We start from the raw sequence: 253,609 nt of genomic DNA on the forward strand, positions 1-253,609 counted from the left end.
TTTTGTGGTAATCTCTAATGAGAAAGAATATGAAAATGACTATTTCCACAGCTGTTCTTTGTCTTTTATGACATTGGATGCTCCATAAATTTTAAATTTTAATATATGTATGTATATACATATATGTGTGTGTGTGTGTGTATATATATACTGAAGCATTATGCTGTACACCAGAAATTAACACTTTGTAAGCTGACTATACTTCAATTAAAAAGATACTAATAAATAAATAAATAAATAGCATAGTGTTTGGAGGAATCATTAAATAAGACAATATATGTAACTGTTCCTAGCACATAGTAGGTACTCAATAAATGTTAGCATCTTTGAATAATAAAGTTAAAACATGTAATTTGTTTGTTTAGCATAAAATGCAAATATCTTAACAAAGGGTAGCCATCTAGTTCCCCAATGAATGTTCTACACATTTAAAACAATAGCTTTTTATTTGGAAATAGTTTCAAACTTAGAAAAATTGTGAGACTAAAATGGCACAAAGAATATCCACACACCCTGTATCCAGATGCACTTATTGTTAGCATATTCCCCTATTTTATCTGCCTGTCTATATAATCTGTATTCCTGAACCATTTGAGAGTAAGTTGCATACATCATGACCCTTTGCCCCTAAATGCTTTGGTGTATATTTCCTAGGTATAAGGATATTCTCTTACATACCACAATACAGTTAATAACTTCAGTGATATTGACATTGGTACAATATTTTATCCAATCTACCGTCTGTTTTCTAGTTTTGTCAGTTGGCCCAATAATGTCCTCTATAGCATACTGTCCTCCTTGAATACAAGACTCAGTCTAGCATGGGGTATTTAAATTAGCTGTTTTTTCTTTTTAACCTATTTCGATAGCTGTTCTTTATCTTTTATGACATTGGATGCTCCATAAGTTTTAAATTTTAAACAGGGTTCTTTCATAAAGTATAGCAGTTAGGAACATAAGCTCTGAAGACAGGGTTGCTGAAATGGAGTCTTTGGAACTGCCCTCCAGAAAACAACAACAACAACAACAACAACAACAACAACAACAACAACAACACTGTAATGGGTTCAATGGTGGCTCCCTAAGAGATACGTTCATGTCCTAATCCTCAGAACCTGTGAATGTGAATTTAACTTGAAAAAGAGTCTTTGTAGATAAAATTAAATTAAGGATTTTGAGATAAGGAGGTTATCCTGGATTATACAGGTGGGCCCTAAATCCAGTAACAAGTGTCCTTATAAGAAATGCACAGAGGAGACAGAAGAGGAGGAAGCAATGTCAAGATGGAGGTAGAGATGTGGCTAAAAGTCAGGGAATGCTGGCAGCCACCAGAAACTGGAAGAGGCAAGGAATGGAATCTCCCCTAGAGCCTCTGAAAGGGAGCACAGCCCTGCTGACACCGTGGTTTTGGACTCCTGGCCCCCGGAACAATGAGAGAATAAACTTCTGTTGCTTCAAGTCATTTAGTTCATGGAAATTTGTTACATCAGCCACAAGAAACTAATAGAAACACATGTAGTTATTCACAGTCTTGTGGATTTCAGTTAGTTTGTGAACCCCAGATTGAGAAACACTGATCTTATCCTACTTTTTCATTTCCTGATCAGGAACCAGGGATTCAGGACCCAAAGCTACATAATGAACTAAGAGGAGGGAGGGGTGATTATGGCAACCAAAAGGCCCTGATATGGGATAGGATATGGAAGAATCTACGGGAACACAGGCATCCTACCTGGGCCTAGCAAATCAAAGGGTAGGACTGGAACTTTTCCCATGTACTTCGTCAACAGCTCAGTACTTCCTGCTTCCTGAAGAGTCCTCCTTTCCCCATTCCAATATTTGCAAACTAGAGAAAATAAACACACTGTCATGCTGAAAGAATTTGAACAAAGAGAACTCAAAAAAAAGAAAGTAAGCAATGGGGATGGGCAGACCATTTGACCAAGTAAATTAAGATATTAAAAACATGGCCATTCAAAAAAGATTATACATATTTTTTCCCCTTAAAAATGTTAGGGAGTGAAAATGAGAGCTTGACTGTGGTAGAGATCAAGCTTGAACATAGGTTCAGAGAAAGTTTATGCTTTCCAAACTTAATAACCAGGAAATGCTATCAGCCACCTGGGTTAATTTGGGCCCTATTGTGGCTTGAATTATGTTCCCTAAAAAATATACTGGAGTCCTAACCTCAAGTACTTGTGAATACGACCTTAGAAATAAGGTCTTTACAGATATAATCAAGTGACCATGAGGTCATTAGGGTGGGCCCTAATCCAACCCAACTGGTATTTTTATAAGAGGAGGAGAAGAGATGGAGAGAGACACAGAGAGGAGAATACTATGTGGTGACTCAGTGCCACACAGAAGGAAGATGGTCACGTGAAGACAGAGGCAGAGGTTGGAGTTGAGCTGTCAAAAGTGAAGGAATGCCATAAGCTAGAAGAGACAAGAAAAGATCCTCCCCTAAAAGCTTCAGAGGGAGTGTGGCCCTGTCAACACCTTGACTTTGGACTTCTGGCCTCAAGAACTGCAAGAGAATCAATTTCTGCTCTTTTAAGCCACCTCATTTGTGGCACTTTGCTATGGCAGCCCTAGGAAACTAAAACAGTTACTGAACCTCCTATGTGCCTGGCACTCTGGTAGGAACAGGGGAAACACAAAGAGAAGACAGGGCCTATTGCTTTAAAGCAGCCTTCAGTTTTCTGTGATGGATTAGTACGTTTCCAGGGCCTCACAGATGCCTTTCAGATGCCCCATCTTATTTTTGTCTTATTTGCTCATATATGTAGAACATGTAGGTGCACTAAAGACCAGATTTCTCCTGGCATCTCTGCCTATTCCATTTACTCAATGACAGGGTCATTCATGTAGCTCTCTGTCCCTCTGAGGTGCTCATGGAAGGAGAGTGGGGAAGGGGAAAGGAGGAAGGTTCTAAGACAGCTTTCATTTTGTTTCCTTCCTGTATCTTTTCCAGTGAATCCATGTTCCCAATGACATACCTCCTGCTCTAAAATGAAGAGTTCCTCTCACATTTTATGAAACACTATGCAGGGACCACAATGTGGTACTGTTTTCATTCCCAAAATTTAATAAAAATACACAATTCAGTTAATGTCACAATATAAACCTCAGGGTTTACGATGTGGTGCCGGGGGGTGGGGGAGACTGTAAATCTAAGGCCAATTACATGTCAACCTCAGTAATAAAGCCCAGGCTGGACCTTGCTGATGCCATGATAAGCCTTTCGCAAACTGATGAAGGAGGCAGTATTTGTTTTTATTCCACTCCCATATTCATAGCTAGAGACCTCATTTTCTATCATGCTCCACCTTCTCCCATCTGCCTACCCCCAGTTAGGTGCCCTTACTCATGTCCCTGTCACATTCTTATTTTGGCTGGCTATCGTAACCTTGCCTACTAAGTTACTAACTGATAACAAGATATCAGCTTGAGGTATGACCCCCTCAGAGAAATTATTTTATTTTTAAAGGGGGCTATTTTAGAGATCATAAAGCCCTCAAAATCAAAAAGAATATAGCTCTAGTGATGGACTGACACACGGTGGATGAATCCTTTGGGGCAGGGGTTCTTTAATCTCCCATATTCATTTATTCAGTTCCAACTGACATGTATTGAGCATGTACTCTTTGCCACACATTTTCTTTCACTTACTCAGCTCATTGTGTTCTTCACAACAATCTTGTGAAGTAGATATTGACATCTTCATTTTAAAGAAAAAGAAACAGAGACAGAGAAGTGAAGTGACTTCCCATGGTCAGACAGCAAGAATTTGTAAAAGTTAGAACTAGTTCCCAATGTCTCTCTGACTCCCAGTCCAATATTCTTTCTTCTCTACTACACTGCTTTGGTAAACATGCTATAAATCTAAGGAATACCTCCTTATGTACAAGACTCTGCCTTGTGCTTTATGGGATAATGTAGAAATGAGTAGAGCATCTACATGACCTCTAAGAATTTAAAATCTATTTCCTTCAAATTATATCATGTAGTCAGTGCCTCAAGGCTAGTCCTGCATCCCTTGAATATCACACTGATGGTTTTAGACACAGGTCTAAGGCACTTGTTTTCCGGAGAGTCACTCAGGGTTGGGGGCAAAGGGGGAGATAGTTGATGATACTTTCATTCGGATGCTTTCTTGAGACCAAAAATCTGAAAGTCTTCATCCTTGTCTAAGCACTGCCTACTTCTGCCTGAGGAAGCAGTAGCCTTCTGTTTACACCCAGCATCCTGCTAACCTCCTAACTCTTTCCCTGTTGTAACAGAAATGCTTCTATTGTCAAGGCTGGCCCTCTCCAATGATGGGCAGTTTCCATGGAACCTTCAATAGGACTTTTTCTCTGCTCATAGCATCCCCTAATACTCCACATACCAACATCCCCAACCCCATATTTTCAACCCTCTGTCACCATGATTTCCCTGCTCTCTACCTATCAAACCTATTTTGCAGAGGGATCAGGTATTGAACCTTTACATATCACTGTGAATATGTTCAAATTCACTTATTCACCCATTCCAGTATTCCATTCCAAACAAATACTTTGAAGAATGTACTAGATGAAGACATCATTAATAGAAAAAATTCATGGCACTTTCTTTCATCTTATAGTGGGAAAGATAAACAGACCATTACAGTATAGTAGAATGTCATTAGCTTTATACTCAAAGTATAACCAGAGTACCGTAGAGGCCACAGAGGAACATCTAACCCATGCTCTGAGAACTGAAATAGCATTTCTCAAAAAGGTAATGGCTAAGCTTAGTCTCAAAGGATAAGTATTAAATAAACAAGCAAAGAAAAGGTAAGGATTTCTGGAGAGAGAGAGAGATTGATTTCTGTAGGTCAGTGATTCTGGCTTGGGTAAGTAGGCAATAAGGTAGATGGTGATGTCATTCAGGGAGGTGGATGATACAGGAAGAGGCAGGTGAGAATTATGGGTAGGGATGCAGGCAGATGATATGTTTGGCTTCGTACATGTGAATTTTGAGATACCTTTGAAACATTCAGGGGATTTCAGCAGGCAGTTTGATACAGGGATCTTATAAGAGATATGACAAGTGGTATTGATTTTGGAGTCAATCAACATGTCCCCTTGTTGTTCTGTTAGATCATGAAAAGTCATTGGCTTCTGAATTCTCAACAGCAGGTGGAAGAAACATTGTTAAGGGGGAACAAAGTTCCAGGTATCTTCAAAATGCTTTCATGACCTTGGCCGCTGGCTGGCCTTGCGCCCCCTCCTCCCCAGCTCAGTCTAGATGCTCTTGACCCAGGATAGGTGTGTGGACTTTGGTTGTGAAATATGATGTATGCAGTGGTTAATGTATTCTTCGAGGGGTGGTAGTAGACCCAAGAAAGTCATACTTGGTACCTGTCAGTCTTGGTCCCTCACTAAATGGCATTTATGCATCAAGGAGAACTGGACAGAATGAACAAGAGGTTGTATACTCCTGGTTTTGGCCTTCTTTGTTCTTAATGCTTTGTAAAGTCTTCCTGGCCTCCAGTTTTACATCCTCTAAACCATTCTGTACCACCACAAGGTTACTCTTCATGAAACACCACTTTCATCAGTCTCCCAAACCTCCAAAAGAACAAGTTTCAGGGGGAAGGGTGTAGCTCAGTGGTAGAGTACACGCATAGCATGCACAAGGGCCTGGTTCAATCTCTAGTAACTCCATTAAAATAAAATAGTAAATAAGTAAATCTAATTTACGTCCTCCCAAAATAAAAACAAACAATAAATAATATAAAATATTTTTAAAAAGTTCCAGTTGTTCTAGTTGGCATTCAAGTTCCTATAGGATCCAGTCCTCTCTTACATATCTGAAGTGTTTCTAGCCTCTATACAAACTATTAACTCACTTGTGCTGAAGACAAACCAGTGTTTTTCAGGTTGTGAACTCTCACTAAGGCAAAAGTTAAAGAGTTATTCTACGAGCTTGAAATGTCCTCTACTAACTTCTCTACCTACAGTCATTTAAGGAATCTTAATTGAACACATACCATGCACCTTTTTTTTTTTTTTTTGCCAGTTGAAGTTCATACAGCTCCCTCCCTTCTCTTTCCTATTATATAGCAAGCCTGGTTACAGCAATCATATATTCAGGTTAAAATAACAGTTTGACAAATATATGTGTGTTATGGGAAAATCAGGAGAGATTATTTAAAAATTGAGGATATTTGCTCATCTGAATTGTATCAGAGAATCCCTTACATACTTATTTTTAGCATTTTGTCTTTCTAGCTACTCTGGAGTTTTTGGAGGCTGAGCCCAAGTTTAGACTTCTTGGTACCCGACATGGCACCAATCACGTGCTAGGTATCTGCTAGTTGTTCAGTAAATATTTGTGTTTGGACTAACTGTTGATGTCCTTCGTTTGAGTTTGGTAACATTCTTTAGGTGTGGCCCACCCTCAGTAACTAGGAAGGTAGTGCACAAGGAAAACCAATGAAAGATTAAATTCAGCAGAAAATACATTTTAACAGAGGAGATTAGCCTTTCTGCTGAGTAAGCTGAGCCCTAGTAAACTGATCCTGTCTTCTTCCAAAGAGCAATGGAAATAAATCACCTTGTGGGTGAAACAGAGTTAGTCTCCATTTGCAGGGGGATTTTAAGTGTCTCCAAGGTTTAGTCCTCCACAAAAATCTCCCCATATTTAACATCTGCTCTGTCTTCAAATTACCTTGGGCATTTTTCTAAGACTCTGTGAAAATGAGCAAGGAGCTCTCACTTTCCAAAGTGTCCACCAAAGCCAAAGGAATATTAATTAGAGGCAAGAGGGGAGGGAGCAGGGAGCTGATCTCACCAAAGGAAGTTAGTTTATTCCCTGGGAAAGAACTGAAATGTGAGTTCAGGAGGTAGGACAGGAACCTTTTAAACTCTTCACGGCTAGACTAGAAATTGAATGGAAGAGATAGATGGGATGGTAAAATGTGGCAATAAATAAGTCAGAAATTTCCTGTAACCTTGGAAAAGAAGGTGATAGGGTCAAAACTGCTTCAAACTGTTTTTGGATATAGAGGAAAACTCTAATAAGAGTCAGCAAACTTTTTGTAAAAGTTGTAAGAAATACTTACCAGTTAGTAAGTATTTCAGGCTTTGCAAGCTACAAACCTATAGTCTCAGTCACACATTCTCCTTTGTTTCTTTTGACAACTCTTTAAAAATGCTTAAAGAAATTATTAGCAGCAGTTTGTCCACCCTTGGTCTAGAAGGTGGTGTGTGTGTAAATTTCCATTCTATTTCAACTTGAAGAATATTGATGGTGAAGAGGATTCTGAATGAGGGAAAGACTAAACCCAAGGCTAACTAAACAGGGATCCTCAGCCTGCTAGTAGGGCAACACTCCTAGCACGAAGCACTAGCTGGAGGAGGGGGCCAGATTCGAGTGAATCTAACGGTCTGTGCAAAAGCTATTCAAAATGGAAAAAAAATCAGTGAGTGCGATTTGAGCAGGACACTGAGCATCTGGCCAAATTAAAGCCGAAAAACTCCCCCAGGAGCTTTCAGAGCAGACCCAAACGCAGTCTGGAAGCTGGGGTCAAGGAGAGAGGCAAACGCTCAGGGTGTTTTTTGACCACAAAGGCAGGGGAAGTCCTGGGCTTTGTAATTACCAAGCAGCTGAGACTGCACTTTGGGAATAAGTGAAATCTCTGCAAAATGTAACTTACCTGCCTGGGATCAGTCTAAAATACCTTACGGGCTAGACCCTGATGGATGTAAAGAAATTATGCCTGAAAAATTGGAGTCTGGGGACCCTGGGAGTTCTGGTGCAGGAGAGGAAGAGGTTAGAAATGTTCCCTTTCCCCTTCCCCCACAGGAACAACTTTTCACTAGGGAGGACAAAGCAGGCCTGAAGGTAGAAACTACAGAGTATCTAAAGAGCACCTGACAAATACGCTTTTGAGAAACCAAGGGAGGGGCTCCCCCCAGATGTTGACTGAAAAGACCTGAGGGCAACAAGTCTTAGGCTGAGATCAACTTGTCAGGAAGATAGGAAGAACAATGCCTCCCCCACCCAGCTACAACCTGGGGCTAGAGCATTTAAGACTACATAAATGCTTGGTGCCTAATTGGAGGGAGGAAGGGTTAGTGGGGGTTAGTGTGGGTGGTAACCACACTAACCACAGGTGTCCTGAAAATAACGATATATTTCAGTTTCCAAGGTGTTTTCACAACCATTGTTTGATCTGAAGCTCACAGCAAACCAGTGTGGTCCTAAGACATGACAGAAATCATTCTCCTAGTTTTTACAGATGAAACGATTGAGGTTCAGAGGGGTTGAGCTACTTGCCCAAGTTTGCACAGCTTGTAAATAGCAGCGCCACACTCAGATCTCTCAAGAGTTCATATCCAATGCTACTTCTACACCGCTGCCAGTGTCCTTAGTGAGAAAACGCCACGGTGAGAAATGGCTGGCAAAGAAGTACATCCACTGGGAGACGTGACCCACTTGGGAGCTGGAGAAGGTAGGACAGAAATGAACAATTAGAAGGTGAGAACAGGAGAACTGTGGAGAAAACTTAAGGCTTTCAGAAGGCTGGGAATTGAAAAGGCTTTTAAACTGAAATTGTTCTGAATCCAGAGTCTGCTTTCCAAGGAAACAGGGAAATGAGTTTCAAAAATATTGAGAGTAGCCCAGGAAAGCCACCAAGATGGGGTTGGGATGGCTTTGACGGGTTTTTACATGAGGCAGAGGGGTACACCAGAGCAATGACTTTGCCTGCTCTGTTCATCCCAGATACTGAGAAAAATAGCTTTTATTTTGGATTTAAATACAAAGTAAGATGAGGAATTGAAAAGGATTATAAGTGACTCATTTACACAAAAACCTGTGTCATGAAATAGATGTTTCCTTCACCCAACAAATATTTCCTGGGTTCCCACTATGTGCCAGATTTAGTGTGTGCTAGGTGTTGGGGATACAGCAATGAATAGGACACTGTCCATGACCTCGGGGGAACCTAAAGTCTAGTTGGGAATTCAGAGAATAAATAGCCATGAGACAATGTGATAAGTAATCTGATAGAGAGAGGAACTAGGATGAGAACTGGAGCCCAGGGAAAGAGGGAGGGAGCTAGGGACTACGGGTGCTGCGAGCCCACAGCACACCACACACCAAGCTTCCCCAACACCCTGACTTGATGCCTGCCCCTCTCCCCAGGGAGGCGAGCAGTAATTGAAATGCTGGAAACATGATAGTACATGAAACATGACACTTCGTGAAATGAACTACATAAATTGTGAAACATAAGTCGTGGTTCTATTGTTCTGCAACTAGGTAAAAATTGCATTTTTAAAATCAAGCTAGAAACCATGAACCATGAAAAACTAGGAGCAGCATTTCCTTTTTTCCCCTTCTGACACGATGCTTCTGGAAAGGGGGCTATGGGACTAGAGGGATGGGACACTGAACTTACTTTAAAAGTTTGGTTAGTAATGTTACCAAGGGGAAGAGCGTGTAGGAGAACGTCATGATCCCAGGTTTATACTCTTTGATCTCCTGGAGATAATGAAGGAGGAAAGTTTATCCAAATGAATATTAAACCTATGGCTTAGGGCCACCCTGGGTTTAATCTTGCCATGGATGGAGCTATTACTAAATAGTAGGGGAAAAAATATTGCCACTTAGGATGGAAAAACTCATACAAACCACCTGTTATTACAAATTGCAAGAATCTCAAGTACTTTGTTCAAGCCATCTATTATCTCTCATAGAGAAATTACCTGGCTTTGCCTGGGTTTTTTTCTTTGTTTCTTTTTAACAACCCTTTGTATAGAAATTTGAGTTTGTATAGACCTGGCTTCACAGATGTTGACAGCTTTACTAAAAATACGATACCAATACTACTACTTACCACCACTGCTACTATTTATGGAATACCTACTATGCTCCAGGACTATGTGAACAACATTGTGAATCCTCACGTATCTTTAAATGTCTACTCACCATTCCCACCTCCTGGGAGTCCCTCTTGTCGCTCATCATCTGCCAAAACACTTTGATAATCTTGGAGGGGGTAGGAAGTCCAACTGCCTGGAACTGAGGCATCTACGGCTCCTCGAGCACTACCCCAAATTCCTTAGCCAAAACCAGGAAGCCAGAAACACCTAGCTGTTGTTGCTTAAGGATTTTCAACACTCTTGCTAAAACCATTCATTGGTTTAGATTAGAATTGCTTGGTATAAGAGCAAACTCTAGTCAGCCCACAGCACAAAATATTACAAATAACAACATCAGCTAATATTTGCATGTGGCTGTCATTTCATCCTCCCCATCCCACCCCCCACAAAATCCGTGCTGTTGTTACTCTTTTACAAGTGAGGAAACAGGCTCCAAAAGTGCCCAAAGTCACATAGCTAGAATGATAGAACAGAGACTATGACACGAGGTCTTTTTGGTGATAAAGCCCGCATGCTTAGCACCACACTGCCCTGCTGAGCAGGGTTAGTAGGGAAAAGTGATTACAGAGACTTAATCGCTCTAGGCTACTAAGTGAACCCATTGTCCTACACCCTGGAATTCCGTAAGAAGATTGAACTGGGGCGGAGGGGGGGCATAAAGAAATAAACTGTGTTAAATGACTATTAAAGCCAGGCATCATGATAAGGTCTCTAAATATGTTATTTCATTTAATCCTCTGGGCAACCCCCTCTTGGTGGAGAAATTATTAGTCCCACTTTACAGACGAGGGAACTGTGGATCTGCGTGGTGAAGTAATTTACCCCTTTGGTTAAGTATGTGAGCTGTGACTGAAATCCAGGCCCCAGTGACTCCAAAAGTCTACACCCTTCCCAGGAGAGCATACCAAAGATGGCTTAATATTTAACCCTTCCTGGGTTACATATTTACACTTTAACAGGGGTCTTTCCTGTGTGAATCTCACAGGACCGTGGAGAACGTGAAGAGAAGGCTAATTGGGGACTGCAAGGTGGGCCTGCCTTAAATCACACCGGAATGGCATTGACCTACCCTCACCCTGTGGTTCCTGAAGCAGGGCAGCGGGCCAGAGAAGATAAATCTCTACTCCAGTCACAGCCTTCTTCTCCAACTGGGATAACAACTCTCAGACACTCCGGCAACTCCAAAAACAGAGAAAGTACCGAATCAATCAAGAGTTTATTTGCAAAGTGTAATCTCAGAGGATGGACTTCCTTTAAATCCTGCTAACTTTGTACATTTAAAGAGCTTACTGGCTCAGGAATGTGATTTCCCTCTAACTCACTTTCAGCGATTTGTTTTTTTTTTTTTTCTGGGCATATATATATAGTCAGTTTACAATGCTGTGTCAATTTCTGGTGTACAGCATAATAGTTCAGTCATGCATATACGTACATATACTCCTTTTCATGTTCTTTTTCATTATCGGTTACAGTGATTTGTTTTTTATCAGTGACCAAATCGTCTTCTTCCTCTCATCCCACCACCTTTTAGAGTGTAGACTTTGATGTGCGTTCTTTTGTCTCCTTACCCCCACCCTAGCACCAGCTAATGTACGACTTTGCAAACAAACCCTACTGAGAAGTATGGACAGTCTGGGCCTTTCCAGAAACTTACGCTGCTGAAGGAGATATGATATTTAGTTAAGCTGAAGTGAAACCCTCCATCAATCATAAAGAGGCAAACCCAGGTTACTCAAACAGGACCCTAGGAGGTGCTTGGGGAATAGACTTGCAGGCAGCTTTATTTTTCTACAGCTGATTCACTTCCAACATGCTGGGGCCCACAAGTACCCCAGGAATAACTTGGCTCCCAAATGCTGGAGCAGGTCTTGGCCTTCGAACACAGTTCTGGTGGTGTTTCCTGAATTCCCACATTGCTGTTTTCCACACATTGATCAGGCTTCAAACTTTCTGTGTCTGGACCACGTGTGTCTGTGTGCACGCACATGTGTGTGTGCATGCATGTGCATGTGTTTATATGCTTGGGAAGGGTGGAAAGGGGACTGGAGGGGGACCCAAAAGGAAGCCATTTAACCCAACGCTCGTATTGTATGGGTCCCCTTGATCCTTTCCTGTGCAGATAAAGCCTCTCTTTTCTAATCAGCTGGCTCTGTATGGGCAAGGGCTAGTATCCTTGTGAGTAAAGAGGAGACTGACTTTAAGAGATATCCCGGAGAAGGCTGCTTTTCAGAGTTTGTTGAAGGTATGCGTAAGGTGTTTTTCTTCTGGGGTGGAGGGGAGAGAGAGAGTTTATGTGGAGCCATAAATCCTTAGGATTTATTTTCCCTGGTGTATGTGCTTGCCTCTTCTTTTGTTTCCAAATACATTGAAGTGATTGAGTTGTTCACCAGGCAATTAGAGGAAGATGTGCTCATTTCACACTCCCAGTTGACTTGGTGAGGGGGGAGAATGTCACTCAATAAAAAGCACTATGGTTTTGTGGCCTTTCCTTCTAGAAGAACCTAACCAGGGATCGAGGAATGGACTATCAGCCGTGTTCTCCTTCCTACTTTTCCTGTACACTGAGGAAAATAGTGCGTGCAAAGGGAAGACTTTTTAAAATTAAAATGATTATTAGTGGCCAAAATGAAAAACTGGAAGGTTTTACACTAAAACATTTGACTTCTGGTTTCTCTTCAAAAATCAAAAATCCTGGGCACATTGGGCCTGCATTTCCCATGGTGTCGACCAAGCTGCCTGCTTTAGAGGGGTCCTGCCTTCTTCTTGGCAGCCTCCATCACTGGTCTTGTCTCCTGACACTGAGCCTAAGGGCTGATATCTTAAACATTCTTTTTATTTTGGTAAAATAGACATAACATAAAATCTATCATTTTTTCCATTTGTAAGTGTACAGTTCAGTGGCATTAAATACATTCAAAATGTTGTTCAACCATCACCACTATCTAGTTCCAGAACTTTCTCATCGTCCCAAACAGAAACTGTGCTCATTAAACAATAGCTCCCATTCCTCCCTCCCTCTAGGCCCTGATAAGCACCATGCTACTTTCTGTCTCTGAGAATGTGCTTATTCTAGGTGCCTTAGATAAGTGAATCATACAATATTTGTCCTTTTGTGTCTGGTTTCTTTCAGTTAGCATAATGTTTTTAAGGGAGACACTGATTTTTTAATGCCTTTTTTAGGGCATAGACTGATTTCTATTGCATATTAGAGGGGGAATTGCATTTTATTGAAAAAAACTCAAACAGGACAGGTAATTCGGGATGGAGACTCTCAACTTCTACACTTAAAATAATCATTATAGCCATTCTCGATATATGGTGCTTCTTAATGTACTTAGGCAACCCAGTGTCTTGACACAGGTGTTTTACAGTTAGTGATTAATGCTCCTGGTCTCCCCCAGAGGCTTCCCCATATTTTACAGTCAGGATACGAAGACACAGGGATGCTCTGGGGATTAGTTAAATGTGTGTGGCATACTTCTCTGTATAAACTCACTCTCTGGAACTAGTTTTCGCTCCCTGCTCTCAACTTCCACAGCTTTTACTGTCAATGCCATTCATTTAGCACTTAGCATACGCTTGTTAGTTGTCTTTTTCTGTACATACCCTTGGAGGCAGGAGCCAAGCCTCATCCTTCTTTGTTTTTTCAGCCTTGCTCATAATAGCAGCTCCATCAATGTTTGTTGATGTTGGCCCTCCTCCCCCTTCCTTTTAAGTAGAGCTGGTAAAGCATAGCTTTACATTCAAACTCAGTTTAAACAAACTGAAGGGTTTTCAGGGTAAAAACAGAAAGAAGTCTTGCATGGCAGGAGAGAAGGAACACCTAAGATGCTCAGAAGACCTGGGGAAAGACAAAATAGTGAAAACCTGGGGTTTGCCACAGGCTAAGAAAGGGAATAACACGCGGCCTGATGCATCATTAATTTCAGAGCTGTGCTCTGCTCTACTGCATCAGAATTCAAAATCGGAAAACAGTAATGCCCAAGGCAGGATTTGAGGCAGGGTGGGGGGGAGTATTAAAACAATTAAGTGTTTTAGAGGTTTCCATTGTATGAAGTCCCCAGTAGCTGTGGGGAAGGCAGGTTTAGAAAAGTCTTTTGAGGCAGCTTCAAGGCTGGGGGCAGGCATTCTGCAAACACACCTGCTAGGACTTCGCTATTAGAATTTGTTACCCAGCCTCTTCTAAAATGACAAGAGATGGAAAATGGCCTACATCACCTCTCAAAAGGGGGACGAGTAAAAGGATTTTGGCACATCTAGGCAATGGAACATGAGCTAGGGTGAAAAAGAATGAGGAAAAGGAAGTTATCCTGATATGGAAGGATATTTAAATGACACTGTTGAGCAAAGAAATGCAAAGTGTGTGTATGTGTGTGCGCAAATAATATATTTTGAAGATTATACACAGGCATGGAGAGAAAGCAGAAAAGGGACTATGAGAGTGTGGAGAGGAATTCTTTATGGTACTACTTTCTGTACTGTTTTAATTTTACCATGAGTGTATTTTACTTTTCCCATTTTAATGGCATTATTCATTTTAACAAGTATTCTATTGCCATTCTGATCAGTAGTGGACTGCAGCACATACTCACCCTACCCAGCTCTGCTGTCCACCCCCGCCAAACAAGGCTGGAATAATCTTCCTTTCCTTCCCAAACCAGGTGTCTCCATGTCTTTAGTACTCAAAATCAATCATCTTCCTCATGAAAAATCACCCAAATAACTTCACCTCGCACATAAACTGAATCACACCAAGAATCCATCGCTGCCCATGCTCTTGCTTCTGAATCTTTCAGCAGCTCCAGCAAAGCACTCTGTACATAGAGGCTACCCCACAACATGTCACTAGCCCACTAGCCCATAGTTTTCCTGCACCTGGTTATATCCTGGGGCCTAGTTCATGGTGAGACGGCATTTCCTTTGAGAACACTTTCTCTTGCATACCTTGGTCCATGGCCCCTCAGAAGGCCCTCGTTAGGCAAGCTTGAATTGGATGTCACTTTCTCATTGGCATGAGTTCAGTATAATAGTTCTGCCTTGTCAAGGCCTTACATTTAGACTCGCTTCCTCCTCGTAGTGTTTTCTAGGAAATATGGATCTGTAGAGAATGGTGGTTTCCATGGTAAATGTTCCCTCCTATTTGTTTTCTCAAGTTCTCTTTGGAGACACACGGCATGATTTCTGCTTTCAGTACCAGCACAATAGATTCAGGTCGTGGCGCCACTGCAGAGCAGTTGAAAAAAGAAATCTCACCTACCCCGGTTAGAAAAAGAGTAATTTATTATTCTAACTGCAGGGAGCCACCTTCATATCCACTCCCAAAACGGTAGGAAAAGAGTTGACTTTTTAAAATAAAGTCACAAAACCTACACACCTTGGCTGAGAATGCTTAAAACAGATGAGCAGAATTTTTGATTCTCAAATACATGTGAGAATCTCCACCATGTGACCGACACAATGAGGAACACATACATGTGTGGAGTGCTTTGTGGTTTACAGAGATTTCACACACAATTCATTTTATTTCCATAAACCAGTGCCATTAAGTTAATAGGGCATGTCTTACAGCCTTAATTTACAGACAGGAAATTAAGCGACTTAACCGAAGTCACACACACACAACTAGCTAGTAAGTGCTTGAGTGCGCCCAAAATGAGTTCTTCCTTTAGTTCCAAATTCCATGTTATTCTGCTATTTGTGTGTGTGTGTGTGCTTTCGTTTCCCGGTCATAAAATGGTCGAGTTTCATTGTCCCAGATGCCGTTCTCAACCCTCTGTGTTCTTCAAGCAATATCAGTTTTTCACAGCCAGGAACTATGAACACCATATTGACACTCATGAACTTTTTTCCTCCCTATTGGCCTAATGAATTGAGGAGGAAGAAAAGTTACCTATTCCCAGAGGGCCGTTCAGTGCCATAAAGGTGTAGTGGAGCCGGCCGGCACACTGTCGCACTCTCTTAGGGGACTGAGAAACCAAGCGTCGCATCTTTCTTTTCTCAGCTGGGGGAGAACCGAGAGCTAGACAATAGCCTCCTGTTTAGTTTTATTAATTTTGAGGGTGGGACAAAAGGATCGGATCGACGACGCAAGTGACCAATCGCAAGCGAACCCTAGGCCAGGAATCGCCAACCGGCGGCTGCCAAAGAAAGGTGGGCGGGATTTACTCCTCGGGACCGGCTCCGCCCAGGCCGGCCCTCCCAGCCCGCCCAAGAGGCGGAGGCTCCGCAGAGCCCCGCCCACGCCGCCCCGGCCGCCAGCGCGGCCCGCCGCCGGAGGCGGGGCGGGGACGCAGGGTTGCGGAGGGGAGGAAGGGGTTGGCTAGGGAGAGCGGTGGAAGAAAGGACGGTGTCTCGCAGTGTTGCGACCTGGGTGGGGGCCTGCTGGTCATAGGAAGCAAGAGGGGAAGGAAAACGCAGGAGCGCTGCTCCTTCCTGCATTATTTTCAGCAAGCTTTGCAAGAAGCTGCTTTTCAGCATTTCTATTTGTTTTTCTTCCTCCTGCTGTGGGGCGGGGAGCTGCACTGGATCTCCCACGCGACTCCGCTCCGCTGTTGCCGTACATTATTATTGGAGTCTTTGCAAAACCCTTTCCTTCCTCTCAGCCAATCCTTGCGTAGACTCTCAGGGATAGTGTACCCGATTCGTGCCACGTTAGTGAGAGAACGAGAGTGCGGGCCCCAGCTTTCGCGGGAGCGACCGGACCCCGCCGTTCAATTGTTTGAAACTTCCCCGCCCCCTGACCCCGCCTCTCTTCCGCCCCCACCCCACCCCGGGGTCCTGGCCGGCTCCCTCCCTTCTTTCCCCGCCCTTTACTCCGCCCCACTCCCTAGTTCACCGCCCCACCCCCACCCCCCCGCTCCTGGGCGGTCCTAGCCGCTCACCGCAAGAAGAAAAGCCACCCATTCGTCCCCCTCCCCTACCTCCCATCCTTTGCCCAGGAGCTGCCTTCATCGCAGTCACGCCCCTTCCTTCCGAGGAGCTTTCTGGCTGCCCAAGCTGGTAGACCCCTGATTTATTCCTCCATCTCCGCTGTCTTTCGCCTCATCTTCTCTTAGTGCTCACCGCCCCCTCTACCCCCACCTCCAGTCTGTCTCGCCTCCGACCATCCGCTGCTCCACCCTCCGGCCCGGTATCCTGCCTGTCCACTGCCACCAAGGAGAGCCCGGACGGAGCAGCAAGGAGGGGAGCAGCCGGGAGTTGGGGCTTCCCTCCTGCCCATCCCTGGCCTCCGGCCCGGGACCGAAGCCACTTGAGAGAGCAGAGTCGTCACCTTCTTCGTTGCCTTCGGGGGTAGGAGACGCATGGTTACTTTTCCTGGGGAACTGGGGCAGGTATCCATGGTGGCATGAACTTGATCGTGCCCTCGGCGTGAGTGAATCGGTCTAGATGCGTGTGGGGATGCCTGTGCGTTCTACTTTCTCTACAGCTGGCCGTGAGTTTTCCGGGATGTGCAGCAAGTTAAATAGGTTAAAGAGTATGCGCTCCTTTCTCGTCCTACGGAGATGCTAGTGGGTACCACTACTCGAGGGTACTTTTACTTTCTTGCCTCCTGGGGTCCTTGTAGGTCTCTAGGTAATGAAGCACAAAAGGAATTAAAGACCGGAGGGAACTTGAGGTCTAGTTTAGCTCATCAGGAATGTCCGTGCTTCTCTCATTGTTAGATGCGTTAACTCCTAAATGCTTCGGGTTGGGGTGGGAGTTCACACTACCCTCCCCCGGAGGCCGTGAGTTCTTGAAGTCTTAGTCTGGAGTAATATACCACGTTACACTCTTTTAGGCGTGTGTGTGTGTGTGTGTGTGTGTGTGTGTGTGTTCGTGAGGAAGGGGTTGCCCCTTATCTGCTTTATGGATGTTAGTAGCTAGCTTTGCCGATCATACAGGTGTCCTGAGGGTCCTGAGCCTGGGTCACTGTACGTTGGTGCTTCAACAGCAGGATGGACTTACCAGTGTAGGAAAATGAAGAGAAGGAAAAGTGAGGGGGAAAGTGACAGTCTTTGTAGACTGTGAGCAGTCCCTGGTCAATTGCTACTACTAGTAATACAATAATAATTTGCAGCAAGGGACTGAATAGAATTAAATGAGAGAGGAAGGGGACAATTTGTGAGAAACACCATTTCCAATCTCTAGCGTGTATTTTAGGAAGAATTTTCTGACACCTTGGAGTGTCTAATTTAGTTTTCCTTCCTCCTCCCTCTTCTCCCCTACCCCTATGAAGAGTGGAAGTTGGGAGGCAGATTAAAACTTTTTAAAATATAACCCTCTTCTCCCATTCAGAGAGGAAGATAATTAGTCACCATAATCTTCAATAATAGAGGGCTAAGGGTATTTAAGTCTCCTTGAACTAAGCTTTGTGAAAAGTCTTTTCTCAGGCCAGTCTTTGTGAAGCTTTCTCAGTTAGACCTTTCAGTACCCTCATTTACTTGCTAAGAATAGCTTGAAATACCATTTTGGATGCAGGATAAATCTTCACCCATCTCCCACCTATCTCCAGTTGGGCAAGCATGACAAACTTAGAAGAATGGTCGTGTTCAAAGACCTATTAAGATATTCCCAACCCGTTGCTTATTTGGAAACAAATTATTTACTTATATTTTTTACCTAATTTCATTGGTTGATTTTAATGGGGGAAAAGAAAGCAGGAAGGAGAGAAGGAACGTTACAGGGTGACAATTTTAAAGGCTATCATATTTCAGATCAGCTGGGAAGGAAAAGTTGGCCCGACCAAACTACATTTTATAACTGGCCTGGGACATTTTAATAGCCAGGTGGTTGTAGAGTAGTTGCATCTATTTACAGATGATAACTCAGGTTCCAGCTATTCTGTATGGGTTTATCCGGTGTCATTTACAGACACTTTCTGGCACTACATCATACTTCATTTTAAGATACTTCTTTCTTTGGAAAAGTCTGTGGCTCTGTAAAATTGAAAATGCTTTTTCTTACTTCATAGTCTAGATATGAAGTAAACCTCTGACCATGGTTATATGTAGAGTAACTTACATGAACGTTGTAGATCTGTTTACCTATTTGAAAGATTTTAGAAGGGAATTTTAAAATTCATATTCAATACTGTTTTGGATTTGGAAATTGAAATCTCATTTCTGGTTTATGAAGTAGGATTTATAAGACTAATGCATTACCAAGGCATTTTGTGGAGTTGCTTTTTCTGAAGTCTTGTAAAGAACGAATGTCTCTTTCTTGAATGCCTTGAGAACAGTCTATTCAGAAAGCAGAGGGATGGATGCTATGACCTTGAGGTCCCGTTGAGTGCCAGAATTCTAAGTGGGTACATCTGCTTCTGTGCCTCTCCTAAAAGCCCTCTCCCAGGGCCTGCGCCTTCTTTAAAAGGGTGTCTTTGTAATTAAGCAGCCCTTCTCCCCCATCCCCCTTTCTTCCTTTGATCCAGCTTTTTAAGGCCTTTTTTCCATTTGGAGACAAGAGGAGTTTCTCACACTCTCCTACTCCCCTCTTAAGGTTTTCTTTTCTTTCGCCCCAAAAATGTGCCCCAAAGTTCTCCGGATGGTTAGAAATTGTTTTGTTTTGTTGGGGTGGGGGGTATTACCAATGAGGAGGTGTAGAGGATGTATTCCGTCTTGAGAAATGTTTGTGTCCAGGTAGCCTCCTCCATGGAGACTGAGCATTTGGAATGCATGAGAACAGTCTATTCTTAGGGACTGTCTGGAAGAAATTGTCCTTTGCACCCATTAAGCCCAGCTTAAACCCACTGAAAGGAGTGGAGAGAGGTGTGTGTGGTCGTGGCTGAGCCTTTTCGGATGGTAAATGGGTAAATGTTCCCAAATCTCCTATTACATCACCTCTTTCCCCCATGGATTCAGTGGGTTTGGAGATCTGCTTGACAAGTTAATTAGCTTGGGACTAAACCAATTTGTTTAGAATTGTGCTCCATTGATTTCCTGTCCCCAGGAATTTTTGTTGGTGGTTTACTATGATGTGTTGTCTTTAGTCTTGCTTACTTCTTCGTTCCTTGCTGCCTTTTGTGGACTTTGGTCCAAAATCTAGGGTCCCACCCCCGAGTCAAAGGTTAGAATTTGGTCCCAGGAACTAAGGGGGTATTAAACAAGCTGCCCCTACTGCATTACTCTTATCCATGGTGGGCTCCTGACCCCTTTTAACACAGAGAAAAGAGGGAAGTCTCCCCTTCCACATACAACACACAAAATCTGAACTAGAAAAAAAAGGAAAAAGAAGGAAAATAGGAGGTCATTTGCTTTAAAAAAGAATCCACTACAGGTTTCTTTGAAAGAACTAGCTTTCCTGGTTAGTGCCTTTGAACTATGACTTGATATATAAAAACTGACTATAAATGGGACTACTCAGAAATATATTTATTGCATAAAGGAAGTCATTAGAATTTTGCTGTAATGATTATTGCTTGAATTAAGTGAGGCCATTATTTGGCCTTTGAAATCTTTTTGTTACATGGCATGGAGTTAATTGTCTAAATCATTCTGGATTGTGATAATGCTGGCCACGTTTAGCCCCAGCCTACATCCTCTTGTAGAAGAGAGCTAGTATGACTTTCTGCAAATAAATCAGACTTCATGGATTTTGATAAGTCAAAGGATAGGACTCTATCCCATAGAGGTAAATGGTTTAAATTCCAGTTATTGTATTTGAATAACCCAAGGATCCAGATTTTTTTTTTTCTGGTGTTCTGTTCATGTATCTAGCAAGGCTATTGAAAATGATAGCAATTGATGTCATTTTTAATCAAAGATACCACAATACACTTTCCTAGTGAGCCTGTTGGTGAGAGGAACCTGGGCTCTGGGCACAACTCTAACTCAGTTTATCACCCTTAGCAAGTTTCCTCCTCTGTATATTGTTGAGGGGTTGGACAGGGTGATTTTGAGAAACAGCTCTCCAAAATTTATAGTTCTTTTCCTTGGCCTCGGTTTCTGGTGTGAATGTGAATGATTCCTACTAGAATGAGGTGCAACAGCTGTTAGGAATACAATCATGTAGTCACCTGGATGTAAAAAAAAAAAAAACCAACAAACCTGTAAGTACATATCAATGTAAGTGCATTGTGTTTTGTATTTTAACAACATATCAAATTAAAAAGCTAAGACCCTGCCCAAAACTTCATCCAGAATCCCATCATCCTAACAGATCACCTGCTTTCATTTTTCCTAGTTCCTTTCAAGTCCTTGTTTCTGTACTTATATGAATTTTACGGAGTGATGGTCACAGAAATGTAACATGTTGCTTTTAAATTAAAAAAAAAAAAACATAGAGCTCACCTAAGACTCAGCTTTGTAAACCTAGGCGGAAGAATGAAGTCAGAACCTGACTGAGTATGCATGAGGAATCACATACATTTGTTCCTCCACTGCCAGGGGAAACGAACAGATTTAATAAGTAATCCCTAAGCCATTTCTGTAATTTAGGGGTGTTCATGTGTCCAGCAAGGCTGTTAATTCTACTCCTTTGACCTCCTGTTACCCTTCCCCATTCTTTTTAAGTAAAAAGAAAACTAGGGTTCACTGTTTCCTTTGTTTAAATCATCAGCAATGATTCTTAAATCACTGTATTACGATATCCCATCAAGAAAGAACAAATTTGGGTAGACTATGAAATCTCCTGAACAGGAAAGAAAAAGGAAAGCACAGATTTTTTTTTATAGCTTTGAAAATAATGTGTTTAAATTAGAATTTTAAAATTGTAAGGGAACTAAGGACTTTAGACAATTAAATAAAAGACATGTAGGTGTAGCAGAATGACCTCTTCATCTGAGGCTTTATCATATAGTGGAAGTTCAGTTACACGGTCCTTTAATTTTCCTTTGCTAGCGAAGGTATAATATACATATGAGCTCTCTCTCTCTTTTTTTTTAACATTTTTTATTAAGTAATAGTCATTTTACAATGTTGTGTCAAATTCCAGTGTAGAGCACAATTTTTCAGTTATACATGAACATACATATATTCATTGTCACTTTTTTTTATATTTCCCTGTGCTATACAGTATAATCCTGTTTATCTATTCTACATTTTGAAATCCCAGTCTGTCCCTTCCCACACACCCCGGCCCCCTTGACAACCACAAGTTTGTATTCTATAATATACATATGATCTCTGATTTTGGAAGGAGTCATTCCTGAAAACCTATGGCTCTTCATAAGTTAGATTAAATTTTGTTATCGAGGATAGGAAAGTGAAGTACGGGTTTTTAGTACCTAGAGGGTACCAAGTTAAGTACAGGGACTTGTTTGTTTGTTTTTGAGGGGAGGTACTTAGGTATTATTATTATTATTTAACAGAGGTACTGAGGATCGAACCCATGACCTCATGCATGCTAAGCGTGCCCTCTACCATGGAGCTATACTCTCCTCCAACCAGGAACTTTTTTTTATGATATGTGTTCATGGGGAAAATGCAGATAGATTTGCTAACATCTCCTAAGGTAATTTTTCAAAAAATGTTTACTTTTTAAAAAAACTCTATAAGCTGCCCTTGACGTTTGTTCTGTCACTTCACTATTGCCCCGACTTCATGAAATATCATTAGACTGCGAGACTTGAAGCCAAGCTCTGGGTTTCTCTGCCCAACCCTTTCTGACTTGCCATGTGACCAAGGGTAAATGAATTAGCTGCTCTGAGCTTCAGTTACCCTTCTGGGAAGCAAGGATATTAATATTTCACAGAGGTGTTTAGGCATGCTTCATATTGGGCGCATGCTTTGAGGTCATTGGATGAAAGGTGTCTGCATGATGGCCGAGAAAACTTATTATAGGGTCCTGAGCAGGTGCTCACTCTTAATGAGCTTTGCTCTCATAACATACAGTGCCCTTTGGTGCCTCATTGCCTTACTATAATTGATTGTCCCAACATTTATATTATTGACCCTCTTTGAATAAAAAAAAATTAAACATTTTCATTCTATGTAGTAAGCTGAAATTCTAATAAAAGGACTCTAGCATCTGCTGCAGTGATGAAAAATAGCTTCAAAAAGAGGCATTAGTTGGAATGTACCATAGAGATCAGTGAGTTTTTCAAAGCTCTTCCAAAAGATTAAAAAGAGTAAAGAATATTTCTGCTTGTGTGTGTGTGTGTGTGTGTGTGTGTGTGTGTGTTTTAAGGGAGAAAGTTTTGAGTAATATTTGCTTGTGACACATACTGATGATAGCCAGTAACTGAAACCCAGCCATTGTAGTGTTTTATACACAGCTGGTTTTTATTAATGATGGAATATTTATGCTTGCTGTACAATTCATGGCTCATTTCCATGTGTATGTCAGAACTTAAATACCCCCCAAAGCAACATTAAGATAACATTAAATATAAATGTGGCCAAGCTAGAAAGGGTGGACTGGGGAGTGGGGGAGGTCTCCTTTATTCTGATTGGTGTTGCTTCAGATCACAATAACTGCCCCCCTCCCACTTTAGGCATTGATGCTGATCTTTTTTTTTCCCCTTTATATATCCCATAACAAACTTCACATTTTGATCCTTTTGATATGGACAAATGATCTTCCCCCCTCTTCATCATGCAGATGAAACTGATGTATGTGTTTTTTAAGAGCATATTTTCCCTGCACATGCTTCTCATTATCCGAGAGGCCTGGACTCAATCAGCAAAGGAGCAGAGAAACCACATAATTGAAAGGAGAATGACGGTGGTGCATACTTGGAATATTTGTGGGAAGGAGATTGCTGACATCAGAAAATGTAGTGGCCTGAGTGTTAACAGCATTGAAGAGAAATGAGCTTTCTGTGTTTCTGTGCATTGAAAATTATTTTTAAGGGGATAAAAATATGGGCCAGGTTTGACGTCCTTTTATGAAGTTGCCCTGGAAACTTCGATGAAGGTTGTTATAGAATGGTTCAATTAAAACCTCCCCCATTAGGAAGCTAATTAGTACATCACTTACTCATTTTGGTTGTTTTTAAGGGGCATGGATTTGCATTGAATTAATGACATTCTTTTCCATGTGATAGCAAACTAAGATAAAAATCCCAGATGGGGAAAATTATTTAGATTGCCTATTTTAAAGAAATGTAATTTCCTCTTTATTACATTTAGGTTTTCAGTTCAGATTTTTGTTTCACTGTTTATATACAGTGATCACATTTTAGTTTAGTAGTCAGTTTTACTTTCTGGATCACGGGCTGTGAACCAAAGCTTATTAATTTGAGTTTCCCATATGAATTGGAAAAATATGACAAATGACAATAAACCATTTTACTAAGGTAACATTTAGGTTTTTTTCTTCTATAGTTACTCTTTGGGGGGTGTGTCTTTGAGGGAGGCAAATAGCTTTTTTTTTTAAAGCAAACAATTTTTGGAGCTAAGAAAATTTTGGTGACCCCCCTTTTACACCCTAGAACATTCTGTCTGCCTCAGGCTCTCAAGCTTCCTTTAGGACAATGTGATGACTTTTCTGACCTGGGTACCTTTTGTGACTAGGCTACGTGGTTCTCCCTTGGCAGCCTGAAGGAGAGTGGTTATGATGGGAACCAGAGTGCAGGACTTCTATCATGTTCTTTCTACTGTACTCCATCTTATTTAGGGAAATGAATATTTGCCCCTGAGGGCCATTTGCAATAGAATTGGTGCTCTGTAGCTAAATATGTATTATGGGCTGCTGTGGTCCTCCTTTTCCCCATTACTAGTAGGGGATGGTCATTCTGTACCTATGTTCGCTGATGCTACTCCCGCAGCATATGCCTGCGCTAGCTCTGGAGAGTGAGTGGGGAAGTTGGCTGGGTTATCTGATTTGTAGTTTCACTGATTTCACCCTAGCCCTTCCTAAGAAGATAGGGTCTAGATTTAGTTTTCCACTGGCAACTCAGTCAAGACAGGTTCCTGGGGCTTGCAAGTCAGAGGGAGGAGGAGTGGCTGCCTTTGGCGAGTGACTCAGGCCTTTTGGTATGAAGATATGAAACGTTGGCTCTGGTCCATGCACCTGCTGGATGCCACACCTGCAGTCAGCACCTGAGCCCCACTCAGACACAAAAACCAGACTGAAGGCAGATGGGGCTCCCTTTAAAAGGGGTACAACAAAACGGGGAGCTCCCAGTTATGTTAGTGGGGCACGACTGTGAATGACATTGAGCCATTCCAGTGTGGGTCTGGGGAATACATCTTAGCTATTTTCTTATAGGCGCAGTGCACTGGCTTTCTCAAGAGACTGTTGGAGTCCCGAGGGAATTTGCTTTCCTAATGAATCTCTCCTATGAACAGACCTCTTCCTAACTGGAGAGTCAGTTCTGTAGAGGTTTGTGTCTAGTAACCCAGCACAGGGCAGGAAGTCACAAGACTTGGGTTCTGATCCTGTCCCGACCAGTTAGCCACAGTGAAACCTTGGTCAAACTAATTATCATTAGCTATCTGTCCTGGACTTAAGCTTCTCCAGTTGTAAAATGGAATTAATCACATCGGCCTTTATTTCCTCACAGAGCTGCTGAGAAGGACAAATAAGATAACAGAAGTGAAAGAGCTTTTGTCTCCTTAGAAGAAAGGCTGAGAAACTAAAGGTAATAATATTACTGTTGTTGCTATTCTATGGCTTTCATTCCTTTTCTTCTTTTTTGTTGCCTCTAGCAAAGTCTTTGGGAAGTTATTTACTCAGTATGCAATTATAAGCATGTTTTATGTACCAGTTAATATTTTAGATGTTGCCCTCTAAGACCTTGCAGTCTAGCAACTTCCATTTCTGGCTCAAGCGGTGATTTCTGCTTGAGTTCTTAGAAGCATAAAAGATAATAATTAACTTTTTTCTCTATGCATTGCAACTGGGGACTTCTGTCCCTGGTACTACAAGGTCTAGATTGAAAGTATATTGGGGGAAAGCCGTGCAGTAAATAAAGGAATTTCTCTCTCTCCCACACTTGCAAACTATCTGACCCTTGAATGATAACTTTTTTTCAGGGGTCTCTCCTTAATTTCATCCTTGGTTCTGTTCTGCTCCTACTCTGTGTGATCCAGCCCACTCTTTGATCTTAGCTGTTATCCATATGCTAATGACTCCCAAAGACCTATCTCAACCTAGCTTTGTCTCCTCCCTTCCAAACTTCCCCAACATTGGTTATCAGATTCCTTGTCTCCTACTCAGCTGGTAGGTTTTTTCCTCTGGGAAGCTTTGCTCAGGTGGCCCAGGGATTTTGGCAGGGTCTTCTCTGGTGCCAGAGCTACCTACTCATACTTCTGGCTTCCCATTGGATTATGCCCCCTCTGCTTCACTGGGAGCTCCTTGAGGACTAGACTATTTTTATTTCTTTTTCATCTGCCCTAGGGCCAATAGAGTGCCTAGCTATAGTAAGTGATCAATAAATGTTTGTGGAAAATATGATGTGACAAAATGTTGTAATAAAGATGTGTCCAAAGTCCAGTAGGAAGACTAAGGTGAGAGAATTAATTTTCTATATTGAGCAGAGCTGGAGGCAGGGGGAAGGTGGAGAAGGATTAGGGAAAATTCTCCAAGGAGAAGGTAGAAAGTGGAACTGCCCCTTCTGAGAGTTCTGACTAAGCAGCCCAGGAAAGAAATGCTTGTTGTGTCTGCTTTTGCTAAGCCAGGAGCATCTCTGGCCAGTTGCCTCCCCTGCCTTGGGACTGGATGACTTTTATGGTTGGATCTGCAAATAAACCTCTGTCTATAACACATTGACCATTTAAGACAGGTGCCAGTTAGTCATATAATATTAAACAAGGCTGACCTTAAATGTGCCTCCTTAACTGTGGCTGAAAATAGTGGTACACACACAAGCTCATTGGTTATGTATGCTCAGCTCTATTCAGCAAAATACCCTTTAAAATGTATTGAAGATTGGTATCTGAAAATCAACAAATTGAATGCTCAGAATGTAGCAGGTTGGGTCACTAGAACTGAATGTCTTCGAGCTGACTATCAGATCTTTCCAAGGGCAAAAATGAAACATGATATAAGCCATTACAGGCCATGAACCTGTTCTCACCCACCTGATGCTTTTACTAATAAGCTTCTTGGCCGGGTGGCAATTTGGGGCAAGTGCATGCAAGCTGGACTCACAGGGGAGCCCACATTCCACTCTGCCATTTCGCAAGCCACTGGGATACTACACTGCTTCTCTTGGCTTCTTTCCCTCCCAGGAGTCCTGCTCTGGCCTGGTGGAAAAATGGGAGCAGCAGAACTTTTCATTAAATGAAGGAGAGATTTCATGGGGCTTTGGTGTTTTGTTAGTTTTATTTTTTTTTTTTTTAGTAGGTTGTCTGAAAACATTCATGCTCCTTAACCCATTAATTTCACTTCTGGGATTCTTTCATTAGGAAACAATCCAAAATATTGAAAAAAAAAAAGGCTAAATCACAAAGATGTTTTTATAACATTATTTAAACTAGCAGAAAATTATAAGCAATTTAAAACAATTTAAATGTCTTAATAATTGGAGAATAGGTTAGTGAATCTTGATACATTCATTTAATGGACTATTACAAGCCATTGCAATGTTATGAAGTCTATGCCACAACATGGAGAAAGTGCTTATGATTAAGTGAAATCTAAGATCCAAAATGATATGTACGTGAATATTTCATTGCTTTGCAAAAACACACAGAAAACAACTAAAGGAAATGCTCTATAATGCTAACAATGCTTGGGTTGAGGTACTGGGATTATGAGTGCTTTTATTCTGTTTGTTATAAATATTTGCATGTTGTGCTTGTATCACTTGTAAACTAAAGTAAAAATAAAGGTGAGTAGTATGCCATTAAAGATAGGAGATTGGTAAAGCTGGCAGCTTCTAGGTATATTCTTAAACTTTTCTCAGTTTATGCTCAATCTGACTTCATGGACTGCTTATACTTTTTCTGAAGCAAGAAGAAACGGGATGTGATGGTGTGATCTCTTCCTCCCTTGGAATGGGTGTGTGTGGAGGGAGGTGCAGGAGTGGTGGCAACAAGATTCTCCTTGTTATTCAGTATTTCACTGCTTATGTACACTTTAGGGTTAATCACCAATTAATGTGTTCAAGTTAATTGTTTTAGAGTACAGAAGAGTAAAACTGGCACCAAACTGACCATGCTGTTGAGTTATCATCTGAGAAACAGACAACTGACACTGATCCTAAGATTTGGAAATGCCAAAGACTTATCGTGGTTCTTAAAATAATTTTCCAACCTAATCTAGATAGAAGTAGAGATAGGAGCAAAGAGGCGGGGCTGACTGAAGCCTGTTCTTAAGCTAGTGCTAGACTTAAATAAGAGCAAATGCCAAGTTGGTATGATATTGACAAGACCTAGAACAGGGACCTGGAAACATTGATCAGTGGAGGTTCCTGTTACTCTCCAACCGACTTACATTATCTTGGCCTAAAGAGAAGAGATTTTGCAAGGCCCTTTTGCTGTGCTTCTGGCTAAACACATCCTTCTTGCCTTTGAATTTTTCCTCCCACCATTAACATTTTATTTTCAATGGAATTGGAAAATTGGTGGTAACGTTAAGCCAGTTTTATAATCTCTTAAAACTAGAGCCAATTCAATTTAATAAATATTTATTAAGCATCTTCCATGTACAAGCTAATGTGCTAAATAATATGTTGTAGCAGAAATGCTGTTACCCTAAGAGTAATATAATCTGCATTCTAGTTCTGGCTCTAACCACTTTTAAGCTTTGGCATCATCTATACAAAGAGGGGCTTGGATAACTAGATGGTCTCCCAAGAGTCTTTCTAGTTCTGGCCTTTACTTATTTAAGGACCCCTGCACAAAAGACTCAGTTGCAAATAAAGGATATTTTTTAAAAGAGAAAAGAAAAAAACTGTACTTCATAGAATTGTTGCACCCTTCCAGAAAAGACCACTTTGAAATAATAATATTAATAGCTAACTTTTATTGAGCCTTTACTATGTGCCAGGCTCTGTGCTTAGCACTTCACATTGATTGCTTCCCTCAATCTTCATAACATCCCTATGAGGTCTGAGTACCGTTAGTCCTATTTTGCAGATAATGAAATTGAGACTTGGGGAGATCAAGAGACATGTACGAGGTCAGTTAGTAAGCCATAGATCCAGGATTTGTATTTGGACAATGTGACTCTAGATCCAGGCTCTTAACCATGGTATTTATACAGCCTGTCCATTGTTCATTGAAAGTAAGGGATAACCTACAAAGGGACCGTTGTTTCTTACCTCCCAAATGAAGCAAATTAGTACCCTGGGTGGCAAGACTATTGGGAAAGGTGTTGTCTAGGGCACGTCAGGCCATAATATGGACCAACATGAGAAGACAGAGAGAATTCAGTGGGCTGTTTTGCCTCTCTTTGTATGGGAGTTGTGTGTGTGTGTGTGTGTGTGTGTGTGTGTGTGTGTGTTTTATGCATAAATAGATGCATGTAGATACAGGGAAAACTTTGGACTGGTTCCTTTCCATTTAGCTGGAAGTAAAATGATATTAAACAAGTTGACCAAGATTTAGCAGAGAAACAGGTTTCCTAGACTTAGGTTCTTCAGCCTGGTTGGTGGAGTGAGGGGTGGGGGTAGAGTAGGAGGAGGAGGTAGAAGGAAGAGAAAGAAGATCTTACAGGCATATTTCAGAATTTATTTGGAAGGTGGGAGTTTGGTCTGCCCTGGCCACCTTGTACTCTTGATTTTCTGGTACTTGGCTTGGGAAACACCTGGGTTCTCACTGATGTATTTTGTTTGGGTTCACCCTCTCAGATATCCTAGGAGAGGCCAATGACTGCAAATGGAGGCAGAATTTAGCTTGGCCTTCCTGCTCTGTTGTGACAAAATAGTTGAATATATAGATTCAAATTAAATTTTTAAAGAGAGAACACTGATATCCTTTCTTCCTCTGTCAAATGTCCTCAGGGACAGTCCGTTTGTCCAGGAGAAACAAGGTTATTTTATTGATTGACGATGATGTCAGACCCCTGGCAGTGGTGTGATTAAAGCCATGGGCAGATTAAAGGTTGTAAAGTTCATACTATTTTAGTTCTTGTGTATGAGACAAGGAATCTTTTCCTTTCCTTTCTCTAATAAATAAATGGAGTAGTGTTTTCCTTCTTACATGACTCTGGTATTACCATGTAGATGAACATAAGTTCTTTAAGGAAAAAGTCAGTAAACGGGAGAGGAATCAGCAAAGCTTTTTCCTTAGGCTGATTTCTTTTCCTCTTCTAAACAGAAACAAAAAAGGCCAGGGGTGTGGGGTGATGGGGAGGGCCAATTTGTGTCCGGTTGACATAAAGTGATTTGGGTTTTGAAAAGGATATGGAGGAGAGGGGACAAAATTGAAGGAAGAAAGGAAGATTTTGGACCAGGAAAATTTTTCTGGTGAGGAGCTGGGTGTTGGGAGCAAGCCAGTCAAAATCAGCATGAAGACTCTAAATCGTACTGGAAAAGAATTGTATGGTGGTTTCTCACCAGGCGCTCAAGTTTAAAAGCCTTGGGCTGTTTTCTGCATGTTTCAGTTGAAAACAAGACAACTGTTTTGTTCAAAATTGGGACAATAGAAGCACGCTGGTTATTTACCATAGCTCCGTTTTCAGCCCAGCTTTGATTCCAATTAGAAGTTGTTCCTCTGCTTTGAAATTAGGGGAGACACCCTAAAATAATGACCTTGCATATGGGAGACGATTTTGCTTTTGATGGTGATTATACGTTGGACTGAAACAAGATGGAAAGACAAATTTCCTTGTTTGTTCACTCTATATCTGTTCACTTTATTTTTGGCAACTTTGCAAGGAAATAATGTTAAATTAATCACTGTGTGGTTTTTGTGGATTTTTTTTTAACTTGGATGTTTTGGACATGCTCCTAAAATACAGAGATGCTCGTATGCTTCCTTTGCATTACCCTGCTCCTCAAATGGCATCCCTGGTGCGGATTAAAGGCTTTCCTTTAAGTGATACGAGTCATGGCTAGGCCAGGGCAGGAAATAGGAATGCAGATCATGTGCCTCCCACCTAAACACAAACCCCTCAGTTTTCTAACCATTTTGGTTGGACCTGCAGGGCTTTTCTGAGAGTCAAAGCAGCAATTAGAAATGAGGACTGTCTCAAATACATATCTGGTGGGTGTTTGCATCTTGTCTCTATAATGTGAGTCTAGCAGTTGCCTTTTGCGGAGATGCTGGGGCAGTGGACGTGCTAAGAAAGCAAGTCGAGGCATCTTCTTGGAGAAGAGTCGCTGCTCTGCGTGGAGAAGGGCAATCACCTTTGCTACTCCAGTGAGGGTGGACGGGCCATCGATCAGATTGTAAGCTCTGGGAGGGCAGGAACTATATGTTGTGTCTTTTGTAGCCCTTGTTGTGTTTGGCATGAGGCTGGCAAATGTCTGGAATAGCCAGGATGTGATAAACACTTAATGACTTGCTTGAAAAGAAGTTTTGGTTTCTACTGCCCATCTGAGGCTGCAACCGTTAAATCAGGAGCTTCACTGAGTTCTTTTTTTGACCCAAAACCTACCTTCTGATGACTGCCTTCCCTTCTGGGAGGTGGGGCAGTGGGCCTCACTCACCGGCCCTGCTATTGATAGCAGCTTAAAGGTTGTACCCTAAAGGTGACAGTGGTTATGGCTTTAGTCATCACCTACCATTCCAACTCAGATTGCAAGCAGTGGCTCTTGGGGGGCTATGAGGCTTGAACAGAGCAAATTTTTCCAGCCTCAGACCTGAACATTTCCCTCCCCTGGAGACTGACAGACCTCCTTTACACAGCTGCTAGAGAGTGAGGTTTCTTTTTGTCCTTGTGGAAACGGACTCTGCCACTCATGTAAAAGGCAGGCACGTGGGAGGAGAAGTCATTTGCTTGGAAGGACTGCTTTGGTTAACTGTTGGCCATTGGTGGCAAACTAGAAACGACGTTTTTATTTCTCCCTCCCTCCCCCTCCTGAACATTTCAGAGTGACCAGTGGTTGGACTCTTGGCGGCGCTTACCCTGAACCTGAGTGTTAGGGGAGAGGGAATCTGCCGTTGCGGTTTCTGGAGCTGCTCATAAGCAAGAATTCCCTATCCTGATCAAGGCTTTAAGCCTAAAAGAAAGCAGAAATAGGTATGGACCATCGGTGTGTGTGGGTGCTGGTGTGTGCGTGCGAGCCTGTGTGTGTGTGTGTGCAGGGTGGGGCGGGTGTGGAGGGGGAGGGGGTGGTGTACTCTTCAGGGGCCGGGGGAGCTCAAGGTCTAGAGTTCCCTGCTTTTGCAGGAGGGGTTTGTAAGTGATTTTGTTTTAACCATACATGCTCCCATTTCCTTCCTTCCTTCCTTCCTTCCTTCCTTCCTTCCTTCCTTCCTTTATTTATTTATTTATTTATTTATTTATTTATATTTTGAGAGAGAGGAAAACTAGTTCGGTAATCATCTTTCCAGTTTCAGGCACCAAGAGATTTGTATACTATACATGTCAGTCTAACAGACAATCCCAGTCTGACAGTTTAAAATACAGGAGTCCCAGAGGAACTGGAAGGGAGGGGGAGAGTACTTAAATGCAGGCTGCTCAGCCCATTGGTGTGCACTTCCCCAAAGTATATGATGAATGGAATTTAAAAAAAAGGCCTTTGGAAGGTTCACTGTGAGGTCAAACTGCTCAACAGAACGATTGGAAACCAGGTAGCAGTGATCATGCAAAGTACAAAAGGAGAGAGGATGGCCTTTCTCCATCTACCACACACATCTTCTGGGCCACTCCCTGCAAGACTAAAGGAAAGGGAGTCATGTTTCCAGAGAGATTGGAGACTGTTTAATATCATAGAAATCAGGGACTGGGGGCCAGTGTTCCAAAGTTCTCATCTGGAATGTGAGGCAGGTTAGGTTGATCTTTAATGTGACTTCTTGTGTGACATCATGTCCATTCTCCAACACTACTTAAGATCCTTGGAGTGAAAGTTTAATTATTGAATATCAGTACTGAACTGCAGTACTTAAGATGACAGACGATTCTTCCAAAGATTTTATGAGCCTGTAAGGAGTTTGCATATACTATACTGTACAGAGAGAGAAGAGAGAGAGGTCACCTACTTCTATTTTTCAAGTGGGAAAACATAAGACATAAAAGAGGAATCAATTGCTTAGGTTGACCTGTAAACCCATAGCATGATTAGAATTTGAATCTTAAGTTATCTTGCTTCTGATATCTCTTTCACTCAACCCATATTACTTCCCTAAGAAGAATTGGGTGGGAGGGCAGGGATATGGTAATCATACCCTTTCCAGAAGGATGACCTTTTTATTTTTCAATTTCTAAGTGCTGTCAGAGGCACACTTCAAACAAAAGAGGGCTTCCCCTTTAAGCTCCTCCTACCCAACAACAACCACAACAAATTCTCAGTGACTATTCCTGGATGGCTGAAAGGGAAAGTTTGTCAATAATCATTATCCCAAGCCCTTCTCTTATTAAGCCAAGAAACATCCAAAATGGACAATACAAAAAGGATTAAGAAAAACAGTTATGTTTCAGAGTTTTATGAGATCAGGGGAAAAGATTTGCATTAAGCAGAGTTCATTTCTATCTGGTGCAAGCCAAACTCTCTTCATTTTCTATTTATTTTAGTTATTTGGCATTTTGTACCTCCCTCCACGGGCTAAACTGCTTTACAGATCCTGCCTATGGGGTAATTTCCCCTATGGTCCTGTCCCCACCGCCACAGCCATAAGAATTGGAGTTTTCATTTAAATAGAATACAGAGATGAACTTTGTAAGGACCTAGGAAAAGTGCCCTCTCTGATCACCCTACTCGACTCCTTCAGGTTTCCCCAGTCCTTTTAGGAATTAAGTCAAGTTTGAGTACTTAACCCATGCTAAAAGTAAAAGAGGAAACAGAAAGTTCTGATGCCTCCAAGTTCCTCATCATGTCAATGCTAGAGCCAGGAGTCGCCAGCAATTAACCTATTAATTCTAGATTCAATTCTCTACTTTGTCTCTGCAGTGGAATCCTCAACCCCAAATACCCATTTTCTTCCCCTTTAGAGGAATGATGTATCCATCAACTGGGTGTTAAGCTTCCTGTTTCCCCTCCCCAGGTCAAGGGCAGCCCAGGTGCCCAATTTCTCTCTCTCTTCACAAGGCACCACCAGCAATAGAGATGAGAAATTCTGAAGAACAGCCAAGTGGAGGAACGACGGTCTTGCAGCGTCTGCTGCAAGAGCAGCTTCGCTATGGTAATCCGAATGAGAATCGCAACCTGCTTGCCATCCACCAGCAAGCCACAGGGAACGGACCTCCTTTCCCCAGTGGCAGTGGGAACGCAGGCCCTCAGAATGATGTGTTGAGTCCTCAAGACCACCACCAACAGCTTGTGGCTCATGCTGCTCGACAAGAACCCCAGGGGCAGGAAATCCAGTCAGAAAACGTCATCATGGAGAAGCAGCTTTCCCCACGAATGCAGAATAATGAAGAGCTCCCGACCTATGAAGAAGCCAAGGTCCAGTCCCAGTACTTTCGGGGCCAACAGCATGCCAGTGTGGGGGCTGCATTCTACGTCACGGGAGTGACCAACCAGAAGATGAGGACTGAGGGACGCCCATCAGTTCAGCGTCTCAATCCCGGAAAGATGCACCAGGATGAAGGACTCAGAGACCTTAAGCAAGGACATGTCCGCTCCTTGAGTGAACGGCTCATGCAGATGTCACTGGCCACCAGTGGAGTTAAGGCCCATCCACCTGTTACCAGCGCTCCCCTCTCCCCACCACAACCCAGTGACCTCTACAAGAATCCCACAAGTTCCACTGAATTCTACAAGGCCCAAGGGCCACCTCCCAGCCAGCATAGCCTGAAGGGCATGGAACACCGAGGCCCCCCACCAGAGTATCCCTTCAAGGGCATGCCACCCCAATCTGTAGTGTGCAAGCCCCAAGAGCCAGGGCACTTCTATAGTGAGCATCGTCTGAACCAGCCAGGGAGAACAGAGGGGCAACTGATGAGGTATCAGCATCCCCCTGAGTATGGAGCAGCCAGGTAAGAGAGTTCCCTTTCTGTCATTCCCTGACCTCATCCCCAACCAGCTTCTGCTGAGTGTTGGGAATCTGAAGGGAAGGAATGGGCAGGTGTTTTTGGTATAACAAACTCTGCCATGCATGGCTGGCCCCTGGCTTCGTCAGTTTCCCGCCAACCTGAATTTCTAGGCTCTTCAGCCATTATTAGCCCAATATTAACATTCCCTTGACTTTATAGGTTGAGCATGTCCCCAGCCGCCTAGTGGCTGAACAGGAGCACAAGTCTTCATTTCAGCAGCTTTTCATTGTCCAGTCTCCCAGGATATTGAAGGAAGAGTCAGTGTTCCTCTTCTTGTGAGTTATTAAGCCCTTCTGTGAGGGGAAGTAAATTATCTGGGACTTCAGTCTGGGATATCCTATCGCTTTCATTTATTCTCCTCCACAAAACTCTCTTCACTAATTTTTGTAAACAAATCTTTCTGCAGAATTGCTGTGATTCTCTTGGACACTAAACAAACATCCAGATATTAATGTTGAGGGAACTATATACGTGCAAGTTCAGAATGTTACTTGCCCGGTACTTCCTTGCAGTTCCTGAAATCTGGATTGCTTCGTCTTTCTTCTGTAGAGTTTGTTACTTGCCAGTTACATTGCTAAATATCTAAGTTAAATTCACATCACATCATATAGAAGTTTTGATCAGATGCTAAAATGCAGAAGGAAAAATATTCCCATGACTTCTGTCCAACTTGCCATTAGTTCAGAAGGACTGTTTTGTATATTCAGAAATTCCTAAATATACTTCTGAATTATTCAGGAGCCCATTCACTCACTGCTACATCAACCAGACCTTATGATTCCATGATTCTGTTCATTCTATTGTGGCCGTGTCTCCGATCAAGAGTATTTCCGCATATGGGACAGAGGAAAGGTTTCAACCTTGGGCCAAAATGATGGCAGTTGTGTGTGCTATTCCTGCCGTGTGACCATGGGTAATTAATTATGGGTGGCCCTTTTCCTTAGGCAGCCCCCAGACTAGGCTTGTGACTCCTCTGATGTCTAACTTTCTGCCTCCTGTCCCCTTCTCACTCATTTGGGGCAGAGCCTCTTGGCTTGAAGTACAGTGGATGACTCAGGAGAGGAAGAAGGCAGTCAGGGGGTGGAGTAGGGTGAAGGTAAGAGAATGCACCTGGCATTTCCTGGTATTTCATTTTTTCACCTCCAGGTCCTGTGTTTTAGCCAGAAGCAATTCACTTTGGGCTCCACCCCTAACTTTGCCAGTTTAGGATTTTTTTTCCTTAACCCAGGTTGATTTCCTAACCTTTTTCAACCTCCTCTGTGCAGCTTTCAAAGGGCAGGAGTCTAAATTCTGATAAGTGGCTTGGAACAGGAAATGGGGTAACGGACAGGGCCTTTCCGCTTTAAATGAGCAAGAACCTGATTCCCATCTGCCTGATGAAACGGAAGACCCAGGGAGGGGTTGGTCCATTGGACTGCTTAGCTTAGTGGAAACCCATCCAAGCCAGCCAAATGTCAATGAAGCTGGGGGTTTTTGTTTTGCTCTTCCCATCAGCATGGAGGATCTGCGGGACTCCCTCCTGTATGTGGATGGGCTATGCATGTGGTGTGTTGCCCTGTGGGAGGGTGGGTGTGTTGGCCGGGTGTGGAGCACAATCCAAGTCCCGCTCAGCACATGGCCTGCCTTCCCAGGAAAGCTATTTTCAGAACTCATTCACCAGTATTGTTTGTGATCTGAAATGACTCCCACAGTGTTTGAAGCTAGATGGAAAAGCCCTTTGATCTGCCTAAATAAATACTAAGGAGCCCAAAGCAAGATTTTTTTTGCTTCCCAAACCGATTAAACCACCAGAGAAATTTAGCTGCATTTATTTTACAGAAAGATATCTGTATTTTCTCCTCCCTCGTATGTTATCTGTGTATCTGTTTCTCTGTCCTCAACAGCAGTAGAGCTCACTCTGATTACCCTCTCTTGAGCAGTATTTTAATACACAGGTTTGCTCTAACAGTTTTTTTTTCCCTCTATGGGAGAGGAATTGGGTGCTTGATATGCTCAATGAATAATCAAACCGAAAACCATCCTAATTAGAAGATGCTGTTTGTGAATTTTGAGTCTGCAGCAGACAAACTCAGGGTTGGCAATAAAATTTTTGCCAAGCCTGGGGTGAGGGAGGGGCACCTATTGACAAAATACTGTTAAGGGAAGGTAGTTGGACTGCTTTCCAGAAGTGTACCCCTTTTAGGTGGTGACATATTTTGCCTCCTTTATTTCCTTTAACCAACTAGCTAGGCAGTTTGTGAGCACCCTTCCAAGTAACTGCTACTAGCACCAAACAATTAGAAGACAGAATTCTTAGCTCTTAATCCACAAATTATAGATCAGGACGTAGAGTGAGCTCTTTGAACAAATTACTGTTCCAAAAACCTTTTGTTGGCCTTTAGCGGTGCAGTGAAATGCTCGAGATTTGCTATTAAAGTGAACAAAATGTTACAAACCATTTTTTATGACTTCATCTTCCCTATGCCCTCCTCCCCACTTAAAAAAATAAATATCCTGAATGCCCAGAACTCCAGATGGGAAACAAGGCCAAGCCATCTGAAGAATTAAACATTTTCTGAATCTTTGTCTTTCTCAGTGCTGAGCCTTTTCTGCATCCGGGGTTTATATATTTATCAACTGCTTTAAAAAATTCAGTCCTTTCTGTTTGTAAAGCGGCCACCTCCTTTCAATTGTTGAAATCGTGCCCAGATCTGAGGTTTCTTGAGATCCTTGTTTAGTGGAATCTAAGGGTGACCTAACTCTGTAGTTCAGAGCAGAGCTGGTTGTGCAAGAGAAACAATCAGGAATTTGCAGTCCTCTCCAGGATTCAGAGACTGACCATCCCAGAGCCTGGGAAAGGCACAGTTTCTGTGGGGAGAATAAATTGGGTTCCAGGCTGTTGGCACCTGCTCTGGTGAGAGTGTGCATGTGCGGGCTACACACATGTGGGCCAGGAGTGTATAGTGTGTGCATAGGGGTGGGGTGTGGGTGGGTGCGTGGCTGAGAGGGCAGGGGGTCCCGTCCGTGAAGTGGCAGCCTGGAGGGCACTGTGTCAGCTCAGGGGGCCTGCTTTTGCTTTCCTTTTGTGTTCTCACAAGCTATTTCTGGGATTTCCTACCCCTACCCCCGCTTTGGGGAGATGCTGATTTTGGTCATTGGCCTCTGTCCTGCATGTATGTCACGTCTCATTTTCCACAGAGCACCGGGGGCCCAGGTTGTCTTAGGAAGGAGAAGGCTGAAGGGAGGGAAGGGGCAGGGAGGCAGGTCAGGGCTTCCATGGGGTCATGTGATTCTATTGTCTGCAGGCGGCTTGTTCCTGGTTAATGTGTCAGTGGAGAGACTTCCATGCTGCTGTGCAGCAGAAGGACCTGGGCAGTGTGCAGCTCAGCCAGCTGCCACCTTTATTATGACGATTCTTACTCTTACTCTTATTATGACTTAATCCTGAGTGTATTTTTGCTTCTTCTCTCCCACTCCTGTCATTCCTTAGGCCTCTCCTCTCAGGGGGAAATTCACACGAGTGTTAATACTGTCCCACTTTTTTTGTGGTGGGCGGATGCTGGAGTCCAGATGGAGTTCGTTGGCTGGAGGGCTTTCTCTCCTTTTACGACTGCCCAAGCCTTGCTATGTGTTTGCAAACCTGCCAGGGATGGACTGCCTTGGTTTTCCTAACATCACAATGCACTGAAATCTGCTTCCTTTTTCAGCCTAGGGGAACCTGAGGGGTAGCTGCCTTTTCTCCACTCATCTCTAGGCAGAGCACAGTCATGGTCGGGTCCACTGCCATCCCGGGCTTATCCCACTCTGGAGACCTCCTTCCAGAGACTTTCTGGTCTCCCTTTTCCTGAGGCCTCTGGGAGGCCTTGTTCTGTCCGGGGCACTGTGGGGCCTTTTCAGTCTCCAGGCAGGAGGGAGGCCAGTGGCTGGTCTGTTTGTGAGAGAGGTGTGGGTTGTTGGTGGGACCCAGGGGAGCTGTGGGGAGGTAGCCCAGTTCAGAACTGGGCATTCAGTCTTTGAAAGAGAACGCCTCCCAGGTCTTGGGTTTCCAAATCCTGGCAACGAGGATGAAGATTAATTCAATCATTTTCCTCTTAAAATTTGAGAGCTGGATTGGAGAACATGAAATTTAAGCCCCTCTTTTCTGCCCAAAATATCCAAAAGCCCCAGCAAATCCCAGGACGTTATATCGTAACTCTAGGTATATATATAAATTATAATAGCTCTTACTCAAAGTGGAAGGAAAGCACATCGTTCGTTTTACCTCGGAGGAAACTGCAGATCTACAGTATGGAAGACAGAGAAAGACTCTTCCCCAAATAAGTTTAGAAACAGCTTCCAGGCTTTTGATTGGATGAGTGCTTTGAGCTCTAGGAACTAAAGGTTATGTATTGTAGCAACTTTCCAGTTGTAATCCCAAAAACCATGTAAATTCTTCTGTCCACAAAGTGTGCATGCCCCCTTCAATATTCAGCAATTAATTCTAATGACATATGTACGAATTTGGAAGAATGTGAGTACACCAGAGGCATTGATGGGGCTGAGAGACAGCCTAGGACTTGAGCAGGTCTGGGGGCTCTGGGGAACATCTGGGTTATTGGGTGTCTGTGAGCAAGTGTTTGGAGTGACTTTGTAGCTGTAAAAAGCCCTCAAAGTGAGGGTTTCTTGTAGAGGTAGATAAATGAACAATAATGATAACCAGAGCATGTGTGGGAGGGATGTGCTTTAGCATCTGGAATGCCAGTTATAAGTTAATTGCTCCTGGTGATTTGTCCCAGCTTCACCACAAATTTTATGCAATTTAGTGCAAAGATTAAGTGGATATCCCATAAGTAAAATCCCTAACAGGGTCAATCATTCTCTTTGGGAGGTAAATAAAAGACTCTTCATAATTCCTATTGAGCTCAAAATATGAGAGGAACCCAGTATTTTTGTAATTCATCTGTGACCTCAGGAACGAGATAGGCTCATGCAGATTAAGTAACTTGAGCAAAGTTACATGGCTAGTAAACAGTAGGAGAGGTCTCCAAACTCTGTTGGGATCCAAATCCTATGCTCTTAGCCATCTGTCTTCCCTGGACTGAGAAAATCAACTGTAGGACAAGCATCCACAGGATGTGGGAGTAGATGAGGTTAGCTCGGCCATGGGCTGGCGGGGTGGACACATGTTTTTGTTTTCAGTGTATACCGAGACATACTCTTCCTGGTCACGGTGATGGTGGAAGTGATCCATTCGCAGACGCTGATTGTTTCCCTTAATGGCTAATAGTCCAGTATTAGGTACAAAAATGGGAGAGCCACATTAAATAATATACCAAAGTTCTCCTTCTGGAACTTTCCATAAGCAATAAGCCAGGAATCTGTACATCAGTGGAAATCAATGCATTAAGGTAGTAGAAAGAGCCTGAAAACGGAAGTTAGTTTCTACCCTAGCACTACCACTAACTCACTCTGTAATATTTGGCAGATCACTTCTCCTCTGTGGCCCTCAGTTTACCATACTTGTCCAAAGACAGATTTGGACTAAAGGATTTCTTTCTTTCAGGCCTTTTTAGTCCTTACATTTTGTGATTCAGTACATCAAAAATAGTATGATAGTGTTACCTGTAATCCCCTCCAAATCTAGGGATTATTGCTGCTAAAAGGCATCATTCAGTTATTAACAACTGTAATCTACAATAATCACTTGGAATCTATAATATACTAAGTATCTCTATCCTCAAGTAATTTTTTGAGACTATCTGAATTATCATAGAGAGTTACAAGTAACAAGGTGAAGGGTGGTGTTCATAATGGTTTGCTGTTTCCTTCTGGGCAAGTGGAACATAGTTTCTGTGTGCTGGACCACGTAAGATTGTCAGAAAAGGGTTAGTTTAAAATAATGAGGGGATAATTACCTTATCAAAGACTCATTTAAAATTCTTAGAGTTGAGTAACAAGCGCACATGCACACATCACTTAGATTTTCAGAGTGACCTTTGAGATCACCTGGTTCGGTCCTCCACGGGATCACACCTCTGTCTGTCAGGGAGTCCCAGAAGGCCAGGCCTGGAAGGGCCTGGGGAGGTCTTGGCCGAGATCCTGCAGTCTAACCCTGCGTGCTCCTGATTTTGCAGGTGTCCCGGGGGCACCAGGTGCCTCCTCGTCTCCCTTTCTTGTGCCCCTCTCCCCCAGTGCCTTCCGAGGGAGCTTAACCCGAGCACACCTTCCATGTTTTCCAGGCCAGCGCAAGACATCTCGTTGCCGTTGTCAGCCAGGAACTCTCAGCCTCACAGCCCTACTTCTTCCCTCACGTCTGGGGGTTCCTTGCCCTTGCTGCAGTCTCCACCATCCACTAGACTGTCTCCTGCCCAACACCCCTTGGTCCCAAACCAAGGGGACCACTCCGCTCACCTGCCTAGGCCACAGCAGCATTTCCTTCCTAACCAGGCTCACCAGGGGGACCATTACCGTCTCCCCCAGCCTGGTCTGAGTCAGCAGCAGCCGCTGCCGCCACCACATCATCACCACCATCACCAGCCACAGCAGCAGCAGCAGCCACCGCAGCAGCAGCCACAGCCCGGAGAAACCTATTCAGCTATGCCTCGGGCTCAGCAGTCGTCTGCTTCTTATCAGCCAATGCCAGCCGACCCTTTTGCCATTGTTTCCAGAGCCCAGCAGATGGTGGAGATTCTCTCAGATGAGAACCGGAACTTGCGGCAGGAGTTGGAAGGATGCTACGAGAAGGTGGCAAGACTGCAGAAGGTGAGGTCCCCGTTTGGGGATATTACAGTCTCCTTGAAATCTTACTTGTTTCATACTGACACTTGTGGGTGCCCACATGACTTCTGGGCAGGTCCTCAGGATTCTTGTATCTGATGGTTATGAGATGGATCAAACTTTGGCAAAGCCTATCTTTCTAGGAGAAGTAACATTTTACAGACACCATAGCCCTAAAGAAAGCTTAACTGAGTATTTTAGAATTCCGAAAGGCAGAGAAACGTCTTCATAAGGTCAAGAACGCTGGTGAGGTCTGTGTAGGTGAAGGACCTGCCAGGGTAAAGACTTTTTCTCTTGATTATATTTTCCCAAATACTGAATTTGAATCTTAAATATAAATCCACAGTTCCCAGAAAAATCTCACCACTGAAGTGAGATCCTGCCCTGTCTTGTTCTGGAAAGGGCTTAGAGTACTTTTCCAAACGGTGGTTCTCATAGTAACCCTTTTTCAACACCCCTTCCTTTTCCCCCTTCTTGCTTTGGTCCTTCCCTGCAACTCTAATTCAACATCTGCTCTTTCTCTCTGGTGTGTGTTGCCGGGGGGGGGGGGGGGGGGGGGGCGGCGGCAGGAGGAGCTTAGCACCACAGCTGGGTAACAGGTGACAGCCCTAGGCTGAGGAAGTAGAAAAAAGGAGTGATGTCCCAAGTTCATGTTCTTCCCTGGGCCCCTCCTGCCTCTTGCAGCTGAGACTTTAGCTCTTGAGTGCCCTAAGCTAGGAACCTTAGCTCTTGGCTTCCAGTGGCTGTTGGAGAATAGGGTTATGCCTTTGGCAGCCTCTTTGCAGCTTTTGTCATTGTGGCGCTCATGTGGTTTGATCTCCCAACAATGGGAACCGTTCAGGGAGGTGAGGGTGAAGGTGGAGGAGGGAGGAGAGGTTGCCTCGTATTGCTCAGCAACTCTGTTCTTAAGAGACACCCAGAAGTGGAAATTTCAGGGGCCTGAATGAAGCTGACAATTTATAAACATGAGATCTGGGTCCTAAAGGAGAGGAGGGCTTATCAGCTAAGATTTTTTTCTGTAGCAAAAATGCTTCCCCTAATCCAATGTTCCCAAGTCTGGATGGGGGTTGTTGGGTGAGAAATGTTTCTCCTCAACTTTGTTCACAATTTTACATTTTCTTCCTCCTCTCGTTTAACTATTCCCCCCAATCACATTATTACAATAAATTAATCACATTCACAGTTGACCCCAGTCCCCAAACTCTATTCAGAATAGCCCTGGTGCCATCTTTGATGCAGTAACCGAAGGATGAACCCGGATCTTCCATAGACTCTCTTTGCCAGAGGATGCTGAATGTTTTTTTTTTTTTTTGAGGGGGTGAAGGGAGAGTGGCAGGGAAGTAGAGCAGAATAGGATATAGGTTGTTGTGAAAAAATAAGAAGGCCTAAGGCTCATGAGGAGAAAAAGTAGACAGAATAAGTCTGGAAACCCATCACCATCCTCCCTCGCCCCTGTTCATATCATCACAAACCATACCAATGGATATGCCCTTCTGTGACTTATTTTCCTGGAAGGTCCTATTGAAGGTACAGCTTGCCCTTTTGGAGGAGACAGTATCTACCCAGGGGGTAGGAAAAGGATTGGTACAATGCCTTGAAATAGTACTCTGAACAACTTGAGTAAAGGGACTGCCTTCCACGAGGATGTGGAGAAAAGGGAACCCTTGTATGCTGTTAGTGGGAATGTAAATTGGTGCAGCCACTGTGAAAAACAGCATGGATGTTTCTCAAAAAGCTAGAAATAGAACTACCATATGACCCAGCAGTTCCACTCCTAGGTATATATCTGAAAGAAACAAACACTAATTTGAAAAGACACACAAACCCCAGTGTTCATAGCAACATTGTTTATAATTGCCAAGGTATGGAAGCCACCTAAGTGTCCATCAGCAGATAAATGGACAAAGAGGATGTGAGATATCTATATATATCTATATATATCTATATCTATATCTATCTATCTATATATATGTATGTATGTATGTATATGGAATAGAATATCACTCAGCCATAAAAAGGAATGAAATTTTGCAATTTGCAGCAACATGGATGCACTTGGAGGGCATTGTGCTAAGTGAAATAAGTCAGAGAAAGAGAAATACTGTATGATATCACTTATATGTAGAATCTAAAAAGTACAACAAATTAGTAAATATAACAAATCAGGAAAAGACTCACAGATATAGAGAAAAAAACTAGTGGCTACCAGTGGGGAGAGGGAAGTGAGAAGGGACAATAGGGGTACAGGAGTGAGAGGTACAAAGTATTAGATATAAAATAGCTACAAGGATATATTGTACAATGCAGGGAATATAGCCAATATTTTATAATAACTGTAAGTGGAGTATAACCTTTAAAAATTGTGAATCACTATATTGTACATCTGTAATTATATAATATTGTACACCAACTATACGTCAATAAAAAAACAATAAACAAACAAAAGGGACTGCTTCCAGATGTGGCATTCTGTGGGGTACTGGAAAGCCCTGCATTCTAAAGGCTGTCCAGAGCAGACCAACACCAAGCCTGCTCTTTCAAATGGAAATGTTTGTTTTCTCTACCCAGCACTTGAATTTCATGCAAAAGCTTTATCAGGCTCAGGCCTTGCAGATCTTGTCTCTAAATGCCATTCACCAGTTTTCACCTTCTGTGCTGCTATCTTGGTGCCATCTGCAAGGAGAAAAACACTCTCAAGTCTGCTCTTTTCTGTGGTGTAGGCCTCATTTGTTTGCAGGCAGTCCTGCCTCAGGCATAATTTTGGAGCTGGGGCAGGTGGAATCTGAATTGTTTGGTAACCCCACCTTTTCCCCAGTCTCCCACTGGGGGCCTGATATTTCTCCCCTAAAGTACCCTGGGCTTTGTTAAGGAGGATAGTGGAAAACTGAAAAGGAATGCCGAATGGTTACAGGAGTCACATTTAATTTGAAAATTGCTTCATAGGCTGTGGGGTTTACTTGTCTTACACAAATCATATGCAAATATCTCTGTGGTTATGGTATGTGCAATGAAGCTCTACTGGTTACAGAAAGACTCGAGTCTAATTTCTTATTTTCTTACTGATTTGGGCTGATTCAGGGCAGGACCCTTTCTCTTTGAGGTTGTGTGTGTGTGTATGTGTGTGTTTTCCGTTTTACAAGATTTGCAGGGGTGTCATAAAACACAACTCTGATCATGAATTTCTGTTAAAAAATCTGTTCTGGTCTCCCACTGACTACGGGATAAAGTCCAAATGCCTGGAATTAAAGCCCTTTCATGATCTGACTCCAGTCTATCTTTGCAGCCACATCTCACCAGCTTCCCTCTGTGTACCCCACAGTGTCCAGCCAAACGAGGCTACTGGTCATTCTGGGAATACATTTCCTCACTCAGAATAGAATACCCTTCCCCTCACCTCTGCCCATTGAAATCTGACCCAGCTTTCAGGATCTGACTCTAAATGCCACCTCCTCCCTGAAATTGTTCCCTCTCCCTTCACCCCTAAGCAAGGATAACCTCTTCTTCCCTGACACTGTATAACACTACTCCTACTTTTCTTCATAATATATCTGTCCCTATATTCTTTACTTGATTAGATTGCAAGCTACTTGAGGACAGTTATAACATCCTCATTCATATTTACACACCCCTCGGTGCTTTAAAGAGTTCCTGTAAAAATATGGCCCCTGGTAAATGTTTGTTAAATTGAACTGAACTAACTACATGAGGCTGAGGCCTAGGGTTTAAGGGTTCACCTCTGCCGTAAACATGTTCTAGGAAAGACAACTGAATGCTTCTCTCTGCTAAAATGGGGAGAGGTGCCCTTGCATAGGCCAGTATCAATGCAAATCGAAATAAACGTGCAGAGGGGAGAGTATAGCTCAGTGGTAGAGCACGTGCTTAGCATGCACGAGGTCCTGGGTTCAATCCCCAGTACCTCCATTAAAATAAATAAGTAAATAAACAAACCTAATTACCTCCCCCCAAAACAAAAACAAACAAACCAACCCCAAATGAAATAAATATGTAAAAGTCCTTTGAACCCTCTGGAATAATGTTATCTGTATACTATATGCATTATCATTAATATTTTCAAAATTAAGAAAATTCTTATTCAGAACTGAAAATCATTTATAACTATACTTATCAAATTTATTCTCTCCTACCACCATCTCTGAAGGCAGAAACTTGTATTTGTTTTTAAACCGAGGAAGTCTCGTGACCCAGTGAGTTAATTCCAGAGCTCAAGGTTGAACTTAGAAATTCTTCCAGGAAACTTTTCTCATCTGACTGTGTTACGCTTGCCTCCTGGCCATCTATAAAGCCCTGGGAGAAGCTGTAATTAAGGATTTGCATATGTGTTTTAGATCATCTTTCCCCATCAACTTCCTACCATCATCACTATCTTTCCTTTTTGTTGTTATTGTTGTTGTTCAGGTGGAGACAGAAATCCAGCGTGTCTCAGAGGCATATGAAAACCTTGTGAAGTCATCCTCCAAAAGAGAGGCCCTGGAGAAAGCCATGAGAAACAAGCTTGAGGGGGAGATTCGGAGGATGCATGACTTCAACAGGGATCTGCGAGGTGAGGGAATCACTTCTGAAGCATCACTCAAGATGGTGAAGGGAAGGGCTAAGGAGCACATGGTGAAGCTCTTGGGTCTTATCCAGCCCACTGGGATGGTCAGCAAATTGCAGAGTATAGACCAGGCTAGGTTTTTGTGAATACAATAGTGCTCGGTCCTAAGCTTGCTTAATCAAAGTGGGATGAGCTGATGGGTTAATCAGACAGTATCCCTCCCGGGTCTCCTGGACCCACCTGGCCTATCCCCACAGTCTGTGCTGCCTCTCTTCCCTTACAGGTTGAAAGACTTTATAATAACTTTGATGCTTTTTTCCTTGGTGAATGAAAGATATCATATATTTAGGGGTGGATTCTTTTGTTGAAATTTAGAAATCTGCACTTAGGTTTTGTCAGTGAGGAATGAAAGTGTTCAAATGCTCACCTCCTCCTTCCCTGCCATGGTCTGGTATTGTTTTGGGACCCACATTTATACACCTATGTCTGTGTCGCCCATTCTTGTGTAACACGAAGAGATAGGCTTGTTTTGCCTGTGATTAGCATTTAGAGGGCACATAGCATGTGCCTGGAAGTTTGTACTTAGGGTCTTGTTGATTGTCTCCACATTCCACAGAGCGTCTAGAAACTGCCAACAAGCAGCTTGCGGAGAAGGAATATGAGGGATCAGAAGATACCAGAAAAACCATCTCTCAGCTGTTTGCAAAAAGTAAGTCTGAAAGCTTCAGCGGCAGGTATGAGCATGTGGGGGGCAGTGAAGTGTATGAAAAGGTTACACAGTTCTATTTAGCCTTCTAGAACAGCCAGGGCAGAGTGAATTTCATTTAAGGGTTCTTTTTCCTGTTCAAGCATGAAGTTAGGAGCTTGTGTTCTTTTCCTTTGAGGCCAAGAAGGCTCCTTGCCACAACATCTAGTCACATCAACATAACTCCTTCTGTATTAAAACGGAGAAGCCCCTTGAAATCTCTGCTTTTTGTCATGGCTAGCTGAAAAGGACCGTGGTGAACATGAGGTCCCTTATGTTGAAGGGATTTATTGTTGAAGGCTCCATGTGTTGGCTCTGGTGGAGATGGGATTAACATGCCAGATTGATGATTAGTGCTTAGAATACCTAACCTATATCTGGGGCTCCTTTAAACACCCTGTGTTATATCACATCATTACATGTTGGGGGTTCCTAAGGAGAGCTAGAGGGAGACCACTGCTGAGGCCTGAACCAGTGACTCTGGTTGCGGATTTGGAGGGTGTGGGGGAGGGCAGAGCTATGTCTTCCTCCTAATAGTGTTTCCTTTGTCTGGAAATACTTCTAGGACCGTGACAATGAATTAATCCTCGTCTTTATCGGTCCCTAATGGACTCCACCCAGCTACACAATACCTCATTCTTTCCAATTACCACAATAAAACCAGCAATAAAAACTACACAGCGGATTGAGTCCATAGGGAGAATGCGTTCTGGGGAAACAGAAGAACTGCCCTTATTTCTGCAGATGCCCATAGCTGGTGTCTCCTACCTCCAGCCTCCATCAGCATGGCTCCCAGCTGGAGCAGTGCTTGGTGGGGAGTCGTCAGGCCCCATCTTCGCTGGGCCTCCACATGACCCTTTCAAGTCATTCCATGCATCTTCCAGTCGGCTTTTACAAGTTTGTTTGATCTTCAGTTACAGTATCCCGCTCCCTTCCTGGGTTGCTCTGTTATGCTCTGGCTTCAAAACAGGGGCTTTTTTCCCTCCTCATTTCCCTGAGCCTCCTGTTCCTTTGTCAGTACATCTTAGAGGAAGGAATGTAGTTTTTCTGGTGTCATCAGTGCCTAGTGTAAATTGTTGTGAAGTTGCTTTTGTGGTGTCACGGTTACCCTGGAAGCTACTTCACTGGTGGAGATGGTGACAGCCTTCCAGGACAAAACAAAACAAAACAGAAAATGTATGGATTCTTGGCTCTGGATCTGCTATTTCATACTTCTCAGCGTGTGGGGAGGGTATTTCAGGTGTCCTCGGATCTCTGCTGCTGGCTTATAAAATGTGCTTATTTAGTAGATCACACTGTGTTAACAGCAGGGTGAAAGCCTGTCAAATGGTTCTAGAAGGAAAATGTGGACTCCACCTAGTAGGCAAGGAAGAGGGCATGGCTTGTGTGGCCCCTTCATTTCTTTTGTCTTTGGGCATCAACAGGGTTGAAAGTATGCCAGGAGTCAAGAAAGCCCTCTTGAAAAGGCCCCTGAAAGAGGCCAGACCAACTCAATCCTAGGAGAAGGTGGTCTGGTATAGTGGGAAGAGCTCAGAACAACCTGACCTTCAGTGTGGGCTCCACTGCTTCCTTACCGATTGTGGGACCTGGTACAAGTTACTCAAGCCCTTAGAGGCTCTGTTTTCTCATATGCACAATGGAGAAAAGAATAATACAACACCTGCCCTGTATGGTTGTTCTGAGGATTAAGTTAGTACAATACTCGGTATGTAGTAAGTATTCAACAAATGTTTATTTCTTCCCAAGGTACATCTGAATAGATATGTAAAGCCCGAGTGGGAAGGAAGGCGAGGCTGCCCTATTAAAATTTCTCCTACAAACTTAAGTATCAGTGTCTTGAGAGGAAGGGCATTCTCCTTCCCAATGAGCATCAACATCGCTCATTTGAGTTTCTGGTGTGAGGTGGGGAAGGACCTAGAAAAGCATGGGACATAACTACATGTGCCATGGTCATCTATAGCTGCAGTGTGATCCTGGATTGACCTCAGTTAGAAAAGCACGGCAGTCATAAAGGGTGGGGTTCGAAGTTTTCTACATTTGATAAAATTCCATTTTTAGATTGATTTAATATACTGTCATGAGGAAACAATGGGGAAAATTTGTGGAGGCTCAGTTGCTCATTGGCCAATTCAAGACTGAAGAAATAAAATCAAGGAGACAAGCCTAGCTGTTCTTCTAATATGTGTGTGTGTGTGTGTGTGTGTGTGTGTGGATTCTTCTTTGGCAAGTACTTTTCATAATAGTTTTTACATCTGCTTTCTCATTGCTTCTGCACAACAACCATTGTTAAGTGACTTCTGAATTTACATGACAAGTTAGTGGTGGAGTCAGCAATAGAGTTCAGATCTCGGGTGTCCTGGTTCTTGTAGCTGTGTGTTAGAACACTAGAATGTCTAGTAATGGATGTGATTGTCAGCTTTGCTCAGGTCAGGCTGTTAGCCAGCTCTGGAATGGCAGTATTGATATATTTCATGTCCTGATAGATAAGGAGAGCCAGCGGGAGAAGGAGAAACTGGAAGCGGAGCTGGCCACTGCCCGTTCTACCAATGAGGACCAAAGGCGACACATTGAAATCCGAGACCAGGCCCTGAGCAATGCCCAGGCCAAAGTGGTAAAGCTGGAGGAAGAGGTATGTGTCCTTTTCTTGGGTAGCATATGAACCTGGGGGTAGAAGAGGTGGGAAACCAAGGGCACTGGGGGTCCCCATTTTGGTGAACTGGAAGCTGCATCATTCTCCAACAAGAAGGTACCACCTACTACTTCTAGTTAGAGCTGTGCTGATGTGAGTGGACTTTGATTTCTTTTCTCTTCTCTTCAAGTCCCTTCCTTTTGCTCCAGAATAGAAAGCCACCAAGGTCAAGGTGCAATTTTCATTCACTCATTGGTATAATAAGCTAACCACTCCCCACTAAAGTTCTTACTATGTACCTAGCCCTGCCTCAAATTAAGCCGCTGACAGATATATATATATATTTAATTATATTTAATATAATATATATTTATGTTATAACATAAATATATATTATAACATAAATATAAATATTATAAATATAATTATATTTAAATTCCTGCTCTTACAGGGCTTTAAAGCTGTATTTTGGAAGGGCTAGAAAAATGATTCCAGATATTTTAGAGTACTTCAAGGATCTTGAAATCAGAATGGTCCTTGTCTCCCTAGGCTCAGTGGGAATTTGGTTCTCTCAAGCAAAAAAAAAAAAAAAAAAAAAGAATCTTGATGACTGTGTCTCTTGTCATTGGATTTATTTTGCAGATTGATTTTGGAATAGAGGCAATCTCGGGGTACCTGGGACAGGATGGGATCAAGGGATAATTTAAAGTTTATGGCAGGTCAAGAGCTATGGCCTGGGTCTGACTGGCTAGATTCTAGAATGTAGGTATTTGGTGGAGTGAAGTTCTCAGTTATTTGTGTGCAAGGATGGAGCCTTCCCTCAACAAATGCAAAGGCCCCCAAACTGCTAAGCATCTGATTAATATGTATCTGGTCACTCTCGATGTAGATGTTACTCGATTGCAACACTAAACTGTGTTCATGTGAGATAGAACTTTGCTGCTGGCCTATTATTAATTAATGTTGGATGTCAGTTGTCATTGTATCAGAGTATTAGTACTCCTTAGATGTTTTACAGTTCAGGGAATCGGTGTATTACAGCAAAAAAAAAAAAAAAAAAAAAAGATCTAAAGTGTAACTTGGTAAAGAAAATTTCACATCTCACTGACTTCTCTATTCTAACATTTGAATTGCTTTAAGAGAAAAAATAGCCTCCATTATAACAAGTTGAAATCTTTATAAACTTGAGACAAAAACAAAACACCAAAAAAGTGTTTAGTGGCCAAACATTCTAGCTATTGTACGTAGGTATGTTTCCTACTTTCATTCACTGCCTACTTGTCTCCCTCGGTAAAAATGTTCGAGTTTCTAGAAATCTCCTGACTGACAGATACACTTTGATTTCTTTCGTGGGTGTTAAAATGCTTGTTGGAGCTGTATTGTCGGTTTATCCTTCTCTAATAGGTAATGCCATCTAACCTATGATATCCTTTAACCTGAATTGGTTCATCATTAAACTTCAGGTTGTATAAAATCAGGCTAATGTTCTGCTTCATCAGCTATCGAGACCACAAATACTGCCAAGTTGCTTTCTTGAAAATGAGGAATACTTGTACATTCCTGGTGTCCAGGTCTAAGGAGCTTAGCACACATCCTTTAGCCTTTTGCCACAAGTCATATATCCCCTTCCTTTCCCTTTTTGAAAAGAAAACAGAGTAAGGGACTAGGATAGGACTGTATTCTTTTAGAGAAGGGAAAACTGAGAGATCCGCCGAGAAGTCGCTTGCTGGTCGTCACATGGCAAGTCTTGGACAGAGCCAGGAATAAAACTGGAATCTCATGACTCTTCATTCCCTAGACCCTGCTGCCTGTCTCCCTGGCTGATTCATCCTTTGGTTCCATTCCTAAAAAGAAAATGTGGGCGCTTGTTCAGATATAGTAACCTCTGCATTTTTAATTTTTTTTAAAATTGCTTTACCCATTGGGCCCCTCTTTTTCTTTTCTTTTATTTTTTTGGCCCCTCTTTTTCAACAGACTATGAGAAGCTTATCCAGATTGCTTTGAGATTGTGGTATATATACAGCTCCACTGTCCCTCCAGGAAGGGCGCCCATCTAGTTGGAGATACATGGGGACAAAGACTCTGCAACCATCTCAGTTTGCAGCATCTGAGGGTTCAGTGGTAACTGGTTGTTAATCATGGAAATAATATACATGTATGGAGGGGATGTTAATCTGTAGTTCCCACTGGGCAGCCCTCACTGAAACAGTTGCCTGAAATATATTTCTGGCTTCAGACTTCTGAGGCTTTTCTGGACATTTGTTCCAGAGATTTTTTTGTTGTTTTCCAGGGCTCTGTTCCAAAATATGTAGATTTACAATTTAAAGAAGAAGCTCTAAATATTGGGCTAAGATTGAATGATGGCATCTTGTGGCCAGATATCTCACATGAGCTCATCAATTATTGTTAATTTTTTAGTCCCCATCCAACTTGTACTTTTGCATGGAGTCTAGTTGTTGGGAAATTCTGAGTTGCTGTTGCTAAAAGAGGTGGAACATTTGACAGGGAGGGTAGGCTGGGAGCCTTCTACCCGACAGAATCACAGGCAGAGGCCATGTAATGTCTTCCAGGCTCTCAAGCCGGATCACCTCTAGCACATATAGGGGCTTGAAACCACATTTCAGGGAAACTCCACTGATTCCTGTTTTCCTTTTTGTTTGAGTAGTCTGTCAGAGCTGGGTTTGCTCCTGGGTGGTATTTGTCTTATCTCCTCCATAATATTCAGAGGAAAACATTCCTTTCCCTTATCTTCAACTACAGGAATTGATAAGTGAAGTTTTACTTTTGTGCTGTGACTCAACCCCCATGAGGTCTCATTTTTCCCCTGGGTTAAAATTTTTAAAGTATGGAACATTAGGGAGGTATTTAAGTAAGTCACTCTGGAAATAATCTAGCAAGGAGTCTTCATTGTAATTCCATTACAAAATTAGTGAGCATTTCTAAATCAAGAAGAGTATTCATGGATAGAAAATATATCCCTCTATCTGTTGGAGATGGCTCAGTAAGTTCATGTTTGAAGGCAGAGGGATATATCTGAAGCCTGCCTATGTCTCAAAAAAACATAATTTAGTTTTGACTTATAGATGGCACCATGGCTTTTCCTAAGAAGTTCTTCTGGGGGAAACCTCTCTAGTTTACTTAGCAAATGAGAATTAGGGAAACTTTCTCAAATGAAGCCTTTTTTCTAGGGAGTATTTTCTTAGCTTGCTAAGTACGAGGTCACTCAGGTTTAACTACTTTGCATTGCATCAAGATGGTCAGGTTGATACATATACTGAACAGCATGTGGTTCACCTGAAACTAATGTAATGTTCTAAGTCAATCATCTCTCAATAATAATAATAAAAGATGGTCAGTGAAAGATTATGACTACTTTAATGGTCTGAGGACCCTTGCATGTATTTGTGCCTTTCTCTTTACCATGTCCTCATTTAGATGCTTTTCCTCAAATCCATTCCATCTTTCTAATACTATTGAGTCTCTTGCCCAGGACACTCTACTTCATTGTGCTCTAAGTGCTACACAGAAATGGTGCCTCAGGTTTACAGAGAACTGTCTCATGCAATCCCAACTTCCTCCCTCTTCCAAGTTCAGCACAGATTCTCTCATGGACCCTGTTTTGCTGACATGGAGGGATACAGTATCTTGCTGGGAATGGGGATAGCACTCTGAAGAGCAGACCTGTTTTTTGGTGATTCACTATGATCCAGGTCTTGCCACCAATCTGCAGCTCATGCAGCAGGCAGCCGCCGAGGTAAATGGTGCCTTTCCATCCCTGCCTTTATCTTTCGGGACACGTAGGTCCTATTGAAGTGGAGTCTCATTAAACAACAAGTCAAAAGAACTCTGTGTCTTACAGCAACCATGGTATTCTCCCATTCAAAGAGACCTCCCTCTGTCCCCCACTAATTTGACCTCACTGGAGGGTTTCGACAGATGCCTGGCATATCCACTCACAAGGCTCAAGGCAGCCCAGGCTTCTGGCCGGCTGCTGTCTTACGATGATCCAGAGCTGAGCCACTGCTTGGGTAATTGTTTCAGGGACAGTGGGAAAAAGGCCCTGGCAAGATCAAAGAGGGAAGATGCTGCGGGTGGGCTGCTTACTGAGCAGAGTGCACAGGAAGGGAAAGAGCGGAATGTGGGAGGGCTGGCAGAAAGAGCCAGTGAGCCTTGTTCTTTGGCTTTCGGCTAGATTGACAGCCACAGAGATTCAGGGGAAAAAAAGGCCCAAGTGTTAACCTTTTCCCAACTGCAGTGTCTGGTGGTGATTTAGACATGGCTGTGAAAACTCTTGGTGGTGGTGCATTTTCCAGAATCCTTTCACCACTCCACTCAGTTCTTCAAAACTAAATTCATACTGTTTCACTTCCGTTCTACCATGACTCTTCATGGTAAATATTTTCTCTTATTTCTAAATCTCTTGCCACTTATTTGATTTGTGTTTTTGGTTTTAGAGTTGCCTAAGTTTCTGCTATCACACCTATCCACACAGCACCTTAACTAGTCTCCTTCCTTCCCAATATTAGAGGAAGATGTTCTAGACATAGACATTTATATGTCTCATCCAAAATAATCCTCAAACAGTAGGATTTTGTAGGTATAGGTAAAACTCACACGGTGGTTGTGATGGAAGATCTAAGGGTATAACTTATGTGTGCATTTAAAGTATTTACAGGAATTCAGATAAAATACGTATCTACCTAGGAATCTTTCAGAGTGTTCTGCTCTTGAATTGTTGACTTATTGGAAGGGCGTTTCATCTAAGGATGACATTTCCTATATTTATGGCAGCGTATTTTCTTTGAAGTAGGTGTTGGTCCACCAATATAAGACATTATGAGGTGGAACTACCTCTCAGAGCTTGATTTTCTCAGTTTTTTCCTATGATTTTGGCTTTTGAAATTCCCAAATTAAAAGTCTTGTGTATTTTTTTATTTTTCAGTCTCCTTGACAGAACGAACTCCATTCCCTTGGTAGCAAGTTTCCAGAGGTGGTTTTTTACTCTTCAGTTCTTTTAATATCCACCAGTGGACCACATCTTCTTGGCAGTGGACACAGGCAACTTGCTAATACCAGGGTAGTGTTACCAAATTGCTTCAGAGGGAACTCTTACTCGGAGCCATGGGCTCCTGGGTAAGGCTAAATCAAATCAAATGGAAATCACTGGAACCTCATGGAGCAACCTATAACTTAGTTGTACGAAGGAAAGGAACAAAGAAAGTACATTTCAGTTGTGACATTTGTGACACCGTGAGTGCTTGGAGTTGTGGGCAGTAGAAGGGAAGATGAAAATCAGACATGAAGGCTGGCCTCTGTGACACTAGCTCTAGTTCTGTACTATTAGTCTCAATGTCCTTTAGCCAACGGAATGTGTGTATGTTGGTGTTCATCTAACTAATAATAATCGTCCACCCCCTCTACCTATCCATATGTATATTTTTTATTATTTATTAATACTTTACTTTTTAGGGCAGTTTCATGTTCACAGCAAAACTGAGGGACAGGTACATAGATTTTCCATATATCCACTGCTCTCAGACATGTGCACAGCCTCCCCTACTATCAACATCCCCCACCAGAGTGCTACATTTGTTACAATTGATGAACCTCCAATGACACATCATAATCACCCAAAGTCCATAGTTTACACTAGGGTTTACTCTTAGTAGTATACATTCTGTGGGTTTGGTAAATGTATACAATGACATGTATCCATCACTATGGGATCATACAGAATATTTTCACTGCCCTACAAATCCTCTGTTTTCTGCCTATTCATTCCTAACCCCCAGCATGTACTTTTTAACCTTTTGAAAATATTTCCTAACACTTAATATATCCCCACTATGAACCTTGCAATTTTCACTAGATTAGGAAATTAAAGTGAAGGCAGATTATACAATTAGTAATACATCTAGAAGAAAGCCCAGAGCTCTTCATTCCAAAAGAGCCCACACTATGCTTTGTCTACCAGTGAATAAATGGAGAAGGTTGATGATTAAATCACTTCCTTACAAATGGCTGAGGCAAATGGATAGCTTTAGGGGCCCTAGAAGTAATTTTGTATGTAGCCATCCTTTAAAAAATAAATTTGAAAGACATCTGCAGTTGTTGGAAGGAGGGAAGAGATGCCATCACGTGGTATTCATTTGCAGGGATCAGATTTTCCTGAGTCAGAAGGGGGTTAAGAGATCTGCCAAATGCTTGGGAATGGGTTCAAATTGTTGCAGAAGTGCAGTGGAAAAATATGATGGATTGAGCTCAAGAGTATTTGCCTTATTCTTCAATAGGTTGTCTTCCCGCTGTTCTTCTTCCCAATTTTATGATTACCTTTTGAAAACTTATCTCTTAATGGGAATGATATGAAACCCTTATCTTGACTTGCCAGGCAAATACATTTATGAATATGTGTGTTTACTGGTTTTATATTTTCAGTATTTCACTAAGCTATGCTATGTTCATTTTTGTTCTTGTGTAACAGTTATTTAATATTAACCGGTCACCAAAAGTGTAGTGAAAAATGAACTAGAACTAGAACCCAAGAGAGAGATGAAGGAAAATAGAAGGGCCCTGCCCTTGAGTGGCTATGGGATACTGCCCCTCAGTGGGGCAGGGGCTTTGTCTTGCTTCCCATTGCATCACTACTGCTCTCAGATGTAGAATAGGGCCTGGCATGTGATCAGCATTCAGTAAATATCTATTGAAGGAATAAATGAATGAATGAACATGAACACGTGAACAAAATCTTATAAAATGACTGTTAATAGAATGCGCATCATAAGAAGCTCTAGGAAAAAGCAGCAATCAGGCTCAGGTCACATTATTCCAAGAAGAACTCCTGGAGAGTTTAGGGATATGGTGAGGAGGGACGAAGAAATGATCAGACTAATACAAAGGTTAATCATTTGCATCGTAGGCCTGGTACAGTCATAAGGTAGTAGGAGCCTAGAACATTGATAAAGGCATTTGTAAGAGGCATATTTAGATGGGACAAGAGACAATGAGACAGTAGATTGAGGGGTTAATTGACAAGCATCAAGTGGTTTAAAATATGGATGAGAAAGAGTAGCTCTGGTGTAAAGAAGTGAGAGAGGAGGTATTAAGGTACCCTGGATATGTAGTAGGAATATAATCAGAGGCTAGTTGGATGGTGTGCTAGCAGTAGATTGCTTTCATTCTTAAATAAGGCAGTGCCATAATTTACTGCTTGAGGAGTCTGTTATAGCAACTGTATGTAGGATGGTTGTGTGTGTGTTGTGTGTGTGTGTTCATCTGTGCATCTGTGCTTATATATAGATAGGAGGAGGTAACTGAAAGTAAGGAGATCTATTAGGTTATTATAATAATTTAGTTGTGAAATAAGGGCTTAAACTATGTAGGCTATGGAAATATAAGGAAATGAAAGAATATAAAAGATGTTAGAATTAAGACATAGTGATAGAATGCATATGGTTGTCAAAGGAAAGAGGGAAGAAAGGACAATGATTCTAACATTCTGAGACTGGAAAAACAGAATAGGTGATTATAATGGTTAAACTATCAAAAGGATATCATTTTGGAGAGAGATGAAAGCAATCTAGGGCGCACTGTGTCGGAGTGGGAAATCTAGCCCTCAGCTATGACTAAAGAGGGCATAACAGCATTAAAATATGAATATAAGCAGTTGTTAAAATTGTGGCATGAAAGAAATCTCCAGTAGTGCTGAAGTGTAGAGCAAGGTTTTTCAAACTCAGCATTATTGACATTTAGGGCCAGGTAATTCTTTGATGGTAGTGATGGACGAGGCTGTTCTGGACACTGTGGGGTGTTGAGCAGTTTCCCTGGGTTCTACTCATAAGATGCCAATAGTAACCTACCCCTAGATGTAACAACCAAAAATGTCTCCACATATTGCTTAATGTTCCCTGGGGGGAAAATTGCCCCCAATTAAGAACCATTGGTATAGAGGTAAAAGAATAATCTACCATAGGTTGGACCTTTGGGGTACGGCAGGAGGTGGGGATGAAATTGGAAGGGAATGTGGGTCTAAAAGTTCAAGACAGAAAGTAAGGATGATTTAAGGAACTGCATTAGCAGAACATAGAATTAGGAAAGCAAGGAAAGGGGGACTCTGAGAGGTTTTTGAAAATTGGCATTTGGTAAGAAAACTTGAATGGGAAAAATGAGTTCTCCCATTCACTGAATATCCAGAGGGAATTTGGTTAAATGATGGATTTACCTGGCTTCTTCTAGGAGCCTATAGGTACTCGTCTCTAGACTTGAGCCACTACCTTGGCTTTACAAACTTTTCAAGTGAACTTTCACTTCCTTGAACCCTGAAGCTGTAGAAAAATAAATCATCTAGGGTCTTATGGAGAGTACACACATTATACGTGTGATAAACATACAGATACACAAACTAAGGCGGGACTTTTATTTTGTTTTTACCTCCAAGAATATGCCTGTACAGAATTCTAGGATCCCATTTTGTCCAGTCCTGTTAGTTACCATTCAGTATTGAAGGTGAAAAAGGGAACCTTAGATTTAAACCTTAGATTTGTGAGTTGAAAGACTATTAAAGATCATCTGAGATCATCCATCTACCCTAGTGTTGCTGTTTTGTTTTTTTTTTAACTTCTTAAAATCTAGTGAGCAGGGTCTTCCCAAAGGCAATGAGACCTGAAATACCAGGGGGTCCTCAGGAACCTTAAGTTATTTATCTATGCTGAAGCATCAATTGTGAAAAGGTGATGGAGTGATGTAAGATGGGAAGCCTGTTTTTTAGGGCAAACAGACAAAACACAAGAACACATACAGTTGCCCCTTGAAAAACATGGGTTTAAACTGTGTGGATCAACTTACATGTGGATTTTTTTTCAGTAGTAAATACTATAGGACTATATGATCTGCCAACAAATGAATCTGTGGATATGGAACTGGATACGGAGGGACCACATACAAGGGGGGCTGACTATAAAGTTATCAGCGGATTTTCAACCGCAGGGAGGGCTGGCCCTCTTTTTTTGAACTCAAGTTTTATTTAGAACCCTCATTATAAAACACACAAAACAGGAGCCATTTGATACAACTCACCCATGGTCTTGGCTTAGGAAGTGCTCCATACAACACTCAGACTCTGGAACACAGTTTGAAAATCACTCCAGGGGCTGGCACCTTATGTGAAGTACCAGATAGTAAATATTTTCAGTTTTGTGGACTATACAGCAGCTTTTGCAACTGCAACTGCTCAACTCTGCCACTGTAGCAGGAAGGCAGCCCCAGACCATATGTACACGAATGGCTGTGGCTGGATTTGGCCTGCTGCTGACCATTTGGGTTTGCTGACTCCCTAGCATCCCCTCATTTTTTTTTTTTTGTTTACTAATGGAAACTCTGAGGCTGAGAACAGGGAAGCAAATTACCATTAAGAACAGAGCTAGGACTAGAACCCAAGTCTCCTGATTGCCATCTTGTTCCTTTACCTTTCAATTTGCTATCAAATAGAAATTTCTGATGTGTATGTGTGTGTGTGTGGCAGGGAATGAGCTCTGCCTAAGGGTCTTTAGTTAAATAGTACCTTTGACCATAGGTAAAATATTTCTTATAAAGTAGAGGTGCCCTCTAAATCGTGTCATTTAGAGACAATATGGTGTCTTTGCTGCTACTCAGAACTCGCTTCTAATTGTATCTCCAGTGAATGGCTTTGCTCTATAAAGATATCTGAAGCTCTACTTCATGAAGTGTTTGAGGCCTAGTGTTATATGTCTTCCTGGGGGAAAATGACTGTGTTTTTAATGGCTTAATTGATGTGATAATTAGAGTTATCAAGATAATGAGAACCATGTCAAGGCTGTCTGGGGTGAATGTTCAAAGTTGAGGGGACTAGAGCATGTGTGACTTAGCATTAACTTTGTCTTTAAAAAAGAAAAGCAACTCTGAGTACTTTTTGCACCAGACACTCTACTAAGCACTTCATATGGTTACCTCATTTGATCCTTCTACAGGTATATCACATTATCATCATCTCCATGTTATTGATGAACGAGTAAATGGAATTCAGGGAGATTAAGTAGCTTGCCTAAGGTTGCATACCTAGTGAGTGAGAGAACGAAGATTCGGCCTTGGATGATCAGAGGCCAGAGCTCATGACCTTAACCATTTTACTGTATGGCCTCTCTCTTTACCTAGAAGGAACCACTGACATTTTTGATGACATTGGAGGGTGAAGTTAGAAACCCAGGATGTCCTAATTACTGACCTAACATTTGAGGAGCTTAGCATAGGAATTAAGTTTATAGAAGAGAGGTAGAAAAGAAAAAGGGATTTACTCTGATGAAAGTAAAAGTAAAGCATATCCAGGATAGTAGAGGAGTTAATAAAGCATATAGACCTTTCTTGTATAGATGAGATCTAGAAAACATAGAATATATTACCTAGGAGATAGCTGACTTTGTTGATTGCATCTGTGGTGTCTTGCACTGCTAGCATCCAACAGTTGTCCTTTTGCATCCTAAATTATCTAGGGATTAAGCATTTACTAGGTGATCCTGGTGTTCATGGGTGAGCTGCAATCTTTCTTCTTTTAAAGGAAGCAGAAAAATTTTGCCAGCTATCACGGTACTAGTACCTTGTGGAAAATCATCCCAGTGGCAAAGCAGAATAGGATTTTTCTTGGCCTGCTTTGTGAAAGTTGTCTGACCTGCATGCACAGCTTCAGCCAACTCAGAAAACTCTCTGGGCCTTTATTGTTTTTCCCTTCCAGAGGGTTGTCACAGTGACTTCTACTGCTGGGGGCGCTTTTGCTAAGACATTGAGGGTTCCTTTTTCAGGAAAGGCAGGACATGGAGAAATCCACCTGGCCCTGGACTGCTTATTTTTCAGTTCTCTGATCTTAAATTGCAGTACTTTACCATCAAGGGAAGAACTGCATGCTATCTAACTTTAATTGCCTTTAAGTAGAACTGCTGTAAGCTTCAGTAATTATAGTTAACATTCTCTGCATTAACATTGCACTGTTCCCCTAGGGTTTTCAGAGCAATTCACAAATAAATGCATTCAACTTTAAATAGCTCATAAGGATTATAGAACCCAGAAGGTGAAGGATAGAGGATATTTCCTGCTCCCCAATTATCCAAAGCTTAACAAGTAGGAAGGCAGAGGCATCCATGGCCTACAGGTCTTGATTGCCTTAGTGCTATTACAAATAGCCATGTATCCCAAGAAAGAAGGGTTTAAGCTGATTGACAGAAAGAGAATGACAATTTTCCTTGTTTTATTTCCTAGGAAAAAGTAAAATGGATAAAAGCCTTGAGACTTATAACTCTCCTCAACTGCTTTATGAGGCTAGGTTGAACTAGGCCTTGGAATGAAAGGAAATATCAAAAAATATAGAACACATTTTTAAAGTTTTCCCAGTCACTTAGGCAAAGCATAATACAGATCTGGTGGGAAATTGTAAGCATTCCTCCACCTAGAGAACATTCAGCAATTCTAATTCGGGGAGAGTTACAAGACAAGGAGAATCTCCCCATCAGCACGTGCCATTGCAGTCTGACCGGATATTCTAGATGGCGGTGATTTGGACACATTACCATGAAGGAGTTGCCTGGTTTCTGCAATGAGGGAGTCAGGTTGGTCCTGCTGGCTTGGTCCCAGCTAAGTGGATATGGGCAAAGCTGGTAAGGTGGGTAACCTCTTATATTGTAACTGTCTACCTAGGTATCTCAAGGACTTGGGAATTTGTTGATAAGTTAGAGTTCTTGAATTTCCTTTTGACCACATTATCAATAATATCTTCATATTTAAATCTTAATAGTGAAGGTATCCCTAACCTCAGCTTCCATGAGAATGATAATGACAGATGTGACCAGCTTGGAAGAATTTCTGCTTTAGAAAGAGTCCATGGATTGATTTTATTAGCAAAAGAGTTACCCCATAAGTATTATGGGAAGCATCATCTGCTCATTTACTAACAAGTTGGAAAGGCTGCACCTTCCCCTATCTTCTTAAATGTTGAGGACAGTATGGATGCCTTCTTTAAAAAGCTCTGAAATCCTCCTTATTCCTTAATTCCAATGGAGTCAGGGATTTACCATCATGGATTTGCCTTGTAATTTACAAGAGTATAAACAACTCAGATTTTTAGTCCCAACCTGTTTCTACCTTTGCTTTTGGTTTTGGTTCATAGGTGGCAAAGAGGAAGAATCATATTTGACTCATTTCGTCTTAGTTTTGATTCATTAGTTTGCATCTTTAGATCTCTTTCAAGGTCCCAGAATGAAAGTTGAGAGATTACAGTCCAATGTTACCAACTCAGGCCCATGAGTGATACAGAAGTTACAAATAACCTGTGTTCCTTTAATAAAGAACTAGTGGGGCAGTGCTGATCAATGAAGTGACTAAAGACTTTTGAACCATTGCATGGCAGCTTCAATTTGTGGAACAGAAACATTCCAGCAGGGCAGTGATGATTACACTGAGTCATTACCAGGACCGCAGAGTTCAAAAAGACAATTTCGACCTCCTGTGCCTCCAGCAGTTGACCACCCTTTTTCTCTCACTTGGAGAGGAGACAGCTATATAAAGGGGGGTAGGCTTCCTTTCTATTCCAGATTAAACTCTTCTCCCTGGAGAGTCCACCCTTCTGTTTGTTAGCATTCTTCTACTATAATGACCAAAATAAAATATACCTTCCCCCAGAATATTCCAGTTTAGAGTGAAGAAGAACAGAGGTGAGGACATCCATAAATGGGAATCCTAAAGTTTGCCATCTAAGACAGAATCTATGATAGAAAAAGACTTGGGAGAACACAGAGCTGAGGAAGGAAGGAGAGATGAAAAAGGAGCTCCTAATTCCTATCCCTTGAGACATTCTCTTTATGGTAAATACAAGGCAGCTTCCTACTCATCATGAAGGAGCTTCTCGCCATTCATTCTCTTCTGGAGCTGGACAGGAAGAGATCTGGACACAAGGCTGGATTCGGGGGATGTAGAACTGACCCTGTTGTTCTCTTTCCTTCCGTCTCGCATCTCTCCCAACCTGGATTTTCAGCTGAAAAAGAAGCAAGTATACGTAGATAAGGTGGAAAAGATGCAGCAGGCTCTGGTACAGCTCCAGGCAGCATGTGAAAAACGTGAGCAGCTCGAGCACCGTCTCCGGACACGACTAGAGAGAGAACTGGAATCCCTCCGAATCCAGCAGGTACAGAGAATTTAAAGAAAGTGAGATTGCCCCCGACCCCCGCCCCCACCGCCAATTGCTTGTTTTTCAGATAGTGTCTGCCCTGAAGACCAGGCACACACTCTGGCTCATCTTTTGGTGTTTTGCCCCATCTGCCCTTACTCCAGAGGGCCTCCCAATTGTAAAGACGAAGTCTGCTTCCTTAGCTTCCTATCATAGCACAATCCTTAATGCCGATTATCTTGCACTTTTTATTTTCATATGAACCACAGAAACAGTAGGCACTCTAAGAAGTGAAGATGCTATACAGAGAGACTCCTGGACATTTTAGAATTGAAAATGGCCTTTAGAATCATTTGGCCATATGCTTCCTCACTTTTTGATGAGAGAAAATCAAGACCCAGGAAGTATTACATGACTCACTTAACATCACACAGCAAGTTTAGGGGCAAAGTAGAGGCCAAATCCTAGATTTTTAATTTCTGTTTTTATTGTGTACCATGCTGGCAGGTAGGAATAGTGCTTTTTAAACCATTGATCCACTTTCTGAGCAGCGTGACAATTTGCTGTGGCAAGGGGAGTCTCATACCCAGGCTCAAGATAGAAAGTCCTATGGCCTTAGGAGGAAATCTGAATTCCTCTTGCTTCTGAATCGGAATCCAAACAGAAGTGGCTTGGGCAGTAATCTTTTCCAAGAAAAAGGGGTCTTCAGATGGGACTTGGCTACTGTGGTTCTCTCACTAACCTGAGGGGTGTCGGCATCTCCCCCAACAGCGCCAGGGCAACTCTCAGCCCACCAACGTCTCAGAGTACAATGCTGCCGCACTGATGGAGCTCCTCCGTGAGAAGGAGGAGAGGATCCTGGCCCTGGAGGCTGATATGACTAAGTGGGAGCAGAAGTATTTGGAGGAGAATGTGATGAGACATTTTGCTCTGGATGCTGCGGCCACTGTAGCTGCTCAGAGGTATGTAGCTGGGAGAGTCACGGCCTGAAGGGCATGGATGGCAGGGGGAACAGAAAACTGACTGATTCAGAGTTTTTCCAGTGCTTTTCCCCATATATTCTGTTTCTTTTTTCTCAGTTTCTGCTTAAGTGTGTGTGTGTGTGTGTGTGTGTGTGTGTGTGTGTTTCATCTGGTTATACAGAGACTGAACGACTAAGAGGGCAGAGGGTCAGGGATTTGAAAATTAAAGTTACTAATGAACTTACTGGAATCCTAGCTCAGCTTTCCTTGGGAGCGAGAACAATTACAGAGAGATCAACCCAACATGTGCACACCTTCTTCACCAGGGCCACAGATTCTTTCAGGCATATACGTAGATTTCGTTGTTTAGGCCCAGCACTAGAGTGAAAGCTTCCCTCAGAAAAATGCCACTCAGAAACTAAATGTCACTCAGGAGTGGCTACTGCCATTTGATAGCTCTGGCTCAGCCAAGGTATGCCGAAGGCTGTACTGAACATGAATCTATCCCTGCCCTTTGAGAAGGTCTATATTTGAAGCCCACATTCTCTGTGTCCATGAATTCATCACATGTAAGCAGTCACATTCCATTTGGTAAGAGAGAGAAAGTGGCAGGAGGCTTTTTTATTTTTTTTGCCTTTTACATGTTCCCCTTTTCACGTTATAAACATTTATTATTGGTCTCTGGAGGACACAGTGCTCTTATCCAGTTTGTCTTCCTGCTGTTCATAATCAAAATTGGGAAAGAAAGAAAGAGCAAACACTAAATTCAAGTCAGGAGATGACGTGGATTGTTGGAGATACAGACAGCCATGGTCTGGAGTTAGGGAGCTAAGGCACACTACAGCATATTGCACCCAGACAGTTCTCTATTCAGAAAGTTTTTAAAAACCATCATGTTATTTGTTAACATTCTCCTAAATGCAGTGAGCCGGTCGAGTCTGGGAGCACTTGCCAAACTTTGGGCTGGGTATGAGTGTGAAGGAGGCGGTGGATACATTTATTTTTGAGTCCTTCTCATGCCAAATCAGAGGGAGATCAGTGCTTAAGGGCTGGACTGGTGGTTTGTAAACCTCCCAATTCTCCAGGAAGACCTCTTACATTTCTCCAACAGGCTCTGTCTGTCTCCAGATATCCCCTATAAACCTTAAACAGATTGAAAATGCCTGTGCTGTGATTTTGAGGTCCTCATGGGCTTAAGCTTCCTTGTCTTTGTTTTCTGAGAACAGTGTAGTAAGAGAGTACACAGAAACCCCAGCTGTGCTAGAAGATGGTCGAGAAGGCATCTTGTAGGCAGATTAGAAGCAGAATGAAGTATAATTTTAGCTGCTGGTTCCCAAGAAAACCTGTGCCCAGTGTTTGGTTAGCATTTATTCAGGAAACCCTAACACTGAAAGGGAGATACAGGGCAATTTTGTCATCTTTGGGCAGAAACTTAGAACGATCTTGCTCATGAAGGTGTGCGGTGTGAGAAAATATTGGAAAGCCAGGGTTCTTGGTGCTGAGAGGTTCGCTGCTGAAACTGACTTCAGAAGAGACTCCAGGTCAAAATGCAGGAAAACTAGGAGGTTGTCACTGGGGACCTTGTGGAAAGAAACTACCCCCTTTCTTCCTCCCTGGAAAGTTTTGAATGTTGGGAGAACTTCCTTTCAGATGGATTTCTTTCCAGAAGCTGTTGCCTCCCATAAAAAATTTTTAATTTAAATTGAATTCCTTCAAATCACCAGGTAGAAAGTTTCCATGGAATCACTGTTTTCAGTAACATGTGCATGCTTATCATTTAATAGATAAAATAGCAGCCAGTTCCCACCTAGTAGGAACACTTTGTAATAGTTCCCCAGACAAACATTCTGTATCTGGACTGTGTACCTTTTGCATGCCTATTAATACAACCCACAGGAGAGATGGAGAGATTGTATTCAAATTCCTGTAAAATGAGAGAATTGGACGAGGTGATTCCTCCAGACCCTTCTTTTTCTAAGCTTATGCTATTTTTCCAAAGATAGTGCCTCATATGTTCTGCCACAGAGATCAGTTTCCTTCCTCTTTCTTTCTTTCTTTCTTTCTTTCTTTCTTTCTTTCTTTCTTTCTTTCTTTCTTTCTTTCTTTCTTTCTTTCTTTCTTTCTTTCTTTCTTTCTTTCTTTCTTTCTTTCTTTCTTTCTTTCTTTCTTTCTTTCTTTCTTTCTTTCTTTCTTTCTTTTCTTTCTTTCTTTTCTTTCTTTCTTTTCTTTCTTTCTTTCTTTTTCTGAGATTTCAAATTTGGAAAGTAACATTCAGAAAACATCATTGCAGAACCTGTGGGTTCTTCTGCCTTCCCTTGCAACATCTCTTGCCGTTTCTTTTCTGTCCAATGGTTTCACTTTCCCGCCTCCCAACCCTAAATGTATTGACCAAGGTTCTGCTCTTTGCCTCTTTCTGTAGTAAAAGCTTTACATCTTATTTTCTTCCAAAGTAATTTTCAAGTGCCTAGAATATTGGCTACAGATGGAAAGTGCTCAACATGTTTGAGTAATGAAGGAAGGAAAGAAGGAAGAAAAAGGGAGGAAGGTGAAAGAAAAAAGTAAAAGAAGGAAGGAAATGATTTCTAACTCTGTAACTTGAATCTCTAAATCTAGTGCCATATTTTAATGTCCTGCTTGGTTTCTGTGTATTCTGCTGGTATCCCAAACTGAATATATTCCTATTGGAACAGCTCGTAGGTAAATAACAGGTTGTACAATTAGGAAATGTTGCTTGGGTGGTATCAATGGTAGCTATAGATTTTTTTCAATTGAAGTATTATTCACATATTAAAAAACCACCTATTTAATGGTTTGATGAATCTCGGTAACTGTATACAATAACATAGCCACCACCAGAATGAAGACAGAGGACGCATTCTACAGTGTCCTTATGCCCCTTTAACTCAAACCTTTCCTCCTATGTCTGACCAAGGCACTATCTGTTTTTTTGTCATTATAATTTGGTCTTTTCTGAAATGTTATATAAAAAGAGTCATATCTTATGTACTCTTTTTGTTTGATTTCTTTCACTTAGCATAGTTATTTTGAGCTTCCTCTAAGTTAATGTGTGCATCAATAGTTTACTCCTTTCTCTTGCTGAGTAGTGTTCCATAGCATGGATGTACCACAGTTTATCCATCCACTTGATGGATTTATGGATTTCCGGTGTTTGGCCATTATGAATAATAAAATACATATTTTAATATAAGAATAGGCAGCTGTCTTTCCCCAGGTGAGATGACATGTTAAGTTGTGTGTTTATACCCTTTCCAGAACTTTGATTCTACAAAGCAACTTTTTTCAAGGGGAAAGCTCTCGATGCAAGAAATCCCATGTAGTGTTTACTGTATAAAGTACTTTCCCGAGCACTTTACAATTATTGCTTATCTTCACAATAATTCTTTGAGATAAGTACACTAGTATCCATTCTACAGATGAGGAAACTGAGGCACAGACAGGTTAAGCAATTCCCCCAAGATCACACAGCTACTGAGAGGCAGAAGAACCAGGACTTAAATCTACACTTTTGACACCTTAACCACTGCACTCTGCTGCCTCCCAGAGAGGGTGATTTCAGAGATGGTGAAATAGGGATTATTACCTGTTTGAGAGTTACTATTTGAGACTTATTATTTAGTTGCTTAGAAATATTATAAATAATGACCATAACGTGGCCTGTATTATAGCTTCATATTATTGTGTTCCTAGAGATTCTTCTCTAGATGCTTAATATACATGAGGGGAATTACTACCAAGTGGGAGTTCATGTCAGAAAAACCGACTTGGCAATGCAGGGTTTTTGTTTCAGCTCACAAGTGGTGATTTATTTCTGAATAGCAGAGAAAAGATAAAAAAGTAACACATCTGATCAACCATGTAATGTATTCCTTTGCATTTACTGAATCAGGTTGTTACCTTTCTCCAGATGTGCAATGTTATGCTTTTACTTGGGGCAAACTAAATCTGGGAAAGAAGGAAGTAAGAGAAAGGGAGAGCAGAGGTAGCAGCTGGTCGCACACGTTACACGTCTACCTAGTCTTTCACTGTGGAGGCCTTTCTCGGGTTCCATTCTCAGTTTTCTTCTCATTGTACCTTCTGTCTTCATCATCTTGTCTTATACTAGAGCTTCAAATAGTAACTCTGCCATCGATGAGATTAAAGTTAGAATTTTCAACAACTTGTTGGATATTGTCATCTGGCAATTCATGAGACACTTTCACTTCACTTTAACTGAGATCAAAACCCTTTATACTGACTATACTTCAATAAAAATATATTTTTAAAAACCCACTATAGCATTTTTCAAAAAAAACAATCTCCTTGGTTTCCTATCACAGAAAACGAGCAGTATGCCATCTTTTCTGGTCATTTGAACTAGAAACGACAAAGTCCTCGCTCACTCTGCGCTCTCCCCAACACCCGCGTTTAAATAGTCTCCTTGCTCTAGCAGTTCTGCCTCCTGTAGCCTGTTCCCATTTCCCCTGTCACTTCACCAGGCCCTGTTTTCAATATCTCTCACTGGGATTATAACCTTTCTGACTGGTCCGCCCAATTCCAGGATATGGCTCCTCTAATCCCTCCATCACATTTCAGTAAGAGATAATGCTATCTTCTTAAAACACAGCTCAGATCGCTTAATTCCCCTTGAAAAGCTCTAATAATCTTCAGTGCCTATGGGAATAAAGTCCAAACTCATATCTGTCATAGTTAATTATTTACTTTTTGCTTTCTCCCCTTGCAAGTTCCCTGCAGTCGGGGACTAGTCTTATCCATGTCCGTCCACCCTCCAGCCTCCCAGGAATTTCAAACACAGTGTTCCACTCATGGTCAGGTTCACATATTAAATAAACAAACGGGTGCCACTCTCAGGAAAAGATGGTCTTGAAGTTGAAAAGGCCACTCGATGTTTTAATTAGGAGCTCGTGAGTGACATTCTAGAAAGTGATGTAAATAATGTGACAGGGCTGGCTTCGGCAGACAGACGAAGGAGAGGGATGGCTGGAGGGCCAGTTGTCAGAAACCATTTACTTAAGAATTTGGGATGTGGGATATGAAATTCAGGGATATACAGTTTGGGGTGTGTAGGTCATAATTGCAAGCCCAGCATCTCATTACTGATGTGCTTAAGGATGGCCTCAGAGTATTGGAAGTTAGCGGGTCGAGTTGCTCCTTCAAACGCTGTGCCTGCTTGCTTCTGCCTAAGCCATTGGCTTAGTAGCACCAGCCTTCTAGAAGGAAGACGAATGTTGAAGGCTGCCCGGGCAGTTCAGTAGGAATTCACTAAGTGCCCCACACTTTCAGGCTCCATTCCTGAGGAGTTCACAGTGTCCATATCAATTAGCTGGCAGGGCTCTGTGTCCCCAAAATGGTCTTTTATGCAATGAAAGTGGCAGTAAGCCAGCACTGACTCCCCCAGTGACAAACCGAACGCTCCAGTCCCCGGTGTCCATAGACACCATGCACTTTATAAAGAGGCCTGGCTCTGAAGCGTCCGCCATCACACTGGAACTCTGCACTGCAGGAACTGCCTCCAGGATCACACCAAGAGCTGGAATCCAGTCAACTCATACTCTCTTATATGTTATTCTCCTTCTACTTACACTTTTCTGTCTTAATAATAGATGACTTTGTTGAATTTCTTTTTTTGCTGTGCCTGGCACTGTATGTTTTACTTGCACACATTTATTTTATCCCCCTCCCCAAATCCCATGAGATCTAGGTATAATTATTATCTTAATTTTGCAAATGAGGAGATTGAGGCTTAGAGCAGTTAATCAACTTCCTGAGCTCATAGGGTTTGTTCGTGGCAGAGTACTTGGGAAAGTGGAACTTGACCCTGGTATGATCTATCAGCAGGGCCTGTGCTCTCAACACTACCCAGTGCTGCCTTCTCTTGGGTACTTTGGGACACAGGGGCCATTCCAAGTAAGAGAACTGCACTAGACCAAGTGTAGAATTCCGAGATGGTAAAATATTTTGAATCCAGCAAATGATGAAAGCCACTGTGGTCCTTTCCTATCTTGTTCTCCAATGATTTCATCATTCAGATAAATTGTTTCCTCCTTGCATATAAGGTGCAAGTATTTGGGGGAACAGTAGCTTTGCAGAAGCTCACCAAATCTCCCCAACTTTAATGCCAACTTTCTGCCTCTTCATTCCCCTGCCCCTTCACTGCCATATGCACTGGTCACAATCTCTAAGCTAACAGAATTTAGCCAGCTGCCAGCAGAAAAGATGCCTGGAGTTCTCCTGCAGATCTTCGTTCTCATAGGAAGTAGAATGCAGCAGTGCCAGTTCATTGTTTTATCAGCCTATGAGAAACCTATGTCTGGTCTTCTTTAAGACCAATATAATTACATCAATATTCTTCCTAATCCCTTTTTCTGTCCCTCATGTTACTCAAATAAGATCCAGTTTTCTTCATTCCCTTCTCTCCTTTCTCTAACCCTAAATGGACTAAAGAAAGAGGTATGACCTCACTTATCAGGAGGATATAGGGTTCCCATATGTCTTTGACTTGTGCTATTTAAACATTAGCCTTACCCATGGGCTAGACCCTCCCCCCTCCTCCCCTAACTTCTCTTCTCTCATTCTCTCTCTCAACACACACACACACACACACAAACACACACACACACACACACAGAGTTCTTATTAATTACTCTTTGAGTCAATGGCCTGAAACACTTTCAGATGGAACATGATGGTCCTTCATGCACTTGGGATTCTGGCAAGAGAGAACAGTCACATAGTTGGGGGACACTCACTGATTTGGCACTAGAATGTTTCAGATGTAGCTGAGATAGGAATCAAATGGCACTTACTCAAAGGCTCTGCTTCTCACTCAGCTTACATGCCCTACCTGGTCTTTGCAGTGGGCATGTCTATAGTTTGTTTCTAGCACTCAGGTGGACTTTACTGCTATTGACTCCAGCAATAGCTACTTAGTACATTCTCTGACGTCCTTCAAAGTCTAGCCTTTTTCCCCTTCATGACTGTCATGAAAATAAAGTGGGGATATATAATATCTTATATATAATATAAATAGTAATATAAAGTAGAAATATAAATATCTTCCTATTGCCTGGCCATGATTTAAAAACTTGAGGGGACTCTTTGCTGAAAAGTTTTGGGAGGGTATCTGTCTAGTTCTGAAGGCAAGCCTCTGTACCTCTCATAGAATCTATCACTGACTTTTGCAGTTATGTCCATGTCAGTAACCTCGTCTAGCTCTGAAAGCTGTACCTGCCCATTCTTGGAGATTCTTATCAGTAAGTCACTCAGAAACCAATCATTCCTTATAAGTTTGATATCAGGGTATGGCTTTCCAGCAATACCTTTGACTTAGGAGGGAGGCAGGATTCATTGATTATGTTGCCCTCCCATCATCATCACTGCCACTTTCCTTCCCAGGGACACAACAGTCATCAGCCACTCTCCTAACACCAGCTATGACACAGCTCTAGAAGCTCGCATCCAGAAGGAGGAAGAAGAAATCTTGATGGCCAACAAGCGTTGCCTTGACATGGAGGGCAGGTAAAAATGTCAGTCTGACTCTGGTGGATCTGAGAAGTTGGTATGGAGACTAGATAGGTCAGTATGGAAGGGGAAGCGTCTTCATTCACAACATGGAAACCTGATAATGCAGCTTCCCCCTCACCTCCCTGCCAGCCTGATTTGAGATGCAATGACCTTTACCTTGATCATTCCCACTAACTGGAATTCCAAGTAATACTGCTTTCCCCATTGGCCTTATAATTGCTTTCCATTTGCCCTCTGCCAGAACTGAATTATTGATATTTACATTCTGGGGTATTCTTTCTAGCATTGCACCTCAACTCTGTGGTCCAACAGTGTGCTCTGTAGAATATCCACTCAAACTGAGAGATGGGGCATCTGATGTCTCTTATAAAGTCATGATCATTTAGTTATCAGCCAAAGTTGTGGCCCATTCTTAGAAGTTCTCGTCTTCTCACTCAATACATCATTTTCATTGACTCAGATTCTTCACTATATCAGCTTTCTCTCTCATATACAGCCTTTCTTTTCACCCGTACTTTTCTTTGGGTTTCTAAGATTTAAGCAACAACTCTAGGATGTTCTGCTGTGCCCATTTGGGTGCTCAGAAAGGCATTCAAAGTTGTTGCACGCTATCTTTTGTCTTACAACTCAGAAATAATTAGATCACCCTTTAGTCGAAAAGATAATGGAAGCAAAAGTCCATTTAGGTAGTGAGACCAGAACCTGGAGGTGGCAACAATGTTTTATACATTCTTTGTATGTTCTTTGTCTTTGGCTCCTAGGATTAAGACCCTCCATGCACAGATTATTGAGAAGGACGCCATGATCAAAGTACTCCAGCAGCGTTCCCGGAAGGAGCCAAGTAAGACAGAGCAGCTGTCATCCATGCGGCCAGCAAAGTCTCTGATGTCCATTTCCAATGCTGGATCAGGCTTGCTCTCCCACTCTTCCACCCTGACTGGCACCCCGATTATGGAAGAGAAGCGGGATGACAAGAGCTGGAAGGGGAGCCTAGGTAAGGACAGTAAATAAGGAAGGTTAAAGAGACACATTTTAAAGAGAGCCCTGATTAAGATATATGCTCACGTGGCAGTGAAAAGGAGTGATGGTCCCAATTCTAGAGAAGACGATATAGCAGGTCAGCTTTTTGCGCCCCTGAGAGGCTAGCTGCATATTTAGGAGCGCCTTCCACCCTCTGAAGTCTCACTGAGAGAACACCGGTTGAAGCCAAGGCCTTAGATGATAAGAATCCTGAGTTCTATTTGGGTGGGAAGGAAAATAACTTCAATTTCCTCTTAAAAATTCTCAGCTTTGGCCTTTGCCGTGCAGGACCTTTTGTCTTTGTCCAAAGCCCATGTGGCCTTTGTGTCATTCAAAATTGTAGACTTCCAGCCTTTTCTGTGTTCTTTCCCCCCATATAATAGGAATACACAGAGTTCTAGTTAAGCTAAATGGAGCTGGGTGGCAGGTTTTCATTACCAGGATGATCTGAGATGAGAACAGAATGTACTTTTTCATTCCATTCCTCTCCATTCCTTCCCCTCTAATCAAAGCCCCAGAAGTATTGTGGATACCACGAGGAACATTTTTAGAGCCTGAGGAAACAAGCTATATATATTTTTATTTTAGCTCTTTTAGTTGCTTCTAATACCTTTCTTGGCCGTCTGACACTTGCAGTGTCCTTTGGTTAGGGTAGGTATTTGGAGGACCATGGTCGTGATTAGAACCTTAGATTACACAGTTACTCTCATCCTCATCTGTGACCACAGACTTCTTTCCCTGATCCTTTCCAGCTGTCTGGTAATGAATGGCGTTGGTTATATGTGGAACTGAGTAGAAGCATTCTAACAGCTCAGTGGAAATCAATCACCATTGGAGAAATAAATCAAAACAGAGAGTCAGGACACTTAAAGGTTTAGTACATCGTGCTGGGGGGTGGAGAATGAGAACCAGAAGGGATCTGGCAAGTGTGAAAGCAACTTAACCATAGTGGGAAGGGCCTGACAAACTGATACCTGGGTTCACTGGAGGCAAAAGTAAAGAATGTGGAACCACTCATATTTCTCCCGAACCTCCCACAAGGGAGAAGACGCAGTCGGGTGTCTGTATGTGACTTCCATATAGTTTTCTAACCTCTTTCCCTCTTTGCTTTGCAGGTCTCCTCCTGGGTGGAGACTACCGCGCCGAGTCTGTCCCTTCCACGCCGTCGCCTGTGCCGCCCTCAACTCCCCTGCTCTCGGGTCACTCCAAGACCGGCAGCCGAGACTGCAGCACCCAAACGGAAAGGGGAACGGAACCGAACAAAACCGCAGCTGTCGCTCCAATCTCTGTTCCTGCTCCAGTTGCTGCTGCCGCCACTGCTGCCGCCATCACTGCCAACGCTGCCACCAACACTGCCACCGCTGCCACCAACACCACCACCATGGTAGCTGCTGCTCCAGTGGCTGTGGCTGCTGCTGCTCCCACCGCTGCCGCCGCCGCTGCCGCCCCGTCTCCGGCCACTACTGCTGCTGCTGCTGCGCTCGCTGCTGCTGTTTCTCCAGCTGCTGCTGCTCCGACTCCAGCTGCTGCCGCCTCTGCTGCTGCTGCTGCTGCTGCTGCTGCTGCTGCTGTTGCTCCTGCTGCCGCCGCTGCTGCTGTTCAGGTTGCTCCAGCTGCTCCGGCTCCGGTTCCAGCTCCGGCTCCGGCTCCGGCTCCAGCAGCGGCTCAGGCTTCTGCTCCGGCTCAGACTCAGGCATCAACTCCAGCTCCGGCTGCTCCTCCAGCTCCAGCTTCAACTCCAGCTTTGGCTCAGGCTGAGGCTCCTGCAAGTCCAGCTGCTGGTTCGGGACCCCGTCGTTTGTCTATACCAAGTCTGAGCTGCAATCCAGATAAGACAGGTAATAATTCTCTGGGTTCTGCCCGGAATCACAGATTTGGTTGCCAGCACCTGCTGCGTAGGCACAGTTGATCACTTGGACAGAGTTCTAAAGCAGATTAATCAGAAGAGATAAGGGCAGAGAGTCTGTGACTTCTCCAGGATAGGAACAGGGATGAGTCAAGGCCATTCTCCCAGTAGAAGTAAATGCTCAGTTGAACAAGAAGGGGAAGGGAGCGAGCAAATCTCACTTTGCCATTGGCTTGATGGGGGCTCTAAAGCTATTTCTAAAATGTAACTTTTTACCTTGTCCCTAAGTGTTTTCTCACCCCTTATTTCCACGTAGATGGCCCTGTTTTCCACTCCAATACTCTGGAAAGAAAAGCTCCCATTCAGATCCTGGGACAAGAGCCTGACGCAGAGATGGTGGAATATCTCATCTAAATGGCCTAATCCGGAGCTGCAGTTTATCAGCAAGAATGCTTTTTATCATTTTTCCCTTTTGTTTGTTCTTATTTTGAGGGTGAGGACAAGGGTTGGGGTGGGATGTTTTTTAAAGGGACTTTTTATTGAAACAACATAGTACTTAGGTGACACCATTTGAACTCCAGTCTATTCTGGTACACTTTAGAGAGTACTCTAAAGCCAGATCAATCAGAATGTGCTCTGAAGTTTATTGTTTGGATTTATACAAATACTGGGACTGTTGATAGCTAGATATACATCAATGTTTTCAATGCTAAAATTTGTTTAGCATTTCCATATTCCAGATCATTCTTTTATTGAAGAGCACAGTATGTTTGGAAGACAGTGTGTAACATGTAGTTCAGAAGTGGGAAGCCGGAGAGAATTTGCGTGTGTGCTGTTTTGTATAGTTACCATCTAGGCAGCATCCAGAGAGAGCTCTCATCTTGGGCTCACGAAAGGGAATAGTTTTAGGAGCCACGTAAACTGGAGAAAAGGTAGGGAGTATTGGGGTGTGGAAGGGTGCTGGAGCTAATTTTCCCTCCCAATTTCCCAGCTACCCTGGGCCAGGAGATTGTGTTTATCTTTATTTCAGTGGTGCTTTGGAAGTGGATTCTTTTGGTTCCCTCGTGGAGGTTCATACATTCATATATATACTCTGGAGTAATTTATGCATTTGGAGAATTAATATATTGCTTTCAGATGCTAGGAGAGTCAATTAGCTGAGTGATGTACAACTTCCTCTCTCTTAGGGAGTTAGACCATCAGAGGCCTTGATGGAGAGTTGCATGAGGTGCTGTATGCAGACTTACGTGGTCTGTGTGTAGCCAGGAACACAGCTCGCTTGCCTTTCCGGAGACCATTCTGCCTAGTGTTTATTTCTTCTCCAGCACAAATTCACTGGCTGTGTCCCTAGTCTCAAATTGCCAATTTGCAAAATGAGGAAGCAGTTTTGTTGACGGGTTAAATGCTTTGAATTTCTGATGACTACTTTGAAATAACTCATGTGGTTTTCCCAAATTCTTAGCATACATCTTAAACGGTATCTTTGCGTATCACCTCCAAGGGAAATGCATCAGAAGCCCAAAGTGCTATGCTGCAGTCGGGTGGGGGGGGGGCTGTGGCAGCTACCTCTTCTCACTGCCAGTGACTCCATCTTGGAATGCCTTGGGAGAACAGCAGGAACTGCGCACATGGGCAGGGACCAAGGAGGCCATGGCTCCAAGCTCTGCCTTAGGGCTGCCTCCAGGGACATGGAAGGGCTGCCTGTTGCCACAGGTCTCTGCTCTGTGTCACCTCTCTGCCCTTCATTAAGGTGACAAATCCACAATGTCATTAAGATCAGTTTTCAGGGGTATGGGGAGGTGAGGGGAGTGGGGGTTGTTAGGTAAGGGTTGGGGGTAGAGGTTTGGGGATATGTTAGTTAGAAACAAAATTAATAGAAGAGTAGGCCTGATATATTACGTTGTGAGGCATAGTGGCTGCAAGGAACTTTAGCAGTATAGCCCTACCCCCTCATTTTAGTAATGAGGAATCTGAGACCTGGAGAGGTTAAGTAACTGTTTCTAGATCACACAACACACCTTTCCACTCTGCCAATTACCATGCTTATTTGGGGAACTCCTTATGTACAAAAAGCCCCATTTTAAGAAAAGACATTGACACGGTCCAGGGCATATGCATTTTGGAAAATGTCCCTGGCTTGAGTATTTAGTCCAGGGTTCTAAATTCCGATCTTGCCTCTCCTGCAGTGCCTTTTGCAAGGTTTTCCCTTTCCTGATCCTTATTTCAACACTGAGTCACATGAAACATCCCCCCTAAGAAATCAATCAAGTTCACTACTTCTCTTGCTATGGGATTGGCTGTCTGGGATCATCTTACAGGCTTCCTCTGTGAGAACAGACATGGTGTATTTAGCAGTATTCTTGTGTCGTTCCTAAAAGGAATGATTTTGTATGTGGTGGGAGAGAGATAGGAGGGAAGGTGATGTGATTTGCAGCCAGTCTTGACATTTCCAATAATGAACTAATCATCCTACATATCAATCCTCAGTCATCAAGTGAATCCCAAATAGAAATTAAAAGGGCAGTTGTGTTAATACTCACTCATACTACCCTGTAGTCTATAAGGAAAAAAAACCTCTCAAATAATAAAAGCAGAAAGTGGCAAACTTCAGGACTACTACTTTCTAGCCAAATAAATTTTTAAAAAAGAAAAAGAAACCTTTCATCTACTCCTTTTGCAGTTACAACACATTGCCAGAATTTTTGCTAGCTCTGGGAGCCATCATTTTCATCACATTCTGTAAGGTGACAAATGTCATACATTCCACACTGTGTGGCAGCCATCTCTTTAGACTCATATACTTGGGAGAAAACAGGAAGTTCTTGGCCAAGTCCTATTTGGAACTTTCCACTTCTCTGCCCCTCACACCAGAGGCAGTCCCTCTTGGCTCAGTTTTTAATCCCAGGTAATTTGCTAAAATAATATGGTACATCTAAGAGATGGAAGAAGCCCATGTCAGTGTATTATGTTTACGAGGATGAGATTCAGCCTTTTCAGAAAATCTCTATTAGGTGTCATTTTAAACTTTCAGGTTTATGGGAGAAATCTCAAGTTAGCCGCCCTTTCACGATTGTGTGGATGTAACATTTGGGGGATCTTTCTGGACTCCCATCTATCTATGCATTTTACTGGCACCTCAGGACAGGAGGGTGACCTTGTTGTCTTAATTTGTACTGCCTGGTGGTCTCTGGGGACCTTCTAAGTCAATTGTACACCAGTGTCCCATGTACAGAAAAACTTCATTAGAACAAACTTTACTTGATATAAAATTCCTAGTAACAATTTTTTTATTAAATAAGACTAGCTTGAGCTTTCTTTTAAGATCGTGTATCTCGATTGTTGTTTTAATGAAGGATTTATTTTCAGTGCTGCTTTTGAGCTTCAGGATAACAGGATAGCAAGATCCTGAAATACCTGCCATCATCTGCCATAGGAAACACACCAAGGGACCCATCGTGCTCTTTTTCTTGTTACGCAGTTGGGTGGGGACAATTGGAAAAGGAACAAACTGATTGTGCAAACTACTTTTTACGAAGAGCCTAAACTCTCATGTTGCGGCAGCTTCAAGTGTATACATATACACTAACTTTTATAAATTCTATTCTCGTATCTGTTAGCCATACAATCTCCTAGTATCGCAATCGCTCATTCACATATGGAATGTGTTGCTTAAAATGTGTGCATTCTTACTGAACATGTTTTCAAAGGAAGGCATCAGCTATGGGCTAATTGCCACCAATTTCAGCCCGCCATGATCTTGGAAATAGACCTTCCAAGTACCATCCATCATCAGTTGGATAAGTGTTGGGAGTTTGTTTATTTTTTTCCGGTAGCAACGATGGGTTCCATGGAGCCATCAAACCTCCTTCTGGCCTCCCTTGTGATTGATGGCTTGTGTTTGTAAAATGGATAGCTGGGGTTGGCGGATGGCTAGACAGGAATCACCTTTGGTTTAAAAATGTATGTGGCCCCAGAATGATTGAGACCCCATTCTGTAATCAACTGAGTTAGTTCCAATAAAGTTAAGCAGGTTTGAATCCACTTTGTGCCTATCTTTTCACTGACAATAAAGTTAGCTATTTTAAAGTGCAATGCTGTGTGGAAAATGCTTTGGTGTTTACCCAACAGAGGCTTTATTTGTGCTGTACCATGATTACTTTCAAGTCAGTATGCAGTGAAATTGCCTTTCAAGGGCAGCATGTGGCAGAATTTGCATTTGCTTAAAGTATGGAATGTGATTATAAAGTCTTAAGACACCACCACCACGGGCCACATGGTCTAATCGGTTCCTTTATATATTTCGGCTGCATATATCAAAAGCTTTGCATCTTTTTATCTCTTGCTTCCAAGGGATAAAATGATGACCACCCAAAGGAGAAAATTCATCCTTTGGTTAGTATTTTGGAAGGCCCCTTGATGTTCCTTTTGTACCCTTGTTCTTATGCCAATTCATCAGTTTTGGTTGAGGGAGCTTGTTATTAAAAGCAAATCAAAACCACAAACAAGTTGGCTCTTTTCACTGAAAATGTTAAAGCTGCCTTTACACTGCCCTCTCCGTTCCTCCTCTTTACCACTGATTCCCAGCCTGACCGGGGAGACTAAGATCCCACAGGCTTTGAAATGACTCTTTTCACAGTGAAACTGGGCTTGATGGGTGTTGCAAAATGGATGGGGAGAGGGTCTAGAATTCATTCAATTCTAAATTTGATTTTTTAAAAATTAAATTGGACTACATTCCCTCCATATTTATGATGAGTACTTTGAAAACTGTATGTGCGAAAGCCCACTCCTCTTTTTTAGGACACACCTTCTCACAAAGCTTTGCAAAGTATTCCTTTTAGAAATATATCATGCCTAATTCTTAAAGAGCCATCACGTGTGAAGAGAAAAAGCAAGTGTTCCTTCAAAAGTGACTATGATCGCATGGTAGGAGCATTCCTACATACTCTCCAGTATTATAACTGATCTTATTATCTGTGTGGAACTTCACATTCCATCCTGTGGGCCTCCCCTCCATGGTAAGTGATCTGCACAGTCTATGAGTTACACATTGCAGAAAAAAGCACTCCCTACTTCTTGCATTCTCTACCACCATCTTATCCCGCAGGAAGTTTTTTATTGGAGGGAAAAAGGATAGGTGATTTGGTCTTAGAATACTTTCTACAATAATTGGCAGTCACCCTGGTATTTGAATGAAGACCCTCAAATGACAGGACTTAGTTTCCAAAAAGAAAAATGTTTCCCACAACACCAAAGTTTCATACCACATCCAACTACTTCCTCCTCAGATGCACAAACTGGCCAAGCCCAGGGTATTTATTTTGGCTTCCATGTTTTTTCATTTGCTACTGTCTCTACCGATGGTTTTAGGCATGTGCGAGAGTTGTTGAATAACTACGTATTCCACGTTGCCATTGTGTACAGGGCCCCAAAGTTATAAAAAATACAGTCCATGATTCTAGTTTATCAGAGAAAACCACACTCACACACACACACACGTGCGCACGCACACATAGACACATTTACGATTCATTGTGATGTGTGAAATGGGAACAGTGAACAAGATACAGAACTAGGACAAAGGAGGGAATGATGGGATGGAACAAAGAGTGTATGTGTGTGGGAGGAACTAAACTGAGCTTTGAAGGGTGCACAGGTGTTAACCTGATGAACTAGGTCATGGGGACGAACATTCCATGCAGAAGAAATAGTACGTACAAGGCAATCTCACTTTGTCAGACCTGCCATTAAATGAAGACTATGTTTCCAAGATCAAAGTCTCTAGAGAACTACTCTGAATTTTAACAACCTCTTAATGGAAACTTAAAGACTCACTCAATTAGGTGGTAGAACACACTGGTCAAAAGTCAAAAGAACATGGAGTTCTAGTCCTAAATCTGCTGCTAAACAGATGTTTATCTCTGGATACATCCCTTAACAGAATCAAAGAAGTTTATCAGTAAAATGAGGATAAATACCTCTCCCTGTGGACCTCCTGGAGACGGGATAAGAGAACTTCACAAAGTGAGAATATAGAAAGGCCAGTCAAAACAATGGGCCAAATCTATAGAGATGAAGTGGTTTATTTAACTTTTTATCAAAGAACAATTCAAATTTGCACAAAACCAGAATGGTGTAAGGGACTTCCGTGTGTCCATTACTGGGCTTCAGCAATTGTCAACATATGGCAAGTCTTGCTTTATTTATCTCCCCTACCCATCCACCCTATATTGTTTTGAAGCACATCCCAGACATCATAGCATTTCACCCCAAAATATTTTAGTATGCATAAAGATGACATTTTTTAATAATGAAAAATTTAAAGTGCTACTCCTAGAACCAAAATGTCTAACCCACCAACCAATCAAAATGATAGCGTGTTTGTGCTTTGCTGCTTACAAAACTTTGATACCACAACTCTTGCCTTAAACTGAAACTTAAAGTCTCAAAAAATGGAGGAGTTCATCCTCCCATAATTCACATATCAAAGGGGAAGATATTTTCTTTGAAGGCCACCCAAGCAGGTTCTAAGCTACTACTCCTCCTCCACTCGTAGAAAAAGCTCCAGCTCCTTTAGAGTCTGTCATTCATCTGTTCCTTGTTTCCTCTCCTCTACTGATTTGGTCACTATTCTAAGTGCACTGATGATGGTGGCCCCCAGATCACAGTTATTCTCTCCAGGTACAAAGACCCAGTTAGCATCCTGGCCTATCAGCCCTTTCCAAAGCCACAGACTGCTACATCCATTGCACTTGAATCTGCTGTGCCCATGGCTAACCCAGATTTTGTCATCATGCAGAACTGCTCCACCACAGAAGTCACATACACCAGTACCCTACTCTCTAGCCACCGTCTTCCACCCTCCCGGTTCTCCTCTTCCCACTCTATCTGCCTTTTGACTTCCAAGAGACTTCAAAGTCTTTTGATGCCCCCATTTCCTCCTAAGTATTTAGCCCTGACCTACCTGATCTGGACCTCATGAACTTTCAAATCATCCATACCCATTAAAACCTCAATCTCTCATCATGAGCCAGGAACTCATGAGTCATGACTGATACTTCCCTCTCCCTCATAGCTGATATCTAATCCATCGCTGATATTAACAAAAGAAATCATAATACCATTCACTACTCTCCAACTCTACTGCCAACCACCTATTTTAAGCTATCACTATTTTTCACCTAGACTATTTCAATAGCATAGTAACTGATCTGCCATGTTCACCCTTGCTCTACTCTTTTATTATATCTATTTAGCAACAAATTTTATATTTATTCAGCAGCAAATATAGTTCATATCAAGTCATTCCCCTGTTTAAAATCTTTCAAAAGTTTCCCCTTGCTAAGTGAATGAAGTGAGACCACAAGAGTCAAACAATTAACCTGAAATTTTCTAGTTGATGGACTGGAAATTAAAACCCAGATATCTTGGACTCTTACTCCAGTAGAATCATTATCATGACTTATTCTGATCATCTTCGTTTTCTTATGCTTACAGGGCACTACTGCTCTGACGTCATTGTTTTCGCTGATTCTCATCTAGAACAGTACTTCTTGATGTCCTCTCCAAACCTTCTTATCAGAATCACCTCAGGGAGGTGTTTATTCCGTGCACACTCCCTGGCTTTGCCCTCAGAGTACTTATCCTGTAGTTCTAGGGTAAGGACCAGGAATTTGCAGTTTAACAAGATTCCCAGGAGATTCTGACGTAGTTCGTCCTGAGACTATATACTTTGAGAAACACTGGCTAAGGATATCCTGGCATTTATCTTACTTCCCTTCCCCTCTTCAGTTCCTCTGCTACATAAAGACTCTCAACTGAACACAGTTAAATGAATAAGTTCAGTTTGAACATTAGGTATTATGTACATCCTTACTTCAGTAGGCAGCCATTTTATTTTCTTCATTCACCCTTAGTACCTATGGTGGTTGGATTTACTGCTCTGATCAAACAAGACATACTGTTGGTTACTTTTGTTATAGGTTTACATGGTTTATAGTCCTTGAGACAACCACAGCCATATGTATGATCTTGGTCAGCTCATTTAATTCCAATGGCTGTTCTATATGATGTCACTGGATCATGATCTCTAATGTCCCTTTTGATTCTTATATTTCTTGATTCCAGGAGACTAAATACTACCTCTCAGGTCATAAAGTCTTTCACATGGATCCATAATTGGTTATGTGGCACAGAGAAAAGACCTTAAAATCTGAATATATTGAAAATATTCTATAGGCCTAAAATCTATTCATCAAACTCAAAATATTTTTTCCACTGGTTCTGCCCGCACTTGACAGTTTATTTTCCCCATCTTGGCTATACCTACTTCATTCTCCTATTATATGTGTCATTTTCCCAAGAAGACATGTCCACAAGAATACATTTCCCAGAAAAGTCTTAGGAGATCAAAACAGAGGGAAGGTAGAATAGTTTACATTTCTTTCAAGCCATCTGTCCATGGTAATTTGCATCTATCCAGTTGAAGGGGGTTGAGTGGCACAAACAAGGGAGGGTAAAAGAGAAATAATCAAGGCATGAGTCACATTGCAGTAGATGGCCAAGAGAAAACGGTGGCATTTGCTGAGCCACCATGATACCCATGGGACTAACTAGATCTAGGAAAAGGAGAAAGGGAAATAAATATTTTGTGAACTGCTAGGTGTTAAAAACTAGTTCTGTGACAAACGCATAACATATGTATCCTCCCCAACCACCAAAGTTAAAAGATCCAAAAAACAAAAAGAATGTATCTGTTAAAACTCTTTTCTTCCTCTCACAACTAGAGGCAAATCCACATCTTGTGCCTTTTGAAACAGACAATTTGGAAAGCCCTCTTTATGAAAAAGAATTTTTTAAATTATAAATAGCCAATCAGAATTAAAGTACTTATTAGGAACGAGAAGTCACAACTAATTACAAAATTTAAAAAGCTGACAAATACCACAAACATAACAATAAAAAAGCAGTATTTTTTTAAATTAATTAACTACCCAACACACCTCTATAATCCTTTTTTCCTACACTTTTGGCTTCACATTTGTGTTGGCTTCTTCATATGACAATAGTTTTGCCATATCGTTTTCTATCTAGAGAATAGGAAGCATGGAAGCATCCACTAGCATGGTTAATCCAAATGTATTAATATTATTGATAGTTGGAAAGCTAAAGTATGCAACTTCACACACTTGAAGTACAACTGATGCTTACAAAACTGATTCAGGTTTGTGTTCTACACACATAAGAATTCTGATAAATTACATTTTATGCAATTCTAATCACAGAATAAATAAAAGTACTATGCATAGTTGTATGCATTGTGTTACTGAGTATATTTCTAACAGAAGAAAACTTACTCTGTTTTTAGACATTAATGAGAACTGAATACTCTGCATACCATTTTGTACATCAGGGGGTTAAAGGACTTTTCCATAGATTAGTATCTGGATCCATACATTTCCAACCTTATTTCAGTACCCACACACATTCAGTGCCAAGAACTACAAGACACATTCATATATTGATAAGACCTTTGGCTTTGCACCTTTGTATTACCATGCTGGATAAGTCAGCAGAGTGAGCAGTGGAGGTATTTCTGGAAGTCACTCCTTTACCAGGATGATTTAGCAATGATTTATCTATACACAGGACTGACTGCAAACCACATAAATATGTCACTGAACACAAACTAAATGTATCTCCCACCGAACTTTCCCTTTGCTGGATCATGAGAGAAAGTGTAAGAGATGGAATGACAGTGGCGTGAGATAGCAGATATACAAGTCAGGGTTCTGCAGAAAAACAAAACATAAGAGAAGGGGGAGTGAGGGAGAGAGACAAAAGTGGATATTGGGAAGCTATCAAGTCTGAAATATTGAGGCAGGATTGTTTTTGCTCCGAGAAACCTCAGTCTTTGCTCTTAAGGCCTTCAACTGATTGGGTGGGGACTACTCATATTATGAAAAATCATCTGCTTTACACAAAGTCAACTGATTTAAATGTTAATCACATCAAAAAAATGTATTCATAGGACGCTAGACTGGTGTTTCACCAAACAACTGGGCACCATAGCCTAGCCAAGTTGGCTCATAAAGCTAATGATCACATCAGTCTTAACCAATTTTAACCAACAGGTTAAACTCTCCCATTTTTACAAATATTATAGAAACACACTACTGTGTGAACCGATTGCTAGGAACTCTCCTAGGGCATTGGAATGGGCTTGTGCAATTCATATCCTACATCCAACCCATCAGTACATCCCATCAGTTCCATCTTCAAAATATACCCAGAATCTGATCACTTCTACTGAGTTCTGCTAGTTTTACCATCTTCTGTTGTAGCACCATCTCCTCTAGAATTTGTCCATCTCCACTTTGTGTTCTTCATTCAGAGAGTTGGTTACCTCATTATTTTTTAATTTTATGGAGGAATTTTTGGAAACAATTTTCATCTACTCAGCGGCAAAATTGCTTATGGTGTTTTGTTTTTGTTGGACATTTCCACCTTTTAAAAGATAGTATATTTTTATCAATACTGTGTCAGTTCCTTTTTTATTATCCATCCTTGGGTGATTTAGATTATCCTGTCTCAGCTATTTGCAGGAGATTCCCACGATGGAAAATGAGCCAGGGTAGCCTTCCATGTTTCACTATCCAAAAACTCTATCCGTAAAGGCAAAGAGATGGATACCTTATAGCAAATATGGTTCCTCTCTGAGGTTCTTTGTCTAGTCATGTTTTGTCAGTTTCTCTGAGCCAAACTTAGTCTAGGAGGGCATCTGCCCCTGCTCTACTCATCCCAGTCCTTGGACCTGTTGTTGCAAACGAGGGGATTAGCTTTTACATGTCAGGATGTACCAGTAACCTTCAGGAAGTATATTTTTGTTGAAGCTTCCTAAGATCTGCTGTGTTTTTTCTACTCTCAGTGCTTCCCTTCACTTCCCATGCCTTCTTCCCATTCCTCCCCTATCTCAAATACTTTTGGCAGCTGCAGTTTGGAGTCTGGAGATTATATCTGTCTTAGTAGATAAATGGAGCCCGGGGTGGGGTGGGGGGAGGGTGGGCGTTCCATTCTCCTTTTTGCTCTTGCATGATTTCCAAGAAGTGGAAGGGAAAATGCTGACTGATGCAGACATATTAATACTGTAAATGACCCTATTTTTGTTCATTACAATATCCTCAGAGCCTAGAATGGTGCCTGATATAAAGTAGGTGCTCACTAAATATTTTTTCGATGAATGAATAAATGGAGTGAATGAATGACACTGCATTCTACATTCCTATATCTGAGCTGTTGTGGCTGCTGGAGAAAGATGAATAGTTTAGTGCTACTACACACTCAGAGGCTCTGGTTCTAGTTGAGAACTTCTGTCTTTGCCCTTGGCCAGTTTGGCCAGTTTCCTGTTCTCTGGAAGATACTCCCCACATAGCACTCTCCTCACACAGTCTGCAATTACCTGTCTCCCTCCCTCACAGATAGCGTCAACTCCCACTTCCATGTGAAAGCAGAGTTGTCAATTGGGAACCCAAGGCTCATATTAAACATATACAGCAGTAGGTATAGGGATGTATTGTGCAACATGCTAAAGATAATTAACATTGTTGTATGTTAGATATGAAAGTTGTTAAGAGAGGAAAACAATCACAAGGAAAACACATCACAAGGAAAACAATTTTTTTCTATTTCCTTATTATTGTATCTATATGAGATGATGGATGGATGTTCACTAAACCTATTTTGATGATCATTCCATGATGTATGTAAGTCAAAGCATTACGCTGTACACCTTTAACTTACACAGTGCTGTATGTCAATTATATCTCAATAAAACTGAAAGAAAATAAATAACAATAGATAGAGCACAGCCACTGACCACTCAGAAAGCACTTCAGCTTTCACAGCTGATACTGCCATTCTGGTTTAACCAGCTCAAAATCAGCCTCAGGGACGATTTCAACTTCCAGCCCTCTCCAACAGCAAACTTATCTACATCTCCACTCGGCTCACCATTTGCCTTCAGTCTCTGAGGATAAGGCATTCTTCTTCCAGATCAATATCAATCCCACCCTCTCCACTTTGGCTCTGGACTTCACCCTTATGTCCCCAGGCACTTTGATCCACCCATAAAATCTCCTCTTTTCCTTATCTGCAACCTCTCCTCTACTGTCCTGCTCAGTTCCCCCTCCGTATGTAATTAATGGGCTCAAGCTGCAGATTCTTTTTCTTTCTTTCTTTTTTTTTTTTTTTTTTTACAAACTAGGGCACAGGTGGGGAAGAAGCTAGGATTCAGAAACTATCAGAACAAAGAGACTGCCCTAATGCAGAGTCTCAGTGATTGGAATTTGGAATGGAGAAGTCTGAGGCTGGTCATTTGGAGTGCTTCCTACCTCAAGCATCATTTGCTCTGGAAACTGGGACAGGGCTGAGTTCTTGAGGGTAGATCAACAGGTCCAGCTGTGGGGTTGCCAGGACTAACAGAGGCAGAAACAGGAAGGCTTAGGAGGGCATGACCGATAATAACAGTTGTCTTCAGATATTTGAAGGGTTGTCAAATGAAAAGGAAAATTTACATTATGTGACCCCAGGGCTAGGACTGCGAGCAAGGGCTGGAATCAAAAGGGGCATAAGGTGAGGAAGAGCTTTCTATCAGAACTATCTTGAAAACAAAATGAAATGAGCTGCTTAGAGGACAATTAGATCTTCCTGATTAGAGCACAACAGTCCAGAAGCCAAATGATCACTAACAGGCATTCATCAAACCGCATTATAATTATTTATTCACAACACTCCTTCAGGGTAGGGACACATACGATTTATTTTTGTATTCTCAGCATCGGGCCCAGTGCCTGGTTCAATGCCTGTTCTATAGTAGGTGCTCAATTAGTGTTAGTTAGTCATGATAAAAATAATGGTAAGTTCTCAGTAAATGTTTCATAAAATGAATGTGTCAAAATAAGCACCATGAGAATGAGAGGACAAAATGATCTTTCCTAAAATGATATTCTGGTGGTTGTCATAAAGACAATATAAAATAATACATGTGAGAGCACTTTGCAAACTGTAAAGTGTTATACCAGCATTTAAGTATTTTCAGTGAGTTCATCCTCTTGGCCCAGCTGTATGCTAAGCCTTATGAGCAATTCAATAGTACACAAACCTAGGTCTCTGACTTTGAGAAATTCACAATTCAAGGAGACCAAATAAATATACATGAAACAATAGGGAAAAAACTTCAGTTCTGAATTGTGTGATGCTGTCTATATAACAGCACTTCTGGTGTGCAGGGGGTCAGTGGCCCTGTTGATTTATAAATCACTGCTGACATTCATTAAGACTTCAGTATTGATTCCAATAGTAACTTGGTTTGTGATCTTGGGCACTGTCATAGCTCATCTGTATTTGTTTCCTCATCTGTCAAATGGGAATAATTTGTGACTTACTTTGATCAAATGGGGTAACGTACTAGAATGTACTTAGTCAAAGTAAACCACTCTCTACAAATACAATTATGATCATCATTATACAAGCATTTCATGTCTCTGCTCTTGTGATACATATCTAATATTCAGTTTTCTTCCTTATGCTGGTAACTGATACTCAATTTATCCGACTTCCCCTTCTCCTTGGAGGGAGGATAATTGAGTCTTAGAGACTGTAAATGTACTGGCTGGGGTACCTGTTAAAATGAGGGTTAAAGCAGACACCCTTTGGCAGAGTGTACACATCTCGCCACTGGGGATGGCAACAGGGTAGGGGTGGGGATGGAGGGTGGGGGTTAGGGAGTACAGGCGGGCTGGCTTGGTGGCAGTTGAGTTTGGGCTCTTTCCTGTGCCTGACAGGTGTTTCTCTTTCCTGGTTGAGCCTTTCCAGAAAGGGATTGCAGGCTGGCCTAGGTGTCTGTTCTCAGTTTTCCTACACTGCCTTCTTGCTATGGGCTGAATTGTATCTCCCCACCCCCAAATTTATATGTCAAAACCCTAGCCCCAAACATGACTGGATTTGGCAATAGGGCTTTTAGAAAGTAATTAAGGTTGAATGTGGTCAGAAGAATGGGATCCTAATCAGATAAAATTTGTGGCTTTATTAAAAGAGGAAGAGAGAGAGAAAAACGTCTCTTTCCATGGGCAAGCACTGAGGAAAGGCCATGTGAGCACACCGTGAGAAGGGGGCTGTCTGCAAGCCAGGAAGAGAGGCCTCACCGGAAACTAAACCCTGCTGACTCTTGCTCTTGGACTTCCCAGCCTCCAGAACTGTGAGAAAATAAATGTCCGTTGTTTGAGCCCCCCAGTCTATGGCGTTAGCTATGACAGCCCATGCTAAGACACTTGCCAGCACACTTCAGGCACATGTAGATGTGCACACAATGGCCACGGGGGAAAGGGCTACAAATCAAGATGAAACTCCACCCTGATCTGAGGCCTCTAAACACAGGGAGCAGTGGTAGCTGGTGTGTGAATGAGTGGTGTCTGCCTCCCTAGACAAGGAGCACTGCAACTGTTTTCCAGCAAGGGGTTGTTTGTGTTTTAAACTAAAGCCACATTTCTGAGCAAATCCCCGAGTCCTTCTGTGGTAAGTCTGGCTCGACTGAGCCATGAGAAGCTGAGACGTTGAAGCGAGGAACAGCCTGTTTCTTTTTTTAGTGGTCAAGTTCTGTAGAAGCCTTCTGCAGCACATAGATTATTTCTGTACCTTCTTCTGCTATGCTTTTTTCCCCCTGTTTTTTTAGAACTAGAAAAATTAGAAATTGAAGATGATTTAGAAATTATACGATTTTCCTTTTTCTTTCATTTTAAAAGAAAATGAAATTGCTGCTTCTGCTTCTGTGCTCCATTTAAGAGATCTGTTTATTTCCAGACATCCGAAAGAACAGTGGCTCCTTCAGACTATCACTTTAGCAATCAGTGCATCAAGATGGAATGAAAAACCACAGGTTTGGGGACTGCTTCCTGCACAGGCTGCACCAAGCTTGCTTCAACAAGCTGCCCAGGAAAACATTTGGTTTCCAGATGCTTTGCATGACAGGGCACTTGTTTTCTCTCATGGTCCATGTGACCTGAGCTATGGATGCCTCTGGGATATGGTCAGAGCTACTATAGACAGTTCTCCAAGTAAGTATGTAAAGGTTAGGACAACAGGTAGGTGCCATAGGCTAGGAAGGATTCAGTGACATCTACTGGCCAATCTTGACTATCTTTAAGGCACTGCTTTAGAGTAATTTGGGCAGATTTCTAAAAATGCCGGGTCCTGAACCTCTGTTCCCAGAGGATATGATTGAGTAGGTCTGTTATGGGACCTGGGTATCTGGATATATAATAAATTCCCAACTTCTTCTGATGCAGAGTCAGGATTGAAAACCCTTGCCATGGAGAGCCTCCAAAATTAAGAGGGGGTCATAACCACAAAAGCCAACCTCCGCTGTCCTCAGCTAGATCAGTTGCAGACCCACAGTCTATCACGATTTGAAAAAAGGCTGCTATTTCATGCTTATGCTTGATCTGTAAGGCGCAATGGATGATCTGTCCTGTTTGCTTTCAGATGAAGGACTATGAGGTAGCACATAGAGCTAAATGGAATGGAATGTGCCATTTGCCTATTGCTATGTAAGTGCCATTTATTAAATATTTAATAAGTCCCCAGAGTGGGCAGGAAGGAATTTTCCATTCTACTGTTTGGTCAGAAAAATTGGTCTTACCTGCTGATGTTATAACAGCCCCAGAACTTCAACCAAATTTTTCATTCTTTTGTTTGTTTATTTATTCATGTTTTGATTCAGATGCACTCACTCATTCATTTATTCATTCACTCATCAGACCATGTTTCAGAGACGGTGCTGGCTTTCAGTATATAATGAAATAGTGAAATCTCTGCCTTTAAGGACATGAGTGATTTTTTTTTAAAGCAGAAGCTGTCTGGCACAGACGTTACCAAAACAAAGTTGCATATAGGGTGGACCGTACACGTGGGCAGAAGAGGCAAGAGCCTCCAGGAAATATGTTTGTTATCATAACACAAAAGTTATGTAGATACTGTTCTAAAAGTTTTACAGCTATTAACTCATTTTATCCTCAAAATAATCCTAAGAAATAGATACTATCATTATCTCACTTTATAGAAAAAAAACAGACACAGAAAGATTCAGTAACTTACCTAAGGTCATGCGGTTATCAAAAGGCAGAGCTAGGAGTCCAAGCCCTTTTCTTAACCACATTTCTATATTCCCTTTCCTTTGATATATGGAATTTCCACCATTAGAGTCATTGTTTTTACTCACTATAACAATCAACAATGGTAGTATTTATAAAACCTTAATGTGTATCAAGTTCTGTTAACCTAGATTGACATATATTGCCTATCTCATTGAACCTTTAGAATAACTATCTTCATTTTACAAAGAGGAAGCTGAGAATCAGAGAGGTTAATTCACTTAAGGTCACATAGCTAGCAGGTGGCAAAGTTTTGAGTTGAAACAAGTTCTATCTGAAGAGCCCACACTCCTAACTGCTACACCATACTCTTCCCCAAAATGGTGACATAATTAAGGCAATGTGACACCAAGAGGACTGTGGTTACGAGCATACACTCTGGAGCCAGAATGCCTGGGTTTGAATCTCTACATCCTAGTAGCTGTTGTGACTGTGGTTTAGACCCATAGTGTTTTCATCTAGAAAACGAGGCTGCTGGTAGTACCTCTCTCATGGGGTGGTTGTGAAGATTTCCTGGGTTAATATAAGAAAACACTTAGAAGAATGCCTGTCACATGGTCAACACTATATAAGTATTGGCTATTACTAGTATTATTCTTTGACAAGGAGCAGCCACCAGCCATCTCAGTATGAATGTCTATCAGACGTTAGCTAGCTAGTCATCTAGCAAAGCGCTGACAAGCTATGCTACAGGAATTATGGCGGGGGGTGCGGAGGTATTAGGAAGGGCATTCTAGACAAAGGCACACAGGTCATAAATAGCATAATGTGTTTGGAGTTGAAGAATGCAAGGTGGTCAAGACAACCAGGGCAGGATATATTTGAAGAAGTGTGTCCAAAGCAGAAGTCACATCATATGGAATTTTACATGCTACACACAGGGATTTAGACTTGACCTTCTGCAGAGTTATAGGTTTGAAAGCAGGAAAGGAACATGACCTGCTCTGCAATTTAGAAAAATAACTCTGGCAGCAGCCTAGTGGATGGAGGGAAAGGAGTAGACTTGAAGCAATTTGTTGCCAGAGTTGATTTTTTTTTTCTTTTTCAATGAGTAATAATGAATGCCTGAACTAGGGGAAATGGTAGTGATGAGAATGGAGAGGAGGGATGGATTGCAGAGGTCATTAGGAGATGGCATTTGCAGGACGTAGTGAGTGTTTGAATGTGGTGGGGGAGGTATGGAGGGAAAAATCTAAGAAAACTCCCAGGTTTCTGGCCTGAGTGTCTTGGAGAATACAGACACCATGTACTAAGAGTACGCTGGAAGAGAAGAAGGTTTAAGGGGAGGGAGCGAGATCATTGATTTAGTTTGGGACGTTGAGTTTGAGGTGCCTCAGGGGTATCCAAGCTAAGGTGACCAGTAGACAGATGAATACATGGGTCTGAAGCTCAGGAGAGAGATCCAGACTGGAGATAAAGATTTTGGATTCATCAGCCATATGTTGTCTTTAAGATCACAAGAGTGGTTGAGATTGCATAAGAAGAGAGTATAAAGTATGAAGGCAAAAGGGGCAAGGAAAGAATTTTGGGTCACAGCAGCATGTAAAGGATGGGTACAAGAAGGAGGGTTAGTAATGGAGCTTGAGATAAAACAGACTGAGAGAAAAAAAAAAGAGAGTCAAGAGAGAAGATTTCTGTTGGGAATTGGGGTGAAATTTTGCTCATATTTAGATAGTATTGGTCTATAGTACCTGGGGATGTTGAAAATTTTCACTGCTAATCATTCCTTTCCCCTCATGTGATTCCCTAGGGCAAGATTTGCAAAGAACAGTAGCCAAATGGGAGACAAAATATCACTTTAGTAGAAAAGCTGAACTATTTACAATAGCCAGGTTATGGAAACAACCTAAATGTCCATTGACAGATGACTGGATGAAGAAGCTGTGGTATATTTATACAATGGAATACTACTCAGCCATATAAAGAATGAAATAATGCCATTTGCAGCAACATGGATGGACCTGGAGATTGTCATTATAAGTGAAGCCAGAAAGAGAAAGAAAAATACCGTATGATATCACTTATATGTGGAATCTGAAAAAAAAAAAAAAGACAAATGAACTTATTTACAAAACAGAAACAGACTCAGAGACAGAAAACAAACTTATGGTTACCGGGGGGGAAGAGGGTGGGCAGGGATAAATTGGGAGTTTGAGATTTGCAAACTACTATATATAAAATATATAAACAATTTTCTACTGTATAGCACAGGGAACTATATTCAATATCTTGTAGTAACCTATAATGAAAAAGAATATGAAAACGAATATATGTATGTATATGTATGACTAAAACATTATGCTGTACCACAGAAATTGATATTGTAAACTGACTATATTTCAATTAAAAAAATAGAAAAGCTGAAAAGTCAATGCATGGGTCTCTAGGAAATTCGGGCTGGAGTACATAGCTTAGGTCAGAGGCTTAAGTAGGGCTTCCACCACCTTCTAGAGCCTATCACTGTCTGGGTAGAATATGAAGGAATCTGCAAGAACAACAGAACCAAGGGCAAATTCTGTGACCCCTTGATCCAGCCAGGTGCCTGGAAGAGTGACAATAGGAGAGAGAGAAACCCAGTTTAATGGGAGAAAGAAAACAGATGAGAGCAGAAGAGGAGCCAGAGAAAGAAATAGTAAAACAGGCCAGAGATGGAGGAGAAAATGTGGAGAGAGTTTCAAGAAGAGAGTGGTCACCAAGTGTGTAAAGCCACCAGAGAAATCACATGGATAAGACAGCAGAGGGACATGCTGAACTTCTCTCCTCATTTTCATTTCTGATCTTCGCCTCCAAGCCCTGAGGTATCTGAAGTGGAGCAGGCTATCTTTTTTTTCTTTTCTTCTTTTTTTTTTTTAATTGATGTGTAGTTGATTTAGTGTTGTGTTAGTTTCTGGTGTAGAGCATAGTGATTCAGTTATACATATGTATAGTCTTTTTCATTACAGGTCATTACAAGATATTGAATATAGTTCCCTATGCTGTACAGTAGGACTTTGCTATCTATTTTATATATATAAAATGATACAAATGAACCTGTTTACAAAACAGAAACAGACTCACAGACATAAAAAATAAACTTGTGGTTACCGAAGGGGAAAGGTAGGGGTGGGGAGGGACAGATCAGGCTATCTTAATGAGCTCACTTTTGTTCTTTGTCTGCACCCTTGGTGTGCAAGGATGGTGGAATGTGGGGCTCTGACTTACAACCTGAACTGCCCCCTTGCATGTTAGAAGTTCTAGAGGAGGAGTTGTAAACTGGGAGTTGACAGATGATTTATTTGACCTGAGCAGTGTTTGCCAACTTAAAGAAATCAGGAGAGTTCACATAAAAATCTGGATTTCTGTCTTTTCTTGAAAAATTAGAAGATTTGGCAAAGCTGGGCCTTCATCCTGAATGATTGCAAGTGTGGCTGTCACCTTTAGATAGACATGTCCTCGTTAGTTTGCCACATCCTTCCCTATCGCTGTATGTCCAGGTTACTTCATTCACTTAACTCAATAGCCCGACACTTGCCAAGTACAGAATTTGGGGAGAACACTAGCAATTAATAGATGGGAATTCACTAGAGAAAGGGTTGGCAAATTTTTCTGTAAAGGGACAGATAGTAAATATTTTAGGCTTTGCAGGCCATGCAGTTTCTGTATCAACTACTCAAGCCTGCCTTGTAGTGCAAAACCAGCCACGTAAACTAATGGGTGTGGCTACGTTCCCATAATGTTTTATATATGGACTCTAAAATTGGAATGCCATACAATTTTCATGATTATGAAATATTATTCTTTTGAATTTTAAACAATAGAAAATGTAAAAAAAAAATTCTTAGCTCATAGACCACACAAAAACAGGCTGCTTATGGGGGGAAGGTGGGTATAGCTTGGAGGTAGAATGCGTGCTTAGCATGCATGAGGTCCTGGGTTCGATCCTCAGTACCTCCATTAAATAAATAAATGTAATTGCCCTCCCCCCAAAAAGCTTAAAAAAGAATATAAAGTTCAATTATTGAAAAATAATAAAAATTTAAAAATAAAACCAGGCTGCTTGTGCAGATTTGACTTACAGACTGTAGTTTACCAGCCCTTGGCCTAAAGAATCAGTGTATTTAACATGGTAGTGGGCATGTAGATCAGAGGCCCCCTTTCCCCTGTTAGAACATGTAATATTGCATATCAGCTGGGAAAATATGGTTATGGCTGTAAGGAAAGACTGGCTTGGGGACACAATTTCGGATGGATAGAGGTGGGATACTACTTGGACATGGCTTGGCTTTGTAAACAGTCTCCACTGTCTATGAAAGTCCCAAAGGCAAGGCAAAAATAAAGAACCCAGAAAAAGACCCATCTGAACCCAGTCAGGCAGAAGAAAGTGGTGCCAGACAATGACCCAGGATCAGGCAGACTCTCTTATTAGCCTCTCTAGCTTTCCTCCTTTTGATAAATGGCATGACCCAGGTATTAGGGGACTTCAAATGGGCAAGCATCTTAGAGAGAGCGTGAGAGAGAGAGAGAGAGAGAGAACAGGCAACTCTCATGAAGAATATACCAAGAATAAAAAAGCTATTAAAATGATTAAGTAGCCAAGCTGACTAATTTAAATTAGAATAAGTCAGAAGGGAAGGTGTGTGTGGAGCCAGGGACAGAGAGAAAAAGGCTTTCTGATGAAGGCATGGTTCAACCTGGGCTGGAGTTTATAAAATGGGTATATGATAGAGCACACCTCTTGGCTAGCAATGCTTCTCAGGGACCTTGTGAGAATCCACTAGGGTACCATGTGGAGGGAGGTATGAACAATGGCAAAAGATGTCCCCTCATCTGCATGTAGAGATGGAAATGAGAATTCTTCCTGCTATCGGCCAAATGTGTGTGTCCCTCCAAATTTCACATGGTGAAACCCTAACCCTCAATGTGATGGTTTTAGGAAGTGAAACTGGTGGGAAGTGACAAGGTCGTGAGGGTAGAGTCCTCATGAATAGGATTAGTGCCTTATAAAAGAGGCCTCAGAGAGCCCTCATCCCTTCCACCACGTGAAGAAACAGAGAAAAGGCACTGTCTCTCGAACCAGGAAATAGGCCCTCACCAGACACTGAATCCGCTGGCACCTTAATCTTGGACTTCCCAGCCTCCAGCACTGTGAGAAATAATTTTCTGTTATTTAAAGGCCACCCAATCTATGGTATTTTGTCATAGCAGCCGGAATAGACTAAGATACTTACTTTCCTTCTAGCTAACTTAAAAAATATCTTGGTCCCAATTTTCAAAACAATACAAGCTCCTTGTAGAAATGTAATAAGCATAGTACAGAAAAGTATTTTTAAAAAGCAGATAAAACAACATTCCTTATTTTTCCTCTGCCTAGACGCAGCCACTGTTCATGCTTTAGTCCAGTATTATGATCTGGTATCTTTAAAACACCTCTAGGTAGTTGAGAATTATATATAATATTTAGCTCGCTTTGTTTCACTTGATCTTAAAATTTTCTCTGTATCGTTTCGCAAACATGCAGTACCACACCTCAGCAGGGCTGGGCATTTAGGCATTCTCAAAGGTTTTGCTACTATGAATACTGTTCCAACTGATATTTTTATTCATCAATATCTACCCTTAAAATGTTTTCCTTAGGAAAAATATAGCTAGGAGGGGCACTAGAAGGTCGAATCATATAATATTTTTAAGTTCTCGCCACATGTTTTTGTCTGATTTTGAAGACGTAAATGAGGACCTTCATGAGGGTTTTCATCTTCATATTTTCATATCATCATTTTTTCATTATCTTTATTATTTTTACTCATTTAACAATCATTTACTAGCACTTACTATATATCAAAGCTCTGTTCTTTGGAGCTTGAATTCTATCCAAAGAGACAAGATCGAAACACATGAAAGTTTACCAAATTCTATTGATAGGAATTTCCCCTACAGATAGAACTGCAAAAGTTAAGAAATGTGAAGAAGGATATTTCCTGCAACTTTGTAACAGCAAAACAAAATGAAGCACCCACACAAACCTAACCCAAACCAAAACCCCACACCTGGATATTACTGAAATATTCACCAGTAGGGGATTCGATAAGTAAATATTGCTACAGCCATACATTGGAGTGTTGGGGGATAAGTTACATCTGTATGGGCTGACATTTAAAAGTCCCTAATACATGCTATTCAGGAGAAGGGAAAGCAGGGAAGAACAATATGTATATAGTACCCTCTCTATGTGTGTGTGTGTGAGAGAGAGAATATGAATATAAAGACAATTCCTTATTTGCTTTTCCTTAATCCTAAAAGCTCTGAAAACAGAACATTTTCCCCAAGAATTTAGCACAAATTTGTTTGGGGGAGAAACCTGATGCTAAGTGACATGTGGCTATTTGTTCATTTGTCCTCAGATAGTGTGACTATTCAAATACTATGCTCCTTCAATTTTAATGTGTTTGATTAATACTGAACATGTCTAATCTGTGTCTTTGCTGTCCCAAATCCCACTGTGGGAGTGACATACTCAATGTCACAGGCACTATATCACCATGTTAAAATCTTTAAAATGTTGAATTTCAACATATTTCTGGCCTCAAGGGTTTAGGATAAGGGATTATGCTCTGTAATATAGATACACATATGAATGCTGATATATATTTATTTTTTTCTGATGATATCACATGCAATATTTTATAATGATCTTTGTGAAAGGGACTAGGGATGGTGGGGAGAGCCTTTTGCTTTTCATTTGGTACCATTCCATAGTTGGAATTTTCTAACTGTTATATGTGTATTACTTTTACAAAAAAAAATCAACAGAGTTAGAAGGGGGAAGATTATGTCTCATTTTTGTTTTCTTCTTTGTATATCTCCATATTTAAAATCAGTATAAAAGTAATTACATTTTAAAAAGAAAATGTATTTAAAACTGTAAAAATAAGGGTGGCTAAAATGGGAGAGCAGTCTATGACAGCAATTAGGAGGTGGACATCCCAGGAGCCACACGCATTCAGAAGCGTGAGTCTCTGTAGCCTATGAGAGCTGTGAAGAGCCTTTATGGGGTTGATGGAGCTTAGGTTAGACTTTGCATATATGTAGGATTTGGTTAGTAGAGATGATAGGGAGTTCAGATGGTGGATAGCGGTCCACATAAAGGCGAGAAAGTGAGACTGAGTCCCTATAATCTAGAAATTTGGGAGACTGAGTAAAGTGAGGGATACCACCTACCCAGAATGTACAAAAGACAGACGAGTGAAAGGTGGCTCCATTTCCCACTTATATTTGACCCTGAGTGTTCTTCCAGCAAACTGGAGGGTATGAAGTTACAATCTGTCTCCTACTCGCAGCAATCCCTAACCCACTGTTTACTTCTATTCTCCCACTCCTTTCACAAGCCTTTCATTAAACAGCGTCTTTTAAAAATTCTCAGGTTGCCAGCTGATGCTCTAGAAACAGTTACCACTGACATTTCCGAGCACATTAAAGACATGCATGGAATCATTTTGAGGAGAGAAAAGCCTTTGGAAATCAGCTAGCCCAGCCCCCTTGCATACTAGGAAGGGACTATGAGGTCATGAGAGGTGAAGCATCTTGCTAAGTTACAAAGCCCACTAATGCAGAGCTTCACATAAAACCCAGTCTTCCACCTTACAGACCAGTTTTAGTCTACTCTTCTTCCCTTTGTGTTTACTGGAGGTACAATTGTTACCCAGACTAGCCTGTGATCTGCTAAGACTCCAGCATGTTATTTACGTCCAGAAAAGGTGAAATCAACATAAAAGCTATGGAGCCGGTGGTCACTGGAGAAGCATCATGCTTGTGTAGATCAGAGCCTGAGTACTAGTAAGTTACCATGGCAACATCTGGGCATGCATTTCAGGCTCAAGGGAGAAGATAGAATTCTCACATACTGCCTGGCCTCTCATTCTTGTCAAGATGGGATTTGATGCTCTAAGAGAATGGGCCTTCAACTGTCAAGTGTCGAGAGGGAGGGCAGGGTGGGGGTGATAAAAAGGCACACAGTCTCTTTTCTTCCTGTTTGCAATGTCCTTATTTTGAAGGTGAAGGAAAGGGGAAAAGGAAGAAAAGAAGGAAGAAAGGAAGGGAGGAAGGGCAGAGGCTTTTCTTTTCATTGGTGTTTTGCTTGTAATATGAAACACTGTGCTGCCATTAACCCTTCCTAGCCTGGAAAAAACTGTTCTGGCTGTATCTCCTTCCTTAGAAATGCAACTCTCCTTACTCCTCTCTCCTGATTCCACACGCTGCAGTAGGATTCCTCCAACAGTCTGACATGGCTGAGAGATTCACAAGCTTTTGTAGCAAAAATAAATATTATTTTTCTTTTTAAAATTTTAAAATATATTTACTGAAGAATAGTTGATTTATAATGTTGTATTAGAGGTGTATAGCAAAGCGATTCAATTATATATATATATATATAATTATTCTTTTTATATTCTTTTCCATTATAGGCCATTACAAGGTATTGAATAGAGTTCCCTGTGCTCTACATTAGGACCTTGTTGTTTATCTATTTATATATAGTCATTAGAGTTTACAAATCCTGAACTCCCAATTTATCCATCCCCATCCCCTTTCACCCCTGGTAACATAATTTTGTTTTCTATGTCTGTGAGCCTATTTTTGGTTTGTAAATAAGTTCATTTGTATCATTTTTCTACATGCAAGTGATATCATATGATATTTGTCTTTCTGTGACTTACTTCACTTAGTAATGATATGATGTATCATTATATCATATATCATATATCAGTATGAAAATCTCTAGGTCCATCCATGTTGCTGCAAATGGTATTGTTTCATTCTTTATTATGGCTGAGTAATATTCCATTGTATATATACACCACATCTTTATCCAGTCATCTGTTGATGAATATTTAGGTTGCTTCCATGTCTTGGCTATTGTAAATAGTGTTGCTATGAACATTGGGGTGCAGGTATCTTTTCAAGTTATGGTTTTATCTGGATAGATGCCCAGAAGTGGGATTGCTGGGTCATATGGTAACTCTACTTTTAGTTTTTTAAGAAACCTCTATACTGTTCTCCATAGTGGCTGCACCAATCAATTTATATTCCCACCAACAGTGTAGGAGGGTTCCCTTTGCTCCACACCCTTTCCAGCATTTATAATTTGTGGACTTTTTAGTGATGGCCATTCTGACTGGTGTGAGGTGATACCTCATTGTGGTTTTAATTTGCATTTCTCTAATAATTAGTGAAATTGAACATCTTTTCTTGTGCCTGTTGGCCATCTGGATGTCTTCCTTAAATGTCTATTTAGTTCTTCTGCCCATTTTTTATTGGGTTTTTCTTTTTTAGTATTAAGCTGTATGGGCTGTTTATATATTTTAGAAATTAATCCCTTGTTGGTTGCATCATTTACAAATATTTTCTGCCATTCCATAGGTTGTCTTTTTGTTTTGTTTATGGTTTCCTTTGTTGTGTAAAAGCTTTTAAGTTTAATTAGGTCCCATTTGTTATTTTTGCTTCTATTTCTATTTCTATTACTCTAGGAGACAAATCCAAAAAAATATTGCTGCAATTTATGTCAAACAATTTTCTGTCTATGTTTTCCCCTAGGAGTTTTAGAGTATTTGGTCTTACACTTAGGTCTTTAATCCATTTTGAGTTTATTTTTGTATATGCTGTTGGAGAATGTTCTAATTTCACTGATTTACATGTGGCTGTCCAGCTTTCCCAATACTACTTGCTGAAGAAACTGTCTTTTCTCCATTGTATATTCTTGCTTCCTCTGTCATAGATTATTCAGCCATAAATGTATGGGTTTATTTCTGGGCTTTCTATTTCTGTTCCATTGATCTATGTGTCTGTTTTTGTGCCAGTACCATACTATTTTGATTATTGTAGCTTTGTAATATAATATGAAGTCAGACAGCATTATTTCTCCAGCTCCACTCTTTCTCAAGATTGATTTGGAATGTTATTTTTCTTAGGGGCTCCCCCCAACCTGGGACAAAACCCAAGAGTCATGGTCAACAGTGAAGCAAGGAATTTAAATGAGGGCAAGAATGGGGGATTGGTAAGATATTGGCATGAATTTGAACTGCTTTTGGATCCTAAGGTAGCAAGTGGATCCACTTTACCTCAGACCTCTCAAGGCTTACTCTCCTGACCTAGCCTATGTACCTTGTTAAATCTCAGTGGGAGTGCTGAAAAGGAGTGATTTTTGGACTTGGAAACTAGGAGCATATTATGTGGCCATGCAGTCCATGGTGGGGGGAGCCCAAAGGGATGATTTAGGAAGCATGATCATCTAAAGTGGATCTAGAGTAGGGGAGAAAAAGAAAAAGATTGCTGCTTCTGGTTTTGAGAGGCTGTTCAAGGATCAAGGCTCAGTTTTTCAATCCGTGAGGTGGGAAGGCTAATGCAATCAGCCCGAGTTCTTGCCTTTCTCTATCATTGGCCTCTGGAGCAGTCATGACAATCTTTTTTCTTTACTCCACACACACCAGGCTCATTTCCACCTTCCATTTCCTTGATTTCCTCTACTTGAAATCCTGCCTCCTCTTCCCCTTCCCTCATCTAAATTTTAGTATGTGATCCAAAATCAGAGTTCTGTCTCCATCACAGAGCATTCCTTCGTTGCCCTAGTCCATGACAATTACCCTTTGCAGAAAGCTCACTTAGATTTTACATTACATAGTTATTTAATCTCTCTGGGCCTTGATGGGGTAGGTGAGGAAATCAACAGCATCCACCTCTTAGGTTTCTAGTGAGTGTTAAAATAATGTATGTAAAGTGTTTAGGGAAAAGCCTGAATCATAGTAGGTGCTAAATAAGTCCTACCTGTTATTATTAACATGGCAGGACATTCCATGGCCCCAAATTAAGGCCATCACACATTGCTCTATAGGATACATAGCAATGGCATTGAAAGCAGTAGGCGAGGTATCTGCTTGCACTATAAATACACAAAAGGATTCTTTGCTTCCCTGGATAGGTAAAGATTAATAGTTAACATTCGATGAGTGCTAACTATAAACCAAGCAACGTTCTAAATGCTTTATTTATATAAACTTGTGGAATCCTTGTAACATGGAGTTCAGGGCTATAGTTACTATCTCCACTCTACTGATGAGGAAAGAGGCCCAGAGAGGTTGGGTAATCGGCAGCAGGCCACACCCTTCAGCTAGCAAGCAGGAGCAGAGCTGGATGTGAACCTAGACAGTATGGCTCCAGCACCTGAATTCTTAACCACTACGCAATCCCCTTGCAAATTGGAAGCTGAAACCCTAGGGAAGGCTATGGGGGGGCAAGCAGGCCATTTAGAAAAGTGAAGGGGATTTAGCTGGAAAGTATCCAGACTCTTAAGAGAATGCAGACTCTGGACGGCTCCTCTCCTAGAAGGAGCAAGCTTTGCCTGTGAACCAGGTGTACCCATGCTCTCCTTGCCATCTGTCCCAGAGTGCTTTCAGTTGCACTCGGAAAGCCCAGCCGGAGAGTCTGTGGCCGTCATGACTCGCTGTGAGGAAAGGGATGGGAGTCAGGGGAAGGGAGAATGGCATTCCAAGGCTGAGGGCACCAGAAGAGCCCTGGCAAACCCTGGGACGGTGGCAGCAAAGCTGGAAGAGAGAAGTCGGCCAGCTGCTGCCCGGCCCCTGAGGGATACGAGCAGCTTTCAGAAACTCGACTTCATAAATCAAACCTCACCGTCTTATCTCTCCCTTCTTTCTGGGCTCCTTCTTGGCCATAATCCCGCTGTTTATCTGGAAGGAATTTCAAGTGTTACACAAAGCTGAGAGGGAACATAAATACTTGGTTTTGATGAAATAGCACTCAGAGGGGGATTGGAAAGCTCCTCAGAGCCAGGGTTGGGTGGGGGCTTTTGAGGAAAGGGAAGCTGTCACAGCTCCCAGACTTTGAACCACAGGAGCTGGGTGGTTAGGAATCCTGGCCTCCCTCAGAACTCACAACTCTGTGGCGAGCTTTCGTTGCTTGCTTTGCTTCAGGCTATTCTCAAATCTCTAGTGACTTCACAAATACTTGGACTATTAGGTTCTGCTAGAGACATACAGGTCTTACCAGTGGGACACGTGGTTTTTAGTCAGAGGGGATATTAGAGCCTTGTCCCTAAAATATTGGCCATTGCCACCTACCTGTCATCTGACTGTTGGCATTTCATGTCTTTGAGTCCAATGTTTGTCTCCATATTCAGGAATGACCATCTAAAAACTAGAAGGGCATCTGGAGCTCACCTGATCACCCCCAGATAACCTCTATTAAAGCTTGACTACCCTTTGATGCAGGTAGCGTATAAATTAGCCTGAGCGTTATGAGTCCAGTGAATTCTCTGAAATTGTATGCAAAGTTGCATGTGCACGTGCTTACATACTTTTATTTCTTTTTCCCCTTGCAAAAGTCTCATCAGGCCAGTGTATAGTCGATTGTGTTAATACTTGGGAGTCAGTGTGGCGCAGTGGGAGACATAGGCTTGAGAGTCAGCAAGACCTGACTTTGAATTCTGGCTCTCCCAGTTACTAGCGGTGTGATCTTGAACACTGTACGTAACCACTCTGAGCACCATCTATCATAAAACGGGGAAAACAACAGCGCCTCACTTGTGTTGCTATTGTGAGGATCCAATAAAATAAAGTAGATCAAGAACAGAACAGACTTCCTAGCACAAAGTAGGTGCTCAATAAATATTCATTCATTCAACAAATATTTATTGAAACGCCTACTCTGTGCCATTCATTCTTCTATGTTCCAAAACTACAGCTGAGAACAAAAATCCCTGTTCTCATGGGGCTTACATTAAAACGTCAAGTAAGTAAACAGGTAAAACGAGGATAAGGGCCATGAAGGAAGCAAGCACTACGGGCTGAGGAGAATAATGGGGCTGGGGGAGGAGATTCATCTTGGGTAGGATGGTCACACTTCGGACGTGCTGACATTTAAGCTGAGATCCAAAAGATGGGAAGGAGGTAAGCATGAAAAGGGAAGGATGATGTATGAGTATTTTATCACTGTTATAACACATCACCACAAACATAGTGAATGAAAACAACATTGATTTACTATCTCACAATTTCCGTGGGTCAGTGATCCAGGCACAGTTTGGCTCAGCTAAGTTGTCTGCTCAGGGTCTCCCAAGATCAAAACCAAAGTGTAGGCTGGAGTACATTCCTTAGTGGAGACTCAAGAAGATCCAATTCCAAATTCATTTCCTCTTTGTATTTTCCACATGGCCTCCTCCATCTTCAGGTCAGCTAGTGTCGCTCAAGTCCTTCTCAAGCTTCAATCTCCCTGACTTCCTTTTCTACACCTCTCTGCTTTTAAGGGCTCACATGATCACATTAGGGCTACTGGATAATTAATCCAGGATACTCTCTCAGTCTTAAGGTCAGCTTATTAGTAACCATAATTACATTTGAATAATTCCTTTTGCTATGTAATGTTACATAATGACAGGTGTGACATCAGGGGCTGAAAGCTATAGGGCCCCAAATTTTGCCTAACCACAGACAGAAAGGGTATTGCAGGCAGAGGGAACCTCATGCACAAGCACAATAAGCTGGCCTCCAGCTTGGTATATTTGAGGAACTAAAAACTCAAGTATAGCTGGAACATTATCAGGAAGAGGGACAGTGGGGCAAGATGAGTTTGGAAAGGTGGGCAGGAGCCTGCATTTTAATCTAAAGGCAATGAGAAGCCGTCAAAAATGTTAGAGCTGGACAGACTGGGATTTCAAAATGTAGAATAGATAAACAAGATTATACTGTATAGCACAGGGAAATATATACAAGATCTTGTGGTAGCTCATGATGAAAATATGACAAGGAATATATGTATGTTCATGTATAACTGAAAAATTGTGCTCTACACTGGAATTTGACCCAACATTGTAAAATGACTATAACTTAATAAAAAACCCAATAAACTATAATAAATAAGTTAAAAAAATGTTAGAGCTGGGAAATGACATGATCTGGTTGACAGGTTAGAAAGATCATTCTTGCTACTTTGTGGAGAATGCACTGGGAGGGAGCAAGCACGAAAGGGAGAAAATCAAGATGATGGTTTCAATCCTTAGTCCTAGGACCTCTAAGCCTGTGTTAGTGGCACAGCACTGAAAAGCACAGAGCTCTTTGTGGAGTATCGTAAAATATCCATATCTAAATCATAAAATGCCTACAAATATAATTCCATGCTAATTCAGATGCTAACTTTTATATCCTAGCATAGGCACATGGGAGCAGGCTCCAAGGAAGTTGGCAAAATTTATTGGAATGCATTCTATGCATTAACTGATTGTGGTTTCTTGAAAATTGTAGGGGAAAGACCATCATTTCATTTCATTTTTAGTATCAGAATACTCTGGTTTTGTCCATAGATAGTTTGAAAAATATTGTTCAGAGAAGAGCAACTGATAGGGGCATAGATAGGCACTGATGCAGGCTAGAATCAAAACCAGGGCTGTCCCTGTGTCCTTTCAGTCTCCTCTGGGCCTCTGGGCCGGGATTCTTAGCTAGCTGTTTGAAATGCATTATTACAGTTGGAAGAAATGCAAGGTTCAAAGTTTACACACAGGAAAAGCCTAGGTTCGCAGTCCAGCTTAACACATCAGTTGGCAGCAAGATCCTTTCAGCTTGATTCCTAGGTGGGTCCTTTGGGCCCAGGGAGAAACTGTCCTGAATCCAGCCACCTGGCAGCCTGATCAGACAGGCTCCCATGGCCTCCCGTCCTGGATCTGTTTAAACACAAAACCCCCAGCTTCGGGCAGTTTCCCACCGCCCAGGCTCCTCTCCTGCTCTCTGGCTTTCAAGAATTCTCTGCTCTGTGCCCCCTGCAGGCACTCAGGCTCCTTTCCGCTACTTTCTCATGCTGTCTCTCCATTGACACACCTCTCATGGAGTCCTTCAAATGTCCCATTTTTGTAAAGAGCCCTTATGTTTCCTTTCATCATTTCTCAGTCCCCTCCTCCCAACATCACACATCTGGGGCACTGATGGCACTTGTCCATTCCTGCCCCTCACACCGACTTTGTTCAGCTCATCCCAACTCAGAACAGACATTTGCATGTCTAAAGTCCCATTAACATCATGATTATGCCTTCCCCATTCATCCCGAGGGTTTTCTCAACATCACATACATTGAGAAGAGGGAAAGAGTTTCTATAGGAGCCAGGATGCAGGTGTCAGAATTGTGAGGGCGGCCTTAAAGGTGGCACTGTTGGACTCCTGAGAGCCCGGGCTGAAGTAGCTAGGAGTGGGCTGAAGAGGCGCTGGAATGTCCACTTCAGGACTTGTGGGAGATTTTAGGGTCTGAGAAACAAAAGCAATATTGTCATCGCTTTTGGACAAGTCTACCCAGCTTCAAATGAAGTGAGGCCTGGGTCCTGTCACATCTTTATATCTATTTGGAGGACTGGGGGCTTCTCTGGTGTTGGCGGGGGGAGGAGGGGAGGGGAGAGAGCACCAGAGAGCGTGAGAGAGCTGGAGAGGGCACCGGGGCGAGAGAGAGATTGATAAAAGAAAAATCTTTTCAGTATTTTGAGAAAGCCTTTGAAAAAGTGTGGAGGGTACGGGCTAGCCTGGTTCTGGCAATCCCTCTGAATGAGACAAGACATTTCTGCGAAATATGCGGCTCAGGTGGCAGCCCTTTCGTGTTCCAAATTATGAGAGTCATGCTGAACATTCATTGAGTGCCTACTACTACGTGCCAGGCCTTTAACTTGTCCCAACCCATTTAATCCTCACAATAACATCAGGAGATGGAAGTTATTATTATGTTTACACGACATGTGAGAAAACCAAGGCTCAGAGACAGGAAGCAACTAGTTCAAGGACATACCTGGTAAGTGGCAAGAGACAAATTCAAACCCGGGTCTGGCTGACTTCCGCACCCAGACCCGTAATGACTGTATTATACTGGCCTTGTTGGCCAGCCAGGGAGCCACTGAAGAGGCCAGGAAGTCCCTTCTCATCCTGCTCACCTCAGTCCTGAATCCCTCTCCTCTTCTCCGCTCCGGTCCCCGGGTATTTCCAATCCCTTCTGAGGGCCCCGAAGCACAGGGGACGGGAAAGACTTGGAGCAAGAGGAGAGCTGGTTCACAACAGAGATACACCCTGTGGTGTCTGTACTCAGGCAAGCACTGATGACAAAAGAAATCACAAGCTATCTTCCTGTGAGCCAAATGCTTATTTGGTATTTTTCACAGAGGAAATTAAAACTCTGTGCACCCTTCCATGTCTGCTCCAGGGTCAAGCATCTGCTGGATGTGTGAAGCCCAAGACTCCCATCTGGATTTCTTCAACTCCTTGTCCTTCACCCGGCCTTCCTCCCCTTTGCCTCCACTCTGTCTTCTGCCTCTCTGTTCCTTTATCTGTTTCTGTCTCCCACTTCTCTTACTCCCTTTTCGTGCTTACTTGCTAAACCATAGCCAGCAAAGAGGGTTGTATTTTTACTCTCCAGGGCGATTTCCTGGCTGGTCACCTTCTCTCCTGACCGCCTCCGATCATCATCTTCTCTCAGCAGCCACCCAGACATAGGTTTAAAATTTAGGGAGTGAGTGGCGCTCATCCTGTTCAGTGGGGACAAAAATGAAAATTAGTCTCTTCATTGAAAAATCGTGTGAAGTGCCAATGAAATACAATGTTAAAATACTACGTTCATTTCTCAGAATGTTCTCTCAGACTTCAGTCTTACAAGACAGAGTCAAGAATGCAGCCTACAGAACCAACTCTAGGACTTTCCATTTGTGCTACTTTCCCTGTTTTGGGCAACAGCTCTTTGAGGCAGACTACACAAGTTTAACTCCATATACCTACAGGCAAGTGACTTGCCTGCCACGAGAGAGGCAAAGGTAGAACTCAGGTACCCCGTCCTTAACTCCAGAGATCTTTCCACTGTTCCGCACCCAGTGGACATGTGCCTTCTCCCATGCACTCTGGATTTTAGGAGGGTGCAGTTGGAAGCAGCCCATGGATGGCACTCTTGAGTGACAGGAGAGACATAATAAAAGCACTAACAGTTTCTAGAAGTTTCCTGTGCTTTACAGGCATTTTTCAATTCCCACAAAACTAGCTGTAGTAAGTGCTATTCTTGTTCCATTTTATAGAGGAGAAAACTGGATTACAGAGAGGTTGAGGACAGGGGTACTTAGCAAAAGTATTCCCTGACTAGCTCAGGCTGACGTTCCTGAGTCCAGAATGCCTGATGGGAGGGGCCCCTTGCTCCAGTTATAACCTGAGAATTTGTGTCGTGGCATCAGATGTCCCTCTCTCTCAGTTCCCACTTTACAGGCAGAAGTACCACCCCAGTCCTCATCTCTCAAAATCAGAGAAGAAAATTATATTCAGATTGAACTCTTCCTCCAGACAAAATGTGGAAACCATAAAGTGTAGAATTTAGTAACAATACCAACAATCTTACCTTATGGAATGTAGTAGGAGTTAAAAGCTCAAGTCAGTACAGCTGGGTTCAAAGTCCTCCAATTCTTGGCTGTTTGACTCTTAACAAGTCAGCTTCTCTATTATGCAGTTTTCTTGTCTGTGACATAGCACAATAAGAATACTAATCACATGGAGTTTTATGGGAATTAAATGAGAACATGCGTGTTCTCAGGAAAGCTTCTAGAACATGTTGGTGCTATTGTTACGATACCTTTTAGCATATTTTCTCCGGTTACTTCTGAAAGTCTCACTACCCATTCTGTGAGGCAGAAACTGGGCCGGAGGGGGAAGCGACTCGCTCAGGACCGCTCAGCGTCCCGTGTGCCCTCCCGACAGGATGGCGCTGGCCGTGGAGGCAACAAGAGCTCCACCTTGGGGCTCGGGCCCCCCGGGCCTGCGTATGTTCGAAAGGACTCCATCGAAACCGTATGTGCTGTGTTCACCCACCCCCTCACCCCTTTTTCCTCATCTTTTCTTTTCTTTTCTTTTCCTTCGGGGAGGAGAAATGAAACCAGATGCTGTAAGACCAGGGCAAAAAAAAAAAAAAAAATCCCAGGGAAGTCTTGTTTTCAGTTAATTTTGTATATTTTATTGGCACAGTTTATGTCTTTCTCTTCATCCCTTTTGCACCTCCATTGACTTCAGCTGCCCTTAAAATGGCCCCAACAAACAGCTCAGTCTAAAGGCAGTGGGGGCGGGGAGGTGTTCTCTGGGTTTCCAGGTCCAGGCTGGGGTAGATTCTGTGTCCTTGGAGAGCGGCTTCCTTTTCTGCATGGCTTGGAAGTGTCTCAGTCTCTTGGGCTTCACACAGTCTCAGGTTCCTTCCTTTAGATTCTTTGGGCCTCCTTTGGGGGTAAGGAAGAGGCCGGCCCCCTGGCCCTGGCCTCCCTCCCCCCGCCCCCCAACACCCACTTCTTTATGGCAGCTGCAGCTGCCGGGTCAGCCTGGGAGCCCAAACCCCTCCCACACCCCTTTCCCCCAGGTAAAAATAAATAAAATGTCAGTGAGCTGATTGCTTTTTGGATTGCACCTCACCTCTTTCTTCCTGTTTTGAGCTTTCTGGTTTCTTAGTGGGAGCTACAAACCTTGCCTTGACTCTAGTGTGGGTGTGATTTCCTTCTTCCTGGCTCCGGTCCCACTCTTCCCTGACTCCCTCCTTTCCTGGCTTGACTCTCTTATCTTTCTAATTGGGATTTCTCACCAGCAAAGGGTTTCCATTTTCTCCAAAATTAGTAAGTGTCTGGAAAGGACAGTGGAACTAAGTTTTCTGTAACCCAGCAATTGGAGCTGAGAAGTGGAAACTTCTAATTTATCTTTTACCCAAGACTTGCTATGTGACCATGAGCCATTCTCAGGGACAGTGCCATTTGGCTTGGGGAAGGGGTTATTAGTCACCCTCAAGTTACCCCAAATAAGCTTAGAGAAAGTGTGCTTGCTTGCTCTGCAAATACACCTTCAAGACAAATCCCTTAATCTTTACCAGCCCCACCAAGCCCTTTCACATAAATAGAGAATGTGAACACAAACAGTAAAAATAAAATACATGAAGGAGGGGGCAGCTTCCCCGTATAGAAATCCTGGAGCTACCGCCGACCATCCCTGTATATGCTAGTCTCTTTTTCAAGACTGCCAAACAGTCGCACCATTTAACATCTTTGGAATGGCCTGAGATGTCTGTAGAATGTGGCTGATGTATGTAGGTCCCAGATTGTGGCCTGGACATATCAATCAGGGTAGTGGCATCTGTGGTGGATTTGTAGTTCTGTTTGTAATCATTATAAAACTGTACTCAATAAAACAGTTAACAAACATTGATTGAAATCATTATGCCCTGTAGAACCCCATTCTAATCACCTGCAGCACACTCGGGCCTCCTCAGGTGACTCTGGAATGCATTAGAGTCCTGGAGGCAGCGTGAGGCAAAGCAGCAGCTGGAGATGGGCTTGGAAATGCAAAGTGTGTTGTCTGAGGGTGAGGTGGCCCTACTGCAGAAGGCAGCTGAGCAGGAGAGTAAAGTGCTGGTGGTTGTCCAAGCGGAATTGAGAGCCCAAGACCCGTGTCCTTGTCTCCTAATGGGAGCAGAGTTGAGAAAGTGAGAATGGTGAGTCTAACTTTGGGATGAAGGCAGGAGTGGTTCCTGTCTTAGAGGAGTTCATCTTTAGTACAGATGAGAAAAGTGTACAGAGGTGTATAATGCTTAAGAGCATGGTCCTACTGCCAGGTCACGTGGATTCGACCAGATCTTCCACTGACCAGCCGTGGGACCTTGGGCAAGTCATTTCCTCCTCTGAATCATTGTGTCCTCATTTAGAATATGGAGGCGGTAGCTGTATCTACCTCATGAGGACAGTGAAACAAGTTCATACGTGTGAAGTATCTGGTACTTATACTTTATCTATGAAGAGAACCCAGCTGATGTCAGCTACCACGTATCCAGTGCTTACTATGTGCCAAAGTCAGTGTTGCACGCTTTCCTGGCATTGTCTCCTTTACTGTTCACAACTCTCCTATAATGTAGAAACTATTATTATCCCCCATTTTCCAGATGACGAAACTGAGGCTCAGAGAAGTTAAGATGATTATACTTGAGTATAGAAGGTGCTATAATAGATGCAATAGGAATAGAAAGACAGACCTGTCTAACCCCTCCTGGGGAAATCTGGGGATGGCGTCACACAGGAGAGCCCATACATGGTGGGCGCTGAAGGATAAATAAGGATTCATCAGGAGGGGTGGAGAGTGTGCATGGTAGCTGAGCCTAGCTGGAGTGCAGATGTGGGCAAGGCGGGTATGGGCAGGAAATAGGCCTGAAAGTTGACAGAGACCCGTCTGTGTGTGCCACGTGGAGGAGTTGGGACTTTACCCTCTAGACAATTATCAAAGACATGGAAAGGCTGCATCCAGGGAGGGAGATCAAACTAGTGCTAATGAGGGTCTGTACTAACATAGGAGAAGTGGGACTAGAGAGAGAAGTCCAATTGCAATGTTGCCTCTACTCTCACCTCAAAGACCTCACAGTACAGTGCGGAAGCCAGTTCCCAAATCAAAGACAAACCAACAGCTACAGTACAATGTGGTACACTCAGTGGGAGAGCGACACACACAGGCTTCTGGGAAAGCACAGAGAAAGAACATTGTTCGGTGGGAGGGAGGGCGGGGGGAGGTCAGAAAAGGCTACTCATGAAAGGAACCTCTGGAACTGTCTTGAAAGGTGGAAAGAATTATCCAAGCAAAGAAAAGATAGGACTAGGGTTGTCATTCCAGTCGAAGGAATAACAGGACAAAGGGGCAGAGCCATGCAACAGCATGGAATGGGGCAAGGGGGAGGAACCACCAGTATTTCAATATTGATGGAGCAGACAGTACATCAAGGGTAAGGGGCAGGATTGTGGTAGGAGATGGGGTTAGAGAGAAAAGCAGAGGCCACGTTTAGGAGACTTTCTATGCCATGCCAAGGAGTTTGGACTTAATCTAGTACGTGAAGGGGAATCATTGAAATAATTTACTTAAGGGCCTGTCAGATGTACTGATGTATCTATTAGCCTAGTACTAGTGTGGAGGGGAGGACTGGAGGGGGTGAGATCAGAAGAGGCAAGACCAGGAGCAGTAACACCTGGTAGGAAATTATTGTAACACTTCACGCTAGAGATGATGACTGACTCAACCAAAGCAAGGCAGGGGTGATAGAGAGGAGGGCAGTGACTGAGGAAATTAAAAGCGGCGGGACTTGGTGGCTGATTCAATGAGATGGTTGCTGGAAAAGGAGTTAAGGAGGACTCTCAGGTTTCTGGCCTTAGTGATGAGTGAGTTTGGGGTTCACCAACCAAGAAAAAGAATGGAGAACAGGATTTGGAAAAAAACTGCTGAGTTTAGTTTTGGACATCTTGAGTTCCAGATGGTTGTGGGGTGTCCAAGTGGAGATGTCCACTGGAAACTTTCGGATATATGAGTCTAGATAGAGCTCCAGGGAGCTATCAAGGCAAGAGATTTAGATTTGAAAAGCATCAGAATATGGATAATGGGAAAAATCATCAGAGGAGATGAGATCACCAAGAGAGAAGATGTATAGTGGGAACAGAGGAGGGCCAAAGATAAAAAAAAATTGGACTATCAGCGTTCAATGGGCAGACAGAGGAAAGGGTTCAGGACAGGCTGGTGCTGGCCCTGGACTATATATTTTAGAAACTGTGGGATTGAATGAAAGACTCCAATATAGTAGCCCCAGTCTTTCTTTCTTGAAACTTTCTAAAACTATTTTATGGCCTTTCTAAAACTATTTCTAAACTATATGATTGAGAATTTTAACAAATTTTAGGGCTACGTAGTTTTTAACTTCTAATGTAGTAACTTTCTCTGAAGATTGTTGCAAATTGCTTTGCAACAATGCTTATTGTAAAATTTTCTGAGTTCCTTAACTAAAAGCCCCCTTAAGCAGAAAAATTGTATTTATTTTGTCTCATATACCTAAAATACTTTGAAGTATCACATCCCTTTGATCCAGGAAGAGTTGCTTCGTCTTAGTTTTAACCTAGAAAAAGCACTAAGCACCAGGCACAGTGCTTAGGAACATAGTAGGCGGCCAACACAATTCAAGTGGCATTACCTGAATTCACTGTTTTTACCTAAATATGCACATGGTATCCTGTAGCTACGCAAACATACACATACACACACACACAAGTAGGTGAGGTCTTTCTAAAACAGTGATGGCTCGATTGAAATCTTGTCTTTCAGGTTTTTGTTTTAATTTCTTTTGGCACTGAAGGGCAAATTAGAGAAAGAAAAAAAAGCTGGTATGTAGATTCCAGGGGCTGTTTCCCTTCAGATTATTACAGCATGTTAGAAACTGATCACAGTGGATATACAGCAGCTTGCCGGGGTCCCTGCAACATGCCTCAAATGCAAAAATCCTTGGTGATGGACGATTGTGGGTAAAAACATACATGCATCAGATTTCTTCTCTGATAGCTTCCAGACCCCATTTTAGTGGGTTTGGCTCCCAAGGCGAACTCCATTGGACAGCACGGGAGTAGCACTCAGTCACTTCCCCCACACTTGGCCTGCGTTCAGCGGGAGGGCCTGACTAGCTGCTTACATCGTCTCCCTCCTAAGGGAGAAGGGAAGTTAGAGATCTCCCTGTGAGTCCTGAGTCGCCATCTGTGCGTAGAGTTTTATCTGCGGGAGCCAAACTGCTCTGCTTTCTCCCTGCTGAATTGTGCTCAATCTCCGAGGAGACGCTCTGGTTGCATTACTTCAGAGAGAGAGAGAGAAAAAAGAGTGAAGTGAGAGGGGAGAGAGAGAGAGGGAAAGAAGAAAAAGAAAAAAGGAGGGAAGGAGGAGGGAGGAGAGAGCCGGCACCCCTTGCTGTGCGCTGCTTTCCAGGGTGCGCTCCGCCCTTGTAACGCTCAGTACCCACACGTGTCCTAAACCCCATGAAGCTCTTTGCTTCCCAGCGATTAGTAGTAACAGTCCAATCCAAAGGTGACCCCTGATTTGTTCATGAGGAGAGGATAAAGTCCCTTGTTTCCTGCATATCTTTTTTTTTTAAGTACAGTGTTGAGTTAAAAAAAGAAAACCTCTGGGAGTTCCAGATTTACAGGTACACACTACTATGTATAAAACAGATGAACAACAAGGTCCTACTGTATAGCACAGGGAACTATGTTCAGTATCTTGTAATGGCCTATAATGAAAAAGAATATGAAAAGGAATATCTGTATGTTCATGCCTGACTGAAACATGATGCTGTACACCAGAAATTGACACAGCATTGTAAACTGACTATACTTCAATTAAAAAATTAAAAATAATTAAGTTAAAAAAGAAAAACTCTAATGTTCCAGGAACCTACTCCTCCCTCCCTCCCCCTACTGTCCAGTGCTGTTTGTGGCTTCACAGGTAAACCGTGCTGTCACCCTAGGCAGAGCCTTCATGCATCAGCTGAGGGTTGTTGTCCCCTGGCCAGGCTGTAGCGACCACACAGAGCACATCAGCCTTCATTACCGTCAAGTCTCTGTGGCTGTTGCCGCCTTATTCACTTCTGTCTCCAGGGGATGAAGGTGAGGGAAGTTGGCTGTTTTTTTCAGCCTTTGGCACAAAAAGAAGAGAAGAAAAGGGAAGGTAAGGTAAAGAAAGAAAAGAACAGGAAAAGGGAAAAGCAGAGAAAAAGAAAAAGATGGGAAAGGAAAAAAAGAAAAAAAAACCTGCAACAATTGTCCCAGGCTCCACACCTAGCTCGCATGGCTTTCTCTGCTTCTCTGCTCAGGAATTCATTCAATGAATGATGTTTTTTTGAACCACAGACTTTCTGTTCCCTACTGTGGGATAAGGAAAGTATATGCAATGGAGAGAGGTCAGGCAGTGGAATGGGACCCCTCTGGGTTCTCATTCTAGGACCTAGCACGGGGTGCTGGGGTCGAGGGTCTTCGGTAGTTTAGAGTCGGAGGCATTAGGCGTCGAGCTTTCACAGGAAGAACAGCCCTGAAAACAGGTAAGATGAGACGATGGGAAACATCACCAGCTTTATAAGCTTCCCTCCTTTGGGGTGTGACTCCCATCATGCAATGGAACAGTCTGCTCAAAGGAAAATCTGAAGTCCAGAAAAGGAAGGGCTTTGCCCAAGGTCACACACACACACACACACACACACACACACACGCGCGCGCGCGCGCGCGCACACACACAGCCATTTAGAGGCAGAGCTGGAATGCTAGCCCCTAGGCCCCCAGCTTCCCAGGACAGTGTTCTTAATACCCTAGTGCCTCCACCAATGGAACAAACCAGGCCAGGACCTCTGCTTCTGGCACCTTCCGCTGCTACTCTAGTCCCTGTGTCTGGACTGTCAGCCTTACAGATCTCTTCGGTCCCTCAAAGGGGACCCTTTCCTTTCTTTTTCTTTCTCTCCTTTTCTCTTTTCCTGTTTTTTTTTTCCCCCTTCTTTTCGAGGAGACACGTAAGAGCTTGGGGGCCTAGAGAGATAGTATCCAAACTCCAAAGAGATCTGGAACACCTGAGATGATGGTTAAACATGTCAGTCTTTCCCAGCTGTTACTGAAATTCAGCAAACTCTCAGGACCCTTTTAAGAAAGGTATGCCAGTCAATGGAATTTATTGTGTTTACACGATCCCTTTCCTTCCAACGTAGCCCTAAAGCTAGAGGGGAAACAGTCTTGTTTTTTTCATTCTTATTATAATGTCTCTGTTTGACTATAACACTCATACACATTTCATAGCAAAAATGAATATTATGGAAGAATATCAGAAAAACTATGAATCAACAGATGTTCTTAAAACCTTTTTGCTAACTGTCAAAGAAATCCCCTTTCTGGACACAAGAGGGAGCTTTTAGCTAAAATGAAAATAAAGGCAGTTTAATGCAGGCTCTACCATCTTTATTTTCTTTTCATTAAAAAAATCTAACTTTGCTGACTTTGAAAAGGCATTTAAGTTAACTGATCGTGGAATCGTTTAACAATAGAGCTGACAGGCTCCTTGACCATGGTGACCGCTCTTCAGTGGTTGATATGGTTGTCTATTTATTTATTTAAATGTTTTCCTTCCTTGGCTCCTGAGACACAACTCTGTCCCTGGCTCTGCTCATAACTTTTTGACCATGCTTCTCTCTTTGCTCTCCCCTTCAGTGTAGGTACTTTCCTGACCGCCTCCCCGACCCCACCCCAGCTCTCTTATCTTCTCATTCTGCAATATATACATACTTTTCTCGGCTGACCCCATCTAGTCCCGTGGTTTCAATTCCAACTACGTGCTGATGAATGTCACCACACGTATCTCCTGCTATTAAGTCTATGCTGAGGTCCAGATATGCATATTCATTTACCTGCTGTCCAAGCCCACGAGTACAAAATCTGCCAGAGGAAGATTGGTTGGCTTGACCCAAGGAGCAGTAAATTGGAAAATTTTGGAACAGGTTGGTTAGGGAGCCTTTGGGTTTTCAAGGTCCACAGAGGATCACCTTGGATGACCATATGAACCATGATATTTTTTTAAAGCAGAAGAAACAACAAAACAAAAACAACAACCAGAAAACCCTCTAAATACTAGAGCACAACAAAAAATATCACTTAAAGCTGAGTTGTCCAATATAGTTGTCTCTGGTCACAGGTGGCTCCTGAGTGCCTCAAATGTCGCTGGTTTGAATTGAGATGTGGAGTGTATGTAAAATACATATCAGATTTAAAAGAAAGCAAAGTATTTCATTAATCTTTTTAATATTGATTCTAAAACAGCTCCTGGCTCATATCAAGTGGGCAATAAATGTTAGCTGTCCCTGTTACTAGACACTCAGTTCTGGTCATTCCAAATTTCTTGATGTCACCAAAACCAACCAGGCACTTTGATCCATCTCTACCTTTGTGAATGCTGTTTCTCCTGCCTGGAATGCTCTACCTTGAATGCTTCATCTATTAAACTCTAACTCATCTTTTGAGATCTAGCTTAAATGTCATTGGCTGTTTGAAGCCTGCCTCATTACCAGGAGTCATTTTCTCCTCTGCGGCACCATGTGCATATTGCAATTATTGCACAAATTGTGGTGCAGTTACGTGTGTATCATCATTTATGTGTCTGTTTCCTCTGTTAGACTCAAACTCAGTGGGGATAGAGGCTTGTCTGCTTTCTCTTGATGTCTCCAGAGTCTAGCACATTTGCCACATAATAGGCACTCAGTAAGTGTTTCCCAAACTGAAAATTGAATTAGCTAATCAAACCATGATGATGATGATGATAAGAGCTAATGTTTTATTGAGTGTGCTGTATGTTGTTCTTGGAACTCTGCATACACTGCCATATTAAATTATTCTAGATGAGGATTCTAAAGCTCTGTGAGATTAAGTGACCAAAGTTGGTAATGACAGAACCAAGATTTGAATCCAATTGGCTCTAATTTCTATGTTGTTTACCAATTGCTCATCTTTCTGCAATAGGCTGTTCCACTTGTTTTGTGTACCATTGAAATAAATGAGTGAACGTCATTTTTTATGATAGCCCTTCACAACTTGGAAGCTACTGCTTTTTGTCCTTTGAACTTTCTCTTCTCTTCCGAATGAATTACATTTCTGGTTACATAGCTGGAGCTGGCTCACATCATCTCCTGAGAGCTTATTCTGTGCATCTCTTCCTGACTCCCATTCAGTGACATCACTTTGGTGGCTTGAGATAGCCCATGGTGGTAGATTTTTACACCATGGAAATATGTAGATGCTACAGATAGACCACTTTTCCCCCTGGTGAGCCAGTTCCTAAACATTTACCAGCACATGTCTGGTGTTCCGGGTTCTCTTGAGTCAAGTGGTCATTTGTATTTGAATAAAGAGAGCAGTGTAGACCACAGCATCTTCCTTAGTCTGGAGAAAGAAAGGAGTTATTCTTCTTTTGAGATGCCTTTGCTGTATTTCCAGATATACCTAGACTTAAAGAGAGCTGATAGAGCCAAGAAAGAATTTACTGCTACAAATTGTTACTATTCTCCTTTCTACTGAATCCTGAAAACTGCAAAGGTGGAGGCTCTGATCTTTTGTTGAATTTGCAAAGATTATTAGATCGTCTGCTTTAAGCAATTTATACTGGTTCGGGCAACACAGCTAGTGAATGGTAATGCCTGGGTTTCTTGATGGCCAGTTCATAGCCCCTGTCACCCATCACTGTGCTGGCACAAGGCATTATTTGGAAATATTTGCAAATATGATTGTCAGTCAGTGGTATATGAACAAAACACATTTTCTAGATAATCACTCTGAAGATGTTTTACTTGATGTTCAAACTGTTCAGTCATCAGAATCCCTGCACATTCAGCTATTACACACATTCATATTTAAGGAGAAATCTGTGCCCTTGTAACATTTTGGTGCTGGAGTGATCTCTGTTATTACCTTGAGGACAGGAATGATGGAAGGTCTGATCTGGTAGTGCACAGCGTTGATTACATAAGTACCTCATAAAGTCCAGCTGAATGAGTTACGTTCATTTTAGTGAACTGGGCTTCAGATTCCTCCCCACAACTAGTCTAGACCTATTCCCTGGAAACCAAAAGCCCTGGATTCCCCAAGGTAGCCTCAATTCCAAAATCTGTCTGGCTTTAAGTCCTCATGCCAGAAATGTGCCTTACTTTTTGATTCATGAAAATACCATCACAGCACACACTGGGAATGGGACTGTTTTGCTGGAAGAGGATAAAGCAATTCATCATTATTGTTAATTTTTATTAGGGAATTTTTGGGGGAGCTGTTGTATGGTCTGGATGAGTGGGCATAGCTCTTGAGCTGGACTGATGGAGACATGCGGGAAACCAGAAGAAAGTGATTTGAGCTCAGGCCTCAGGCAGGCTTCTTCTAAGCAGCTCCCTCTGAGGTGCTGTGTCTGTGGCCCACTCACTGCCCAGGACCTGCATGTCCAGCCACATGTGTGCCGTGAGGGGACAGTCGCCTGTTGTACATGGTGCAGGCAGTATCCATGAGGTTCCTCTCTCCAAACCCAGTTCTCTATTGCCATTGCTACAGCCCCTGAGTGGCTTTCCCTCAGGGCCTTGTCTGGACCCAGGGCTCTGAAGGGGAGACCAGACAACTTAGCCTATGGCACCAGGAGAAGCCTGATCAGGAGGGCTTATGAAGGCTAGTTGAAGAAAATATTAGGGGCAGGCTCAGAATGTGACTGATTGAAGGAGAACTGAGTAGAACTCCCCTCTCTGGGAATTTCTGCAAGGGCAAGGGCAAGGGCATGAAGACAGTACATTCTGGAAGAAGCAAACAGTAGGGTAAAAGGTCACATGTGTTTGGCTGAAGAATAGCTGAACTAAGCCCCTTCTGCTCAGTATTTTTCTGAAGATGGAGGAATGAGGACAGAACTTTCTGAAAAGAGCTATGTGATATATGATATCACTTATATGTGGAATTTAAAACAATGACACAAATGAACTTATTTACAAAACAGAAACAGAATCACAGACAGAAAATGAACTTACAGCTACCAAAGGGGAAAGAGGAAGGGATAAATTGGAAATTTGGGATTAACAAGTACACACTACTATATATAAAACAGATAAACAGCAAGGACCTACTGTATAGCACAGGGACTATATTCAATATCTTGTAATAACCTATAATGAAAAAGAATATTGAAAGAATATATATATATATATGTATGTATGTTTATAACTGAATCACTATACTGTACAACAGAAACTAACACAACATAATAAATCAACTATACTTCAATTTAAAAAGGAGCTTGTGATAAAAGGCAGAGCCTATCAGAGGCTGTTTCCAGTTAAGGAGACTGATTATCAAATATGATCATGACTCTCAAGGTTCTAAGCAGACAGTGGACCAACTCCCTTTTTATGTGGATTTTCTTTTCTATATCAAATCTGGCATTCTTCATCTCTTTCTGATTATAAACCACATTATGGGACCAGCTTCCTTGTACTATCTTGCTCTTCTGCTTGTCCTTTCTCTCTTTATATCTTTAAATATGAACTCTGTACATCCAATCCCAAGGCTCGAGTGTGTCAGCCTCAGACACTCCTTAAACTGGATAATCAAATAATTTATAGACGCTTAGTTGAAGAATCTTGTATTCTTATGAGGAGGAGAGGTGAAATAGAGTGCTAAATAGAGTGGAAAGAACAAGGATGGTACTAGAAAAGGGCAAGGCTTGAGGTTCAGACTGGGCAAAGAAACAGACAAAACCCTAAAGCCCAGGGGAAAGCTGAGGCTCTAGGTGAGCACTGAAATGAATTCCAGTAATATTTGAGGCTGGATGAGGTAGCTGTGGAGTCTGGCAAATATGCTTAAATACTTATCTGAAGGAAGAGGAGATTAAGAAGTTATTGCCCAAAATTACATCCAGCAGTGTTTGTTTCCCTACTAGTTGTCTGTGTTGTCTAATTCATAGAAGTAAGTGCTTATTTGAAGGAGGAGGTGGAAAACTGTCACCACCAAAATTAATCCAAGTGATATTGGATTCTGGATGAATTACAGGCATGCTTCATTTTATTGTGCTTCACAGATATTGTGCTTTTCACAAATTTAAGTTTTGTGGCAACCCTGCATCAAACAATTCTATCGGCGCCATTTTTACAACAGCATTTGGTCATTTAGCGTCTCTGTGTTACATTTTGGTAACTCTCACAATATTTTAAAATTTTTAATTATTACGATTATACTTGTTGTGCTGATCTGTAAGCAGCGATTTTTGATGTTACTGTTGTAATCGTGTTGGAGCACCACGAATTGTGCCCATATGAAACAACAAACGAAATTGATAAATGTGTGTGTTCTGACTGCTCCATTGACTAGCCATTCCTCCATCTCTCTCCCTCTCCTTGGGCCTCCCTATTCCCTGAGACATAATGATATTTAAATTAGGCCAACTAATAACCCCACATTGGTCTCTAAGTGTTAAAGTGAAAGGAAGAGTCTCATGTCTCTCACTTTATTTGTTTTCATTTCTTGTTTTTAATTATTTTGGTCAGCTTTATTGATGTATAATTTAAGGACTATAAAATTCACTAATTTTAAGTGTACCATTTGATGAGTTTTGACAGCTACATAGAGTCTCACAACATCCACTGGAATCATAATAGCGTCCCCAAAACTGTCCTTATACCCTTTTATAGTCAATCACCCACTCCCATCCCAGACCCTGGCAATCACTATTGGTCACTAAAGTTTTGCTTTTCAACAGTTGCGTATGCATCTATCTTTGTGATCATGTTACACTATTTACTGTCACATACAGTAAATATTGAAGTTGAGTAATATAAATCCTCCAACTTCATTCTTTTAATTTTTTCCTGAGTCCTGTGAATTTCAATACACCTTGGGAACCTGATTGTCAATGTCTACAAAACAACAGCAAAAAGCCTGCTGGCGTTTCAGTTGGGATGATTTTGACCTATGGATTTGGCACTTTAGTATTGAGCCTCCCATAAATTCATCCTTATGTGTTTAAAAGTTATGAGTGATATTGTAAATAGTATTTTAAAATTTCAATTCCTGATTGTTCATTACCAGTACATAGAAATACAAAGCATTTTTGCTTATCAACTTTGTATCCTGCTAGTTTACTAGACTCACTTTTTTTTTTCTGGAAGATTTTTTGATAGACTCTTTAGCATTTTTCTGTGTAAGTGATAAATAAATATAGTTTCTCACTTTAAATCAAAATCCAGAAATGATTAAGCTTAGTGAGGAAGGCATGTCAACAGCTGAGGTAGGCCGAAAGCTAGGCCTATTGCACCAAACATTTAGCCAAGCTGTGAGTGCAAAAAAAACCAAAACAAAAGAAAAACGTCTTGAAGGAAATTAAAAGTGCTACTCCAGAACACATGAATGATAAGAAAGTGAAATAGCCTTATTGCTGATATGGAGAAAGCTTTAGTGGTCTGGATAGAAGATCAAACCGGCCACAACATTCCTTTAAGCCAAAGTCTCATCCAGACCAAGGTCCTAAATCTCTTCAGTTCTGTGAAGGCGGAGAGAGGTGAGAAAGCTACAGAAGAAAAGTTTGAAGCTAGCAGAGGTTGGTTCATGAAGTTTAGGGAAAGAAGCCGTCTCCAAAACATCAAAGTGCAAGGTGAAGCAGCAATGAAGAAGCTGATGTAGAAGCTGCAGCCAGTTATCCAGAAGATCTGGCTAAGATAATTTATGAAGGTAGCTACACAAAACAACAGATTTTCAATGTAGAGGAACAGTTTTTTTATTGGAAGGAGATGCCATCTAGGACTTTCATACTTAGAGAAGAGAAGTCAATGAATGTCTTCAAAGCTTTAAAGGATAGGCTGACTTTCTTATTAGGGGCTGATGCAGCTGATGACTTTAGGTTGAAGCCAATGCTTATTTACCATTCAAAGTCTTAGAGCCTTTAATAATTATGCTAAATTGACTCTGCCTATTCTCTATAAATGGAATAACAAACCCTGATGACAGCACATCTGTTTACAGCATGGCTTACTGAACATTTTAAACCCACTGTTGAGTCCTACCGTTCCAAAAAAGTTGCCTTTTAAAATATTACTGCTTATTGACAATAGACTTGTTCACCCAAGAGCTCTGATGGAGATGTGCAATGACATTAATGCTGTTTTCCTTTCTGCTAACACAACATCCTTTCATCAGCCCATGGATAAAGGAATATTTTCAACTTTCAAGTCTTATTATTTAAGAAATTCATTTTGTAATGTTATAGCTGCCATAGATAGTGATTCCTCTGAAGGATTAGAGAAAAGTAAATTTAAAATCTCCTGGAAAGAATTCATCATTCTAGACGTCATGAAGAACATTCCTAATTCAAGGTAAGAGGTCAAAATACCAACATAAACAGGAATTTGGAAGAAGTTGATTCCAACATTCATGGATGACTTAAGAGGGGTTCAAGTCTTCAGTGGAGGAAGTCACTGCAGATGTGGAAATAGCAAGAGAACTAGAATTAGAAGTGGAGCCCGAAGATGTGACTGAATTGCTGGATTCTTATGGTAAAACTTTAACAGATGAGGAGTTGCTTCTTATGGATGAGCAATGCAAGTGGTTCTTTGAGATGGAATCTACCCCTGGTGAAAATGTTATGAAGATTATTGAAATGACAACAGAGAATTTAAAATATTACATAAACTTAGTTGCTAAAGAAGCAGCAGGGTTTGAGAGGATTGACTCCAAGTTTGAAAGAAGTTCTACTGTGGGTAAAATTGCTATCAAATAGCATTGCATGCTACAGAGAAATTGTTTGTGAAGGAAAGAGTCAATCGATGGGGCAAACTTCATTGTCTTACTTACTTACTTACTTACTTATTTATTTATATGAAAATACTTTACTCACATATATCAGAATTTTATCTATTTTTTTATTGAAGTATAGTTGATGTATAACATTATATTCATTTCAGGTATACAACATAGTGATTCAATACTTTTACAGATTATACTCCATTAAATGTTGTTATAAGATAATGCCTATCATTCACTGTGCTATACATTATATCCTTGTTGCTTATCTATTATGTATGCAGTAGTTTGTATCTCTTAATCCCATACTCCTGATACGGGATTAATGACTGGAAATACTAGTTTGTTTGCTATATCTGTGATTCTGCTTCTGCTTTGTTATATACATTCATTTGTTTTATTTTTTAGATTCCAGATATAAGTGACAACAGAGTATTTGTCTTTTTCTGACATTTCACTAAGCATATTACTCTCTAGGTCAATCCATATTGTTGGAAATGGCATTATTTCATTCTTTTTATGGCTGAGTAGTATTCCATTGTACATATATACCACATCTTATTTATCCATTCATCTGTTGGCAGGCACTTAGGTTGATTCCATCTTGTGTATTATAAATAACATGGTTATGAACATCGGGGTGCATGTATGTTTTTGAATTAATGTTTTTTGTTTTTTCTGGATATATACCCAGGAGTGGAATTACTGGATCATATAGTAGTTCTATTTTTAATTTTTTGAGTAACCTCCATACTGTTTTCCATAGTGGCTGCACCAGTTTACATTCTCACCAACAGTGTATGAAGGGTCACTTTTCTCCACTTCTTAGCTAACAATTGTAATTTGTACACTTTTTGATAGCCATTCTGACAGGTGTGAGGTGATAGCTCATTGTGGTTTTGGTTTGCCTTGCTCTAATGATTAGCGATGTTGAACATCTTTTCATATGTCTGTTAGCCATCTGTATGTCTTCCTTGGGAAAAAATGTCTATTTAGGTCTTCTGCCCATTTTCTGATTGAGTTGTTTGGTTTTTGATATTGAGTTGTATATGCTGTTTGTATATTTTGGATATTGACCCCTCATCTGTCATATTGTTTGCAAATATTTTCTTCCATCCAATAGGTTGTCTTTTCCTTTTGTTTATGGTTTCCTTTGCTGTGCAAAAGCTTTTAAGTTTAATTAGGTCCTATTTGTTTATTTTTGCTTTTACTTGTTTTGCCTTAGGAGAGAGATCAAATAAAATATCATTACAGTTTATGTCAAAGACTGTTTTGCCTGTGTTTCAGGTTTTACATTTAGGTCTTTAATCCATTTTGAGGGTTTTATTTTATTTTATTTTTTTGTATATGGTGTGAGGAAATGTTCTAATCTCACTTCTTTACACGTAGCTGTCCAGCTTTCCGAGCACCACTTATTGAAGAGTCTGTCTTCTCCATTGTATATTCTTGCCTCCTTTATCATAGATTAATTGACCATAATAAGTGCATGGGTTAATTTTTGGGAGTTCTATCCTGTTCTATTGATCTATTTGTCTATTTTTCTGCCATTACCATACTAATTTGATTTCTGAAGCTTTGTAGTATAGTCTGAAGTCAGAGAATGTGATATCTCTAGTTTTTTTTTTTTCCTCTAGATTGCTTTGGCTATTTGGATCTTTTTATGTTCCGTATAAATTTTGGCATTATTTTAGTTCTGTGGAAAATGTAATGGGTATTTTGATAGTGATTGCTTTAAATTTGTAGATTGCTTTGGGTAATATGGACATTTTTAATAATATTAATTCTTCCAACCCAAGAACACAGGAAATATTTTTTTTTTTGTATCTTTTTCAGATTCATTTCCAATGCTTTATAGTTTTTAGAATATAGGACTTTTGCCTCTTTTTAAAGTTTGTTCCTAGGCATTTTAGTCTTTTTTATGCAATTTTAGTGCTGTCTTACTTTAAGAAATGGCCACAGCCACCTCAACCTTCAGCAACCAGCACCCTTATCAGTCAGCAGTCATCAACATCCAGGCAAGATCCTCCACCAGCAAAATGATTTTAAACTCACTGAAGGTTCAAACGATGGTTAATATTTCTTAGCAATAAAGTATTTTTAATTAAGGTGTGCACATTTTTAGACATAATGCTATTGCACACCTAATAAACTTCAGTATAGTATAAACATAACTTTTATATACACTGGGCAACCAAAAAAATTGGTGTGACTCACTTTTTTTGTGATATTTGCTTTATTGTGATGGTCTAGAACTGAATTCGCAATATCTCTAAAATGTGCCTGTACTTGTGAGGTCTAATTCATATAAGTAATCCCTTCACTGAGGAGGGAAAAGAAAAAAGCCATATCCCAAATTACATAAAGTTATATGTGTTTCTAGGCTAGTATTTGGTTTTTTCAGTCCTTATAAGTAAATGCTTCTCTAAAAGAGAAGAGAAACAAATGACAATTCCAAAATTAATTCCAGTGATACAGGATCCTGGGCAAGTTAGTCATGAGGCTTGATCAGTATAAGTAAATGATGATTTGGAGGAAGAAAGGAAAAAGTATCATTCCAAATAAATTACAGTGATGTTTGTTTCTAGACTAATTAGTGTTGTCTGATCCACATAAGTAAATGTGTATCTGAAGAAAGAGGGAGGCAAATACATGGCTAGATACACTGTATTATATACTGCTTGCTTATTGAAAAGACTTTGTGGATGTGACTGGCATTGGTTTTTGTCCCCAAGTGTAATTTTGGTGAAGAAAAATAGCTAAGAGCATGAAAAAGTCTCCTAGTATGAGGAAAATACTAGAGTGTATTTGAAGAAAACTATTACAGAAGTGGTGGAAGTCTTGTCACAGAGTAAACTCTGAATTGTGACATTAAGCTATACTGGGTCATAGTGGAAAAGAAAATGGACAGCTAAAGTGGGCAGGAAACTCCAGCTACGAGGGTAGCGGACAAGAAATCTGTCAACGGATAGGAAATTCCAAGTACAATAGAAAGCAAATCTGCTTTCTTAAAGGAAAGGAAAGGAAATTGGGCAACTGCATAGCCAGGGAATTTTGATTATGGACAAACAGCCAGAAATCTTACAGTCGAAAGGAACGTGGGCAACCTGGAGAGGGCAAAGAATTCCAAGTAGTCCAGAATCACTGATCAGGTCTTCAAGTGAGTAGACATCTGTGTAGATAGTGGCCAGCCGACCGCAATCTGCAAGATCAGCAACATAGAGGCAGAGACTCTGATGACTGGACCACTGGACTCGAGAGAAGTGCCAGTGAGAGGCAGAACCCTCTAACCCCATTCCCAGTTAAGACCAGCAACGGAAGGATCAGAACCTGAATTGAAAGCTGAGGGTTTTCTCCAAATGGGTAAGACATCAAAAAGGAAGTTGGATTTATTATAATAATTTTAGTGAGCAATTGGTGGGGGTTAGGAATTGCGTTTCATTGTTCTGAGTGGTGTGCTACCATGAAACAGTAGTTGCAATGAACTGAAGGAGGGTATTCAGAATGAGGTCAGTTATGCAATACTCTAGACTTTTCTGATGGTGTAGGAAGATGGGTTTGGGAGACTATTAATGCCAATTAGTGGTTACTAAGGATTTTCAAACCAGAGATGTTTTTCTTATTAGAAAGTATTTTTGCATTCAATAATTTTCTAGAAATGACAATGCTAATCATAGTTTGAATGTAAACATTATTTCCAGAGGTTAAGATAAGGGTTAAAATCTGGCCCTGAAACATATCTGAAACAGAATTCTGGTTTAACACACTTCTCCTCCCCACCCTATCCCCGACTTCTTAGGTATCTCATTATATAGCAAGTCAATGCTTTTCCGGCTCTTTAGAAAACAATATCTCATATCTCAAAAACTATGCTAGAAAAACAAGATCAGAAATAGCAGCTCCTTAGAATACCAGTGATTAAATATTTAGCTAAAGTTTATATTTAAAAGTATTTCTTAAAGTGCTAATGTATCTTAACTTCATTTCTCTTAAAGCATTTTCAACTATAGTTAACTTTGTGGTGAAAAGCTTTTAAGCTTTATCTTCTAACTTCATACAAGGATAATACTACTCAAAATCAATTTGTTAAAGATTTAGACATACAGAGCTTCAAGAAAATCTTGGTATTACTCATCTTCTGAGGAGACAGGCTCAAAGTTTTAAGTGATATAATTTAAAGCGTAGCTGGGGCTAGCCCAAATTTACTTCCAGGTACATTCTCCTTCTGTTACCCATATGGTTGAACTTTAAAGTATAGCTATAGTATTGCACTTAAAGTCTAGTAAGATATTATAAAATTTCCAGACACAATCGTTGATCGTGTTAGCTTTTGTCTTCTGCAGGCAATTGTGTTGACTGGCAGTATTTGGCTAAGTCTTTGCGCATACTCTTTTCTTAAACAGTTCTCTGTTTATTGTAAACATGAGGAAACTCCAGTTACCACAGAAATGATGAAAATGATGAAATTTCTCATAGACAAGAGCAGAGGAATATGCTCTTCCTGTACTTTTTCCTTTCCCTCCTCCTGTGTCCTTTACTGCCCCCCTCTCCCTGTCTCTCCCTTGTTCGTTCGTCCTTCCTTCCTTCCTTCCTTCCTTCCTTCCTTCCTTCCTTCCTTTTTCTCTTCTCTCCCTCCTCCTTCTCTTCCTCCTCCTCCCCTCCCCATTCCCTTCCTCCTCTTTTGCTGTAGAACTCTAGGTAAACCTAATGTTGTTCTTTATCTCCTAAGCAACTAGACCATTCTTGACCTTCCCCAATATGTAAAATTATGTGCATTTGGGGCTAGATAGTAATGCTTCACTGCTGTAATATGAAAAGATTATATGAAGCAAAATATAGTATATTTTTAAAAATATTTTTATTGTAAATCTAACAGATATAAAAAACTCCATAAAACAAATATATAGGTCAACCAGGTTTTACGAGATAATCAGCCTTGTAACCACCACCTAGTTTAAAAATGTAGAATTTTGCCATCTACCTACCCTATTCACAACCCCTTCCCTCTCTTCAAAAGTAATCACAGTTCTGACCTTTATAGTAATCACTTCTTTATTTTCTTTATAAGTTCGTCACCCAAATGTTTGGTCCTAAGCACTGTTAGTTATACTTCCCCTCCCCCATATATCTCTTTTAATTTCGAGACTATCCTTTTTTTTTCCCCTCTGTAGTTTATTTGTTGAAGAAATGGTGCCTTTGGCCTCTAGAGTTTCCCACAGTCTTGATTTCACTTGATGACATCCTCTGTTACAGTTTAATACGTTGCTCAGTCCTGAATTTCCTGTAAATTAGTAGTTCGTTCTACAGGACGGATCCGATTTTTTTTTTTCTTTTATCCTCATAGGTGGTAGTGTGTTCTGTCTGAAGGCACACCATGTTTGGCCTCTCATTTCTGTCATGTTAGCTGCCACTAATGATCAATGCCATCAGTCTTCAGGTTGATGATGTGTCTGGATGTTTTGGTTGTTAGAAACTCATTCTCTACAATAAGGAGGAAATTGTGGGAACAATATTCCTTGAATTCTCACATGTAGATAAATTTGTAGCTTTTTTATTTGAGAATCAGGCTGAGTCTAAAATCTTTGGCTCACTTTTTCTTTCCTTGAGTCTATTAAATATGCTATTCTTTTTCCTGCTGGCATAATGATTTGTTGTCAAAGTCTGCCAATAATCAGCTTTCTCTCCTTTATGAGTGATTTTGTCCTTTTACTGACTTTTTTCTCCCTTAATTCCAATAATTTTACTAGAATGTGTCTCTGTTGCTTTGGATGGGTCAATTTTCTTTTAAAATATGCAGTTTAAAATCCTATTTCAGATAGGATTTTCATGAATTATTCTTTTTTGAAATTGTTCTGTTTCCTTCCTTTGATGTTCTTCTTTGAGGGTTGAGAGCCTATCAAAAGTGGAACAATTTTGAACAGCTGCTTGAGGGGCTTCAACATAGGGATGAACAAATAAAGAATTGCCAATGGGTACTTAAGGCTGAATTCAGATTAAATGGCATATATTTGTAGTGGAGCCAATTTTGTATTGCAGAACTCAGCAGATACAAACGAAACAGATGTTTGGGTATGGTGGAAAGGCAGGTGGCATAGAAGGGCAAGGGGTTGAGGGATTCTATACTTGAAGGATAGCTGAAATAGTTACCAACATATTAACTGCACAAATAAGTGAAAAAAAATACATGCAGGTATTTCTGGAACAGTTTCAATTTATTACTATTTTATTTCAAATAAAGGGAATGCAAATGTCTGACTAAATGGGGGTTAATTCTTATTCATTTTTTAGAATATTCATAATACACTAGCAAATCAGAAAAGAAAATCTTGATAAACCATCTGTCCCAATTTTTGGTTTGAAAAAAAAAATTCCATATCTGTATGTTATCAGCCAGGCCATAAAAATAGTCCCATATGGACTTTTTGTTATGCAGTAATAATATCACTGAAAACAGTACCTGGGAGTGAGAATCCTTTTGTTGGAAATTCCTATTTGTCAGTCACATTGGCTGGTTTCAGATGTCTCAATAACATTATTTCTACTAAATTTTAGGTCTGTGGCACTGAAAGTATCACTCACTAAAAAAATGAGCAAAGTCGATCTTTGTTCACAGACTACCTTTCTTAAGTGGAAATCCTTCAGTTTCTGGGTATTTTCTATGTTTACACTCAGCTTAAGGTGATAATAGACAAATGTGTAATGTTAGAAAAGTGTATTGTTTTATTGGTCCCTCTTTTCCTCATAGAAGTGGTAAAAGGGCACCTTGGTCAAATACCATTTTATTCTCCTTGAAGTCTCCCGGTGTTCCTCTTGCTACATCTGACACCACTGATGCTTATTGATTGATTGGCTTTCTTTGCCGCTTTCCCCTAGGTGCCTGTTAAATAAGAGCAATGTAAGGAGTTAAGATACTGATGTGTTCTCAGATAAAAATATTTATGTCCACATGATCGTGCCTTGAACAGCGGAGGAGGGAGGAGGGAGCTACACATCAAATCTCATCCATATAGCCAAAGGAATTCTGCAGTCAACTTTAGAATCTCACATGAAGTTTTATTACTTCCAGCTACCCACTCTTGTTCATTCTGTTACTACGAAGTCCTTTCTTCTTTCTTGATCCCCTCCCTTGCAATTGTCCAGGCAGTAGTCATTTCTTGCTGGCCTTGACGAGGATGGTGAAATGGAGTTGGAATGCACTGCCGTCAGCCAAACAGGACCGTGAAGTCAGCTTCTTGACAAATTTGCCCAGTTTGCAACAATCTGCTTCTAAAGGATCTCAACCAATTTCTGTTCCTATTTTTAAGGTGTCTTTTGCTGCTACTGTCCACAGATGGCTGTAGGATGCTGATGTGTTCACCAGGAACACCAGTGCCTGAACTCTTTGTTGGACCAAGGCGACGTTGCAGATGCTGCATCCCTCGTTGTGACAATGCCGCAGATGCCCGCACTGAGAGTACTGACACTGTATCAGAGGCAACGCTGCCAAAGCTGTTGGCACCCATTCTGCTGATTCTTTGGTTTTCAATGTCCTTTGGAGATTTACTCTGTCCATTGCAGCCTCCTTGCTAGAAGTTCCAGACTTAAGTCTCTGAGGCCTGGCCTAAAATACAATCTGATATACACCATGCTATACTTAAAATCTACTTCCCCTCATCCTTAAATACTAATTTATTTTCATTGAATCAGATTTGTTCATCTTCCCATATGATTCTTTCCCAGAAGAATCCTTAGATCCTAGCATAATATCCTTTCCAGTGCCTCCTCCCCCACCGTTATCCTGATAATGCTCCAATGACACCTGGAGCCCCTGCTACAGTCTTCTCTTTCCCATTAACCCCAGTAAAAATTGTGCTGTCTTTATTAAGAGTCTAACCCCACCCAATAATCAGCCTGAGTGATTGACACTCCTTCCGGTGAGAGCTTACACGATACTAAAGCATTGAGAAGAGAGAAAAGTAGTTCACACAAGTTGCCACAGCCTTGTTGCTGCTGTCCCTGTCTGATGACTTATAGGGCCCAGCAGGAAGCTGCTGTTCAGCCCCTCCTTGGGACATGGTAATCTTTCTATTGGGACATTGATATATTTTATGAGATTCCTTACGGCCCTATCTTAGACACACATCCCATAGCCATTTCCTTTCTGGAGTCATGAGACCTCACTATCCACACTGCCAAGAATCAGGATGCAGGCCTTTGTTGTTGTTATCCACATACTTCATGCTTTCCTTTTCCCCTCTTAGCTCAGGGAACTATCCAGACTGTGGGAAAAAACCCAGTCACCCCACCATTCACAACCTCTATGAGTTAATTTAATTCAACATACTTCTCCCGTCTAGCTCAGCTGGGGTGGGGGTAGGATGAGGTTCACAGGAGCATTTTAAATACTCTTAGAAAGACTTGAATGGGTATCTAGCAGCTGCCTGATGCTTTTTAACGAATTTGTATATGTGGCGAGGTAGTGTACTCTTCCTATCCTCAGCTTTAGGATTTTCAACTGAAATTATGACAAAGAAGTCCCATTTATAAATCTGTAAATCTTCATCAGTAAGTGTCAGTCTTCCCCCTGGGTATAGCCAAAGTGCATGTACTTCCCTTACTCTAACCTGTTGTTTTAGGAACAGTCCTCTTCCACGGCACACTCTCCAGCATCCTGAAATATAGGTGTGCTTAAAGTGATCTGGGATGGATAGCACTGTGGGACTACCCCAAGAGGAGTGCTGGTCAGAGATGATGAGAATAACAAAATAAGGAAGCATTTTAGTCATTGTATAATAGGACAGACCAAGACTACGTGCTTAAGTTTCTCTCATTGATCTAGTCGCTAATTAGTGTAAATAAGTCAGTTGTTAAGGTAGAATTCCAGGGGAGAAAGCAAGGGCTCATGGCCCAAGATTAAAAACACCTTGCTAGGGGATAGTAAAGAAAGGCAGGAGGTTGGCACTGTGGAGAATACAGGCAATAGAGTGCTTTGAAAATAGCAGGTGACTACAGTAGGCAATACTGCTCATTAGGGGACTGTGTTACTAAGTGGAGATCATGCTTAGTTTGGCTTTCAGATGCTATGAAGCACATAGTTCCTAGAAAATGTGGGAATGAAAAGATTTGAAATACGTGTAGCAGACCTTATGGGTAAGAGCCAATGACTTGGGCGTATGTTTGTATGTGGCAATACTGCAAATGTTTGAAATTTTGCAAGAAGACAGGGGTGTCTGAAAAACCACTCAGAGAGGAGACAGTGTGAAGAGGTGTATTTTCTCAAATGTAAGGGGACCATCTTATTGACTGATTGATTGATTGATTGATTGATAGACTTTCTTTTTCTCTAGCATCACCTGAAGTTGCATAGCAAGCCAGGGTGGAGACTCCCTGACCAATGTCTACCTGCAATCTTTTAATGACAGTGCCCTGCAACCCTTGGGCTCAGCTGACTGATTCTCCTTTGGATAGCCCCCTCAGTTTTTGGAGCAAGGCCAGAGGAAGCAAACCAGAGTTTCAAGGGAGCCCTTTGCATACCATTCAACTGGAAAACCCCACACTAGGACTGTCTCTGTGTGTCACACATGTGACAATGGTCACAGCACTCAGGGTGAGGCCAAGGCCCTGGTAGTAATTTTTTTTCTATAGTGCTTGTCCACTGGACTCTGGACAATGGAAATTGATGAGCTGTAATCATCTGGAAGTCCAAACTTGGTAAAGAAGACACTTGAGATAACTTCAGTTACAATCATCTAACTAGAGATCTTGACAGAGCTACCAGCCGGATCATTGTCTCTTTTTCTCTGCGTTTTCACAATGCTCTATACTCAGTAAAGTCTAATTGAATTGGATCTTCATGAGGATGATGACTTATTCTAGATTTCTGTTTCCTGTGCACCTGTAACACTTTCTATAGTGACCAATTTATGCTCTTTCCATGATTTGAAGATATTTTTGAAGGTAATACATACACAAAAGTACTTTCCACTAACATTCAGAGAAACAGATGCATTCTGATCCTTAGGACAGGCCCCTCATAGGTTAAATGATCAGTCCTTATGAATACTTTAGAACTCCAAAGGAAAATCTATGCGCTCTACCTTTGAGCGATGTGCACAGTAATGCTATGGATGTTTTCTATTATAGAGTCACCAAGTTGGGAGGAGCGTCTTGTTAAAAGATGCATAATATCTAATTTAATACTTGAATATATTTTAAGCTAAAACCAGAGTCTTACACTAGTTCTTGGGTGCTTTCTCTTCTTGGTTGGCCAATGTAAGGCAACACTTTTTCTAAGAATCATCCTATCTGACCATTTTTCTATTTCAACCCTGATCATGCCTGAATATTTTCCATGGTCTATGCTGGCAACAGAAGTCTAGATTATGAAAAGGGTATTGGATATTGGGTGCACTGCTTTTGTCTGGGAAATGTTTTCTATGGGGGAGTGGGCACCTAAATTAAGCTTTTGCTATGGTCACATTCAGTTCTTGGTTACTGTTGTGTATTCTGACTCTTATGGTGTAGGCACAGAGTAACATTTTTGTCTCCTAATGTTTAACTGTAACTTTTTCTCTTTTTCTATTTTTTTAAAATTTTTTTAAAAATTGAAGTATAATTGATTTACAATGTTGTGTTCATTTCTGGTGTATAGTGATTCAGTTATACATGTATATATTCTTTTTCATTATAGGTTATTATAAGCTATTGATGGAATGGAATCATGAGAGATTTGGTATGGCAGTAATTCAACCTCAGAGGGGCTCGTGAGTTTATCCTAGACTGCAACATGTTACTATCTCTTGATCTGGGACAATGGAATAAGTAGAAAATGGGAGAGGATGATGCTTCTTACACATTTTTGAGAAGGTATTTACTTGGCTTTTTATTTTATTTACTTAGTCAGTTACTTAGGTATGCATTTTGATTATTAGGTTGACTCATCTCTGGGGAGATCTATGTTGTTAGAACTTTAAATTTCAAACAAATGATTGAGTTGACAAAGGGATAGACTTTGCAATCCTACATTTTACAGAGAAGCTAAATTTTGAAGTAGCATGACACTGGCAACGTGTGTGTTTCTTACATATATTATATATAGCACTCTGGTAAGTGAGGACAACATATAATGTGAAGTAGGAAGTAGAATTAAAGAGTGACTTCTAGTGTATACTTTGGACTTGAGGTAGATCATTTCTGTGGATTCCAGGGGCAATAAAATCACAGAAACATATGCATTCAATTAAGTCCAAATTGAATTGAATCTTTGGTTTAGTTACTCATTTTTTAGGTCATTCATTCAGTACATTTATTGAGCACATATGTGCCAGGCTCTTTGCAATCCATCTGTGAACAAAGGACAGAAATTTCTGTTTTTGTGAGACTTATGTTCTAGGTCCCAGGAAGATACATAGAAACAAAAGCAAAGACTCTAACTGTAGCTTTGAGATCTCATTTACTGTCATCACAAACTGTAAGGTCTGCATTATCATTCTCCTTTTACAGATGAGGATGCTGGGATTTAGAGATGCTAAGTGCCATGGGCTAATGGCTGTTGTGTGTGCATGGTGGTGGGAGGATTAAGCCTTGGCAAGTGTCTAGATGACCTTGTTGCCTGGAGATGCAGAAAATCTGACTTTTATTTGATAACTGCTGGCAAGCGGAGGAAGGTCAAGTATGACTGAGGCTGTGGATGAGCATCATTTTGTTTTGCCATGTTTCTAATACATACGTTTGATTTTTAGAACGTTACAGCAGAAAAAATATCTTAAAGACTCTACAGTTGTATGTTCTTTAAACCACCAGTCGCCATCCTTACTGGAATATAAAATCAGTTTCGTGGGTCACAACAAGCAATATTTTTAAAAACAGCAAATAAAACAAAAGCTATCAGAGTCTCTCCCCCATAAGTAATGGTGAATACTGGTCTGCAAAGAGATATTTCAGACTTCTGGACAAGAAATCTGGTCTCCTTGTAAAATGTATTTCTTATGTAGATCGTACTCAACAAAATTTAAAATTCACTTCTCCAGCCTAGAATGTCCACTTCACTGATGAGGAAAATGAGTGGGACAGTGACTTGCCCAAGGTCACACAGTTAGGCATATTATACAAATTAAGGTTGAAGAATATTCAGCCAGCAGGAGGGAGTCTCTAAAATGACTTAATGCATACAGGTACATGCTTTAACTAACTATAAGACACTATTCTTTTTTAAATATAGGAATTCTTTCCTCTCACTACAAAAAGAAGGAAAAACAGGTTACCATAGGGGAGCTTCCCTTTTATTTCTATCTTCATGTGGCTGATATTTAGTTATCTGAGACAACGATTTTTTTTTCTCTTGAAGCAGGGTACTTGTAGTTAGGAAGCCCAAAGTTTTAAGGCTTCCCCTTCTACCTTGGACACACCAGGAGACACCAGTGGGAGCAGGCAGGATTTTGTTATTTCCTACCCTGTATAGAGTGGAATTGATGGACCACACACATTCCACCTGGGAAGCTGGGCAAACATGGTCTGACTTCAATGGGTGGCGTTATGGAAAGAAACCTAACAGCGAGACTGAGTTCATTCAGATCCAGCACCAGAGAGTGAGAATTCGAGCAAGAAAGACAGGCCTTTAAAAGGAGAGATGCAGGTCGTTGGCCCAGTAGGAGCAGAGCCTGGTCACAGACAGCCTGTCCCCAGTGTGTTTGTGGTTTTCCTTTGCATTCCGCATCACTTTGTTCCCCACACGGGCACAGAGCAGATGGGGCTCTCCTAGCATGATGGATGATGACTCTGTCCCATCTCTTGAGTCTGTGTGTTTTCCCCTGAACGTCATCTTTTTCTAGACCTGTTATGGATCAATTCCTTTCTTATTCTCCCACTACAATGTGCCAGGTCCACTGGACAGGTGGGCCTCCTTGGTCAGAGGGGTGGGGATCCCAGGTGCCTAAGAGACATATCCCCACTGAACATGGCCCTTGGCTGCTCTTCCTGTGAGAGTCAGTCCTCTTGACAGATCTACATCTGTGCCAGGCAGGTGTGGAAGTCCTGCTGCCTTCTGAATGAGAACTCCTTCCAGCCTAGGCATTCATTGCAGATCTGGTCCTAGGAAGGGTCTGATCTGTGCATCCCTGAAGAAGTACTACAGATTTGGGCAATGGGAGGAGGAGCAGGCACGTGATGTGAAAGGTTCAGAGAGGCTCCGGATTCTGTCTCAGTTCACAGAAGCTTCTGATGCCTTGGCCTTGACCATTAGTACCTGTGTGGCACCAGGAGCCAGCCCAGGTGTGGGTCTTCCTAGTGAAATGGTACTCAAAATTCTCCCTTGAGCCCCTGAGATTTTCTGCAGGCCTTGCTTTAAGAGCTGAGGAGGCTGTCCAGAGAGGGGTCAGCTGGACGAGGGGCTGGGGGGCTCTGTCATGAAAAGATCACAGCACAGGGAGACATTGGTCAGGTAGTCGCCACCCTGGGTGACCATGTGATTTTAGGTGGTGCTAGAGAAAAGAAAAGTCTATCAAGAAAAATAAATCTAGTAAATTAATTTTTAAATGCTTTGACATACCGTAGGCAGTCCCACCCCAGTCATATATAGTGGTAATGTGCTTCATTTCCTAGGTCTTTATGGTTGTCATTTGGTCCTAAGCACAGATACAAGAAACAAACTATAGATTAACAGAAGGAGATCAGTACAGGCCTGAGAGACCCATAGGTAGAAGAAAAATTTAGCACACATTGAACCAGAAGGACAAGTGGGACAAGGATTCAATAGAATGAGTATGTCAAGACACTGGAACAAGTCTGCAGAATGCACATACAGCAGTGAACTATCAGTGATAAAACACTTAAACTTTTTAATGAAGCATGCTGGGTGTTCGGTCTAAGTAACTAAAAGACATTATTCTCTGTTAAACAATAGGAATTGTTTCCACTTACCACAAAAAAGAGGAAAATAAAAACAAGCTTCCACATGGATCCCTCCCAGTCACACATGGTGCCTTGTCAATGACTAGTTAGTTCCCTGAGGATCCATGATTTTTTTGCACTTAAGGTGAGATCTTCTTAATTAGGCAGCCCAAGAGTGTGAAGGCTGCCAGGAAGGGAGTCAGTTGTCTTGACCAAGGGTGTAATAGGACAGATAATGGAAAAGAAGTCTCTGACTTTACAGGACCCACTAGGACAGATAATGGAAAAGAAGTCTCTGACTTTACAGGATCCACAGGGGATCCATCACCTTGACTGATCCCATGACACACGCTGCAGTCCAAATTGAAGAAACAAACTAGTGAAAAAATAACTGTGAAAACTAAATAAGAGGCGAATGTTGGCCAAAATAGCAAAGGACGTTTGAATATTCCCTCCTCCATAAAAGCCATGAGAAAATAGGTAAAAGGTGTCAGAATCAACTTTTTGAGCTCCAGAAATTAACAAAAGGCTAATGACAATTTTGGAAATGTTTATTCAAGAAAAAATAAGTCTGAATCTTGATTAGAACAGTGAGCTTGTGGTGTTTAAATCCCTTTTATTTACATCCCATCCTTTCCAGCTCTGTGGTAGTCTTGAAAACCAGTAGTTCATAATCACAATAAAAACCAAGAAGATGGTGGCACTGGAGGGAGCAGGACAGTTTGGGAACTCCTTAAAAGCCTCACACCCAGAGAACTGCTATTATTTCACTGATCTTGGAATGCCCCTACTTGCAAGGATGTACCCAGAGCTCATAGTGCTAAAAATCTTTTTGTTGGGGGTATTTGTCAAAAATATTTACAGGCATTGTTTAACTTTGGGATTACCTTAAATAGTGGATAACAGTTGGGGCAAAAAAATTTTTTAAAAAATAGGCTCACCAAAAACTTAAAATGAAAAGCTGGAGAATGAGTTGTCCAAATAAACTTTGAAAAGCTCTGATATATCCCTAGAGTCTAGACGGGCACATACATGCCCAGGCTGTGTGCAGCTCATCAAAGATCTGAAAAAGTCCAAAGCCCTCACCTCTGGCTGACCTGGAAGGATCTTTGCAAGCAGGAAGGGAAAACTAAGGCAGAATTTTAAATTGCCTGGCTGAAGATTGAGGCACTATCTAGCATACACATAGAGCCCCTTGGCAAAAAAAAAAAAAAAAAAAAAAGGGAGATTTTTTTTGGTTCCAGGAATTTGAGGAAATTGCTGTTCAATTATTAGCTGGCCACTAAGCTAAATGAGCAGATACCTCAGTGGCAACACATAACAAAGAATACAGACTTTAAAGAACTAATTTAGAAAAGTCAATAAACAAACAAAAAACAAGAACTGCAACAAAAAGCAGCAACAACAACAAAAAATTCTGTGCAGGGGAGAGGATGTGATTTCCAGGGTTGCTGCATTGTGTTATTTAAAATATCCACTTTCAACAATGACAAAAACGTGAGAAACAAAGTATGACCAGGCATTGAAAAAAAAGTAATCAATAGAAAGTCTTTGATGAAGCCCGGATTTTGTATTTGCTAGACAATCTTTTTAAATCAGCTATGATAAATGTGTTCAAAGAACTAAAGGAAATCATGTCTAAAAGAACTAAATGAAAGCATGAGATTGGTGTCTCACCAAATAAAGAATATCAATAGAGACAGAGGTCACAAAAAAGAACCAAATAGAAATTGCTGAGTTGAAAAGTATAATAACAGAAATGAAAAATTCAATAGAGGGGCATATTTCAGCATTCAGAGGAAAGAATCAGCAAACTTGAAGACAAATCAATGGAGAGAATCTAGTCTGAGAAACACAAGAAAAGAGAAAGAGAAAGAAAAATACCATATGATGTCACTTATATGTGAAATCTTAAAAAAAAAAAGACAAACAAACTTACTTACAGAACAGAAACAGACTCACAGACATAGAAAACAAACTCATGGCTACCAAAGGGCGGGGAAGGGGTGGGAAGGATAAATTGGGAGTCTGAGATTTTCAGATACTAGCTACTATATATAAAATAGATAAACAAGTTTTTCTGTAGAGCACAGGGAACTATATTCAATATCTTGTAATAACCTATAATGGAAAAGAATAGGAAAATGAATATATGTATGTTCATGTATGACTGAAGCATTATATTATACACCAGAAATTGACATATTGTGGAAAAAAAAGTGAAAAGAGCCCAAGAATGCAAGATTGCTGTTCTTTGTTTTATTAGGAAGAATCAAATTTGGGGAGTTAAGATTACTAGCACTAAAATATTTATGACTAAATAATATGTAGTGATCAGTGAGGAAATATCTAAGGCTCATTTATACACGGCACGTTCGCACTACCTAACTACAGGATACTGTGTTTTGTTAAAATAAACCAATTCCCTCCTCTCACTGAAATCAAGAGGGAAATAAATGAAAAACTGGGCTACCACGTTGAGTCCTTTCGGCCATTTATACCTCCATGTGATTGACTTCTTGGAAAGTTTTCTGGGGAAATATTTTTACTTCCTCTATGGTTGGTGCCTTCTAAGTAGGAGGCCTAGGGGTGTAAAGGCTGTCCAGAGGAGGGTCAGGTATCCTGACCCAGGGACAGGGTGCACTGTTATTTAAAGAGGACAAAATAAGCAGACGTTGGTGACTGTACCTCCAAGATTTCAGAACCCACAGCTCATCACTTCACAGACTATTTAATGGGCTATTGATGAAATAGAAGAAAAAATAAAAATAAATTTTAAAAAATCTAAAAATTTTAAAAGCTGTTATTTAAATATTATGTAACAGGTACATGTTGGTGACAGCATCTCTAGCTTTCAAGACCCATATGGGTTCACCTTGGTTGACTATATAACTTAGGGGCTATTTTTTAAATAAAAGTAGAAGACAAAAGTAAGTTCCAAAGACTTTAAAAAATGGAAAAACAGGGGTAGGGTACAGCTCAAGTGGTAGAGCGCATGCTTAGCATGCATGAGGTCCTGGGTTCAATCTCCTGTACCTCCATTAAATAAATAAATAAATAAACCTAATTACCCCTCACCAAAAAAAAAAAAAAAAAAAGGAAAAAAGATTTTTTAAACATTTTTTATTGATTTATAATCATTTTACAATGTTGTGTCAAATTTCAGTGTAGAGCACAATTTTTCAGTTATACATGAACATATATATATTCATTGTCACACTTTTTTTCTCTGTGACCTACCATAAGATCTTGTATATATTTCTCTGTGCTATACAGTATGATCTTGTTTATCTGTTCTACATTTTGAAATCCCAGTCTGTCCCTTCCCAACCCCCGCCCCCTTGGCAACCACAAGTTTGTATTCTATGTCTGTAAGTCTGTTTCTGTTTTGTATTTATGTTTTTTTTTAGATTCCACATATGAGCAATCTCATATGGTACTTTTCTCTCTCCTTGTGGCCCACTTCACCCAGAATGACATTTTCTGGGCACATCCATGTTGCTGCAGATGGCATTATGTTGTCATTTTTATGACTGAATAGTATTCTATTGTATAAATATACCACTTCTTCTTCATCCAGTCATCTGTTGGTGGACATTTAGGCTGTTTCCACGTCTTGGCTCTTATAAATAGTGCTGCTATGAACATTGGGGTGCAGGTGTCATCCTGAAGTAGAGTTCCTTCTGGATATATGCCCAGGAGAGGGATTTCTGGGTCATATGATAAGTCTATTCCTAGTCTTCTGAGGAATCTCCACACTGTCTTCCACAGTGGTTACACCAAACAACATTCCCAGCAACAGTGTAGGAGGGTTCCCCTTTCTCCACACCCTCTCCAGCATTTGTCATTCATGGACTTTTGAATCATGGACATTCTGACTGGTGTGAGGTGATGCCTCATTGTAGTTTTCATTTGCATTTCTCTGGTAATTAGTGATACTGAGCATTTTTTCATGTGCTTATTGATCATTTGTATTTTTTCCTTGGAGAATAAATAAAGAAAGAAATAAACCTAATTACCCGCCACCCTACCAAAAAAAATGGAAAAACAATTTTTAAAAGGTGAAGAAAAAAAAAGATGAAGGAAAAGTGTCTCTTAGATGGATAATAAGTAACTCAGGGAGGCTACCAGTCTTATGCGTGGTTCTTGGTTATGTAACAAAAGATTTACAGTTCAAGTGGCTTCAGGAAGCTAGTGGTGGCTTGGGGTGAGAAAGAAAGGGGTAAGGCAAAAAGCTCACTTTTCGTGACTAGAGAGCTAAAATGCCAACAGCTTTTTGCAAAGGCAAGTTTTCAGTTTAGAGGTTGTGTTGATTTGACTCATGGTTTGGAAAGCAGTATTCTCAGATTAAAACACTTAAGGCTGCAAAATTTGAAGCCACTAGAAAAAGATGCTTCGTTTTCTCTAGTTAACCACAAAACTATTTTCTTTCTTACAAGATAGAAATTTCTTCCTTTTACCATTAAAGGAAGAAAGCAGGGGGAAAAAAAAAGGCAAGGGACTGACATAGGGCCCCATCCTAGTCATTCATACCTCCTAAAGGAAGGTCACCTCTGCTTGACCGAGAGGGCCAAGATATGTTTCTGTTGGAGAGTATCTCTAAAGAGGCAAGCTAGAAAAAAACCCAATCTTTTATTTAAAAAGAAAGCAAAAAGCATAAAAGTAGAGGGATGGTTGGGAATTATGACATTCAAACTTTCCGGTCATTTATAACTGCATCTTAATGAGTTAGTGTTTCTTTAAGACAAGTTTTCATTTTTTAAATGTTTTGGGGAATAGCTTAGAAATAAAAGCCTGGTATTGAGAAAATAAAGAGTAAGATGGTCTCAAGGCAGTGGAAGGTCAGCTTTGCCAGACCAAAGAAGACAGCATGTGCTGCTCTTTTAAGATTACAGAAAATGAAGATACTCATGGGGACATTTCTAAAGAGGCAATACTGAAAAAGAAAAAGAACTTACAATGAAGAAAGCAATGAACTACCCCCCTGCTACACACACACATCCTACACACAGGAAAGAACACCCCAAAAGGCTCTCATATACACCCCTTTCAGTCTTGTATACCTACATGCCTGGGAGAGGCTTACAGATTTCTTAAGGACACATTTTGTGTGTGTGTGTGTGTGTGTGTGTGTGTGTGTGTGTGTGTCTGTGTGTGTGTGTCTGTGCATGCGCATGCATTTCTTCTGGGACAAGGCTGCGAATATGATCCAAGTTGACAGCAAGAGAAAGAGGAAGGAAGAATAAGAGAAGGCTGTCGGCTAGAGGGTCACTCTGGGGACACTATGGGGACAGCAAATCATTGTTAATTAATTACAGAACTTTGAGACATTAGACAGGGATCCTCTAAGCTTACATGATGACCCACCAAGCTTTTGCCTTGGCTGTCTAAAGACTTAGAGGCTCTTGTCTAAATACGAGAAAACAAAGACAAATTTCCAAAAGTGAAGACAACCAAGAAGTATCCGTTTCATAGGTAATGATTGAGAACCACCACACTTCTGTGGCTTCATCGGGGATCACTGATTCCTGCAGTGGTGGATGGAGTGCAAGTACAAAAAAACTAGTGGTTACCAGTGGGGAGAAGAAAGGTGCTAGAGGAAAGAAAGGGGATGAGATTAAGAAGTACAGACTACTATATATAAAACAAGCTACAAGGATATATTGTACAACAGGAGGATTATAGCCAATAATTTATAATTACTATAAATGGAGTATAAACTTTAAAAATTGTGAATCACTGTGTTGTACATCTGTAACTTATTGTATATCAACTGTATCTCAGTAAAAAAGTAAAACAAAACAAAACAAAACAAAACAAAACAAAACCCAAATAGAAATAACAGAATAGTTAGACATTGACAAGGGAGAACCTTTTAGGGCAAACAGTTTCATCTTGAACAACCACACAACTGAGATCCTGATGTTGAAACAGATGTTTAAAAAAGTATAACAGTCAAAAAATGTGGTAAGTATTAGCATCCCTTCATGGGATAACATTTGAAGGCCACCATTCCTTTATGTGGGCCAGGACACTTAGAATAACACTTTATGGCTTAAGTGGATAATGGAGTAAGAATACTGATTTTTGTGGGGGCACAAGGAAGAGGTTTACCAAAATTCTGGCTTCTAGTCAATAATAAAAAAAAATCCAAATACAGAGAGCCTCCTAGAAAGGCAAACTCCTTGTTTAGAGGTTCCATTGGCTAGACTTGAAGTTAGGGTTCAAAGGGAGAAGAATGCTCTGATTAAAACAATTGGGACTGCAGAGTGCACAGTCATCCATGAGGAAGTGTTTCGGTCTTCATGAGGAAATCCCTCCAACGCATGCTGCATACCAGCTCTAGCTAACTACGTGATACTATTCTGTTTTAAAGATAAGAAATCCAGCCCTTTGCCAAAAAAAGGGATGAAAACAGGGGAGTCTAACACACTGAGCCCTCCCAGTTCATAATTTAAATTGCAAGCCCCAAGAGTGCCAAGTCTGCCCCAAGGAAAGTCCCTTGGCCTGACCCAGGGGGTGCAGTGTGCTATGACCTAAAGATTAAAGAATAGGTAGACAATGGTGAGAAATTCTTTTGTTTCTGGGACCCACAGGGGTTCAACCTGGCGAAGGAAACAATAGATTTTTTTTTTTAATAAAAGGAAACAAACATTTCAAAACTTAAAAAAAAAAAAAACCACAACAAAAGTGTAGATTGCAGGGAACACACATGAAGGTCACCACTCTCTTTGTGTGATGCCAGGACCTAGAAGAGAAAACTTTATGACTTCAATGTCTCACGAGAGGCTTGAGGAGTCTCTCATAGTATTGATTCCTGAGTATGTGGGAAGGAAGGGGGTAAATGAAATAAATTAGCCAAAAAGCTGGCAAACGTCAAGACACAGAAGGCTTCCTGGGAAGGTCAGCTCCCTATTAGGAGGTTCATTGGCCAGACCCAAGGTCAGGGTGAGCAGCGGGCCCAGAATAGGCAGTTATTGGGGAGGAAGTTTCTTAACCTTTCTGATCTGTCCTGAATGTTTGCTTTAGCGAAAGTGATGTGGTCATCTTTTATTAAAAGATAACAATAGCTTCATCTCACTAAAAAAGGAAACAAATAAAGTAATAGAGCAAGAGCAAAACAAAAATGAAAACAAAAACAAAACAGACATGCACAAACACTGCACACTACTAAAAGCTCACTAATTATGGGGGCTTCCACAATGAAAGCTACCAAAGATGTTTTTATTTCTTAATGATATATTTTGCTCATTTGTCTCTTGTGGCAGGCCCGCCAATAGTTTGTTTTCAGTGATACAATGTTTTTATTGAGGGCTTCCTTTATTCCCAAGGGGAAACATTGGAAAGCATTCCCTAGCCTTGCCCAAAAGAAGAAAACAAAATAAATGACAGAAGAGCTAGGGGGAAAATCAGGAGCTCATACAGAGTGGTTCAATAAATTCTACCACTTGTATATGTTCTACATTTTTTATACTTTGTTGTATATATTAAACGATCAATTTTTACAGAAATTACTTAGAATAGGAAAAAAGCACCTGGAGACTGGACATGTGGGAATCCCACAAAGGAAAAATCAGGTTATATACATCAAAGATCAGCTGCCTTTTTGGGAAACGTAAGAAAAGCTGATGTAAGCCTCAGTTATAGGTACTGTCCATCTGTGAGTCAAAAATTTGATTGTCATCTCTTATTCTGGACTAAAATGGAAGCTCTGAAGGGGCAGCTGTTGCTTTGTGTAACAACCCACATTTTAATGATTTCTAGCCAAGCTCAGACCAGATGACCTTCAGGACAATTGGCCCATTAATCAGCAGGATGCCTCATGATTATTTGATGTCATTCAGCTCTCTATTTTCACACAAAACTCTATTATTAGCCTTATTTCTATCAAAGAGCCAAAGGCAAAAAGCCAGCTATGATCAACCTGAATATTTGCATTTACAGGAAGATGCTGTTCTGCAAATGATGGAAGTCAGTGAGAACTGAAGCTGGCTGTGGTATGGGGGATAAAAGTGGAAGTGAATGTCACTGGAAGACTGATAGCTGCAGCAGCTGGTTTTCTTGCCACTGCCCTGGCTTGTAAGGGGCCTTCCCTATGGGCAGTGCTCTTAGAAGATTACTTTGAAGGGTCCCACTAGATATAGGGCCCAAGAGCAGCCTTGAAAGCCAAGCAATCAGATATGGGCAATAAGGTTCACTCTGAAAGCAGGGTGTTATGTTAGTTCAGAGGACCCGAGTTTCAGAAAAGTTGATTACAGATCCAGCAAGAATCCTCATTTTATGCTTTTCATTTTCCCTCACAGAAAAGACTTCAAAGACCTCCATCAGCCTTGACTGCAGCCAACTTTGGATTTTAAGGTCACAGAGCACTCTTGGCAAAAGATGAGATATAGGAGGCTCAAAGGGTTGAGAGTCCTTTAAGTTCCATTCTATTTTAGTGGTAAGCAATGTCAGAGACCCCTAGAAAAGGGAGTTGAGTTGTTGAAGCACCATCTCATTGGTCAGAGGTGGTTACAAAGGAGCAGTGGGAAGTTTTAAAGAAATGGCTTTATGAATATACAGGCAAGACTTTGATAATCTACAAACCTCCTTCTCTGAGGGGGCAAGCCAGACCCCTGGAAGACTATAGAACTTACCTGCTCTTTAACCCACTAATTTATGGGAAAATTAGTAAAATATCTTAGTAGTACACACCTAACTTTGAGAAGAAACTCAAGTCTCTCACTCCATGAGAGGATGCCTGAAGGGAGACAGTGCAATGTGGGGGGCTAAAAGTAAGGGCTCTGATGCAAATGGTAAGCAAAAGAGAGCATTTGACAAGAACCAAAGCAATAAACAGATTCAATACAATCCTTATCAAAATCTCCATAGCAATTTGCAGAAAAGGAGTCAAAGGAGTTTATTATATACTGTAGTTATCAACCCCTTATCAGATATATGATTTGCAAATAATTTCTCCCATTCCATAGGTTGCCTTTTCACTCTGTTGGTTGTGTCCTTTGGTGTACAAAAGTTGTTAAGTTTGATGTAGTCCCATTTGTCTATTTTTTTTCAGAAAAAAATTATCCTAAAATTCATATGGAATTTCAAAGGATCTCAAATAGCAAAACAATTTTGAAAAAGAAGAACAGAGGAGACCTCACACTTCCTGATTTTGAAACATATTACAAAGCCACAGCAATCAAAACAGTGTGTTACTGACATAATGAGAGGCATAGAGACAGGTGGAATAGAGCCTAGAAATAAATTCTCATGTGTATGGTGAAATAATCTTTGACAAGGGTACCAAGACCACTCAATGGGGAAAGAATAGTTTCTTCAACAAACTGCATTTGGAAAACTGAATATCTACATGAAAAAGAATGAAGTTGTACACTTATGCTATAGATGAAAATTAATTAAAAATGGATTAAATACCAAAATATAAGACCCCAAACTATAAAGCTTCTAGAATAAAACATAAATGAAAATCTTCATGACTTTGGATTTGCCAATGATTTCTTAGATATGACGCTAAGAGCAAAAATAGTCGAATGGGACTACATGAAACTTAACAAATTTTGTACATCAAAGGACACAACCAAAACAGAGTGAAAAGGTAACCAATAGAATGGGAGAAAATATTTGCAAATCATATGTCTGATAAGGTGTTAATATCCATAATATGTAATTAACTCTTAACAACTCAAAAACAAAAAAATCAGATAACCCAATTTAAGAAATGGGCAAAAGTCCTGAATAGACTACTCCTCCAGTTATGATATACAAATAGTGAATGAGCATATAATAAGATGCTCAACATTTCTAATTATCAGAGAGATGCAAATCAAAATCACAATGAGCTATTACCTCACACTTATTGATGTCTGCTATTTTTTAAAAAACCCAGAAAATCTTTATTGGCAAAGATGTGGAGAAATCTGAACTCTGTGCACTGTTAGTGGAGTTATAAAATATTATGACCACTATAAAAAATTATGGAGCCTCCTGAAAAAATTAAAAATAGAACTACTATATGATTTAACAATCTTACTTCTGAGTATATATCCTAAAGGATTGAAAGCAGGGTCTTGAAGAGATATTTTCACACATCTGTTCATAGCACTATTCACAATAGCTAGGAGGTGCAGGCAAGCCAAACATCCATCAACAGATAAGTGAATAAACAAAATGTGGTATATACATTGCTATGGACAGAATGTGTCCCCACAAAATTCTTTTGTTAAATCCTAACTCCCAATGTGATGGTGTTTGGAGGTGGAGGCTTTGGGAGGTTCCACCCTTATGAATAAGATCATTGCCCTTATATAAGAGATTCTAGGGGAGGGTATAACTCAGGATTAGAGTGCATGCCTAGCATGCACAAGGTTCCGGGTTCAATCCCCAGCACTTCCATTAAAATAAATAAATAAATAAATAAATAAATAAATAAATAAATAAATAAATAAATACAAACCTAATTATCTCCCCCCAAAATTTTTTTAAAAATAGTAAAAAATTTTTTTTAAAAAGAAGCTCTAAAGAGTTTCCTTTCCCCTTCTGCCATGTAAAGACACAGCAAGAAGATGGCCATCTATGAACCAGGAAGCGAGCCCTCACCAGAGACTAACTCTACTGGCACCTTGATGTTGGACTTTCCAGTCTCCAGAACTGTGAGAAATAAATTTCTGTTGTTCAAGCCACCCAGTCTATGGTATTTTGTTAGAGTAAACTTAACAGATTAAGACATACATACAGTGGAATATTATTCAGCCTTTTTAAAAAGGAAGGAAATCCCAGCTTTACAACAAATGTTAAAGGAACTTCTCTAATCATCAAACCATAAGAAAAGAGAACAAAAAGAAGAAAGAGAGAGAAAAAAAGACCTACAAAAGATTGCTTTGGCAGTTCGGGGTCTTTTATGGTTCCATATAAATTTTGGAATTGTTTGTTCTAGTTCCTTGAAAAATGTTGTGAGTACTCTGACAGGGGTTGCATTGGATCTGTAGATTGCTTTGGGTAGTACGGCCATTCTGATAATGTTGATTCTTCCAATCCAAGCGCACAAGGTATCTTTCCATTTCTTTGTATCATCTTCAATTTCCTTCATCAATGTTTTATAGTTTTCAGAGTGTAGGTAACTTCCTTGTTTAAATTTATTTCTAGGTATTTTGTTCTTTTTGATGCAATGGAAATGTTTATGCCAGTTATAAAATTCTGATTTTTGAAGTGGAAAAAAAGTGAATGAAGGACTGCAAATGGCAATATCCTTCTTTCTTATGGGTGGGTTGTATTCCATTACGTGTATATGCTGCATCTTCTTTATCCATTCATCTGTTGATGTGCACTTACGATGCTTCCATGTCTTGGCAATTAAAAATAATGTTGCTGTTAATAGCGGGGTATATGTATCTTTTTGAATTAATTCTTATTTTGTGGTTGGCTTTATTTCTTTGATAACTATGTAAGTTTAAAAGCTAAAGCTCTAAACATTCTTAGAAACAATGAACAGTACATATATGTAAATTTTATAAATATGTGCAGTATATTGTGTATATGTATTTACATTTAATACATTGTATATGTGCAGTCAAATTGTAACAATTCTACCTAATAAAACTGAAAAATGAAAAAAAATTTTAAATTTTAAAAAGGAAGGAAATCCTGTCACATGCTACAACATGAATGAACCTTGAAGACAGTACACTTAGTGAATGAAATAAGCCAGTCACAAAAAAAGACACACTGTAGAAATACACCTATATGAGGTATCTAAACTGGTCAAGTTTACAGAAACTGAAAATAGAGTGATGATTAATAGGGGCTCAGAGGAAGAGAAAGGGAAGTTTTTGTTTAATTGGTGTAGAGCTTCAGTTTTGCAAGAGGAAAAAGTTCTGGAGATCTTTTGCACAACAATGTGAATAAACTTAACACTTAAACTGTACACCTAAAATGATTAACATGGAAATTTTTATTTATGTGGATTTTTTACCATCATTAAACAACAAACTTTAAAAAGTCAAGGTCTCTGAGATCCGACTGACTGAAAGTGGACATCGGCTTTCGTATTTTTACAAACTGAGATCTAGGGCAAGCTGGTCACAGCTATGTTCCAGTACTTCCGATTATAGAAAAGAGGTTAACATAGTACCTATTACACAAGGTTGCTGTCGAGATCAAATGAGACACCCTATGTAAAAGCACTTACCACAGCGCTTACTAGATAATAAGTGCTTAATATTAGCAATGATTGCTAGCTAAGGACTCCTCTAGGCTACCGTTCTAAAGTAAAGGTTTTTATATGACGAGGGAAACAAAGCCTGCATGCACTCTGATGACTGACATACTTTTCCTCTCATTTCTCACAGACCTTAGGTGGGTCGGAGAAGCAGCCTCATGAAGGTGTACAGACAGGCCGTTTCTGGTACTCTGCCTATCTCCTCTAAGGCAGCTAGCTACATCCCTGGTTGACCAAAGCTGCGTTTAGTTTATCCTGTTAAATTTACCAGAGAAGGAATAAAAGATGTTACAAGCATACCCCTAACTTCTAGAAGGATCTTAGTGCTCCCTCTTCTAACTCCACAAAGAGGAGCACTCCTGGGGGATCGGAGGAGACCAGGTAGTATGATTATGGAGCTTAAGGGCAAGTTTAGAGATTGACAGAACCTGAGTACGCCTTCTTATCTATGAAATCTTAGGCAAGGTTTTGACCCAGCCCATGCCTCAGTTTCCTCAGTTGTTGAATTGGGTATACAAATGTGTAAAATCCTCACTGGATTATTGTGTGGACCAAATGAGATAACCTATGCAAACATACCTAGCAAAACGCCTGGCACAGAGTAAGCACTGAATAAACCAGAGCTGTTAACGTTAGCCAAGGTGAGCCTTGAGCCACAGTTTCAGATAGTAGAGCTTTTGACGTTATGCAGTTGGAACCGTGAAACTTGCATGTGCTTGGAACAAGCATGTTGTATCCTCTCTCTGTTGCTCCTTTGATGGGACTGAGGTCTCTGGAGTGTTTAGTGGGGGAGGAAGGAAGCTCCCACCCTGAACAGGAGGACTAGGGAGGGAAACTGGGCTCCCTCTGCTCTACATGCAGGGGGAAGTATTCTCTTTCCCCAGGTTGTTAGCGGCTTCTCCGTTCTTTGACCTTAGAGGCCTTGGGCCTGGCACTAAGAGGCCAAGGAGTCTGCTTAGCATCGGTTTAGCGTTGTAAGCATTACCTCTGCATGGAGCCTTAGGAGGATGGTATACTCAGGCAATTTCTATCTCTGTCCCTTCTACCACTTTCCCTCACGGTTTTCCTATGACATTAGCCTGCTTTTTGTGATTACAGCTTTATTGAGATATGTCACATACCATTTAATTCACCCATTTAAAATGGTTTTCAGTATAACCACAAAGTTGTGAAACCTTCATCGTTATCTAGTTTTGGAATATTTTAATCATTCCTAAAAGAAAAACTAACTTTTGAGCAATCACTCCTCCAACCCCTCTCTCCCAGCCCCTAGCAAACACTAGTCTTCCTTCTTTCTATATAAATTTGCCTATTCTGGACATTTCATACAAATGAAATCATATGATATCTGATCTTTTGTGTCTGGCTTATTTTATTTAGCATAATGTCTTCAAGGTTCATCCATGTGTCAGAATTTCATTCCTTTTATAGATGATTAAAATTCCATTGTATGTCTATACCACAATTTGTTTATCTGTTCAACAGTTGATGTATATTTGGGTTGTTTAAACATTTTGGCAATTATGAAAAGTGCTGCTGTGAATATTCATGCACAGTTTTTAAAAACACCTGTTTTTAAGTGGTTTAATTTTTTTGGCATATAGGTAGGAGTAGAATTGTTGGATCGTATGGTAACTCTATGTTTAACTTTTTTTTGAGAAATTGCCAAGCTGTTTTCCACAGCAGCTGCATGATTTTACATTCACGTCAACTTATTGGTAATTTACACATCTTTAGAGAAATATCTACTCAAGTCTTTTGCCCATTTTAAAATTGAGTTGTTTGTCCTTTTTTGTTGAATTGTAAGTGTTCTTTATATATTCTGGTTACTAGGGCCTTATCAGATATATGATTTGCAAACATTTCCCTCCATTCTGTGGGTTGTCTTCTTACTATCTTGATGGTATCCTTTGATGCAAAAAAGTTTTTAATTTTGATGAAGTCTAGTTGATCTATTTTTTTTTTCTGCTGCTTGTGCTTTTGGTGTCATATCAAAAACACATTGCAAAATCCAAGGTCATGAAGATTTATGTTTAAGTATTCGCCTATAAATTTTATGGTTTTAGCTCTTATATTTAGATATTTGATCCATTTTAGGTTCATTTTTGTTTGTGGTGTGAAGTAGGGGTTTAGTTTCTCTCTTTTGCATGTGAGCATCCAGTTGTTCTTAACCTGCTTTTAGTTCCTTAAATACTTTGAGCATTTTTATGACTCCAGGCCTCTTAATTTTCTGTTGCCACTGCCTCTGCTTTTCTTCTGAGGAAGCTTCTTACCTTGGCTCCTTGCAAGCCTGGCTTCTGATCTTTTAAGCCTCATGTCAAATATCACCTCAGAGCCTCTCCCAACAACTTCAGCTAATCTGAAGTGGCCTTTATTCCCACTCTAACACCCTATCTTATGACAAAATTTTGTTTTTGTTTTAGACCCTAAACACTCTGTTTCATTCATTGTTTGTTTGGTTTTTTGCCTTTCTTCCTCACTAGAATGTGAGCGCAGTGAGAGCAAGGGCCTCTGTCTGATAGTTTATCACTGTATTGCCCGTGCCTGATACATAACAGGTGGGCAACAACTCATTGTAGAATGAACATAGTGGGCCCATCAGTCGTATAGCACCGACAACAATGTCCTCCAAATCATTTTGGAACTTAACAAGTGATCTATTCCCACTGTGTATGAGGATGATTTTTAGTTTTCTGAAATCTTTCCCTAGATAGGAAAAGTAAGTTCTAGGAAGAGTATAAGTGACTCCCCAAGGTCAAACAGAGAGTCTTTGATTTGTGGAGTGATTCCCACAGCATTAATTTAGTTTGTGGTATCCCACAAGAGTAAAGGAGAAAGCACAGGAGACTGTTCAAGGCCAAATCCAAGGTGCTCTAACCCGCTTTCAGCCTCTCTGCCTTTCCTCGAAATTTCTCTAAATTCAAGAAAGAAAACTAGGTGGTACCAGAGTTTATGGCTCTTTGCCAAGCACAGCCAGCATCAGCTACTGAGTGGCCTCTTAAAACTCTTTAAAAATGAATGAGACTTGTTAAATAAGCTGGAAATACTGATGCATTTCTGAGTGAGATTAGTTTCTCACAGCTCATCCTTGGTTACCTCCGGACAATGGTTGGTCGATAAAGCACTTAAACACTGAAGGATTTTTAACCACTCTGTTCGCCTCAACCTGCACATCCCCACATCCTTCCTGAGCCAGCTCTTGTTCTTGAGAGGTCGTGGTGTGTGGGAGAGAGGATGGTAAGAGGAAGACAGAGCAATTTTTGTCTCCTTAACGGGTTCTTTTCTCTTACTCATCCTTTAAATGTGAATGTCTGTCAGGGTTATTCATATCCTTAGCACTTGTGTTTGACAAACACATTAGGTCTAGTAATCTACTCCTAGGGTTTGTGTCTTCCACAATTGAACCTTCAGCTCAGAACATTCCTCTGAGTTCCAGACCCATGTAACTATCTATTTACTAGATATAAGAATGTTCCAGAGATGCTTCTAACTTAATACCCAAGCCAAACACAATTATTTACTACCCTTCACTGTCCATCACCAAAGAGAAGGGGTGTGGGGAGGTCACACTGCAATCTGTCTTTGTTCTTATCTAAATGAAGGATAGCTCCATGCACCCAGTGTCTCAAAGCAGAAATGTAGGGTTCATGCCATAGTTCTTTCTTTCCCTCATACTCCTTTTGGCCTCTGTTGCCATGCAACCTGTCTTCTGTCACCAAGTCTTTTTCTGAATCCATCACCTAAGAGTTCTGTGGCTTTAGGAAAATCATTTAACTTTTCTAAGCCTCAGTATTCTGCCCTGAAAATGGAGGTAATGTCTACTTCATAAGGCTGTTGTGAGGATCAGCTTTACTATTCAAATTTTAGGGTCAGTTACTAGGTTAAGAGGCAAGTACTGCTTGCAAAGATTAGGCAATGTTTGCCTCAAATTCCCAGCAAATATCCATGGTGACAGCCTCGTAGCCAGGTCTTCGAGATAGAAGTCATTTTAGAATCACAGATGTGCCTATGAGAGCCCCAGAAAACAGAATTACATCTCAGAAAGAGAATGAACAAAGTTTCTCTGGCTGCCAATTTTATTTTACCCACAGCTGCCAAGAAAACATGGTATGTACTGCAGATCATTAGGCAAATGGCCAAATATGTCCTGTGGTGGTCTTGCCCCAACACCCAAGTACTCACCCAGAGAACAAAGCTGAAGTTCAGAGAGCAGGGCCTTTCTTATTGTGTGGTCCTTGCTTCCTGCAGCTGTTGCTTCATGGGATTTTGTGGGCAAGTAGTCTAGCTCATAGCATTGTCTTCACTGGCCAACCACTAACCCTATCAGATTACCCTGTGGAAAGGGCTGCCGTATATTTCTTGAGCTCTCCATCTCATTTCCTGAGCATTTTTTGATTATCCTGTAACCCTCACGTTTCCTTCAGCCCCTAAGCCAGTACTGAAATGGCAGGTGGCACATCCATCCTTTCAGCTATTTTAATGTCCTCTGTAGTGTGGTTACCCATGTCTTTTGGAGCAGCATCGCTGGCTACACCATTCATCAAAGCCAGGAAAGTGTAGTAATGTTGTAATAATCAATCGGATGCCCAGAAACCAATCTTTGTGAGTCAGGTCCCCAAACTGACAAAGCTCCGTGACTTGCTTCAGGAATCAGAGGCAAGGATAATAAGGATTTCTTGATTCTGGAATGCTGCTTCTCTTGTTTCATTGAAACTCCTATAACCCGGTTCGATTATCCTCTAGGAAATGAATCAGAGTGGTTTAGAAAATCAGTTATGCTACCAGAGGCCACTCTCCCCCATGGTTTGGCTGACCGTGAAGACAGGAGTGTTAGTGCTAAAAAGGCTTCGAGAGAAATTGTTGGGTTTGTGGTGAGAGAGGCGAGATGGCGCAGAATGCCCGAGGAAATACTGGGAGGAGACTACGTGCTCCCTCAGCTGTGTGAACCGCCGTTTAGGACACTGCCCTAGGAACGGAATTCCAGTCAAATTTTGATTAACTGGAGTATGAGAGAGTGGGTCTTCTGTTCCTAGGCAAATCTATCTCATAATGAGTCAGCATTGGGTTACCTCGTATGCAGGTGCCAAAAGAGAAATGAAAAATGAAGTTTGGTGATTGTAAATGCAAGATGATCAGTGAGAGAAGAAGAAAGTTTTGAGGAAGACCGGGGGCCTGGAAATGCTAATATTACAAATTTTTATGTTTTACAAGAAGATAGCTTTCAAATATGAATCAGTTAATCCTTTAAACCAGGCAGTGTCTTCCCAGTGCTCTAAGCTGACCAGACCACAAAACCTGGTCAAAGGTCAAAGACTGGTGAGGTTAATGACTCAGACTAGGTCAAGGGATCCTAAGTGATAAAGTAGTAAACCTCAGGCCTAAATAGTAAACCTCAGTTTACCACTAACAAATCTGTGAATGATAGTAACTTGGAAACCCTGAGATAAAAATAGGAATTGATGGCCACTGTTTCCTCATAGCTGCTCCTGTTTTCATAGAGGATGAAGTTGTGCAGTCTTAGGAGCCTAGAGACTGGAGACCAGCCACAGCAGCAGACTAAGGTTTATTACCCCATTTTGCCACAGTGACCTATGTTTGCAGTCTATTTTTTCTTTTTGGTGCTACACTGAGCTCATGGAAGGCCTGCCCATAGCTGGCCACAGTACTTAAAAGGAAATCCTGTGAATCCCTGCATGATCTGCCTTCCGCTTCCCTCTCCAGCCTTACCTGGTACCTCTCCTGATTGGTTCACCATGCTCCAACTCCATTGGCCTTTCTTTTCCTTAACAGGCTAAGATCCTCCCCTCCTCAGAACCTTTGAATTTATAATCTTCACCCAACTTCGTCCAGCTCTTCCCTTGCTTCTCATCCTTCAGCTTTTTAGCTCCAAGCCACATCAGGGAAGCCTTCCCTGATTCCTCTAATGTAGGTCTCCCTCACCCTTATTATTTTATTAATATCACCATTTTAAAAATTATTCAGTATTCATTACTGTCCATTATTATCCTGTTTGTTTGCTTATGTAATATTCTGCATCACTTTGAGTGAAAGCATCATGAGGGCAGGGATCCTGTCTATCTTCTTAACTCTTGTGTTTCCAGCACCTAACACAGAGCCTGGTGCATGTTGGCAATTAGTAAGGAATTGTTAGTGAGTTGCCTTTCTCCAAGAGGGCAATGTTCAGCATGGGTGATGGATCCTCCCCACCTAGTATATAGGACTTTTTAAGAGGTTCATTTAACATCTTGACAGAAATTTTCTCCATAATTTTCCCTTTTAAAAGTATATTTCAATATAAATATGCCTTCAGAAAGATACCTATAGTTGTTAATATAAAGCAATTTAGTTTAATTTACACTATACAATTTAGACTGAAAATATGGTACATTATTTAAGTTTTTTTAAAGGGGACTGCAATCTGTTTTTTTTTTATCTATTATAAATATAATAAAGATCCTCTTTCAAAAGCTGTTAAAACAGGCAGCAAGATCCAGGAACAATTTATGTTTGGTTTACTTATGAATAATACATACATTGCACTCTAAAGGCTTTAAGTTGGTACAGCAAAATATTTTTGAAATGTTTCAATGTCAGCTGACATAGTGTATAGTGGGGAGAAGTCTGTGTGCAACATGTAAACAACTTTGATATCTATTGGATTTTGGTTAATACTGTATATAGCTTAGAAACCTACACAAACCAAGATTGAGGTAATTCTTTGAATCTGAGTTCCAGTGATGTGGTGGACCTGGCTTGTACCAGCCCATGAGAGTAGTTTGCGTATATATCTTTCCAACTCCACTTTCATTGACTTCATGTTGTTAGCTTGAAATTGGCCATCATGGGAGTATATACACCATGGGAATCAGCAGATGCTACAAATGAAGGCTCTCCTGCTCCTCTGTCATCCGAAGCCAGTTATTGAATGTTTACCTTCACACCACATCACTGGTTAGCACTATAAGGTCATCCTCTATGGTTAATAAGGAAAGTCAACAAAAGAGTTGTCAGTTCTAGTTTTTATATAAAAGAAAGAAATATAAATTTCATCTCTACGTTTTCAGTCTAGAACTAGAACTGTAGGATAAACAAAGTGTACTTTCCATATTCAACCTGCAGGGGTGACAGGTCATGGAGTCTATATGGTTTTAAATCTGTAAGTATATGCGCACAAATTCTCCATAGTCAAGGGCAACGGGACTCTAGAAATGACTCCAGAAATAAACGGCCTCTTCCTGTAAGACTAGAACAGAACATAGAGCCATAGTAATAAGAAAGTTTATTTTTTAAAAAAGTAGCCCCCAAAGAAGAAGCCACTCCGACAAAACAGGGAAAAATAACCTAAGTTTTATGGTAATGAATATGGGTTTTGTTTTGGGGGTGATGAAAATGTTCTGGAATTAGTGGTGATGGGTTGCACAGCTCTGCGAATATACTAAAAAAGAAGTATGTATTCTATACTTTAAAACAATGAATCTCATGGTATGTGACTTATATCTCAATAAAATTGTCAGTAGAAAAAAAACCTTAAGGCATATTGGAGAACCACATAAACACAGGTTCAAAGGACAGTCAGTTAACAGAGAAATAAGCTTTTCACAAGCTTACTGAATATTTGGCTTATACTGATCTCTAGTGCGTTGCTAGCTTCACAGATTCTAAAGAACTGGCAAGGGTTGACTGGCACCTTAACAAAGCTGAAAACAAACAGCACTTCTCTTTATTTTCCTTTCCTTCCCTCCCTTTTCAACCCCCTTTCTCATAACAATTAACATAATGTGTCTACTGTAATCTATTGGTGTGGGTCTAAACCAGGGGTCAGCATTTTTTTTTTTTTGTAAATAGCCAGATAGTAAATATTTTAGGCTTTGTGGACCGTAAGATCTTTGTCACAACTACTCGACTCTGCAGCTGTAGCATGAAAACAGCCATAGATGATACATAACTGAATAGGTTGTGGCTGTGTGCCAATAAAACTACAAAAACAGGCAGCCTACTGGATTTGGTGCAGAGCACAGGCTCTGGCTTGCTGACCCTTGTCTAGACTGCAGAATGTTGTGGGAGTGTTGATTTTGCTTGGGAAACTCTATTGTATAGGGCAGTGTTTTACAAACTAGGAATGGGGGGAGGGGGAGGATATATATCAGAATCACCTGTCACCATATCTTGTCTTTACAGGATCTCTTATTCCTGGGTCCCTAACCAATACCCATTTTAGCATTATTAAAAATATTACATATCATCCTATCCTCTGAATAAATAACAAGAAGTGTTCCTTTCTCCTTCCTTCCCATGTGACCTTATGGAAGAAGGGCTGAAGAGCATTTTTAAATGAAAATGTATCAAGAGCCATAAGATGCAAGCAATTTTCTTCCGAGATAACTATCAACTGTTAAATTAAGAACACGAAACAAAACTTTCCCCAATCAATTTGATCAATATTTAGCATACATTTAAGTTTCCATACTATTCCACTTAAGGTAACTGGAGGCACAAGGAAAAGAGGATAAAAAGGAGTGAGTAACAATGAGGTCTTCTTAGAGTTGCAAATAGTGATCAGTTACCCAAATGTCAGATGTAGCCACTAAGCAAAAAGCAACATTTATCAGTGCATAGAGTGGAATCACTATTTTTCTTTTTTCTTTTTTAAAATCTTTTTTAAATTGAAGTGTAGTTGATTTACAATGTTGTGTTAGTTGCAGGTGTACAGCAAAGTGCTTCAGTTATACACATACATATATATTCTTTTTTAGATTCTTTTCCATTATAGGTTATTACCAGATATTAGAGTTCCCTGTGCTGTATAGTAGGTGCTTGTTGTTTATCTATTTTATGTATAGTAGTAGTGTATGTGCAAATCCAAAATTCCTAATTTATCCCTCCCCGCCTCAACCCTTTCCCCTTTGGTAACCATAGTTTGTTTTCTATGTTTGTGAGTCTATTTCTGGTTTGTAAATAAGTTCATTTGTATCTTTTTATTTTTGGTGGAATCACTATTTTTCTTATCTCAAAAATTCCAGCATATCTCACACACAGTAGTTATGTGTCTGTTATTCTTGACATTTTTCATGAGAGAGGGTCTGGAGTTTATCTTTATCTAGCCCTATAGCTGAAGCAGTAGTTCTTAAGGGGACACCAACTGGGAGATTATAAAACTTATCCTAGGAGCTTACACTGCTAAAAGTCTAACATTGCACCTAAGGAGTCTTCTCTTTCCCCCAGAAACTGCCTTAGTAAGCCACTATTACAGATGGGAACATGGTTTATCAGTGTGTTGGGGCAGAAAGAGATGGGTAGAAACTGCTGATGGATGGTAGCAAGATAGACAACTGCATGCACGCATGAATATAAGGCTATGTGACTGAGAAAAGACAGGGTGCCCGCTGGTATGCACAGCAGGCAGGAAAAACCTTAGCAACTTCATTAAATACTCAGAGTACAATGAATGCCCTAAACTGCTCATTTACTTACTCTCATATTGTGAATTATTGCCACAAAATACTAGATGACAAGCCTGATAACCTTCATAGCATTCTGAGAAGGCAAGTGGGTAGCATAGGAGCGAAGATGTTTTGGATCAGTCTAGTATGCTGTATTAAGTTAAGCTGGTTACTATTCTTCTAACTCGTTTTTCTCAGCAAAGTTCCCTGTTCACAAGGCATCTTGGAGGTGGAATGAGACACAGATGCAAAAGACTAATACAAAGTAGAAGGTAATAAGTTTCCCCAAACAAATGTGGAGTGCCAGGCACATTAAAGGCAGGAGAAATGACATCAGGTTGGAGCAGAGCATCAGCCAAAGCTTCATTAATCTCCAGACCTCTCAACTCTATTCTCAAACACAAAAGCAGTTATTGGTGCTTTGGGATAAGTTAGACACTGACTTGTGGTAGTACTGTTATTTTTAAAGGCATTATTTAGCCTTTTCAATATGTGATTTTAAGTTTCTTGAATGCAAACTTGTCACATCTTGGAGCTGTAGATGGCTCTGTTGGAGCACCTTCCCCATCATGAAGTGGAAATCAGTTTGGGGAGAAGAGGTTATTCTGTCTTACTCCCTTCAGGCTTGTGTTTTCTGAGTCCTTTCCAGCCACACAGATCTGCTACCTAATATACATGGTGAGATTATTCAGGGCTTTGCAAGTTAGGGAGGACCTCTATTCCTCGGCAGGCATTTGGGCAGCAGGTGAGGAAGTGAGCAAGATATGCAAATGTGGGGACGCGCGCGCGCACAGACACACACACACACACACACACACACACAGAGCTGACTTGGCAGCTGTGAGGATGGAGGTGGGGGACTCAGTGCCCGCTAAGCTATTTCAAGTGCCTGCGGGTCTGAGGCTGGGTTCGATGCCTCCAGCATGTTTGGAGTTAATTCCCATTAGGTTGGACTCCGCCCCTCTCTCCCAAAGGTAAAGCAAGATTTTCAGGCATCACTGCAAAGAGCCGCTGGGATTCCCATCCCCTTCTGACAAGCTGTGAGGAGAAGTTGTTTCTCAGATCTGAGTCCGAAGAGAGGGAACAAGTCAATCAGCCTTCGTGGTCAGAAGGTAAATTTGCAACTTGGGCCAAATGCAGTTGAAACAGCTGGATAAGAAACTGTTTGCTCTCCCCTTGCTCAGCCCCCCTTCTCCCCTTCCTTTCTCAGGCTTCCTGTCCTTTCATCTCACAGCTCAGAGAAGCTGTTTTCTTCCCAAAGGCAGCCTGGTACATTTTTACTTCCTCAAGTCTGTTTGCACAGAGACTAGGAGGAATCAGGGCTGGATTCTTATTTCATAGTGACGTGGTATAAAGACCTAGGGGTTAAATACTAGTTGGTTCCCCCAGGAGACCTGGTAATTTGAGGAGAGGAAGTCCATGTCTCTGGGAGTGGAGGGAGGGATTTTGTTCTGAATTGTCTGTAGAAATAAAAGTGGATCAGGTTTGCTGATATGCCAGGTTGATCTCTTAGACTTGCCTAAATTGGGGTTATGCTACTGAAATGGGGTGTTGGGGTCAAACTGAAATGCAAATATTGAAGTCAGTCGGGCTGGAAATAAAAGAATGCATTTGCTCAGGAAATATTTGAGTTCCTACTGTGTGCCAAACATGATGATTTCCAGAAAAACCTGAAATAGTTTAACTATAAATCTATTCTTGAAAGGAACACTGGGCCAAATGATTCTGTTTTGTGGTGGAGAAGTGAAGGCAGAAAAGAAGTCTAGGGGTGAGGAGAAATCACCAAGAGACCGGTTAGGGGAGGAGGAAGGGAGAGGAATGATTTTCTGCTTGTTGAGTGACTCTGAGTCTCCTCTCTTACTTGTGGGAGAATGGAGTCTTCTCTAGTAGATGGGAGAATTAACACCTATCCTCTGTTAGGTGTACCGCAGATGTTACTTCACTTGAGTTTATGTTCCATCATCTTCATTTTATAGATGAAACTAAAACTCAGAGGTTTTATGTGATCCTCTCAAGTTCATATACCCTGTACTGGGCAGACCTCAGGACTCTACCCTGGATCTAAATTCCAAAATCTGGACTCTTGTCCATTAAAACAGTATTTCTCAACCATTAGTTTCCATCAGAATCCATTGGGGATTTTTTAAAAATGCAAATCCCAGAAATTTGAATTCTGTTAATCCTAAAATGATGTCATAGTCTGTGTTTTGAATAAGCATTGAAGGTGATGCTGATGCAGAGGGGTTAGCGACCCCATTTGGAGAAACACTCTTAATATGCCAGGTTGCCTCTCATGTCTGATGAGGTGGTTGGAGAAGCATTCAGTCCACTCTCCTCCTACACTGGCCAGATCACTAAATGGAGGAGGTCGGCTGTGGACCTGGCATTTTGTTCACTATTGAGGCCATGGCTAGAAGGACTACTGGGCTATGAACCTAAAGATGTGAGGAAATGCTTTACCAGTTAGTTCATTGTTTTTTGTTGTTGTTGTTGTTGTTAATTTATTTTTATTTTTGGGGGGGAAGGCAATTATTTATTTTTTTTAAAGGACGTACAGGGGACTGAACCCAGGACACTTTACCACTGAGCTATACGCTCCCCTACAAGTTAGTCCATTGTTGTTAGGACTTAACAGTGTCTTGCCAGAGCAGGCTGGTAAGAGTAGTTCCTAACTGGTGGAGGGTGTGAGATAGGATTCCTAGCCAATCAATTGATCACTGAAGGTAGTGGCACCTGTCCAGCCGGAATAAGAACTGAGACGAAGATCTCTAATTGACACCTCAGTTTCCAAAGCAGAAGACAGATGGGGAGCTCAGTGAGCAGCATTTTTGTTTTAAACAAAGAAGGGAGAAGCTCATATGAAATTTAGAGAAGTCATTGCAATTCCCAACTTTCTAACCTCAAACTCTGGAGAAAGGGAATAGCCCAGGACTTGACCTGGAGGTTCTTTTTCTGGACTCTCTCTGTCTCTGCATGGCCAGCTTCATTATTTAGAATTGACCTTCTAGGTTGTTGATGATTTGGTGGATCCTCTCCCTCCACTTACTCTCTGGCTTCCTGCCTCCTAGAGCCTTATCTGCTTGTGAGCATTTCCACCTCAGGATGGAGAGATGCAAATAAAGAAATAAACAAACCCAACACAGCTGGTTTTGCTAGTCTTTCTACTCCAGACTAAAAGAGGATGGAAGGAGGGAGAAGGCTTAGAAAGATGATCAGCAAGCAAGAAAGCTGAGGAATTGAAAGACAAGACTGAGTCCAAACGTGACGTCTTCTTAAACATAGAGTAGAATGGTGTTTGCTAGAGGCTGGAGGGAGGGGGAACGAGGAGTTGTTGCTCAAGAGGTATGAAGTTTCAGTTATGTTAGATGAATAACTTCTAAAGATCTTCTGTACAACTCGGTGCCTACAGTTAACAAACGGTGTTGTGCACTGTAAGATACATTACGAGGCTAGATCTCATGTTAAGTGTTCTTAATATGCACACAAACCTACAAAACAATACAAGGAACTTTTTGAAGGTTATGAATATGTTTAGTATCTTGGCTGTGGTGATGGTATTACAGATGTGGGCATACGCCCAGACTCATTGAGATATATGCATTAAATGTATGCAAGTTTTCATATATCAATTATAGCTCAGTAAGCTTACAAAAAGTGAGGTCTTCTTCAAGTCACCAAGATACAAATGGAAGACAAAGCCTTGGGAGTAGCTAAATCACGAGATGACTTCAGGCACAGAAGAACCTGGAGCAACTCCAGTTGTGGAGATATACAGAGGAGGAGAAACTTCTGGGGGATGCAGGTGGCAGAAAATAAGGAGAGAAACATTTGGGAAGTGGTAGTAGGTTCTTTTTGTGGCTGGGTCTGAAGCAGAAAGATCTAGAACGGTCAGGCTGCTTATATACCCAGCTTGATACAAGAAGTCCCATTGGGCAAAGGCATTTCTCTGGAGTAGGAATCTATTTACCCACTGGAACCATATGCTTGTTTCCTAAAGGAGTCTCAGCACTGAGTGTGATGTACACACAAGGTTGGCAGGTAGGCTGTGCACACTGTCTGAGGGCCCATTCATATTCCTTTGCCAACACCCGTCCCAACAAAGCTGCTCTTCGCAAACCAGTCCAAAGCCAGGAATGTTGCAGCCACATTTTCCTCAGCAGCTGCAAGTCAGAGACTTCCTTTCAGACCACTTTGTTTTCTGGTCATTAACTCGCTGGCTTCTTTGCCTGGACCCTGTTAGCCTCGGTAAGGTAATGCTGGCCTTGACTCAGAAGTTGTATGAAAAGCTCAAGTGGGAACAAAAAGATTTGAGGTTTTTTTCTGTGGGGACTGGGGAGGATGTAAGGTATTGGAAGAATTTTGGTGTGTTTTTCTCCACCAAGAAAAATATAAGAGAAATGTTTTCAGTTTCATTGATACTAAGTAAGTGCCCACATATGAGTAGGTGCACATGGGAGTGAAAATGTGAGAAGAAATGATTACAAGCTTGGCAGTGAGACACCACAGGGAGAGGTCAAGTGCTCATTTGGGGAGAAAAAGTCTAAAGGGAAGCTACCAGCAATCTGAGTTAATGTGAGTTGGTGAAGGGCTCTCATCTGGAGGACCGTGGCCAAGAGGACCCAACCAAAAGAAATGGCCTTAAGTTGCAGCAGAAAAAGGTTGAAAATGAGACATAAGTGATTTCTTGACAGTGAGGGTTGTCAAGCTACTGAGAAAAACTGTAGAGTCCTCTAAAGTTCTTTAAAAGCAATGTAGGTAACCGTTTGTCATGTACAGCTTAGGTGGGTTTCCTGCATCTCGTAGGATGAAGTGGGCTCTATCCATGAGTCTGTGTTAGAATGACTACCATATCTTCACCACTAGCCTTTAATAAGAATAGCAAATTTAGGACAGACCTCATGTCTCTACCCTGCTTGTTACAACTTTCTATCCACACTCACTGCCTCTCATACAGCCACCCTCAGGAAGAAGCATGTAACCCATTTAGGAGATGAAACAACTAAGGGATGAGGGACCATGTGACCACTAAAAAGAGAGAGTCAATAGCAATCTTATCAATACCTGGTTACCGGATCACTTTGCAGGAGCACCAGGGTGAGTTCTTGGTTTCTTAAATCCAGTGTGGGCTGTGTGGCTGGATGTTCCAGGACAGGGAAACAAAGCTCTTGTTACATGAACTACTCAAGCAGATTAAAGTTGGATGAAGTGTACAACCGTGTGCGACTTTTGTTTATGTGAATATAAAGAGATTTGGCTAGCTCCTGGGAATGAACCCGGATTGCTTCGGAGGGCTATCAGGTGATGCAGTAACTAAGAGCGCTTGCTTAAATGCACTCCCTTGTCCGACTCAGGCGGACGTGTAGCAACGTGCATGCAGACTCCACGTGGCCCAGTGCCTCCCTGTCCAGCTCCGGGAAAAGCTAGGCTGGGGCTTATTTTGTGCTCAGAAAATATTTGGATCTCTGCAATCTCTTTCTTGATTGTATGAGGTCAAGCCTATGATTCAGAATGGTTTACATTCAAAATATAAAGATCTCATCTCTCCATTGTTTTCAATTCCATGGCCACTTTTAGCTTCATATTGTTTGAGTCCTGGAGAGAGACCATTAGAAAATTATCTGTGGCAGTGATTCTCAACCTGCTATTTGTGGGTGGTGCTGACTCAGCACACCTCTAGTCCTAAATAGGGTGACTAACTTGTCCAAGTTTGGGACTTTCCTAGTTTTAGCCCTGATAGTCCCATAGCCCAGGAAACCCCTCAGTCCCAAGTGAACTAGCACGGCTGGACATCCTAGTCGTAAGTGAAATAAGGACAATGAGTTTTTTCCTGACTTTGAAAATATTTAATTTAAATTCTGAGAGTCAATGAGCTTTTTGAAAGCACAACATATTTAATTTAAACTGAATTTTGTGATTCTGCCTTCCTACAGCTTGGCTTCAAAATGCCGTTTTTTAGAATCAAATTACGGTAATAGTGGTTGGTAGTCTTGTAATTTTTCAAACAGCCTGATTTGTCACAGATGATGCTAACTTGATGTCAGAAGTCCTCCTCTTATTTTAGTATAGTCTAGGCACCACTCACTGACGCAGTCCCTTCCTCTGCCTTAAGTTCTCTGCCCTTCTGGCTGTCATCCTGGGACTTTTGATCTCAAGGTGATGATGTTCATAGGGGATACATGGGGTTTGTTCCGACTACAAACTTGAAACAGCCCACGCCCTTGTCCTGCTGGTTACAGGCTGCTTAGACAAAGTGGCCTTCCTCCTGCCTTCCCAGTCCTTCCCCTGTAATTCTTTTGCCACCCTTAAACAGTTTTTGAAATCCTGGCTGGGAAACCATGGAGGCTTTTCATGGGAATACTGTTGGGGTGGTGAAGAATATGGGGGAAGATTGCAGGTGGAGGAGAAGTGGGAAATAATGGCCCTGCCATTGAATCACAAGGTCCTGGGCAAGTCACTTAGCTTTCTCACCCTCAATTTGTGCACTTTTAAACTGGGGGTACTACCTTTCTTACCAACCCCAGAAGATTGTTGGGCAGAGTACATGAAATAATGGACTTGGAAGGGAAGATGATGGTGCAGCCAATAGCTGTTTATCAGCTTGTTTCCTCCGACCCTGACCTGGGCTTCTTCACCAGGAAGTGAATTCACAAAAGAGGGCTGCTTGCGCTTTTCATAATCTTACACGCTCTAATATAGCAAGCAGAGGCATTACCTCATTGTGGCCCAGCGTACCTGCTTTCTAGCAGCAATTACTCAAAACTAGTTCCACTTCTCCTCCTGTTGGCTTTCAATCCCTCATCACATCTTTCTCTCATTCCCCCCACTCTCATGCACAAAGCCTCATTCCCTGGGGCCCAGCTCAGGGCACTTGCTTCCCAAGCCCTAACATTCCAAAGTAAGCACCTGCAATTTATGATCTCTGCTCCCTTCCGGCACAAAACACAGAGCACACAATACATGTGTATCAGGAGGGGAATTGTGGTGGAGCGAGAAAAGAGCATTATACTAAGAATCAATTAACTGGGCTCTTGGCCGGCCATTGTGCTTCACTAGTTCTTTACCCCTTGGGTAAATCATTTCCTCTCTGGATTCCCATCTGTAAAGTGATGGGGCGGGGGTGGTTAGCACGGTGTGGTGGAAAAGTACTGGCCTAGGAATCTGCAGACTGGGTTTCTTATTCCAGTGTGGCTGCTTGCTAACTTACTCTGTGACTTGGGGGAAATCTTTTTCCCCTTTACTGTGCGGTACTCCACCATATGTAAAACAAGAAGGTGGATTTAGGTGATTCATTAAGGTCCCTGCCAGCCGGGAAATTGGATGCTTCTATAAAATGGGGTTCACTAAACAAACGTGAATTGCAGTGCCTACTCTGTGCCAGGCACTGTTTGATGATGGTTGTGACAGAGCTCATGACCGGGCAAGGTCCCTGAGACCCTGAGTACCACCAACCGCTGCTTGCTCCTGACAATGTCCTAACCTGGCTATGTGGTGACCCCAGGCAGCCAGCTCCTGCACTTCCCTTGTCTTGGGTCCCCCACTGCTGAACCCCCATCCCAGCACCTGTAGCTTTAAATAATGGTGATGAATCATGGAGAAGTTTCTGAAACATACCCCACCATCTGCTTGCTGGAGCTGTTCATAGTGCTGTCATCGAACTGCAGTGTGGTCTCTGGCTGCCCTAATTGAGAAACAGGCCAGAAAGCAATGGCAGATTAATGGAGTTGGGAGGGAAGTGGTTGCTTTTTGACAGAGGGGTCTGTGAAAACCATTTGTGAGCTGGGCTGAGATTAGAACTGGAAAGACTCTCAGGGTCTTGAATCTGAGATTTGTTCCAAAAGGCACCTTGAAAGGCCCTTAGGGCTATAGATATATGTTCCTGCTGCCAGGCAGGGGTACCTGATCCATTTCAGAAAAGATGAGAAGCTTTCTTGACTATATTCAGCAAAGGATCAGGTTTTTTCAGTAGACAGCCTAGCATTAGACAATCCTCACTGGTTGGAAAGCTGCCTCCCATTTTGATTTGGGGAAAAAGTGGCTGAACAGTGCTGTCTCCATGATAAACAAAGGGTGTGAGACTAGGCACTCCTTATTTTATTTACCTACTTCAACCTAGCTGATGCATTCCTGTAGCAGGGGCAGACCCTCTCAGGTGATTTCTTCCTTCCTTCACTTTTTGCAAACCACGTGGTTCTTGACCCTCTTGAGATATTGCCTCTTTCCAGGCCTCCAGGTCAGCAAGGCCATTCCACCAGAAGCAGCGGGCTCTCTGGGCAGGCTTGGTTTCATTTAGGCTCCCCTCCTGCCACTTATTGCATGAGCTAAAAGCTGCCTGATCAGGCTGCATTTGAGTGGGAAGAATAGTCCCTAATTCAGCTCTCTGTTTTTTCCACTGCAGCCTAGAAACCATAGAACTCTGAATCAGGTGGAAGGAAGGGAAGATGGGAAAAGTGCTGGAAAGCAGAATCCCATAGGGGCCCAAATGGTCCCTGAGAGAATAATCTTATCCCGAAGCAAGGGCCAAGTAGCACATAACTGAGCCCCAGGACTGGCCAGCCCAGATGAAAAATAGGCTGATGAAACCTACATGATAACTTTCTACATTTGGTGCTGTGACCCAACTCATCTCCCCATCCCTGCAGAGAAACCTGAGACCATGAGGAGCAGCCTGACCCTGGTGGGGACCCTCTGGGCCTTCCTGTCCCTTGTTACTGCTGTGGCCAGTTCTACCAGTTACTTCCTGCCTTACTGGCTCTTTGGATCCCAGCTGGGAAAGCCAGTGTCATTCAGCACATTCCGGAGGTGCAACTACCCTGTGAGGGGAGAGGGGCAGAGTCTGATCATGGTGGAAGAGTGTGGGCGCTATGCCAGCTTCAGTGCCATCCCAAGCCTGGCCTGGCAGATGTGCACGGTGGTGACGGGTGCCGGCTGTGCTCTGCTGCTCCTGGTGGCACTGGCTGCTGTCCTGGGCTGCTGCATGGAGGAGCTCATCTCCAGAATGATGGGACGTTGCATGGGAGCCGCACAGTTCGTGGGAGGTAAGACTGTGTTGCTGGGATTGGGTAGGTTGGGGAGCCTTGCAGGGGTGGGGGGAGTGGGAGTGTTGCCTTATGGGGAAATCCACTGTCGGCTTCTCCTCTTTGTCCAGCTCTATGGCTGTGAATGGGGGCTCCTTTGAAACATCTAGTCTAGGACTCCCCAAAGTACATTCCACATGGTTTCAGTCACAGCAAGATTGGCTAGTCGGCAGACTTGATATCTGTTCTTTAGCCTCCATGTTCATCACCTTCTTTTGCCTGCAGGGTGCCCATTTATTATTCAGGTCTGCTTTCCAGGGACAGCAACTTATACTCTAGTATTATTGCTCCAAAATCATCTTGATCTCTAAGAACCCTGATCTCTGGTAGTTATCTCAGAGGATAGTGAGCTGATAAACACAAATACACAGGTGCTAATTACTAACAAGAGTTTAATGTACAATCTTCACCAAAGAAATAGATCTCTAATGGTGAAATCCTGGGTACCAAACAGACTGTAGATAATGATTATTTGGCCTACATCTAAGGCTAACCCTGTCTGGTAGCCATTAATAGTCTATCCAGATTTCTTATAGCGCTGACTTACCGATTTATCTTTTCCCTCATTAAGGCTCCCTCTAAATTTAGTGCAGGAGATCTGGGGTGCTGGCAGTGTGTGGATTGGCTAGGAAAGAGCAAAATGCAAAAATGGCAGACTGTAGGAAGGCAATGGGAAAGTTTAATTTGAACTGTATGAGAAGAACAAGCAAATATGTTAGCAATTTTTTACACCTGGATGAGGCACTGGGAAAAAGTGCCAGCAGAACCTATTGCTGAAGTTTGTTGTTGCTCATGAAGTTTTAGGATCATTATTCACTGTCACTGTCATCTCCATTAGCAGCACAGTGTGGGCGACTGGAGCCAGGAAACTTAGATCCCACTCTGGCTCTTTCACTAAATTGCCCCATCGCTGTAAGCAAATGACAGTGACCTCCCTCGTGTTCCCTTTCCTTCTTTTCTTGAATTTATTCATTGGCAAGATAACCCAGATTCTAATTTTCTTTCTTCTCTCCAGTGACTGCATTCAGGTGGCCTGAGGTGAGATGGTAGTGATGAGCTAAAACAGTGCTGCTCAACAGGGGCTGATTTTTCATGTATACCCCCTGCCCCCGCCGGGGAACATTTGGTAATGTCTTTGAGACATTTTTGGTTATCACAAGTTGGGGAAGGTGCTACTGACATCCAGTGGGTAAAGGTGAGGGATGCTGTTTACTATTCCACAGTGCCTAAGAACAAGACAGCTGCCCACTCCCCAAAATGAAGAAGTATCTGGCCCCAAATGTCAATAGTGCTAAGGTTGAGAAACCCTGAGCTAAGGTATCATAGTTTCCTGGCCTTCTTATGAAAAGCACCAGATTCTCTTTGTTGTATCAGTTAAGGTGATGTTTTCTGTTTTCCTCTTTCCTCAGGCTCATTGTAAACATTTTAAATTTGAATAAACTTTCTAGCCTCCTTTATCTCTGAATTTTTCTACTCTTTAGCTGTTAATGATTGTTGGACCACACTGGAAAGTCGTTGGATTAATTTCTTTCTTCCCCTTGAAAACTGTAGTACAGAACCAGTTACTAAGATTGGTCTAAGCCAATAACTCTGTCCCCCTTTGGGGACTCCACAGATATCAGAAATGAACCCTAAGTGGGCTCATCTTTCATCTGTATTCTTGGGCATCCTATAGCTACCTCAGCACTTCTTTGGGCATCTTATTTCAGGAAGTGACACTTGCCTGGCAAGAGAAAGGGTGCTCCTTGCAATTCATATTTATCGCCCCAGAGCCCAGCTCAGTGCCTGGCACAGAGCAGATATTCAGTAACTGTAGAAAGAATGAATGTATGGCTAAAGCAATGTGTAGTGTATTTTGGGATAAGTTGATCATGTGAGAGCTGGGTTAATTCACATCTTTTCCTTTTTTTTTTTTTTTGCCCAGGTTTCCATTCAAGGGTTATTAGCACCCTGAGTTCTGACCTGAGTGACAACTTAGCCTCACTTGCTTTTCTAAGAGTTTCCAACAGAGAGTGAGGAGGGGCTAACTGGTAGGAATCAGAAGGCCACTAGCAACAGCCTCCATCAGACTCCAGGCATTAACAGTGGCTCCTCCTCCCACCTTGCTTCCTATCTTCGGTTTGACTGAGACTTTCACAAAACCTTTGTGGTTCTCCATATAATATGTTTTGGTTGATCTTGCCTGCTTGGTCCAGAAACTCAGAGGAAATTGTTGCAGGGAGATGTGGATAGGTAATGGAGATGTAGACACTCGTGAACTGAGTGGGGAAGAACTTTGGCTGAGTGGCAGGTGTCATACAGAGGTGGTGGAAACATCAGTATCATTTCCATCTCATATGATTCTGCCCTTCTATGTTTCCCATTGACCCCTGCTTCTAGGAACATGGTCACAGTGTTTACACTTAGATGAGGATCTTTCAAGTTCAAGAATAAAATGCCATTTGACAGTTGCCATGGAAAGAGTCAAGATCCAAGGTGTGCTTCAAGGTTTATCCCTGGGCAAGGGAATGATATTGAACAGATTGCTAAATTTACACCGTTTCCCCATCTGTAACACGAGCCAACTAAGAATCATTCCCACATCCTTTTTAGAAACTGGGGCCTGTCAAGGTTATATCAGATGTTAAGGAATGGCGAAGGCTGCTTAAATGTATCATATTTTCTAGGAGCCCCTTGGCACACGACCATTATCCAAGGCTCTTCTAAGATCTGTGGGTCTGACCCCTTAGGGATGGTCTCTGCTAGCAGCAGGAAGCCAAGCCTGAACAGCGTTTTGAGCCCCATGAATAAAAGACATAAGAGAAAGAGCTGTGGGGGTTAAGTTTAAGCTTGTTCAGCTGAAGGAAATTGATTTTGTTGCTCCAGGCCTGGCTGCTTCTCGGCAGCTAGTGCATTAACCAAAATACATCAGGGGGAGGAGCCAATTTGTTTCAGGTCCGGTTTATCTCTGCCAGACCCCAAACCGCTGAAGAGATGGAGTATCCATTAAGAACTACTCCCTCCCCCTGCCTGACTTTTGTTCCCCAGTTTGGCAGCTGCCCACAGAGATGAGCGGTGGGAAATGGGAGAGACAGGAAGAAATAAAGAGCTGCTGGCCTGAGTCATACTCAGCAAGGTGACCTGATGGGGCCCTTGGGTCCCATTTGCTCCACCTGCAGCTGATCCAGCTGGACAAATGTAGGGTCCAGAGAGCCTTCCACTGGGACCTTCGTGCCCTGCTCCAACCAGTGAAGGAAACATCTGGCCAGGAGATTATTCCAACCCTGGGGATGTTGAGGTTTCCAACCAGCCGGCCCCCAGTCCCTGAGAACAAGGTCATTGTTTACAGCCCCCTGTGTACACATATGTAAGATGCTTGTGACTTACCCTCTACCTTCAGGGAGAGCTCACCAAAGAAGAAATAGGTGACAAGTAAATATAAGGGACTCTTGGCAGGAAAATGTGTAAGATCTTGGATCGGGTTACTTGAGGGAAGCCAAGAATCTTTCCAGAGCAGGGAATGTATCAGAATCACCTGGAGTGCTTAAAAAAAATGTGGACTCCCCGCCTCTTCAGTCCTCTTTCCCACACTGATATACACAGCAACAGGTGGGAGTCTGCGTGGTTTGAAAAATCTCCCCCAGTGACTGATGTGTATGCTGTGTTCCCTTCCCCCAGCCCAAGCGAGAATCACCACCCTGGGCTTTTTTGGAGGGGCTGGGGGCGGGTTAAAAAGATAGAATTCCACATACCCAGACAGGCACAAATGTTTTTCTCCATGGACTGTCCTAATGCTGTGTGCTTCAAGCTGAAGGAAAATTGCCATCGGAGACAGATTGCTGAGAACCTGATTCAAGGAAAGGGTGCTGTTTTCCAAAAACCATTATCTTCCCTGGAAACCATGCGTTTCCTAGAAAGTCTTCCAAAGTTTCGCCAGGCATCATTTAATTATGCTTACCATGCATAACAAGGATAATAAAAGTGGCTTTCTGTTTGGGAAGTGGTATTTTAAAAAGTTAACCTACTAGCAAAGACTCCTGTAGCAAATTTGGAGCAGAGCAGAGAATATGGTCCAGGGCTTCTGACTCTCAGCCCTGGGTTGTGCGCACTGGTGTATCAATTTTTTTTTCTCCCTTGGGAGAAGAAATGCTGCCACAGTGTTTTTCGGAGTGGCCCATGAAGCACTGGTATAAGAATGTCCTGAGGTGCTTGTTAATGCAGATTCCTTAGTGCCTTTCTAAATCTGCTCAATCAGAATGGACGCCTGGCACTCTGCATTTTACACAGCCTCTAAGGCTGATTTAGTTTTGAAAGGATAGTGTGACATATTTTAGATATATGCACCACGTGGCTTAAGAAATAGAATATCACCAATGTAATTGAGGTCTCCTTCATACCCTACTCATATTTCCTGGTCCCCACAGCAAAAGTAACAACTGTCTTGAATTTGTTAATTCTCTTTCCCCAGCGTGGTTCCAGTACATATTAACGTTTAAGAACTTCTGCTCAGTTTTGTTCAGACTGTTTCTTTTTTTCCTGGAGCTCCCTTTTCTTCCATCTCTGCCTGTAAATGTCTGTCTTTCTCTCAAAGGCCAGGTCAAATGCAGCCTCTCTGGGAAGCCTCCTCTGATCTACTTTAGAAATCTCTAGCAGGAGTGAAGTGCCTCATAACTCTGAGAGAGAATATGCATCAAATGAATGAGAGAGGGGTGTGGGGGAGTTCCCTGGGAAGGCAAAGCTGAGATACAGCTGGAGGGCAGACATACATTTTCCACTATGATTGTGTTAGAGTTGTTGCAAGAGCAATACATTGAGCCAATTAATAACAAATTAACCCACACTAGGCTTCTGCTCAGGGCAGTGAATTGGAACTACCAAATGACCGTATTTGGACAGACATTTGGGAATGGGGCACGAAGTGTAACACAATGTCTGCCCACTCAACAGTTGTACTGAGGGGGTGGGCACAGGGGGTTGATAACACCCAGTTGAGGAGGCTTTCTTTACCCCAAGACAAAGATCAGGCATCTACTTATTTGAGAATGCGCAGCTGGGAGGGGGTCACACAGCTGTTGAGGTATGGGGAAGTAGTAATGCTGGCAGCAGGGGGACGACTGAGGGCAGCTAGGATCTGGTTGCAGGGAGGGTTCTGAGGTCTGTCCAAGAGTGTGTGCCCAAGGCTTGTATTGGTGTTGAGGTTGCCGCAAGGGCTGAAGCCAAGTGAAATGTCCGCCTCCAGGCCTCTGCTTGGGCAGAGCAATGAATCAAATCTATAGCAACCATGTTTGGGGAGGACACTTGGTACACTCTGCGACAGGGGCTTCTTGTGGAAGGAGCAGCTGAGGAAGGGAAACAAGATGGCAGCCCAGCGGTCACCTGCACATGTGCAATGAGAGGTAAGGATGGTAACGCAATCTGAAGGGCTTTCCCTTTCTAGAGGCAGGTGAGAATAGGAAAGTACCCAGCTGAGCAGATGCAGTTGCGACAGCCTTTTCCAAGGGGGGTTGTGGTTGGAGGGGCAGTTAAGCTCGGAGTTAGCAATGGCATGTAGAGGTATGGGAGCCAGGGCTACAGCTCATACCTGGCAGGGCTGGGATTTAACTAGTTTTCTCTGCCATCAGAACTCCTGCTTTTACTATTTTTAGTGGTGTTTTTAAGTGTTGGTGCCAGGACCAGATGCATTAGCATCACTAGGGTGCTTTTGAAATGCATATTGCTGGGCCAGAGTTACTGAACCAAACACCTGTGTGCGAGGCTCAGGAACCTACATTTTAAATAAATCCCCAGTCTTCCAGTAGGTGGCAGGGCCTGGCACTGGAAAATGACTTCTGTGTTACTATTTGAAGTACATCTTCACAATCTGAAATTGATGAGAACTGTTGGGAAAAATATAATTAAGGCTAAATTATCCCATGACTTCATTAAAAAAATATGTCTCCCAGGACATCTTTATCCATCTGTGATCAAACATAATAGAATCCTCTGTCAGTTACAAGTTCAATGTCTCCATGAAGCATATTTACAACCTTCTGTGTGCGCCAGTCTAAAAGGCAAGAGGGAGGATGGGGGATAGGAGGGGTGGTAGGGCAGGTTGGGCAGAGGGTGAAGCTACATGCACTGGGGCAGAACACATGCCTGGCAGAGAGTCCTGGTCTCTGGCCTGGTGCCTGTGAAAAAATTGCAAGATAACAGCTTCAACCAGGTGGCTTTTAAATCAAGCCCTGTCCAGCTTTTGGCTTTTCAGCTGTTTGTAATGAGGACAAAAAGGTGAGAAAAAAATTAGCATGGAGAAGACAGATGGAAACTGAGAGGAGCCAGAGGGAGAGGTTGCTGTTTAATAATAATAATAAATCTTTGGGGAGCACTTTCTATGTGCCAGGCATTTATGAGTGTTACTTCTTGAAACAGCCTTGTAAGATAGAGTGCTATTATTCCCACTTTAAAAATAAGGTAACTGAGGCACAGAGAAATTAAGTAACTTGCCTAAGGTCACACAGCCTCTAGGTGACAGAGCTGGAATTTGAACTTAGGTCTAAACTAACTACAGAACTAATCTCTATTTTGTTTTCCAGCTTCATTGAAATATAATTGACATATAACATTGTGTAAGTGTAAGGTGTCCACCATGATGATTTGATACACTATTTATTATGAAATCATGACCACAATAAGATTAGATAACACGTTCATCACCTCACATTATTTTGTGGTGAGAACATTTAAGATCTAGCCTCTTAGTAGCTTTCAGACATATAATACAGTATCATTCATTTAAGCCATCACATGCTGTCTCTCTAGATCTAACGCCTACAAGGCTCCTAATGCCTGCTAGACATATCGTTGCCAAAAGATGGTCATTTCTGGACACCTGTCTCTAGAAGGACAGAACTTCTAAGGATCTCTCTGATTAGTGAGGAAAAATGTTGCCCACAATTGGTTATGTGACCTTGGGTAAATTGCTTTCCCTCTCTGGGTCTCAAAATCCACACCTTTAATGTGGAGGGATTGGAAGTAACAGGTAATCTTCAAAGGCCTTCCTTCTCCAAAATGCTATGGCTGTATCAGGTGTTAAGGATGATCCCCCATCCCTACCATGGCGATCCCTTCAGAAGGCTTCCCCCTTGGGTAGCAGGGGTGAAGGAAGCCGTCTCTTAGGTAGGCAGAGCATACTCTGAAACAGGTGCATTTACTAAGCACTTATGACATGCCAGGTACCAAGCATATATATAGCTGAGGCTAAATATGGCCCCTCCCTTCAAGGAACGCCCTTTCTTATGAGAAGCAGAGAACAAACAGTTGTGAAAGATATATATCACAGGATGTTTTAATCACAGGAGCAAGCACAGTGTGCTACTGGGACAGAGGAAAGGAATATGTAACTTAACCTGGGGTGGGGGGCTGGGGGTTGGCAGTGGGGATCGTGAAGAAAGGTTTCCCGGAGGAGGTAATCCCTGACGTGAGCTGCTCGGTAAGGTAAGGTCTAAGTCATGGAAGGGCCGAAGAAGATGGAAGTTTCCCCTGCCACATCAAGAAAGGCACTTGGCCAGCATAACTTCCTGCTTGAGAAGTCAGAGTTCATGCCAGTCCCAGGGATCTGAATGTGGAGGTTGGAAAACAGAACTGCTGTTCTTTTTAGAAACTTGTGTTCTTTTCTTCCTAGTCTGTGTGGGAAAGCTCACTTCTAATGAACTCTTCTCTCTGAAAGTAGGCACTGAAAGCAGGAAAAGGCTGAGGTTTCATTTCCAATTTGTCCTTAACCCATTGCCATACTCTGGGCTCACGTACTCTGGCTCACACCTTCTCATATCATAGAATTTCAGTTTATCTGTGGTTAAAAAAGATAGCGTCGTTCAATTGCCACTGGATAAATTCCAGAGCCTAGAAAAGTCTTTGAGTGACAAGTTTCATTTCCTTTAAGATTATGAGACAGATAAGAATGTCTTCTAATTTTAAGCATTCCACTGAACGGAAAGTCTAACCTTAATTGGTCATTCTTTTAGTTTCTAAACCCTCTTGCTGTCAGAAAGTTCTCTCTGTTTTCCTATTTAAACCTTTCTTGCTATTTCTTTAGATCCTTTTATATATTTTTTTTTCTGGCCTCTTTGAGTATTGAGAATAGCTGGTTGCCATGCTGCAGACAAGCTGAGAGAATTACTTTGAAATCTTCTTCCAAAAGTATTCATCTGAAGGCAAAGTGGGCTTATTTGAAGGCGAAGCGGGCTTATTGGCTTCTCCGCGTGCATGCGGGATCTTCCTCAGTGAGGAAAGAGGCAAAGGGGAGAGCAGTGGTCCCCGCAGCAGCCTGCCTCTCACCCACGCATCGTCAGTCAAACGCGGGCTTCGCGGAGGCACTGTTTTACGTGTCAGCTTCTGCAGCCACACTTGGGGCACGTGACCTTCCCATGCCCTTCAGTGCAGCACTCAAATCTAGTGTTCCTGTAGTTAGGCTCTCTGGGTTGTAAGTAGCAGAGACTCACTCGAGTTCTCCCAACAAAAAGGGGGCTTTTTGTAACATAGGAAAAGTGGAGCTAGAAAGCCACTGGGAAGGCTCTTTCATGAGCAGTATGGAGTTTTCCCCCATGCTATATCTGCTTCATGCCACTGAATTCTCTCCCTCTACCAATCAGTTTGCTCAGCTTACCCAGAATTGATGTCTATTCATAACTTTGGATTGAAGTTGGCTTCAGCTTGACAGAGATTTGATTCTGCCTCCTGCTGTGTTTTTTTTTTTTTTCTCCCTAACTTCTGCTCCATCTGCTAACTAGCTCAGCATCTCTATGTATCTTGATTAAAAGTTCCAGAAACAAGGATCTGGCCCAGCTCATCTCTTCAGAGCAGGATATGATGTCACCTATTACTGGCCAGCCAATGAATTGGCTTTTGTGTTGCTTTTGTGTCAGACGCCAATGCTTACTCCAGTCAAAGGCACAGGGGTGTCATAGGTTATAAAATGTAACCCTAGGCAGTAAGCAAGAGCTGTAGATGAGGCAGTTGTCCTTAAACGGCAGTGTCAGCAAGCCGACTCAGATTTGTATCTCTGGTCAGAAGAGTAAGGTTATCACTAAGATCACAAAGAGCTTCCCTGACCTAAACAAAATGGAGAAGGCAATGGGCGCAGTGGAAGGTATTGGAGGCCAAAGAAAGTAGGAATGCTTAGTGTGCAGCTGGAATGATTTCTCAGAAGAAGGAAGTGTTTCTGGAAGAGGGAGTATGGTGCCCCGCTCGCCAGGAGAAACCTACATAACGTGTATGTTTTCCACAGAGCTCAGTCTGGCAGCTGACCTCAAGTTACAGAAATCATGACCTACCATCAACGAGTAGGGATTGACTTGGCTCTTAGAAAAGGCTGACTTGTAGGAAAGAATAGCGGTCTCTACCTTGTTATTCTTTGTAAATCAGACCAAGATAGAAAAGGAGTCTGAGTGGAGAGGCCAACTCAGCTAAGTCATTGCCAAAAGCATTTTGGCTGTGAAAAGTTCATTGGCCTGTCTCAATTCCCAGTAATGCCCTTTTTTTATGATTTGTCCCCTCTACTATCTACTGCAGCTCACCACCTATGGCACAGAAAAAAAATCCTTTTGAGTTGGTGGTGTCAGAGACATTGAGGGTAAAAGGGGAAAGGTAAACTCTGAGTTGAGGAGGCAGAATTTAAGCTGAGCTAATCCAGAGGGAATGTTGGGGTGACAGAAGACCTATCATATTTTTTTTTCTACCTGTGTGTATGCTTTTTTTTTTCCAGGACTGCTGATAAGCTCAGGCTGTGCATTATACCCTTTAGGATGGAATAGCCCGGAGATAATGCAAACATGTGGGAATGTCTCCAATCAATTTCAGTTAGGTAAGGTGGCCTGTGCAGGGTGGAAGTGATGGTTCATTGGGAATCTGTTTTTCAAAGCGCTTTACCTCTTGGAGGGACCTCTGCTTCCTGGTGGTACCTGCTCGAGTTTCTCACTATGTTAGTTTGTGGGAAGTGGTGGCTTGGTCAGACTCAGGGGGTCTTGCTAATTTACAAGGGTTGAAAATAAATTCTGCTTCTTTAACTATGCCTCTCCACAGCCTTTATGCACTTTTACCCAGAGCCCTGTGATGGTTTGGGGCAGCCCTATCTATGCAGGGATTTCAAATTCTTGGAGACCACTTATCTGCCATCCCCTGAATGAATCCTAGTCCCTGTTGGTATTTCCTTCTAGGCACCATTTCCCAAATACAGATCAACAGTATCTCTTCTCACTTTCCACTGAGGACATAACAATAAGTAATTTGTTTTACATCAAGCATTAGGAACCTAGCTTAAATATTGGGGAATTGTTACTGGCATTTTTACATTATTGCTGGCATGTTAATAACAAAAGGTGTTAGATATTAAAATGGGTGACCGAAGTAGCTCTGGACTCTTCTATGGTTGCCAACTCTCACTGAGAATGGCTTAAGTTCACTATTGTGAATTAGAATAAATTAGACTCTAATTGGAAGATTTCCTGACCTACCATGATGGAAGAGAGTAGGAGGGGAAATGTCTAGGTTTCCTTGAGTATTCTCAATTGTAAGAGAGGATTTTAGAGCAATGAGGCCAGCCATTCCCTATTGCTTATGCTCCAATACTTCCCTTTTCTCTCTGTTGCTTCAGATTGTTTTCTTGAGTCTCACCTGACCCATTTTTGGAGGAAGGAGTTGTTTACTGTGCAAATATAACATGAGGAAAGGGCTATATAGAATATGTGACAAATGTAGACCCTGAATGTCCAGTGTTCCTGGCTCAGTGCAGGACCGACTAGTAAGTATAATAATTCTGTCATAGGTGAAGGAATGAATAAATACGTGGGGGCAGGTGCTGAAGAAAAAGGAAGCAAGCCACTGGTGCTGCTAGCCAGGGTAGAGAAAGCTGAAGATTTAGCACATTTCTCCTACTTAGTTGTTAGACTTATCATTCTACTTAAAAAAACAGCTTTATTGATATATAATTCACATACCATAAATTTGCTCTTTTAAATGTACAATTAGTGGTTTTTAGTATATTTACAAGAATGTGCAATTGTCACCACTATCCAACTCCAGAATATTTTCATAACCCCCTAAAGAAACCCCTTACCCACTAGCAGCCACTCCTCATTCTTCCCTGTGCTCAACAACCACCCCCTCATCCCCCATCAAAAATGTTGAGTATCTTTTCATTTACTTATTGTCCATCTCTATATCCTTTTTGGAGAAATGTCTATTTAAATCGCTTTTGCCTATTTTCAACTGGGTTATTTGCCCATTTTTTTGTTGCGTTGTAAGGGTGCTTTATGCATTCGGGACACTAGACCCGTTTCAGATATATAATTTGGAAGTATTTTTTTTCTCATTCTGTGGGTTGTATTTTCACTTTTTTGATGACATCCCTTGAAATACAAAATTGATTAATTTTTATGAAATCCCCTTTAATCTATTTTTTCTCTTGTTGCTTTTGTGCTTTTGGTGTCATAGTGAAGAATACAGTATTGCCAATTCCAAGGTCCTGAAGACTATTTTAGCTATTCTGATCTCTTGCATTTTCATGTGAATTTTAGGTTCAGCTTGTCCATTTCGGCAAAATAGTCAGCTGGGATTTTAACAGAGATTGTGTTGAATCTATAGATCAGTTTGGAGAATATTGCCACTTTAGTGATATTAAGTTTTCCAGTCCATGAACACAAGATGATGTTCCAGTGAGTTAGGTTATCTTTAATTTCTTTTGATAGTATTGTGTAGTTTTCAGTATAGAAGTCCTGCAACTTTTTGGTGAAATATATTTCTAAGTATTTTATTGTTTTGATGATATTGTAAATTGAATTTTTTTCTTAATTTTATTTTTGGATTACTCATTATTAGTGTATATAAACACAAGTAATTTTTCTGTATTGACCTTGAATACTGCAGTCGTGCCAAACTCCCTTATTAATTCTAATGATGTTTTAGTGGATTACTTAGGATTTATACTATATATAAGATCATGTCTTCTGAGAAGAGACATAGTTTTAAGCATTCCTTTCTAATCTTTTCCTGTATAATTGCTCTGGCTGGAATCTCCAGAACAATGTTGAGTACAACTGGTGACAGTAAACATCCTTGTCTTCCCCTGATCTTAGGGGTAAAGCATCCAGGTTTTTACCATGAAGTATTTTTTTAATTCTTATTTTTTATTGAGGTGTGGTCGATTTACAATATTAGTTTCAGTTGTACAGCAAAGCAATTATTCACCATTAAGTATTGATGTTGGCTAGGTTTCTTTTAATAGATAGCTTTTATTAAGTTGAGAAAGTTCCCGTCTATATCCCTAGTGTAAGTGTATTCATCATGAAAAGGTGCTGAGTTTTTGTCAAATGCTTTTTCTTTACCTACTGAGACGATCATATGTACTTTATTGATTAATTTTCATATGTTAAACAAACTTTGCCTTTCTGGGATAAATCATAGTTGGGCATGGTGGGTAATGTATTTTATATGTTGCTGGATTTGGTTTGTTAGTATTTTGCTGAGGATTTTTTCATCTATATTTATTAGGAATATTGGTCTGTAGGTTTCTTCTGACATGTTGATTGAATTTTAGTATGTGGGTAAAAATGGCCTCATAGAATGAGTTAGTTCTTTGATTAATATAAAATGCAAAAGAGAAAAATTGAAGATGTGATTTGCATGTAGTCATTTGACAGTTTTCTGCACCAGTCGCCACCTCCAAGGACCTAGTTCCCAAATGGGCAATTTATATGTGGCTGCCTCTGTCCCAAGTTGATGGCCTTCAGTCATGTTTACCACAGCAGTATTATTTTTCTCTCTCTTCTTTTACTCATTTTTTGTTCTTTGTGTCTCCTTTGTATTCTCTTCCTTTATTTACCCTTCTCTCCTGCACCATATGACTGCCTAAGGGCTCTAGCTCCCCTTTCCTCAGTGCACTGGGCACTGTTGTTCTGTGGATCTTTACGGATGAAGGGATTGCTGAATCCTACTTGAGTCTTGCCCTCTTAGTTCCTTTTTTGAATCACCATTGCATTCTTCCAACTGCCTAAGTGTCTCTCATCCCTTGGAGGCACACATTTCCTGCCCATATTCGCCAATTACATACCTCTATATTACCACCTTTCTGGTTAATGCTGAAAAGAGACAACCCATGCCACTCCTAACCCTTCTCTAGTCAGCTGCCCAAACATACATGATAATACCAACTCTATTAACAGTCGTTCCCTTGCAATAGAGAGGTGCCAGGAGCAGCAGTAAAACATGTAGTAGAATTGAAAAAGAAATATTTTATGATTTGATGGGAATGCCAGTGCTAGAAGTACAGCCTTTCTCTTTAGACTTTTCTTTAATACTCTGGAGATTCTGGCAGTGTAGAATCATCCTCAGTACACCTTAGATATTGTGTGGATGGATGAATGAAGTAGGAGAGAAGTACCTTGGGTATCCAGTGGATAGGCTTTTGTTCCTTCTTCCTTGAAAGGCAGCATGGTATACTGAAAGATCATAGGCTTTGGAGCCAAAGATCTCAGTTGGTATCCAGGCTCTGCCACCTATGTAGCTGTATGGGGTAAAGTCACTTGATATCTGTGTTTCAGTTTCCTTTTCTATTAAATGGGGGATGATAACAATACCTATCCCAGTGTTGTTGTTACAGTGAAATAATAAAAGGTATGTTAAATTACTTAGCACAGTGTTTGACTTAAAACAGACAGTGATCTTCCTTAAAAGATAGCAGAGTAGAGTGTGCTGGGGGTAGACTGTCAAATGATGGCATCACTTTGATTTGACTGTAGGCTCTGTACTATGTGCTCTGTATTTTGGGAAGGGAGAGTCACAGAGCCAAGATAGACATGGATGCTACTTGAGAAACAAAGATTCTTACCCTGATTGGCTTGAGAGAGATGAAGGGGGTAAGGAGGACAATAGAAGCAGGCATTGCCAATAAACGAAAGTGATTCTCAGAGTAACTAAATAGGTTTCTCACTCTGACACTCTGGATGGCTTCCTGTAGCCTCCAGTATGAAGGGGTCACACTCATGTCTTCAACTCCTCTTTCCCTAGGTTTCCCATTCAAGTTATCCTAAACCATCCACAGTTATGGTTTTCAGTCCTAACCTGAATTATCAAAGATATAACTTGTATTAAGGCAGCAATCTTGATATCCGTGTTGAATTAAAGATAGCCACAATTGCTTTGATACTCTTCCCATAAGGAGGCCGAGTCTATCTCTACCCTCTATCCCCCTAGTCTGGGCTGGCCTACCTACAACTGCTTTAACCAATATAGTATGGCAAAATCAAGTTCGTTCTAGGCCTAGCCTCTAAAGAACATGTAGTTTCCATATTGGTTTCTTAGGGCTCTGAGCCATCATATAAAAGAATCTGACTACTCTGCTGAAGAGACCGCATGGAAAGTCCTGGAGATACTTGGAGACAGAGAGAGGCTCAGCTGAGTCCAAACTTCAGCTATTTCTGCCAAGACACCAGACGTGTGAGTGAAGCAGTCTTGGACTCTCCATACTAGCCATCTGAATACCACTGAATGACCCTAGTTGACAATTGCAGTGGAAGAATTGCTCAGCTGAGCCCAGACCAAATTGTGAGTGACAGAGCTATGAGATATAATAAAATAGTGGTTGTTATAAGCTACTATGTTCTGGGAGTGGTTTGTTATACAATAATGGATAACGAGGAAAATGCCAAGTCAGATCCATATAAATTTAAGACTATTCTTTTTAATCAAAAGTAATTTATGTATGTGACAAAATAAAACAGTACATAAAGATTTAAAATGCAAAGTTAGTCTTTTTCCTGACCCTAATACCATTCCCCATGGAAACCATTACATTCCTTTTATATCTCTCTAGAATTTTTAATAAATATAAAAATATGTGTTTCTAGGCATATCTTTATTTTGTCCAACGAAGACCATATTACATATCTAAGTGTCCAGCCAGCTAGCTGCACTGCTCTGCACTTCACATTTCTCACTTGCCAGTATCTCTTGGAGAGCTATCAACATTTATAGGCCTGCCTCCTACATTTTAGACACACCATATTTTTTTCTGTTGTAGGAATAGCATAAACCCAACAAGGGCAGGGATTTTTGTCTCTGTGATTAAATAACTTGCCTAAGGTCATTCGGCTGGTAGAGTGGCAGAGCTAGAATTCGAATTCTAGAAGTTTTGTCTAGGTAGCAACATCCAACAGAAGTTTCTGCAGTAATGGAAATATTCTGTCTTGCTGTGTGATGTGTTAGCCACAGCCATGGGTTGTTGTTGAAGAGTTGAAAAATTAGGTTTGTTAGACTGAATTTTTAATTTTATTTTATGATTTTAAATTTTATTTATTTTTAAATTATATATATATTTTAATTGAAGTATAGTCGGTTTACAATGCTGTGTCAATTTCTGTTGTACAGTATAATGCTTCAGTCATACATATATTTGTTTTCATATTTTCACCATAAGTTATAAATATTTAATTTTACTAATTTATCTAATTGTATTAATGTAATTTATTTTATTTTATTAATTTAAATGTAATAGCCACAATGTAACAAGTGGCCGCCATTTTGGACAGCAGAGCTTGAGAGTCTGTGCTTTTAGCTGCTACACTCCTCCAGAGAAAAGAGCCTACTAAGGAGACTCAGGAGTAGCCAGAGAGACATAAAGAAAATCAAGAATGTGGTGTCCTAAAAGCCAAGAGAAGAGAGTATGTCCGAGAAAAGGGCACAGTCAGTCGTGTTTAATACTGCTGCAAATTGCTAGATGAGGATAGAGAAGTGACCGCTGGAGTCAGCCAGACAAAGGTGACCTAGAAGAGCAGTTTTGGAGTTACAGATATTGGAGGTATTGTGATATGAGGAAAGTGAAAGCAGCATGTGTAGACAATTCTTTCAAAAAGCTTTGCTATAAAGGAGAGCAGAGAAACTGTGCAGTAGCTTGAGGCAAATGTGGAATGAAGACAGGCTTTTACTAAGATGGCCAGATGGTTGAATGATGATGGTATTGATCCCTTCATGGAGAGAGATTGATGCAGAATAGCAAGGTCCTTCAGAAAGTGAAGGTGCAATGAGGAGGACTTGACAAAGTGAACTGAAGGTAAATGAGAAATTTCAGTTGATTTCAACTGATTTCCTAGTACACATATTTCAACTTTGCTGTGATTTTCAAAATAACATTAGATCTACAAAACTATGAGGGTGTTCCTTTATACCTAATGGCCTATAAACATTGGATATACAAACAAGCCCCACTGAGAATTTAGAGAAGCTAAATACTTCTAATGGGACATAGCTGTTTTCAAGCAAGCTTATAAAACCATTGTGTTATCAGTAGCACTTAATTCTAAGGTAAGGTCTGTATGTACCATCTATCAATGAATCATGCTTGCAACATATTCTCATGAATATGATCTAATCTTATCCTCAAAAGTGTATTCATAGCAAATGGTAGTATGCCCATTTTATAATGAGGAAACCCTGAGGTATGGAGAGGTACAGTGATTGTGTAAGGTCACATGGCAAGTTAAAGGCAGAACTGTGAGTAGACCCCATCTTCTAATTCATTGTCCTGTGTGTACTACAATGACTTTTTTCCTCTCTATTGGTGAGGGTGTATCTTCAATTATTTGAGAATTTTTTCCCTTAAGAAAAGAAAATATATGTATATTACACACAGACACAATGGAATATTATTCGGCCATAGAAAACAAGGAAATCTTGCCATTTGCAACAACGTGGATGGACCTGGAGGGCATTATGCTAAGTGAACTAAGTCAGCGAAAGACAAATACTATGTGATCTGAAAAAAAAACAACCAAACAACACCACCAACAACAAACAAACTCATAGATAAAGAAAACAGATTGGTAGTTGCCAGACGCAGGGAGTGGGGGCTGGGCAAAATGAGTAAAGGGGGTCAAAAGGTATAAACTTCTAGTTATAAATAAATCCTGGGAATGTAATGTACAGCATGATGACTATAGTTAATACTCTATTGTGTATTTGAAAGTTGTTAAGAGAGTAGATCCTAAAAGTTCTCATCATAAGAAAACAATGTTTAACTATGTAGTGATGGATGTTAACTAGACTTGCTATGGTGATCATTTCACAATATACACATATAGTGAATCATTATGTTGTACACTTGAAACTAATATGTTATATGTCAATTATATCTCAATAAAAATAAGAAAATGACAATCAAATATTTTAAACAGAGAAACAAGACATTAATCATGAGCTTGAACTGAAACCTACAATGGGAGGGACTTAGGAGATCAATCAATGGGCACATTTATAGTTACTGAGACCCAGTAAGCACACTTGACTTTCTCAAGCCTCCGCAACTAGGTGGTTGGGACTAGCATATTGACTCCTCATGTGCACTATAGATGATGCTCAATGGCAGTCCAATATCTGTTTGTTGAATGAATCACCTATTTAGTGAGGATGGTAAAGTCAGACAAAAGCTCCCAGCAACAGCCCTGTCAAGTGCAAACTTTCTCACGCTTTAATTGGATTAAGTAAATGAAAGATTTAAGCTGAGAAAGGTGTTTTGATGGTTGTTAGTTGGACTCCAGCCATCAAATGAAGATTTCATGGACTTGGTCCCACACAAATGAATCCTCAGTTCAACATTAAATTGGTGCATTTAACTCCATGTCCTCGTTATCCTTATCCAAGCCTCTAATTGGCTTCAATAACAGGAGGAGCCAGGGAAGAATCTGTGGGAGGATTGCCTAGTGGTAAGAGTGGGTTTTTTCATAGCTATATCCTTAGTTCTGTGACCTTGGGCAAGTTTTTCAGCATTTGGGAGCTTATTGCTACCTCATATGGTTGTTGTGAGGATTAAACAATATTATACACACAAAACACCTCGTACCGTGTTTGGTATGTAGTAAACAGTCAATAGTTTTTGTCTGATGTCATTGTCATCATTATAATGACACCAGTTGTCAAAATTAAAAGATTCCCAGTGCTTTAGTTTTCAGAAAAAGCACCTATTACAGCAAGGAGCCACTGTGTACAGCATGATGGATAAAAACACAGGTTAACAGTAGAAAGATCTGGGTTCAAATGTGAGCCCTGCCACTTACTAGTTGTGCATCTTTGGGCACTTTACTCAACTTCTCTGTGGCTCCATTAATGAGGATTGATAAAAATATTTTCCCCCCTAAGGTTATTGAGAAGATTAAGTGAAGTTAAACATACATACAAAGCATTCAGCACAATAGTTTGCATTAAATGTAACTTGCTATTAGCAGGCAATCGGCTCAGTTCTCAAGAGCCTCTTTGGAGAGGATGCCCCAGGCTTGGCTTCTGGGAGGGAGGGACGGAGGGACCCATTCAACTTGACAAAGGCCTGCAACAGAGGCTACCCGAAGGCCTTGTGTGTGCTCCCTGTGTTTCCTCTCTCAGAGGCCCGTTTCCTTTTTTCTCCCATCATTTCCTGTCATTCTTGCCAGTTCAAAGCCTTTTATGGTGACTTGGGGTTTGGCCTTTATGGGTTCAGTTTACAGGCATTTCCTGTTACCTTTCCTGTTGGTTTCCTTCTTTTTGGACAGTGTTTTCCTGTGCTCAGCAGAGCACAATGAGGCACTTTAATACATCATCCTGTCCACAGAGGGGCAGCAGAGGTGTGGTAGAAACAGCCCTCGCCTGGGTATCTGAATGGCTAGGTTTTCATTTTCCTAAGCTTGCTTGGGCATGTCACTTTCCCACTCTGAGCCTTGGTTTCCCTGTTTTTACATAGACAGCATTCAACTAGTCTGATGAACAACCAGAGACCCAAGATCCCTACCTAGGTCCCCGTCGTGCCCTGTCTACCTTTGTGGTGAGGCCCTTGATCTAATTTCATGTTTATTTGGCTCTTAAAGACCAGAAGGATGGTGAAGAAATAAACCAATCTACTTAAGGTAGCCCTCCTAGAGGAGAGGAGGCTTTTAGTATCACTCACCCATGGGGGTGGGGGCAAGGGTTTGGCTGCAGGGTTTGCCAAAAGCAACTCATTCACTGGGCAGCATTAGTTAGAATGCCCTGAGCAGTCAATCCTTCTGGAAAACTTATGGTTCAGGTATTGCTTAATGTTTTTCAGTTGCCCTCCTTGCCCACAGAGAGGAGTCCATCCGAGGGGAGAAGCTAGGCTAAGCTGGAGGTGGCAGGAGGGGATCAGTGGGTGAGGGAGCAGCTTAATTCAGCCACATATCCCTGGTGCCTGGCACACTCTTGGCACTCTCTAAACACTGCACTGAGTGGAATGAACAAATTGTAATTTGGCTCTGTTGCCACCTTATTGTGTGACCATGGCAAAGTCATTTCAGATCTTTATTTGTTGTGTTTTTTTAATTGAACTATATTTGACATATAGCATTGTATAAATATAAGCTGTACAACAGGTTAGTTTGACACATTTATATATTGTAATACCATTGCCACTGAAGTGCTCATTAGGACCTATATCACATTACATAATTATAATTTCTTTTTAGTGGTTGGAATAATCAAGTTTTAGTCTCTTAGCAAGTTTGTACATTAGATATCTAGGGTTTATTTATTACTTGTTCTAATTTTGCAGCCTTAAACATCATCTGTCCTATTCTGTCACCTCCCAGCCCCTAGTAACCACCATTTTACTCTGTTATTTTTTCTTAAATGAGTTTGGCTTTTTTAGATTCCATGGCTTTTTTAGATTCCACATATAGATTTCAGTTCTTTAGACTTATTTCCCCATGACTAAAGTGAGGATGATCTTACCTGCCTTCAGAGATTAGATAGGCCATGAAATGACAAAGTCACTACGTGAAAGCAGTGCTCTGTACATCAGACCACCACGTGATGGCAGTAAAGTCAAGTGGATTCATTCCGTTCTATGCTGCTTTCCTGGTCCTGCCTCTGATCCTTAGGTCAAAGAATATAATTCATGCTTCATTTCCTTGCTACTGTTTCCTTCAGCTGACTCCTTCTATAAACCTCAGTATCAGCTTTCTATGTCCCCCTCACCTTTAGTGTTTGTTTTTCCCTGTGGAGTCTGGAATGATACTGTATCCTAAACCTTTGTTTTAAAATCAGAAAGCATTTTTAAATGGGGGTGTTGATACTGTAGCATCCATTTCACAGGGTTCTTGTGAGATTAAAATGAAGTGATATACCTAAAACATTTAGTACAGGGCCTGCACTCAATAAATGTTAACAATAACTGCTATTATTATTATTATAGGTTAGGCTGACCCACAAGATTGTTTTGTTTTTGTTTTTAAATGTTTATTTTTTGGGGGGAGGTAGTTAGGTTTACTTATTTATTTTTGGAGGAAGTACTGGGAATTGAACCAGGGACCTTGTGTATGCTAAGCCTGCACTCTACCATTTGAGCTATACCCTCCCCCTGTTTTTGTTTTTGAATAAAGTGAAATAGATTTCAAATGTAGGAACCAGAAGGAAAACCAGGAACAACCCCTGCACATCCTAGGTTCAATTCTCTGGCAATGTTAGAGTTAGGGGGTGAAAATATGTCTGTGTGTTGCGCCATATGACTTTTCCAAACCATCTTCACCAAGCCCCATCATGGTGAATTGGGAGAAATTGCATGTGAATGTATCTTTCAAGTGAAAACCCCTAGCAATGTATCGAGCATACTGTAGGTTCTCAATAAATGTTGATTCCTTTCTACTTTTCATCTCAAAGCGACCAGTTTGGGCTAATGATATGGTATGGTTCTAGTGGTTCCTCACTACACTGTGTGTTGGAATCATCTGGGCCTTCTCCCCGGACATGATTCTGTAGATCTGGAGCAGGGGCTAGGAATCTGTATTGGAAGGCTCTCCCCAGACATTCTTGGAAAGTGGTGGACTAGTTGAAAAGTGTTTCACTGTGAGAACAAGGAGCTGAGAAGTATCGATCATTCTCGGTGCCGTGCTAAGTGCTCTGTATGTGTCATCTCATTTGACCTTCACAGCTGCTTTGAGAGGTAGGTAGTGTCATTACCATCATACCTATCCGGGAGCTGAAGCTCAGAAAGATTAAATGACTTGCCTAGAGGTTCTGTTTGTAAATGATAGGGCATGGTTTTAAACGTAGTTCCCAGTGACCCTCATTCTGGCCCCTTCTCCCTGTACCACGTGACTTCCCAAGCACACAGGTGCCTGGTCCAGTCTCTATCTATTAAGTGCAGAACTTGGTCAGACACTTCATCTGGCTGCTCATTTGTTGCCTCTATAACAATATTCCTCCTTATGGCTGGGACTTGATGGATGAATAAAACAAATGAAAGAGGATTAAATGAGATAATGGATGGAAAAATTGCATTGTAAATTGTAAAGTGCTATACACATGTTGTATTATCTGTGACATTGGTTATTGCTCAGGGACCTTGGGCCCCAGGAAAATCTCTGTGGTCTATATCTGTTAACCAAAGGAACATGGATGGAAATAGCTGATGCTCAAAGCTGACATTGCTGGTATGGGGTGAAGTCAATGGCTGGAATGAGGGTGCACGTGCTCCTGAGTCGTGAGGTAGGTCAGCTTGCCAAGTCGGGCCTTTTCTCACCTTTAAGTATTTGAAGATTATGTCAAAAATAGATAAGATAGACATTACTATATATAAAATAGATGAACAAGGGCCTATTGTATGGCACAGGGAACTATATTCAATTTCTTGTAATCTGAAAAAAAATATATGTATGTATACATATAACTGAATTGCTTTGTTTTACATCTGAAACTAACATTGTAAATTGACTACACTTCAAAAAAAGTAAGAATTAAAAAAAGAAAAAATAGATAAGTCACTCAATAAGCATATTCATTACACTTACTGTATACAAGATGTTGAATAGAGCATTGTACATAATTCATAGAATTTGAGAATATAGTCTTCAAGGAACTTGTAGTTTATTTGAGAACACATTTTATATATAATATATATATTATATATATAATATATATATTAAACAATGGACATCTAACAAATACAACCATAATGTAAATCCCAAACCATAATGATGTCACTCATCAGAAGGAATAAATACAGCTCACAAAGGCATACAATGAAAACTCTATAATCTTCCTTCCCTCAGTATCACTTTTCATTGGGATTACAGAAAACAGCCCCTGACTTTCTCCCTATTCCCCAAGATACTGCATACGACGGCCTTGATCTGTCTCCCATTTTGTGGCCAAAGTGATATTTCAAAAATGTAAATCTGATGTCATTCTCATTCTTTAGCAATGGTTCCCCGATGCCTTCAAGATAAGCTCCAGACTCCTTGCCATGGTCTACAGGGACCCTGGCCATCACTTCCATCACCACTCAAGCTTCTCTTGCCCAGCCACCCTGAAAATACTGTGTTCCTTCAAACTTTTTCATCCTTGCATGTGTTCTTCCCTTTGCTAGAAATACCCATGCCCCCTTCCTCAGCTACCTGTTTGCTTTTTCTTGAAAACTCCCTGCCCCCTTTAAACTGGATTTGATGCCCCTCATCTGTATCCTTTCAGCACTCTATGTCATAACACTTGTCACACTAATAGTCTGTTTACTTGTTCCATGTCTGTCTCTGGCTCCCTTCCACTCACTGGTTTGTTGGTCTTCCCTATGGGAGAACAACATGTTTAAAGAGCTTAACTCAGTGCCTGGCATGTGGAGGCATTTTGCCACTATTAGCTATTTCTATTCCAGTTACAGACTTAATTAGCTGAGAAAGTTCAACTGGATGCAAGAAGAGCTCTATTGAGCAGATGTTAGAGGAGAGGGGCCAATTTTTCAGAGGCCAAGTATCCTACAGAGCTCATGCAGAGTCAAAGAGGTCCGATACTTGCTTAGCTGTTTTCTTGTTTTGTTTTGTTTTTGCCTATCACTTTGGGGAGAGTACCTATCTTAGTCTGTTTGGGATGCTATGAGAGATACTAAAGACTGGGTCACTTATAAACAACAGAATGTTTTTCTCCGAGTTCTGGAGGCTGGACAGTCCAAGATCAGTGTGCCAGCAGATTCAGTGTCTGGTGAGGAATGCTTCCTAATTTCATACATGGCCATCTCCTTGCTGTGTCCTCGAACAAGACAGAGGAGGGCAAGGGAGCTCCCTGAGGTCTCTCTTTTAGGGGCATGAATCCCGTTCATGAAGGCTCTGCTCTATGACCCAATCACTTCCCAGAGGCTCCGCCCCCAAATGCCATCACACTGGGCATTAGCATTTAACATGTGTATTTTGGGGACACAGATATTTAGTCTATAGCAGTTCCCAAAGCTTTTCTGAGAAGCTGCACCAAGTGTAGTTGATAGGTTATACAAAGGACAACACAGAGTGACATGGAGGTTTTTTCAGGGGGAGGTATGGGTCAGTCTTGGGAAAGACCCCACAGCATCATTTAAATTCATCTGAGACATAATTCCTCCCCCTCACCCCCAATAGAATAAAAAGATGGGCAGAGTAGATAACACTCAGGCTCGCTATACAAGAAATGATATAAATAGGAAAGACAGACTGGCAAAGTATGAGGATGGGTCAGAAGCGAATGCTCAGTAGTGGCAGGGAGTTTGAGATTTGTAGATATTGACTGGTATACATAAAATAGATAAACAAGTTTATACTGTATAGCACAGGGAAATATATTCAATATCTTGTAGTGGCTTTCAGTGAAAAGGAATATGTAAATGAATATATGTATATTCATGTGTGACTGAAGCATTGTACTGTACACCAGAAATTGACACAACATTGTAAACTGACTATACCTCAATAAAAAAAAAGTGGCTGGGAGGATTTCAATAGCAGGACTCAATTTGTTTAGCAGAAGTTTGTGTAAAAGAGGGGAAAAAATCAACCAAATCAGGGCACTTCTGTCACCATGAGGATATGACCCTTTACTGGGTGCTGCTCTGACATTCTAGCAAATGCCCTGGTCTGCTCTTACCCTTTAGAACACTGAGTTGGACCAAGATAGAATTGGCAACTCAGAAATTCCTACCTCCCTAGCAGACCTGACTGAGCCAGCCAAATAGTGGCTACTAGCAATAATATGTTTATCTGAACTAATGAAGTTTTCAGAGGTTCTTTTGGGGGGTTTTTTTGGTTTTGTTTATTTGTTTGTTTGTTTGTTTGCCTTTTTCTCTGGCAAGGGAGCCTGACAGGCTCCTGGAATCTTCAGTAGGTTCTGGACCTCCAATCTGGACCTCCTACTGACTCTTCATACCCAGCCTAGAGAGTGAGAAGAAAGCTTTTCTCGTGGCTTTCCCTATCTTTTTACTGGGCACTGTGGTGGATGTGAGGGGAACGGTATTTGGCAATTGCCTTTGAATTCGTCGGCTTTGCTTTATCTTTGACAATTATTTGTCTGTGCTGAATCTAGCGGAGAAATTTCTCTGCTCACTTAGCTTGGCCTTGGCTGTACTGAAAATGTTTTTCTGCTGCTACCTATGGAGACCCTAAAGTCAGCAGCATCTCTCTGAACAGATGGGACCACCAGCCTTTTCCAAAACCCTGCTGTCTGCTTAACACTAAATTCAGGTCCCCATGGCAAAAATATGTTGAGTAAGAAAATAGCAACCTGCCCTCTTCCTCACCCCCGCCCCCACGGACCACGCACACCAAACAGCAATTGGGGAGGTGGGTGGCAGTCCTGGTTTCAGAAGCTTTAGATGGTGCCACAGTGATGGGAGGAGCAGCTGGTTTTCCTGAGCTGCGTCTGCTTTGGAAAAAATAAGACCCTCATTAGGAAGAGGTCTATTGAAAATCTCAATCTCTTCATTCCTCAGTCCCTGTGCATCACATTCTTGAGTGTTCCCATCTTCTCCTAATGCTCTCTAAACAAACTCCCCCTGCCTTTCTTCTCATCCTCTTCCACCTACCCTATGACCCTCCTTTAGTCTCTTTCTCTCCCTTGATCTCTCTCTAGTCCTTGCCCTCCCTCTACTCCATAGAATTCCAAGTCTCCTTAGGTGTCTCTCTGGAGCTGAGGGTCTTGCCCTCAGGGCTAGTGCAGGCAGCCTGATTTGATATGATGAAGGCTGTGACGGCTCCCAGGTGGCTCCCAGACAGACATCCTGCATATCTGTCCTGTCCCTCTGCTCTGGGTGCTGAGGTTGAGGACAACATGCTGGTTCCCACTGCGCGTCCTCCTCTGTCCTTGCAGTAACTCCTTCCCTTATTTTGTGTATCTAAGGCTACAGCAGTGTCTTTCAAATTCCCTGGACAATATTAGATGGACAATATTAGATGAAAAAAGAAACATGTTAATATGGTTCTCTTTGCATTCTACCTGAACCACCTCCCAACATCTGACTCCATGAGTTCCTAGAATTTAAAGGAATTCAGTCCCCTCTCTACACCCTTGAGTTGTTTACATTCTTAAAACAGCTTTATTCCTTCTTGCTCTACCCCAGGGCTTGCCTCCATCAGCCTCTCCCCCACCACACTAATACCCAGAGCTTCTTACCACTGATCCCAAGTCACAAGCAAGGCTTTTTCTGGAGTATTAGCTCTGAGAACATGACTTTTGGCAACTCTTGCATCAAATCAAAACTTTATGTATCTTAAAGTTCCATTACATTTCATCTAGCCCTAGTCAGTTTTTGAGGTGTTAGTGGTTGTTATGTTCCTGCTATATCCCTGCTTCTCTGCCTCCTCCTCCAACCTTTCAGAGGCCTAGAATTCCATCGGATGATTCTCTAAAAAGCAAGACTTGAGAAACCCAAAAGATAGACTTAGCTTACTTTCTCTCTCTCTCTTTTCAATCAAGACTTTAATAAAGCAATTTAAGGTTCACAGCAAAATTAAGAGGAAGTAACAGAGATTTTCCATATCCACCTGCCCCCACGCATACATAGCCTCCCGCATTCTCAATACGCCCCACCAGAGTGGTACATTTGTTACAACTGATGAACTTACATAGACACATCGTAATCACCCAAAGTCCATAGTTTACATTATGGTTCATTCTTGGTGTCATACATTTTATAGGTTTGGACAAATGTGTAATGACATGCATCTATCACTATAATATCATACAGAGTATTTTCACTGCTCTGACAATCCTCTGTGCTCTGCCTAGTCATCCTTCCTCACACACATCCATCTCATGGCAACCACTGATCCTTTTACTATTGCCATCAGTTTTTCCTTTTCCAGAGTGTCTTATAGTTGGAATTATATAGTATGTAGACTTTTCGGAATGGCTTCTTTCACTTAGTAATATGCATTTGTGTTTCCTCAATGTCTTTTCATGGCTTGATGCCTCATTTCTTTTCAACACTCAATAGTATTCCATTGTCTGAATGTACCACGGTTTATTTAGCCTAATGAAGGACATCTTGGTGGCTTCCGACTTTTGGCAATGATGGATAAAGTTGCTGTAAACATCTGTGTGCAGATTTTTGTGTGGATGTAAGTTTTCAGCTCCTTTGGGTAAATACCAAGTAGCATGACTGCAAGATCATACGGTATGAGTCTTTAGTTTAGTAAGAAACAAACTGTCTTCCAAAGTGGGCTCACTCTCTTTTTATGCCTTTCCCCTCTTCCTCCAAGGAGGGCTTCTTTCTTTCAATTAGTTCTTTGGCATTCTTGGCTTCTAAGCTGGATCTATGACCATATCCCCTGCAGGGGATAATTTCTGTCAGGCTCTTTCCTGTTCTGATTCTCAACCCTGACACCCACACCAATGTCGGGCCCCTCCAAAAGCATTGGCTTGTGGCTAACTCCTCCCAGTAGCTCATCATGAACTATTGACAGCTGGCCAGACACCAAGTCCCCGAAGGGCATAGGGTTGGGACTCTAGGGAAGGGGGATCAGTTTAAGTAGCAGATAGTGACAATTTGTTCTCTAAACAGCAGAGATGTAATAACATAACTTAATGCTGAATCAAAGGAAATAGAGTCAAACTCCAAACCAATGTGATTTGCAACTTGGAATAAAAGCAATGTGTCTTAATTTAAATGTCAGGCCCACTGCTGAGTGATGATTTAATAACTTTTATGAGGGATCTTGTCACAGCAAATTCAACACTGGAATAGAATGACTCAGATAGGATGTTAGAAATGATACAGAAGAGCACAAAAGGGAACAGGCTTATCTCAGGGCTTATCCAGAAGCTTTGCATAAAGCTAATTTGCAGTTAGTACCTCTTCTCTCCCCCTACCCTGCTGCCCAGTCTTTCTCTTCACAGATTCCTACGCATGTATGTAGACACCTGGGGATTATGTCTACATACAGCTCACTGCAGTATTTTCTGGGGACACAGGTCCTTGAACACTTGTAGCATGGAGGCTCAGAGTCAGCGCATTCAATCTGAAAGGCAAGGTAGCAGTGAGCCTGGCTGTTTCTGAAGGTGATCTCAAAAACTCATCTGGTCCTATTGCTCTGTCTTTAGGCAGGTACTTAATTATTTTCTCTCATTTTAAGGGTGAGAGAGCTGAGATCCAGTGGGGTTAAGTGATTTCTTCAAAGACTCCAGTTTCCTGACTCCCAGGGTATCAGTGCTTCCTTCTCAGTACCTTGTGAGATCTGTCCTTGACCTTCCCCAGCTTCCCTGGGCTAGCACACTAGAATGCTCAAGGCTAACCAAGCCCCAGTTCCAGCCAGCATCCCAGATCAGTAAGGAACTATGCATAACTGTTCTTAAGGGAGAAGAATCCACTCTACTGGGGTAAACTTTCAGACAATAAGATTCATTTTGGAGGTAATTCAAAGTGTAAATATCTGGTGTTTTCCTAGATGATAGTTGCTCAACCTTAAAAATACTGACATTTTTGTCCACATCATTTTTTGTTGTGGAAGGCTCCTTTGTGTATTGTTGGATGTGTAACAACATCCCTGGCGTCTGGTTAACCAGTGTCTGACTATAGCATAAAACTATCTCCAATCCCTTTTACACAGAACTTTTAGGTTAATCTTCCCAAACTGTACCTCTAACCCAGTGGTTCTTAACAGAAAGCGATCCATCCCCAACCTCCACCCCCAGGGACATTTGGCAATGTCTGTCGATATTCTTGGTTTCCACAGTTCAGTGGGAGAGGGATAAGTTGCAGACATCTAACAGGTGGAGGCCAATGTGCTGCAATGCACAAACAACCCTCCCCACCCCCACCATAAACAACCAAGAATTTTTTGGCCCCAAATGTCAACAGTGCCAAGGTTGAGAAGCCTTGCTCTCTCATATCATTCTCTGACCAGAGACTTTCCATTGTTCCCCACTCCTTGTGGGAAAGATGACAGATGTCATGGTCCCTCCATGAAATTCAGCTTATTATTCAGCTTATTTGCCATCTACAGCTTCTTTTCTGAAACAACGCTGAATGGAGTGCTGTCTGTAAAACATGTGGTCTTCTTTTTCACTTATGTAACTTGGCTCACACCAAGCACTTCCACTGCCCACAATGCCCCTTCCCACTAGTAAAGTCTAACTGAAACACCATCTCCTCAATAAAACCCTGCCTGAGCCTGAATCCACCCAGCTACAAGTGATTCTTTCCCTGGGGATCTTACTGTGGTACTTTACTTATATGTTTCAAAGCATTTAACACATTCATAGTAGAATGGAAATTTTGAGTTGAAAGGTACTTTTAGAAACATCTCCAGTAAAATTCCCTTCACTTTAAGAAAAGGAAATTGAGACCCAGAAAGGTGAAGTGATTAGTTGAAGGTATCATTTTTCATAAAACTTGGACCATAGTACTTCGTATCCTTGACTATCCACTTTCCTGGCATGGTTGAAATGGGTGACGGACTTAGTCCTGGTATTCAAATCTCAACTTTGACATTTGTAAGTTGATAAAGTAATTTACCTCTCTGATACTCAGTTTCTTCAGCTGTAAATGAAAATAATCATGGCTGTTGTGAGAATCAAATGAGATGGTGTATTAAAAATGTCTGGCACAGAGTAGGTACTTAATAAATATTTGTCAGATGTATAGAAGAATCAACAGTACTTCAAGGAATAAGATTACAGATTGGCGATGGTCTATGGGACTTCACTAAAAGGTGATTGGGGGTGAAATGTGGCAGCTCATTGCCACTGCCCCCTGCTTTTGCATCATTCCATAGAAAACACCTGTTCCTCTGTAGGCCATCAGACCGGTATCCAAGCTTTCTGGCGAGTAAGTGAGTAATGGCAGCAGCTTTCAACTTGGAAATGTAGTTCTTAAAAGGTTTGCTTTTTTTTCCCCTTTTGCAATGCTAATGATGTAACCTCTCTGTTCCCTCAAGCAGGTAACAGGCAGGGTTGTGAGGAAAGGACTGGATAAAATATGTATTTCCTCTATTTCTCCTTGGTTTCCTGTGTGGCAGCAGCCTTGGACTTAGATGTTGTTCAGTGGCCTAGTAAGTGTCTCTGTGAGGGGAAACTCTTAGTGCACTTATTGGTGGCAATGGAGGGAACTTTGGTGTTGGCTCCTAGCCCAGTGGTACCTGGTTCTGACTTGACTTCAATAAGGTTTATTAAGGCCTTTTAAGCCAGCTCTTTGCTCTGGAGCTGCCCACTCTGTCAGCTTTCTTCCTGCTTAGAGCTTTGGGGTAATGGCATACTATGCATTTATTCCTTTCATTTACAGAAAAAAGTCTTTCCCTGGTCCCAGGGTACATGTACCTAATAGAAATATCCCTGCTACTTCAATGGAGGGATGACTTGATAGGCAACTGAAGAAACAGAATGAGACTTCTGAAGCCTTGTCTACACTAGACTGGGAGCATGCCAGAGAGGAGGAAGCTTCCTGATAGTGGGCCCACCTCAGAGCTGGCTCTTGTCTTCTCTGCCATGTGAGCACAAGAAGATTTTGATTAGAGGGGCTAGGAGAGAAGCTCAGGTGAGTCTACTGCAAATTGATTTGAGTCTCTCTTTAGGGTTTACAGGGTACATGTCCTGTAAGAGGAAAATGGCTTTTGGGAGGATGAGAAAAACAGTAGAGGGCAAAGAACTAGACTGAAAGTAGAGACTTGGTCTGGATCCCTGCCTCTATCTTGCTGTTTCTGAGAGCGTTCCTAGGGCTACAGGCTGAGCCTCACATTCCTGTCTGTGAAGTGGGTACAATAAAGCCCGAAGCCTTCTTCTAAGGATGGCAAAAGTTAAAAGTATGCCCATCTCTAGAGTTTTCACTCTGTGAAACCCAAAGCATTATATAAGACCTCCTACACTTACTGAGTGAGTGAGTGCCCAAGGGAAGGTGCGACAAGATTTGAGCCGGGGATCTCGATCTGCTGGCTGCTTGCCTAAGTATGGTATTCTTCAGTTTACTCTTGCCAGAGTTCTACCATTACTGTTCATGTTGAGGTTACTTTGTAGATAGTTGGATTTCTTTCTTTAAGAAGGCATCTCTTTCAGATTTACCCCCCTCTCTGAAGATTGCATTGTTTCCATGGCTATTATAGTCTGGCTCTCTCGCCATGATTTTGGGTGGGGTGGTGGGACTTTAGGAAATCATATGACTGCTTAAGTCTATTAGTAAAATTACCATCTCCTCTGAAGAACTAAGATTTGACATTTGCCATGGGAGAGTATAAAGGATTCGTTCATTTATTCAAGTACAGAAAGAAAGGTACATAGTACTAATGAGGGCTTCTGATGAGGGAATTTGACCTAGGGAGGTCAGGGAAGGCTTCACTAAGGAATTAATGATTGAGTTGAACTCTGAAGAATAATTGAGGATTGACTAGGCAAGGAGAGTGATGGAAACTGTATGTGTACACATGCACCTGTAGTAAGTATTTTAGGCAGAGGGAGCAGAATGTGCATAGGCCTTATAGTACGTTCCAGAAACAAATAAAATACTACTATAGCTGGTTTTGTAATTTTAATTCAAAATGTAAGCCATAGATTTGTATATTGAGGGTTGAAAATGCAAGTGTACCCATCTTTGAAGTATCACTAAACTAAATCATACTGAACACCCACTGTTGACAGAACATGGGAGGCATTATCAAGAAAGAAACAAATACATTCACACTGTTGAGCCAACAGTCTGGAAGGGGGTCAAGGGGAGATGAAAAATACATGATATGCAAATCTTCCTTCCAACATTTTCCCCAACAGGTACACCTATGTAATATATAGATGAGTTCCTGGAGGGTTACTTGGTTGAGGTGACTTGAGCCCACTGGGGTTAATCAGGGAAGGCTTCTTGGAGGTGCTGAGTCCTGAAGAGTCTTCTAAGAAAGATATGAATTGGTGAATAAGAGGAAAGAAGCTGTTTCTGGCAGAAGAGACAGCATGAATGATGACTTGGTGGTAGAAAGACTATTTCTGAGGTGGGAAATTTGGGATAAATTAGCCTGGCCCTAATGAAAAAGCAAAGCAGCCTAACCTGGGGCCATCTTAGACTCTTTATATGACATGCCAACCAAACAATTAAAAGAAGGAAAGTTAAGGTTCACTGAGCACCATGTGAAGGGAGGTAATTGGTTATTGAAAAGTAAATTGTCATGATGGGAGATAGAACAACATGGTGGAGTTAGAGTATGTGGAGCTCACAGCCCTCCACAAAACATCAAAAATATGTGTACATGTGGAACAATTCTCACTAAAAACTAACTGGAAACTGGCAGAAGGACTCCTGTACAACCAAGGCTGTAAGAAAGATGCACAAATAATTGGGTGGAAAGGGAAGAAAAGTGATTGAGTCAGGACCTATGTCCCTGGGAAGGGACTAAGAAGAAAAGGGAAAATGCATGGGTGGAGACCCAATGTGTGGAATGAGCAGTGAGAGCTACAGATTGGATGCCCCAGTCCTGGGGTCCTACATGTGGGGGACAAGCCACCTTGGCTGTTTGGAGAACCACTGAGACTAACAGGAGGGTGTTGGGAAGCCTGTACTCTACTCATGAGGAACATGTACTCATGCATACATGCTTGCCTGTCCTCTAGGTAAGCCGGAGAGAGGACTGCTGTAGTGTGTTGAGTTACCCACAACTACCTCCCCATACCCCAGACTGAGCTAAGCAAACACTCTGGCTCCACTCACTCCATGTCATAGTGCAGCACTGGATGTGGGGCAGCCATGACCAGGGGGAAGACTAACCACAGGATGCAGAGGTGACCAGGTCCCAGGGCGGAGCCTGGGTGGGGCGGCAGCAGCCATCATTGGCGCTTACTCCAGCAGGGCATCAGGAGCAGCCCAGACTTCTTTTTTTTTAATTGAAGTATAGTCAGTTATAATGTGTCAATTTCTGGCATATAGCATAATGTGTGTGTGTGTATATATATATATATATATACACATACATACATACATACACACACACATATATATATACACACATATATTTGTTTTCATATTCTTTTTCATTAAAGGTTATCACAAGATATTTAATATAGTTCCTTGTGCTATACAGAATAAATTTGTATTTTATCTATTTTTATATATAGTAGTTAATATTTGCAAATCTTGAATTCCCAAATTTATCCCTTCCTACCTTTTTTCCCCCAACTACCATAAGATTGTTTACTATGTCTAGGAGTCTGTTTCTGTTTTGTAGATAAGTTCATTATGTCTTTTTTTTTTTTAAGATTCCACATATGAGTGATACCTTATGGTATTTTTCTTTCTCTTTCTGGCTTACTTCACTTAGAATAACATTCTCTAGGGACATCCATGTTGCTGCAAACGGCATTGTTTTCTTCTTTTTATGTCTGAGTAGTATTCCATTGTATAAATGTACCACATCTTCTTTATCCAGTCACCTGTTGATGGACATTTAGGCTGTTTCCATGTCTTGGCTGTTGTAAATAGTGCTGCTATAAACATTGGGGTGCATGTATCTTTTTGAATTAAAGTTCCCTCTGAATATATGCCCAGAAGTGGGATTACTGGATCATATGGTAAGTTTATTTTTAGTTTTTTGAGGAATCTCCATACTGTTTTCCATAATGGCTGCACCAAACTACATTCCCACCAGTAGTGTAGGAGGGTTCCATTTTCTCCACATCTTCTCCAACATTTATTGTTTGTTTGTTTTTTGGCTTTTTAAAAATTTTTCTTATTGAGTTATAGTCAGTTTACAATATTGTATCAATTTCCAGTGTAGAGCACAATTTTTCAGTTATACAGGAACATACATATATTCATTGTCACATACTTTTTCACCATGAGCTACCACAAGATCTTGTATACATTCCCCTGTGCTCTACAGTATAATCTTGTTTATCTATTATATATATACCTGTCAGTATCTACAAATTTCAAACTCCTAGTCTGTCCCTTCCCACCCTCTTCCCCCTGGCAACCACAAGTTTGTATTCTATGTCTATGAGTCCAACATTTATTATCTGTGAACTTTTCAATAATGGTCATTCCGACTGGTGTGAAGTGATGCCTCACTGTAGTTTTGATATGCATTACTCTGATAATTAGTGATATTGAGCATTTTTTTCATGAGCCTATTGGCCATTTGTATGTCTCCATTGAGAATTGCTTGTTTAGGTCCTCTGCCCATTTTTGGATTGGGTTGTTTGGTTTTTTTTGTTATTAAGTTGTATGAGCTATTTATATATTCTGAAAATTAAACCTTTGTCGGTTGCATCATTTGCAAATATTTTCTCCCATTCCATAGGTTGTCATTTTGTCTTGCTTATGGTTTCCTTTGCTGTGCAAAAGCTTATAAGTTTAATTAGGTCCTATTTGTTTATTTTTGTTTTTATTTCTATTGCATGGGTAGACTGCCCTAAGAGAACATTGCTAAGATTCATGTCAGAGAATGTTTTGCCTATGTTTTCTTCTAGGAGGTTTATAGTGTCTTGTCTTATATTTAAGTCTTTAAGCCATTTTTAGTTTATTTTTGTGTATAGTGTAAGGGAGTGTTCTAACAGCATTGATTTACATGTAGCTGTCCAGTTTTCCCAACACCATTTGCTGAAGAGACTGTCTTTTCTCCATTGTTCTCCATTGTATATTCTTGCCTCCTTTGTTGAAGATTAATTGACTGTAGGTCTGTGGGTTTATTTCTGGGCTCTCTATTCTGTTCCATTGATCCATATGTCTGTTTTTATGCCAATACCACACTGTTTTGATTACTATAGCTCTGTAGTATTATCTGAAGTCTGGGAGGGTTATTCCTCCAGCTTTGTTCTTCTTCAGTATGACTTTGACAATTCTGGCTCTTTTGTGATTCCATTGGTAATAAAAATTTTAACTGAATTAGGGAAAAGAAGAGATGTACAGAGTGAAAATTTTAGCAAGGAACTATAAAATATAAAAGAGACTCAATCAAAATGAAGAATTCAAAGCTGAAATTAAAAGAATCTAAAGGAAAGGAGAAATTACACTAGAAAAGGCAAATATATTGTAAAGACTGAGGATAAACTACTCAGGCCAATATGAAGAATAAAAGACAAAAATTATAAAAAGCAACTATAACCACAATAAACAATTAAGGGATAAACATGAAGATGTAAAATATGATATCAAAAACACGAAATGTAGAGAAAGGGAGTAAATAATGTAGATCTTTTAGAATGTGTTTGAACTTAAGTGATTACCAGTTTAAACAAGTAGATATACTTAGAGGTCAACATATATGAACCACATGGTAGCCACAAATCAAAAACCTACAATCAATATACAAAAACTAAAAGAAAGGAACTCAAGCATACTGCAAAAGAAAATCACCAAACCACAATTAGAAAAACAAAAAGAAGAAATGGACAAAGAAGAATTGCAAAAAAACAACTGAAAATGAGGAATAAAATCACAATAAGTACATACGTATCAATAATTACTTTAAATGTCAATAGACTAAATGCTCTGATGAAAAGACATAGGGTGGCTGACTAGATAAAAATAAAACAAACTGCATTCCCACCAGTAGTGTAGGAGGGTTCCCCTTTCTCCACAGCCTCTCCAGCATTTGTCATTTGTGGATTTTTGAATGACGGCCATTCTGGCTGGTGTGAGGTGATACCTCATTGTAGTTTTGATTTGCATTTCTCTGATAATTAGTGATATTGAGCATTTTTTCATGTGCCTTTTGATCATTTGTATGTCTTCCTTGGAGAGTTGCTTGTTTAGGTCTTCTGCCCATTTTTGGATTGGGTTGTTTATTTTTTCTTATTGAGTCATATGAGCTGCTTATATATTCTGGAGATCAAGCCTTTGTCGGTTTCATTTGCAAAAATTTTCTCCCATTCCGTAGGTTGTCTTCTTGTTTTACTTCTGGTTTCCTTTGCTGTGCAGAAGCTTGTAAGTTTCATTAGGTCCCATTTGTTTATTCTTGCTTTTATTTCTTCTAGGAGAAAATTTTTGAAATGTATGTCAGATAATGTTTTGCCTATGTTTTCCTCTAGGAGGTTTATTGTATCTTGTCTTATGTTTAAGTCTTTGATCCATTTGGTGCAGCCACTATGGAAAACAGTGTGGAGATTCCTCAAAAGACTAGGAATAGACTTACCATATGACCCAGGAATCCCACTCCTGGGCTTGTATCCAGAAGGAACCCTACTTCAGGATGACACCTGCACCCCAATGTTCTTAGCAGCACTATTTACAATAGCCAAAACATGGAAACAGCCTAAATGTCCATCAACAGGTGACTGGATAAAGAAGATGTGGTATATTTATACAATGGAATACTACTCAGCCATAAAAACCAACAACATAATGCCTTTTGCAGCAACATGGATGTCCCTAGAGAATGTTATTCTAAGTGAAGTAAGCCAGAAAGAGAAAGAAAAATACCATATGAGATAGCTCATATGTGGAATCTAAAAAACAAAAACAAAAACAAACAAACAAACAAAAACAAAGCATAAATACAGGACAGAAATAGACTCATAGACAGAGACTACAGACTTGTGGTTGCCAGGGGGGTGGAGGGTGGGAAGGGATAGACTGGGATTTCAAAATTGTAGAATAGATAAACAAGATTACACTGTATAGCACAGGGAAATATACACAAAATGTTATGATAACTCACAGAGAAAAAATGTGACAATGAGTGTGTATATGTCCATGAATGACTGAAAAATTGTGCTGAGCACCGGAATTTGACACAACATTGTAAAATGATTATAAATCAATAAAAAATGTATTAAAAAACAATATTCTTCAATATATTGCCTAAAAGAGACTCACTTCAGAGCAGAAGAGATGCAGATTGAAATGGGGACAATGGGAAAAGATATTTTATGCAAATGGAAATGACAAGAAAGTCAGGGTAGGAATACACTTACCAGGCAAGACAGACTAAAACTACGTCTATAGTGAAGGACAAACAAAGGCATTATATATTGATAAAAGGATCAATACAAGAAGAGGATATTACACTTGTTAACATATACACACCCAATACAGGAGCACCTAAACATATGAAGCAAATACAGACATAAATGGAGATATTGACAATGACACATTAATAGTAGGAGACTTTAACACCCCTCTAACATCAATGGATAGATCATCCAGACAGAAAATCAATAAGGCAACAGAGATCCTAAACGACACAATAGGCCAGTTGAATTTAATTGATATCAACAGGATGCTACCTCTAAAAAAGCAGAACACATTCTTTTCAAGTGCACTTGGAACTTTCTCCAGGATAGATCACATTCTAGGTTATAAAACGAGCCTCAACAAATTCAAGAGGATGAAAATTATATCAAGCATCTTTTCTGACCACAATGATATAAAACTCATAATCAGTTATAAAAAACTCAAAATCAGTTATAGAAATAAAAATGGGAAAAGAACATGTGGAGACAAAAAAAAAAACATGCTACTAAAAAAAACCAATGGGTCAATGAAGAAATCAAAGAGGAAGTCAGAAAACACCTCAAGACAAATGAAAATGGAAACACAATACTCCATAATCCATGAGATTCAGCAAAAGGTGTTCTAAGAGGGAAGTTCATAGCTATATAGGTCTTCCTCAAGAAACAAGAAAATTTTCAAATAAACAACCAAACCTACCACCTAAAGGAATTAGAAAAAAAAAAAAAGCCAAAGTCAGCAGAAGGGAGGAAATAATAAAGATCAGAGAGGAAATAAATAAAATAGAGACTTTAAAAAATAGAAAAGATCAATGAAAACAAGATCTGATTATTTTAAAAGATAAACAAAATTGATAAACTTTTACCCAGGCTCACCAAGAAGAAAAGAGAGGACACAAATAAAATAAGAAATGAAAGAGGAGAAATAACAATGAATACCACAGAGAGACAAAAAATGAGAATAATATGAATAATTATATGCCAACAAATTAGACACCCTGGAAGAAAGAGACACATTTCCAGAAACATACAACTTGCCAAGATTTAATCAAGAAGAAACAGACAATTTGAACAGACTGATCACTAATAGTCAAATTGAATTTGTAATTAAAAAAAAACTTTCTGCAAGCAAAAATGCAGGACTTGGGGGGAGGGAGGGTATAGCTCAGTGGTAGAACTCATGCTTAGCATGCACAAGGTCCTGGGTTCAATCCCCAGTACCTCCATCTAAATAATAAATAAATAAAACCTCTACCTCCCTCGTCTCCTCCTCCCCCCAAAAAATTAAAAAGAAAAAAGTGCAAGACTGGACAGCTTCACATGGAAATTCCACCAAACATATAAAGAAAAGCTGATACCTATGCTTCTCAAACTATTCAAAAAAGTTGAAGAGGAGGAACACTTCCAGATTCAATCTATGAGGCCAGCATTACCCTGATACCAAAAGCAGACAAAGACAACTACAAAAAAGGAAAATTAAAGGCCAATATCTTTGATGAACATAGATGCAAAAATCTCAACAAAATATTAGCAAACGATATCCAACAATATATAAAAGGGATCATTCACTATGATCAAGTGGGATTTATTCCAGGGATGCAAGGATGCTTCAATATTCACAAATCAATCAATGTGATACACAAATTAATAAAAAGGATAAAAATTACATGATCATCTCAATAGATGCAGAAAAAACATTTGACAAAATTCAATATCCATTCAACATCTATTCATCAAACACTCTCATCAAAGTGGGTATAGAGGGAACATATCTCAACATAGTAAAGGCCATTTATGGCAAACCCTTAGCTACCATCACACCCAATAGTAAAGAGCTGAAAGCCTTTCCTCTAAATTCAGGAACAAGGCAAGGATGCTCACTCTTGCTGCTTCTATTTAACATAGTACTGGAACTCTTAGCCACAGCAATCAGACAAGAAAAGAAATAAAAAGCATCCAAACTGGAAGGGAAGAAGTAAAACTGTCACCATTTACAGATAACATGATACTATATATAGAAAATCCTTAAATCTCCACCAAAAAACTATTAGAATAATTGAATTCAGTAAAGTTGCAGGATACATGATGAATATATAGAAATCAGTTGCTTTTCTATACATTGTTTATGAACTATCAGAAAGAGAAAGTTTAAAAAGTACATTTTAAAATTACATCAAAAGGAAATAAAATACTTAGTAATAAACTTAACCAAAGAGGTGAAAGACCTATACTCTGAAAATTATAACACTGATGAAGGAAATTGAAGATGATACGAACTAACATAAAGATATCTCATGCTCTTGAGTTAGAAGAATTAATATTGTTAAAATGGCCAAACTACCCAAAGCAATCTGCAGGTTTATTGCAATTTCCATCAAAATGCCCATGACATTTTCACAGAGCTAGAACAAAAAAATCCTAAAAATCATATGGAGTCACAAAAGACTCCAAATTGCCAAAACAATCTTGAGAAAAAAGAGCACACTCTGAGGTATAACCCGCCCAGATCTTAGACTATACTATAAAGATATAGTAATCAAAACAGCATGATACTGGCACAAAATCAGACACATAGATCAATGGAACACAATAGAGTACCCAGAAATAAACCCACTCACTTATGGTCAATCTACAACAAAGGAGGCAAGAATACACAATGGAGAAAAGACTGTCTCCAATAAGTGGTGCTGGGAAAACTGGAAAACTACATGTAAACCATACGATTTCTCACACCATATACAAAAATAGTGAAAATGGATTAAAGATCTAAATGTTGAACCTGAAACCATAAAATTCCTAGAAGAGAACACAGTGAGAACACTCTTTGACATAAATTGTAGCAGTATTTTTTGGATCTATCTCTTAAGGCAATAGAAATAAAAGCAAAAATAAACAAAATTTAAGCTTAAAAGCATCTACACAGCAAAGGAAACCATTGACCAAACAAAAAAAACAACCTATGGAATGGAAGAAAGTATTCACAAATAATAGGACCTACAAGTGGTTAATATCCAAAATATACAAACAGCTCATACAACTCAAAATTAGAAAAAGAAACAACCCAATCAAAAAGTGGGTAGAAGATCTGAATACACATTTTTTTTCAAAGAAGATATACAGATGACCAACAGGCACATGAAAACATGCTTAACATCACTAATTATCAGAGAAATTCAAATCAAAACAGTAAGATATCACCTCACACCTGTCAGAATGGCTATCATCAAAAAGTCTACAAATAACAAATGTTGGTGAGGATGTGGAGGAAAAGGAACCATCATACACTGTTGGTGGGAATGTAAATCGGTGCAACCACTTTGGAGAACAGTGTGGAGTCTCCTTAAAAACTAAAAATAGAACTACCATCTGAAAATTCTGCCATTTTCAGTAATGTGAATAGACCTAGAGAATATTATTCTTGGTGAGATAAGTCAGACAGAGAAAGACAAATACTGTACATAATATCACTTACATGTGGAATCTAAAAAATAAAACAAATGTAGATATTTGGCAAAACAGAAACAGACTCACAGATATAGAATACAAACTCACCATTACCAGTGGGGAGGGACAAGATAGTGGTATGGGATTAAGAGATAGATACATACTACTATATATAAAGGAGGTAAGCAACAAGGATATATTGTATAGCACAGGAAATTATAGCCATTATCTTATAATAACTTTTAATGGGGTATAATCTGGAGTGATAAAAGTACTGAATCACTATGCTGTATACCTGAAACTAATATAATATTATAAATCAACTATACTTCAATAAAAAAGTAAATTGTCATGAAGATCAGTCTTAACATCCCCACCTGACTGACTATAGAGAGGATGCGCTTTCTACAATACTGTGAGGTAGGTGAAAGTCTCTACCTACCATTTTTTCTCAGGATTTCTCTGCAATTTTGTATCCTTGGGCTTCCACTCCAATTTCTGGACTCCTATAATGCTTAAGCACTTGACTTTAGCAGTTAGTTGGTACTTTGATCCATTGTAATATAGTAGCCCTCTTTCTTTCTTTGGGCATTGACGTTTTCTGACAGATCTCTGAAAAAAACACAAATGCTTCAAAGGAAAGAATCTACCTATGGTAGAATGAATGATAGGAAGTGGGGTGGGTGATTTCGAGCAGGTGACCTTTCCCATTATCTCTCAAACTGAAACTGCCCCCTTAGAAGCTTGGCCTTGATTCCAATGCATATTTCCTCCCTGGATATTGAAAGGTTATGTTAAGATAGAGACATGTAGTAAGGAGCAAGAGATTTGATTTTGCCTGCAAATTTCCTGATGATGCAGGATATAGTTCTTTGTAAACAGTCCATGAACTGTAGTATATCAGCATGGTTAAAAGTGTGGTGCTTTAGAGTTATGATGAGTTAGGGCTTATGTCCTGACTCTACCACTTTCTATCTGTGTGATTTTTCACAGTTGACTTAACCTGTGCCTTGGTTGCCTCATCTTGTATAAAACAGAGATAATAAAATACCTATCTCATACAGTCACTTTAATGATCAATGATATATGTCTAAGGAGCTTAGCATAGTTCTTGACACTTGATCAAGTTGTTCTTGTCATCATTGTCATTAGCATTACCATCACTGCCACCACCCCCACCACCCCCAGGTTCTGACTGTAACAGAATAAAATTTTATAACCTCTTCCTAAGCTAACATCAGCCATTAGCAAAGGGGGAAAGGAGAAAAGAGTAAGCCCAGTCACATTCACTGTTTCCTACTCTCACTTTAACCCCAACATCTCAAAGAGAACATATGAGAAAACAACCCGACCCTCATGTCTCTGTCCGTTTCTACAGGTACCTGTCGGCTTGGCTGGGCCTATTACTGTGCTGGTGGCGGAGCAGCTGCAGCCATGTTGATCTGCACCTGGCTCTCTTGCTTTGCTGGAAGAAACCCCAAGCCTGTCATGTTGGTGGAAAGCATCATGAGGAACACCAATTCTTATGCCATGGAGCTTGACCACTGCCTCAAACCTTGAGCTCTGGCAGATTAGAGAGGGTGGGGAAGAGGAGGGAAGGGAGCCTTGAAAAGAAGTACTCAGGCTAGGGCAGTTGCTACCCACTTGCCAGTAGTGTAGCCTAGTTTGTTCGCATGCTTTTTAACTCACCAGTCATTCCTTTTCACTTTCCCTTAAGTCAGTGGGTCTATAGTTCCTGTCTATCATTTACCCCAAAGCTGAAAGGCTGGGCAGAAACACATGTGCAGGGAGGGGCCAGGAAATGGACAGGGCTGGCTCCTACCACTCCATTCCTTTGGCCCTCCCCTGATGTTTATTGTCATTTCCAAACATGTATGGAGTGCCACTGCCCAAATTTTTGTGACTTTCTCAGGACTGTATCTTGACTCTTCCTCTTTTTTCCTGCTTCTCTTCCTTTCTGGTAGTGAGGAAGCTTGTGGGGAGGGTGACTCCCAGTGGGGAAAACACTAATCAAGGATGCTTGCATACAGTCTAAGACCCCTTCCTCATTATGCTTTAGAATATTCGTAAGAATTCATTTGGTGTTCTGGCTGGGTGACTGGCATCAAAATAGTGGCAAATATTCCATAGTTCCTTACAGATACAGAAATGGTGTTCATCAAATGTTCTGAGCAGAGACTAGCATTTGTTGTGTACTCAATAAAAACAAATTCAAAATGATGATGACAAGGATGTGTCTCCTGGCTCCTTACTGAAATTTCTATTAGAGTTCATTTTTATTGACTAGGAAATTCACAGTGGCCTTTTGCCCCTATAGTCATTCCTAGCATGATAGAAGTTTCTCTGCCGGTTTCAAAGACTACTCATCAAGTGCTTTCCCTTCCATCTGGGGTGAGTTAGATATAAAAGAACACAGCCCTGATGTCACCTAGGGCTGATGTATTTTTAGGCCTGGCCTCCATTCCATCTGTGCTCAAGGCTGACGGATGGTGTAGAAGAATTTGGTGTCTCTCAGGGACAGAATTTATCTCCCCTAACCTCCTTAATTAATTCAGGCTAGCTCTGTTGTTCCATAACTATAGCTTTAGGGACTAGGGAAGGCCTGTGACTCAAAAGGCCAGCTCATCTGTTTCTATTCTTAATCACTCCGGAGTGGTTTGAGTACAACCCGGTATAGCCCTACCTGGAAGGAGAGAAATGGCAAAAATGTGTCTCATTATATGCCATCCTAGGAGGGGTCAGGATCCTTTCATCAGCCTGATGTAGGTGAGTGAATTCAAGCATATATTTCATTCATGAGGTCATTCATTCATTTAGTCACTCATTCAGGACACACTTTTTGAGTATCCTATGATACACTACATTCTGATCTAAATGCTGGGGAAAAAAGATAAAAATACGATTTCTCACCCTAAAAGGGATAGATATTTATCTACATGTCTGTCAATAAATGTAGATAAATAATTGCCAAACAGTGTGTTAAGTGCTACTAACTGAAGGGGAGGGTGGCTAAAGGATCACATAGAGGGGCTATTAAACAAAGTGGGGTGAGTGGGTGAAGGAGTTCATGGGAAAGATTTCTAGAAATGATTCCTAAGATGAGTCTGAGAGATGAATAGGTGGAGTTAGTCACCAAAGGCTAAGAGTGTACTAGACAAGAAAGCATGGAAAGCAGGCAGGGCGTGGAGACATGAAAAAAACATGGTGCCATCACAAGAATGATGAATAGAGGTGTCAAAAGGGAGGTGGCAAAAGCTGAAACTGAAAAGGGAAATACTAATGGGACCTTCTACACCAGGATAAGGAGTTTGGATTTTATCCTAAAGGAGGGCCATTGAAAGAGAAGTGATATAAACGTATTAGTGTTTTTTTAAAGATTAGTTTGACTAATGTGAAGAGAATGAAAGAGAATAGGGAGAGACTAGAGATACTTCAATAATCTAGGTGTAGGAAGACCAAGTCCTAAACTAAAGTGATGTGGGGCTGGAGCAGGTGGACGAATTTGAAGGAAGATATTTAGAATATTTTGTTACATACCAGAATTAAAATATCTTCTCAATAATTTTATACTGAGTAAATGTTGAAACGATAATATTTGGGATATATTGGTTTAAATAGAGCATATGAAAATTTAAAGAAAGCTATCTAGGATATAGTTCCCAGAGTGCTTGATGTCTCATGGCTATGTGTAGGTGAGGACAAGCTAAAATCTTGGTATGACCACTCTGGGATGTGGCCTATCACCAAGATGAGGACTCATAGAAATAACAGATAGGAAGGAACTGATGATCAAATTCATGTCAAGTATTGTCTTCCCCACGGAACTGGATTAAAGTGTTTAAGGTAAAGCAAACAGAACATATCTCAGTGGGAGGGAAGCAATGTAATTAGGTATGCAGCATCCCTAAGAACAGGTAAAACAGAAATGGAACTGGCTCGAACCTCATTTCTATTGTGTAGACACAATAATGCAACTTGAATTTAGGAGAGCTCAGTGTATGGAGAATAGGTCAAGCACTTAGGAAAACACAGATCAGTCTCTTTAGAAAAGGCAGTCGGATCAGGTGATCTTTCTTCTCAGGCTAGGGACCCTTCTGGAATTCTGCAGGATTGAATTTGTGAAAGTGATGTGTTTAAGTGAGGCTATTGGCAGGAAATAGATGGCATACTCAAGCAGTGTAGCTAGATGAGCTTAATGAAGGGCCTATTTACGGCAGTGCAGGTATCCACAGTGATGGTGGGGCATATAGAGCTGTTATCACCCCCAAAGACCCAAGAGGCAAGGGGAAGAAACCGTATTATTGGAACCCAGCAAGAACTATAGCAGTGCGAGAGGGGCTGCCTGATAGGAGCTGTGCCTTTAGGTAGCACAGTGCGGGTTCTGCCTAAAAGCAACACCGCTGGGAGGGAGACAGGGGCACAAAATCTGTATCTCACTCTCTTCCCACTCTCTGATCTCCCACCAGTGCCCACCATTAGCCAGGCCCCGCCAGATGCCAGCTGGCAAAAAAACAAACAGCCTGTTGCTGCAGTCCTTTGAGGTCAGCCTCCTTTGTCACAGAGCATGGCAGAGAAGGGCAGAAGGCGGACCTTGGGGGTGTGAGCAGCAAATGGAAAATCACAGCTCAGTGAATGTTCTTAGCTCCTGATGCTACCATCCCCTAACGTGTTGCTTCCCAGGAAGTCAATGCTTTGCTGCTCTCTGTGGCCAAAATACCTGAACACACTGTGAAGTAGTTACACCCTAGAGAGGAGACTGAGCAGGAAGGGGTTAATTCCAAAGAACCATTTTAAATGCCTGTCACCTTGTATAAGGTATTAGTTGGAATGTTTCCTCTCTTTTTCCAGGGAAAGAGGACAGGATTGAAAAGGAATGTTTTTCCTGTGAAGAAACCAGGCCTGCAGGGGCTTATATTCAAAGAGGGATCCAGCCCCTTGTTCAATTTGAATTTAAAGTCTTCCCCACCTGTGTCTGGTTTCTTTCCTGCCAAGCCTTGTTTTTGCATAGATGTCTGACTAGCCTGGTTTTTTTTTCCTGTGGCCTAAAGCAGCCTTTTGGATGCTAAGCCTGCCTCCTCTGGCTGCTGTTAAGCAGAGAGGAAAGAGAGCCCGTGGGTCAGGGGGAAGGCTGAGGAGCGAAGTGAGGCTCTCAGGGATGGTGGTTTATTCCGGGCCTAGCAGGCTGGTGTGCTCCCTGCCTGTGCACACAGATTGAGTCCCAAACCACAGGTCCTTTCTGACTCTTGGAACCACTTAGATCTTGTGTGTAGAGGGGTGAGAGGCGTGAGGCTATTCACCTGGGCTAGCTCAAAACCAACTGAGTATTTCTTAAGAGTTCATTTAGCAAGACATTCCTTCAGTAAAGAATGCCAGATGGCCAGCAACCACCCAAATGGCATGCCTCTGTGTCTGCAGGGTTACAATTTCTCTATCTTGGATGACCCTTGGTATACTACAAGTGTTAAGTCACTCAGCTCTCTCTTGAGTGATGCCCTCTCCCTAATGTCACCCCTCATTACCCCCACTCCCGGAGGAGTAGCTGTGTCCATTGATTTACAGATGCTGGTGACTTCTAAGCAGTGGGTTCTCATCTTGCAAGAGCATGTGCCCTAATCCAAGATGGGCAGGCTCTGGCTTCTGGGAAAGGGAGTTCTGGTCTCTGCAAGAGTAAGTGGTAATACGAGGTTTGGGCTGGATGAGGGGAAGTCCTGAGAGGATAAGAGGGTGAGGAAACTGCTGGAAAGCACGAGCTTTATAAACTGGCCAACAAGTTGCACTACGAGGGAGGGTCTGGCCCCTTCAGAGTGTGATAAAGATCTCTTCTTCAGTTGGACATTCACTTTTGGTGGAAATACTAATATGGAGAAGCTTCAGGATTGTATTTGGTCCCAAGGCAGCCTGTCAGGGTGGAAAAAAAATGGAAGTTTCAAAAACACTAATAGTGAATGCATTTTGTAAACGATGAAAGGCAACACACTCGGTAGCTTGAGGGGAAAGGCGTGCTATTTCTAGAACTCAAGATCAATCTCCAACCAGGCCAAGGAAAGCTTTCTTAGCAGACGGGAGGCAGGACCCTTACAAGGCATCATCTCTGCCTTGTGTCCTCGGTTTAATAGCATTTTCTGAGCTGGAGAGGGGCTGAAGTTGAAGGGTATTTATTACTGGCCTCTCTTTCAGATATAGAGAGATGCATTTTCAGCTTCAATTTTCATTTTGTCTTACTTACGAGGTTAGGCTCCCCCAGTGTTGATCTCTTCTCTAAGCGTGACAAACCCCCGCTGAGTCTTCCACACTAACAGCAAATAAACAGTTGCTATGTGTGCACACAAATGATTTAGATTTTCATTATACAGAGCTGCTGATATATCAGGAGGCAGAAGTGGGGAGAGACAAAATGCTTGGTTTTGACTTCAGCACTGTCTCCTTCTCCCTCCCTCTTTATCCAGGAAGGAGGCCCCAGATAACAGAACTCAGAGGAGGGGGCATCGAGGCCAGCTGGCATCCACGGGGCAGCCCACGATGTTCGCTCCCTTTCATGTAGTGTCTCTAATTCCTAAAGACGTGGTGGCAACTACAGAAAGGAAACAAAGCTGGTAGAAAGATCAAGGAGGAAGAAAGAGGGCTAGACAGGTAAATATTGGAATCATTCCAGAGGCACATTGCTTCCTCTCACTGTGGCCTATTAGAATCTCATTTGGGGAATTTTGCAGTTCTTTCTGAGATATCTCTTTGTATCTTCTGAGCTAAAATACTGCCCTCTTCTAAACAACATGGTAAAGTGAAGACAGTCCAGGCTTTAGAGTCAGACAGACAGATCAAGGTTTGAATCCCAGCCCAAACATTTCTGAGCTGTGTGTCTTTGGGCAAGTTACTTAACTTCTCTGAGTTCACAAAACTTTCTAAGACAGTATCTCCTATCTGCTGTTGGTCTCCACACTCCCCAGAGCTTCAGAAGGCATTTACTATCCAGTGGCCCCACACCTTTCAGTTTGCACTGATAACTCTAACACAGTAATTTTTAATTCTGGTTCACATTAGAATGCTCTGAGGGGCTTTTAAAAAAGGTTGATGCCTATGTCCCACCCCAGTCCAACTGAGTCAGAATCTCTGGGGGCCACTAGACCATAGTGCCCCATCGCCATTATTGATGCCATCTGCTGACCTCGTAAGCATTGCTCATTCATTGATGACTTCAGCACCTGGCTCACTTTCTTTTTTTCCATCCCTGTTGCTATCATCCTTTTGGAAACTTCAACATCCACGTGAACCTCTTTGCCAACTTCTTGGCCTCTATAGTCTTTGACTTCCTTACCTCCAATGATATTTTTCTTCCACCCAACCTCTGCCACTCCCACTATTGACATTGGCAATAAATTCACCATCACGAAAATCCAGATTTGAAGCCTCCCATTCCTGACCAACATTTCTTATCCTTTCAGCTCATGTTTTTAATATTCCCTCTTTATCAACTCTTTGATCCCATCCTACTTACCCAGTCTAGAGTCCATAGTTCATCAATGTAATCACCTCTTGAATAAATATTCCACTCTTTTGCCCCCGACTCACACTATAACATATTTGTCCAACAAAATCTTAATCCTGGTTAAATTAAATAATCCACCTGCTCCCAACTGTTGACAAAGAAAAACAATAACTGTTCTTGCACACTTTGTCTACACCCACTCCCTTGATGAGTTCATCCAATCCAATGGCTTTAAATTTTATCTATACTCTTTCTACTCAAAGTATGAGCTATAGTCTAAAAGCATTAGAGATTTAGACTCTCGGGCCCCACCCCAGACCTACTGAATCATAATCTGCATTTTAACAAGATCCTCAGGTGATTCATATGCATTAAAGTTTGAGAAGCACTGATCTATGCAAGTGGTTCTCAGTCCTGACTGGAAATTAGAATCAGCCGGAGAGTTAAAATTCAGCTTATGCCTAGGCCTACTTTCAGAGGTTCTAATTAATTGGTCTAGGGTAGGGCCTAGACATACATAAATTTTGTGTCATTGTGTGGTTTTAATATGTAGCTATAATTGAGAACAACTGACTTAATTATTGATGACTCCCAAGTTAACATCTCTAAGCCAAATTTCTCCTATGAACTCCAGGCTCATAAGTTCAACTACATACTCCACAACTCTACTTGGATGTCCAATAAACTTGACATATTGTACATATCCACAACCAAGATTCAAACCTTTCTCCTTAAATATGCTCCTTGTAAATTTTCTCTATCTTAGTAAGTAGATGGCACCATATTTACCTGGTTTGGCCCCTACCTCCTAGGGTGGCTCTTCTCATTTTTTTCTGGCTCTTCTGCCTCTGTTCTGCCTCTTAATGTTAAAATGCTCTAAGGTACATTGCTTAAGTTACTCCCCCAGGTGATCTCATCTCTGTGCTGATGACACTCCGATTTAAACATGGTCAGATTGCTCAAATTTAACCCGTGCAAAAGAAAATTATAGTTTTCTTTCCCCCTTCTCCAAAAAGTTGCTCCCACCCAAAATTTGGAAATAATCTCTGATTTCTTTCTTTCCCTTGGTGCCTACCTCCAATCCCATGTGCAAATTCTATCACTTCTACCTACAAAATATATTCCTTATCTTCCTACTTCTCTTATCTCTACTACAATCATCCTAAGACATTAATGATTCAAAAAGTCTTAGCAATATGGGACTAAAAGGGGATATTCTAACCTGATAATGGATATCTATCAAGCCTTCATCTAACATCATACTAAATAATGAATTTTAGAAACATTCTAATTTAAGTCAGAAAAAATGGGAAATATTTCAGTGTACAATAACAACTAAAACTATAAGGTACCTAAGACCAAGTCTAACAAAAGATGCAGAAAAGTTACAAAACATTATTGAAGGGCATGGGGAAAGACTAAAAGGAAAGATCGGTTTTCATGGCTGGAAAGACTGGATATCTCAGTGTGTCAGTTCTCTCTAAATCAATCTGTAAATTTCACACAGTCCCAATAAATATCCTCCATTTTTTAGTGTTAACTTTACTTACTGATTTTCATATTTGTATTCAGGTATCAGCACTTAATGGAAAGCTATAGCGGTTAACAAGTGTAATATCGACAACCTAGCAAGGGAGTCTGGCAGAGAAAGGTAACATATAGATCATGATGTGAAGAGTCTCAGCTATAGTGGTCAGACCTTCGGTGCTTTGGTCTCCTTCCGTCCCTTCCTCAAGCCCTCAGAATGTCTTTAATATCATAATTTTCTTATTCCACATTTTTTGCTTCTGGAAATTAGATTCATTCTTGGTCATTTAAAATGTGCAGTTCCTTTTGTTTAAGACGTCCTACACATCCAAGCAGTGCAGTCCCCTCTTGTCACCCTATATGCTCTAGGGGTTTCCCCTATGAGGGCTGCCGTGGTCCTGTTGTGGCTGGCTGACCACGCCGGCAGTCTGATAGGCTTGGTTGGCCCCCAGTCCAGTTGGTTGCCAGCCCCTGCCTTGGGTGGACAGAGGCTGCTGGATGTTGGTTGGTGGGGCTGGGTCACAGGTGGCTGACTGTAGAACCCCAGCGGGCCCTGGGTCTAGTGCCGGCTCACTGATGGGTGGAGTCAGGGTCCAGAAGACTCCGGGGCTGCTGCCCGCCCAGTGGTGGGTGAAGCCAGGTCCTGAGGTTACTGCCGGCCTAATGGCAATCAGAGCCAGGTCCTGGAGTCTAGTTGCAGGGCCCAGGGTTCCCAGAGCAGGTGTCAGATCACCGGTGGGGGCAGGGGTTCCTGACACAGTTGGGTACAGGGGTTTGGGGTGTCCCAAGCTTGTGTTGGTCTGCTAGTAGGTAGGACTGAGGCTCAGCTGGTGTTAGGACAGGGTTTGGCCTATTGGTGGGCAGGCTGAGTCTGCAGGCTATGGGATTATGGTTTTGCTGGTCTGGAGTCTGCCCCCTGGTGGGTGAGGCTGCTACAGAAGCTAGAGCAGGTTTCCTGGAGGGCAGGGCTGGCGCCCAAGGGATTCTGGGACTGGTGCCTGCCCACTGGTGGGTGGAGCTAGGTCCTAGGTCCCCTGGTGAACGGGACTGGAGGCTTAGTGGGTCTTAAGGCACTTTGTCTGCTGATGAGCTGGGCTGTGTTCTTGCCTAGTTAGTTGATTGGCCTCACGTGCTCCAGCACTAGCGCCTACAGGCTGCTGGGCCACGGCAGGGCTGAGTCCTGGGGCTAATAAACTAGAGGGAGGAGCACCAGGGTCCACGTGGTAGAAAGAGCTCCCAAAATGGCTGCCGCCAGTGCCTGCTCTGGGATTGCTGCAGTTGCCTCCTGCCTCTCCCAGAGGCTCTCCAAGATCAGAAGGTAGGTCTGAACCAGGCTCCTATCCACTTACTGCTTCTGCCCTAGGTTCCAGAGCATGTGATTTTGTGTGTGCCCTTTAAGAGTGAAGTTTCTATTTCCCTTAGTCTAATAACCATATCTCTGTCTCAGCTTCCTTGCCGCCAGCCCCCAAAATGCAAAACCCGTTTGGCCTGAACTTCATACAGTTCATCTCTCTTTTCTAGGTCAGACATGCCCTTATTATTTATACAAAATTCTGACTCAGTAGCATTCCAGGATCCTGAATCAAACTCTAAGGTCTTTGGAATGCAACCTAGGAAAAAGGACCTTTCTCATTGTTATGCAAACTTTCTCTCCTCTCTCTGACACTATCCTTCCCCACAGATCTCTACGCTCTTTCACAGTTCTGCTCTCTCAGCCAGGACAAGCACATCTCCACACCATACTTTTAAGCTTGAGCCAGCAGTAATGTAGAATGTTAACTTAACTCATTAACAACAAAATTGTCTTTCCTTACTTGCTCTAATCTCTTGCCAGACTAAGGTGGTTTTCAATTAGCAAATTTAAAGCAAGAGGTTTTTCTTTTCTTTTTTTTGCATAGCCATTCTTACAGGGTAGTTAGTTGGAAAGCTCAAAAGAATCCATGTAAATAGCCATGGCGTATATACATGTGATACGTGTAAAGCATAACTCAAATATAGGGTGAAGGTATAATATGAGGGCCGTCCTCAGTAATTTATCTTTCCTTGGTTGCTTTTAGAAAGAAAAAGGCAAGAATCCTCATACACGTGAAATTTCAAGGACTTCTTATCATTTGCATGGTTGGCATACTACCATTCAAACATAATCATATTTCTTTTCCACCTCTATTGGGTTCTGAAGAATAATGCATATTTCTTTTCTTCTGTAAGTCACAGCAGTGCACGGGCGGTATAGCCCTCTATCCAACCTGATTCCCATTTGCACCATTACTTTAACATATCCTGCCTTCATGTCTTCACTTGGGCATAATTTTCTCTTGGAATTTGTATTTTAGATGATCAAATGTGACAATAGCCAGAAACTCATTTTATTTCAAAATGATAGAAAGATCATGAGCATTTAGATAACGGAAGTGCTTTCAAAATCAGCAACTCAAAGAGATTTGGGGTTCCAGGGAGCTTATGAAATGAAGATGGCCACCACCCACTGCAACACACCTTTGAGCACTTTTGTAAAATCACCACCACCATCAACACACACACACCAGTTTCTATTCTTCTGGCCAACCATGAGGGAGAATTTGTTCTCAAGGTAGTGTTCTAATAACTGCTGTAAATTCACTCTTTCATGGTTTAAACTCAAGGACTACAGTAGTATCTGAAATGATGGGAACAGTAGGATCTGCTGTATTTCTAGAATCATGACAGAAAGGAGAGGCTGGGGAAAATTCTGACTATTGCTAGATCCTGGAAGGGTACTGATTTAAGGACTCACAGGTCTGCAAACCTGTGAAAGGTGAAGAGGGAGGGGGAAAGAGTGTTTGTGGAGGCACACACATACACAAGTGTCCTTGTATTACTTGTGGTAGGAAGAATTCTAAAAACGCATCCAGTTTGAACTCCCCAGTATGATGAGATAGCACTCCTTTGACTGGAGTGTGCTACATGGCACAGGTGACTTTTAGATAGGGGAATTATCCCAGCGGGCCTAATCTATTCAGTGAGCCCGTGAAAGCAGAAAACTTTTTCCAGCTGGTGGCAGAAGGGGACGTTACAGTTATTTGAAGCATGAGAAGGATGTAAAATGCTGTTGCTGGTTTCAGTATGGAGGGGGCCACATAAGAAAACATGCAAGATGCCTCTGGGAGCAGAGGGTGGCCGCATCGCTGACAGCACAGAGATAGGGACCTCAGTCCTATAACTGCAAGGAACTGGATTCTGCTACAAGCACACAAGCTTGGGAGAGAGGCCTGGGCTTCCAGATAAGAATGCAGCTCAGCTGACAACTTGTAAGACCCTGAGTGGAGATTCCAGTCCCACCATGCTTCACTTTTTTTTTTAATTTTAAGGGAGAGGTAATTAGGTTTATTCTAATGGAGGCACTGGGGACTGAACCCAGGACCTCGTGCATGCTAAGCATATGCTCTACCACTGAGCTATACTCTCCACCCTGACCACCATGCTGCACTTCTAACCTAAAGACCTATGAACTGATAAATGGGTATTTTGAGCCACAAAGTGAATGGTCATTTGTTAGGTAGCAATAAAAACTAATATATTTCTGAATTAATTTTGTCCCAGGATCACGGACTCCTGAAGGAACGGATCATGTCATCTCTGTGGAAAAGGCCCACTGTCCCTGATGCAAAGTCCTGTGTCCAGTAAGTATTCCTGAACTGTTAACTGGTGACAAATAAGCTCCCTGGGCCAGGTGCAGTTGCTCAGTGTGCTCACCTGACTTGGAGTGTAATTGAGCTGTTTCTCTGGCTCACTACTCTTAAACAGCTGGCTGGAAGTCGAGGGCCAGAGAGCCAGGGTGCTCATCTTAAGTTCTCTCTTCTCCTACAACAGATAGGAGGGATCCCTTAGGCATACACACATGAGTTTAATAGCAACATTGTGTGGTCTTAAATAAGCCAGGCTGGGCTCCCTCTGGGATCTGGGAGATGATATCAGAGATTAAAAATAAACCGTTAGGCACTCGCTGCCCTCATTCTTGGGCTGATGAGGAGCCGGATGATAAAGTTACACTTTTAACCCGATCATGAGAATGGAAAAGGGCTCATTCCTCTTTCAATTCTCATTAGGTTCTTTGTCCAGACAAAGGCTGTATTTACAGGTGCTTTGCAAAGTGTAGCTCCCTTCCTGTTCTCAGTCAGCAGGGCAGAATGATGCTGTCATGTTGGCTTGGTGTCCCCTCCCACCTCTATTTCTTTCTTTTCCTCCTCTTTCTTTCCCTTCCCCTGCCCCTTTTCCTAATTTTATTTTTTTCCCTATTGAGCTGTTTGGTTGGGAGAGTGAGAGCCCCAGAGCAACAGCAGAAAAAAAAAAAAAAGAAAAAGAAAAAAAAAAAACTCAGCTTCTCAGAGTGGGATAAATGCCCTTTATTCTTATTTGAGTTTCTCACTGCCTAGAGTGTAAGGGTAGAAAATAGAACAGTCTAACAGAAGCAGAGAGCAAGACCTTTTCCATGGTGTTTGGAAAAGACTAAAAAAGGGAGCAGAAAGGAGGATGAGGTGACCCTGTTCCTGTCCCTCGGCAGTCACTCAGTCAACATTTCTGGAGTGCTGGGACATTTACTGTCATTTCGTGTCATGTCATTAAACAGGGTATAAAGCGGTTTCAGTATATGCTCCCCCTGTGTGCCCAGACATTTGCTACCTGTTCTTGGACTCCAAAAGAAACAGAAGATTTGAGCTATGCCCTTAAGGAGCTAATAGGGTTTCTGGGGGGGCACAGAACCCACATATAAACAACACATGGAGAAGACATAGACATCCCCAGGACCAGGCAGAACTGAGGGGACAGGATGCTGTGGGGCTGGAGGAGAGAGGAGGGATGTGACTTGCGGGAGCAGCAGTGATGGTTATAGAGGTGTGGAGGAAGGTTCTCTGTGGCATGGGGTTGGGAAGGAAGATTGAAATGTAGTTGCATGGATACAAGGCGAGGTAGGGATGAACACTCTTTGTACCCAGTTGTCACAGAATTTTCACGTTATAGATTGAATTCATATGTTGAAGCCCTAACTCCTACTGTGACTGTATTTGGAGATAGGGCCTTTACATAATTAAGGATAAATGAAGTCCTAGGGGTGGGGCCCTAATCCAACAGGACTAGTGTCTTTATAAAAAGAGGAATAGACACCAGGAGGCATGTGCAGAGCAAGAAGGTGGCCATCTGCAAGCTAAGGAGAGGGACCTCAGGAGAAATCAGTTCTGCTGACACTTTGATCTCGAACTTCTGGCCTCCATAACTGAGAGAAAATTAATTTCTATTGTTTAAGCCACCCAATCTGTGGCATTTTCTTTCGGTAGCTTGAGCTGACTGACATACATATGAAGGAAGCTTGTCCTCCAGCCCTGGTCCTCAGTGCTGTATGAGGGTTGCTCTAAGGCACTTATTATCATGGTCAAAGGTTTAAGCAGGCTAACAGTGATGGGTACATGAGCACTTGAGGATATAGGCAGGTTCTGGCATGGCTCTCAGCGAGGTGACCTTTTTTAGGTCATGTTACTTATCTGGGTCATTTTTGTCTCTACAGTGAGTGAATTAGGAAATTAATATGAGTAACTTGCTAATGCATGAATAGAAAGTTCAAGGTGAGGATCATAATAACCTTGGAATATTTTTCGTAAAACTCATGCTCTACTGCTTCACTCCCTGTTCCTACTGAGAATCCCTGGTTTTGATACTGCAGGCCATGGAAGCTCAGTAAGGTCTGCAGTCTTACACTCATACATCCTGACTTCTTGTTATTGGTGAGTCTTCTAATTCTAAAAGAACCAGTATCTTCTCCTGCCTTTCGGCTGGGTAGAGTCAAGTATTTAATACATCCAGTGGTACCAGCATTAGATGCTAAATGAGAGGGAAATGGCTCTTCTGAGGTGAAAGTTGAGGGGATCCATGAGAGCGGTGCCCCAGGGCTCTGGGAGCTCGCAGCTGCCAGGTTGTTCAGTAGGCGAGACTCAGATTCGGAAACAACAATGCCTTCACCCCCTGCTTTATGGTCACTTAGGAAAGGTGTCCCCAGCTCTGGAGGGGGTGGCATGGAGTAGTGTGACTTCTCATGGTCAGAGAGGAGCCCCCATCCCTAGCAACCTTTGCTTCCCACTGACCAGGCACGTCTTAGCCATAGTTGTCACTCAGACTGAATATAGGTCTGTTCAGAGAGACCAGGGGCCTGAGTACAGGAATGAAGTTTTAAGCTCATGGGCACAGACCTCTTGGTTCTCCCCTGCCACTAAGCCTAATTACCTCTCCCACCCTGTTTGATCCTCCACTGCTCAACTGCACATGCCACCCAATCTGAACTGGGGAGGTCCAAAATCTCCTGAAGCCCATACTAGAAATCCTTAGTCCAGCTACGTAAGTGGCAGAATGATTGAACATTTTTTTCCTTCAGCTTTGATGAGCCTCTAACCCCGGCAGGAGATTTATTTCTGTTGTCAATGTTATTTCAGGACTCAGGAACTAGTTGTCTACCTGGCTCTTCAGCCAATCATAGGCAGTGGTAAAGAGGAGGCTGGCAGGCAGCAACGTCCCGTGGGGATAGTGCAGGTTATTTTGAGCTTATCTTATTCTTAGCCAGCAGCCTGGGACGTTGGTGTCTGCACATGATACAATTTTGCCTGGTGGTGGTGGCAGCAGGACACTTTGCTTCAGGTGCCTGGCGTGCAGTAGTACAGAAATGAATTATGGGAAAAGCAGTTTCCTGGTGCCAACTCAGTCTCCCAGTAGACCTGCAGGGTCAGGAGGAAGATTTCATGTAGGCAGCCTGCTATGTGAGCAGACACAAAAATGCCAATGCCCACAGGGGAGCCTGGTGCTTAAAACAGAAAACAACCAACTCAGCATCACGGTATGCCTGGCCTGATTCCGAGACGTAGGAAACTAAGGCCCCCATCATTCTGATGTGGCAAGACTGGCAAGGGACTGGGCAACGGGAGAGGGGCTGGTCAAATGCATTAGGCAAGGGATGCCCTACTCTTTGTGCTCGTCCCTCTGAGAGAACAGGGATGAATAGCCAACACCGGTGCCTATTCAGTACCTCCAACACTGGGTGATGAGCTGCTCTGATTCCCAGCAAGTCCTTCCCCATTGCCTCTACATTTCCAAATCCTTGGTGTGCAGAATTCCTTAATAACTCCAACCCGTTCCTAACTGCTCACAGAAGTGCTCAGCACAATGCTGGCCACATTTGCATTCATTCAACACATTCAATAAATGTTGAATGAATGAATGAATGAATGGTCTATATTAGTGGATTTCATACTTAAAAATTGATAGAATCCTTGTTTTCAAATGTAATCTTACTCTGAAGCTCAATACGCAGAATGGATAAGAGTACCACACTGATTATATTGGCACCGGGGGAGGGGACAGAGCTATGCCTCTCAGTCTTCCCTTTGCTGTGTCCTATGGGAGAGTCAAGAGTGCTAAGATTCCAGCAGCAAGGATTCATTAAGTATCTGTGGCTTGCCCAGCCTCATATGCATTCTGGAAGATTTAAAAGGAGTAGAAAGCTTTATAATGGAGAGTTTAAGATGAACAATAAAATGTATACACAAAAAATATATGAGAGAACCAGGGAACCATGAGGAAAGAAAATATCACAATGGGCTGGATTCTACAGAAATGGTTGGCTTTCACCGAGGTCTTAAAAGAAATGTAAGATTTCAGTTTACACAAAGAAGGGAAAGTCCTTCAGACTGAGGGTACAGTGTAAGCAAAGACACAGAAGTAGGACCAGCACAGCACTGGCACCAGGATGGAGGAAAGGGACTGGTAGTGGAGCAGCCTGACTAGGTAAGCAGAAGAGGTGTGTGTGGTGCGTGGTGTGTGGTGTGTGGTGTGTTTAGAAGGGTAGGATTTAGTAGGCAGCAAGATGGAGTCAGATGATGGTGGTATTGAAAGGCTGCCAGAGAAATTCAGGAGCTGGTAGACTGCAGGGAAGCCACTAGAGGTTTTTAAGTATGTGAATAGCCCAGTGAGAAATTTTTCTGGCAGTGACCTAGAGAACGCATGCTTGGAAGAGATGAGTGTCCACACGTCCAGATAAGAAGTTATTACATTAACCCAGGTCAGAGGCAGGTCTCTCGTTTTCTACTTAAAGTGACTTAGTCCTTGTTGAGTTGGATTGGACCAACCAATCTAGAAAATTACTATTTGTGCACCACTGCAGGCTGTATGACCTGCTAAATTGCTACCCACTTTTAAAGCAAATAACTTCTTTGGTCTACAGTAACACCAGCCTTCTGACTGTTCCAGGTTGTTCAGTGAGTTTCTGATAAAGAGAAATAGCCAAGGGAAGTCAGCTTCTAATGGCACTGTCACTGAGTATTGGCTTGAACCAACACAGGTCTGCTTTGAAGTGTTAACTTAATGTGTCATCGTGTCTGGTGGCACTCAGGTTGGACATGCAGTGAGGATTTGTTTTAAAGTATCTGAAAAAGATTATACAGTACAGTTGGATTACAAGGATCCTGGGAACATTTATTGGAGTTACAAGTTCTAGATAATACATTTCAGCAGCCCAGTCTGTGCACAAGCAGCGAGTGAGCTGGATTTGCTTCAAAGAGTGTGATAAAATCTGGCATTAGTGCGTTTATCCCATCTTATCTTTCCAGGCAGCCTTTGCCAATTCTCAACCTGACCACGATTCAGATACCCTCATGAGGAATCCAATTTTACGGGTCCCTTCTAAGTTTGGGTAATAGGGAAAAGAAGTGGGAGTGCTGGCAAGTAAGTCACAAGACCTAGGCAAGGGAAGCTCACAGAGAGAGCACATCAGGAGAGGCGGATGTGACCAGATAACAACTTTCTCTGGACTCTGGAAATGTGATGACTGTCATTATTATGAGTGACTATCTGTATGAGAGAAACAAGAAAGAATAAAGAAACATACTGAATGGGAGACAATATTTGCAAATCATATATTTGATAAGGGGTTAATATCCAAAATATAAAAAGAACTCATACAACTCAACAATAAAAAATCAACCCAATTAAAAAATAGGGAGAGAATCTGAATAGGCATTTTTTCCAAAGAAGACATATAGATGGCCAAGAGGTAAATGAAAAGATGCTCAACATCGCTAATCATCAGGGAAATGCAAATCAAAACCACAGTGAGATAGATAGCACCTCACTCCTGTCAGAATGGCTATTATCAAAAAGATAAGAAATAACAAATGTTGCAGAGAATGTGGAGAAAAATGAACCCTGTACAATTTTGGTGGGAACATAAATTGCTGCAGCCACTATGGAAAATAGTATGAAGATTCCTCCAAAAATTAAGAATACAACTACCATAAGACCCAGCTATTCTATGTCTGGGTATTTACCCAAATAACACAAAAACATTAATTAAAAGAGGTATGTGCACCTCTATGTTCATTGCAGCATTATTCACAATAGCCAAGATATGGAAACAACCTAAGTATCCATTGATTGATGCACAAATAAAGAAGATGCAGTGTGTATATATATATATATATATATACACACATATATATATACATATATATACACACATATATATATACACAGACACATATATATACACACACACATACATACATATATATACACATATATATATATACACACACATACATATATATATATATATATATATATATATATATATATATATATATACATACATATATACACACACACACATACATACAATGAAATACCACTTGGCCATAAAAAAAGGATGAATTCCTGCCAGTGGTGAAAGCATGGACAGACCTTGAAGATATTATGCTAAGTGAAATGTCAGATAGAAAAAGACAAATACTGTATGATTTCACTCATATGTGGAATCTAAAACAAAACAAAGAAACTCATAGAGAACAAATTAGTGGTTACCAGAGAGAAAGAGGTTTAGGGGTGGGTGAAATAGGTGAAGGGGGTCAATAATATGGTGATGGATGGTAACTAGACTTGTGGTGGTTATTACTTTGTAGTGTATACAGATGTCAAATTATAATGCTCTTACCTGAAATTTACATTAAAAAAATAAGTAATGGGAGGCTAGGGTAGGCCCAAGTGCCATCTATTGAGAGTTATTTAATGAGAAACTTAAAATCATTAATTCAACCTATTCAATGAATATTTAATAAGTGAAACTTTATAGGCACTAAAGAATCACTGGTAATTAGAAATACTTGCCCTCATGGAGCTTATATTTTAATGTGGGGCAAGAGCAGGCAAGAAAGAAAATAAACAGATTCTTTCCCTAAATGATCCCATGCAGCTCCATGGTTTTATTTACCATCTACATTCTGGTTCCTAAACTTACATATCTAGGCCTGATATCTCCCTGGGGCTCCAGACTCATTTACCTGATTGCCAGTTCAATGTCTCCACTTAGGTCTTAATGGCCCCTCAAGTAGAACATGACCAAAACAGAATCTTGGTGTTTCCGCAAATCTATTTCTCCCACAGCATACCCCATCTTGATAAATGGTCAGATCATTCCTCCAGTTGCTCAGACCAAGACCTGAGAGTCATTCTTGATTGCTTTTCTTCACCCTCTAGCAATCTGTCAGCAAATCTTATCAGTTCCACCATCAAAATTCATTTCTCACCACATCGACTATCACCCCAGTCCAAGCTGTTACAATCTCTCACCCGAACAACTGCAAGCAACTCCTAATTGGTCTCATTGCCTCCGATTTTTCCATCATCTAATCTATTTTCCATACAACAGTCAAAATGATCTTACATACTAAGAATTAGATTACATCACTCTGGCACTTAAAAAGTAATGACTTCCTGTGAATCTAAGAAGTAAACAAATACTTTTTCAAGGTCGCCAACAAAGTCTGGTCAAGATCTGGCTCCACCGTCTTTCAACAACTTCACCTCCTATCAGTCTCTTTCTCTCACTCAGTAAGCTCAAGGTACTCATTTTTTTAATTTACAATATTGATTTACAAAGCTGATTTACAATATTGTGTTTGTTTCATGTGTACAGCAAAGTGACTCAGTTTTATATTTTTTTTCAGATTATTCATTATAGGTTATTACAAGATGTTGACTATAGTTCCCTGTACTATACAGTAATTCCTAGATGCTTATTTTATGTACAGTAGTTTATATCTGTTAACCCCATAGTCCTAATTTATTCCTCCCCCGCTTTTCCCCTGTGGTAACCATAAGTTTGTTTTCTATTATCTGTGAGTCTATTTCTGTTTTGTAAATAAGTTCATTTGTATTTCTATTTTTTAAGATTCTAGATATAAGTAGTATCGTATAATATTTGTCTTTTTCTATCTGACTTCATTTTAGTATGCTATCTCCAGGCCCATGAATGTTGCTGCAAATGGCATTATTTCACTCTTGTTTATGGCCGAGTAATATTCCATTGTATATAAATACCACATCTTAAGCCAGTCGTCTATTGATGTGCACTTAGGTGGTTTCCATGTTCTGGCTATTGTAAATAGTGCTGATATGAATGTTGGGGTGCATGTATCTTTTTAAATTCGAGTTTTCATCTTTTCTGGATGTGTGCCCAGGAGTGGAATTACTGGATCATATAGTAGCTTGATTTTTAGCTTTTTAAGGAAACTCCATACTATTTTCTATAGCAGCTATATCAATTTGCATTCCCACCACAGAGTAGGAGGCTTCCCTTTTCTCCATACCGTCTCCAGCATTTATTATTTGTAGACTTTTTGATGATAGTCATTATGATTGGTGTGATTTTGATTTGCATTGTTGTTTTGATTTGCATTTTTCTAATAATTAAAGAAGTTGAGCCTCTTTTTATGTGCCTATTGGCCATTTGTTATGTCTTCTTTGGAAAAAATATCTAGGTATTTTGCCCATTTTTTGATTACTTGTTTGGATTTTTTGATATTGGATGTATGAGCTGTTTGTATATTTTGGATATTAACTCTTTGTCAGTCACATAATTTACAAATATTTTCTCCCATTCTATAGGTTGTCTTTTTGTTTTGTTGATGGTTTCCTTTGCTGTGCAAAACTTTTAAGTTTGATTAGGTTTCATTTGTTTATTTTTGATTTTATTTCCTTTGCCTTGGGAGATTAATCAAAGAAAATATTGCTACAACTTATGTCCAAGAATGTTTTGCCTATGTTCTCTTCTAGGAGTATTATGGTGCAATGTCTTATACTTAGGATTTTAAATCATTTTGAGTTTATTTTTGTATTTGGTGTGATTTGATTCCTATGTAGCTCTCCAACTTTCCCATCCCGACTTGTTGTATATTCTTGCCTCCTTTGTCGAAGATTAATTGACCATAGGTGTGTTGGTTTATTTCTGTTCCATTGATCTATAAATCTGTTTTTGTGCCAATACCACACTGTTCTGGTTACTATATCTTTGTAGTATAGTCTGAATTCTGGAAGGGTTATGCCTCCAGGTTTGTTCTTTTTCTTCAGGATTGCTTTGGCAATTGTGGGGCTTTTGTGGTTCCATATAAATTTTAGGATTATTTGTTTTAGTTCTGTGAAAAGTTTCATGAGTATTTGGATAGGGATCACATTTAAATCTGTAGATTGCATGATCATTTTAACAATATTAATTCTTCCAATCCAAGAGCATGGGATATATTTCCATTTCTTTGCATCATATTCAGTTTCCTTTATCAATGTTTCATAGGTTTCAGTGTATAGGTCTTTTACTTCTTTGTTAGGTTTATTCCTAGGTATTTCTTTTGACAGAATTTTAAATGGGATTTTAAAAAATTCCCAATATTTCATTGTTAGTGTAAAGAAATGCAACAGATTTCTGTATATTAACCTTGTATCCTGCTACCTTGCTGAATTAATGTATTAGTTCTAATAGTTTTTGTGTAGAGACTTTAGGGTTCTCCATATAAAGTATCATATCATCTGCAAATAGTGACAGTTTTACCTCTTCCCTTCCATTTTGGATACCTTCCCTTTTCTTGTCTGATTTATGGGACTAGGACTTCCAATACTATGTTGAATAGAAGTGGTGAGAGTGGATATCCTTGTCTTGTTCCTGAATTTAGCAGGAAGGCTTTTAGCTTTCACTGTTGAGTATTATGTTGGCTGTGAGTTTGCCATAAATGGATTTTATTATGTTGTGATATGTTCCCCTAATACCCACTTTGGTGAGAGTTTTTTTTTTTCTTACCATGAATGGATGTTGAATTTTGTCAAATATTTTTCCTGCATCTGTTAAGATGATCATTTTTTTTTGTCTTTCCTTTTGTTAATGTGGTGTATCACACCGATTGATTTGTACATGTTGAAATGTTCTTGCAATCCTGGAATGAATCTAACTTGATCATGGTGTGTGATCCTTTTTATGTATTGTTGAATTTGGTTTGCTAATATTTTGTTGAAGAATTTTGCATCTATATTCATCAAAGATATTGGCCTGTAATTTAGTTTTCTTGTTGTATATTTTGTCTGGTTTAGGTATCAGGGTGACGATGGCTTCATAGAATAAATTTGGGAGTGTTCTCTCCCCTTCAATATTTTGGAACAGTTTGAGAAGGATAGGTATAACTTCGTCTTTGTATTCCTCAGTGAAGCCATCCAGTCCTGGACTCTTGTTTGCAGGCAGTCTGTTTTATTACAGATTCTTTTTCCCTTTTGATGAGCAATCTGTTCAAATTACCTGTTTCTTCTTGAGTCAGTTTTGGCCAGCTATATGTTTCTAGAAACTTGTCTGTTTCTTTTAGGTTATCCAATTTTTTGGCATATAACTGTTCATAGTGTTCTCTTATGAATTTTGTATTTCTGAGTTATTGGTTGTTATTTCTCTTATTGCCTATTTTATTTATTTGGGCCCTCTCTTCTTTGTGAGCCTGGCTAGAGGTTTCTTGATTTTGTTTATCTTCAAAAACCAACTCCTGGTTATTTTTTTCTATTTTTTAATCTCTATTTTACTTATTTCCTACTTATATTTATTATTTCCCTCCTTCTGCTGAGTTTGGATTTGTTTGTTCTTCATTTTGTAACTATTTTTGGTGAAAGGTTAGATTGTTAATTTGAGATTTGTCTTGTTTCTTGAGGAAGGCCTGTGTCACTATAAAATTCCCTCTTAGAACTGCTGTTGCTTCATCCCATAGATTTTGTAAGGTTGTGCTTTCATTGTCATTTGTCTTGAGGCACTTTCTTAATTCTTTTTTGATTTAATCAATGACTGATTTTTTTTTTTTAAGTACCATGTTGTTTAATCTCCATGTATTCTTTTCCATTTTTCTTTCTGTATATGACTTCTACTTTCATACCATGTGGTCAGAAAAGATATTTGAAATAATTATACCTTCTTAAATTCATCGAGGCTTGTTTTGTGACCTAGTGTGTGGTCTATCCCAGAGAATATTCCATGTGTGCTTGAAAAGAATGTGTATTCTGGTGGGTTTTCTGTTAGGTTGTTTTTTTTTTGGATGTGGTGTCTTGTAGATATCAATTAAGTCCAACTGGTCTGTTTTGTCATTTAGGATCTCTGTTGACTTATTGATTGCCTTTTTTTCTTTAAACATTTTTTAATTGAGTTATAGTCATTTCACAATGTTGTATAAAATTCCAGTGTAGAGCACAATTTTTCACTTATACTGGAACATACATATATTCATTGTCACGTTTTTGTTTTGCTGTGAGCTACTGCAAGATCGTGTATATATTTCCCTGTGCTATACAGTATAATCTTGTTCATCTATTCTGCATATGCCTGTCAGTATCTACAAATTTTGAACTCCCAGTCTATCCCTTCCCACCCCCTCCCTGTTGGCAACCACATGTTTGTATTCTATGTCTATGAGTCTGTTTCTGTTTTGTATTTATGTTCTTTTTTTTTTTTTTTAGATTCCACATATAAGTGATCTCATATGGTATTTTTCTTTCTTTTTCTGGTTTACTTCACTTAGAATGACATTCTCCAGGGACATCCATGTTGCTGCAAATGGTGTTATGTTGTTGTTTTTTATGGCTGAATAGTATTCCATTGTATAAATATACCACCACTTCTTTATCCAGTCATCTGTTGATGGACATTTAGGTTGTTTCCATGTCTTGGCTATTGTAAATAGTGCTGCTATGAACATTGGGGTGCATGTGTCTTTTGGAAGTAGGGTTCCTTCTGGATATATGCCCAAGAGTGGGATTCCTGGGTCATATGGTAAGTCTATTCCTAGTCTTTTGAGGAATCTCCATACTGTTTTCCACAGTGGCTGCACCAATCTACATTCCCACCAGTAGTGTAGGAGGGTTCCCTTTTCTCCACAGCCTCTCCAGCATTTGTCATTTATGGACTTTTGAATGATGGCCATTCTGACTGGTGTGAGGTGATATCTCATTGTAGTTTTGATTTGAATTTCTCTGATAATTAGTGATATTGAGCATTTTTTTCCTGTGCCTGTTGAACATTTGTATGTCTTCATTGGAGAATTGCTTGTTTAGGTCTTCTGCCCATTTTTGGATTGAGTTGTCTGTTTTTTTCTTATTAATTTGTATGAGTTGTTTATATATTCTGGAAATTAAGCCCTTGTAAGTCTTATCATTTGCAAATATTTTCTCCCATTCCATAGGTTGTCTTTTTGTTTTGTTTACGGTTTCCTTTGCTGTGAAAAAGCTTATAAGTTTAATGAAGTCCCATTTGTTTATTTTTTGCTTTTACTTCTATTGCCTGGGTAGAGTGCCCTAGGAGAACATTGCTGAGATTTATGTCAGAGAATGTTTTGCCTATGTTTTCCTCTAAGAGATTTATAGTGTCTTGTCTTGTGTTTAAGTGTTTAAGCCATTTTGAGTTTATTTTTGTGTATGGTGTGAGGGAGTGTTCTAACTTCATTGATTTTACATGCAGCTGTCCAGTTTTCCCAGCACCGTTTGCTGAAGAGACTGTCTTTTCTCCATTGTATGTTCTTGCCTCCTTTGTCAAAGATTAATTGACCAAAAGTTTGTGGGTTTATTCGGGGCTCTCTATTCTGATCCATTGATCCATATGTCTGTTTTTGTACCAATACCATGCTGTTTTTAATACCGTAGCTCTGTAGTATTGTCTGAAGTCTGGGAGGGTTATTCCTCCAGCTTTGTTCTTCTTCAGTATTACTTTGGCAATTCTGGGTCTTTTGTGATTCCATGTAAATTTTAGGATTGTTTGTTCTAATTCTGTAAAAAAAAAAAATGTCCTGGATAAATCTGTAGATTGCTTTGGGTAGTATAGCCATTTAAACAATATTAATTCTTCCAACCCAAGAACATGGGATATCTTTCCATTTCTTTGTCAGGTATAGGTGATTTTTGATTTGTTTGTGGGAGGAGGTGAGCTCCACATCCTCCTACTCTGTCGTCTTGATCCCACTTCCACTGTACTCCAGGCTGGTCTTCTTTCTATTGGTTGAACTAATCAAACCCTTTCCCTTCTTTTCTTGCCATTTCTCTTCCTTCTGTCTGCTGTGCTCTTTCTCTGGCTCTTCACATGACTTGCTCCTTTCTATCTTTCCAGATAACCACCTCAGAGTGACCTTCCCTGACAATCTAAAATAGACCCAACTCCATTTTTCTCTGGCATGGCACCCTATTTGTTTTCTTCCTCCAACTTATCTCATGTGTCAGTGTATGTGCATATGTGGGTGTCATTTGTATGTGTTTCTATCTCTCCCATCAGACTATAAGTTTCATGAATGTAGGGGTAATGGCCATTTAGTGCCCATCCAATAAAAATGTTTTGAATAAACAAATGGGTGGAGAAGGACTTGGGGATATAGGTATCATGAGGTTTTGAAAAGACTAAAAGTATGAATGTTTTTGGTTCCAGATCTTCATACCAAGGACTGTCAGGGTTAGGCACAAACTTCAGACTTTCAGGATAGGGTCAGAGCTAGAGATTATTGTGGCCATGGTGCATGATGTGGAGGCCAGAGCAGTAATTGTATCTATACTAGGTGTAGAAATGACTGAAATAACAAATTCAAGTATAGTATAAAGCTGCCCTGATAACCAGTGTCCCGGAGACACAGAACTTTCTTTCATCAGAGGCAGAACATGATTTAAAGGGAAGAAATAAATTCTTTGGCATCAGACAAACCTGGGTTTGAGTACTAGCTCAATCACTGACAAGCTAGGTGACTTTGGACAATTTATTTAACCTATCTAAGCATCAGTTTTCTTATCAGTAAAATGGATATGATAATACAATTATTGCATGGGTTTATTATAAGAACTAATGAGTTAAGATGTACAGAATATAACACATAATACAAACCAGGAATGAACAAGAGGAAGAAGAATAAGAAGGAACAGAAGAAAAAGAAGAAATGAGCTCTTACAAGTTTATACAGTCCTAAGATTCTCTTTGTATCATTGCCTTGGCCTGGGATTTCAGGAAGGTGATTGTGATTACCCAGGCATGATGGCATGGGTTACAATCTTAAGGCTATGATCATAGCTCCATGACCATACCAAAAACCAGTCAATTAATCAAGAAAAAAGAGAATCATTCAAGCCGAACCATGGGCCAGCAGTGGTTTACTAACCCAGCAATTCCGTGCCATTCATGTCCATCTGGGTCACTGTAGAGTAACTCCTCCTTGTACTTTGAGGTGGAGATGTATTGATATAGCACAGAGTCACAGATGGTGAGGGAGCTAGGAAAGGCTTCAATATGGCTTCCTTCAAAGGATGCCACAAATGCAATACAATACAAAAGAAGTCACTTACCTCCTGAATGAGGACATAAATTCTGAGAAGTAATCATGCCACTAGTTGTTCTTGATGCACAAAATAGAAGCAGCAGTGAATTATCAATCTTAAAATTAGGAATATTTTCTATGAATATTTGTAGTTCATTATGGACTTTTGAGGCTCATTATACAAGAACTAAAACATGGAATTTTATGATTACTTTGTATAATTATGTATAGACAGAGAGAGCCAAACTCCCTTTAAAGTCAGTGGGAGATATGCATAAAGAATGAGCACTAAAATTGGCCCCATGCATTTTTCAATTTTGCTGGATGTAGAATTCAGTATTTTAAAATGACAAAAGACTCATCTTATTTTTGAATTGACTATAAAGCACAATAACAATAATTTATTTACATAGCTGTGCTCTGGGAGCTCATAGCATTTTGCAGATGTTATCTTAGTTATTTTTATAATGGAAGGGGTAAGAGGTTTTAATCCCTGCTTTTTTCCATCTATGGAAACTGAGTCACAAATTGGCCAAGTCATTTACTTGTAATAGCACAATAGGTTGTTGATATATTTGTCTTTTAAAATGAGATTAATAATAATGCCTGCCCTATCTCATAGTGTTGCTATAAGGACATGTATAGGACACTTCTTGTGTGATTTCAAACCATCTTGATCTCACCTCCTACCCCAGGCACTACTGCATTGTTGATTTCCTTGAAGACTTCCAACCTGACACTGCCTCACATTGGATCGCTGCCACTGTCTATTGCTCCCTACCCTGTGGTTTTGAGGATATCTTATGGTTGGATTTTCTTGAGACCCCTCTTGACCAATGGAAGCCAGAGTTTATGAACAAATGCTTTCCACATTTTCCCCTGAGATGGTAGTTCTGAGACACACTCTTTTAGTTTTCTCAGCTTTGCAACCATCCCTGGAGATACCCAACTCAAGACTGTACTGTCTTTTTTTCTTTCGTCTTTCACTTCCCCATGTCTCTCCTTGCAATTTCTTCTCTAATACCTGCAGCCAGGCCTTTCCCTCAGGCTCTGCTTTAAGGATAACTAAAGGCAAAGAGAATGACATGAAATGGTAACATATATGAGAGAACTTGACAACCCCAAAATGCTATGCAATAAAAGTTGTTAGTATGACTTATATAATAATAGTACTTGTACCAATTATAGCCATTATAATTAATGTCAACTTGAAGCTATTGAAGCATTGAAACAGAAATTCTCACGTCTTTCTGAAACCCTGGAATCACCATAAATCAGCAGCATTCCTTTCTCTGGAGGAACACAAAGACTTCCCAAGGGATATGCAGGCAAAAAAAAAAAAAAGAATGAAGAGAACCAATTTCCAGCATCATCTCAACTTCCCTATGTATAATTCCCAAAATTGATGTGCCTAAGAATGTGCCTGCAATTAAGGTATCCTACCAATGTTGACCTTTCCCACTTGTCCTTTCAGAATTGTCCTCCAGCTACACAAAAGAAAGGCAGAACGCACATCCTGAATCTTGCTGTGATATAACCCATCTTCTAATTACTGTTTAAAAAACAATAGCAACATTCCTGAGAAAGAGTCCTGTGAAAGAAAATCCAAGAGCACTGGTAAGAAATAACTTTTGTGAACCTCTCACTTCTTAATGGTCCTATAGCTTTTCTACCATGTGTTGTTAATTTTTACACATAGATTAAAAATGCCCGTATAAAAGCAGAACATCTACTTATGTACAAATGGAGGACAAAATGTTTCTAAAATGCTTCTGGAATGTGGTGCCCAGAACTTTAGGAAGACAGTTTCATTTAATTAGGGGAAAAAAATCTTTCTCCTCAGCTGATATGTTTATCTAATTCTGTCAAATGAATAATTATAAACAATAATTTTCAACAATAAAATTAAATTACTAATCTATATATAAAATTCTCAAATGTCTTTCTACCGTAAGTTTTAAGGCACTTTTAGGATATTTAGATTAGAAAGCTGAAATATAGCATGCAAAATATGTATATATATGTGTTTATGTGTTTGTAGCCCATGAGACAAATCTTAAAATGCACAACTTCCAATTTTTTAATGTCTCATTTTTAAATAATTTTAAATGTTTCCCTTTGCAATTCATGCATATCTTGGGGGAGATACTTTGAGACTATGCAAATATCTAGGTGCTCCTTAAACTTTTGCCCACAATTTTTAGCATCCATTGGTGGATCTTGTCTGCTATAATTATTACTGTGATGTTCTAATGGTGATTTTCCATTTCCCTCATTCCTTCTATATTTACTACCTGGAATTCTTTTGTAAGGAATAGCCATCCCTCCATTTGTTTATTTGTTTATTTAAATTTATATTATATCAATATGGACTCATGGCTGTTTCTTGTATTCGATGGGCTATAATCCTATACTGTTGTTATTTACTTTGTTCCTCAAATTCAAGCTTTGACCAGTGGGGTTTTCAATAATTGGGAAAGAAATCCCTTTGCAAGTCATATGGTTTAAATTATTTACTTTCAATAAAATTGAAGGGCTAGTCACATTACCAGCTGATTGATTGTTTAAAAGAATGTCGATGATAGAACACTGAATTTTTTTCCCATGCAATACAGAAGACCTTCAAACAATTAAGTGATATTGTAATAAAAAAAATTTTCATTCTCATATACCTGTCCTGTAGCCCAGGAGTTCTAGTGCTCTGTATGTATTCAAGAGAAATGAGCACATATGTTTACCCAAAGACTTGTAGCAATTTTCATAGCTGTTTTATTCATAAGAGCCAAAACGTAGAAACAATTCAAATATCCATGAATAATAGAATGGATAATAAAGTTGTAGCCTATTCATAAGATGGAATATAACACAGTACTTTTTTCAAAGAACAAACTGCTGATATACCCCAAAACATTGATGAATGTCAAACACATTATGTTAAGTGAAAGAAGTCACACAAAGGAGTAAACACTGGATGAGTCCATTCATATGAAATTCAAGAACATGTTAAATTCAATTTAGGGTGATAGAAGTGAGAGCCGTCTTGAGGGCAGTATTGTTTGGGAAAGGGCACAAGGGAAGCTTCTGCTGTGCTGTAAATGTCCTCGATCTTGAGCAGGGTGATGATGGTTACATGAGTGCACACATTTGTCAAAACTCATCTTAGGATTTGTCTACCTTTTTGGTGTATAAATTATACCTCAATAAAATAATAGAGTGTGAAAAATACCAACTGAGAAAAATGTTTAACATGTATAGGATACAAAGGACATATATGCAGGACATATAAATCGTTCCTGCACACACAAAAAAAGTGTCCAGTGAAAAAGTGAGTAAAAGATAGAAATAGGCCAGTCACCCTAAAGGAGTTGTATATCATCAAAATGCCTATGAAAAAAATCCACTGGTAATCAGAGATATGCCAAATGAAACACAGAACTCTGCAACCTCTTTCTAACCCCAAACTGGTAACTTTGTTGGGAGGATAATGGAGGAGTATAAAGTCTCTCCCTCTCTCCCCCTCTCTCCCTCTCCCCCTCTCTCCCTCCCCCTCTCTCTCTGAGACTGATTACAATGTTATAAGTAATAATTGCTTATTTGTACCTATAATGAGCACTATAACAAGTAATAATAGAATAGATAATGAAATTATCTTGATCTAAGCATCAGTCATTAAGAGCTAGAATTGAGTCACAATTCTTGAATCCATACAAGACACAAGACAGTCTGAGTTTTCTAAATCCAAACCTCTTATTGGGCCTTTGACAGCGGTGTGGCCTCCACATGTACATTACACACTTCGGCCGAAGGTGTCTGTGCTGGCGGGGAGAGCAGGAAGACCGCATGGGGACACTCCAGCCTTCCTGGTGCAAGCTGCGTGGTACAAGGTAAAGCAGAAATCCAACCTGGCTGGTCCCTGAGCCGATATATTTTGTTTGGCTTTTGTGGTGTGCTAGTTTTAATTGAGGCCAGCATTTAAAAAGTCAACAATTAAGTACGAAAATGATTTACATCTAGCTAAATAAGCTGGAGCTCTGTAGCAGCTGACCCACCCAGAGGCTGGGTGTCAGGTTTCCTGATGTCAGACCCACATTACTCATTTATGTTACGCATCTTGTCCCTATAGGTAATTGAGTTTGTGATCTGATGTAAAATGCCAGGGGGAAAAGACAACAGCCTCTAAATTTTAAAGACTACCGTTTACTAATAATGTACATGAGAGTGTGTGTGTGTGTGTGTGTGTGTGTGTGTGTGTGTGTGTGTGTGTGTGTGTATGTGTATGTGTATGTGTATGTCAGAGAGAGAGAGAGAGAGAAAGAATAAAGTCCTCAGATGGACTGCTTTACTTAGTTCTTTAGTACCTTGAAGTTACAAATGTCCTTCTATACAACTTTACATAGAATAAATATGCAGAACTATCTTTAGAAAATTTAGCAAGCTGCAAGAGCTCCCTTTCCAATTAATTGTTACCCTGTGGTATTAGTGGGCAGGAATGTATTGCGACATGGAGTTTTGGACAAGGTTGTATGTAACATAGGGGAGCTGTGGATGCTTCTGACAGGGGGGAGTGAGTGCATCTTTTTTCAAAAGGGCATGGATTTTACTCTTGGGACTCGCTCTCAAAGGGTTTTGTCCCTTTCTTGACCCAGTTAAAGGTGGCTCACCTCCTCTGGCAGCAGTGTGGCTGACTAGCTCCCTTCTTAAATGTAGAGCAAAGGTTTAGTAGTTCAGTGCCCCCGAAGTTCATAGAAGGCATGTTAAAACCAAGACAGCTGTCCCAACCCTCCAGAGTTTATATTCAGTAGGTCTGGGGTGGAGCCCAAGAATTTTTATTTCTAACAAGTTCCCAGGCCATGCTGACACAGCTGGTCAGGGAGCCACACTTTGAGAATCTGTGATAAAATCTTCAACCTCTGGTAAAGTGGGTTAATTCATGGGAGTCTGTATTAATGATTTATGCTCAGGAGGGTTAGACATAAATAATAACCCAATATATTTAATTGCATATTCTTAATACATGCTTCCTGTTACTAATTACTCTGATTTTTTTTCCCTGCAAACAGCTCAGGAAGTGGAAGTATTTAATTGTGGGGCTTTTTTTGGAGGCATAAAAGCAATCAGTGAGAACTGATTCAATTGAACCTGAGATCTAAGTCATTCATTTTCCCCTGGGGAGTCCCTCCAGTTGGCAGTCACAAACATACTCTGCCCTGTGGTTTTGTTGCTGAAGCTTGAGGTTCCCATGGTAGATCAAGGAGTGCTGGGCTGGCATGGCATTGAAAGAGACCACTGTGAAACAGCAAGACCAGGCAAGCTTTAAAACTAGAATGGGCTCGCTGGGGAAGTGACAAAAGGGATTCTTTCTCTCCTTGATGGATTTAAAGGTAGAATCCTGATTCTCCTGAGAACTGTTCAAAAGCCCCTCCCCTAAGGCATGCTGGCTCTTCCCCGTCTGTCTCTGTCTTCTGTCTTTACTGCAGCCAACCATTCCGAGGTAGTCAATGCATATCTTTCGTTTGTGTGTGTTTATGCAGAATCTGCATGGGTTTTTAATTTACATAAATGTTGTTCTAAACATTACTGCTGCATTTCCCACTCAACTCTAATATTTTATGATTCATCTATGTTGACAGGATGCCCCTCTAACTTCAGCAGGCATCAAAATCACTAGGGAAAGTTATTAAGATAGAGATTCCCAGGTTCCAGTCCAAGAGATTCTTGTTCAGAAGGTCTTAGGCGATGCTCCAGAATCTGTATTTAAACAAATTTATTGGGGTATAATTTATATACCATAAAATTCACCTGTTTTATGTATACAATTTAAGGATTGTTTGTAAATTCGTAGAGTTGTATAACCACACCACACAATCCCGTTGGAAATGTACATTTTAATAAGCTCCCCAGGGGCTTCCGAGGCAGCAGGTCCTCAGACTGCATTTTCAGCATTGTCGAGATTGAGAGTATGTCTTGGGGGGACTCCACCAGAGCTGTCACTTCTTGCTAGACCTTTTCATGGCCCCCACTCCTCTCACACTCTTAGTCCTCTCACTCCTCATGGCCCTTCATGCCTTCCTTTTATATGATGTGAGCTGTGTTCATGCCCCCACCCCTCTCGCTTTTCCTTGCTCCTGCTCCTCTCACACACACACTGATATTTCCCTGTTAGATGATTCCATCTGAAATGTATATGCTAACGTAAGTCGTTGTCTGTTCTCTCATTCATGTGGTTCTTAGACCTTGCTTTAAGAAATATTCTTTAAAACTATGCAGAGGGAGATTAGATGAAGATCATAGGAGCTTCATGCAACAACAAGGCAGATCAATCAGCCAAGAGAAATGACGTTGCTTGGCTGGGGAAGAAGGTGCTTCTTTATGTGAGGTAAATAAGGTTGACCCCCCCCAAAAAACCTTGACCAGAATTGTTCCTAAGCAGGAGGCCAGCCATGGGTCTCAGTCAGTCCCTAGCCACCTTCAGGGATGGTGGGATCAATAGTTAGGATCTTGTGACTTCATATGTAAAGTGCTGCTTGTCAAGACAGAACCCACAGCACCTCAAGTTCTGTCTGGAGCCTAAATAGGGAACAGAAACCAAATATCACTGCTTCTGGCATTGAAGTAGATCATGGAGATGAACATCATTCATAAGTACATCAGACTCTGCCTCTCCGTGCAGGACCCAAAGTTCTACATGACTATAAAATGCAACCTAATAAACCACTGAAAATTATCTAGAGTTTTCCACTCAAGTAAAAATATTTATTGAACAAATATCATGCCCCAGGCACATTTGTTTCTGGGTCATTGATGCACATAATTAAATTCACCAGTGACGATGGCAGAGTATACAGATATGCTGCCCTTTGTCCTTGCCTCATGGACTGCTTAGAAGTAAGAGAGTTTTTTAGGGGGTAAATAGAATACTAGAGCAGAGTTCTTGGGCTCACACTCCAAGTTCAATCTGAAAATTCCTTTCCTTTCCTTTCCTTTATTTTTTAGATATTAGTGTTTACCTTCTTCCCTTGCCCCGTTCATTTCTTTGATAATATTAGGGTTTCATGCAAGCTTTCCTTTGAAGAAAGGGTTCCACTATTTTAAAAAAAATTGTAAAACCTTCTAAGTAAATTAAGTCACTTACTTGCTAAGAGCTGTCTTTGTGTAAGGCGCTGTGTTGGGTGTTTTATTTATTGCAGTATCAATGGGAACTCCCACATGACCCAATGTATTGTAGGCACTTACTAATGGTGGAATGAATGGATGAATGCAAAGCAGGTGTAAAACCTTGCCCATGGCAACAAAACTAAGTATAGTCGATCCAGAAACAGAACTGACAATTACTGCTTTCTGATTTCATACTTACTGTACAAAGCCATAAGACCCCCTCTACAAAGAATAAGACATTTTGGGTATTTGGGGACTGGCCAGAGTAGTGAGCAGCAGCCAGCGGACAATACCACTGTGATCTCATCTTTGCCTGTCTTGCCTCTTTGGCAAATTTGATTGCCAGGTCTGCAGAGGAATATGCTGGGCTGCTGTTTCCTACTTAACAAGCAGTCAGATGAGCTGGGTTGTAGCTGGAATCTGAAAGGGACACTGGAAAGGCCCTATGCCTTCTCTCCAAATGCAAATACCACTGGAAGGGTGAAGTCTCAAATCACCATTTCTCCACTCACAGTGAATAACTTAGATAATCAGGTACCTTTAACCTGTTATCTGGTTTAACTTGCTCTCATTGGAGACCCAGGCTTGCTTGAGAGGACATTGTGGATTGTCACTTGTTGCAGAGGTAGGTAGGTAAACATAGGGCAATGGACAACATGAGCAGAGTAGGGGTCCAGAGGCACTGGCTTCAGCACAGGTTAGCATGAAAGGCACCAGTCCTGAAACAAAGCTCCTCTTACTTCACATTTTCCCAAGGGTCTACTTGGACTCAGTCTATATGCCAGCTTACCAACTTTGTCATCCAATCTTTGACAGCCCTTGATGGGAGCTACCATAATAGAAGACATGGCTCTATTCACCCTACACTTTCTCATCATTTTAACCTACAGAGGATTTTCCCACTGTTTCCAGGTTTGTATGAACCTTGTGTCTAGCTCAGGATCAATGTGCAGAGCATTGTACATAGCTCACTGGTAACTTTATGTTTATTATTGGACAAATTAGAATTGAACATGTCTTAAGTACTAATAGGGATAGCAAAACGGTACAATTGGGAAAAGCACAAGACTAGAAAACAAGAATCTCAGTTCTGCCATTTATTGGCTCCAGGAAAAAGAACCCCTTTTTGCCTCAGTTTTCTCATCTATTAAAAGGGCATAATAGTACTCACTGTACCTACCTTATAAAGCTGTTTTAAATGTTACTAGAGATAATGGATGACAAAGTCTACTGAAAGTTAAAATGAGATATAAAAATGCAAGGTATTTCTCTTTAAAATAATGGGCTCGATAGGATGACCATATAATTTACTCTCTAAATCAGGAAGGGAAATAATTAACTGTTATTAGTCTACAACAGGCATAAAATGGAACTGTCCTAGGCAAGTCTGCATATTCTGTAAGTCCCCCTTACATTGACTTTTACTCCATTCTGTGCATCCTTCCCAGCTCTTCCCTTGGCTCCTCTCCCACCTCTTTGTTCTAAAATGCTCTGCTTTATCTTTAAGTGCAGGCATCCTGTTTAGGGAGAGCAAGAAAATGTATGAGTATGATTGTGTGTGTTCTTTGAAATATCTGACCTAGAAAAAAGTCGGGCCATGAATAAACATGTTGCTATTACAACCTAAAGATCCCCATATAAATAGCTGCAGTGCTCGGCTTTGGCTGATGATTGATTACTCAAATGGGCTCCAGTTTTCCCCTGGGCCTTTTTTGTTTCCTTCCATCTAATACTACAGTTTTTTCTGGTTTTGTTTTTTGGGCTTTTTGCCTCTGACATGTTGCTAAGTAGAGTGTAAGGCAGAACTCCCAGGGCTGGTCTGGACAGTCTCCCCAGCTGAGCAACCAGAGACAGTGGCCTGGGGCACATCTTGGGTGGGGACTCAATGGAGAAGCTGAGAGGTGGCCCACTTTGGCTCTTGCAACAGAATAATCAAGTGACCAACTTTGCTCAGGCTCTTGGCTTTTGGGGTGGCCTTATCCTTTCCTGGTGGGGTTTTTCCTCAAAATTTCCATCCAGGATGGAGGAAGGAGCTCACCTGCCTTTTGGGGATTGAAAAAGTTACTCTCAAACAAAAGTGGGTGAGAAATGATAAAGCCAAAGGCCAAGTGGCTGGCCGAGTTTCTCCACTCTCCCTTTCTCACCGTAATGAGCACCATACCCAGAAGGCTGAGTGAGCACACATGAACAAAATTCATGGCTTAAAGTGAAATAAAATTTGCAGCATAATTAATCTGATACATGTTCAATGGTAAGTGGTTATTATGTTGCTGCTCCATATACGTGTGTGTGTGTGTGTGTGTGTGTATAACCATTCACAGAAATGAACATAATTGGAATTGCTTTTAGACAGCAATATAAGTATTTCTGAGGTCAGCTATCAACAGTTGTCCCTTATTTTCCTTTAAAAAAAAAATAGGCCATTTTGGTTTGGTCCCATATTTTGGCGTGCCTAGGCTAGAAAAGCTGGTTTCTTTGCCTCAGTTGTCCCCATCTTCTGTGGTGCCTAGATCATAATGCTCTTTTACTCAGACTATGAATGGCTTCCCTTTACCTTCTAAAACCTGACCCCAGCTGATATTTCCTGCCTGATCTCTTACCATCCCCCTACTGACACCCTGTCCTCTAGTCACATAGATTATTATCTTATGAGCATATTTTCATTTTATGCCAAATTTTGCGTAAGTATATCTGTGTCTCCACTTAGAATGTCAAAGTGCAGATCCAAAGTCCTACGTATAAAGTGGAAAGTATTCTGAGCCAGGAGATAGTAGGTCTGGATATTGGTTAGGTCTCTGCCATTAACTTGCCATGTGACTGTAAGCAAACCAATTCACTTTTCTGAGTCTTACCTTTGTAGATCTCTAAGGTTCTTTCCAATTTGAAAAGTTAAAAAACAAAATCATTGGGTAACAAATATAATCACACCTGTTTTGAAGGTCTAGTTCACGTATCATCCCAACCCAAAGCTCATGGCTTACAACGGGCTAAGCTCCCATAGTGCTTCCTTGCCCTCATGATTACAAAATGGCTGCTTTAGCTCTAGTATCACTTGCCCTGCCAAAGGAAGGAAAGAGTGATCTTTGTCTCAACATTCCCAATAAGTCCTGAGATTGGTTCTGATTGTACCAACTATCAAATCAGTAACTGTGGTCAGGGGGATATGTGGCTTCAGCCCGACACACATGTTCTACCCTGTAAGGCTAGGTTTGAACTGAAGTTGGTTGGGAAGGGGAGTATCAAGACCATTGCCAGAAGAAGGACAAATGGATCCTGGAGAGGCACATGCCCACAACACTGTGCTATTATATTTGTTCCAGACTGCACTGTATAGTGGTTACTTGTGTGTGTGCCTTATTATCTCATTCATTTGTTCAACACATATTTTTGAGTATTGTATGCCAGGCACAGTGCCATTAGCGGTTTGATGGTGAACAAGACTCAGTGCCTACCCTCATGATATTTACATTATAATGGAGAAAACAAGCTAAAACCATAAATATATAAGTAAAGCAAGAGTCAGTTGTAGTAAGTTTTCTGAAGAAAACAAGCAGGATGCAGAGAAAAAGGATAAAAAGGCTAATTATTTTGCATAGGATGCTCAGGAAGGGTCTTTCTGATGATGATGAAGAGCCGCTGAGGGAAGGAATAGAGTTAATGGCATTCCAGGCAAAGGGAAGAGAAAATGCAAAGACACTAAGGAGAGAACAGGCTTGGTGTGTTGAATGAATAGAAAGAAAATGGGAGTGCCTGGTGCACAGTGAGAGGACTAGTCAAAAATGAGTTGGGAGAGGCAAGCCAGGTAATGTAAAGTCTTAGGGACCGTGGGAAGTCCACTTGTCTGCAAACTTCTTGAGGGTAAGATGATGTCTTTTTTAAATGTGTTATTTATTTCTATAACTCAGCCCTCTTTTTAGTGCTTGGTATGTACAAGTGCTTCTTAAATGCTTATTGCAACATGGAGTAAATGTCTGGGATTTTATCTTGTGTGTGGTTTGAAGTAGGGCTGTTTCTTTCTCATTGTAACATCCTCAAGCAAGAAAGGCTTCTAGTCATTTGTCTTGGCTATTGCCTAGAAAGGAAGCTACTTTCCAGTCTACTTCTCTGTCGTGGCCTCCATGCTCTTGGCTCTCCCAAAGTTCTTTCCAGTCAAGATACTCTGTCCCTTGGGGATTCTGTTTTGCTCTTAGGCTGAGAGTAAGGTTTTATTTATAAAAAATCTTTGATAAAGACAAAGTATCATTGGCCTTTTGGTGTTAAGAAGTAGCCAATGATATAATCAGATAAGAAATAATGTAATATAAATACACCAAAGGAAGCATTAAGGCAGGACATAAACTAGTGAGTAGGTGTGGGGGCTTTGGGAAAACAGGCTTGAATAATTCCCATTAGTTTGAGTAACCAGGGTAGCATAAGTCCCTTTGTGCCAGTCCCTCAGAAAAGGGCACCAACTACAGGTAAGATTCTAGAAATTATTCAGAAAAGGCACAATTACTCTCTCCTCAGGGAAGTTGCAGCTCTGGTTAGGACACATGGAAACAGTCATGGTAGCATGGCTTTTAACTGGTGCCTGTGGAATTAGGAAATTGAATTCCGTAGTTTCTCAGGCACACCCTAACTTATGCGGTCCTCTGTATCACTGCAGCTTTAACTCTCTCTTGCATCTCTGGCTAGGGTATTTCTAACCCCAGTCTGGTGGAAAACACCAGATTTCCCCTTAATGTGGAAACTAGATGCTGACAGTTCTCCAGGTTGTCGTTTACACACAGGTAGTTCTAAAAAGAAGCTCTTGTTTTAAAATTCAGGAGTCCCTCCAACTTAAAAGGCCTTCACTTGAATTGCAATCTGTTAGCTCTGCTCCCAAATTAGGAATTCAAAAATGTAGTATTTGTGGTTTGTGAGTTTGTGGGGTAGATGGCTGTGTGGGGAAGGGAGAAAGATAGGTGGTAAGAGAGAGTTCATAGAAGAAGGGGTTCCATTCTCTAGCTCCTTCTATCACCTACATGTTCCTGAGAAGAAAATATACAGAAAATGACAGGATGGTGGTGGAGGTTCCTTCTGAACATTTCCTCTATTCACCAAATGTTCATTGAGTGCCTACTCAATGGATCTTCATCTGAAAAGATAGCAGTGATTTGTATCAGCAGAAACATTTATCTACTAAGAGAGAAATATATATAGTGATATAAAGCTATTAATAGAGCTAAATGAAAAATGATACCCAATTCGTATCCAACCTCCCTGCCAAAACACTAATTTGAAAGCATACATGCACCCTCGTGTGCACTACACCACTATTTACAATAGCCAGGATATGGAAGCAATCCCACTGTCCAGCAACAGATGAATGGATAAAGAAGATGTAAGATATATATACATACACAGTAAAATACTACTGAGACATAAGAAGGAATGAAATTTTGGTATTTGCAGCAAAATGGATGGACTTGGAGGGCGTTATGCTAAGTGAAATAAGTCAGAGAAAGACAAATATTCTGTGAGATGACTTATGTGGGATCTAAAAAATACAGTAAACTGGTAGATGTAACAAAAAAGTAGATGCACAGATATAGAGAACAAACTAATGGTTACTAATGGCGGGGGAGGGGCAATGTAAGAGTGGGGAAATGGGAGGTACAAACTGTTAAGATAGGTTCACAGATGAATGTACAACACAGGGAATATAGCCAATATTTTAAAATAACTGTAAATGGAAAGTTACCTTTAAAAACTGTATAAAAATTAAAAAAAAAGTTAAACACTATTTCTGTTTATGCTGCTTAAAATGGTTTTAATCAGTGTAAATTTAATTTTTGGAGATTAAAGGGAAAAATGACACCCAATTTAATTTTACTTGGAAGGTTCCTGTTTGTGATGTGTGCCTGACAAAGCATACTCCCAACAGGTCAGTCTGGAGATACTATTAGCTATATCCCCACATTTACTGTGCAGCTGGCCAGCTACAAGTGGGGAATATACTGTTACATTTCAGAAGGATTGCCGGTATAAATAGGCCTCCATACCAAGCTCGACTCTAAGAGATTCCACTGGCTGTGCATGTAATCATGGATTGATGGTTACTAAAGGCCCAGATGAAATCAAACAGATAAGGCTTTACCCAAAGCTCCGGAGATAGAGCTCTCCCAAGGTTTGCATTGTATCTACGGCGATAGGAGTGGTGACTGCAGAAGAGATGAACATAGCCCTCCCCAGCCACAGGAAGGCCGCAGCTGAGCTGCAGTATGTTGTTCATTCATTGATCACCTAGTATATGCCAAGCACTGGGCTGGGTGCTAGGGATGCTGAGATGAGTAAGACATGCTACCCTTGCCGAATTTATAGATGCACTTGGGAGAAATGGTCACTTAAACACGTCATTACAATGTGATATATCAAAAGTTCAAAGTACAGTGACAACAGGAGTGAGGGAAAAGACAAAAAGACAAGAGACATTAGGAAAATTAACTGACAAATATGGTGGTGATTTGGCTGTGTCAGAAAAGTGTCCAGTTTTTCTTTATTCACCATTGTACCTCCATCATTTTTCAGAAATGATGTTGGGCTCCTCTGTAATTCATTCATTCAGTCTTTCATTCATTCATCTCTCCATCCATCTCGCCTATGCCAAACACTATGCAAGCTACCAGTGATATAAAGATAAATAAAATATAGTCTCTGCCTTTGATGGGTTCACAATATAATGAGAAAGAAAAACTAGTGAACAAATATTTAGACAGATCATTGAGGCAGTGTTGCGGATACTGGACTGCAGTAATACCTCTGGAGATGATTGAAACAGATGAAAGATGGTAATGGCCTAAACTGAGGCAGTAACAGTAAGAATGAGTGCAAGGGAAAGATCAACGAGACACTTAGAACATTGAAGTGATGTGATGTAGCAAATGATTGGAGTCATTTTAGGGGATGGTGAGAAGGAAAAATAAAAATTGAGGTTCAATGAGCTCTAGGTTTCTAGCTTGGCTGATTGAATACTGTCATTAATATATAGAGAAATAATTCAAATGGAAAAACAGATCTGGGGCAAGAATTCAGGGAGAATATTGAGTTCAATTACAGAGCTGTGGAGTTGGATTTTTTGGTGGGCTATCTAGGTGCAGATGCCATAGATGGGCAGATATTTGAGTCTTATGCTGAGGAAACGCATCTGAGCTAGGGATTAAGATGTGGGAATCTTTAGCCTACTTGTAACAGTTAAAACTGTTGGAGTAGATGAGGTCATCCAAGAAGATTATGCAGCATGAGAAGAAAACGTGAGGAAATAGCAATACATAAATGTTGAGGAAAAGTAAAAGGGAGAAGCAGTGGAGGATACTAAGAAAATCTCCATCATCAATACTTTACAAAATGCTCTTTCACTCTGGAAAAAGAGATAGGATAGTAGCCAAGAGGCAGTGGTTCTCTTCATAACTTGGGATTCAGCACTGTCGTTAATGTGCTGCTCGTGGCTCGGTCTATACCCTGGTGCTTCAGTCCTACCTCATACGTCTGCCATGATTGACTGATTCCTAGTACGTGTGATTATTGTGGGGAGACCGGATGAACACAGGGGCCAGCTCTGAGAATTTTTCTGATTGAAGGGTTTTTTTTTTTTCTGCTACAAAGTTGTTTTCCCCTGGAAAATAAATCTCTAAAGTGAGATGAGAAAAGGAAACTATGACTGTGGTGGAAGAGGAAGCGGGAGGGTGAAAGGTGGGAGCCATCTGGATGTCTTGGGAGAAAAAAATGCTTCAATCATTCAAAGGCTAGATTACACGGGTTTTAGTTGTAAAACCTCTAGTGAACATGTAAACAATCAGGTATGATAAAATCATTTCAAGCATTATCATCCTCTCTCTGAATAGTTGATATCTTTTTAGCAAACTTGGGCCATTCCCAGATCAGATTTTTCCATTGCCATTTCAGTAGAACATGGTTGTGTTCATATCCTGTTCTTCACCGGAAGATACTATGGTGTTGAGACAAATCATTTCAATGTAATTGTTTTAACTAATTGAGGTATAATGTGTACACAATAAAATGCACAACCCATAACCGTCAGTTCAGTGAGTTTTGACAGCTGTGTACACCCAGGTCAGATCAAGCTTATCAGCTGATCCCATTTCCCCTAGGTATCTTTGCACAGGGCTCCCAGGACCATTCTTCACTGATTAAGGGCTTCTCACTGGCTCAAGTCTCTGACTCAACTCTCCAAAATGCAGAGGTCAGAGTGTGCTGGGTACTTGACCCATCCTCTTCTGGTCTGCGTGCCTGGATTACATAATCCAGAGTGTGCTGGATTATGTACAGCCTTTTCATTCTGCCCACAGCAACCAGAATGCTTTTTTAAAAATTATGTATGTGACTTGCATAATATTTCTATCATGCTTCTATACAAAATAAAGAGCCCCTCCTTTTTCTCTTTCATAGCACCCTGGCTCTTTTCTTCACAGCGCAGCATTTAACACCACCTATAATTATATTAATCTTTGTATCTCCAACACCTAGCACAGGAGCTATCACACAGGAGGATTTAAATAATCATTTGTTGACTGAACACATTAAGTCAATAATTATTTCATTAGCAAATTGATCTGTCTACACTGACTCTTGCCCTCCTCCTGTCCAGTCTCAATCCTGCAGTCAGAGTGATCTTGGAAAAATGTATATAGTTTATCCTGTTACTCATCCTGTCAAAAACTCTTCAATAGCTCTATGTTTGAACAAACTTCAGGTATCTTAATGTTACTGCTTTCCTCAGGAAAGAGCGTTGCACTGTGGTAACAAGGTAACCTCAGACTCTCAACAGTGACCTATTTATTGATCACTTCATGTTTCTGTTGGAGGTGTGGGAAGAGAGAAGGGGGCTTACATCATACCACACAGTCATTCAGGGAGCCAGGAGGCTGGAGACATCATCTTGTAGCTGAATCATCTGCAGTATAAATATGCTATATTTCAGACACTTCAGCTGTTTTTCACAAATTGTTTCTCTACTTCTAGCCTTTAGTAATCCTGAGAGGACTCAGCCCTAATGCCCTAAGGCAATGGTTGAATATATAATCCATTAACCTCTATGCATCTATAATAGCATTCATTATGTGCCATGTTTGGGAGAATTTAAAAAAAATAGTCACACGAATCTCTTCCTGTGATCTGTGGTTCAGATGAGGAATGCTGGTTAAGAAAGGCTGCAAGTCTAGAAGCATTTCTGGCACATAGTAGGTGGGGGATCTATGTCTCTGCCTTTTTTTTAAATTAAGATACCGACAGATGCTAGATCTAGAAGAGATCTTGTAGATCATCTAATCTAATGGCTCTCAATCCTGGCTATGTATCAGAATCACTTGACGGACTCCTTAAAATTTTACATTCTTTTTTTGAGTGAAAGTAGATTTATTCAGAGAGATACATTGAAAGGCAAGAGAAAGGCCACGAGGTGTCGGGGTTGGGTGCTCAGATTAAAAGTAGGTACACATTCCATACACAGAATGCGAGCCGTCTCCAAAGAGGGAGAGAGAGAGGGGCGGCCTAAAATTTTACATTCTTAAACTCCATTTCTAGCGATTCTGATTCAATACATCCCGGGGTGGGGGGGGGAGGGAATGTGTATTTTTAAACACCCTCAGGTGATTTTGGTGCAGCCATTTAATGACTGCTTTGGCTGATGGGCAGGTGTTTGAGTATCACATTTCATTTTCATTTGGAGTAGCCTTTGTCCCCTTAAATGAAGAACACAATTCAGAAGAAGTTAGTTGGGGTGTTTGTTTTCCTTGCAGTGTACGCACTCTTACCCTTTTGTTTTAAAAACAATTCCTGCTGGGATTAAATTGAGTCATAACACGGCTAGATGCTTTGCAAGGTCTTCAGCTCTAATATTCTGGAAGATTGTATTTTTAAACCAGAGCTTTACTTCCAAGTAAAGGAAAGCAGTTGGGGCAATTGCTTTTATTATACCATCTTTTCAAAAAGATGGGAGGAAGAGCAGGGATAAAGCCGTCTGTATTGGAAAACACTGTATTATGTTTGTTTCCAATCTCAGATGGACCAAGAGTCCTGGAAAATACACAGGGCCATTCAGAAATCTACCAAGACAGCTTACTCCTGTTCTGGTCTTTTCAATCCAACCAAATCAACAATAAAATTCTAGAGTTTTAAGGCTACATTTCTTGGCCTAACACTGGTCTCTTATTTATGGTTATGTCTTTCAAAACACATCAGGTCTGGAACCTTTGCTCTGTGCTCTGCAGCTTCCTGGACTATTTGGCTGAATAATGGAGCATAACCTGTAATTGTAAGGGGCTGCACATAGGGTTTAGAAAGCATGCTGGGGTGGGTGGGCACCAGTTCAACGGAGAGTTTAAGTGTTTGGCTCACTTTCCCAAATTTCACTCTGCTCTGTTTCACCAGTAGTTAGGGGAGAAGGTCTTCTCCTTGTTACTGGAAAGAAAAATGTGTTTCCATCACAGTTGCAATGTGAAATTCCTTCCACCAGTCCCAGTATGCGACACTCTAGACAAGGTCTACACGTGTTTGGTGCAGTCTTTCCCCTTCATGTTTTCCAGGACTGAAGACACATGTATTAATATAATGTTTATAAAGTACATTTTATATAGTTCATAGACCAACATTTCCCAAACTGTTTTCTGATGTCTACTAGCCCCTCAGGATGCTCTGAGAAAAAAGGATTCCATCATAAACTAGATTTGGTAAGACTGCATATTTTAAACCTTATCTTACATATTTACTTTGCATGTAATCTTACTAAAGGCTCTGAGAAGCGCTACAGTTATGAGACCTGTTTATCTTTGTTAAACCCACCATATCCCTATCATATGAGCATGGCATCTTTTCTTGGAGGAACATCTTATACTGCAGATCACCATTTGAAAAATGCTTTCAAAGGTTGAGAGATATCAATGAAGGAACCTCTGGAAGTCACCCGGTGCAACACTAAACCTGCATTTAGTGCTTATTTGTATTGTATACTTGTAGCCATTTCTGCCATTCCCTAGGTGAGTAAGGAAAAACAAACCTTTTATTATTGAAAGGGCCAGTATAGTTGGTATAATCGTATAGGAATGAACATTGACATTTTTGTAACACTTTCAAGTTATTTCTGAAGCAGCATAGAATAATTTTTTTAAAGGTATTGGACTAGGAGTCCAAAGACCTAGCTTCTCTAACAACTCTGCCACTAACTAGCTATGTGGCTTTATACCAGTGGATTAACTTCCCTGGGTATCCCTTTCTTCCTCCATAGAGGAGGAATAACAGTGCCTGTCTCATCCACCTCTTTGGCTTGTTGTGAAGATCAAATAACCAAATACATTGGATAATTATTTCCTGGTATTGTAGAAGGGCACAAATGACAGTGGGGCAGGGCTACTAAGATGAGAGGTAGGACCATGGGAGAACTAGCATTGTATCAGGGTCTGGGATGATGTGCATAAAGTACAGAGCCATCATTGCTCCAGAAAGACCGCAAGTCAAAAGCGAGGGTGAGGAAATGTATCACTTCAAGCTCATGTTTTGAAAATCCCTTTTACCCTCCCCCTATTTTGATAGATCAGAAAAGTCAGGACTGAGGGCAGATGGAGCACTGGTAATGGAAGCACATGAGTGATGTCTTAGCTCTGAGTTTCATCCTGTCTCATGTCACCCCACACCCCTGTCCCAGAAAACAACGAAGCAGGCTCTCTGGCTATTTGCAGGTGACTCTTCCTCTCACCATCCTGTTCAAGTTAACATTCCCCCTTCACCTTCCAGTTGATTTCCTCTTCAATTCACACAGCACATCTCAGAAGCTGCAAATGTTACAAGATTGCCCACCACAACTGTCCTGTCTTGCGTATGTGGAAAATTCTGTGATTCGGGCTTCTCTTCCTAGAATATCCCAAACCAGGGTAGTTTCTACTGATTGTCTGTTAAGACTTATTTCAATCAGCAATTTCCTCTTTAGGCCAATAATATAACAGCTCAGTTCATCTCATCTGCAGATGGCCCAGTTTCTTAAATCTGATAGGATTTCTTATCCTTCACTACACAACTTTTATTTTCTGGGCTCCAATTTCCTTGCAGGATTTATTTATCCCTACTTTTGATCAGTTGCTCTCTGAGAATGTCCTACTCTCTTTATTTTTCTTATCACCTTTTAGTATTTTGGCTCTAAATGGCCTCTGACTGTTCTTCAAAATAAGCCAGATTTCTGTTGCTATTGTTTGACAATCAAAGGACATGGGATCTAAAGTTTCCTTCATAGCTTCTCATTATTTTTTCTTGATTAAAGAGAAAACACAAATCATCAGTCATCTCACTGAGGAGTTTTATGTTATTGATTCCAATTTCCTGGATTAGAGGTAGATGCACTTTCTGTTCCTTAATCAGAAAAGTCTTGCTGTTCCACCAGGAAGTAAAGAACAATCTCCAAGTGGTAATGTGCCCATTCGGCATTAGATGGGCCTAGCTTTGTATTTAATGAAGCCAAGTTAAATCTGTTTCTACAGGAAAAAGATCATCTCCAGCTTTCTGCAGGGTTGGTTTTCTGTTCACCGTAAAGCAACCAATCAACTAGTATTTATTAAGTCTGTATAATGGGCCCAACACTATTCTAGGGGCTTAGAATATCCAGAAGAGAAGTGTAAGACTTGGTGATTCCCATAAAAGACCTGATGTCTGTGGTTTCCATAAGGTAGGTCTCATTTGGATTGAGACCAAACACGTGACATGAATTTCAACAATATTGTGGAGATGTGTGAAGCCGTGCTTTAGAATATGTGTAAGATTCCCCAGGCAGAGAGGAGAAGGGGGGGAAATGTCATGAAAGTAAAAACAGAACCAAGCAGGGGTGAGATGATATTTCCCTCTTCATTGTGTTTGCCTTCATGGATGTCCACCCATTTAGAAAAAAATCTCTCAATGGTAGGTCACAGGAGTGGCTTGAGTTTTCTGGTAATTGTCACTGGTGGCCAAGACCACTTTCAGCTCTTAGGCTGGCCAAAGCTGCAGTTTGCCTGTTTTTATGCTCTTTTATTTCCATTTCCTCTAGTCTACAACTGCTTTCATCTGCTTTGAGCTCAACTGCTAATACTTGGTCCAGATCTGAAACTTGTCCTGCACGTCTTCTTCAGTTCCCCATCTTTCTGTATTCTACTGGTACTTTCATAAGCATTTATAAAGTGCTTACTGTAAACCAGGCCTTGTGCTAAGTGCTATAGGTAAATAAC

The 253,609-nt window shown here is 41.1% G+C and overlaps 2 protein-coding genes and 1 pseudogene across 15 annotated transcripts; all 3 read left to right on the forward strand.

Moving 5' to 3' along the window:
• The first annotated feature begins 16,807 nt into the window (after positions 1-16,807).
• AMOT (angiomotin) lies at positions 16,808-78,153 on the forward strand. Of its 5 annotated transcripts, none has more exons than XM_031445582.2 (14): positions 16,808-17,210; positions 25,342-25,419; positions 31,762-31,910; positions 33,875-34,808; positions 41,063-41,585; positions 46,017-46,161; positions 46,772-46,864; positions 49,384-49,529; positions 62,560-62,709; positions 63,463-63,653; positions 71,067-71,189; positions 71,957-72,189; positions 73,331-74,053; positions 74,378-78,153. In XM_031445582.2, the coding sequence occupies exons 4-14, from the start codon at positions 33,937-33,939 to the stop codon at positions 74,473-74,475; spliced, it is 3,297 nt and encodes a 1,098-aa protein (XP_031301442.2). In that variant the 5' UTR covers positions 16,808-17,210; positions 25,342-25,419; positions 31,762-31,910; positions 33,875-33,936; the 3' UTR covers positions 74,476-78,153. The 5 variants fall into 5 exon arrangements, with proteins under 5 accessions (XP_031301442.2, XP_064338895.1, XP_031301444.2 ...); XM_064482825.1 differs by having other exon boundaries at positions 33,919-34,808; XM_031445584.2 differs by lacking the exon at positions 31,762-31,910.
• A 22,089-nt stretch (positions 78,154-100,242) lies between these two features.
• Positions 100,243-124,477, forward strand: LOC135320247 (tigger transposable element-derived protein 1-like; annotated as a pseudogene).
• A 951-nt stretch (positions 124,478-125,428) lies between these two features.
• Positions 125,429-235,006, forward strand: LHFPL1 (LHFPL tetraspan subfamily member 1). Of its 10 annotated transcripts, none has more exons than XR_010379381.1 (5): positions 125,429-125,763; positions 129,705-132,336; positions 133,070-133,245; positions 144,570-144,706; positions 146,819-150,441. XR_010379381.1 is itself a non-coding variant. In XM_010996657.3 (4 exons), the coding sequence occupies exons 2-4, from the start codon at positions 166,577-166,579 to the stop codon at positions 208,134-208,136; spliced, it is 663 nt and encodes a 220-aa protein (XP_010994959.1). In that variant the 5' UTR covers positions 158,805-159,035; positions 166,563-166,576; the 3' UTR covers positions 208,137-208,797. The 10 variants fall into 10 exon arrangements, 3 of the variants coding, with proteins under 3 accessions (XP_010994959.1, XP_064338897.1, XP_031302217.1); XR_010379383.1 differs by having other exon boundaries at positions 129,705-132,090; XR_010379382.1 differs by having other exon boundaries at positions 131,727-132,336.
• Positions 235,007-253,609: the final 18,603 nt, after the last annotated feature.

The sequence above is a fragment of the Camelus dromedarius genome, chromosome X (genome assembly GCF_036321535.1).
Source record: "Camelus dromedarius isolate mCamDro1 chromosome X, mCamDro1.pat, whole genome shotgun sequence".
Lineage (NCBI taxonomy): Eukaryota > Metazoa > Chordata > Mammalia > Artiodactyla > Camelidae > Camelus > Camelus dromedarius.

Coding starts and splice junctions, on each gene's coding strand:
- LHFPL1 (XM_031446357.2), top strand. CDS start 166,508: ATGATAACTTTCTACATTTGGTGCTGTGACCCAACTCATCTCCCCATC. Junction 166,959..176,715: donor AGCCGCACAGTTCGTGGGAG/GTAAGACTGTGT, acceptor TTTTTTTTCCAG/GACTGCTGATAAGCTCAGGC. Junction 176,815..207,954: donor CTCCAATCAATTTCAGTTAG/GTAAGGTGGCCT, acceptor CCGTTTCTACAG/GTACCTGTCGGCTTGGCTGG.
- AMOT (XM_031445582.2), top strand. CDS start 33,937: ATGAGAAATTCTGAAGAACAGCCAAGTGGAGGAACGACGGTCTTGCAG. Junction 49,530..62,559: donor TGGTAAAGCTGGAGGAAGAG/GTATGTGTCCTT, acceptor CTGGATTTTCAG/CTGAAAAAGAAGCAAGTATA. Junction 63,654..71,066: donor GCCACTGTAGCTGCTCAGAG/GTATGTAGCTGG, acceptor TTTCCTTCCCAG/GGACACAACAGTCATCAGCC.